General features: G+C 42.9%; 3 protein-coding genes, 1 non-coding gene and 1 pseudogene across 12 annotated transcripts; 2 read left to right on the forward strand and 3 right to left on the reverse strand.

Annotated features, from left to right (window-relative positions):
- The first annotated feature begins 14,281 nt into the window (after positions 1-14,281).
- TMEM200B (transmembrane protein 200B) lies at positions 14,282-16,675 on the forward strand. The gene has a single exon (XM_047085150.1). The coding sequence runs from the start codon at positions 14,282-14,284 to the stop codon at positions 15,203-15,205; it is 924 nt and encodes a 307-aa protein (XP_046941106.1). The 3' UTR covers positions 15,206-16,675.
- A 977-nt stretch (positions 16,676-17,652) lies between these two features.
- Positions 17,653-216,825, reverse strand: EPB41 (erythrocyte membrane protein band 4.1). 9 transcript variants are annotated; one of them, XM_047085141.1, is made up of 21 exons: positions 216,697-216,720; positions 211,648-211,703; positions 132,096-132,573; positions 124,904-125,116; positions 122,491-122,595; positions 106,755-106,797; positions 98,798-98,873; positions 94,689-94,907; positions 87,346-87,433; positions 83,488-83,640; positions 80,345-80,442; positions 77,135-77,307; positions 67,038-67,240; positions 63,225-63,281; positions 61,979-62,041; positions 57,370-57,546; positions 31,604-31,732; positions 24,527-24,628; positions 23,303-23,383; positions 19,819-19,923; positions 17,653-19,130 (listed from the first exon to the last, which is right to left on the reverse strand). In XM_047085141.1, exons 2-20 carry the CDS (start codon positions 211,668-211,670, stop codon positions 19,825-19,827), a joined length of 2,580 nt encoding a protein of 859 aa, XP_046941097.1. In that variant the 5' UTR covers positions 211,671-211,703; positions 216,697-216,720; the 3' UTR covers positions 17,653-19,130; positions 19,819-19,824. The 9 variants fall into 9 exon arrangements, with proteins under 9 accessions (XP_046941097.1, XP_046941096.1, XP_046941105.1 ...); XM_047085140.1 differs by having other exon boundaries at positions 67,038-67,243; positions 216,697-216,717; XM_047085149.1 differs by lacking the exon at positions 211,648-211,703 and having other exon boundaries at positions 67,038-67,243; positions 132,096-132,556; positions 216,697-216,825.
- Positions 112,474-112,580, reverse strand: LOC124516685 (U6 spliceosomal RNA). The gene has a single exon (XR_006963095.1). It is a non-coding gene; the product is annotated as a U6 spliceosomal RNA (small nuclear RNA).
- LOC124515809 (zinc finger protein 575-like) lies at positions 115,749-116,499 on the forward strand (annotated as a pseudogene).
- A 16,329-nt stretch (positions 216,826-233,154) lies between the features above and the next one.
- Positions 233,155-265,544, reverse strand: OPRD1 (opioid receptor delta 1). Its single transcript, XM_047085245.1, has 3 exons — positions 265,318-265,544; positions 236,032-236,381; positions 233,155-233,696 (listed from the first exon to the last, which is right to left on the reverse strand). The coding sequence occupies exons 1-3, from the start codon at positions 265,542-265,544 to the stop codon at positions 233,155-233,157; spliced, it is 1,119 nt and encodes a 372-aa protein (XP_046941201.1).
- Positions 265,545-285,168: the final 19,624 nt, after the last annotated feature.

The following is a 285,168-nucleotide window of genomic DNA, read 5'->3' on the forward strand; positions in this document are numbered from 1 at the left end:
TAAACGCCAAATTTTCTTTTCTTTTTTCAAGTTTATTCACTTATTATTTCTGAGAGAGCGAGCGAGAGAGAGCACAAGCGCGCACAAGCCGGAGCAGGGCAGAAAGAGAGGGAGACACAGAATCCGAAGCAGGCTCCAGGCTCTGAGCTGTCAGCACAGGGCCCGATGAGGGGCTCAAACTCACAAACTTCGAGATCATGACCTGAGCCGAAGTCTGACGCTCAACCGACTGAGCCACCCAGGCGCCCCTAAAGGCCAAATTTTCAAATATCATAGTCTATGGATCCACTCATTGGTCATTTTTCTCCAAAATCTAACAAACACTGTGGCCAAGCAGTGCTGCAAAAGGAGACTGCCCAGTGTTGGAGAACACAGCCCGGAAGGGCTGCATTCGGGAATCAAACTTCATTTCCCACTTCCCAACGAGAACACAGCCGGTTGTATCCAAAGATACCAACAGCCGCAGCAACGGACAAACCACATGAAGCCCAGGGTGCCTCTGCGAACGTTGGTTCCTCCCCAGAAGTCGGGACGTCACCAACTGAACCGAAAGGCCTTCTAGTCAGTATTTTCTCAAGCGAAGGAGGTTAAGGGACCGAAAACCCCCTAATTACAGGCAACAAAAGAGGAGGAAGAAATAAGCTCAGGGGCCATCACACAAGAAGTGCTCACCAAGGGATGTCTGTCCACGCCGAAACCACAAACTGTGTCCCTAGGTGCTGCAGGGTGGTGGCCCCCGCATCGGGGCAGAGCCCTGGGGACAGTCCCAGGACAGAGCGTAGGTGGCTGCTTGGACTGTCACTGCACTCCCCTTGGTTCTCCTCCCAGCGGCCTCCCTGAAGGCCAAGGCAGGGGCGTCTGAGGGCAGGTGGGAAAGGTCAGGACAAAAAGTTGCAGCTGCGCTTACTTGGCCCATGAACCCAGCGATTACTGGTTTCACTTGTGCGTGGGGTGTCCTTTCAGTCTCTGTGGGAGCTGGAGGACCTGCCCGGACAGTGGGCCAGAGTCCAGGCCGCTCAAGAGGGCCAGGCAGCAAACTCCCAGGGCGGTAGAGGGAGGACATCGCTCCCTCAGCTTCAGCGAAGGGAGCACGGCGCTGCCTCCCCACCAAGACACCCTATGACCCAACTGAGGAGCACCCCCATCCCGGGCCCCAAGTAGACTAGAGAGGCAGGGAGGAAGGCGGCCAAACACTGACAAATTCCTCCCACACATTTGCAAAATCCTCCTCACGTCTTGAGGAGGATTCGAAGGTGAACCAGAGATGAACCAGACAGGGAAGAGTCTTCAAGAGGCTAGAACCCACGAACAGCAAGATCATGACCTGAGCCAAAGTCGGATGCTTAACCGACTGAGCCACCCAGGTGCCCCGATGTAATCAAATTTAAAAATCATTCAAAGCTGTTCCTCTTCCCACCAAAGGTGCTTATTTTCCAATAGTAGAAAAAATTCACTTTCTTCAAGTTTTTTTAGTTAACTTTTATTACTGTTATCATTATTTATTTATTTTTGAGAGAGAGAGAGCACAAGCAGGGAAGGGGCAGAGAAGGAGAGACAGAATCCAAAGCAGGCTTCACGCCATCAGCACAGAGCCCGATGTGGGGCTCCAACTCATGAACTATAAGATCATGACCTCAACTGAGATCAAGACAAACTAAGCTACCCAGGTGCCCCTCAACTGTAGCTGTTTTAAAAAACGAAACTAGGGGCCTCGGTGGCTCAGTTGGTTAAGCGTCCTGACTTCGGCTCAGATCATGATCTCAGGGTTCGTGGGTTCAGGCCCCATGTGGGCTCTGTGCTGACAGCTCAGAGCCTGGAGCCTGCTTTGGATTCTGTTTTCCCCTGTCTGCCCCTTCCCTGCTCGTGCTCACTTGCGCTCTCTCTCAAAAATAAATAAACATTAAAAGAAACAAAGACGGGTGCCTGGGTGGCGCAGTCGGTTAAGCGTCCGACTTCAGCCAGGTCACGATCTCGCGGTCCGTGAGTTCGAGCCCCGCGTCGGGCTCTGGGCTGATGGCTCAGAGCCTGGAGCCTGTTTCCGATTCTGTGTCTCCCTCTCTCTCTGTCCCTCCCCCGTTCATGCTCTGTCTCTCTCTGTCCCAAAAATAAATAAACGTTGAAAAAAAAATTTAAAAGAAACAAAGAAACTAAACCTATTCTAGGTTGTGTGTGCTTTTGGCCAAAGAGAAAGGGCCACGGGCCTTCTGGGCCTGCTGGCAGTGTTCTGTTTCTTGACTGGTGGAGATTAAATGGGAGTCCATTTCCTGCAAGTTTACTGAGCTGGACATTGGTTTCCTGCCCCTTCCCAGAGGTGTATTAGATTCTCAGTGAGAGTTTCACCAAAAGGCAAGTGGAGATTTAATCAGATTGTATCAGAACCAAAATTCCTTTCTTCCTGTGATAGAACACTTATCCTCAATTCACACTTTCCAGGAACCCCTGGTGTTTCTTAGAGTCTGTCCAGAAACTCAGGGACACTGCTAAAGAAATGCAAATGAGGAACTCCCCCCAACCCCCACTAAGCTTTTGCATTACACGTGGCATCCAATATGGAACCTGTGGGCCAATGACACAGGGTGGGAGGCACACGCCCTGGAGGTCCCCCTGCGGCCGGCTACCTCCTTGGTCAGTTCCCTAACATGAGCTGATACAGACACCACTGGTCTGGCTGCCCTCTACATCTCCAGCATCCCAAGTGGAGGGCGGAGAGGGCACTTGTGAGGGAGCTCCCTGGGCCTCTGGTCCCCTTGCAGTGGTGAAATGGTCATCACACAACATCCCAGGTTTGTGGCCGGTGATATAAAGGCAAACTTCTCCAGGCCTGGGCTGGATGCCCAAGCTAGGGGCTGGGCTAGGCAAGCTTGGGGTGCGGAGGGCACAGCAGAGCCTGGGCAAGTAATCCAGGGCCAGAGTTTGGGTTTAGATCAGGCAGTCCTGGGGTCCAGCTCAGCTCTGTCACTTACCATTTTGGGTCTCTGTGCCTCAGTTTCCTGTGCTGCGGATACAGGAGCCCGCGTTTCAGCAGCGCCTGGAAGGGGCTCCCACGCCGCTGGGTAAACATGACTCCACCTTCCACCCCGACCCCTCACTGGGTTTTGTCCCTATAGCTCTGCCACAGTTTTGTGTCGTCTCTTCCCACGCAGCGCGGCTTCCCCAGGGCCGAGTCCTTTTTTTTTTTTTTTTTTTTTTTTTTTTTTTTGAGAGAGAGAGAGGAAGCACAAGCAGGGGAGGGGCAGAGAGAATCCCTAGCAGGCTCCGCACAGCGCAGAACCGGACCTGGGGCTCAAACCCATTACCCGTGAGATCAGGATCTGAGCCGAAGCTGACGCTTCACCAATTTAGCCACCCAAGGCCGAGTCTTTTCTATCGGAGGCAACCTACGGTTTGCAAGGAAGCTCATCCTTGAGGCCGGAGGCCGGTGACCCGGGTTCCGGATGAGGCCCGGGAGGACACGTGCGCCCTCAGGATCTCCCGGAGGGGAGTCGGCTCTCCGCCGGGACCTGCCCCGCTTCTCCGCCGCAAACTCGGCGGCTCTCTGCACCGGCGAGGCAGGCGGGCGCAGGTGCGGAACTTAGCCACCAGGTGGCGCCATCGCCGGCCACGGCCCTCCCCCTGCCCGCGGCGCCCCGGCTTCTCCGAGTGCGCTCCTGTCCACTAGCGCCCCGGCTCCTTTGCTGAGTGTCTGGCTGACTTCCCGCCGCGCTCCTGCCCTGGGTCTGGGCACCAAGCCCTAGAACTGCAGTCCTGGCTCCCCGAGATGGGGGAGGGCGAACTGGGGTGACTTGACACATCATCAAGCCGGGTGACCATGGGCATGTCACTCACCCCCGCGGGCCTTCTTCCTTCGTCTTTACAGTTTACAAAGCTCTTTATTCAAGATCTGGAAGCTGGCATTGGACTTCATGGTACCGACAGAACCGGGTCCAGCCCAGGGTTGCAGTGTGGGGGTGAGAGAAACGACCATATGGTCTGAGAGCCTGAGAGTCGCTCTCTGCAGGCCCGGGGGACGGACTGGGAGATGGAGAGAGGGCCCCTGTGGGGTTGCTCTGGGCACAATCAAGGGGCGGGAGGTAGCTGGCCAGCATGCTGCCAACTCCTTGGCCCAAGCAAGGGACCTGCCCTGGAGGATTCTCACCTTGAATCCCGGGCTCCGGGGGGAGGGGGGAGGGGGGAGGGGGGCGGAGGGCAGCCTCTGCCTCCCCACCCCCACGGCTGGTGGTGTGCGGCTTACTGCATCAGCAATGCGATTTGTTACCAAATGGAGGCGCCACATCCCCGTGGTATCTTAGTATCTTAGCAAGGACTGCTAGTTGTCTCCCAATACCATTTCCCAGCCTCCCTTGGGGCTGGGTGTGGCCCACAACCTCCTTCTGAGGAATGGGAAAGGAACATTCTGGATGTGCACATCCGGTGTTGTGCCTTTAAGGGGGGAGCACAGCCCCCTTTCCCAGCCCCATTCTCCCTGGCTGGTCCCCAGACTCAGGGAGGGGGACTAGTGAGCATCTTCAACCACGGAGACCAGGTGGCTGCCGCGCCTTCCGGATGGCAGAGCAACCAGATGGAAGGAGCCTGGGTCCTTAACTCTGGGGTCTTCCTGTTGATGCTACACAGCTCATGCTCCAGCGAGAAAGCGAAGGAGAAATACATTTCTATCTTGCTTACAGTCACCTGAAGTTCTTTAATTCTCCTGTGGCAACATCAGCTAGGTCCACTGTTCTGTCGCCGAGCAAACAGTCCCAGAACTCGCTACTACTGAGCTGGTGCTTCCTATACGCCAGGCGTGTTAGTCTCTACCCCACTGTCTCTGCTGCTGTGACCGACCACTCCGATCTCTGCAGCTTACCGCACACACAGACTTTTTTTTTTTTAATCTTTTTTTAACATTTACTTATTATTGAGAGAGAGAGAGAGACAGAGCATGAGCAGGGGAGGGGCAGAGAGAGGGGGAGACACAGAATTTGAAGCAGGCTCCAGGCTCCGAGCTGTCAGCACAGAGCCCGACGCGGGGCTCGAACTCCCAAACCGCGAGATCATGACCTGAGCCGAAGTCGGTTGCTCAACTGAGTCACCCAGGAGCCCCATGCACAGACTTCTTGTTGGCGGTAGTGACCAGCTGCTGCCCTACTGTACTCCAAGGCACGTCTCTCTCCACGTGGGGCTGTTAGCCTAACTTATGGGGGAGGGGGAAACACGGGATGTAATTTTCTCAGTTGTGAAAATATTCTGTGTTTCCTGCTGTGACCTGTCTGCTGTGAGCACTTCCAGAAGAATGAGGGGGAAGCAGATTTTCACAGGTAACGCCCAGCTTCAGTGTTTCTTGCTGGACACCCATGTTGTGGCTAAGTCTATGGGTGGCAGGCATGTGCCCCAGTCACATTTCTGGCCAGCAGCTCCCAAGGTCCTAGTCCCACCCCCTAAGTCTGGCAGGCACTTGTAGGGACCTGTCACCCTCTCCAGGGTATCTGAGAGAATCTACATTTCTGGCCCCTGCCCCTCTGGAACGCCTGACCCTGGCTTCTCCCTCCAGCTGTTTGGATCAGGGAGAGCCACCTGACCCCAGCTGAGCCAATCAGAATATTCAAGAAATCGAAAAAGAACACAGAGATGAAGCAAAACATCAGAGCTAAGTTAACAGCAGTATAAAAAAACAATGACAACAAACGGTTCACCGGGCACTTCTGGGCCGGTTCTGGGAGCTCTTGGCAAGAGCGAAACCCTCACAGCCCTGTGAGACAGGCAATTGGCATGTAGTCAGATGAAGAAACTGAGGCTCAGAGAGGTGAAGTGACTACCCTGAGGTTATGTGGGCATGTGTCTTTAGAAATTAACCCCTTGAGGGGCGCCTGGGTGGCGCAGTCGGTTAAGCGTCCGACTTCAGCCAGGTCACGATCTCGCGCTCCGTGAGTTCGAGCCCCGCGTCAGGCTCTGGGCTGATGGCTCAGAGCCTGGAGCCTGCTTCCAATTCTGTGTCTCCCTCTCTCTCTGCCCCTCTCCCGTTCATGCTCTGTCTCTCTCTGTCCCAAAAATAAAAAAAATAAACGTTGAAAAAAAAAATTAAAAAAAAAAAAAAAGAAATTAACCCCTTGAGGGGTGACTGGGTGGCTCAGTTGGTTAAGTGTCCAACTCTTGGTTTCCGCTCAGGTCATGATCTCCCAGTTCGTGAGTTCAAGCCCCCCATCTGGCTCTGCACTGATGGCGTGGAGCCTGCTTGGGATTCTCTCTCTCCCTCTTTCTCTGCCCCTCCCCTGCTCACACTCTCTCTCAAAATAAATAAAACAAAACTTAAAAAAAAAAGAAATTAACCCCTTGAATGAGGCATTCAGTCCTCTCCTGCCCCCTCCCCTCCCCTCCCCACTGACCTTCCTGCAAATGACTCATAATTCCTTCTCTTCACCCCTCCTGCATCTGCCCATGCAGCAACTTCTGCCTGATATTCCTCCCAAGCCCTCACTCAAATGGCCCCTCTTCCAGGAAGCTTCACTATTCCTCCTCCACGGGTGCCCTGGGCCCCCAGCACGTGGACACGTTCCAGAGACCACATGTGGTTTCCCCTCTTCGGTGGGGATCGGCCTCACTAGGGTATGACCAGCTTCAGGTGGGAACCCCGGAGTCTATGCTGGGCCTTCTCACAAACTAGCTCGCTTCACGTTCCCAAAACTTCTTGGAGTGGGGCTCTTACAGCAGCTCCCCATTCTACAGAGCATGAAAAGGAAGGCTCAGGAAGACAGAGTGATCTTCACTGGGTCGCACAGCCAATAAGTGGCCAGGCCACAAGTCAAGCATCAGTCAGTCATGGACTCCTAAGTAGGGGCTCTTCTCGAAATCACTGCCTTCCATTCCTGCCACAGGGGTCCCAGAGGATGGGAATGGAGTAAGGCAAGGGAGCTGGGAAGGGTCAGGGGTGGGAGGGAGCTGGCTGCCTTCAGGGACAGAACCAGAGGACCTGGGAGGCAGTGGGCTGCCGCTTTTTCCCATGGCCACCAGGTGCCTTCTCTCCTTCTGCGGGCGTTAACCTTCCCTGGCCCCATACCTGCTCCTGTGTCGGCCTGGGGCTCCACATCATGCATCTCTTGTTGCCCTTGGAGAAACTATTCCAGATGCCACATTAAGAGTTTGTAAAGTCCGTCCCCAGGTGTGTATGGATCAGGCTACTCTCCTGCTTTAAAACCTCCCATGGCTCCCAGTGCCAGAGGGCTGAGCCCTGGATCTTGAGCCTGATGTTTGAGGTGCTCTGCAATCAGGCTCCGACCCCCTTCATCCCATCCCCTGCTCCTTCTCCAGCACCTGACCCCTGCCCATGCTTCCAGGCTGTGTGCATGCTGTTCCTGCAGCCTGGAATATCCTCCCCCTCTGCAGCCCGCAGGGCTCTTCTGAAACCCAGCGGGAATGCCCCCTTCCTCCTCCATGAAGTCCTCCGTGTTGCCTGGCCCCCACATGGAGTCGGCTGTTGCTTCCTCAGCTTTTGGTGGATGGTCTATTCACTCCACCCCCTGAAGCATCTGGATGGGGCCCAGGGCTGGCTCCTCTCTGGTCCCCAGAGGAGGTGGCTGTAGAGATACAATCAATAGCCTGACTTTCACATTTTATAGGAGAGGAAACTGATGGGAAAGAACCCGCTGAAGGTCAGAACTCTAGGGCCACCATCTACAGTCTCCTGTGGAGTGCCGTCCTCATCACAGGCCCCTGCAGTCCTTGCTACCATTGTCCCTGTTTTGCAGAGGAGACGTAAGGCCAAGCTGACTTGGCCACGGTCACAGGGCTGGTGGGAGGTAGTGTAGCATTGCATGTGTGACAAGGGGTGAGAGTGTCACCTCCCTCTCAGGCTTGTCTTGCACACTTAAGAAGGTAACAGCTATGAAGGAGCTGGTAGCCAGGGGGAGAGTGACAAGATGGTGACTTCCTACTGTCATCCCTCACCCTATGGACTCTGGCAGGAGGCTGGCTTTGCCCTGTCTCCCAGGTCTCATCTCCTTGGCCTTCCCAGTGTCGCCGAGGTTCTCTGCTCCTTCTCTTCCCTGGGCTTTGGAGAGCAATGGAGACGGGGAGCTCATTCTTCCTAAGAGCTTTGCCAGCGGCACAGAGACACCAGGGGAGAAACCCACCGCCCAGCTCAGAGCTTTGGGTGGGGAGATGGAGTGAGTTTTCACAACCCAGCACGCCCTGAAGAGCCCTGGGTGGGACCCTGTAACTGTGGGGCCTGAAGCCCAGCCCTGCCATTCACTGGCTGGGTTGCCCTGGTCAAGTCACTGTGCCTCTCTGGGCATTGGTTTCTGCCCCGGTAAAATTGGGCATTGGGAGTGGGGTTCTGGATTCTATTTGCCAAACATTTCTTATTGAATCTCCCACCAGTTCTTCCTGGGAAGGACCGGTTACAGAGGCAGAGGGAGGGAGTCCTGGCATGTGCCCAAAGTCACACAGTGAAAGACCAGTAGAATCAAAACTGGGTCCCAGAGTCTGCTCTCTCCTCTGCACCAGGTTCGGGATTCTTAGCTGAGGCTGTGGTCTTGCTGGGAGCCACACAGTCACTCAGCTGTGTCCTCTAAGTGCTCCTGGGGCAGCTCAGAGACAAAGATGGATTTAGAAACCCCTGGGGCTCAGGCAGGAAATCCGGGGCGTCCTGGACCCAGCCAGCCTGGCTGTTCCTAAACTGGAGATGAGGGAGATTAATTCCCAGGCCCTGCTGTTCTGTGGCCCCGGGTGGGGCTGTGACATGCAGGCGATGACAGCTGTTCCCTCCCCACAGTGGCTTTCGGAGAGAACATGGAGTCTCAAGTAGGCAGGGACCTCAGGGTCCCTGTGTCTGGTTCAGAAGGAAAGGAGTCCTGGTCACACAGGAGCCAGGGCAGATCCAGGAGGGGACTGATGTCCCAATAATAAGGCCACTGGCTGCCCACACATCTGAACGTCCATCCGGCCAAGCAGGGCCCATGGACAGCCCTCTGTGGAGGGGAAGAGCACTTACCGGCCCGGCTGTGTGTCTGCCAGCAGGTCTTGGCCTCTCTGAGCCAGTTTCCTCTTCTGTGAACTGGGCATATCACTGACCTCGCTGAACTCTCAAGGGAATCGAATGGGGTTATATCTAGGAAAAGAGGGGGCGCCTGGGTGGCTCAGTCGGTAGAGCGTCCGACTTCAGCTCAGGTCATGATCTCACAGTGGGTGAGTTCCAGCCCCGTATCGGGCTCTGTGCTGACAGCTCGGAGCCCGGATCCTGCTTCGGATTCTGTGTCTCCCTTTCTCTCTCTGCTCCTCCCCTGCTCAAGCTCTGCCTTTCTCTCTCAAAAATAAATAAACTAGCAAATAAATAAATAAGCATTAAAAAAATAATATCTAGGAAAAGAGGACCCCTTTTTCACCACTGCCCCAAATGATGCCAGGGAAGGTTCCTACAACTCCCAAACACTGTCTTCTGTGCCCCAAACCCCAGGGTCAGAGGAGGGATCAGCTGTTTGGTGGCATCCACTTTGTGCCAGATGCTGAACATGTGTGCTCCTATTTAGTCTTCAAAACAACACTAGGAAGTAGTGTTCCCCCCTTTATGTGTAGATGAGGAAACTGGGACTCAGAGAGCAGAGTCCTTTCCTGCTGTCTGGGCGGTGTGGATTAGGAGGGACCCCTGGGTGGGGGAGAAACAAGCCAGTGGAGGGCCAAGACAGACCCAGGTCTCCCCTCGGAGCTCACCACCAGGGGGACATAAGACATAGGCTCAAATCCCAAACACCGATCTCAGTTCTCCTGAGCAGTGCTGCTAAGGGGAGGCCGGGTGAGGGTGTGGAAGGCAGGGGTCTGGGAGGGGTGGGGCTGACCTACTCTGGGGTCACAGAGGTGCAAAGAAGGTCTGAAGGAGAAGGAGCCAAGGGGATGATCAGAGCAGTGGGATTTCATGGCAGGAGGCAAGGCCCGGGTCACACCCCAAGGCCAGAGCACAGATGTGGGGATGGGAGAAAGTTCAGCTATGGGGGAGGGAGGGTGTGAGGGGGCAGGACCCAGTTTGTGGAGATGAGAAGGGGTTTTGAACTCCATTTAGACATCACTGGGGAGCCACTGAGGGTTTTAAGCAAGAGTGAGTGATTGGTTTAGATCCAGGGTAGAAAGATGGCTGGTGACCCTGCACAGAACAGTGGCCCTGGGGTAGGGAGAAGGCAGCTAATTGGGGATCCCAAGCGGAGGGTCCACAGGACTGGAAGGATTGGGGAGAAGGCAGAGAGGAGCGAGCCTAAGGTGACTGCTGGTGGAGATGGCCTTGGGGTGAGCAGGGGGGCCCTTTACAGAAGGGCGAACAGGAGGAGTAGGAATGGGCCATGATCACCGGGAGCAGGGACATTTCTGGGGAGGTGTCTGGTTGCCGAAGGTGAGGAGGGGCTTGTGGGCTCAGGCTGGAGGAGCCCCAACATGGGAGGGGGGGCGGGGGGGAGGACAGAGGGGCCCCGAGGAAGAAGAGCCAGGAGGGGCAGGCAGGAAGAGCACGTGTAACCGCCAGGGCAGGTGGAGAAGCAAGGACAAGAACGGGACACTGAGCTTTAGCCTGGAGTTGGTGTCCCCAGGAAGAGCAGCGAGGCGGGCGGGGGAATGGCGGGACGGTGTAGGGTGGGGTGGGGACCTGAGCCGCAGGAGGGGTTGCCGGAGGGCCGGGGCGGCGGCGAGGAGCAGTCGGTGTGCGGGAATGGACTGAGTGCAGGGTCCACGGGGGTCTCGAGCAAAGGGGGTGGCCGGAGGAGGCAGGAAGGAGGCCACTGCCTCAGTGGAGCGCAAACAACAGCCCGGCGCAGGGCGCAGGGAATTCTCTTCGGAGCTCTGGCCGCAGGAGCCTTCAGTCTCACGCGGCGGCGGGAAGGCGACCCTGGCTGGCTCTCCGACCCCATTTGACCCCAGCTTGGCCCTACCCGCTCCGCAGGAGGCCGGCATCCGCGTTTCCCCGAGGAGGCTTTGGTCGCTCCCAGGGATGCCTGTCCACGAACGCTGGGAGAGAAACTCCCAGGGCGCTGAGGGCACCCCAGTCTCCTCAGTCGGGCCAGAGGGCCGGGGCCTGGGTTCGAGGCCTAGCTGTGCTGAGTGGCGTCCTGCGAGGGGGCGGGGATGGCCCAGGCCGGCGACTTCCTCGAGCTCCCCCTCCCCGCCCCGGGCGCACAGCCGGGTCTCATTACCGCCCCTCCCCCTCCCCCTCCCCCGCGCCCCGCGGGCCGGGGGGTCTCGGCGGCCGGGGGATGGGAGGGTTATAATCAATCCCAGGCCGGAAATTCCTCCCGAGGGGCCCGGCCGGGCAGCGGGGGCCAGGGGGGGCCCGGCTCGGAGCCTGGCCGGCCGCCCGCGCCTCCCCCCCCCTTTCTCCTCCGAGCCCGCCCCCCGCATCATGGAAACTGGGCCGCCAGCCGACCCCCTCGCTCCGCTCCGCATTCCAGCCTCGGGGGGCGGGCTGGGCGAGAGCTGCGCGGCCCCGTCGGGCCAGCGGCTGGGGGCGCTCCCAGTGCCTCCGGAGCGGGGACCAGCGCCGCCTCCCCACTCCAAATGGGGCGCGTCCTCTCAGTGTTAGGGAGGCCGGCGGGACCCGTGACACTCCGTTAGACTCCCTCAGCTCTGGGAGAGGGCTCAGCCCCACCGCCCCCACCCCTGCCCCGGGCTGCTATTCACTGAGCGCTCGCGGGGTTACCCGGGGCTGCGCCCCGTGTCGAGTGCCCACCCCCGACGCTGGATTTTCGCCTCCCCGCATCTTGCGAGGCGGACACCTCGAAGCCCATTTTTCAGGTGAAGGCAGTGAGGTTCACGGACGGGAAGGGCTGGGGGCGCGGGCGGGGCAGGAACAGGACCGCCTCCTCCGGGGAGCTCCCCGGACGGCGCGGGGCAGCAGCGGGCTCTCTCACACGCCTCCGGGGTTCCTCTCCCCGGCGCTTAGAATGAAGGGCTGAGAGGCGCGGGATGGGGGCGTGCGGGCTTCGAGTCCTCAGTCTGCGCGCTCGCTACGGAGCCCGGCAGGGTTCTCCAGGTTTCCCCACGTGGGATGAGGGGGCCCTCCCAGACCTCTGCGAACGACAGAAGCCGGGGACTCGGACCCCCGGGTCCTCCGAGCCACCAGGCCAGCACACAGCGCTTACCTGCGACCCTCAGACCTGAGCGGCTGCCTTCTTCCCGCGGTGGGGCCTGGCGGGGTGCTAGCCAGCTAGTCCCCCGGGCTCCTGGGGGGCGGGGCCTGGGCGGCGCTGGGCGGAGCCCGAGTAGGGGGCGGGGCCGGGGGCCAAGATTCGGTGGAGACGGCGGCAGTGCCGCGCGACCCGCGGCACGCTGACTCGGACCGGGACCCTCCTGGGCGCGGCGGCACCAGGTGAGCAGAACTAGGGTCCGGGGTTCGCCTCCCACTTTCCTCAACTTTTTGTTTCCCCTCCCTCCGGAAAGGCCCTGGGCGGCGGGAGTCCGGTCCTCCCTTTACCCCGGGCAGAGTGTGGACGCTGGCTGAGTGCAAGGGACCCGGCCCGGAGCAACTTCCCGCGGCCTGAGACCTTCCGACTGTGGCTCCAAGTTTATGTCCCCCTGGGGTCCCCAGCGTGGACTCACGCTCTCCAGAGTCTCGGGGTCTCAAGGCATGTGGCCATCTCTCCGCACGCCTTCGCCCTCCTCCACGCAGTGACGCGCGGGGTCTCCGGGCGACCTTTTCGGGGTTGGGCCCGGGGCACCAGCTCTGGCCTGGGGCGGGGTGGTCACTTCTGAGGTTTCGGGCTGGGGAAAAGGCTCCACACTCAGAGACGACGGGGAACGGCCCTTGCCTCCTCCCACGACGCTCCCGTGGCTGTGCACAGCATTGGCCGGGGTCGGGAGGCCCGGCGTCGGGTCCCGGTAGAGCCCCCTCCTCGTGTGACCCCGGCAGTCTCCTCCGCCTCTCTGGGCCGCAGTTTCCATCTGTGAAAATTAGGCTTTGGACGCGGCAGACTGCGGCTCAGTGCTAGGCCCCGAGCCTTAGGCACTCCTGTTGGAGGCAGGGATGGGGTGTCGTGTCTTGAGCTTCGGGGTGCGGATGGGGAGTGAGTGGGGTAGCAAGGCCTCCTTCCTGGGGCTTCGGCTACAGGTTCCAGCACTGAAGCTGTTTAGAAACCATACTGGGGGAGTGAAGACGCACCACCGGACAGCGAGGTCCTAACTCTCCCCCTGCGGGCCAGGGCTCCTGGGCGGGGGCCCGGTTTCCTCCCACACCCTCCCTCCCATGGGGGCCACACCACACACAACCCAGCTACTCCTTACCCGGCCCCGGCTCCAGTCCTCAGGCCACAGGCCGGGAAGGGCTTAAGCCGGGCGGCCCAGGCTGGGGCGGCCTGAGGTGCTGGGGCGGTGCTGCTCCGTCCGGGACGCGGGCCACAGAGGCCTCGGGTGGAGGAGGCCGGAAAGGAGGACAGGCGGCGGGAAAGGGGGATGATTCATCCCGAGGAGCTCGAATTGGAAACGCTGCAACCTGGGAACAGCTTTGCCCAGGCCGACGGGCGAGCCGGAGGGGAGCTCTACCGGCAGGGCCCCGCGCCCAGCACCTGCAGCCCCCTGCGCCCTGCCCTGGCCACTGCCGGGCCGCTGGGGGAGGAGAGGCCTCGTCTACGCGGAGTTTAAAGCAATCCCGGGCAAAGTCTGCCACTGGTCTTGATCGGAACGGTCTTCCTGGAGTCTAGCTCAAGTCTCTCCTGCTGCAGCTTCAGTGCAGACTGAGGAGGTCTGAAAGGAGGGGGCGGGCAGGAAGAGGCTGGAGTCAGTGACACCCCCTCCTTCCTACGCTGCGGTATGTAAAGCGCAGTAGGGGGGAGGTGGGGCCCGCGAGCGACCCCAGCGGACCCGGGCGGTCTGAGCGCCCCCTCCCTCCTTTACGGTGCACCCACGTGCGGGGGTGAGGTCGATCCCGGGCGGGACTTACCCTGGAGACGCCACTGCCGGGGGGCCCGCACACCTCCTGAGGCCCGGGGCCGGCGGGCTGGCGAAGAGGGCTCTGGAGGCCGGAGACCCGCAGCCGAGGATGCGCCAGGTAGCAGCCCGCGCCCCCCCCTCCCTCCTCTCCGCCCGTGGGCCCGGCCAACTCCGGCTTCTGCCGCGCGTCCCTGGCTCCGAGCTCCGCTGCGGAAAACCCGAGCGGGGGCGGCTCCCCGCCTCGCGGCCCGGGAAAATCCGGGGGTGGCCGCCAGGGATCTCCAAGCGGCCTGGGCGAGGCAGCCTGAGCTTGCCTCCCGGATTTGGGCCCCCCACCTGGCGCTCCGACCCTAGGCCCGTCGGTTCAGTCCCTGCCTCCCATCTCTCTGCAGAGCGCCTAGACGACGGCGAGATGACGGCTGGGAGCCCTGGAGACTGCGGGGAGGTGCGCAGGAGCCCCGAGGGCCGCGTCTCTCGCCTGGGCCGCCGCCTGGGCCGCCGCCGGCGCCCGCGCTCCCCGCCCGAACCTCTGCGGGTGCGGGCACGGCTGCGGCTGCGCTCGCCGTCGGGGGCGTTCGCGGCGCTGGGGGCGCTCGTGGTACTGGTGGGCATGGGCATCGCCGTGGCCGGCTACTGGCCGCACCGCGCCGGCGCCCCAGGGCCGCGCGCTGCCAATGCCAGCGCGCCCCTCCTGAGCGAGCTGCGACGCGAGGGTCGCGGCGCCGGCCGGGCCCACGGCCCGCACGAGCGGCTGCGGCTCCTCGGGCCGGTGGTCATGGGCGTCGGCCTGTTCGTGTTCATCTGCGCCAACACGCTACTCTACGAGAACCGCGACTTGGAGACGCGACGGCTTCGCCAGGGGGTGCTGCGGGCTCAGGCGCTCCGCCCTCCTGACGGCGCCGGCTGGGACTGCGCCCTCCTCCCCAGCCCCGGACCCAGGACTCCCCGAGCCATAGGCCGCGCAGAGCCAGAAAGTTGGGATCTGTCCCCGCGTCGGGGCACCTCACCCGTTCCGTCAGTGCGGAGTCTGCGTTCAGAGCCTGCTAATCCTCGCTTGGGGTTACCTGCCCTGCTCAACAGTTACCCTCTGAAGGGCCCAGGGCTGCCCCCACCCTGGGGTCCACGGACCCAGACTGGCCATGTGATTATCACCGTGCAGCCCTCTGGTTCCTGCATCGAACATTCCAAGTCTCTGGATCTGGGCCTTGGGGAGCTCCTACTTGGGGCCCCGGCAGCTCGAGACTGCACTCACCGGAGCTGGCCACGGCTGGACCGCCTCAGTCTGGGGGGTTATGCCAAGTTGGGAGGAGGAGGGGACTTGGGAGCCCGGGTTTGAGGAGTAAGGGACAGCCTTCTAGGCGGCTGCAGCATGGACATTGGTTACAGGACCAGAAGTCCCAATATCTAGTAGAAGCATCAGTCACATCCCAGACTGGAGGTGGATGCTCTGGCCCCATCAGCTGCTAAGGCATCCTGACTTGCGTGTCGGCAGACAAATGCCAACTGCACAGGGTTCAATAAGCTGGAGACAATGAGCTTTAATGTGGAGTCTGGAGACCAGCACGACTCGGCCTTGGGATCTCTTTTAAGCCTCCAAAAGTGGCCTTACTTAGCCTCGGACAGGTACCTGAGGGGGCTGGAGGTCCAGGTCAGGGTGACTGGGAGAAACCTGGTGTCTTGGCAAACCCCAAGTGGTGAGCAAGGACCCCTAAGACTCAGAAGGAAGGTTGGGATGTTACAGGCTGGGATGGGCTCCCTCCAAGGTGGTGCCAGTTGCAGGGTCGGGGAAGACGGGCAATGGGGTAGAGCAGAGACCCTCCACTGCCATCTGGGATGAGGCCTGAGGCTTCATCTCCCACCACCTCAGCCCCTGTCTCCCCTCAGCCATGCGGGGTACACCCCACTAGGGCTACACTACTGCCAAAGTCTTCCTACCGAGGGTCTGGCCCCTCCCTAAACAGGTCTGAGAAGCCCCCTTCTCTCCTCTGTCATGGCCTGTGCTGCAAAATCTCCCTCCAGCAGGCAAAAAGCATTTGTCAGATCTCCTTTTATACAACGTTGAAGCCACATTTTGGCCAATGTTGGGTAGCTTACTTTAGAAAGTGGCTTGAATTTGGGTCTCCCTTACCCATGTTTAATTTTTCCCAGATTGCTGGTAGGAAAAGAGAACTTTAAAAGTTGATCAATTCTCACAGATTCAGTCTTTTTTTTTTTGTAAGTTTATTGAAAAATGCAATACAAGAAGCAAGACCAAACACGAATCTAAGCACTACACCACTTCTCTTACTACAAAAGGCCAAAACAGCAGACCTAATTATTGCCTTTTTACTCTAGAGATTTTGCCAATTTGATTCTGCTGCCATAGTTCCTATTTGTCAAGAAATGTAAACAACTACTTGATATGATTCATAATTTTAAAAAAATTTACAAAGCTCCTTCATTTTTGTCACCAAAATAATACATTTGAGAGAGATCTGTAAAAACAGCCAGCCGGGGGCTGAGATCCTGGGCGGGTATTTCCACGAGCAGTGGGCATTCTGTGGTGTTGGTCAGGCCATAGCTCTGGCTCCACTTCCCAGGGCAGACGGTTGTCCCCTCCTCCCCCCCACCACCCTGCAGAACATGCGATGGGGAGGCCTGGGCCGGAGGGCAAAGAGGCCCTGAAAGGTCCCTGTGGCCAGGTTCTTCGGGCCCTCGGCTTGGAAATTTAGGTCCTGCTTGGTGGGTGGGTGGGTGGTGGGGGGGTGACAGAGACCTCATGTGGCTTGGAGGAAGTCTTTACTTCTCAAGTGAAATAAAAATAAAACTGCAGCGAGAATTGTTACTGTGGTGTGTCTGAGTCACTTTAGGGAAATTGCTGCCAAGTCTCTGACCCTGGAAATAAAACTCTCCCCTCCCCTCTTCACCATTTCCACCTGGACAGAATCTGTTTTTCTTCACACACACACACACACACACAAATGCACACACAACTGCAGGAAGAAATAAAATCCAAACAACTGTCGAACCCTCAGATCTGTTACCAGAGAGGCAGGATAGGGAGAGACGCTTGGAAGGACACCTTCTGCCTAGCTTGTCCAAATCGTGGCTTCTCAGTGCTGGAAGGGCATTCGAGATCTTCTGGTCCAATTTATAGTTAAGGAAGCGGGAGGAGAAGCACTGTGAGCGGGTGACAGAGCCGAGGGGAAGCGTGGGCCCCTGTCATAGGTCCTGTGCGGTGAAAGCTGCCGCACCAGTGCAGGCAGTGGAGAACCCGGCATGCCGGGCCGCTGATGCTCACCCTGTGCCCTCTTCCTTACCCCGACCCTCTTCATTCCACAGCTGGCAGCCTGGGAAGCTGGCAGCTCTTTCAACAGGACAGCTGGCCGCGGGCAAGGGAGCTCATGTTACACGCCTTCTGATGTGAGCTGGATTCCTAACCTCACCACCACTCCTGGCGACGCAGCCTGGGCATGGGTACCACCAAGAGAGCCCCATCGTTTCAGACCCTGTGCCCACGGGCTGGAAGTCTGCTCCTGAGACAGGACAGTCCTGTCTCCGCAGGCCTGTCATATACCCTACCTGAGCTCTTCATCCCTCTCCAGAGAGAGCTGCCTCTCGGCTAGTAATATTCTCACATAAGTACTAAAGGAAAATGCACACGTCTGCAATCAGTTCAAACCAGCTGCGTTTGTCTAAAACAAGACTCGGCCAGAAGAGGCTTTGGACACAGGTGGCTGCCTCCCACAGTGGGGAGCAGGGGTTTTCGACGTCTCTCACTGCTCCGGAGCCCCCCGAGACTGCTGACTGTGATCCGCTGTCTATCTCATGAGGTTCACTTCTGTCCCAGAATAAGATTCCAAGAACTTCCGGGCAGATGTGTTTGTGGGAGCAAGCTGGAAGATTCGAGAAGTGCTATTAAATAAAAATGCCCCCAGACCTACCAGGAATGGTGGAATTGGGCACATCAGTCAGTCCCATTTTCAAAACCAAACGAACAGCAACAACAACAAAAAAGTAAAAGTAAAATAAACCCACAACCCACCACAAAAATCAAGCCTATAAAACCTGACAGACCTCAGATGGCGAGTGGGAACGAGCAGGGCTGGTGTTTGTTCCCCTTGTCGTGCAGGGTTTTGTGGGAAGGATGGCCCCTAAAAGTCAATTCCCTTGCTCCAGAAGGGTGTCTGCAGGCAGGTATCAGTCAGGAGAAGAAAGGACAAGGGACAAGACCTCCTCTCTGAGTCACATTCCCTGTCATCCCAGGATTAAAGAAAGAGGCCCAGGGTTGGTCACCTGGAAATACTTAGCAAGATCTGACTGAGGTAAACCCCACCATTCCCCTGTGTGAAGTGCACATTCCCAGAACTAGAAAACCTTTCTTAAAACCTCATTAACTTTCTCCTTGCCTAAATCACCACTAAAAATGTGCCATTGGAGCTTCTGGCCAAAAGTGCCTATTTTTCTGTGAGTTTTGGTCTCCTGAGATGGGAAGTGGGGGGAGCACTTAGCAGAGCCACTGCTTCTGATGAGGTAAAAGGGGAGGGAGGGCAGGAAGGTGAAGGCCACGGATATGTTCAAACATTCACAGTATCAGATAGATATGAAACAACTTCTTATGTCTTTGATCTAAAGAAGCTCCAAAAAGAAAGAATAGGAGGAAAGAAGGAAAAACAATACTACATTCTTAGCAGAGATCTCTGCCTCACTGAAACCACCCTCAACAAAGGGACAGGGATGTTTTCCTGGGGCCTGTGGATCAGGACAGCTGCCCTGCCTCACGTGGTAAAGTCACATCATTGGCTCTGAGAAAGGGCTGGTTAATGAAGTTTCTGCTGACATCCAAAGGGTATAAAACTAGGGGACGAGCAGGAAAGCCCCATTAAGCTGGCTTTGGCCCCCAACACAGCTGACAGAATCTTTGGAGGATTTCCCCAAGAATTCTGTGGACCTGTCAGGATCTGGGTTGGAAATAAATGGAGAGAGGCTAGGTTAAAGGGGTTACAAACCACCCCATAAAAAAACCAAAAAGCTCTTTAAAAACAGTCCATAGAGTGAAAAGTTGAACAATTTCTGGTATCACAATGTAGAAAAAGTATTAAAAGAACCAGTGATGTCTAGAAGACTCTCTTGGTATAAATTCCAAATAGAAAGTGAAATTTTCTGGTGGTTTAGAGTAATTTTCAAAGTCTGATGTCTGACTATTGCAGGAAAGCTTCTTTATCATTTTGCTGGTTTTCTCTTGGATGGGAGACAGGCGGGGAGTTGGGGTAGGATAGTTCCTAGAGGAGAGAAAGCACACTTTTTAAATCCAGCAAAGGAAAACAGCCACCCAGCCCCACTGCCAGTTCTGTGGCCCCAAGTCACAAGCTGGGCCTGAGCAGTTTTACAGAGCCCAGTCCTACCTGTGATCGATGGCTTCTTCGAGTTGTTTGTAAACTACTTTTAGGCGTAAATTTATCTGGATCCCTGGGCTCTCTGAAAGCTGCTATGCTGCTTTCAATTTTCTAGTCTGGCCTGGCCCCCTAGTCCCCTAGCCCCCAAGCCCACATTTCTGGACAGGCAGGTCCTGCTTTTCTTGGTTTTGTTCTCCTCTGGCTCTCTGAGGTTTAGACTCAGAGATCCCTGTGACGGCAGAGAGCAGATCGCAGACAGAAGAGAGAGGGAAGGCTAAGTGAAGAAGCAGGAGGAAACGGGAAGATTCACGAAGTGAGTGGGGGTTTCCATCCAGGCCTAGGGTGTGTCCTCCAGCCTATCACTGCTGGCCTGATAAAGGCAGGAGGACCCAAGGAGGCTAGCTGCTCTCATTGGAGCCAAATCCTTAGTAACTTCTTTGTCTCCCTCATCAGCCTCTCCTTTGCCTTTGCTTTATTAAGTCCCAGTGTGGACACCTCTGGGGGATGTTCCTGCTCAGTGTTCTCTGAGGGGGGGACAGTGGACCCCCTCCACCCCACCAAGAACAGCCCATACCTGAGCTCATTCCTCAGAGATTTCGGTCTCCTGATGGACGACCACCTTGGTCACTGACATGTCTGGGTGCTGCTCCTTTGCCTCCTTGATGGCCTGTACGAGGACCTGAGAAAGACAGAAACAATGTTCATCAGGCAGAAAGCAGGCTGGCTGGTGAAGGAAGGCAGGGGTCTCAGGACATGGTTTCTCTGGCAAATTCAATCTTTCCGTCTGTAGTACCGGGGCAGCATTTAGGCTAAGCCAAGCTGATAATAGCCTTACCTCCCCTATCCTACATAGGGAGGCTCCTGGACTGAAAACACAGAGACAGGGAAGACTAGAGCTGTCGTCAAGGAATCATAAAGGGACTTTAGGGGTGACAGCTGTACCTGCTGGGTGGGTCTGGGAGGATTCACTCAAGAAGTGAGTGGAAAATCTGTATTCACTATAGGGTAGCCGGGAAGTTCAGAACAGAAGAGGAAAATATAGAAGCATGCTACAAAAAGGAAGAGGTATCTTCGGCTAACGGAGAGGAAAGAAAGTAAGGAAGAGTGGGAGGGCCTATTAGATGCCATGCATTGGCCTAAGCACATTATTATTATTATGTATTTAATCTTCAGGATGGCTCAATGAAATTAGGGTAGCATCACTGTTTCCACTTCATTTTAAAATTTTTACTTTTTAATGTTTATTTTGAGAGAGAGGGAGGGAGAGAGAGACAAAGCATGAATTGGGGGAGGGGCAGAGAGAGAGGGAGACACAGAATCCGAAGCAGGCTCCAGACTCTGAGCTGTCAGCACAGAGTCCGACGGGCTTGAACCCACGAACCGTGAGATCATGACCTGAGCTGAAGTTGAACACTTAACTAACTGAGCCACCCAGGCACCCCATGTTTCCACTTTGTTTTGTTGGGCTCTGTGCCCAACGTGGGGCTCAAACTCACAACCCCAAGATCAAGAGTTGCCTGCTCTTCCAGCTGAGTCAGCCAGGCGCCTCTCATTGTTTCTATTTTACAGACAAAGAAACCGAGGTTCAGTGGTTAAATAAAGTGGTTAATGTTTCCCAGCTAGTAAGTAATGCAGCAGGGATTTTAACTTAAATCTATAAGGCTTTCTTCTTCACTACACTGTCATTTAGTTTCAGGGAGACCCTGTGTTAGCATCTGAAGGAATTCTGATCATTTTAGAAAAACTAAATGAAAACAGAGGGAAAGTCAGGGAAATTATACCACTACTCTTCCTGGGTAGCAAGTCTCTGAGCCTCAAGCTCACAGCACCCAAGGTGCTTTGGGGAACGGTGATCTGGGGATTCTCAAGAGACAGGCCCTCCCTATTAAAAAGGACACTAGGGGAGCCTGGATGGCTCAGTCGGTTAAGCATCTGAATCTTGGTTTCAGCTCAGGTCATGATCTCACGGTTCGTGAGTTTGAGCGCTACATCAGACTCTGCTGACAGCATGGAGCCTGCTTGGAATTCTCTCTCTCCTTCTGCCCCTACCCTGCTTTCTCTCTCTCTTTCTCTCAAAATAAATAAATAAATCAAGTTAAAAAAATTTTTTTAAAAAGGGGTGCCTGGGTGGCTCAGTTGGTTAAGCGTCCAACTTTGGCTCAGGTCATGATCTCACGGTTGGTGGGTTTGAGGCCTATGCTGGGCTCTGTGCTGACAGCTCAGAGTCTGGAGCCTGCTTCAGATTCTCTGTCTCCTCTTGCCCCTCTCCTGCTCGCACTCTACCATTCTCTCTCAAAAATAAATAAACGTTAAAAAAAATTTTAATAAATAATTAAAAAAAAAAGGATTCTAGCTAGATCTGAACACTTGACTATTGAACCTGGCTCTTAAGAACTATCTCTAGGAGGGATGAGGGAAGAGGGGAAGTTCCTCTTTTGGTCTTCTGACTCCATGAAACTGGCACCTCTATAGGCCCCTGCTCATTTTCCCTGATCTTTTTTTTCCCAACCCACCTGCTCATGTGTGAAGGCCCAGCCCAAACCATCTCTTCGGTTACTCTGGCTGACACCTCTCTCTCCAGGAAAGCCTGCAACACACTACTTCTTGCTTTAATTGCCTCCCCACCCATCCAGAATACACCATATCTCATCCCTTCCGTGCATCCCTCATACCTAGCAGAACTGAGGGACAAAGGAGCATCTCTCTGAGCTCTCAAGTATGTTTCTAACAATCCTGAAAGAAATCTAGGATCATCTTTCTTTTACAGATGGCAAAATTACAGCTCAGAGAAGTAAAATAACTTGCTCAAGGACACACAACTAGTAAGTTGCAGAATCAAGAGTCAACTCAGTGCTGTCTCACTCCAAACCCAAAACACCTTCCCGTCCTCCTGCTCTTGCTGTCTAACACAGACTGAGCACATAGCAGGGGCTCAAATCAACCGGACCAAGTAGGTGGGTGCAGGCAGGTAACCGTGGGATCCACCAAGTAGAGGCGAACAGGCTGCAGGGCCTCCCACTTGGACTCGGCAGCCATTCTCAGCTGGGAGTCTCAGCCCTGCTACCAAGGGAGCTGCCCGTGGTGCAGCTCAGGTTTTCTTTTTCTTTTTCTTTCTTTCTTTTTTTTTAAGGTACTCAAGATATCAGCATAAAGGCCACAGAATGATTGCTCCAGCACTGCTGTCAATGATTCCAGAAGCATTTGCATGCAGTCCCTTCCACCCCCTCTTCTCTGCAGCTTTACTGTTCTCACCTCACTCAGCAGAGAGCTAGGAGCATCAATCCTGACCTTATTATTTGTTAATTGCTTGCAGCACAATTAGCATCTAATTAATATAGAAACATAGATTTTTAGCACTCAGAAGAGCCCAGAAATGATCTAGATCAACCTATTCTCTTTTAGGAGACAAAAAAGAATCAGAGGTAGTATGGTTTGCCCAAGGTCAAACAGTAAGTCAGTGACAGATCTAGGACAGAATCGAAGTCAAGGCTCCTGATTCTCAGTCTACCTCCTCCTGCTTCCCCTCATCTCCTCTGCCACTAAGCCCTCTGAGGGCAAGGATCACACTTTCCTTTGGTCTTACTATCTTGTTCTGTCTCCAGTACATGTTTAGGGACACGCTGTCCCCTGAACAGCAACAGCTCTGTTCACCCGGAGCCCACCATGTACCTCATGGTGGACATCCCCCATCTCACCTGATTCTCACAACCACTTCGAGAGGAAGATGCCATAATGCCCATCCTAAAGATGAGGAAATGGAGGCCTAGGAAACTAAGAGCTACAATATGGAGAGATCCAGGATTTGAACACAAGATTTTTGAGTCCAAAAAGCTTTCTATTCCTTCTATTCCACTTCATGCTCCCCCCACCTGCAGCCCCCATCCCACAGGCCTCCGCGGTCTGATTCCCTTTGCCCTTCCCATTTAAGCACTAGAATGGCCCAGGGGGTTCCTCAGGATGAAGCTGGCAGAGGCGTCTTTTGAAAGCCAACTCCTATATCCATCAATCTTCCCTCCCAGAGACCTCTTCCATGCCCATAATCTCTTCCGTGTTCCCACCTGATCATGGTCAATATCGGCATCTCCTGTGATCACAATTCTCTTCTCAATCCGTGTCTCTGAAATCCCACCTTTTACAGTCTGAAACCAAAGGGAGGTGGTCATATGAGAAAGAAAGGAAAGAAGAAAAGGGGAAAAAAACCCAGCAATAGTAAAAGATTAATCTGAAAGCTCTACTTCAAATTTTAATCTGCTGCTGGGTACTGTCTAGAATAGCTTTCGTACCCACTTGCCCAAACCCTTGGCTGCACCTACTAAAATGAGCACATCTCTATTCCCTTGGATTGCTAAGATCTTTAATAAGCAAAACAGAAAATCACAATTTGCTATTTACTTTTCCCTTTTTCTTCCTTCTAAATACCATAGATATTCAGTGAGTAAATAAAAACAGGTTTTTCTTTTTGCTCTTTTCTGTATATTTTGATTATTTTCAAGGGGAAAAATCAGAAGACTGTGAACAAAAATGTCATGGAGCTTGAAATTAGGCTCTTTATTCTCAAGCATTTTCATATTATTAATATCAAAAGATCCTCAAATAACCCCCTCAGAGTGGGTAGGTTTCCTTAAATAACAGATGAGGAAAACTAAGGTCTAGACACAGTAAGTAACTAACTTCTAGTCATCTGTGTATTGATACTAGAGCTTGGTCAGAAATCTAGATTTCTTACTTATAAGAAAATGCATTTTCCTCTAGTGCTACAGCAAACACGGACTGTCTGATTTTCAGGGAGTAGTTCTGATTTTAGATAATTTGTGCTGTTTGTCCCCATAAACAATGTTCTAATAATTCCAATATTTCAGTGGGCAAACTATAGTTCCCATGGCCTTGACGCTGGACATGATATAAAAACTCTCTGTTGGGCCCTGAGTTCTGATTTTTTACTTGGAAAACATAGCTGCATAATAATACCAATGACGCCTGTCCTTAAACTGACTTTTTCAACTTACGTCCAGACAGGGTAGTGATCAGAGAGACGCACGTGTAAAGACAACAAGCACATATGACTTTACGAGACTACTCACTAGACTAGGACACCCTCAGGGTCTCCCTAGGTTTACCACTGGGGAAAGCAGCAGGGCCTTTCCATCTGTGACAGTTGGAACAATTTGGCTCAGTAGGGATGGAGCTGGAAACCCTTGCTTACGGACCAGGGTCCTTCCTACAGAGACACCACGCTTGGCATGCCACTGACTTCCAGAAGGAAGTTCTAACTGGTCTGTTACCTTGGTAATCTGAGTTGTGGTTGTACTGCTTGTGGTCTCAGATGTGATGGTCTGAGCTGTTAGCAAGACTCCTGGGTCCAAGTCTCCATTGCTATCATCAGTCTGCAGGGAAAAAACCACAGCTCATCAACATGCCTCTCAGGAAGCCTTGTGGGCAAATGTGGCAGGAAGCAGTTTTGCTCTTTGGCTGTACATTCTAAAGCAAAAACCTAATTCCCTTACAGCGATCTCTTAATAAAGAAAACAATCCCCTGGCAACAAGGCTCCTTCTAAAAACGTTGGATGGTCAGTTTCCTTAGCACTGGGTCAGTGACAGGAGTGGATCAGAGAGAAGGCAGGAAAACAGCCAATAAAAGTGACAATGACCACACATGTGTATACAGCATTTTAGAGTTCACAAATGGCTTTCAAAACACTGTCTTTTAGGGGAGCCTGGGTGGCTCGGTCGGTTTTGCGTCCAACTTTAGCTCAGGTCATGATCTCATGATTTGTTGAGTTCAAGCCCCCTATCAGGCTCGCTGCTGTCAGCACAGAGCCTGCTTTGGATTCTCTGTCCCCCTCTCTGTCTCTCCCCTACTCACTCACACTCTCTCTCAAAAATAAATAAACCTTAAAAAACCTTTGTCTTTTTTGATGCCCACACAAGCCCTGTGAAATCAACAGAAAGGGCAGAGACTGATTAGCATTCCCAGGTAAGAAAATGCAGGCCCAGAGAAGGCGAGTGATTTGCTCAAGCACTCAAAACTTGTATGTGGCAGCTGTCCTCTCTACAAACCTGAAGCTCTTTACACACCATCTAAGGCAGGAGAAGTGTAAACTCTTGGGTGCTAAGGCATGGGTAGGTTCTGAATCATAGGGCAGAACTTTCCAGAAAGGACTGGGAAAGGTCCTTGCCAGGGCTTAAGGAGCCAAGGAATCTCAGGCTATCTTCTTTGAAAACTGAGATGGGAGACTGGAGCAAACAAGGTAGGAAATATCCCTTTAAGACACCACGGGAAGAAACCTACAAAATACCTCAATGACCCTTCTGACAACAAAACTAGTATTGAAATGGACCATCCTTATTAGGAAGGGTTTAAAAGTATTTAGAATGCCAGGCTATGAAACTAATCTACACAGAGAACAAGGGCTGCGGCTACTTCTTGTTTCTCTAGAGCTCACCACATTATGACCAAAACCAATGTATTATGATCAGGTTGGGAAATGACACTAGCAAAAAGGAAGAGAGGTGGTTATCAGTGGCCGTGGGCTGGTAGCAGGACTCAGAACTGCTGACAGCCCTGTGACTGGGATGGAAACAGAGGAGACTAGAAGGGTGGAGGCTGCTCAGAGCCAACACGCTGTCCAGAAAACAATGACCAGTAGGTTCTGGAATCGTACACGGGGTCAGAGGAGATTTAGAGAATTGCAATCATTCTCATAAAGAACCTGCGGTTAAAAAAAAAAGTGTTACATTACTATGTTTTTCTGCCTCTTTATTTATGTAAGTCATTTGTATTAAAAGCAGAAGCCTCCAGCCTTTTTATGAGCAGGACCACATTTCATTGAGGCAAAACTTTGAGATATGGGGGGTGGGAGACAGGAGGAGCAGATGAGAATTAGGAAGAAGAGTTTCTGGCTGGAGTTGCCTTGCAGGTAAGAATCTAGACAAAACAAAGAGAGGGGACATGCCTGTGACACCTACATCTCACATAATCATAAATCATGCACATACATGCCAGCACCATGCTAGGTATATTGCTGGCTCGTTCGCTAACACTTTCTTCAGCCCAGACCCACTTATCTACCTTAGATTCGAACTAAACTATTATTTATTGTACTTCTACTATGTGCCAAGCACACAACGCAACTGTTAACTTAGTTAGTTGGGCCAGAGAAGTTCAATAATTTGTCAAGGTTCTATAGGCAATAAACGTTTGCACTACAAGTTAGGGCCAGAAAACTTTTGGTCTGAAGACTGAGGTTTGGGTCCCAGCTCAGACCTAACTAGCTATGGGATCTCGGGCAAGTCCTTCTCTCTTCTCTGAGCTTTAGTTTTCTCATCTATAACAGGCAATACTGTAAGATGGGCTCTGCCCCCACCATGGCATTATTGTGCAGATCTAAAGAGATCGTAGAAGTACTTTATACATGATTATAAGAATATAAATTTGGGTGTGCTTGTTGATGCCTCAGTCTTAAGGTTAAGCCTCTGACCCTTGATTTTGGCTCAGGTCATGATCTCACGGTCTGGGAGATCAAGCCCCACATCAGATTCCTCACTGAGAGCAGAGAGCCTTCTTTGGGATTCTCTCTCTCTCCCTCTCTCTCTCTCTCTCTCTCTCTGCCCTTCCTCCCTCACTCCCTCCCTCCCTCTCTCTCTCTCTCCAAATAAATACATTTTTTAAAAAAGAATATATATAAATTTGTGTGTCAGGAGGGCTAAACCTTTTTGAGAGCTCCACCTCTACTAAATCTGTGACTCTATCGTATTTTTCTACTTCCCACCGACTGCCTCCCTGCTTTCTGTCTCTGAAGAATTGGAAGATGGAGGAGACTTTGTTATGATTTCTGACTTACACTCTTCCCACAAGTGGTCTCTTTCCTTTGACCCGTTAACCAATGTTTCCTTAAAATGGCATGGTGGCTTTGACAGCCGTTTACAAAGTTAAACATCCATTTATCCTATGACCTAGCAATTCCACTCTTAGGTGTTTACCCAAGATAAGTGAAGACATATGTCTACACAAAGACCTGCACATGAGTGTTTGCAGTATCTTTATTCACATTTGCTCCAAACTGGCGTCAACTCAAATGTCCATCAACAAAGGAAAGGATAAACAAATTGTGGTACACTCAAACAATGGGATACTATTCAACAATAAAAAACAGCAAACTACAGACTCATATAACTTTGATGAACCAAACAAACAAACAAACAAACAAAACCCATGTTCGGACACAAAAGTGTACTACTGTATACTTCCATTTATATGGAATCCAAGAACAGGTAAAATTAAGCTAAGGTGATAGAAATCAAAGCAGTAGCTGCCTAGGGGGGTAGGAAGCAACTAGAAGAGTTGAAGAGGGTTTCAGGAGTAATGGAAATGTTCTGTATCCTAAATGTGTCTGGTCACACAGGAATATACGTGGAAATCAATCAAATTGAACACTTAAAATCTGTGCATTTCCCTGTACCTAAGTTTTTTTTTTTTAACGTTTATCTATTTATTTTGAGAGAGAGACAGTAAGACAGTGTGTGCAGGAGCGGGGAAGGGGCAGAGAGAGCCTGACACAGGGCTCAAACCCACAAACTGTGAGATCATGACCTGAGCCAAAGTCAGATACTTAACCAACTGAGCCAACCAGGCACCCCAGTAACAACTTAACTTGAAGTGCACATTAACTTGTTCCTTGCAACAGCCCTATGAGGTGGAACTATTATTAGCTCCATTTTACAAATGAGGAAACTGAGGCACAGAGTGATTAACTTGATTGCACACTAGTAAGGGATGGAGCAGGTTTAAACCCAGGAAATTTGATTCTAAAGTCAGTACTTTCCCCACTCTACTCTGCTGTCTAGCATGAGTAATGAGAAGTGATTTGTATTTTGGCCGACTGTCTTAAGCCTAATTAAAATGAAATAAAGGTAGATATATAACAATATAATATAGGAATAGCTACCATTTTTTAATACCTACTATACGCCAGGCAAATATTATCTTTACCTTAATAACCTTATAAATATATTCTTCAGACGAGAAAGCTAAGACTCAAAAAGTTTAAGTGACTTACCAAAGGTCACAAAACCAGCAAGTGCTGGAATTAAGATCCAAGTCTAACTCCAAAGCCCACACGCTTTCTCTAGCACATGATGCTGCCTCTGTATTTCTCCTACATGTGAATATATTTTAAAATGACTGCTTCCTGGGGCACCTGGGTAGCTCCGTTGGTTAAGTGTCCCAACTCTTGATTTCAGCTCAGGTCATGATCCCGGGGTCATGGGATTGAGCCCTGCATCAAGCTTTACCCTGACAGCTTGAGAGTCTCTTTCCCACTCTCCTGGCCCCTCTCCCACTTGCGTGCACACACATACACTCTCTCAAAAACAAAAACAAAAGCAAAAAACAAAAACCTAAAATGACTGCTTCCTTTTCCTTTTTTTACAGGGGCTACGCTCAAACCACGTGGGCTTCTGTGTGCAGGTTGGCCCTAACAACTTTCATGCATATGCTACAAAATTCACTTCAAAATGGAACAGGATGAAATGTCAGTCTCCTCCCACTCCTGACCACAGTCCTTTAGTCCCAGATCCTTCATCGAGGCCACGACTGCTTTTTGGGTTTTTTTTTTTGAGTACTCACTCATTCAGAGATAATATATTCATATATGAGCCTCCTCTTTCCCTCCTATAAACAGCATATTATTTATACCACATTCCACTATGCTTTTTAATCTATTAACTTATTACACAGATTATTTCCATCAGAAGCTTTTTTTAATAGCTGTGCCGAATTATATTAATTGGATATATCATAATTTATTTAACCTGTTCCCTACTGGTGGATAGTTAGGTTGTTTCCATGGCAATGACAATTTAAAGAGTTTCCTACCATATGAAAGTAATTCTTACATCCTCTGGTTAATAACATGCACAATCTTAAAGTAATTTCCTATTCCTTCCTTTTTCAACCCCCTGCACTGCCAAGTCCTATTCATTCATTTCTGTCTCTCTTGACACAGTTCTTTCTTCTCATTTCCTCCAGCTACACTTCAGTTCTTCATAAGCATCTCCCCAGACTAGCTCTAGTCATATTCCTGTCTCCAGGCATCCCCCGACTTTAAAATATTCAGCACACAGCTTTAGGAATCATCTTCCAAAAATCATGCTTCAATGATGTTGCTTTACCACCACTGCTCAAACACTTTAAGCAGCCTTTCATTATTTATCAAACTCGAATTCCACACTCTAGACCACAAGAGAGAAGAGGGAAGCATACAAACATTAACTGAACATCCACGAATGTGCCAAACACTGTGCAGACATCATTTCACTTAATCCTCCCTCAAATCTTGCAATGGAATGTGATATTAGCCCCATTTTACAGCCAAGAAAACAGAGGGTTAGAGTTAGCGACTTGTTTAAAGTTATCCAGCTAGTATGTGGTTGAGTTAGGATACAATTTCTGTTTGTCTAATTGCAAAGCACATGCTTTTAATCGGCAAGTGACACTGTTTGCTAAAAGGGATATCTTCATCCAGTTCCTAGTGTGAGAATTGACCATAAGGATTTAGGTGAAATCACTCAGCCAGAGCTTCGCACAGCTGCCTTGTTCCTGTCATGCAGGCTTCAACCAAAATGTGGCCTCCTCAGACAGGATTTTCCTGACTGTGCCAGCCCCACAGGAACAACCTTTCATACAATCTCATATTGTCTAATTCTTTTTTTTTTAAGTTTATTTATTTTATTTTCAGAAAGAGAGTGTGTGCAAGTAAGGGAGGAGCAGAGAGAGAAAGAGAATCCCAAGCAGGCTCCCCACTGTCAGTGGAGAGCATTATTCGAGGCTTGATCTTAAAAACTGTGAGATCATGGGGCACCTGGGTGGCTCAGTTGGTTGAGCTTCTGACTTTGGCTCAGGTCATGATCTCGTGGTCTGTGAGTTCAAGCCCCGCGTCGGGCTCTGTGCTGACAGCTCAGAGCCTGGAGCCTCCTTCGGATTCTGTGTCTCCCTCTCTGTCTGCCCCTCCCTGTTCATGCTCTGTCTCCCTCTCTCTCTGTCAAAAATAAATAAACGTTAAAAAAAAATTTTTAGGGGCACCTGAGTGGCTCAGTCAGTTGAGCGCCCGACTTTGGCTCAGGTCATGATCTCACAGTCCGTGAGTTCAAACCCCACGTCGGGCTCTGTGCTGACCGCTCAGAGCCTGGAGCCTGCTTCAGATTCTGTGTCTCCCTCTCTCTCTCTGCCCCTCCCTCTGTTTGCACTCTGTCTCTCTCTCAAAATAAAGACACAAAAATTAAAAAAAAAATTTTTTTTTAAAAAAACAAAAAACCAACCGTGAGATCATGACCTGAGCAAGACCACAAGTCGGATGTTTAACTGGCTGAGCCACCCAGGTGCCCCTCGTATTGTCTAACTCTTTATCCTATTTTAGTTTCTTTATAGCATTTACCATGTCTGAAATTTATACACTTGTTTATGTGTTTTGTTGTCTGTTTCTGACAACTATAACCAAAGTTCCAGACAGTAGATCCTCTGTCTACCTTGTAGACTGCTTTGACCTAATACACAAATGCTCAACAAATATCTGCTTATATTTGCTTATCAGTTTATAGAGGGAAAACTTTTTCTAACTTTTGGCTTCTGTGAATTAAAAAAAAAAAAAAAAAGGGAAAAAACCTGATTCAACATAAAGCAACTCTTAGCTCATTCAAATTACCAACAATGAAGGAGAAATTTTGGTAAAAGTATACAAAATTTCTATTTAAATAAAAATTGTAAATACTTAAATTCTTGTGCGAGACCCTGAGATCAAGACCTGAGCTGAGGTCAAGATTTAGGTACTTAACTGACTGAGTCACTCAGGTACCCCAATTCTTGTGTGGTTTTAAATTTAATTAGAATAAATGATAATCATCATAGCTGTTACTTATTTACACTTGCAGGCATGATGCTCAAGTCAAGTTCATATAGTATGTATCTTATATAATCTTCATAATAAAATCATGAGGCAGATATTACCATCATGGGCGGGGTGGGGGAAGAAGGGGAGGGGCCAATCAAGGCTCAGAGACGTTCAATCACTTGCAGTAACTGAAGTGGAGAAGCTCCACTTTGATCCAAAGACCATGTTCTTAGCCATTACACAGACTGCCTTCCCTAATTGAATTGGGTGGATATAAGCAAACAGACGCAAGACAACTTTGCTTTTAATGAAGTACTTTGGGATATCCTTAGATCAGTAATCTCTTCTAAAAAGAATTACCCCAGAAAAGCCCAGCATTATTTGCAGCAAATAATTAGAGACTCTGTAAAGAAAGAAGGTTATTTATTGTGTTTACTTCAGTCTTGGCTTCTGAAACATCACACCATGTCCTACCTGGGCAGCCTCATAAGTGATGGTCTTGGTCTCAGTGTGAACAATAGGGACATCTTTGGTTGGGATTTCGCTTTTCAAAGCACTGGCAGTATCTGAGATGGTGACAGTCTGAGTCTTCACCAGGGGAGGCTGTGAAGCAGTAAAGAAACAGAGTTACCAGAGTCTTCTGAAGGCTACAGAGAACTAATCTTCTGACATTGATCTGATCAAAGTGGTAGCTGTAATCAAGCAAAGGGCTAGCTCAGTCTCTGCCCGAGACTTGGACACTATTCCAAAGTAGCCTTGACAAGGTGTCAAATCATGAGGGATATTAAAAAACAGCATTACTGTAATCATTTTCATATGCTTAATGGAAAGCTGTAAGATCAGACAGTTATGATCGGTGATATAAAACACTTTAGACTGACCTTCAGAATTTGAATATAAAACTGTTTGCCAAACAGCAGTCACTTTTGTTTGTCCTTGTGACTGTGCCATTATAATTAAGAAAATCGGTCGCATTTCCTCCACTAACTACAAATGGTACATGAAACAGCAGTGGCATTGGAGTGCATTATCCTGGAATTCATCAACTTCTTTCAAATCAATGTCAGACATTCACTTTGGAGTTCTTGAGAAGAAAAACAGTATTTGGAAAACTGGAAAGAAAATAATCACTTCTACCACCACCCGGTGATTAATCTCAGAATTTCAGAAGAATGAACATTAGTAGAATATCAAAGGCTTCTTGTCCATCAGCTCCCCTTCCAAAGTCTATGAATCACCCTAAAACTACCACTTGATTGTGATAAAGGTAAGTGGCCATCCACCTTAGCATAGGAGATTAGTGCCTATGAGCACGGAAGTCCTTGTGAGTGGGGTCAGTGGGAGTGGTGGGCTATACTATGCGGCTGCAATGCATAAATCATTATTTGGGGTCTGAAAGCACATAAACAAAAACCAGTTGCTTCTTTTAATTAAGAGTATTTGAATCTTTTGAGCATGGCCTCCGAACACTTAATGGCTCTTCATCATGGAAGTCTCAGAAATTTACCTCTTTATATAGCCCATACTTTAACAAGGGAAAGAGGAAGCCACTTACACCAGCTTCATAAAGATAAACAGCTGGAATTCACCCCCAAGAATTTTGTTACGTCATCAGGGGAGAAAGCATTTCTAGCCATGGAGTTAGTCCCTCTGAATACATTTATCTGTAGTCATCGAGGGCTTTAATTTTATTCTGTGATTCTGAAGAAAGCAGAGAGGCCACTGCCCTCATCATCACCACCACCACCACCTCCTCCACACAGCAGATTCTGGCCCTCTCCCAAAGTGAGTCATTAGACCTGCATCATTGAAATGGTTACTACCTGGAAACTTCGAATGAGGGTGGGGAACTGGTTACCCACACGAGAGTCAAGAAATGATCCATTGTGCTTTCCAAGTGGCTCTCCTGGTGTAACATGTTCTTCACTACTCTCTGCCTTTTTTTCACCAAGTTGCAGCTGAGAGGAAGCTGGTGATACTGAGAACTGTAAGACACCGGCCTGTTCCTCCACTCCTATACATTCCCCACTTGAGCCTCCCGGCATTTCCTTAATATCAAGATAGCCAGCTGCTCCCTGCTCCTTCTCTTCTGTCTCCTTGCTGCTTATGGAGAGGGAGCCAAACTCAAAGCTTTGTGGAGACTCCGACGGGGTGGTCATTTGGCTCTTACTAGGAATTAGTGAATGCTTGGGACCATCCCATTCAGAGTCAGGGCTGGTAGATGGCCCCTTTGTCACGGCAGCCACCTCCTCTGTGCAAATGCCGTTTATATTCTACAAATGAATGAACACATACAAAAGCAAGAAGATTAGGAATAAGTGGGGAATATTGTGAACTCTGAGAATCAACAATGATTTTTAAGAGGTCTAAAAAATATTACTACTAATACAAACCAAAAATCTTAGCTCCTGAGGTAGCCAAAAGGAAAAACTGCTGTTCACTAAACATATCCATGGCTTAAGCAGTTCCAACCTCATTTTGGTCGTATTTCTATAACACTGGTAACCTGTGAACTAATTGCGATGTGCCTCACAGAGCACCGAGCACTTTGTATTACTGTGATCTTCCCTGTATAACACATACCCTTCATACTTAAAAGAGTTACTTTGCTATTACTAAATACCTAACTCATTACTATGCACAGGGAACTATGCAATTTATGAGCCAATCAAAAGATACTCTCCAGTAGCCTGATCAGGTTGAAAAATGCCTCATATCTCCCAGCCAGAAATATCATCATATTAGCCCCAGAGGGAGAAGCTAACATCTTGACTTTAGACTAAAAGGTTCAATACATCCAGAACGAACTTAATGTAACCACTGTCATGACAGTAAATATCAAAAATAGTGAAGTGTTTCTTCACTGTAAACAGTGACCCAGCAGCTGAGATATATTTCTTCATAGATGAATGACATATCTCCAACCCCTAGGAGAAGTAAGTCCTGGAAACAGTTCCCTCCTGGGCTAAATGCCTCACACCACAGGAAAAAGATCTAAAATAAGTACTTCCAAGAGAACGTGGATGACAAGATAACATCACCGTGGATGCACATAATCCTAAAGTTTAAAGAAAGTTTCTGTGGGTAGAAAGGAAGGAATTCACATCAGTAAAAAACGAATATGAGTCATTTGAAAAACGAAGAGTCTGACAGAAGCCAAATGTCATAAAAGTAAACATCTGCGTGTGCTCACCAGAAAGCCACTTAGGCCTGAAATTTTGGTTCAGATCAACTTACCATATTCCATACCACCTAGCAACTTAATAACTGAAAAGGACTCTTTTAAAAACGTATTCCTGGAGTAAATGACACATGCCTCGTTCAGCTTACACATTTTCGTACTCAAATCATGTTACATATATCATATCTTTTTTAAAAAACCACTGCTAGTCCTTAACTTGTAAACCAACCTACATTGTGATGAATACAAACCAGTGCCCTATTAAGGCAAGAAAAGATGCACTGCTCGAGAACCTCAGGCCAACTTCACTTCTAAGCCATCTTGAAACAGTCAACTCAAGAGCATCTCAGAGTGGTACAAGTTGAATTTCAATTAGGCAGGTCTTTTGTGGACTGATTTGAATATTACTTAGGGCATGAAAAACAGGACTGAGACATGACAACAGAAACTGCCTCTGTCTGCAGATGAATCAGAGATACACAAAATCTTGCTAAGGGTATTTGAATTCCCTCCTATTTAAAATGAGAATAACACCTGGTTTGACTCATGGGGTCTGAAGATCAAATACGGTAATAAATGTGAAAGCCCTTGGTAAATTCTTTTTTTTTTTTCAATTTTTAATGTTTATTTATTTTTGAGAGAGAGAGACAGACGGACAGACAGTTTGTGAGCAGGGGAGGGGCAGAGAGAGAGGGAGACAGAATCTGAAGCAGGCTCCAGGCTCTGAGCTGTCAGCACAGAACACAATGCAGGGCTTGAACTCACGAACCACAAGATCATGACCTGAGCTGAAGTCAGAAGCTTAACCGACTGAGCCACCCAGGTGCCCCTAGCGCTTGGTAAATTCTAAAGTACCAGATAGATTCACTTAATTCAACCAACATTCTAAGCTCCTATAATAGTAAGGTCTGGGACACTAAAACAAATTTGTTATTATTTACACACTGTATTACTTTCTAGGGCATTTATCTCACCATTTCTTTGGAGTCAGACAAGCTGTTAGAGCTGTCCAAAAATAGATCAGCTGGTAATAAACAAATAGGCTTTCTCAAATTGCTATATGCTACCTCTAGCACTGTGAAGAGCATATCCAAACCCACTCATCACATGGAGAAAAACTTCATGGCTTTTCCAAACAAATTTGTCACAACTGAGGAAGACTTATAACCAGGAAAATACCTAAGATAAACACGTAAGAGCCTATTTTATACCAATAGGTATAAGTGACACGTGGTGGTCTGTCATCAAGAAGCCATTTGTGAATAAACATTGTTAGGCCAGCAACACCTGGTCGAAAGCTGCCTACTGTTGAGTAAAATTAGAGCAATCAGTTTTTTCAAAGCATGTATACAGTGGACCACAGCTAAAAGCTGCAGCCATAGTAATAACAACAAATATTCACTGATCACTTAATAAGTGTTAGTCACTGGAAATAAAAGGAAAATTGATAACAGGTTATATCACTAATTAGAGCATTTTTACATATGGTCAGATCAACCTCCCAGTTGGCTCTGTTGTCCAGATCTCTTGGACACAGCCAACTACTTACTGGACATGCTCCCAGCCATATGGAATGCAATATGCCCCAATCTAAACTCATCTCTGCTGCCTGGACCTGCCACCCCCACTCTTTCATCATTTCTATTATATTGGTAAACGGCACCACCATCCATCCAGTCTTCCATGCCAGAATCCTGAAATCATCTTCAATGCCTTTCGTACACACATCCACCAACGCCCAGAGATTACTCAATCAAGTCATTTCCATTCCATTTTAATATCGCCCTTATCTATGTGCTTGTTTCTATTCCCACCTTTACTACCTTCATTCAGGCTCTTGTAATGCCACACCTACCTTACTGCTAATGCCATGAACAGTTTTTCTTCTTTGCTTTTTTCCTTCCTTCTTTCTCATCTCAAACCTTCCTTGAACACATCCTCTATTCTGCTGCTAAAGTGTTTATTTCTAAAATGAAACATTGCAAACTCTATTCTGCAGCTTAAACCCCTTAAAATAAAATAAAATAAAATAAAATAAAATAAAATAAAATAAAATAAAATAAAATAAAATAAAATAAAACAACAAACAAAAATCCTTCAGTGGTTCTTCACTGCCTTCTGGTTAAAGCTCAGATCCTTTAGTAAGACATAGAAAATACTTTATTTAACCAAGAGTCAGATGCTTAACCAACTGAGCCACCCAGGTGCCCCAACATAGAAAATACTTTAAAATATGACTCCTGCCTCTCTTTCCAGCTTCACCGTGCTGCACCTTCACAGACATCCTTCTTTCCATTAATTCAAAACTACTTGCAGTTCCTAGTACAGGGCATGATTGCTTTTGCCTCCCTGCCCTTGCAAATATTGTCAATATTTTTCCTTTTGTCTGGAAGTCCATGCTCAGCTTAAGTATCAGTTCTTCTGGAAGTCTCCCCACTGGCTGCTTAAAGTATGGTTAGATATTATTCCTCTTTTGTTCCTATTGCACCTTGTTATTACTGGTTTAGTAATCTATTTTTCCCATTAGACTGTGAGTTCCTTGGGTGTGTTGAGGGAGATAAGGACTTCCTATGTTACTTAGTTCTGTATCTCTTCTGTTCAGTTTTTATCACATAGTAGATATTCAGTAAAACTTGTCAAAAGTATATTCAATAAATCCAGGTGACTTGAGAACTTCTGTCTGGTCTTGTGCTATTCAAAAACTGAAAAAGTGTGTTCAGAAAGAACATAAAAAGTGGCTAACTTGACCAGACCCACTGTCTAGTCCAGCATTTTATCTTCTATACCAGTAAAATAAGAGGAAAGTGTTATTCATGTTCATCACATGCCAGGTATTGCACTAGTCACTTTAAAGTTTATTTATTTTGAGAGAGAGAGAGAACAGGAGAATGGCAGAGACAGAGGGAGAGAAAGAATCCCAAGTAGGTTCCTCACTGTCAGCACAGAGCCCGACGCAGGGCTCAAATTTATGAACCCTGAGATCATGACCTGAGCAGAAATCAAGAGTCGGATGCCTAACTGACTGAACCACCCAGGCACCCCTGAGCTAGTCACTTTAACATGTTTTCTCACTTAATTTTCAACACCCTCACTATGAAGTAGTCACTATCTCTATTTTATAGATGAAGAAATGGAGAGGTTAAACAACTCAGAGCTAGTTAAGTGACAGAGCTAGGGTTTAAACTCAAGTTGGTTTCTGGTTCTAAAGCCCATTTCTTCCCCTGGCAACAAAGTATTTACTTGAAGTAGGACCAGAGGACACATCCTATTATGTTCAAAAGAATATACACCAAACCTGACTATACTCTTAAGAAGTACAAAGACTGTCCAAAGTCCCCTTAGCAGGGCCTGATTTTAGTGGCCAACACTACACTTTTATTTTAATTTTTTCTTTAAGTTTACTTATTTGAGAGAGAGACAGAGCAAGAGCAAGAAAGCAGGGGAGGGGCAGAGAGTGAGGGAGAGAGAGAATCCCAAGTAGGCTCCACACTGTCAGCACGGAGCCCCATGCCAGGCTCGAACCCATGAACCATGAGATCATGACCTGAGCCAAAATCAAGAGTCAGACGCTTAACCAACTGAGCCACCCAGGCACCTCTAATACTTTTAAAAATAAGGATAAGTCGGAAAAGCCAGAAGAATAGATTGAGGCAAAAAGAAGACATAAAATCTCCATGACATAATATTCCCAAACTTTGACATATAACCTAAGTGAGGAATTTTAACTGATAGTGTTGTGCCTTTAGCTATGACCATCAGCAAAGGCCACTGGATTATATAAGACTACACAACTACATATACCAAATGGGCCTGGAAACTTAAAAGGAAATTTTTTTTTAATGTTTATTCATTTTTGAAAGACAGAGAGAGATAGAGCACAAGCAGGGGTGGGGTGCAGAGAGAGGGGGACACAGAATCTGAAGCAGTAAATGGGCCTGGAAACTTTAATGGAATCTTCTCAGGGTATGAACAAATATAGGACTTTGTGTGAACATCCCACAGTAACTGACAAAATTGAGACTTAATTGTGATCCAAAGGTGTTCATGCAGATGCTGTTTATCTGGACTGCTGGGAGATCTAGAAGGAGAGAGACGCTACAATAGGAAGACCAGTTGCCTGTACAAAGTACTGTTGGGCAATGTAACAGGTTTCAAGAATATGAGGAGGAAGAATGTTAGAGAAATATTTAATTGAGAACACTATTTGAAAATTTTCAATTTTATTTGAAAAGTGAATGGTTCCTGCTAAGTATGAGAATTCACTATTTTATTTGGGGGGAAGAAAAGGGTTTTTTTCCAAAAGGGTTTCTCTTGAAAAGTTTTTTTTTCAGAAGGATTATGTCTCAGGATCATCGAACCTTTGTAGGCGTGTGCCCTTGTGAGTTCTAAATGACGTCTCCCTTGACTTAAAAATCCCAGACATCGTTAAGAGCAAGATATGGGTGCCCCAGGTGTTTTCCTGCCACCTCATTAAATGCAACCCAGTCTTTTTCTTTTCAGTTATTATTATTTTTTTTTACATTTTACTTATTTTGAGAGAGAGAGAGGGAGAGAGCACAAGTCGGGGAGAGGCAGAGAAAGAGGGAGACACAGAATCCGAAGCAGGCTCCAGGCTCTGAGCTGTCAGCACAGAGCCCAACACGGGGCTCAAACTCACAAACCGTGAGATCATGACCTGAGCCAAAGTCGGACACTTAACCGACTGAACCACCCAGGCGCCCCATCTTTTCAGTTATTTTTGAACCACAGTTGTGCTTATAAAACTATCTTATCCTATAAGCCTCACAAGGAAAATAAATCCTAAAAATCTTCCTAAAACTTGGCCACATAAGAAAAAAAAAGCATATTACGTTTTCTCTGGAGGGTCCAGGCTTTTCCCACACACATTTGTTTCCTGTCTCAGTGAAGACCAATTTTACCTTTGGGCAGGCAAAGGAAAAACACTTCATTTCTGTATTAAAAGGAAGAAAAGAACCTGCTGTTGTCTCATTTCATCTTTCTATATATTAAAATCCTGGGTACACAGATAAGGACCATCACTGCCAACCTTGCCATGTGATTTCAGGGGACTACTTTCACGTCAGGACCATGATTAGATATTGGAATGAAGATGAAACTCTCCCCTTAAATAAAAAATAAAAATTATATTTTCCTATGTGTATAACTAAACATATGAAAAAGACTTCAAGGGATATTCAATATCAGTAGCAGTAGAACTGCAAATAATTTTTTTTTAATTTTTTTAATGTTTATTAAGTTTTGAGAGAGAGTCAGAGAGAGAGAGAGAGAACAGGGGAGGAGCAGAGAGAGAGGGAGACAGAATCCAAAGCAGGCTCCAGGCTCTGAGCTGTCAGCACAGAGCCCAACGTGGGGCTCGAACTCACAAGCCACGGGATCATAACCTGAGCTGAAGTAGGACGCTTAACAGACTGAGCCACCCAGGCGCCCCAATTTTTTTTTTAAAGTAAGCTCTGTGCCCAATGTGGAGGTTGAACTAACAACCTCGAGATCGAGTTGAATGCTCTACCGACTAAGCCAGCCAGGTGCCCCAAGAATTGCAAATAACTTAATTTCTCTCTTTGTGTTTTTTCATACTTCCTAACCTTTCTAAAATGATATGCATTACTTTTATTATAAAAAATGTTACTAAATTATTTTCTTATGCAACCTTTTGTATTTGGCTCCATAATGAAATGATCTGCAAAACGTGGAGTCTGGTAATCAATTTATGAAGTGCTGATAAATCCTTAATGTCCTCCAACCCTTTAAAAACAACTAAAAATAAACCGTAACAGTTTCCCAAAAGAAAAAGTCGTTAATGGAAAGAATGATAATGTAAGCAACTGGTAACTAATATAAACCTTTTCTTTTATAAGGAGAATATAATATAAAACCTTAGTAATTTAGCAAGTGGATTTTGAAAGTCAGTCAATGACTGTGGACTTAATGTATCTGGGTGGAAAAGAAATAGTTCAAATTTAAGGTGTAGCTTCATTATATTTTGTTTAATGTTTTCTGATTTAAGGATGACAGGGATATTCTCAGGAATGTGAATGAAAATATGGTCATGTCTGTGATTTAATTCCTTAGTAGATTTTCTTATTAGATAACCTGCCTCTGAAACCAGTAAAGACATGCAAAAAAATGATCATTCTCTTGCCAGTCATGATAGCAACTGGGAATATAAAATATTAAAAATCAAAGAATCCTAAAACTTGATCTGAACAGTAACTCTAGATTAGTGACATATACTACAAATCAACACTATGATTCTTCATATCAGAATGATCTATATTTTTCTTTTTTTGTCTAAGGGCCCTGCACTTCAGGCTTAAATCTTGTTTTACTGAAATCAAGTAGAAGACATCAGAATGACTGAACAAATTCAATAAGCAGTTGTTTAATTGCCATCTCAGAAGAGAAAACACTTTTACGTGATTTGCGGATAAATGAAAGAAAGAAGTGATCCAATCTCTAGGGTATTTAGATTTAGTTGAATGAAGATACTGACAATGATATGTATGGATGGCAGTCAAATATATTTATATAAGATAATATGTCTTATGGTGGTGGCAATGGTGGAACCCTGGGGAGAAGGCAAACTTTTATCAGAGCTGGTCTCAAGCTTAATTACAGTGTTTTAATTTTTTGGTGCATTCTTAGATATTATAATATTACACTAAGCACCAAAATAAGCCAGTCAGTAATGTTATTGAGCCCACATAAACAGAATTAGGTAGTTGGCAGAAAATTTTTGAAAGAAAGAAGAAAATAGTCATGTCAGTTATAAAGCTAACTTCTAATGAGAGCCTTGGAATCAATACATGTTTAATTTTAAGTCTGCAAAAAAATGCTTTTCCGTAATATTCTATTCAATGTTTCCAAAGATTTATCCTTAGAATACCTGTGAAAATTTTATCTTCATATATATGCATGTTCAAATAGACAGCATAGACTAATAAATATGGGTGTTCTTACTTACTAAAATTATACAAGACAGATTTTAAGAGAGGGCCATTAACATGCCGAGGTGACATTTTACTTTATTGAATCGACTAAATTGTAAGTAGGAAACACAAATAATAACTGCAAAAAATTCTTCATAGTCCAGCCACACCAAAATACAAATTCTGTCACTAAATTGCATAAATACCCTGGTTAATACACTTTACCAACACCATCTTAATCTCAAACACTACAAATCAGTAAGAGTTTCACACTGACATAAATATACTTAGGGACTCGAGTACAGAGTACCAAAAATATTGGTACTTTTTTTTTTTGATGAAGAACAAATAATTACTAGAGTCACAAAATGTCATTTGGTTTGACAATGAAGTGTTTTTCGTTTGTTTGCTTCTGGATACCAATCTAGTTTTCTTCTGATCTTCCACAAAAGTTTTGAATTTAATTAATGGGACTTTAAGCTATTGATCTATCTAAACATTCCCAGTATATATGTAAAGGAAGCTACTAATTATTTTCTTCTAAAAAGTTTAATTCTTGGGGGTGCTTGGGTGGCTCAGTCGGTTAAGCATCCGATTCTATCTCGGCTCAGGTTGTGATCTCACAGTTCTTGGGATCAAACTCCATGTTGGGCTCCGCACTGACAGCGCAGAGCCTTTTTGGGATTCTCTCTCTCCCTCTCTCTCTGCCTCTCCCTTGTGCCTGCTTGCTCTCTCTCTCTCTCTCAAAAATAAACAAACTTTAAAAGTTTAATTCTTTTTATTGGATGATTTTAATATCAGAAATCAGATTATCCCCAGGGCCAAATAAAGCCCTGAGATCCTGGTCTCAACAACAGGCAAGGCCTCACTTCTCATCCTTATCTTTTGTTTCATATAGACTGAGAGAGATCCTGTTTCAGGTTCTGGGATATTCTGCAGTACTCAACCCAGGGGATTTAACTTAAGATAAACGGAATCCAGCAGTAATAAATAAATTCATTAGTGGCTTAAGGATCTTAGAGAACAATTTCCTTTTTTGCGAACCATTTTTTTAAGTTATTTTTTTTTATTTTGAGAGAGAGAAAGAGCAGAGGAAGGGCAGAGAGCGAAGGAGAGAGAGAATCCCAAGCAGCTCACAGTGCAGAGCCCAATGTGAGAGCAGAAATCAAGAACTGAACGCCTAACCAACTGAGCCACCCACATGCCCCAAGAACAATTTTTAATACTCAGTTTTATAAATCATCAAGGTCTCACAAGTCCCAATCTTCTCCTTAATTCACTCTCTGTAACTTTTACCACATTTTCATTTGGGGACTGAGTGACTTAGGAGACAGCTGTGGCACGATAGAATGTCACTGGACTATAACAGCGAAGACCTGGGTTCTAGCTCTTTCTTTCACTCACAAACTGCTTGTTCTTGGGCAGATCTCTCAGCCTCTGAGACTCAGTTTCATCTTGTGAAGCAAGAACATCACTGTTATGGTTACTATGAAGGTTCACTGTACAGGTGTTCAAAATGAAGTGATAGGCAAATACTAGATACTATTTGTTTTTGTATTATATTTCTTAAAACATTACTTTTTGCAAAGAAACATGAACCAGAGCAATAAAGACACCTAGTGCCTACATGGAAGTGTTTCTTGAGCACCTGAGTGGGCCAACCCTATAGATTTAACTAAGGCTGGTCTTCTTTCCGCTTACCAAGTTCTCAGCCAGGTTCTCCTAATACTTTAGAGAACATCACCAGATAGAATTTTGCAGAAAGAAATTGTGATAGAATATAAGAATTAAAATGAGAATACTTAATAAATATTCCTGAGCCAAGGTCCTCATGAAGAACACTAGATAGGCCACTTTTAATAGTTTTGACATATATACTGTTAAGAAAGAAAATTAGGAAAAACATTTCTGAGTAGTCACAAAATTTGTAACCATTTTAAAGCTTCACAGATTTACTTTGTTTCTAAGGCGAAATCGTATCTATGTTACCACCCACAGATTTTGCTTCCTGAAATCATTAAATTTTTTGTATAAAGAGTCTAAGATTTAGCATACTATCTCCATAGTCATTTTACACAATGGAATCCTAAATCCACCACATCTATTAACTTACTTTTGGTTTTCACATTCTCTTCATTGGTTTGTGTTTTTGTTTTTTGTTTTTTAATTTTTTAAGTAATCTCTACACCTAAGGTGGGGATCCAACTCACAACCCCGAGATCAAGAGTTGCATGCGCCACAGACTTAGCCAGCCAGAGGCCCCTCTATTTTACCATTCCATCAAGTAAACAGAGTTATGGGACTGGCCCTGTATATACTACTTAATGATATGACCAGTTCTGTAATGTTACCATCTTTGCAGTGACTTTGTGGCCTGTTCAAATGCAAATACCTCGGGGAAAGTTAATACATTAAACTTTTATTAGTGTTTCTGTACAGAAAAAGGGGATTTGGATATTTGTTAGACTTTTTAATAAGATTTATATAATTAAAAAAATAAATTTGTTAAGAAAAAGGGAGTGAGCAGAAGGTGGCAGTAGGAATGAGGGAGAGAGTTGTGCACAGACACACATACACCCACACAGCACATTACCCTTGCTTTGCAAACCCAGTAAGAAATGCTTTGCACTGCAAATGCCCACAGAACCAGCAGGAATCGAGGTTATCTTGCTAAGCACAGAAGGAAGATACCCAGCAGTAGAGTCCAGCTCCTGGTTCTTTACTAAAGTAAACAATAAATATTACAGTCACTTAACGTATCAACAGTCTATTTAAATAATACCCCCAAATGGTCTGCAACATGCAAACTAAAAAATGTAGAATCCAACCCTGATAAGATCAGTTAATTGCGAGTGCTTTGTTTCTACATTCTTCTCTTTAACAAAACATGGCAAGTTTATGTTTCAGCAAAGAATGCTTTAAATGCCTTGGGGAAAAGCACTAAAAAACAAAACATATATCTTTATACATTAATTTTGTATCAATATTTGTAATCTTATTCCTTTTTTGAAAATTAATAATATCAGTCTTTCCTATGGTTGTATAATAATCAGTTGGAACATCAACCTGGTGATTAAAAAAATTTGTTAAAACAAATGCTTTTACATGGGCACTTGCAATAAGAGATAAATCAGATGTGGTAATAGCTTCTTTTGTAAAAGCCATGTGTAAACAGCACATAAAGATGACAAGTCAAGCAGCAATAGCCCATTCTTCAGCCAAAAAAGGAAACAAATGAAGAAAGAACAAAATTCACCAAAAAAAAAAATCATCTGCTGCCTCCCCAACCCCCAAAAAGGCTCATAAATAATAGTTTTGGTACATTTTCAGTGGAAAATTCAGGCCAACTGATAGTTTGAAAAAGGACATTAGAATCACAAACACTCAGGATGGGGATAAACTAACAACAGAGTAACCATGTGGCTAGCAAAAGATGATTTAAAAATTCTATCTTTCCTCCCTAGTGTGCCATTCTTTATCTTGCAATACATTTCTCTTCATTCTAAATTTTCTCTCTTGGCTATATCCACCCCCACTTTTTTTTTTTTTTTTTTAAATAAGGTTTGTATGCTATTGGTCCCTAGCTAGAAATACATCCTTGTAGTGCTCACTAGCTTCTCCACAAAATTTGAGTCATTTTCATGGTCCATTGCTATTCTCTGGCATATAAAGATTATATCTGGATAAAGGAGCTTACTTAGGAGAAGTTGGCCTTTATTAAGTTACAGTTGGTAAAACTGCTTATTATAAGAAAATCACTCCGTAACGCAGCCTCTCACAAATGCCAGCAAATGAAATTGCCAATAACAATGATCCTTCAAACATAGTTTTTATTATTTCCTTAATAGTGCTGTTATTAGATTATCCCCAGAAAAGGTGACTGTAAAAGCAAACAGCTTCAAAATCAATGCCTGATGCAAAATTTTAACTATTAGGTAATAGAAAATTTTGCCTTAACACTGCACTCACCAGCAAGGACTCCACAGATCAAATGAGTGTTCTCAAACCTGAATAGAGCTATAGAAGTCAAAGTTTTCAGCAAGTATTAAAAATTATACTAAACATGTCTAGGAGACCAGAAGCCTTTGGTTGGTCAATTTTATTTCATTATACTAAGAAGGGCTGAGATAGAGAAATGGAGATGAAGAGGAAGAAGTTATAACCAGTACAAAAACTCTGATCATTTAGTATGGAACACAATTAAATATATTTGGCAGGATTTCTCAGAAGTCCCAATTCCAAAAATTATTAAAGACATGATAAGCACTTAAACACATTATGCTCCAATTTAACATCTAGAAAACAGCATCTTGATTCCACAGAACTAAGTACAACAGAAAACTCTAATTAGATATTAACTAGCTGTGCTTTCTCTCCCTGAAAAATCCTATAATAATGAAAATGACTTTCCATGTTAACATTTTCAACAAATTCCTAAAAAGAACATGGCTTTGAAGAAACACTTCGAAATTTTTATACTACTCAAACATGGCCACAAGCACATACTTCAAGCTGGTAAACAGACCACTTCAAAATGTGGAGTGTTGGTTTTCAGTAAGTAATTACCTGGATAATACAGTAGAATCTAGGACTGAGAGTAACATAAGAGATAAGGTTTACCCAAGGTGAAGTGAAAGACAAAGCGGTATACCTTCTGTTAACTCCACATCACAGGAGCAAGCTCTCCGCACACCCACATATCCATTCCCACTCCATTCTCCGCCCTTCACTAGGATCACAGTGGCAGTACTGGATGGTTAATAACCACTAATTTGTAGAGTGCTTTTTGAAAAAACAAAAGACAAACTCAGCATATTAAAAATGCTTCTAACAGATGCGACAATTACATGTGTTGTAGTGACTGATTAAGATGGTTAAAAAAAGTTATTTTTAAAACTTGGTATAAATAAGTCAAATGAGTTCCAAGTTGGTTTAAAACATTAATATTCTGAGAACTGAACACATGCCAAGGTTATCTCTGCTTTAGGACTGAGCAAAATGCAATTCCTGGGACACAGAGAAGAGTGAAAATACAGAAAAACAAGGGAGCTTTTCTAGAAAGACTGGCTGACAGTATTTCTTGCAGATCCCCTAAAACAGAGGTTCCTTTTCCTTTTTTTTTTTTTTTTTTTTTTGGTAGTGGGACTATGTACTGCCTTGCTGGCTCCTAATTCCTTAATGACTACTATCAACCAGAATCAGATTTTCAATAAGATTTATTCATGATAAATTTACATACTAAGAGCAAATAACGTGAGAAAAATATCAAAGAAAACGTTCCAAAAGAGAAGTTCTTAGCAGATTTCTTTAGGCTTAAATATCCTGCTGAACTGCTAATGGATAGACTATTTAGCCTAGTATCACAGCTAATGCATCCTGGACCAGGGAACTGAAGGGAACATAAGTGCACCGATTTATTAGAAAGCACCTCCCAAAGCTAACCACAGATCAAGGAATCTTTGACACAATCATGTCCATGTCAACTAGGAAGCAAAGACACTTCCGAAAGAATATAAATTAATTTTATTCTCATTTACTGGTAAATACTGCCCAAATAGATCCTGAATTGGGGGATTCCTCTTAAAGAAATCTCTTTATTTAGAAAGAGGAACGCTTCTAAAATGTTTTCCTTAAATTCCCAATGTTAAATTTATACCACTGCTTGAAACACTAAGGCGTACCAAAACTCCAGAGTGAAAAATCATTTCACTTTCTTTACCATGTTTGTTAGATATCTCTAAAACCTGTCTAAAGAGAAGATGGATTTGGGAATTGTTTCTTTATCTCTTAGGGGAAAATGAAGGCAGACCCTTAAAAACCAAACCAAACAAAGGGGTTAGCTGGATTCATCACTAAATATATTAGGAGCACAGTTGACATTGAACAATCTGGAAAACTGAGAAAGGCAGAGGTGTTGTGGGGGTTACAGATATGTTTGATTACAGTTCTGGTGCATCCCGACTACCCAATAAATAGGAACAGATGCCTTGCCTTTTGTTTTCCATTTCCAGTCACAAAAAAGACCAAAAGTATTTCAATACTGAATGAAGACACTAAGATCACATCTACAGCTCTTCAAACAGTACAAAGGCAGAAAGAATAAATTAATCAGTTCTCTGGTTCTCTAGACCAATATCAGGGGTCAGCAAACTACACCCAACAGTCCAAATCCAGCCCTCTCCTTGTTTTTATATTGCTATGAGCAAAGAATGGTTTTATATTTTTAAATGGCTTGGAAAACATAAAATGATACTTAGTGACACATAAAAATCGTATGAAATTCAAATTTCAGCGTCCATACGTAAAGTCTGATTGGAACACATTTACGTTCATTTGTTTATTGTTTATGCTGCTTTCACTGTACAATGGCAAAGGTGAGTAGTTATGACAGTGACTATGTGGCCTACAAAGCCTAAAATATTTATTATCTGACCTTTATAGAAAAAGTTTGTCAACTCCTGGTCTACCTGATATAAAAAACCCTTGAGATCACAAGAGTTTGATACATTCGGTGTTTGTATACCGTGGAAAACACAAGAAAAACGTGTCAAATTGTTCTCTGCAAGGCATTTTAGATAAACACAAATTGTCAACAGGTTCCCTTTATGGTATCACACTCCAAGATGAATTTATACATACAAACAAGCACCCAGTCTCAATGATACCTTCTATAGGGAAAATTTATTACCTTTGGTAAATGGATAAGAGCTTTTAATTGAACCAACTTACAAGACATTAACAAGAGAGACTGATACCTACAATAGAGGTAAATGTAGATTCTTTGCATAAACCACAGACCACACTATAGGATTAATAAGAGAGATAGTGGATTTTAGACCAAATATGGTTTTTGGGGGGGTTACCTGCATATACTAATTAGGAATATGGTGATTAATTTGGCACAAATTTGTGTCCCAATATAAGAAATTCTAAATGAAAAGTTAAAGCTTATCCATTACCATTTGTGACTAATCATTTAATTCAATTTAATACATTTTAATTATTTGCTATGTATCTTGAGATACAAAGGTGGTAGATTGGCAAACAAAGATGAATAAAACAAGGCCTCTCACCTTTGAGAATCTCACAGTTTTAAGGGGACAGGGACAAGCTAAAAGAGATGGATTAACAAAATTTCAAATTTTTCATACCACTTTTTCTGGTGGGGATCTAAGCCATGATCAGAATGCTAAACAGAAAGTAAGTTTCCATAAGTTTTTTATGTCACACTGGTATAAATCAAAACACATGGGGGTGCCGAAGTATGTAAAGATTAGTCAGGCTGTCAGAGAAGGCAAACAAACTTACGATGTAGGCGGTATGCTTCTTCGAAACAGAATAGTGATTCTGTCTTGTCAGTAGAGACTGGGCTACAAGACGTTTCCAAAGCTACAAAACTATCATACCCTCGCTCTTTTACCTAAAAAAAATTTTTTAAATCCCACGTGCCTGTATCATCTGTGAAGCTGGGATTTCTAGGAAATTTCAAAATGTTCTTTTTAAGAGAGATGGCAAGTCAACGGGTAAGAACCTAAGATGAATAAACCACAGGGGAGTAACCTATGGGCAATGGACCAGAAAGCAAAAAGAGCTGATAAAACAAGGGCAGCGAGAACAAGAAAGGATAAAGGAGGATAAACGTTAGGAGGAATATTGGGGCAGATCTGGATATCAGATGGTAAGTTATCTGAGGGCAAGAACTATGATTAATCTCCTACATGAGAGTCTTAACTATGTGAAGAGCTTATAATGTGGAAGATGGAAAATTCTTCAGGGTGCCTCCATTCAGGGCCAAGAAATGAAAGCTATAGGGAAATGGATTTTGAGTTGATATAAGAATGACTTATATGCAAAAATCAGATTAGGTCCAAAGATGTAGTATGCTATGTCTTAGGAGACACTGAATGACAGGCTAGTGACCACTTGGCCTATAAAGGGTCTTTAAATCCCCAAGTGATATTGTACAGAAGAGTCAAGCATTGGGGTGGAGAGGAGTTGCATTAGGGGCTTATCCAACCCCAAAATTCTGATAACTCTGCCTCTATGCATCTGTGCCATACATTGTCCTAGTGTGCAAAGAATAAATGGATAGCAGTAACCATGTTTTCCCCTTAATTCTTATTCTCTGTGTTTTACTGAGATAGGATCCTGTACACATGGAGACTCTTCTTTAAGAGACAGTAGAGGGGAAAATGAGAGACTCAACTGCACCCTTTAATAACTTGTGTGGGTGGGGGGGGGGACCTGAGAGATGGTTGGGACTCATGCTTTTATCCTGCCCTTTAATCTTTGGCATGTTAGATTTATTCTAATTACTGCAAATAGGATTCTGATTATGATAAAGGGGAAGGCTATGCTCTAGGATATCAATCACAAAAGATTAGAAAAGCGTTCCTAAAGCATACACTTCCTCAACGATCTGTCACCCATACATTTAGTTAGGCTATGTTTAAAGTTATTTAGCTTTTAGCTTGTATTTCTGATCTGTGGGAGTAATAAATGACTTTCTCTTCTTTTTGTCTTTCAAGTTCTAGTATGATAAGAATTTCATTTATGAAGTGAAATCCTCCATGAATTTGTAATTGTTGATCACAGCCACCCCTGCTCCCCTTTTGGACTAACCTTACGTGGCTTCCTTGCTCTAACAGCCATACCTTCTTAACCGTTTCCAGTGCCCCATCCCAGGTCCACACCAATGTTTGTTTGTATCATGCTCTGCTGCAGTAAAGAAGGATATCCTAAGGCATGAGGGGTAACAGAAACAAGAAACGAGAGCAGACTCACTGATCCACTATCCACTACAATGTACAGGAGGCAGATACGGTTATCCCACGTGCCATGCATAATAGAGAATAAGAACTCGTTTCCACTTCTAGTACCAATGTTACAAACAACAAGGTTAGTTTGAGTGCAATGAAAACAAGCAAGATTTCTTCCTCAGTGTGGTAGAGAATGCTGTAAAGAAGTTTGGATTTTATAATTTCTATGAAGAATACAGGGAAACTGTAGAGAAGTTCTACGTATCTTTTTTCAAAAAAAGTTTTTAATGTTTATTCATTTTTGAGAGACAGAGACAGAGCACAAGTAGGGGTGGGGCAGAGAAAGGGAGACACAGAATCCAAAGCAGGCTCCAGGCTCTGAGCTGTCAGCACAGAGCCTGACGCGGGGCTCGAACTCACGAACTGTGAGATCATGACCTGAGCTGAAGTCAGATGCTTAACTGACTGAGCCACCCAGGCGCCCCTCTATATATCTTTACAATACTCAATACTCTTGGCCAGAAAACAAAACAAAAACACAGCAACAATGAGAAAGTGTCTAATTATTTTTGAATTTTCTGTCTTCCTTTTGTAAATACGTGATCACTAGGTAAAGCCCACATATAAATTTTGCTCGGTAATGCCATCTAAAAAATAACCAGACCTCAAACGCCTAGAAAGAAATATACTAGGATCTAGGATGACAAATGGAAATCTAATCCACAGAAGATCCCTAGTCTAATATTAGCCAACAGAGTCAATATCTTCTCCCTTCAAAACTTTTACCAAAGATGTAAACATGCTGTAAAATTGACCCATGCAAACTGAATCTCCTTTGTATTCTAAGTGTTAGCACAAGAAAATGGCTAAAAGATTGATGCAGGGTTTATTTTCCAGTTTGGTCCACTGTAAGAATACCATAATGATAAGATGAATTGCTTAAGAGTATGATGAATTTGAAAAGACATTTTTACCTTTAATAGTTTTAATACTTGGTCAAATATCAGTAGAAAGTAGATGGAAATCAACACAGCTATTTAGCTGCTTGCTTTCATATGAAAAATTCCAAAAAGTTAATGTCTGTTTGTTTTTAAGTTTCTATCTTGCCAATCCACAAAAGATCAAGAAATGAACAATAACCAGAGCTTTTGGTTCCTGGAACATATTACAGATTCATTCTCATGAGGTAGGTTTGTCTCTGTGTTACAAGGTGGAAATCTGGGCACCAAGTAGTTAAGTGAACTTCTCAGAGTCACCCGAGAAATGATTAAAAGCAAAACCAAGGCAAAAAACAAAAACAAAAACAACAAAACAAAAAACAATGAAGATTTTTTTACTGGTCTGCATTGATGCCTTTAGTCCAAATTGTTTGTTGGGTTTTTTTTTTTTTAAGTTTATTTATTTATTTTTGAGAAAGAAAGAGAGCATGCATGAGTGAGCAGGGAAGGGGCAGAGAGAGAGGGAGAGAGAATCTCAAGCAGACTCCGCACTGTCAGTGCAGAGCCCAACACAGGGCTCGATCTCACAAACTGTGAGATTATGACCTGAGCCGAAATCAAGAGTTGGACGCTTAACTGACTCAGCCACCCAGGCGCCCCCCCTCCCCGCCTCCGCCCAGAATTGTTTTTCATTTATCAACCAGCCATTAAGAAGCTGACCCAGGATAAAACCAATACACAGTTATTTTTATCTGTCTCTGGTATTGAGAATGGAATGAGATGTGAGAAGGAAAGAAAGACTAGTCTTACACAGCTTTGTTACAAATTTCAACAGTATTAATGTTAGTTAACACAAAGCTGTAATGTCTACTATTTTTCCTTTGATAACTGTGATCGATACATCTTTTGAACCTGCACTGACCAGCTTAATCCAATACATGGCCCTTCTCCTCCCAACCATTCTTATCCTATTAATAAAAGAAAGGGCCTCTCTTTTATCTATCAGTAAGAATCTCTGAGGATTCCCGCTGCACTTCAGGAAACTGAAAAATACTATTGGCTTACACTAGACTTTGAATGGATTTGGAACAGCTCTAAAACAAAGGGAAAGAAAATCCAAGGTGAAGTTTACAATAATAATTAATAAAAAACTGTGTACCAGGATGAAAACTGGAAATATAATCTTAAACAGTTATAAAAGTATCAATAAAATCCTGATTATTTCCTTTTCAGTTCCTCGAAAAAATTTTAAAAGACTCTACCCAATGTTATAGTTTTGTTATTTCATTAGGAAAGCTCTTATATTTCTATTTCACAGATAAAGGGGAGTACTTATGATTATCACTTTCTGTGTTCGAGGATAGTTGTGCAATGTGTCAGGCTGATTTGAAGTCTCTCTTTTCTTATGAGTGAATCAAGAAATATGCTTAGTTCCAAAATATTTGTTATAAACAGACATAGCCTGTGACATGAAAGATACACACCCATAACACATTTTAAAATTTAACCTGCTCCTTACTTCTTTTCCCATTTTGGGGGGAAAGCCTGTAACTATAGAGTTGCAGTTTTTAGGAAAATACCAGAGAATTATTTCTACATGTCTCCAGAGAAAATAGAATAGTGGTGGGTGTTGAAGGACAAAAGATTCTTGGCATTAGTGTTCTCTCTTTTTTTGCTCTAAGAAGCCATCATCTTAAAAACAGAAAGTCTTGTTTAGAAGTTTCATCAATTAAAAAGTGTTGAGAAGTATAAACAAAGTGCAAAAATCTCAGTTTGATAACCTCATGAACTCAGATTTCAAAACAAAGATTTGTGACAACATGAATCAAATTATCCATATTGGTACATTCAAGTGCCATAAAAAGTAAGCTACATGCAAGAAGATATCATTAATACGGAGGCAAAAAATAACAGGTTAGGTATCCGAGCTATGTTGTGAAGACAGAGCACACTCATATTTACTTCAGGGAAGCCTTGAAGATCAACATGCAAACAGAGGACACATACTTGTCACGATAGAATTTTAGCTCACAAGGCCATCAATTAAAAACAGTTGATTTCAACACAAATGTAGGAATAAACAGGTCTGAGGTCTATCAGGAAAACGGAATATATCAATATATATTTTAAACTTACTATAATGGCTAAGTATTGCTTCTAGCAATATAACTACTTAAGTTGTAAAGAAGTAACACAACATTTTAATTCAGAGAAAGGTACATTTATGTACAGATCTTGAATAAATCTGTATCCCAGGACTTTTAAAGATGGGTAGAGTGGTCTGGAAATTCAGCCCTGGCTGGAGGCTAAGGGGCACCAGCACCATTTTCCTTAAACCATCAACATTCTACTTGTGAAAAGCTGGCGTTTAACCTTTTCAGATACCTTCTATACACCAGGCAGGATAGAGTTGTTTTTCTCTGTACATCTCAGAAATACACATAAGAAGGCCACAGAAGTCAAAAGCCCTTTTCCAAAAAGGGCCTTTGTATATACTGGTTTGATATCTCAAGAAAAGGAGTGGTTATGGATTCATAGGTTAAAATGTATCATTTTAAGGCTTTTGAAAAATTAGCAAGTTGAATTTTTTCCTTAAACTACAGAGGCCATGCCACATAAATGACTATAGAAGATTAGGAAATATTCCATCCAATGTTTCTACAGAGTATCCTGCTTTGCGTGAAACACTGAAGAGGAGGACAGCAACAGTAAACAATAAGAACATGCAGGATAAGAGTTAAAGCTTTGGGGGAAAGTACCAACTGTCATATGCTTAAATCTGATTTGTCTAAACTTGTTAAATATCAGTGAGGAAAGCTGGCTTGGGCAATCCATTGCTACTCCTTTGTGCCCCACAATACATATTCTACAAAGAGTAACATTTTATTGACAGAAAAATGATCACAAAGAGCTCCCCTAGGACAGTGAACTATCAAGATCAGAGGGCATCATACAGGAGACAACACAGTAGAAGCAAACAACAAAAGTTCAGTGGTTTTAGTCTTGACATTTCAGATGAGCACCCTGTCTTCCGATCACAGAAAGACCAACCACCAAACAGCCAACGCAAGAATCACGAGAAAAGACATCATGAAAGGAATACGAGGTGATGGGAAAGTACTAGAGTAGAGGCGGCACTTTTTGAGAGGCTTGTGATCCTCAGGGATTGGAATAGAAACCTTGGGAAGAATTTCTTCATTTTCTTGCTGGGGCAAGGCTCTCTCAGTAGATCTCTCTTGCCTTTTAATTTTCTCTTCATCCTGCACTAACAGAGCACGTTCCTGTGTCTGCTTTCACGGTAGAAGATCAAGAAAGACAGAGAAAGATGAACAAAATGACAGATGGAAAAATGCTCAAAAATGATACTTGGGGATGTGCAAAGGATTTGGGAAAATCTTACGGACACTCTTTATTTCACTTTACTTGGGCAATTTATCCCAGCAAAGTTTCCATAACACAGGAGAGTACTCCATAGATAATTTTTTGAATGAATGCACATTAGAAGTCCTGAAAGTTCAAGGAATTACTTGACTTATTTAGTTATAGTATTTGTTCCTTGAGGCTTCAAGGATACTCATAGGAATTTTGGGTCATTTTGCATTGTTTTAGTGCTGCCAGTTTTTCTTAGATCAATTGGGCAAAGCCAATAATGAAGCATTCTTTTCGCCATCAGAAAAGTTACTTTTATTACAAATAGAATGGCAGAATATAAAAAGTTATCCTCATACCTCTTCACACAGACTGAAAAAGCTAACAGTTCATTCAGCGTGGCGATTAGCTTTTGCTCAAAGCAATAAAAATCTTAATCCCATACATTTTAAAGATTGCAAAAGAAAAACAAAAGTATAAAAGTTTATATGTGCCTCCAAGGTCTACCAAAAACAAATAACCACCCCCCCACAAATCTCAACAACTGTAAACTCCCTCCCCCTCTTGCAGAATCATGATTAAAAATAACAGTGATAACAATCATCGTGAAGGTTTATACATCACATTAAGCAAGTACTTTTGACACTTTTAAGGTAAATTGTCTTTTCCAACTGTCCAATTATGAAGTTTTCTCCCCCCCACAATTTCTGTGCTCTGCCATCTACTCAAGGCAGATATTATCTATGAAAGAAAAAACTTGGCTCTAAGCTCTCTCAGTTGGGCCAGCCTCCTCTGGTCAGTTTGGAATTTCGACACAGGTTCTTTGCACACCCCTAAGTGATATGTATCAGGGAGAAAGTAGCTGGGGGACTGGTCAGCAAAAAAGAAAAAAGGAAAAGAAAGGATGCAAAATTATAATGATTTTCCAAAGAAAATAAAGAGGGAGAAGAAAGACAACATAAAAAGAATAGGGTACAATTAAATTCATTTTCTCTCCGAATACATATTTACATCTTCATGCAGCTTTTCAACCAGCCATGCGCCGAAATAAGCAAATTGAAAGCTGCAAAAGCTGCAGCCGTGGAAATGTTATGTGTTAGGTCAAACGGCAGTGGGGGTGTGAATTTACTAGTAGAGCCAAAAGAAAAAAAATTACTCAGCAACTGCTGTTCAGTTCTGGGGATTATCTGCTTAGTGCCATGACAAGAGCAAATTCGGATTAAGAAGCACAAGTCATAACAGCAGCTTTACCTCTGGCCCACCAACCTTTCTTTCCGAGGGAAGGACAGAGATTTTCTTCACCTGGTCATACACAAATTACATAAAATTCAGTAGCCTTGCAATGCAACAACAATGCTGCCAAAGACGGAAGAGGTATCCCCAGAGAACAGAAATATCGCTCTAATTATTAAAGAAAAAGTAAGATATGCCAGAAAGTGGAGTTATCCTATATAAAAGGTTATCATAGTACAGTTCTTATTTATTCTGTTATTCATTTAGAGGAGTAATATACATAAGAGCTAAAGTGGCTCAAATACTCCCCACTAATCTAACTTATAAAAAGTCCTTTCTTTAAATCCACAGAATGAATCCATTTCCAACCAGCCCTGAGGTGATTTCTGGAGGGTTTTATTAAGATATAAGATGTTTTCTGGAAATGGAGACTGATTCAAATTTACCAAACTTAATCCAAGAGAGTAGTAAGTTATTTTTTTGAAGTAATTGAGCATCTTTTATTATTTCCACAGAGTCAAAAAGAAAACTTCTAGAAAATATGCAGTTATGGTTTACAGAGAGGGTTAACCAGGCATGATAGCAACAAGACATTTCTCCTGGTATCTAGGTTTGTAGAAAGCAGAGTCATTGTCTTAGTTCAGGGTACATTATCTAGATTTAGGATACAAAACGGATGTCCATTTATATCAGGGAATGGAGGCAGAGAGGACAATGAATAAGGACAACGGCATCCTGTCACCCCCAGTAACCAGCTACCCACATTCGGGAATTCTCCAGTCTTGGTGAATTGTTAGCCAATTCCAATCGCATTTTGAAAAATATAAAAAGTACCCTTCGTGAGACAATTTTTATCATCTTCTCCAGTTCCAGAAACTAGACAAACGTGGATAGTTTACCATGAATTCTGAATATAAAAACAAGGTGTTTTTTTTTTAAAGGTATTAAGACATCACTACCTTTAACTAGAATTGCGACTGCTTTTGGCAAAAAGCAAGCATATAATTTTAAAAATCATCATAACCACTCATTAAGTCATTGTGACTATTTATATAAATATTAACCTGAATAGGCTAAAGATTAAGTAGAGAATTTTTAAATACATGCTTAAGGTAACTTTTAAGATATTCCATTTCACAGATTTATTTAGTCAAGTGTAGGATTTCTAAGATAGGTAATGACAACAATAACACAAAAAGAACAGCCTCCCAAAGGTGTCTCTGACTTCTACTTGTGATTATCTTATAAAACAATGTGTTAAAAGTTTGATGTGACTCATAAAGATAAAATAAATTGTCAACGGTTTTTCTAAAATTGAAATACAATCACTAATATGTGGTATTCTGCATTCTCTGGCTTAAGGGCCTCCTTGGTTTATTATATAATTGTGGTCAACCATTCCAGACATTTTTAAGTTGTGCAAATGTTCAAATAAAGTTTTAAAAAAATGTTTATCCTGTTCCAATTTTGACCTTACTAAATTTAGTAAACTCTCTGGTCCTTGGAGGCACAGTTTGAACATAAAGTTCCACTGGCTTATGGTCAATTTGTAAACACACACTAGCCAGAAGGAGGGAGTTCTCAAGAGTCTGATCATCTAATGGTAGTTCTAATGGCTCCTATAATTCCACTGGGTAGCCCACAGGACTTAAAAAACAAGTGTTTGATTATGCATGCCTTAAAGCGGCAATGAACTGGTAAAGAATCAAAACCAAATTTCAGCTCTAAACTTACTTTCAGATACAGAACATTAATACACAAAAACATTTATCTCATTCATTCTCACAAGTGGTCACATGGACAAAGTACTCACTCCTTCTCCTGTGGGAAGCTGCCCATTGATGTTAAGTGTTCGGAATGGGGAGTGAGTGGATAAGCGTTTATCCCATTCACTAGGCCGTGGTTCTGGTACAGATTCCATAAAGTTCTTTTTCAGCTCACTGATGCTGGCATGATGTTTTTTTATCTCTTCTTGACTTTTGTCTAAATCCTATAGTTGAAAGGACAAAGATGCAAAACAATAAATACTCAAGAGAAAAAGAACACATCAAAGGAAGCCCATCAGACTGCGGGCACTGGTAGAAAACACACCACATCCAGGGTAGATGTTATGAATCCATAAATTGCATTCAAATTTTAAATATGCAACATGGTATATTGGCTTGCCTTTTTTTTTTTTTTAATGAGGTGCTTTTCTTGGAAGCAGTAAAGCATCATAACCCACAGCTTTTAGCAGTTATGTAACCCATGGACCTCACTCCTTAATTTTACAATTTTTCTTCCCATTATTACACAGTGTTTGATCTCCAACTCCTCATCCCAAGAAGGTAATCTCACAGCTCAATTAGTCTCAGCTTGATAGGAACTGATTGAGGCTCAGCTTAGGCAGGATGGAGATAGCAATAAATAAGGAGCAACTAGTTAAACAAAGGACATAATAGAAGACGCAACTGCCACCATTGGCTGCTTTGCTTTGGTGAGTTGCAAACATATAGCATCCCTCTATTTCTACCTGGAGATCGTTTTGCTTCCCTTTTACTAGGTGGCTATTGCTGGTTTTCATAAACAAGAAAAGCCCTTTCTTGTTGTAAGAATTTATTACTTGAATTCCTGGCTCAAGCCTCGAGAGCAAATTGTTACTGCCTCTGAAAAATCACTTGGGTATGTAATATAATGACTTTTTTTCTTTACCAATACTATTCACACAAACTAAAAGTTTTATGCCTTCCAGCTTCTGAGAGCTTTACTTCATCTCTAGTATAATTCAAAGTAGGGACCTTCTTCCAGTAATTTTCAACAGATTGGAAGTGATTTAACAAGAATTCATCAAATACCTTATATATCTCCTTGACAATTTAAAATATCTCAACTGTTCCAACAGAATTGAATACTGGACAACTAGGTTCAAGCTCTTAAATGGGATATTCCAGAGACAAAAGATCAAAACTAAGGTTAATAAAGCTAGAAATAATATTCAGGTTTATGTAACAGGAGGCATATAAAATTTCCAAAAGGTAGACTTGGCAAGAAAAAAAAATGAGAAATACTACTTGGAAGACAAAAACTCAAATGTTTTTTGCCCAACATACTTCTCCAAAAAAAGTCAGGAGATCTATGCTTGAGATCAAAATATGTGGGAGCCTGTCACTTGATGACTGCTAAAAATTCTGTGTTTATTATATATCACAGCAGCTCTGTATCCAAGAAAAGCATAATATTAAATATATCTTTTAATATGCTCTGTGAATTTGGGGACTAGTTGTTCCTTTTTTGGGGAAAAAAAACTGGAACTCATTTAAATAAAAATTTGTTTGAATAATTTTTCTGGAGCAATGTATGTTTCACCTAAATAAAATTTTTTCAAAGGCATCGTCCAAGGGAAAATAGCATAGGAGAAAGAACTGGCGAGGCACATGACATAATTTTGATTCTGGAAATATATATTCAGAAAATTCCTTTAAGTCTATACTTTTAATTTTTGCAACACTAAACCATCTATATTTGCTTTGAGATCAAAGAGAAAACTAACCCAAAAAGGGCAATCCTGTAGCTTCCCCATAAAAGTACCTCTTGCTTGTTGGGATAAAATGAGTATAGCCCACGAATATGGGCTTTACCATGGGGAAACAACAGTGTGCACTTTTATTCTAGCTGAAAGCAAGAAAAACATGTTTACTAGCTAAAGAAAAGCATGAACAAGCTTGGTCAAAGACTCAGTAATAGGCTGAGCAACTGAGACCCACAAGGCATGTAAGGCCCTGTGACCCAGCTCCTAACTGGAAATTACATCTGCTTGGTTGAAGAACAATTGAACACATCTGGGAGAGTTACAAGTATGAATGGAGGAAAACAAAAATGAGTGAGAGATGCTATGGTAAAACTGTAACTCTCGAGGCTAGCCTCTTAATATGAGAGTGGGGATTTGTTGTTCTTCTTGCCTAGCTTTGGATTGGCTTGGAACCTGAGAAAATAAATGTTGCAATAAAATCAGCAGCTTCTGAAGGAGCTTTCTCCATCCTTCTTAGCTGGCTCTGTTAGAAACCTGTGGGGGCACAGAGTAAAATTAAGATCTCAAAGGGACCTGTTCCAAATAGAATTTGTCATAGACACTTGCTACAGGTTCTCTCTGGGAGATGGAGGAGGAGGCGGTAGATCTAAAAATGAACTCGACCTTATTTGGCCAGAACAAAGCATTAGTGGGGGTGGGGGAGGAGTAGGGGGAAGAGAGATGCTTTAGGAAAAAAAAAAAAAAAACAAAACCCTGCTAGAGTGACAGATAACTTGGGAGAACCTCCTTGGCGGGGTGGGGGAGACGAAAAAACTTTTTACCATAACTAGAGAATGATGGTTAGCCAAATTACTTGGGCTGTTTTTAGGCTAGACACTTTTTGATGCTTATCATCTTATAATTTTAGCAGCAGCCAAACCAAACCATTAAATATAAAATGTTCTCAAAAAGTAGTTAGTAGTTTTAATTTTCAAACACACACTTATTTAGAAATCCCCTCTTGTGGCTGTCAGTGAAATGCTGGGGGAAAAAAACACACCACACACAGAGATTCTGTGAGTCTCAGAAGCCATAACACACCTCATTGAACAAATGACAAATATATGATTGGCACTGCAGGTTCCAGTCAAGAGGAAGCACTAAAGATGGACCCGTGAAGGAAAAGGCATGTTTGAGATTGGGAGAGGTTACCTTGCCAAGAACAAGGACATCAACGGACATATGCCATTCTTCCTAATCTCAGAAGCAGAACCGTTTAGGTCTAGTTTCAGTGATGGGCTAAAGCAAAGAGATCTAGTTGCCAAACATCCATGAGATTTAAAAATCTCATGTTACATGAGGTAAATGTATGTAAAACGCTTGGTATTGTGCCCATCACGCAGTACGTGATTACTGAAGGCTGGCCATAATTTTTATTATTTATATTAAAGTACCTTATACATACATAGCTAGCACTCAAAAATACATGTTTTGACAAAAAATAAGACAAGGTTAAGTAACTATTAGAAGCCATTATATTAAACCAGAGATCTATCTAAAAAAGCCTCTCCAAATTTCCAGTTTAATAATATTTACCACATTTCATATATATTCATCTTTCAGGTCTCAGCTAATATGTTTTCTTTTCAGAGAGAACCTCTCCATCTATCTTATTCAGAGTAGATCTCCTTCCTTAGCACAGCATACAGTTTATTTTCTTCACAGCTTCTGTAACAACTTGAAGTCATTTTATCTCTATTTGTTTACTTGTGTATTGTTTCTCTCCTCTCTACTTCCACACATTGTTAAGCTTCTTGAAGGCAGGGACCAACTTCCTTTATCATCTTCCAATATATTTATATTTCCTTCAAATTGAGGTTCAATCCCCAATGTCAGAGTTATACTCATTTCTTTTGGCTCTGTCTTGAGCAAAATTGTAAGATAATCTGGTCAACTATAAGAGTCTTTGTGATGTGTAAACTAATGTAACCTCAGTTTTTTTCTACACATTATTATTGTTCCTCACTTTTTCCATGTTCCTACACATTATCCATGTTCCTCACTTTTTCCTCAGAGTTCCTCTGATCTTCTAATTAGTTTTATATTTCCCTATCTAATGTGGAGGCCCAAACTAGGTAAATTTACTAACATAAGTCTGGTAAAAATCTCATCACTGTTGAATGTAACGAGAAAATGACCTTACAATTCCTATAGTACACAGTATGTTGCTATCTCTATATAGAAAAAGTATAGTTTAATAGAAATAGATAGACCCTTAACTCAAATCCTAGCTTTACCAATTTATTAGCTTTGTGACCACAGGGAAATTAATTTCTCTAAGCCTTAGTTTTCTTATCTTTAAAATAATAATCTTATGCCCACAGACCTGTTTTGGTAATTAAACTACCATATATCATAGTAACTACTTATTAAATACCAGGTCCCCTCCTTCCTTCCTATATCTTTTTCTTTTTCCTGACTTTCCTGTCATTTTCTGGTATCCCCAATATTTTAAGTCCATTTTGAATTGTGATCATTTTCCTATTTTTCCACATTCTCTCAGTTCAGAAGATGAAAAAAATTGTTAAAAATTTGATGCTTGGGACATATGGGAGTTTATATTCTTGGAAAATTCAAGGAACTTCTAACAGCGATGTAGACTTTTCTACAAGTGGGTAAAACAATGGAACCGCAAGAGGCAGAGGTAGTCCCAATCATATATTTTTTAGAGAAGTATGACAGATGGAAACTAAAAAGAGTCAGAAGGAGAGATGGTTGCATATCTTTATGTTTACCAACATGCAAAAGCATTTAAACCTAAAATTCTTTCATGCAATGGCATGCAAAACCAAACACAGCATAAAGAAAGGAAATCAGCGAAGAATGCAGAAGGCTACAGGCAACCAACTGAAATAAGCTTCAAGTTCATACAAACCTCCAACATTAAATTGCTATGTCTGATATAAATGTTTTCACCATCTAGTCTCTCTCTCTTTTTCTGTGAAAATGAAAGAGGGAAAAACAGAAAAGCATAAAAAATTAAAATGTTGTTCTTGCGGGAAAAAACTGCAAACTGGCAAACCAAAAAAATATTTAAAATTAAATGTCCACAGCGAAGCCTATGCCAACATGAAATGGTCACAAAACTACAAGGACACACACAGAACACATTACCACTAGAAAACGGATGACCCTGTCCATGAATGATGGAAGAATATGATGGTGTTATTTAAATAGACAGTGCTCCTAGCTTCATTGGCTTCTTACATAATAAGCTGTTTTATGTTCATTTTTGAAATTGAGCTGTTTGAGGGGTATCTTAAAATACATGACTTTAAGAAGCTTTGAAGTTCCATGGCACAGAGAAATACTTTAAAACATTATTTACCTTTTTTGGACATATTTCATACTTAGTAATACCACAGTATGTATTCCTCCAATACCTCTCATAAGAAATTCTAAGGGCACTTTATACATGATTAGTCAATATTCCATTCCATACGAATTGATATATCCAACTCTATACTTGGGAAGAAAAGACACAGAGCAGCAAAACACATAGCTAATAACAATACCAGGAGGTGCTGCTATGATGATTTCCATAGTAAATATGCATCAAATATTGTCAATGATTCTAAGAATATGGTGCCAACTGTGAAATACTTCTTATAATGTTTAAAGGACGGGTTTGGTCTTTAGTAATTGTCTCATTGTGTTTAAAAAGATATTTTCCTACTGGAAAGTTTATTTTAATGAAAAATTTCAACAAATAGTATAGGGTAATAATTTGGTATACATATGTAGGTGAATATATGCAAATACATATACATACACAAATATATATCTACTATTTGTAAGTAACTTCTGATTAAGAGAAATCAATGAAAAGAATGGATCACTGTCTTTTTAATGCACTGTAGAAGTCAGCATGGGTGATGGTAATGTAGTTTTGTGAAAGTGAAAAATGGCTGACCTTCCTCATTCTTATCAGATCTTCCGTTTTTTCTGCAAGCTTCTGTTTTGCCATTATTAAAAAAAAAAAAGAAAAATGATAAAATATTGGCCCACTGAAGTTTGTTTGAACCTTTATTTCATAGTATTTTTTTTAAGGAAAGGGAGTTGGGGGGAAGAAAAAATTGAGGAGGGAGGAGAAAAGGAACAAGTGGCCTGTTGGCACAAACCTGTGTTTGGTCACCATTTGAGGTAGGTACTGTGACCTCGATGTGGGTTTTTTCCACCTACATTTAAGAAATAAAGCGGTAAAAACATTTTAGGTTAGTAGGTGTCTATGAATCGCATTATTTACAAATAAGCCGCATCTTTAAGCTGGTTGCAAAATAAGCTGATATGTAATCAACATGATGCAGTCTTCTGGGGGTGTTACAGGGAAGGACATTACTCTCAAGAGTAGTCTATTAGTTCACCATCATATTTTCAAGGCTGAAAAAGTAATATGGACAGCCAAATGATCATAAAAGAAAATTAAGATAATTATTCTGTTGATGAAGAAAACATTTTTATACTTATTTACAAAAAAGTATTTATACAAAGAATAATTTGTGCTTAAATACGGCATGTGGCTTTTTTTTTTTGCTTCTTTTTATGATCTAGAAGTATTTTAACATTTAAAAACAAATTCACAAACGAAGATATCAAGGTATGACATACATGACAGAAACAAAAAGAAAATCTTTACAGTTAAAGCACACATAATAAACCACATATGACACAAAGCAGGTAAATACAAAAAAATTTGTTAGTCGATCAATATATTTAAGGAGGCAGTTTCACCCTTGAGTTTATTAGATAACAAAACATCAAAATAAACTCAATCCAAATTGTTACTGATGCATGCAATTACTTCCAAGGCTGATTTATAAATAAGCACACAGAGGGCTCAGCTGCAACATTCAGCGCTCTGTAATCTCCTCTCCAGGGAGCCAGAGCCCATGTGTTTGCTGGATGGACAAGATTCATCCTTCATAATAGGAAGAGAATAACTAAGTCCTCCTGTCTACCTTTGAAATACCTTTAGTAATAGTCATTTTATATACCCCAAATGGAGTAAGTATAAATTTAAAAAACCCAGACTATTAAGAGGAAGTATTTTAGAGTGGGCAATGCCTAAAGCAGTAGATATTTCAAAATTAGAAAACTTTTTATTAAGGGTCAAATCAATCACTTTGTATCATTAACTTCTTTACAGAACCTCACCAATCTGTGGTTTTGACACACGCTTTTTTTTTTTTTTTTTTTTTTTTTTTTGACACACGCTTTTTGATCACACTTGGCAGCATTACCTTGGAGTACCATGTCATTGTGATATTTTCCCTAGGACAGAGGGTAGACCAGAGAACACCAACCTTTGTGACACTGTCAAGTCGTAAGCACATCCAGCTACAGTACTTCTAACTACCAGGATAACTGACAATTTGGGTCATTTCTACTATGAGTCCCATCATATTTGTTGTGTGGTCATTAGCAAGTTATTAAACCTCTCTGAGTTTGTTTTTTATTGATAAAGTGGAGATAATATCTCCATAGAGTTGTAAATGTTTAGCAAATGATAATTTTAAGTTATTTTGTAAAGCTTAAATTACTTGTTTCAATGAATAATGATTTTTTTTGCTTTGGGTCCTTAGCAATCCAACAGCAAGAAACTGAGAACCTCTACTTCAGTCTAAGAGTGGAGGGCAAATAACAAAGGTAGCTATACCCCTTGGGAGAATATTAAATGAGATAAAAGTGTGCATAGGGAGAAGTACTATTCCACACCAATAGGTCTTGCCAAATGACTCAAGATGCCAAAAAGCTACCTCCATCTGGCACCAAATTCATGTTAGATAAAGAAATTTATAGAGTCACAAGGTTATTTTATTACTACGATTGCTTTACATAATAACTATGGCTTCAGGTAAATTTCATACTTATTTTCTATTACTATGATAAAATCAACTGAGAGCCACCCTTAATTCTGTCACCACTATTACAGTAATGGAAGTTTATAAGAGATGGTTTTCAGTCTGATCTCTACACAAGTATCTCAAAACATATATGTATACAGAATTAATTCGCAAGAAAATCACCTAGTGGCACTTAAAATGGGAAGCATATACCAGGAAGTGATGTTGCCACTCTGCCAAGGTCCCAAGAGCAAAGGGAACCTATTTTTGAAGATACGTGTGTCTAATTTATAGGCTAAAGAACAAGTAAGTTAGCAGAACACCAAAGGAATCTTAACCACTCAAAAGGATTCCTTTGCCAACTCCAGTAATCCAACACTTCCCAGTTGGTATAACAAATAGAGGGATAGTCAAAAGCGCCAGATGAGATATCCTAACAGTAAAAACTGAGGTAGTCTAGGGGTGCCTGGGTGGCTCCATTGGTTAAGCATCCAATTCTTGGTTTCAGCTCAGGTCATGATCTCAGTTTGTGAGTTCAAGCCCCACATTGGGTCCTCTGACAGTGTGGAGCCTGCTTTGGATTCTCTCTCTCTCCCTCTCTCTCTCTGTTCCTCCCCTACTTCTGCTCTCTCTCTCTCTCTCAAAATAAATAAATAAACTTAAAAAAAAACCTGAGGTAGTCTAATGTTAAAATGGCACTGTTGATACTGAACCTGATGGCCAATGTCATGCACATTTGGCTAGGTAAAAAAATGCAAATATCCACCATTCACTCAACTTTTTTCTCTCTCTGGACTCAAGTTAGTCTCAGAGGACAGTAAAAATGGCATGTCATGTTGAACAGTTGTTTTTGTTTTTTAATACAGTCAAAACAGAGCCAGACTGTCCAATGTTCTACAGATAAACTAGATATTGAACTGACTCCAAAAGAACAGGGTTAATCCATCTGCCAAGGTGAGAGCACTTAACTAAGGTAAGTGCTTAAATTTCTTAATAAATATAAAATGTAATTTTTCTTACAAAAACTGCCTCTCGGAGGGGTTGTGGGAGGGGGGATGGGCAAAATGGGTAAGGAGCATTAAGGAAATCTACCCCTGAAATCATTGTTGCACTATATGCTAACTAACTTGGATGTAAATTTAAAAAACTGCCTTTATTAACTCCTGTTGTCAATAGTGATACTTGTATTTATGTCAATAAATCTGAACACCTCAACTCCATCACTGCTTAAATGTGTTTAAAAAGCTTACCAACACATAAAAGATCAGTCCATTTACGGTTAGTACTGGGAAATCTGCTAATTGGTGATTTTTAAACAAGATCAGTGACTGTGAGTACAATCAACTCAGAACTGTAAGCAACTCAGTGGCATAACCTCTCCTACATAAGAATCTTCCCCTTTTTGTAAGCAATTTGATTTGAACAACCATATAGATATGCTTTAGGCAATACTAGGATATTCTCTGGGTATGTTGCACACATATTCCTCTTAGGGAATCAAGTTATATTTTAATCCTATTAGAGCATACTCTTTTTTTTTTTTTTTAATCCAATTTAGTTAGAATATAGTCCAATAATGATTTCAGGAGTAGATTCCAGTGATTCATCCCCTATGTATAACACCCAGTGTTCATCCCAACAAGTGTCCTCCCTTCCCCTTTTAGCCTCCCCCCTCCCCACCCCTCCAGCAAACCTCAATTTGTCCTAGCAGAACTTACTCTTAAAAAAGAATGTGAAGATTCTTTCTGGATGAGTAAAAATTATTTTTAAAAGCAGATGATCACAGTGCTGATGTGCTTTCTAGATGCGTTTTGTTGTTGTTTTGTTTTGTTTTGTTTTGTTTTGTTTTAGATATAAGTTAGGTGTAGGTAGGTCACCTGAAAACTTCTCGGATGGCTTAGTTTTCATGACATCATTCTATGAAAATATTTTACAGGTTCATGGGGAATACTTTTTTCCAGAAAGAGTAAAGAAGAAATCACTTTGTTAGAATTGTACAAGAATCGGTGCTTTGAAAACCTTCCTGGTCAAGGAGTTAATCCGTCTGAATCAGAAAGTGAATGAGCTGGATATTTGGGACTTATGGCATACCTTCCACACTTCTGTGGGCTCTGGCTCAGCTTGCTCCGGTGGCTCTTCTTCCTTTTTCACTTCAAACTTCACTGTGTCCTTCTGTGCTTTAGAGACCACTGTTTTTTTGACAGATGCATCTGGCACACTGCCTTCTGTGACCTGACTCTGAGCAATGGCTGGTGCAGAAGTGGGCCGAGGACTTCTGTCTGAATCAACAGCCGCTGCTATGTGAGAAAGGAAAAAGGAAAGAATCAGTGAAGGCAAGAGTCACTGTACTACTTCAAAGTCACCAGGTAAAACAATTGTGAATCGAGGACACAGTGTCCAGTGGGCTATCATACAGAAGGTATAAAATAAATCATCAGTGCTCTGCCGGGTAACTGATGGCAATAAAAAAGCAAAAACAGAAAAGCTAAACTGTGCTATCGTGGCCCATAAGGGGGTATCAAAATAAGAAAATTAAAAACTCTCTTTGTTAAAAAGTTAGCAAGATTGTTTAACCTTGTTAAGCAAAGGGTTAATTAAGTCTGACTCCTTTCATGAAGACTTTTTGAAATAAAGATCCATTTATTTAGGGGTGCCTGGGTGTCTCAGTTGGTTAAGTGTCCAACTTCAGCTCAGGTCATGATCTCAAGGCTTGTGAGTTCAAGCCCTGCGTTGGGCTCTGTGCTGACAGCTCCGAAGCTGGAACCTACTTTGGATTCTGTGTGTGTCTCTCTCTCTGCCCCTCCCCAACTCACACTCTCACTCTCTCAAAAATAAATACACATTCAAAAAAAAAAAAAAGAAATGTCTTTTAAAAGATACATTTACTTACAAGTGATTTTAGAAACCTAAAATACATATTCCAAGAAAGAAGGATCAAGTCTGATTTCTTCTGTAAATCCTGCTTGGAATGCATACAAAATAACCTGATAAACTGATCTTCTGGTAAGACATGCACACTTTTTGATGCTTGTTTAAGGGCAAATCTTTGAACCAGACACTTTCCTTTTTAATAAGTCACTTGATTAAAATAGTATGAATTCAAAACCTTTGGTCTTTAGTCCTTAAAAAAATAAAAATCAACCTTTTGAGTTCTGTCCTACCCTCTCTCAGAATCTTATCAATTTGTGTTATAGTTTCTCTTCTCTAATATATCCAGGGCAGTGGTTCTCAACCAGGGGTGATTTTGTCCCCCAGAGAATATTTGGGAACATCTGGAGACATTTTTGATTGTCACAACTGGGGAGAGAGGTAGTAGGGGGTCCCTGGTAGTGTGTACAGGCCAAGGTTGCTGAGGGTAAGAAACCTTGACTTAGGGAAAAGGCCATATATAGACTCTTTTAGAGAGTATATGCAATACAGGCTTATGACAAAAGCTTGAGCTTTCCAGAGTTAATAGTTGTTCTGGTTTGGACTATTAGTATCTAAGTTTCCGATCACTTACTTCAAAAACAACTACTCATACTCTTTTTATGATTTTTTTATCTTCATTCTTTCAGGGACTAAAAGAAAACCTATACATACTTTGTAGTAAACCTCATTTATCTGGCAGTGTCTAGGAATGAAGTGTGTTTCCACAGGATTTAATATTTCTGATGACAGATCATTATCCTTTATGTACTGAGACTTTTGAATTTTAATTATTTTGCATGGGATCCTTACAATTAAAAAAAATTTTTAATGTTCATTCAAAAGAGTGCGTGCATGCATGCGTACGTGTGTACACACACACACACACACACACACACACACACACACACCACACAAGTGGGGGAGGGGCAGAGAGAGAGGGAGACAGGGGATATGAAGCAGACTGCGCTGACAGCAGAGAGCCTGAAATGGGACTCAAACTCTTGAACCGTGAGATCATGACCTGAGCCAGAGTCAAACACCTGACTGAGCTACCAAGGTGCCCCAGAAATACTTACAATTTTTATTGTACACTTCCTTCTGCTTTCTTAAACTGAATATACTGAATTTATCGTGATAACCTTAGATTGATAGGCAGTATATATTAGCCAAAACAAAGGAATTCCATGAATCAGAACAGATAAAAAACTGGAATTCACAACTACCTTACACATACAACACCAAGAAAAAAAATGCTTGTTACCCTGTAATGATCTCCAGTGAAAGAAATCATTCCTCAGATAATACTTAGGAAAAACAGTAGAAATGTAAGAATCATCTGTCTTCCCTCCAGTGAAAACTCTGTGGCCTCTTTCAAGTCCTTGGTACTCATGGGTGCTCTAAACTACTCAATGCAAGAATGGCAGATGGCAGACCAAATCTAACAACACAGGGGAATGTGACAAAATATTTTGCTCACAGTTGTGTTAAACTATCATTATACATGTGTATTCACACCTCCTCTCAAAGAATTAATTCCACTCTGCCTGGCATCATAGAAACATAGCCCATGCTTTCACCATGTGTTATTTTGCCACTTGCATTTGGTTTTAATCCAATACTAATACTGCAGAGCCAAATGATTTATGTCTTCAGTATTCCTAGCCCTGGCAATCTGTACCGTCTATGGAAAAGTAGGTATAAGTGTGGAAACTGGCAGTTAGAAACAGAGGCATAAAGTTTCATCATTTGTAAAATGTGGAAGATATTAACTCTATAGGACAGTTAGGGAAGGCATACTCAATGGACATAAAAAATACTTTCAAAATGCTAAATATCAATAACTTTTAATGTCATATCTCTAAGTCCTTATATTTCTTTGTCATGGGTTAATATTTCAACAGTATGTAGGGCAAAAATTAATTATGCACACACTGATAGGAAATTCAAGTGGAAGATATCACCTGGGAGCCCTGGAGAGAGGCAAATTTCTTTCCTTTTCTCAATAAGAAGGCTACAGGGGCACCTGGGTGGCTCAGTCGGTTAAAGTGTCTGACTTTGGCTCAGGTCACAAGCTCATGGTTCATGAGTTTGAGCCCCGCAGCTCAGAGCCTGCTGGCCGCTTCAGATTCTGTGTCTGCCTCTCTCTCTGCCCCTCCCCCGCTCAGGCTGTCTCTCAATAAACAAACAAACAAACAAACAAATAAATAAATAAATAAATAAACATTTTTAAAAAGGCTACAAAGTATGGATTGCAACTAAGAATCATGGTAGTGACTCTGGTTGTTGTTTTTTTTAAACATCTTTATTGAGATATACTTCACATACCATATAATTCATCCATTCAGTTGTACAATCCAATACTTTTTACTATATCTACACTATTGGGGGTAGTGATTACTTTTTAAGATGTTTTGGCTCTTCAGTTTTGTGAATTCATTTGTTAGCTATTTTAAGATTTAGGTGCATATATAGAGAACACTTAACTTTAAAAATTCAATTACTTCCCATTTCTGAATGTCTAGACAAAGAAGAGTGTTGTGATAATCTTATGGACCCATTAATTCTAGTATTATATTGTTCTTGTTTAAAAACAACAGAAACTTAGGGACAGTTATATATTAGAATAGTGAAAAGTAAAACTCAAAACTATCATATCGAATAAAAGGAAACTTAAATTTTAGATCTAGCTCTGTTACTTACTAGCACAATTTCTGTTAGTATGGTATAGGCACAATAGGTATGGAGTGGATCAGTGGTTTCATTATCAGAGGGCCCACATAAATCAGCTGCAGATCTTGAAAAACAAAAAAAAATGCAGCTGGGGGTACATGGGTGGCTCAGTTGCTTAAGCGTCAGACTCTTGATTTTGGCTCAAGTCATGATTTTGCGGTCTGTGGGATTGAGCGCTGTGTGATCAACGTGGAGCCTGCTTGGGATTCTCTCCCCCCCCCCCCCGTCTGCCCCTCCCCCTGCATGCGCACACGCGCGCACGCGCGCACACACACACACACACACACACACACACACTCTTTCTCTCTCTATCTCAAAATAGATAAACATTAAAAAAACCCAAACAAACAGTTGATGCTCAAGTCCACCACAGACAGATGAGGGATCTCAAAGTAAGGCCTGGGCACTTGTTTTGCTTTAAAGCTCTAAAGATGATACCGGTGTACCCCCTGGCAAGAATCACTGCAACCACGACCCACTGAATGGATGAACTATAGTTAAACGACCCTAGCAAGTTATAACCTTTTCTGTGCCCAGTTTCCTCATGATTAAACCAAGAATTCCTAAATGCTTCTTGTTCATTAGGTTGTTGGTACTAATTAGGATATATGGAAATGGTGTGAAAAGCAAAAGGTGGAACAAAAATATAAGCTGAATGCCTTGTTATCATTATTAGCTATCCTTATGACTTACTATTCTAACGTATAAACTGGGATCTGAACCAATTTTAGCTCTTCAGCTGGTGAAGCAGATGCTCTGAACACCAGATATAACAGAAAAGGGAGCGTTCATTCATATCATTAAAGTGAGGTCCCTTATAAAACAATTCTTGTAAAAGTTTCCATCTCCAGCTTAGAGGCATATATATACATATATATGGAGGGGTCTAACAGGGAAAATCTCTCTCTCAAGATTCCTAGAAGGATCTAGGAAAAAGAGGGAAAATTAGTTTCCATAGACCTGTTTCTAATTCTTGTACTGAGAAGACAGCACACAGAGAAAAAAAAAAGACACTTGGAAACAAAACTAAAAAAATTGTCTTATTTGGTTTATATGTAATTCAGAGGCTTAAAAGATACTACCATATGTAAAATATTTAGAACAGTGCCTGGAACATACTAAGCACTCAATGATTATTACTATTTTTTATTCTCTTTCTTCTTTTTTTTTTTTTCAACGTTTATTTATTTTTGGGACAGAGAGAGACAGAGCATGAACGGGGGAGGGGCAGAGAGAGAGGGAGACACAGAATCGGAAACAGGCTCCAGGCTCCGAGCCATCAGCCCAGAGCCTGATGTGGGGCTCGAACTCTCGGACCGCGAGATCGTGACCTGGCTGAAGTCAGACGCTTAACCGACTGTGCCACCCAGGCGCCCCTATTCTCTTTCTTCTAAAAAAAAAAAAAAAAAAGCTGTCATGGTGAAGAGTAAAAACATGGGTCTGGGAGAACAGTCCTAGACTCTACTAATTTTGTTGCTATGTGACCTTAGGCAAGTCACTTAAATTCTAAGGTTAGGTTGTAAGAAATAATGAACAGCAAAGGGTATCCATTTCAAGAAATGAAAAACAACAGTTCAATAAGATAGAAAATAATGAAGATATTAACTGGCATAAATTAAATTAGAATATTTATAGTATAAAAAAAAACCCAAAAGTTAGTTTTTTGAAGAGATTTAGGAGGCCAGCATAAACTTGATACTAAAACCTGACAACATCACGAAAAAAGAAAATGACAGTCTTCTCTCTCTTACAAAAATAGTTACAAAAATTCTAAAATAATATAGTAAGAAAAACATAATCAAATTGCATTTACTCCAAGAATGTAAAGTTGGTTTAATGACTGAAAATTAATCAGTGTAATCTACCACTTAATACAGAGAAGGAGAAAAATCATATTATTACAGCTGACCCTTGAACAACATAGGTGTTAGAGACACCAACCCCTCCATGCAGTTAAAAATCTGTATATAACTTTTAATTCCCCCAAAACTTAATTACTATAGTCCACTGTTGACTGGAAGCCTTACTGATAACACAAACAGTTGATTAACACATATTTTATATGTTACAAATATTATATATTGTATTCTTACAATAAAGTAAGCTAGAGAAAAGAATATTATTAAGATAATCGTGAGGATGAGAAAATACATTGATAGCACTATGTTATATTTATCAAAAAAATCTGCTTGTAGGTAGACCCATGCAGTTCAAAATCAAGTTTTTCAAAGGTCAAATGTACATTAACCAATGAATTAAAAGTCACCATTCGTTTATGATAAAAACTCTCAGGAAACTAGGAATAAAAGAAAACTTCCTTATCAGATAATGGGTAGCTAACAAACCCTAGAACAAACATCATACTTAATTATGAAATACTGATGCTTTCTCCCTGAGATTGGGAGTGAGACATGGATTAAGAACTCCTATAAACTAGTAAGACAGACAGCACAATAAAAATATGAGCAAAAAATTTGAACAGGCACTCCAGAAACGATGATATACAAATGACCTATAAACTATGAAAAGGTATTTAACTTCATTAGTCATCAGGATTTGAGTGAAGGTTTGAAAAATAAAACAACAATACTTTTCTCCCAAGTGGAAAAAATTAAAGAGAGGGACAACAGTTGTAATAGGATATTCTAATGCACTTAAAACATCAAATAGAAAGTAGAGCATAAAATTCTGCTCACATTCAACTCAACAGGAAAAATTAACAATCTTATTTTCAACATTCATTTATTAAGCACTTACAATGTAACAAGAATTGTGGTAATTATCAAGACCAGTCATCTTGATGATTTAAGATGTAGTTGTGCATCTTAAAAAAAAAATTCTCAGGATGTAAAGATACAAAGAAAGCATCATGGGATATATGAAGGTAAAAAGGGACTGACCAGAAAATGTACAGGATTCTATTCTAAGTTTGTACTTAGGATACACGTACTTTGGAGAAATTACTTTTTAGGCTCGCTTCTGTAAAATTAGGTGGCTGCAATAAATTATTTCCAAAAATTGTTTCCCAGTCCCAAAACTCTGTGATACTAATGGTCAGGCCACCAAAGCTATCTTCCTTTAGAACTGTCTTACATGCTTTAGTTTTGGAATCTCAACCAGTACTACAGCATTTTGAAGACATAGTTTTTGAGAGTTACCCCCCTAAAAACATAGAGTATAATTTAATAAGAACTAGCTAATGTTAGTCAATAGAGACATCAAGATTTTTTAAAGTCTTGAACTGTGACATCTCTATAGCTAGAAAAAAAACAGAGACAGGATGTGATTTCTAAAAGTAACATAAATCTCTCTATAAGTAAAGCTTTCTAAATTGTTCAAGATACCAAAACTCATGAATACTTGAATCTTTGGTTATTTTTGCTATTACAAAGAGACGATACATCAGACATAGTATCTAAACAACGAAGAATTTCTATTTGGTGGAAAAAGCCATGGGATACGGTATCAGACAAACAGGTTTTTGTCCCAGCTTTGCAATTTACTATCTGTGAGACACTGAACGAGTCACTTAAACTTTCCAACCTCAGTGTTTTCACTGAAAATTAGGGATAAAAACAAACAAACAAAAATAATAGCTCCCCAAATTCAAGGTAAACTGGAGGTAGGATACTTTACTCGACAAAGAAGGAGACGCCTGATGGTGTTATATAAATATGGCAGACATAAGGATTGAGTGATCATATTTAAAACTTAACATGCCTAAAACAGAAGTTTTGATTTTCCATATCCCCAACTGTGCTTCTCTCTCAGACTTTCCCATTGTACTAAATGATCAAACCTAGGAATAAATCTTGATTTTCTTTTCCTTGCCATTTCCGACACTTAATTTATCAGTAATTCTGTCAGGCCTACCTCCAAAATGTATCTCTGACCACTTTTCCCCTTCTTCATTGCCAATACTTAAGCCCCAGCTGTCATCATCTCTCACCCAGATCCTGCAACAGACTTCACCATGCTTCTGCTTTACTGCCCCTTCGATGGAGCATTCACCCAGCAGTCAAAATGGTCTTTTAAAAATGGAAAATCAGATCACATCATGCCCTCTAATAGCTTTCTATTGTAACTAAAATAAAATCTAAACTCTTTAATGGCCTATAAGGCCTTAGACAATCTGGCCCCTTCCACTTACTTCTCTGACCTCATTATTTTTTTTTCTGAAGTAGGGTCCACACCCAGCACCGAGCCCAACTCATGACCCTGAGGTCAAGACCTGACCCCGAGGGACACCTGGGTGGCTCAGTCAGTTAAGCATCAACTCTCACAGTTTGTGGCTTTGAGCCCCATGTGGGGCTCTACGCTGACAGTGTGGAGCCTGCTTGGGATTCTCTATCTCCCTCTCTCTCTGCCCCTCCCGCCACGTGCATATGAGCATGCTCACTCTCTCTCTCACAAAATAAATTAAAAAAAAAAAAAAAAGACTTGACCCTGAGATCAAAACCTTGATCCCTGAGATCAGACCTGAGCTGAGATCAAGAGTTGGACGCTTAACTGACTGAGCCGCCCAGGCACCCCTGACCTTACTTACTGTTTTTACTCCTTTCCCTTCCATTTACTAGGATCTAGACCGGTGCTGTCTAATATGGGAGCCACTAGCCACATATGGCTATTTAAATGTAAACTGAATTAAAATTCAGTTCCTTAGTAACTTAGCCACATTTCAAGTTCACAATTGGCCATATGTGGCCATAGGTCACTAAACTGGACATCACCAAATGGACTTCCATCGGTACACAAAGTTCTATGGGACAGCACTGATCTAGACCCATGCCAAGCTCATTCCTACCTGCAGATCTTTGTACTTGTTACTCCCTCTTTGAGAATGTTCTTCCCCTGGGTTTTGGGATGGCGGGCTCCTTCTCATAATTCAGGTCTCAGTTCAAATGAAGCTCCTCAGAGTAACCTTCTAAATTTACATTTAGATACAAACCGCTCAATCTCAAACAGCCTTCCAGTGTCTCGCATCCTCAGGTACTCTTTATCCCATCAGTCTCTTTTATTTTTATTTTCTTCATAGCACTTATCACTATCTGATACTGTTTTATCTTTGTTTCTACCCAGAGAATGTAAGCCGTGTGAGGGCAGAGACCATGTTTGTATGTTCACAGCTTTATCTCCATTGACTAGAACAATACCTGACACGTAGGAAATGTAAAAAGTTACTGAACAAAGGAATAAGTGAGTAAGTATCTGAAAGAACATGGGTTTTGGAGTCAAACCAGTATGTACCCCAATCCACTTATTAGCTATCCTATCTTAAGAAAAGTTATTTAATTTTTGAGCCAGATTCCAAATGTTGCCATGATGACTGAAGAAGACAAAGCCTGCAATCTGCCTTGTTCTGTTACTATTAAAACGGCCCCTTCAAACTCAGGACAGTAGAGAAACATCAGAAAGAAAGAAGTATGACTTGCACTGTGGAAGCATAAAAGTTCTGCTTGGGTCATCTCTTTTCCAAGTGTGACACTCTTAAACTGAGCAAGGTGTCTCTGATATATGTTCCCAGCGTGCAATAAATCAAAATATGGCAGCATAATTTTGGATGATATAAAACAAAGTAATAATGCTGTGGCCAGAAAATTAACAATATCTTAATGATACCTAATATTTTGTGGTCACTTATTAAGTGCCAGCCATTGTGCTAAGCACCATATATACATCATCTGATTTATTCTTCATGAAAACTCTTTGAGGTACAATTATATTATTGTCATGCCCATTTTATAAATGGGAAACCCAAGGCATGGAGATTAAGTAACTTGACCCAGAAGATAGATCATAAATGCAGGGGTTGAGCTTGGAACCAGGGCTATCTGATTCCAGAACCCAAACCTTTAACTTCTGTAACATGCACCTTGCTTTTACAGCGGATATCATAGAGCTGGGTCTTGGTGAGTCCTTAATAAATATAATCAATAATACTCTACTTTGGTTATTGCCTTCTGAAATTTTTATTAGCCACATACTGAATATGACTTATTACTTTATTTCAGTAATACTCTCAATCCTTGAGACTAAGAAAAATTCAGAAAGATCTTCTGTTGTATATACAATCATGAAACTTATCTATTTCCTGTTTAAACAAAATTTAGAGACTCCAATAACACAACTGCTTTTTCTATCTCTAACTGCCACATGACAAATGATCTAAACATTTTACATGACCGCTCTAGTGAGTGAGATGCTTTTCCTCTTTCCTACTTGAAAAAATAACTATTTCAAAACATTCAAGAGGGTTTTAGTTCAGTATACTACATTAGGTGTTCACTCTGTGGTAAATATTCTGAATCCTAATTCTAATGGTGTTTATCCACTACTACCTAGCAGTGGAACCTTGATCTAGTTACTAATCTCTCTGAACTATGGTTCTACTTTTCTTAAGATGAGCCCACTGAAACAGACAATTAGTAAGATCCATTTCACTTACCACTGAGATTCTTTTCATTTGGCTCCCTTACAGACAACTGTACTTCTTTTATCTCTCCCTAATGAGTTAGGATCACAGGAAATCATTAATATTCAATACCAACCTCCATCAAGGCTCCGGGATGCCCGTTTGCTTGCTGTACGCTCAAAGTGTGGAGCAGGCCTGTCAATCAGAGCACTAGCTTGCCTGGTCTGAGCCTGAGTCCGGCCACTGTATCGAAATTTGGATCCCAGGGCAAGAAATTTGCTTTTAGGAATGGTGTCTGTAGATGTCAGTCTAGAGAGGGAGAAAAACATAATTATACATATTATTTCTCTCTAATGAGACTGTGAGATTAAAGAAATCATGAATTAATCTCATAGTTTCCTTACAGTTACTAAGACGGAGTTCTAATCAAGCAATCATTATTTTAATTCTACATCATTTCTCAAAGCAACATGTATAATTTAATTGAGGCCTATATTAATAATATCATCATATATCCCTATAGATAGGGCTTTATGGTTTCAAAATGCTTTTATAGCACTGTAATATTTTCACCACTTTACAGATACAAGAAACTGAACTTTCAAAAAGAAGTTACTGTTTTAAGATCACATAGCTATTAAGAGGTTGGGCAGCAACGGGGTCCAAGCCCAGAGTACTTTTTCCATTCTATTAAAATAATAATTTTGTCAGGGTACCTGGGTGGCTCAGTTGGTTAAGCATCTGACTCTTGACTTGGGCTCAGTTCATGATCTCATGGTTCATGGGTTTGAGCCCCACATCAGTGCAAAGCCTGCTTGGGATGCTCTCTCTCCGCTTCTCTGCCCCTCCCCTCCTCAATAAATAAATACACTTTAAAAACTGTTGAAAAATACAAAATAATAATTTTGTCAAATGCACTCCGAATTCAGTTAGTGCCTATGAACCCATTAAATAGGTTATTTGGTGCATTTAACACAGTTAGGAACCCCATCTTCTTTCTACGTTACACCCCTATAATCTCTTTTGCCAGGACATTTACTACACTGAACTGAAACAATCTATTTATGTGCTGGTCTCCACTACAAGGCTCTGGGCTCTCTATGGGTAAAGAATAAAGACTATGGTTTATTTACCTTTGTGTTTTCACTCCTGGCATAGTGCCTGGCATGAATTTGCCACTCAATAAATGTTTGCTGAATAAATATATAAATTGTTATATCAAATACTACCAAAAAGAGAGTACTTCTTCCCTTTGGGATAGTTTATTATTTTTTTTTTTTAATTTTTTTTTTTAACGTTTATTTATTTTTGAGACAGAGACAGAGCATGAACGGGGGAGGGGCAGAGAGAGAGGGAGACACAGAATCGGAAACAGGCTCCAGGCTCTGAGCCATCAGCCCAGAGCCTGACGCGGGGCTCGAACTCACGGACCGCGAGATCGTGACCTGGCTGAAGTCGGACGCTTAACCGACTGCGCCACCCAGGCGCCCCTGGGATAGTTTATTTTAATTCAGCAAATATTTACTTCCTTTTGTTTGCTGAGGCATCACATATTAATATATTCTCTTATTTTGATAAAACAGATCTAAATATGCTGTCCTACAAGTAAACACTTTGGCTCTAGCTGAAGTCTATACCATAAATATGAAACATTCAAAAAACTCCTTTTCACCCTTACCCTTTTTAAAAACTCTATTTTCTTGGTTTGATTTTAAAGAAGAGGATGATAAGAACATAGGGAAATATTTCAATGCCAATAATTAAAATTCCTTAATTGGTTATGAAGTGAATCTTTATGTTTATCCTGCACTGAGAATTAAAATGTTCTTTTCCCTGATTTTTCTTCCTGTCCAGTGTGCTATGGTGCTAAGTATGATATGAACATACAAACAGAAGTAGAAGATATCATGGTCATCTCTCTTAAAAGCCATTCATAAAGAGCCAGCTGACATAAAATCTGGGATTTGCTTCAAAATACTCTGGAAGGGAGTGGGAAGGAATGCGTAGGGGGGATATAGATGAAACAAGAATGGCCTTGAGGTGATAATATTTAGGCTGGGTGATAGATCCAAAGGTAGGTACAAGGGCAGTTCATTATACCACTTTCTTTACTATGTATGCAGTTTCACATAATAACATTTTCTTTAAAAGGCAAAGGGGGGCGACTGGGTGGCGCAGTCGGTTAAGCGTCCGACTTCAGCCAGGTCACGATCTCGCGGTCCGTGAGTTCGAGCCCCGCGTCGGGCTCTGGGCTGATGGCTCAGAGCCCGGAGCCTGTTTCTGATTCTGTGTCTCCCTCTCTCTCTGCCCCTCCCCCGCTCTGTCTCTCTCTGTCCCAAAAATAAATAAACGTTGAAAAAAAAATTAAAAAAAAAATAAATAAAAGGCAAAGGGACAAAACTAGCTGGCTCTCCTTTCTTTCTTTCTTTTTGTAAGTTTATTTATTTATTTTTGAGACACACAGGGTGAGAGGGGGAGAAGGGAAGCGGGGGAAGGGCAGAGAGAGAGAGTGAGTGAAAGAATCCCGTGCTGATAGCACACAGAGCCTGACTCGGGGCTCAGTCTCACAAATTGTGAGATCATGACCAGAGCCAAAATCCAGAGTCAGATGTTTAACTGACTGAGCCACCCAGGCACCCCTAGCTGACTCTCCTTTCAATGCAGGTAAATACTTGTCTAAGGTCTGTCTTCTCTGCTAGACTGTTCCCTCAGGACAGGGACTAGAACTATCTTGTGGTATATTCTCAATGCCTACTACAGTGCCTATACAAAGGGTAAGCACACAGAAAATGTTTGGTAAATGACTACAAGGGGTTAATGATGTAGCCTCTTGAAGAGTAAAGCAGATTAAACTTTCTCCCATCTTCTGATTATCTGATACAACTGGGCTTTAAAGATGGTTCTCTGTACTTCTTTTCTGGGGTTGATTAGAGCCAAGATAATGATCAGCTTCCTACCTTTCACCTTTTAATAGAACAGCCCCACAGAAAGTAGTTAAGCATTGCTTAAAGAAATTCCATGTGGAGGTAGGTCAGGGTACTTCTTCCTGACAGACTGCATTTAGTTTAGCTCCAGTTAAGATGATCACAGAGCCCCTAATAAATACAGATTCCTTTTTCTCACTTCTTTTCTCCTTCCATCATACACAGAAAGGTGCTTTGGGAATGTTGAGGCATGTTTTTCAACCCAAGGGAAGAGAAGTGGATTTATTTTGTCTCGCTTAAGATGATCTCACCTGAGCTAAATAAAAGAATGCCAGACATACAAAGAAGGGAATTTCAATAGCAGGTTTAAAATAGAAACATGCATAACTTATCCTTGAAAAATACTTAAGTGAGAACAATACCTGAAAAATGTGTGATGCTCTACACAGACTTTCCATAATTTCTTAGCTGCTCGGTAACTGGGAAGTTTGAATCCAATGGTACTTTCATATTGCTCTTGCTATAAAAACATGAATAAACATGAAACATGATTATTTTACTAAAGTGATACAATATCAGAAATACGGTGTTACAGAAGAGGACACTGTGAATAAAAGAATGTTACTGGTTTCAAAACATAAAGTATCATTTCAAAATTTTTTCTACTTACCAACAGAAATGTACTCAGGGCTTTTTCAACAGCAGGGAAGCCAGGGAATGCATCTTATATAATTTATGCATCTTATTTTATTCAGCACCCATTCCCCCCACAGACACAGACACACAGACACACACAGACACGCACACACACACACACACACACACACACTGTACACTTTTCTGAGACATAATTATGTCACCTTTTGATTGTCCAGACTACCAGACTACTTATTCTTCCTTAGTCACTGTCTGCATTTGGGATACTTCTACTACTATATGACCAGGGAATGGGATAGCAGATGATTTCTCCAATCAACCAATATTATTATGCAATTATTATTAGTAATAGAAGCTTAAGATTTTGGCTCAAACCAGATTCCTGAATTATTAAATGTCTTCTTTTTCCTTTGATTGACCACTAGTTTATCTGAATACTTCTTTGAAGCAAACCATAGCCTGCCAAGGATACTAGAAACACTGTCCTGCTAGTCTTTTGCCTCTTTGTTTCTACCTTAAGCATACTTTACAAGATGGAAAAGAAACTGACATTTTTAGTGCCTATTATTGCCAATAACACTATGATTAAATAGTGTCATCTATATTTTTACACATGAAGAAACTAAGATCAGAGAAGTTATTTGTTCAGTCTCATAGCTATAAGTGGCAGAACCAGATTTTCCCGGTTTCTACTATACCATGTTACTGCTAGGTCATCTACTGTAGACATAATACTATACTTCTCAAAATCCTACTCTTGTTCCTAAATGCTTTCTTAAGAATCCTGTGTTTTATGGGGCGCCTGGGTGGCTCAGTCAGTTAAGCGTCCGACTTTGGCTCAGGTCATGATCTCACGGTCTGAGTTCAAGCCCCCTGTCGGGCTCTGTGTTGACAGCTCAGAGCCTGGAGCCTGCTTCAGATTCTGTGTCTCCCTCTCTCTCTGCCCCTCCCCTGCTCATGTTCTGTCTCTCTCTGTCTCAAAAATAAAATAAAAACATTAAGAAAAAAAAAAAAGAATCCTGTGTTTTAGTATGTATTATACAGGTGTTATTAAAAAAAACCCAAGTATTTCCTTTATCATATTTGTGTGTGTGTGTGTGTGTGTGTGTAAAGTTTTTGCCCTCCCACATTAAATGTAAGACAGGTGGGGTGCCTGGGTAGCTCAGTCAGTTAAGCGTCCAACTTCGGGTCAGGTCATGATCTCACAGTTGGTGGGTTCCAGCCCCGCATCGGGCTCTGTGCTCACAGCTCAGAGCCTGGAGCCTGCTTCGGATTCTGTGTCTCCCTCTCTCTCTGGCCCTCCCCCCGTTTGTGTTCTGTCTCTGTCTCTCAAAAAAATGAATAAACGTTGCAAAAAAAGAGATTAAAATGTAAGATTGGTTAGGGATGAACTCTTTTATTCACTATTATATTCCTAGACCCTAGAATAGTGCCTGGCCTAAAGAAAGCCCTCAATAAATATTTGGTGACTGAATGACTCTTAGATTTGAAATTTTTGAAGGAAGACACTGATTGTTCTTTGGTAGGTACAGGTAAATAATTATGGTATTAAATAAATGCTTCATTGAGCTTATCCAAGATTTTTAAGGCTGTACATCCAGTATTCCCAAGCTAAAATAATGAGCCATTTTTCACCAGCAGATGGTGATACACACACAAAAACACGCCACATTACATTAGTGCACTGCTTTCTTATTTCGAGCTTTTATAGCTGTCATCTCATGTGATCTTCAAGTCAAGAGAGAGAAGGTTTTATCCCGCTCGAATGATAAGGAAGCTGAGCCATAGACTTGTCCTGGTTATTTTGTTTAGTAGGTGGTAGAGGCAGAGTAGGAGCTAGAACTTTATAAAATTTAATTCCTACTTAAACAATTTTCTACTGTACCATGATAGCTCTTTAATGTAAAAGTTAAGTTTGGCCAGCATTAGTATATCCTGAATCTTGAACACCAACTAATAACTGAGTTGTCTGGTATAAAGTTGAACATCCAACTCTATTAAAAATCTAGAACTTGAGAGGTGCCTGAGTTGCTCAGTCCGTTAAGCATCTGACTTCGGCTCAGGGCATGATCTCATGGTTTGTGGGTTCAAGCACTGCGTCTGGCTCTGTGCTGACAGCTCAGGGCCTGGAGCCTACTTCAGATTCTATGTCTCTGTGTCTCTCTGCCCCTCCCCTGCTTTCACTCGGTCTCTCTCTCTCTCTCTCTCAAAAATAAACATTAAAAAAAATTTTTTAATCTATAACTTGACATAGAATACATTCTCAGTAACCACTAGAAGCTACACATACAAATAAATCTTAATTACATCAGGTAAGGTGTTGGTGGTGCAAAACATGAGTATCTTAACCCCACCATTTAAAAATCTGATACTTAATTTATAAATATTTTTCCATCAAGATCTTACCCAGAGTAAACAAGAAACAAGTTTATCAATCCAAGATTAACTTTTGGCCATGGTATATTTACTTCCATAAAGAGAAACCAGAAGATCCAGAAGAAACCAGAAGATCAGTAGTGAGGAAGACAAGAAGCATCATGGGGCTGATTAATTTAGAAAACAGAATTATCAGCTCCTGAATAGCTAGCTACAGAGAGACTGCTTATTTACTTATTTTATTTAGAGAGAGAGTGAGTGGGGGAGAGCCAGAGAGAGAAAGAGAGAGAGAGACAGAGAGGGAGAATCTTAAGCAGGATCCACGCTTAGCATGGAGCCCAATGCCAGGCTCAATCCCACATCCCTGGGCTCATGACCTGAGCCAATATCAAGAGACAGACACTCAACCTACTGAGCCACCCAAGTATCCCAAGAGATCTCTTTGATGACATAACAAGGAAAACAGGAATGAAAAGGTATTTTCAACATGGTCTATGTTTGATTCAGGAGGAAAGAAGCATGAATTATGTACCTCTCCAGGTCGAATCTTGATGAAAAAGCTGCTACGTTTGTAAGAAATCTTCAGCACTTTGGGCCAAGGAAAGCGGTTAATTCTCAGCTTATCTTTATAAACCAGAAGGCCACTAGAGCAGACACCTAGGATGATATCCACTCCCTCCAAGTCCTGAAAAACAAAAGTGTTTGCAGCTCAGTGTTCAGCAAAGTATTCAACACATTGCTGACTCTTATTTGATATATCAATAACCAAAAACACAAAGCATACATTAAAAAGTAAAGCTCAACCTAACAATCATAATCTACAGGACTGTTCAGTCCATATAAAAATGTTACTATATGTTACTAAAAATGTTACTATACCACCATGAGTGAACATCCGCTCTTCTCAGGTCCAAGAAATACTGACATGCACACATCTTACCCACTGAAGGAACTAACTACTCTAAGGAGCAATATAACCACCACTGCCACTCCCCAAAGCCATTGTGAAATGTCATTGGGCTTGCACCTCATCTAACTTTATAACACTTCTCCCATAAAACTGAGCTTCTGTATCTTCCAAAAAGGTGTTCCTTAATAATCCAAAAAGAGACATTAATCTACTTTTACCATGCCTGTCTGCATATGAGAATTCTAGGGTAAACATTCACGTTCTCATTTTGGTCTCCCAGTTCTAAAATACTCAAACTTGCCACTATCATAATCAGTAAATAATAACTATGGTAGCTACGGTAGCTACCTATGTCCTATACATGTATGTTTAAGTCAGTAGACCACATGACTTCTAGAGGCTAGGGCTGAGGGCTATGTCTACTACCAAATATGCATGCACAATTATAATTCTTGTTCTTTTTATGATAATGTGGCCACTCATCCAAAAATCATGGTAAGTAAAGGAGTTCTCTTCCTATATAAACTCAGTATGGAGAATCTCAGACTTTTGTAATTACTGATGTTAAGTATATTAAATTATAAATATCATCCCAAAGTCAAGAAGGAACAGCGAGATAAGATAAAGACATATTTATATGCCTCTTTAGTAATTTTTTTAAAATTAAATATATATTAATCATCCCTGTCTAATAATGAATAAATTTCACCTGAATAAATCTCTACAGACAACTATTTATATAGGTAATCAAAACCCAGAATCAAATGTTTCTTGACTACTCCTTTCCCCAAAATGAGTATAGAGAAACATGTTAATGGCATACGTGTTATGTACAAAAAAAACCCGAAAAGTAAAAATTATAAACTCAATGACTATATAACTGAGAATTTCCCAGAAGATGCCCTCTTAAATTCTTAAAGCCTGTGGGTACAACTACATCTCTCTCTTAATTATGTTTTGGAGAAACAATTTGCTTTACAACATTTGGGAAAGGAACATGCTGTCTGACTTCTTCATCTATTCCTGATAATTACAGCAACGATATCAGCCTGCAGCAAGAATTGAGAAGCAAAACCAAACAATTTCAATTCTGATTTTTCTGCCATCTACTTTACAGATTCACAGAAGTACCCAGCCCCAAACAATCCAGAGCAACATTTTAAGAAAGACCACTAACATGTAATGAAATTTTATTAGAATTAATGGACTCTAATAAAGAAGGAAAAATCTTTACATATCAGATTTTCAGGGTGGGAGAAGCATGAAAGGTCATGTTAGTCCAATCACACACCAGATATTTGAATGTCCTTTTCTAAATTCCTACCAAGCGATTATTGTACCGATTCTGGAATATCTCCAGTGACAGAACACTCGCTATGGAATGAGGTAACCCATTCCATCTTAGAATAGCTCTGTTAAGCAATTTGTCAAACCGAGCTGAATAGTATTTCCCTGTAATTTCCATTTTACCAGCTCTAGCTTTATATTTGGAGGCATAGTGAAATGTCTACTTCACACAGTTATCCTTCAAACACACAAAGACCGGTGTTACATCTTCCCTAAATTTTCTCTTGTATCTGTATTCCTTTGCTTTCTCATTGGACATGGTTTTGAGTCCCCTCATGATGCATCTTAGTTATTAAGTTCCTCTAAATGAACTTCATATTGGGGCACATGGGTGGCTCAGCCGGTTAAGCGTCCAACTTCGGCTCAGGTCATGATCTCACATCTTGTGAGTCAAACCTCACATAGGGCTCTGTGCTGACAGCTTAGAGCCTGCAGCCTGCTTCAGATTCTGTGTCTCTCCATCTTTCTCTCCCTTCCCCCACTCGTGCTCTCTCTCTCTCTCTCTCAAAAAAAAAAAAAATTAAAAAAAAGTTTTTTTAATTGTAAAAATAAAAATTAAAAAATGAGCTTCATATTATCTCTTGAGCCCATTCCCTCACAAACTCCTCACACACACACCCTCACCACTCCCAGCCATTTCAGTAGCTGAAGATGAGAGAAGTCAAGGAACTTCCCTTAAGTATTTATTCTGTTAGGTTATATGAGGCAGAACAACCATTAAAGCCCAAGTTTACAATTCTTTTTTTTTTTTCAACGTTTATTTATTTTTGGGACAGAGAGAGACAGAGCATGAACGGGGGAGGGGCAGAGAGAGAGGGAGACACAGAATCGGAAACAGGCTCCAGGCTCCGAGCCATCAGCCCAGAGCCTGATGCGGGGCTCGAACTCACGGACCGCGAGATCGTGACCTGGCCGAAGTCGGACGCTCAACCAACTGCGCCACCCAGGCGCCCCCCAAGTTTACAATTCTTAACCCAGTAGTTTCCAAATGAACCCTGTGGTTCATCCCACGTGCACTAGAATCACCTGGAGAGCTTATAGAAAGAGTTTATAGACAGAGATTGCTGGGCTCCACGTGTAGCATTTCTGATTCAGTAAGTCTGGGATGGGGCCCGAAATGTGCCTCACAAGTTCCCAGATGATGCTAAATGTTGGTTATGAGGCCATCCTTTGAGAACCACTACCTTAAGCCAATGGTTCTCAGGTGTGATTCAGGTGTGAATGAGCGTAATTTGAGATGTTTAGTAAACTTGGAGATCTAGCGTCTTGTTCAAAGCAATTCAGTAAATCTGGGAGGAGCTTGAGACTCTGTACACTTAATAAATGTTCCAGGTGATTCTGATGTAAGTGATGTTGGCTGCTATCTCTATATTTTCAAATATTTAGGAAAATATCACTTCTATTCTGTGCTGTACCTTTGATCCTTAGAGGGGCTTAGATGTGAAGCGGCATTCTGACGGTGGAATTGCAAAGGGGCAATTCATTTTTTTTTTTAATATATATATGAAATTTATTGACAAATTGGTTTCCATACAACACCCAGTGCTCATCCCAAAAGGTGCCCTCCTCAATACCCATCACCCACCCTCCCCTCCCTCCCACCCCCCATCAACCCTCAGTTTGTTCTCAGTTTTTTAACAGTCTCTTATGCTTTGGCTCTCTCCCACTCTAACCTCTTTTTTTTTTTTTTCCTTCCCCTCCCCCATGGGTTCCTGTTAAGTTTCTCAGGATCCACATAAGAGTGAAACCATATGGTATCTGTCTTTCTCTGTATGGCTTATTTCACTTAGCATTACACTCTCCAGTTCCATCCACGTTGCTACAAAAGGCCATATTTCATTTTTTCTCATTGCCACGTAGTATTCCATTGTGTATATAAACCACAATTTCTTTATCCATTCATCAGTTGATGGACATTTAGGCTCTTTCCATAATTTGGCTATTGTTGAGAGTGCTGCTATGAACATTGGGGTACAAGTGCCGCAAAGGGGCAATTCAAATTATACACTTAAAGTTCTAACAAGAACTATCTTTTTTCAATGTTTTATAGTACCCCAGATGCAAGTTGGTAACAAGTATTATATGACCGAGGTCTGATACACGCTCAGTAACAAAGGCCAAAATTATCATTACCTTTGCTTTATGAAGGTCAACACCATACATAGACAACTTTTTGGCATTCTCAAGAAATTCCAGGTCAGCTTGAGCTGGAGTCATGGACCTTTGGTAGAATAAAAATTGAAAATAGAGCATCACAGTGCCAACATTTACAATAATAACACTCATATATTAGTTGTACTTCATATAAACACACAAACATATCTATATCTATATCTATATCTATATCTATATCTATATCTATATCTATACACCAAGATGTACATGGATATATTTCATAGTCCTGAAAGTAGAATATTAGGGAAAAGGATTCTTATCACTACCTGTGTCTAAATCATTGAAATATGCCTTAGTAAAAGAGATCTCAGAGAAAAACAAAGTCACCAAAAAGCTATTAGAACAAAAAGGTTTTAAAACAAATCTTGCTTAACAGTTTCCTTAAAGCTTCCACCATCCATTCTACCCTCCCTCTCCTCAGCCTTTTTCTCTAACACACACAAGCTCCTCCCACTAATTTTTCTTGCCAAGGAGGCGACCAAACTAAATCCTCTGAGGGCATGGTACAATTTACAATATCCTCTTAGCTGCCTTTTTCTCTGTGTACTCCTGAATTATTATGGAAATTAAACAGGAGGGCAGCTGAAGTTACTTAACTGGCGACTCTTAATGGGGACAGGCTTGATGAAAAGAAAATTTCTGGTAACAGATGGTGTCCTGCCCACTGATCTAAACAAAATAAATTGGTTAATAGAAGCATGTAGATAATGGGGCTGCTTTCTCTGTTATTAAGATGTCTTCATTACTAGGCATATAATGAATTAGATCTGTTTGAAAACAATCAGTCTCACTGTCTAAATGGTCACTGTGATGGTCCTTCCTTCTCCTTTATAACCTTCCCCTCTTTTGAAAAGTGCTCATGAGCTGTTATGTTGAGCTTTGAAGAAAAAGACATCACTCCTAGTGCTGCACAATTCAGGCCAATCAAATATGACTTCACACTGACAATAATGCCGCCACACCTCCAAAGAAAAACCGAGTAAATGCCTGCTTCCAGGAGGACTGCCTTAAACTATACAAAGCAGCAGTAGCCTATTCATTTAATGGAAAAAAGTCTCTTCTAAATCCATCTGTCCTTAGTCTCATTAAAAAGAACAAAGGGTTCCTTGGAACAACCACCAAAATCTCAGGAGAGAGGATGCAGCTCTGTTAATGACTCAGCCTCCCCAAATAAACTTTTTTTCACAAGCACTAAATCATCACACCTGAATTCTATTTACTAATAGATCTAAAACTTGAACACACACACAAAAAGGAGAGTGGGAAAATTAACACATGTGCAAGTCTGTATATTCACGTCACTAAAAACAGCTCAGGAAAATTTTACAGGGTTGTTCCTCCCGCCCACCCCATATAAGTTATATACTTTTCTAGTTAAGGTTACTCCTAATCATTTTATAGTTTTCGTTATTGTTGTTATTATCGATGGCTTGAATTTTTGGGTTTTGAAGCTGGATTGGAGCTTGAAGATTATAGAGTCCAACTGTTTGATTTTGTGATGAAGAAATAGGCCCTGAGGGATAACATAGCCACAGGCAAGTTGTGACTTTAAGGCAGAAGGCTTTAGGCAGGATTCAAGTCGCATTACTCAAGCTGGAATCATGCGTCCTGCGCTTGAGAGTGGTGACCTGGCGTCTCCCTCAATCTTCTAACTATAAAGGAAGATTCATAATAATACCTAATTCCAGAGACTAGGATAGGCAATGAATTTTTTATTTTACTGAATGAATGAATGTGATTAGTAGGATAAAATGAGATAATGGTTGTGAAACTGCTCTGCAAAATATTAATGTTTATTATTATTGCAACTTTAGGTTTCTGATGATGGTACAGTGGAACATTTATACATAATTCATAAAAGAGAAATAACTGATCACTTGAACTTGAAGGCAAATTTTAAAACATTAAATGAGGCAATCATGATAAAATCTTCTCTATCTTTATTCCTCCAACTCTAAGGGACATTAATAGGGTCAATTTAAATACAGATTTAAGTTTCAGACTATGTGGTTAAAGGCTTTTCTAAGTAAGCATGCTTTAAAATTATATTAAGGGCAGAGGCACCTGGTTGGCTCAGTTGGAAGAGCATGTGACTCTTGATCTTGGGGTCATGAGTTCCAGCCCCCTGTTGGGTGCAGAGATTACTTAAATAATAATATATTTTTTAAAATATAAATAAATAAATTATATTAAGGACAAGTAGTAAGAAGAGATCTTTAAAGCTATGAATTTCCTTGTTAGTTGAAAATAATACTTATATTTGAAATTTGGCTGATGTTTGCATGAAAAATTTTTAATATAAACATTTTTGAAACACACTTAAACTTAAAAGTTACCTACAGTGCAAATAATATTTTCCTGAACTGAGAGCAAACTGTCAACCTGATCACCCATCTCTCCCAACACTTTAACGTGTAATTCCTACAAATAAGGACATTTTTCTACGTAACGTCAATACAACCATCAAAAGCAGGAATAGCTCTTTTTTTTTAATGTTTTTATTTATTTTTGAGACAGAGAGAGACAGAGCATGAGCAGGGGAGGGGCAGAGCGAGAGGAAGACACAGAATCTGAAGCAGGCTCCAGGCTCTGAGCTGTGAGCACAGAGCCCGACGTGGGGCTCAAACTCACAGCCTGTGAGATCATGAGCTGAGCCGAAGTCGAATGCTTAACTGACTGAGTCACCCAGGTGCCCCAAAATAAATTTTAATACATTACTGCTATCTAATCCTCAGACCCCACTCAAGCTTAGTCATTTGTTTAAAAAATGGTCTGTACAGGGACGCCTGAGTGGCTCAGTTGGTTAAGCATCTGACTCTTGGTTTCGGCTCAGGTCATGATCTCAGGGTTTGTGAGTTCAAGCCCTGCATTGGGCTGTGCACTGACAGTGTGGAGCCTGCTTGGGATTCTCTCTCTCTCTTCCTCTCTCTGCCCCTCCCCTGCTCGCACTCTCCCTCTCTGTCTCAAAATAAATAAGCTTAAAAAAAATTATGTTCTGTACAGCAGAAAGGCCCAGCTTAGTGAGTATCAGGAGTGTCACTGAGTTCATGTCTCTGGTCTTCTTCAGTCTGGAACAGTTCCTTAATCTCTCCCTGACTTTCATAATCTTGACCTTGTGAGGATCACAGGCCAGTTATTCTACAGAATGACCCTCAATTTGGGCCTGATGTTTCTCCATGAGTTGATTCAGGTTTTGCATCTTTGACAAGAATAGCACAGAAATGGCTCTGTGTTCTCACTGCATCCTATCAGGTGGTAAGTACACAATTTCAACTTGTCCCCTCATGGATGATGTTCTTTTTCATCACTGATGTTGCCAGGCTTCTCCGCTGTGAAATTCCTATTTATCTCTTTGCAATTAATAACTATTTTGTGGGAATATAGTTTGAAACCTTTGAATATCCTATTCCTTATTAAACTTTCAACTTATTCCTTTATATCAGTATGGACTCAGAGATTCTCATTTTATTCAATGCAGTATAATCAATTATTTTCCTTATTTATTTTAGTGCTTAAATTGGACCAGATTTGGCCAGTGGGAGCCTCCCCAAGCTGGATTCTGTACCCTTCTGATCATTTCTGGCATTTTTAAAGTACCTCCTTCTAGAACAATGTAGACTTAGAGTATGTTAGTATGTATGTGTGTGTGTGTGTGTGTGTGTGTGCGCGCGCGCGCGTGCCTATTTACACATCTATCAGAAATCATGAATTAGCACTGACACCTCCAGTTTTAATGCAATACCACAGGGTTTCTCCCTCTCCATACTGTGTATCACCCTTTACTGACAGTAAGAAATCTGACTCCCATTATCATTAATATACTAATTTGATCAACTCCTTGTACATAACCAATCTCTCATTGCTACCACTGACTCCTCCCCTACATGGATGCCCTTTTCACCTTGACTGGACTCTAAACCCCCCATGCTGGGTTGTTCCCCACACAGGGATGCCCTCATTACCTCACTCAGGTTCTGACTTCTGGTGGTAGGCTATCCCTTCCATGGACATCTTCTTCACCCTGCCCAGGCTTCAACACCTTGTATCAGGTACCACCCCATGTGGATGGCCTCCACCCAATGCAGGCCTTACCCCCACATGGATGCCCTTCTCAATCTGCTCTGCCTCTCATAACTACCACCACGTGCCCACTTCATACTGTTTGAGCTCTGGCTCTTTCTGCCAGGCTGGCCCCCTATCCATGAATAACTCTCTCCACCCTGCTTAGACCCCAATATCCCCAGCCAGATGGCCTCTCTGCATGGATGACTATCTTCCTCTATGCTACCTAATGGCAAAACAAAATTGTTTCAGGAAGCTATTTATGATTATAAAAATCATACACATTCATTGTATAAGAACATGGGGGGAAATAAAATCTCTCATAATCCCACTACTCACAGAACTGTACATGTAAATACAACATATTTATTTTACAAATTTAATATCACAAATTAAATTTAAATTATTTTCACCTTAAAATTTTAAAGATCATGGTTTCTCCTAAATTTTTCTTGGAAAACTTAGTTCTGTAGTTCTCTAAACCCAGATTCACAGACTCTTGAAGTATAATAAACTAGCTGGGAAGAGGTTAGATACCTCTAAACCATTGTGAATTTATTCAGTACCACCTCATAATTTACTACTTGAACGGACTGCAAACTTAGAAAAGCATCTAACCAGAGAGCTTTGGCACTGGTTAAGTCCTGCTCATTAAAAAGAGAAACTAAAACAAAGTTTCTCTGTATTTATTTTGAGCAAGTGTGGTCCGGATATAGAGCCATTCAGTGAATTCCAATGTTATGTGACAGCCTTTTAATAATGTTTGTTGCATCTCCTAATTAAGGACTGAGATTTCAAATAATTAAGTGGGGGGCAACTGACAAGTTTACATACTTTCCTAGTACCCATACATGGACGGCAATTCATTTTAAAGCTTGATTTGCTAGTATAAATTTAAAGTTAATTATAGCTTCAAAGTCTCCGTCTGGGCAAAGGGCCACTAACTAAGGGTTCCATGTACGTAGGCAGTCTTCTGTTTATCTGAGAACAGGGTGGTATTTGCTTGTACTTTTCAATGCATAGTAAAATGTTTCTGCTTCAGCAGAAGTTTCTCTGGATTATTTAAAGTGCCATGTTGTTGGACATAATTAAATTTTCCATTTGGCTTTCTGTTTGTAAAGAGTGCCAATCTTTCCAAAAAGGAGCAATTCCAAGATGACTTACCTCTAAATTTTCTAGTCATGGAGATCTATTACTGCTTAATTTCTATCCATATACCTCACAGAATATCAAACTGGACCATATCCACCTATCTCTTGAGATCATTTCGCTTATTTGGGCTTAAATTCAGTTAAGTTACAAAAAGTAGTTCCCTAAACCCAGATTCACAGCCATCACTTGTTAAATGGGGTTAGGAATTATTAGGCTAAAAAATACTCTCACTATATACTAGTCACTATGCTAACCACTTCATATTTTTAACAATCACAAAATTCCTATCACTATCCTTATTTTTCAGATGAGAAAACTGAACCTCAGAGGGCTTATGTAATTTACAAGAGTCATAAAGCTAATAAGGAACAGAGTCTCACTCAAAGTGAGACAGGCTGATTCCAGAGCCCATGCTTCCATCTCATCACCTAGCTCAGTGGTTCTTAAACTTTGACCTTAGGATCCCTTCATTCTCAACACTTATTGAGGGCTCCAAAGAGCTTTTCTTTATGTGGGTTATATCTATCAATATTTACTACATTAGAAATTAAAACTAAGAAAAATGTTAAATTTTTATTAAATCTTTAAATAATAAACTCATATTTTAACATTCATAACTTTTTTGTGTGTGAAAAATAACAGTATTTTCCCAAAATGTAGTAACACAAAAAAGTGACATTATTTCACATATTTACAAATTTTTTAAATGTCTGGCTTAGAAGATAGCTGGATTCTCCTAAATCACACTAACATAACTCAGGGTACTGACTCAAGGCCAAGATCAGACATTCATGTTAATAAGCTAAGGCAGGCTGTAAAATTTAGCTACAGCAAGTCACTTAAATAACAATGGAACATACAGAGAAAGAAACACAAATTATTCCGGCACTTTAATATTTGCTAACATTGGGGTGCTTGGGTGGTATTGGGGTGCTTCTGACTCTCAGCTTTGGCTCAGGTCATGACCTCATGGTTCATGAGTTCGAACCCTGCAACGGGTTCTGTGCTGACAGTGTGGAGCCTGCCTGGGATTCTCTCTCTCCCTCTCTCTCTGCCCTTACCTTGCTCACTCTCTCTGTCTCTCTCAAAATAAATAAATTTTTAAAAATATTAACTAACATTTACTGAATTTTGACAATGCGTAAGACACTATATTAAGTTTTTCCACACAGTATCTTTTCTAATCCTAGCCATTGCCCTATTTACTCTGAGGTAATAATCTCCATCAGACGTTAAAGGAACCTGAGGCTCAGGGCACCTGGGTGGTTCAGTCGATTAAGCTGCCAACTCTTGATTTCAACTCAGGTCATGATGTCACAGTTCGTGACTTGGAGCCCCACATCAGGCTCTGCTCTCACAGTGTGGAGCCTGTTTAGGATTCTCTGTCTCCCTCTTCCTATCCCTCCCCTGCTTGCTCATTCTCTGTCTCTCTCTCTCAAAAATATATAAACATTAAAAAAAATTTTTTTTTTTAAAAGGAACCTGAGACTCAGAGAAGTTAAGTGAATAACTTGGGGTCACAAGGCCAGGACCAAGCAGAGCCAAGATTTCAACCCAGCTCAGTCTGACTATAAGTCCTTGCTTTTGATCACTGTGTGATGATACCTCCCAACATTACCAACAATCTCCATGAAAAAAGCATTGAATTCAATCAAGACTTTTAAAAATACCTTCAGGGGGTTCATGGGTCCTCTGAAGTTTATCCATGTACAGATAGCCTAAGAACCCTGCTTTAATGATCTTAAAGTATCTAATATAGCATAATAATTTTAAAATCTGAAAAAAGGTAAGATAACAATAGCTAATATTTATTGAGCACTTACTATGTGCCAGACACAGTGCTTAGTGCTTTCCATATATTGCCTCATTTGGTTTTCATCCTACAATGCAACACCTATCACCCTGATGAGAAAACAGGAGGTTCCAAGGACTTAAATGACCTGCTCAAAGTCAAACAGTGGAGGGGATCGAGCTGACTCTTTCTACAGCACCACATTCCCTCCAAGACAAACACCAAATCAAACCAGGTCAAGAGTTTAAACTTATTGCCAAAGCAAACACAGAAAAAACCCTGGAAACATACTTACCTGTATGACTTATGCAGTTCCATGACCTTCTCTTCAAGTTCCTTGGTCTGATTTGGGGCCAGTTTAAAATCACTAACATAATCCGCACCATGAAGTTCTGGGTCATAGTCTCCCAGCTCAGACTGGATGGTATAAGAACCTAATAGTGCTAAGGTTGCAAAGGAACAGGGCAGACGTCCTGCAACTATGTCCTGTCGAAGCTGGAGGCATAAATAATACCTACAGCCAAAAGAGAAAAAATGTTACTATGTCAGTAACAACAAAAACAAAATATAGAGAAAGAGGAAGAAAGGGGGAATGAGACAGAGATATGGAGGGAGAAAAACAAGAGAGATTAAGTAAGTATGAGATAATGCTAATAATTGTTTAACCTAGGTAGTGGGTACATGGTTGTTCATCATACTATTATTTTTTCCTTTCTGCATGTTTAAAATTTTTCCACATAAAAACTCAAAAAAAAGAAAAAAACCTTTAACTATGTTGGGCTCATGTCTGGAAGGCAATTTAAAAAGAAAAGAAGTTGCTAAGAGAGTAGATCTTAAAAGTTCTCATCACCAGAAAAAAACATTTTTGTAATTATGTGTGGTGATGGATGTGAACTAGACCTATTGTGATCATCTCATAATATATGCAAATATTGAATCATTATGTTGCACACCAGAAACTAATATAACACTATATGTCAATTATATCTCAATAACAAAAAAGAAAGAAAAGAGGAGAAACTGGGAAAAGTCTGAAGGAGGTAAAGAAATTAATATTTTATTGAGTACATTAAGTACCATATACACATAAATTATCTCATCTAATCTTCACAAAAAAACGTGTTTGGTGGGTATCATCACCAAATTACAGATAGAGAGGCAGTTTCAAAGACTAAGCTTGCTCAATGTCATATAGTAATAAAGGCTGTTTGGCTACAAAACTGGACTCCTTCTATCAAATTGCTTTGCCAAATGTGTAGATACTGTCCTTCACATAAAAAGATGACATTATTGACACATTTTTAGTAGGATATGAACATTTTCAGCTGTTTTCTCGTCAAGATGGGCTAAGCCTTCCATTCACTCTCGTCTTATAGGACTGATGCCACCAGTGTGCTACATTGTTGGGAATTCATACTGGGGTTAAAACTGTTCAGTAGAACAAACCAACCATGTGCCCCTACATGTTAGGCATTCATCTCCATCAGTATAATGTTTACACCTGTGATCCTGACCTGCTTAGCACTTTTTCTGAGTTGACCAATACAGACTGTTTGACCAAACAGGAAAGCTGGGAGATATGATTAAATTGAAAATTCCTGTATTAATTAGAATTATATCCTTGCTTTGACCATAATAAGGTGTTGAATAATGTAGATATCAACAGTCGTTTTGCTATCTATAATTTGTCACTACACACGTTTTAATTTTTTTATTTGTATTTTATTTTGATTTTTTTTAATGTTTATTTATTTATGAGACAGAAAGAGTCAGAGCACGAGTGGGGGAGGGGCAGAGAGAGAAGGAAATACAGAATCAGAGGCAGGATCCAGGCTCTGAGCTGTCAAAACAGAGCCCGACGCGGGGCTCAAACTCACAGACCGCGAGATCATGACCTGAGCGGAAGTCGGTCACTCAACCGACTGAGCCACCCAGGCGCCCCTACATACGTTTTTAAAAAAAGAGGAACGCCAACCAAATCACAAGAATCTTAATCTCCTCTAAAATCTGGGTAATTAGCAAAAAATTTCAGGGATTTGTATTGTTTTATACATAACCTCAAGGAAGATGAATAAGAAGCAACTTTAAGAGACAAATATTACATGTGAAAATGAAATAACCAAAACAATTTTTTCAGGCCAGAGATGACATCTCAACTTCAAGAATGTACTAAAGATTATCTAGACAAAGAATAATTTTTTAAAACTTTCACAGTACAATAAAACCCTGGATTGTGAGTAACTTGTTCTGTGAGTGAGCAAACATTCTAATAAATTTTAACTTGATAAACGAGCGAGGTCTTGCAATATGAATAGTACATGATGCCAAAAGTCACATGATCACAACTGAGTCAACGGTTCTTTCTCTCGCTGTGGGATTGTGGGTGATCATCTCCCATGCTCTGATGCTCGGTCTCAGGCGATGGTATCTGGTAGGAATCAGTGATTTTTCAGAATGTTGGAAGGCACCCACAACTGGCACTAGTGCATTTTTTTAACTTCAAAGCACCGATGGACAGTCCGTTGCTTTTCCGTACAAGAGTAAGCTTAGGAATGCTTTGCTTCATTCTAGGTCACGGCTGCCTGCAGATATAGACCCTTTCCTCTGCTGCCTTATTGCCAGTTATATTAGAGTATATAACAAGAGTTTATTAATACTGTAGTCAACATCTTTGCAAGCGTATACAATAGCCCCGTGCAGAAAAAGGTTGAAAAGAAGGTGGTAAGAAGAAGGAGATGATTACAGTGGAAGTTAAAAAGGAAATCATCAAGAAGTATGAACAAGTTATGCAAGTGGCCGAAATTGCAAGCTTTTATAAGAAGTCTATGTCTGCATCTTGTCTGGAGAAGAGGAAGAGGAGAGAAAAAGCAGAAGAATCCCTCACTTCAAATGAGATTAGGGAGATATATAAAATGGGGGAAACAGTGCAAAACTTTGTAGAAAAGCACCACCCAAATAAGACTGAGGCAGTCTGAGCAATAAATCTGTTTAATGACAATGCATTGTCAATTTCCACGAAATCCTCAAAAGGAGGCAAAAGCAAGTGTCATTGGATAATGTCCTTGTTAAAGTTGCACGAAAAGAAAAAGATTTCATTGAGCCAATAGAAGTGATTCCGTTAGTGATAGTGAAAGTCATCCTACACAATAACCCTCCTCTCTCATCTCCCTCACACCAGCCACAAAGGTTTTCAAAGTTAAGTGCAAGTTAATTTGTTAATTTTTCTTTATATTTTGTATTTTCTTTATTATTTTGTATCATATTATAGTATTGTAGTCATTATTATATGGAATGAATCATCTGAGTTTCCATTATTTCTTATGGGGAAATTCTCTGATATACAAGTGCTTTGAATTACAAGTATGTTTCCAGAATGAATTATGCTCACAAAGCAAGGTTTTACTGTACTTAACAATCAGAGTTGGAGTTTACTTAGGCTATTCCCTTATTTGAGCGATATGAAAACTGGGGTATAGAAACTGTATATTTGTCAGATTTGTTGTCAACAAAATCAGATTAGAAAGTCATTTCTCAGTAACCAACAGTTCAATTTAACAAACATTTGCCAAGCACCTAATATGTATAAGCATGTTATGGATATAAATAAATATGTATAATAGTATTCTTTACAATATGCTGGTTTTCAATTTTCTTTTTTAATATTAATATTTATATAGAATCCAATAAAGGTCACTTTCCTAAAAGAAATCAGTAAGTTGTTTTCAAAGAGTACAAGATTTATTTCATAAATCAAGTGGGCTCAAAAATTACTGAAAAAGATTCAGCTCATGAGGATTATGTACCTAATCACACGCTTTAAAAAAATTTTTTTTTTTTTTTTTACATTTTCATTTATTTTTGAGAGACAGACCACACGTGAGGGAGGAGGGGCAGAGAGAGAATGAGACAGAGAATCCGAAGCAGGCTCCAGGCTCTGAGCTGTCAGCACAGAGCCCGATGCAGGGCTTGAACTCACAAACTGCCTAATCACATACTTTAAAAGGGAGATAAGAAAAAACAATAGTAACACAGGCTTCAGCTTTTCTGATCCCTGTAAAGAAAACACAGTGGGGAAGGAGTATCAAAGGGAAAAAGTAGAAGAGCTATTTTACCACTATATTTGCATCTTGCTCTGTGGAGGGCATGTGGTTTATAGGCGTCCTGTACACAACTTGTCATAATACCCATTAGAAGCAAGGTTAATTCCCCTGCCAATTTCCTCTAGGCACATCACAGATAAATGAGGCTTTAAGGCTCACTTATTTGCAAACCTGTCTTGAAGTGACCAGAAACTTCCCATTTTAATAGCACAGAATTTTTCTTCAGTTCTGAATAGGGAAATTCCCAGAGCTTATGAAAATGAGAATTACTAATTCTATATTTAACTATTAATAAATTATTTACCTTGTTATATCTTCTGTTAACTGTGCTGGGTCAGGTGGATAAAACTTGACATTAAAGGTGAAATTCCAGGGGACACCTGTAAAGGTAAACACAAAAGAATTGTATGCTTATGCCTAAGTTTCTGATTGTTAGAGCACCAAAAATATTCAAAATTTTCTTTTCCTGAGTTTTTTTTAATATTCTCATGCTTTGTGGAAAGATTTGATATTTATTTAAGAAAGAAAGTTGTTTAGAACCACTTAAGAGTTTGAAAGTGTGATTTTTTTTTCTCTTTGAGCTCTGTATTAGGTTAATTGATATAAAATACTTGATAACACCTATCGTTGGTGTGGAAAATAAACACAATTATCTATTGCTGATATGAGTATAAATTGGTACACTATGGAGGACAATTTGACAAGATCTTTCTAAACATAAAATGCATATATCCTTTCACCTTGCAATTCTATCTCCATAAATGCATTTATACATATGCTTAAATGAGGTCAGAATGGTATATGTGTAAGATATTGTTTGTAATAGAAAATGTCTGAAAACAACCTAAATATATATTCATTTAGCAAGAGAAGATATATCTCCAAGATACAGCGTTAGGTGAGAACATACTAAGGTCAAGAATAGCATACATATAGAAAGCAACCATGAATGTTGAGGGTAGAAAGAAGTCTATGTTATAGGTATGATTACACATGCACAGGCAAGCCCTATAAGGATATATAATAAACCAGTTATAGTAGTTGGTAAACTAGGCAGGGGAACTCCAGGAGACAAAAACTGATAAGATAGGGGAAATATATAGGAGGAAGACCTATTTTCACTGTGTACTCTTTTATACCATTTGAATTTTACACATGTACTACTTATTAAATATAAACATTTACCTTCTTTAAAGGATAATCTTTAAATGCAAATTACTGGGGCTAAGAACTTTTGCTATTTTATTTGGTGCATATCCCTAGGATTCAAAACAGTGCTTGGTAGAACATTGATAATCAAGAAATATTTGTTGAGTGAATGAAGGAAATAAAGGAACTAATCTCACAGCATTGTTGTGAAGGTCATATGAGGATGCTACAGCTTCAGGAAAAAAAAGAGGTACTAATATATTAAAATTATCCAGTAATCCAGATTCACCAATGACTTTATGTTGTTAGGTGTAATCAAATGAAAACAAAAGCAAACACCTGTATTCCGGTTGCATTTTTCTCTCCATTCAACCCCAAACAAGAAAGTTTAACTGTATTAGAAATAACCATATCTAAACATAAATGTCTCAAGTACTAACTCTTTTACTTTTCTTAACAGCAATCGTAAGAAGAGAAACTCAAATTTTCAGTTCCCATTCTTCTCTATGTATGAGATGCAAGTTTGGGATATTGCTAATGAAGATATTCAGGTTCACTGTGAGCTAGCTCAGGGTTAAATGCAGTAAAGAGACTAAAAAAAGTCACTTGGAATTAAAAAAATATATATTAAGCTTAAGCTTTAGTTAGTGACTGTTTCTGGAATATGATTTATAAAATTAGTAATATCTTATGGAGAATATGTAGTGGGGGAAAAAAAGGTGGCTGGAACAGCTCTAAAAAATGTTAACATTAAAATTCATGCCTTCTAACTCAACAACACTTCAACAACATTGTCACCAAAGTGCATAAACTGAAGATTCATGTACTATGAAGAAATATCAAACACACTCAAAGTGACCAATTATTGAAATAACTAGCCTAGACTCTTCAAAATATCAATGTTATAAAATACTTCAAAGACTCAGGAACTGCTCCAGCTCAAAAAATCTAAAGAGATGTGCCACCTAAAGCAAAATGTCACCATAGACTTTATTTTGCTATAAAGAATATTATTGGGACAACTGATAAATAAGGTCTGTGGGTTGCAGTATTGCTTCAATGTTAATTTCCTGCTTTTAATAACTATTATAGTTACATGAGAAAATTCCTAGGTTTTAGGATATTTTAGGGGTAGAGAGATATCATAACTGCAACTTATTCTCTTTTTTACTGAGGTGAAAGTCACATAATATTAACCATTTTTAAGTATACAATTCAGTACATTTCGTGTACAATTCAGTGGCATTTAGTACATTCACAACGTTGCACAACCATCATCACCATCTAGTTTCAAAATCTTTCACCACTCCCAAAGGAGACTCTATCCATTAAGCAGTCACTCACTCACTGACCCCCACCTCCACCCCTGACAACCACTAATCTGTTTTGTTTCTATGGATCTATTGTGGCCACAATATGTGGCCATTAATATTTGTATACACACACACACACACACACACACACACACACACACACACACGCATCACATTCTGTTTAACCATTATCTATTGACGGACACTAGATTGTTTCTCCCTTTTGTCTATTGTGAAAAGTGCTGTCAAGATACAACTTTAACATGGCTCAGGAAAAAAATAAATAAAATTTAAAAAATAAAATATTAACATTTGAGGAATCTGGGGAAAAGGTATCCAGGAATTCTTTGCAGCTTCTTTCAACTTTCTGTTAGGCCTGAAGTTACATCAAAAATATTTTAAATTAACGATTGAAAAAAATTCCTGCCTTCTGAGGACACAGGAAACTAGAAATTCTCATACTACTGGTGGGGAGGTAAACTGTTACAACCATTGTAAAGGAGAGCAATTTGGCAATATCTGTAAAACTAAAACGTACTCTATAATCTAGCAGTTCCACTTTCAAGCATACATCCTAAATCAAGTGTTTTTTTAAAACTGTGGATCATGATCCATTGTGAAATCAGTTTAGTAGGTCAAAATCAGCAGTTTTAGAAATGAAACAGAATGCAAACAAAAAAAAAATCAGGATATCCTTCATAATAAAGATTAAGAATTGTTTTGTGAAATTTTGTTTTCACCTGAGATGAATTTCAAAACTCATGCTGAATAAGAAAAGCAAGTTACAAATTATTAACTATTATATAATTCAATTTACATGATGTTCGAAAAGGTAAACCATATTTTTAGGTATACATTCATAGGGAATAAAAACCATTAAAAAATACAATGAAATCATTAACACAAAATTCAGGACAGTTGTGACCTCTGCAGGAAAAGGAGAGGAAGATTCATTTGCAAGGGCACAGCTGGACTACAGAATTTTTTAAACATAATTTGGGTAAGTTATGGATCTGTATTTTTCAGTATATATACAAGGTATGTGGATTTCTTGCTTTTGCTGTGCACTATTCCAGAAAGGGGTGGAGGTGGATAGCCACACTCAGTAGGGGGAATCTCTCTTATTCAGAACCAAGGGAATTAAGCTGGGAGGAGAAAGAGAGATACTGACAAACCTCAGAAAAAGGTTCAAATGGATCATGTTTGTCTGAGGGAAATTAAAAAAAAAACAACAGGGGTGCCTGGATGGCCTAGTCGGTTGAGCCTCCGACTTCGGCTCAGGTCATGATCTCACAGTCTGTGAGTTCGAACCCCACGTGAGAGCTCTGTGCTGACAGCTCAGCCTGGAGCCTGCTTTGGATTCTGTCTCCCTCTCTCTCTGCCCCTCCCCCGTTCATGCTCTGTCTCTCTCTGTAAAAAATAAATAAACATTAAAAAAAAAAAAAAACAAACACAGACAAAGCAATATTATCCATACTATATAGATATGGGATATATAAGATAAAATATAAAAACATGGATTTAAACACCCCAAACTTATGAAAATAGTTTTCTATGGATAGGGAGAGAAGGGGATAGGACTAAGAGGAAAACAAAAAAGATAAAACTTACGTGCACTATTCTGTTCTATTATAAATTTAAAATGTTAACAAATGTTAATTCTGGGTGATGTGTACATGGATATTTCTTACGTTAACCTCCATTCTTTTCTATATCTTTTTAATATGGAAAAAATATTGCTGGTGAGTATCTATTTCAATTTTAGATATTCATATTTTTATTCTACTTCTAGGAACTTATCTACAGAAACATGTAAGTGTGTGTGTGTGTGTGTGTGTGTGTGTGTGTGTGTGTGTATGTATATATATATATATATATATATATATATATATATATAAAATGTTCACTACAACCTTGTTTGTAATAGCAAGCTACTGAGAGTAAACCAAAATGTCCATCAACAGGACTGCCTGTATACACACACACACATACACACGTGTGTGTGTATGTGTGTGTGTGTGTGTGTGTGTGTGTGTGTATGGTGCTACAAATACATAATCATTAAAAAATTTTTAAACAGGGTGCCTGGCTGGATCAGTCAGTAGAACATATGACTCTTGATCTCAGGGTTGTGAGTTCAAGCCCCACATTGGGCATAGTGCTTACTTTAAAAAAAAAAAAAAAGGGGGAGAGAGAGAGAGAAAGAATTTATAAAAAAAATAATAAATTTAAATTTAAAAAAGAAAAATTTTAAACAAAGTGAATTTATATATGTTGATATGAAGAATATTCCAAATTATGGGGCACTTGGGTGGCTCAGTTGGTTAGGCATCCAACTCTTGATTTCAACTCAGGTGATGATCCCAGGGTCATGGGATCAAGCCCCATGTTGGGTTCTGTGCTGAGTGTAGCACCTGCTTAGGATTCTCTCTCTCTTTCTCTCACTCTGCCCCTCTCCCCCACAGGGAGGCTCTCTCTCTCGAATAAAAACAAAAAATAAATTTTTAAAAGAATACTCCAAATTATGTTAAATAAAAAATACTGGTTGCATATTTATATTAAATACATATGAAACATACCTACCAAATACATATTTATTAACATATGCATATTAAATATAACATTTATTTAAAACACATATGTATTAAACAAAAATTATATTAAATATTTTTATAAATATACATATATTAAAACTTAATATAAATATGCATCTATTTACATTAAAATATTTGTATGTACATCTCTGCAAAGAACACAGAGAGTTAAAGCACAGGGTTAGAAGGGCAATTTACTTTGCATTAGATTCATTTGTATCTTTTCATTTTACTCCACATATTTCTACCACCTATTTAAACAAATTTTAAAACTATATATAGCCTACTACATAATGCATACATAATATAATGCAATACATAATACATAACAATGTATAGTAGTCCCCCCTTATCTGTGGTTTCACCTTTCCATGAACAGCCACAACCTGGAAGCAGATGATCTCCTAATGTGTGGTCACAAAATCAACAGTAGCCTATGACTAGGTCACAGTGCCTAAATCATTCACCTCGCTTCATCTTATCACATAGGCATTTTATCATGTTACATTATCATAAGAAGGATGAGTATAGGATAATAAGATGTTTTGAAAGAGATCACATTCACATAACTTTTTTATAGTATATTATTATAATTATTCTATTATTTCCTATTGTTAATCTCTTACTGTGACTAATTTATAAATTAAACTTTTTCATAGACACATATGTTTAGGAAAAAACACATTATATATAGGGTTTGGTACTATCTGCAATTTCAGCCATCCACCGGGTGACCTAGAACGCATCTCGTGTGGACACGGGGGACAAGAATACTGTATAGCATAACTGTATTTTTGAAAGGCAAAAACTTCCATATGCCTAGAAAAAATCTTGTAGCTTATACCAACTTAACAGTGATTGCATCTGGAGGATAGAATTTAGGGGCCTTTTACTTTCCCCATGATGTATTTCCATAATGTTTCAATTTTTCACAATGAGTACATATTACCTGTGTGATGCAAAATATTCAAAAATTTAAAAAAATCTTTGCGATAGATAAATGCCAATCTTCTCTTTGGCTTAATAAAATATTTACCTTTTGATTCCCTATTTAAGTTTCTATCATAAACATGGTTTTTCTTTACAATGTTAAAGGAAGGATTTTTGTTATGTTGCAGGGTTTTTTTTAAGTATTTACTTTTGAGAGAAAGAGAGAAGGAGAGAGAGAGAGTGCAAGTGGGGGAAGGGAAGGTAGAGAGGGAGATGGAGGACCCACAGCAGGCTCCTCTTTGTCAGCACAGAGCCTGACTCAGGGCTCGAACTCCTGAACTGTGAGACCATGACCTGAGCCAAAGTTGGATGCTTAACCGACTGAGCCACCCAGGTGCCCTGTTGTGTGTGTGTGTGTGTGTGTGTGTGTGTGTGTGTGTGTGTGTGTGTTTTAATGATAAACACGGGTTCTTTTTCTTAGCAAGAGATTTTTTTTCAATAGCCAGGAAGATAATCAACTAGATATTCTTCTCTACTCATCATAAATTCTGTTTTAACTTTTCTTCCTAACTACTCTTCTTATGTAATCATTTGTTCCTGAGTAATACTGCATATTAAAAGAATTTTCATTGAGGGGTGCCTGGGTGGCTCAGTCGGTTGAGCATCCAACTCTTGATTTTGGCTCAGGTTATAATCCAAGAGTTGTGGGATCAAGCCTGGCGTGTGGCTCCTCACTGAACGTGGAACCTGCTTAAGATCCTCTCCCCCTCTCTCACTCCCCCTCTCTCTCACACACTCTCTCTCTAAAATTAAAAAAAAAAATTTAAGAATTTTCACCGAAAGGGACTTGGAGTTATGTTTTTCTCATCATATCTCAAATATTCTGAAAATTTTTTGCTCTGACTTGCATTTAAAACATTTTATAGTCAAGGAACAAATAGGGAGAGTTGCCAGTCCAAAGACGTATTTTGTTTTTCTATCTTGAGAAATATAGATTATAAATAGGGTCTAAAGGAAAACATATCACCATAGCAAAGTTTTTCTTTTAAGAAACAAATGAAAAAATTTGTTTTCAGGTGACAGAGTTAAAACTTACTAACTTACTAAGCCTCTGCAGTTTCTAGAAGTTTCCTTAAAAATAAAGTAAACTAGGGGCGCCCAGGTGGCTCAATCGGTTAGGCATTTGACTTCACCTCAGGTCATGATTTCTCAGTTCATGAGTTAGAGCCCCACGTAAGGCTCTGGGCTGACAGCTCAGAGCCTGGAGCCTGCTTCAGATTCTGTGTCTCCCTCTCTTTCTGCCCCTCCCTTTGCTCGCACTCTGTCTCTCTCTGTCTCAAAAATAAACATTAAGGGGCGCCTGGGTGGCGCAGTCGGTTAAGCGTCCGACTTCAGCCAGGTCACGATCTCGCGGTCCGTGAGTTCGAGCCCCGCGTCGGGCTCTGGGCTGATGGCTCGGAGCCTGGAGCCTGTTTCCGATTCTGTGTCTCCCTCTCTCTCTGCCCCTCCCCCATTCATGCTCTGTCTCTCTCTGTCCCAAAAATAAATAAATGTTGAAAAAAAAAATTAAAAAAAAAATAAACATTAAAAAAAATAAACTAAAAGTACATTTAGTCATAAACAGTAAGAAAAAAGTCTCTACCCGTTAGCTCATTGGGCCTGGAGCTACAAACTACTAATCTATGCTTTCTTCGACCTAGACATATTTATCTCAGGACAGCATCTGAGCAGAGAGTACAACAGTAATATATACTAGTGGGCTTGGAGCTAAGAGAAAGCCACAATGTCTGAAGGCCACTGGCAAGGAACTCTTGTTCTTCTACTAACAGAAGAACTGTTTGGAAGAAGATTGTTGAAAACAGACAAAAAGAACTACAGAGAGGAAAACATGAAGAAGGTTAGAATGCAACAGTCCAGAACAATTTAAAAGGAAGAGGACAAGGTAGCAAACTCCTTTGAGAATGGACTCCCATATCCTTTTTCTTTCCTTATCTTTGTTCTTTTCTAACTTGTTTTTCTCAACTGTTCCAATCTTGCCCAACTGTGCCTAGTTGTAAAAAAAAAAATCAAGATCTGACCTACATCTCAATAGTGTCTACCTCTGCTGTATCTTTCTATTATGGAATCTCCTCCTTCCAGGGGAAGGCTTTATCTCAATTCCAGAGCCATCTGCCATAGTCAGGATTCTAAAGTGACTCAGAGCCAGAAAATGGTTGAAAATCCTCTGACCTACTAAAAGAAAGAAAGAACTATAAAAAGGACTATATTCACTTACCACGAACCTGCTTTTTTATTTCTTTGGCAGAATCCAGCCATGTCTGTAAAAAGAAGAAAAGTCATTCACAAAGAGCTCCAAAAACACATAAACCACAGAGTACCAGAGCAGGGTTACTGACTGTCATCGAACAGAGTCTCCAGGTCAACCTACATGTCTGATATTAACTTCACACAGGATAGTAAATCTGAGCAGAGAAATAGGGAGCCAGACAGTTAGGCCTGAATCCTAGCTCCACTATTAGCTAGCTGAGTGATTTGAGGCATCTATTCATCTCAGTTTCCTCACCTACTAGAGGAAATTTAGATGAGATACCAGAAGTAGAGCCTATCTCAGAGACATATGAAGAAGATTAAATGAGTTCATGTATATAAAGCCTTAAGTAAACAAGAAATGCTAAATGAGCACTTGTTATTTTATCATTCTATAAAGAGTAGTAGGGATCTATAACCGAGACTAGTTAACATCACCCACATCTTATTTTTCCCTCCAGTTCTGACCTCCAATCTCATTTAAGTTTTCTTTTAAAAAAAAATTTTTTTAATGTTTATTTTTGAGAGAGAGAGACAGAGACAGAGCATGAGCTGGGGAAGGGTAGGGAGAGAGGGAAACATACAATCTGAAGCAGGCTCCAGGTTCTGAGCTGTCAGCACAGAGCCTGATTTGGGGCTTGAACTCATAAACTGAGATCATGACCTGAGCCGAAGTCAGATGCTTAACCAACTGACCCACCCCAGGCGCCCATCTCATGTCAGCACAGCTTCTGGTACATGGTTCATGCTCAGTTAATATTTACTGGATGAATGGTTATGTTGTTTTCTCTGACTACTCTTGCCCACACTAATCTCTCCTTTTACTGTTCTCCAAGTCCACTTACGGTCTATACACCATTTGGGCAAGGTTCTTCCACTTGTGGTGGACTGTGCAAAATAATGGCACTTGGAAAGAGCCTCACCATTAACATCTTCCATAGGCTCCTTGGAAATGTCTAAAGAGAAACTTCTAAATTAAATTGTTTAAAATATTTTTATTGATATGAAACATACAAAAAAGTACCTAAAACATAAGTGTATAAATCAATAAATTCTCAAAGTGAACACATAAGCTCAACATTATTAGTACCCAGGAGCGCCTCTCATGACTCCTCCCAATCCCTCCCCATTCTCTCCTCCAAAAGACTTAAAACTGAATTTCAGTGATATTTAGAAAAGAAGAGTAAAAGTGTCCCCTCCTCATCCTCTATCCACAAAGACAAAAGGCACAAGAAATGGCCCTACCCAAGAAATGAACTTGAAAACCAGTCTTATATTTGATTATATACTACTTTAACTGTTAAATAAAGATAGTTATCACAACAGACAATAAGCACAAGAGTGAGGATTAATTTCCTTTTCTTTCCCCTTCTCCCACAATTAACATAGAAAATTAAGAAATACGTGTTAAAAATATACCACTTAACGGGCACCTGGGTGGCTCAGTCGGTTGAGCATCCGACTTCGGCCCAGGTCAGACCTCATGGCTCGTGAGTTTGAGCCCCACATCAGGCTCTGTGCTGGCAGCACAGAGTCTAGACCCTACTTTGGATTCTGTGTCTCTGTCTCTCTCTGCCCCTCCTCTGCAAATGCTCTCTCTCTCTCTCTCTCTCTCTCTCTCTCTCTCAAAAATAAACATGAAAAAAAAATTTTTAAATACCACTTAATATAAAACTGTTCCTTAGAATAAAAACTAGATACATATTTGTTTAAGCCCTGTCAGAAAAGCAGTAACCCTCATCTCTCATTATGATTAAAGAACTTTAAAGTTGTTGTAGGTTGTTGTTGTAAAAGCACCATTTAGGAAGTTTTGTGGAACCTCTAGGAATCATTTTTTTAATTTTTTTCTTACATTTATTTCTTTTTGAGAGACAGAGAGAAACAGAGCACAAACGGGGGAGGGGCAGACAGAGAGGGAAACATAGAATCTGAAACAGGCTCCAGGCTCTGAGCTGTCAGCACAGAGCCTGATGCGGGGCTCGAACTCACAAACCGTGAGATCATGACCTGAGCCAAAGTTGGACTCCCAACCAACTGAGCCACCCAGGTACCCCCAGAGAATCATTTTTTTTAATGTTTATTTATTTATCTTGAGAGAGAGAGAAAGGGGGAGCAATCACAGAGAAGGAGCGGAGAGTGAGGGAGAAAGAAAATCCCAAGTAGGCTCCTCACTACTTGGAGAGAGCCCTATGCAGCGCTTGATCTCACAAACCATGAGATCATGACCTGAGCCAAAGTTAAAAGTCAGATGCTTAACCAACTGAGCTATCCAGGTGCCCCAAGAATCATCATTTATACCATGCAATCCAGAACTCTTAACAAAGACTACTTTTTACCACTTTGGAACGAACATCTCCCACCATTATGAGGCAACTCTATATTTTCCACTATTTTTCAGAGGAATCTCCCAAGGTAACCTGAAGATGCCAAGTTTCTTACAGAGACTGTACAGTCATTCTAGAACTCTGGAGCTAGAATTCCCACAAATTTGACATAAAGAGGGCAAACCCAGATTTGTGTCAATCACATACGACTCCAAGTAAATGACCTTATAGAATAAATCAGCGCTTCAGTATCTAGACGTCCAAATCCAAATCAAAAACAATATGTACAAAATAATAAAAATCAATGTATATAAGAGTTGGCACTTTTATGTTCAATTTAAATGATTCCATTCACAGCATTTTATTTAGCCAACAAATACCTGAGGAATGCCCCCATGTGCTAGCCACTGTAGCTTCAAAAAAAGGATTTAAAAATAGCACTTGTCCTCACAGAGCTAGTCTAATGGAAGAGGTGAATAGCAAACAATTGATTTGTTTGTTCTAGGTGTGAAAATGACTATGACAGAAATGTGTGAGAGTGCTATGAGAGAGCATAGAGTGTTCTAGGAGCACAGAGGAGGTGCACCAAGATGAACTGGGGGTAAGAGGCAGGAAACGTTTCTCAAAGGAGTATTTGGGAGTACTAAACTGTATCTTAAGGGACAAACAAGAATTAGCCAGGCAAAATAGAAGATGAAGTAAATAAAAAGGCACAGGGTATAAGAGAACAGGATACATTTGAGTTGCTACATGTAGTCGAGCATAGCTAGAACACAGAGGTGAGGAGGGGAGATACACAATGCAAGAGAATGGTTAAGGGTCAGATCATGGGGGATGCAGTATTCCACAGTAAGAAACTTGGACTTTATCAAGTGCCAGGCAAAGGGGAGCCATTAAAGGATTTAAAGTAAAGGAGAGACATAAATTAGAGGAAGCATGACTGTAGACAGGGAGACCAAATAAGAGGTGGTTTCTGAGAATGATAATTGTGGTACAGAAGAGAATAATGATCATGGGTACTGGCTTTGAAGTCACAGTCTTGAGTTCTAATCCTGTCACAACCTATCATTTATTTACTAGCTATGTAACCTTATCTAAGATCATCTAAATCTCAATTTTCTCATACACAAAACTGGGATAAAACTACCCTCCTGACAGAGTTATTATGGATTAAATTATTTGGTGTATTTAAAAAGCACATAACCAGCACTCAATAAAGTGTGCTGATATTGACAATCAAAAGGGTTTGATAGGATGACTATGGGTCAGAGAAAAAAGAGCTTGAATGTATGAGAAGGTGGGGTACAGGGGGAATGATTTGAGTTGGTAAGTTATAAAGTTAAAGGATAATTCCCAAGTTGCCACCTTAGGGAACTGGGAGGAGTAGTACTATTCACTGAAATAGGAAATGTAGGATATAAAAAAGAAATCGATTTTCTTGAAGAAGAAGAAAAAAATAGCAAAAAAAAAACTGGAAACAACTCAAATGTCCATCAATAGTGGAATAAATAAATTGTGGTATATTTTGTAGATATATTTTTGAGGCATCTTTGGAAATCCACATGAAATATTTCAATAGACAGCTGGATAAACAGGTCCTGACATTCAGTAGAGAGATTTGGGCCAGAAATATAAATCTGGGCACTTTTCCCATATAAGTGATAGATAAAACCATGAAAGAAGACAAAAATCACAGAGGAGTGAAAAGAAAGACACTAAGGACAGACCTTTGGGGAACACTTGCATTTAAGGGATGGAGAAAGGGCAAAGAGCTGAGAAATAAACTGAGAAGGGGTGAGCAAAGTGGCAGGAGGAAAACAGGAGAGACTGGTATCATAGAATCTAAAGGAATAGAAAGCTTCAAGGATGGGCGGACAAGATCATCCATGCTACAAAATGGACAGGAAACATAAGGATGAAAAACTCAGATTTATCTTGGCAAGAGTAGTTTCAGCTGAGTGATAAGAGTAGCAATCCAAATGCAGTACCTCATACTAAGTGCAGGTGAGGATGTGGCACAGCTGGAACTCATTCAGTGCTCGTAGAGTGTCAACTGGTAACACCACTTTGGAAAGCTGTCTGATACTATCCACTAAAGCTGAACATATGCGTTCTTTATAACCCAGCAATTCCACTTTAGGAATACACCCAACAGAAATGTATGTGACAAGATGTGCACTAACACACATGTACAAGAATGCTCCTAGCAGCAGTATTCTTGAAAGCTCAAACTATATACAAGCCAAACATCCATCAACAGTAGAATACAAAGTGTGGTACAAACGATGAACTTTTATACAGAAATGAGAATGAATGAGCTACTGCTACTCACAACATGGATGAATCTCAAAAACACAATACTGAACAAAATAAATCAGACCTAAGAGAACACATGTATGATTTCATTTATGCAACACAGTTTAAAAACAGGCAAAACTAACTCATGGTGATAGATGTTAGGAAGACACCTGTTACTTTTAATGGGGGGTAAGGTAGGGGTAATGATTGTTAGGGGATGGAGGTAGTGACTTAGAGGGGGACGAAAAGGGATTCTGGAGTCTGGTAATCTAGGGGTGTTTATCCAAATGTGTTCCCTTTGTAAAAATTCTTTGAAATATGCATGCGTGATTTATGCACCTCCCTGTATTATGTTAGACTAATAGGCAGTGAGGAACTAGAGATAGTTATATGTAAACTAATTTCTCAAGAGCATGGTTGTGTAGGACAGGCAAAAGGATTATAACTAGCGAAAAGAGACAGAAATTAACTGATAAAACAACAAAATGTTGAGAGGACAAAAGAACTGTATCTTATTAGGGATCTTAAGATGCCCTCTCAAACAGCACTTCTGATGATCTTCTGGTTTCTATTTGAATACTTTCAGTTACAAGGGTTCCCTTTAATTTTTTTTTTTTTAAGAATTCCCTTTTGGGGCACCTGGGTGGCTCAGTCGGTTAAGCGTCCGACTTCGGCTCAGCTCATGATCTCACAGTCTGTGGGTTCGAGCCCCGCATCGGGCTCTGTGCTGACAGCTCAGAGCCTGGAGCCTACTTCGGATTCTGTGTCTCCCTCTCTCTCTGCCCCATCCCCACTCATGCTCTGTCTCTCTCTGTCTTAAAAATAAATAAAATATTAAAAAAAATTTTTTTTCAATATATGAGTTTATTGTCAAATTGGTTTCCATACAACACCCAGTGCTCATCCCAAAAGGTGCCCTCCTCAATACCCATCACCCACCCTCCCCTCCCTCCCACCCCCCCCATCAACCCTCAGTTTGTTCTCAGTTTTTAAGAGTCTCTTATGCTTTGGCTCTCTCCCACTGTAACCTCCTTTTTTTTTTCCCTTCCCCTCCCCCATGGGTTTAAAAATATGGAACGCTTCACGAATTTGCGTGTCATCCTTGCGCAGGGGCCATGCTAATCTTCTCTGTATCGTTCCAATTTTAGTATATGTGCTGCCGAAGCGAGCACTAAAAAAAATTTTTTTAAAGAATTCCCTTTTAAGGGTCCATTTTGCCAATCATATCGTGTGAGTTAAATAAATTAACATTTCAAACAGAATTTAAGTTTGTGATTCAAAAAGAATCACATTCCTTCTTGTGCTTAAAAAAAAAGTTTCAAAACAGCAGAGATGAACAACAGCAGTAGCCTGATATAGATCTTCATTCATTCAATTGAAGAATTACAGGTCTCGCTTGTGCTCTCCTACTTCAAAACACCTCACGTGTTGTCCCTTTCACTTTGAATTCTCTATCCCAATTTCTTCATCTAGAAGATTCCTGACCATCTCTTATAAGTCAGATCTTATGTTACTTCCTGCAGGAAACCCTTTCTATGTGGGTGCCCATCTTACTACTGCCCCCTCCCCACCCCCGTCAGTCTGGGAGCTCCCTGAGCAATGAGACTACCTATGTGTTTTATAGCTCTGCCTGGCACAACACAAATGTTGTCTACTTGATAAATGTTTGATGAATAAACGAATGAAAAATGCTCCCAAAATAAGCCAGGATAGAGGTAATAAGGTTTCAACTAAGGCAATGGGATTTAATGAAGTAAAATGAATAGGAACTTTTCATATCTTTTGCAGCAATTATAACCTTAGGTCATAAAGTTTTAAGAAAGAACATGCCCTGAGTTGGTCATGATCTACCCTTATCTGGAGGTCCTAAAACCCCACACATACATGTAAGTGATCTATACAAATCCTTGTCTCTTGAGGTAAAAGATTTATCTATACACTCCACAATCTGTCTTCCTTAATCTGAGGAATAACGATTGTTTATGCTACTGTTAGTATGTTTACTTCAAATCACTGCTCCAATAAGTTTATAGAAACTCTCTAACATAGTAATTCTAAATCTGACTCTTCACATGTTAAAAAAGCCACATTTAAATCCACTAGAGATGTCAAATCAAATCTTCCTAGCAAAAGCCAAGATCCTGAATACAGCCTCCCTACTCTACAAGTATGTTTACAAAATTCATTTTAGTCTTTCTTATTTACTAGACAATAAAGATAATCATTACTGGTACTTGCCTTCAAAGATAGCCAATAATCAATGGAAAACAATCCATCCTTTCAAATGACTATAAATGAAATGCCTCACACTATTGATTTAATATTCACTCCAATGGTGTTTACTATTTGCCTTTGCAAGGTGAAAGAAAGACCCTCTTGGCTGTAACTGATTATTCAGAGTTGAAAATCTGACTCCTAAAGTAAGAAAATTCATCCACACAGAAAATGGAAGAAAGGAGAAAGACCATATACTATTGAAATGAATGAACTCCTCATTTAAAATTCTCATTATTGGGGCCCCTGGGTGGCTCAGTCGGTTGAGCATCCGACTTCGGCTCAGGTCATGACCTCGCAATCTGTGAGTTCGAGCCCCGCGTCGGGCTCTGTGCTGACAGCTCAGAGCCTGGAGCCTGCTTCGGATTTCGTGTCTCCCTCTCTCTCTGCCCCTCCCCCACTCATGCTCTCTCTCTCTCTCTCTCTCTCTCTCTCTCTCTCTGTCAAAAATAAATAAACATTAAAAAAATGTTTTTTAATTAAAAATAAATAAATAAAATTCTCATTATTTACCAAAAGAGCTCACAATTTTTGCTTAGAGAAGGAATTTGGAGTAGGGGGTAGGAATTAATGTGGATGATATTTCTCCAAGGGAAAAAAAAAATCCTTGATTCATTCATAAACAACTAAGCAGGAATAAAATGTAGGAAACAACTGCTTAACTCCTGTAATTTTGATTCATAGTGGTAATAAATCTCTCATAGGGCTATAGAAGTTTGCTTCTGACTGCTTTTCCTCTTCTCTAGCCAGACTCAATCTGGCAATAGGTCTGTTATTTTGCAGTTAGTAGAGAAAGAGAGCAAGCAAGCTATTCCACATGAGGAAAAGTCAATTCAATTAACTTTCCTCCCTGCTAAAGGTATCCAACTGTCTACAAACAAAACACAAAGATCCAGAAGCTCTTTAGGAGAGAAGTTAATATACAACAGACAAATCTTTACACACAAAAAAGAAGACAACAGACTGGGAATGGAAAGAGGATATTCATCTCCGTTTGTATTACGGTTCACATTTCTTCCCACAATTCGAGAACCGTTAAAAAGAAAACCATGGGCCCAAAATGGAGTCACTTAGGTTAAGGCCCCAAGTCAGTAAACCAAGACTTAATACTGCAGAAATGTTAACTAGTCAATATGGGAATTTCCTGGTCAGCACTAGGAAATTTACGAACAGACCCTTTCTGTTTCCCTTAGGAGGATGACTTTGCCTAAAACAGTAGATTCTTTGCTAATAATTTCCTTTTTTCCATTCCCTCTCTACCTTAAAAAACCTTTCCTTTCATGTAGCCCTTTAGGGCTCCCCTCCACTCCTAGGTGGGATACTGCTCTATTCATGAAGTGATTATTAAAGCCAATTATTAGATCTTTAAAATTTACTCGGTTGAATTTTTATAATTTAACAGGAACTAATTCTGTAGATGGGAAACAAGCAGAGAAACAAAGACAAAATGTAAAAATCAAAGACAGAGGAATAAAAAGTTCTTGAAGAAGAAAATCATTTAGGACGGAGCAGGAGGCAAGGAATTTCAGGAGTAAACAGGCTGTACAGCTGGGAGGAAACCATTCTGCCTTCATAAGCTTCAGTTTTCTCATCTCTAAAAGGAGGGGACTGAACCCCAGGAGCTTACACAGCTCTGGTATCCTTTGTGTTTTCAGAATGACAGAAACTGTGGATAAATGACTAACAAACATTAATGGTTTTACAGATGTAATCATTTCATGAATCTCTATATATTTCTAAAGAGAGTATCTGGAAATCTGGCTTACTGACAGTAGATACACATAGGTAATGGTAACTAAAATGAAACTGAATAGCGTGCCAGGCAGTGCAGCTCCACCGTGTCCGAGGGCAGCTCAGCACCTGCAGCAGCCACTACCAGAGGGGGCCTTCTGCAGGTCTCCCCTGTCCCCTCCACGCCGGGGATGAAATTCCACAACAAGAAGGAAGCAGTTACGTAGCATCAGTGGACAAAAACTAAACCAAGATCCAGGCCCTATAGCTCTGTCCCCATCAGCCTGATAATCACCAGTGTCGCCTACCACCCTCTGGGTTCCTGGGCCAACAAGATGCTGGAATGAGACGCAAAGATGAGGAGTCAGCCCGGGGACCCTGATTCCCTTCCCACTGGCAAGGAACCAGGAACCAAGGGAGGAGCTCCCCACCAGGGCTCACCACAGAAGTCCAGCCAGTTGGTTCCAGGGCCTGCCACTTCCACAGGGGCACCTTCCAGGCCCCTCTGGCAGCCCCACCCCAGCACCCACACTGCTGCTGCGACTACGACAAGGCTTTCTCTTACCAGTCCAAGCTGGCCCCATACCGGCTGGCACACAGCACAGCCCACCCCCATCCATGCCCCAATTGCCCCAAGGCCCTCTCTTACCTTCAACCTGGCAGCCCACCACCTCACGCACAGCGAGTACCTGCCCATACCCGTGCCTACACTGCCCAAAGGCCTTTGGCCATAGCTCCAAGCTGGCAGCCCACTTCTGGGCACATATGTCAGCCCCCACCAGTGCCCTCACGGCCCCAGGTCCTTCTGCTACCCCTCCAAACTTGCACCTCACCGCCACACACACCATGCCACCGATGGCCAACCCTATCCTCGTTGGCAGTGCCCTATGGACTTTTTCATTCCCCTCCAAACTGGCCACTCAAAGCTTGTGTCACATACCCCCCCACCTCGTCCCCCCACGGCACTAGGCAGCAAGCCCATGGCCCAGGCATCACTACTCCAGCTGTGAGCAGGCCTTTGGCCAAAGACGCTTCCTGCTCTGTCTCCAAAGCAGCCAACACCAGACTGAGAGCCAGGTGGAGTGAGAGTGAGCTCTTTCCCCTTGGCTCACGGTACCCTCTGCCATCAACCTGGGTCAATAAAGAGGTGGTATTTCTAAGCTGGTCTGTATGGACTTTTCTCTTCCAGATAGCTGGCAAGGAGACTGGCTCCACACTGGGCTCAAACTTACAAGGCGGAGGAACCCTTTCCTCACCTGTTTTGGGCAGGGGAAGGTGTGAGCCAAAACCATGGACTTGGAGCTGTGGTTCGAAAGCCCTGGATTTGGTTTTTCCCTTCTATTCAGATTGCAAAAGTAAAAAATCTCCTAGCATCGTGGGTTGGTGAGAGTGTGGGGAAACAGGGTCTCTCCCTATTGTTGTAAATTAAATCGGTACCTCCATTTTGGCCGTTTGACTGTATCTGTAAAAAAATTTTAAATGCAAAAATAAAATGAAATCAAATAATATGGCTAGATATAGCAATTAAGTAGAGTATGCTGTTCTCCAGGTAGATTATTTAACCCAAGAAAGATCAGGTAGATTACTGAGCTTGAACAATGCTCCAGAATACACCTCTAGATTATGACATACAAATCTAATTTTTTAAAGCAAAAACATTGTTTAGTTGGTAATTTTATTTTAAAATAATACTATCAAAATAATAATGATAATACCTTTTTATTGACTGCTTTCTACATGCCATGTACCATTCCACATGTTTTTATGTAAATTATTTCATTATCATTCCCATTTTACCAATGAGAAAAAAAGAAGTAACTTACCTATCTCACAAGTATTAAGTGACAAATCTGTTCTCTAAAATTTAATAATACATCTCACTCTTAAACATTTATGGAATGCATACCACAAGGTAGATAGAGAGAGAGGGGGAGGGAAGGAGGGAAGATGGAGAGAGGAAGAAAGGGAAGAAAGGGAAGGAAAGGGAAGGAAAGGAAAGGAGAGGAGAGGGGAGGGGAGGTGGAAGGGGAAGGGAAAGGGGAAGGGGAAGGAAGGGGAAGGGGAAGGGAAGGAGGGAGAGAGGAGGAAAGGAAAGGAAAGGAAAGGAAAGGAAAGGAAAGGAAAGGAAAGACAAGAAAATAAGATTCCACTAGCTTAATTCTACAAAGGGAAAGTCATACAGAAGATCAAGAATCAGAATGGCTTTGGCCTTCTTAATAGCAACACTGGAAGCTAGAAGACAATGGAGCAATGCCTTCAAAATTATGATGGTTCAAGTATAAAATTATATACCCAAGCAAACTAACAACGAAATGTGAAGGTAAAGTAGACCTTTTTCAGACATATAATGTCTCAACAAGATTATGTCTCATGTGCTCCTTCTTTCTCAGAAGAAGCACTCTATCAAAACACAAGAAAAAGCTGAGACAAAGGAAATAGGAGAAACATCACAGGAGAAAGGCAAATCAAATCCCCAGGATGGGGGCACCTGTGTGGCTTAGTCAGTTGAGCATCCGACCCTTGATTTCAGCTCAGGTCATGATCCCAGGGTCGTGGGATGGAGTCCCATGTTGGGCTCCATGCTGAGTGTGGAGCCTGCCTGGGATTTTTGCTCTCTCTCCTCTCCCCCACTCACACTCTCTCTCTCTCTCTCTCTCTCAAAATAAAAATAAATTTCAGGGGCGCCTGGGTGGCGCAGTCGGTTAAGCGTCCGACTTCAGCCAGGTCACGATCTCGCGGTCCGTGAGTTCCAGCCCCGCGCCAGGCTCTGGGCTGATGGCTCGGAGCCTGGAGCCTGTTTCCGATTCTGTGTCTCCCTCTCTCTCTGCCCCTCCCCCGTTCATGCTCTGTCTCTCTCTGTCCCAAAAATAAATAAACGTGGAAAAAAAAATTTCAAAAAACATCCCCAGGATGATGGTGATGGTAAATACCAGGGACAACTATGTATTAAGACAGACAGAGCAACTCATCCACACTAAAGAAGTGTGACTCAAGAGATAGTATATTGAAGAAGGATGGTCATTACCAAGGTGGATTTTGCTACTGTACTGGCCCTTTCACCTGACAGTGCTAAGGTAAGTCTTCCCAAAATTAATTTTTGTACAAGATTTGCTTGGCAAGTTCCTGCTTTCCCTTCTATGCCCTACTTCCTGGATCAGCCTAAAGACTCGCATTTTAACCCAAAAAAACCCTGTGCTTTGACCCATTTCTGAGAGCTCAAGTTTGACCACAATGAATTTAGAAGCAGAAAATATAGAAAAGTTCATTGCCTCTGACCACGTTCCTGTTGGATATCCTGTAAGAACCTGGACCCTGCTATAGACCTGTCAAATGCTCTGAATATGATAAGCCCTATGTTTCCCAGGATTCACTTACCCACTGACTTCCCCCTAAGCGGCTCTTATAAACTATCAGGGAAGTTGAAACTAGATTATGATTCTGAGACAAAAGCCTTTCTCTTCTAGAAATATTTTATCCAAAAGGGATAACAATGCCCTTTTTTTACACAGCCAGGTTTATACTTTGCTATTCAGCTTTTATATTAGCCACTTTTTAAAAAAATGTTTATTTATGAGAGAACGAGAGCATGGGAGGGGCAGAGAGAGGAGAGAGAGAATCCCAAGCAGGCTCTGCATTACTAGTGCAGAGCCTGACACGGGGCTTGATCCTATGAATCATGAGATCATGGCCTGAGCCGAAATCAAGAGTCAGATGCTCAACTGACAGAGCCACCCAGGTACCCCTATATTAGCCATTTTTAAAATCACTTTACACACACACAAACACACACACACACACACACACACACAAATATAAATAATATAAATAAAGCAATTTAATATTTGCTTATTAAGATTTTGAAAAGTATAAGGAAAATAAAACTTGCTGACAGGACAAATATGGATGGGACCAACAATGGTGAAAAGTTTTCACTGCAACTGAAAGTTTTTGTACCAATGTGGGCCCTAAAAACTCAACTACAAGTGGAAAAGAATTTCCTCTGCTGAATGTCTTTAGATAAGCTAGCTTCTCAAAATTTAATTATGCATGGTTCATAGAAAAAATATTTTCAGTTATATTAAACAAGTAAGTACTCAGTGACTTTATTTACATGCCAAATTCAAGCATTCTCAATTATTCTCAGATGAATCTTGGGTTTTTTTCTTTTTGTACCCACAATGTAAAAATATTGAACTTTACCTCACTGAGCTTGTATAACATAAAATACTTTTCTGAGTATTTTCCTTGATTCATGGAAGAATTTTCTAGCCCACAGCTGCTGAATGTTTTTCACTGTAGTTTTGGGGTATTGTTTTTTTAATTACCTTCAATCTTCCCATATCAATCGAACTTAGAGGTTTCAGTACAAGTTGGTTTGAGCCTTTAAGGGCAAAGATTAAGTCCTTAAAGAATAATATTAACCTAGTGCTGGCAGACATAGTTCTTCTGTTTGAATAAACAGTCACTCACATAGAAAGACAAACTGTTGCAAACTACTAATTAACTACTAGTACATTCAACAAATAGATTTTATTTAGGCAAAGGGCAATTCCATGTCTTCTAGTCTGCATTATCTAGCTCAAAATAATCGAACTATAGAGTCTGCAGCTGTTAAAGGCTGCTGCCCCTCAACTTTTCTTTTTTTCTTATAGAATTTAATGTTTATTTATTTTTGAGAGAGAGAGAGAGAGAGAGAGAGAGAGAGAGACAGAACGTGAGTGGGGGAGAAGAAGAGAGAGGGAGGCACAGAATCTGAAGCAGGCTCCAGGCTCTGAGCTGTCAGCACAGAGCCTGACACAGGGCTTGAACCTGTGAACCACAAGATCATGACCTGAGCTAAAGTTGGACGCGTAACCAACCAAGCCACCCAGCCACACCTCAACTTTTCTTAATAAATATAAATTATCTTGGAGAAAGAATCAACTAAAATGTTTTTTTCTTGGTTTTGTTTTGTTGTTTGTTTTTATAGTTTTAGAGAAAGAATGAACGAGCAGGGCAGAGGGAGAAAGAGAGAATCCTAAGCAGGTTCCACACTCAGCACAGAGCCTGAGGCAGGGCTCAATCCCATGAAACTGGGATCATGACCCGAGCTGAAACCAAGAGTTGGATGCTCAACCAACTGAATCACTCAGGCGCCCTTGAAATGGCTTTAAATATATTGTATACAGGGGCACCTGGGTGGCACAGTTGGTTAAGCATCCAACTTCGGCTCAGGTCATGATCTCACAGTTCGTGAGTTCAAGCCCCGCATTGGGCTCTGTGCTCATAGCTCAGAGCCTGGAGCCTGCTTCAGATTCTGTGTCTCCCTCTCTCTCTGCCCCATCCCCACTCATGCTCTGTCTCTGTCTTAAAAATAAATAAAACATTAAAAAAAAATTTTTTTTAACATATTGTATACAAAACTCTCTCACCATGGCCTGGCTGCTGTGTAGCTCACCAGATTCACCTATTACTCTATTCCTCACTCCCTATGTTTAGCCAGGCTCCTACTTTCTCAAATGCCACTCTCTCAATTCTAGGCCTTTATACAAGCCATTCTCTCCCCACTTCACTTGCCCGCTTCATCCTTTAGTTCTCAGCTCAGGCATCACTTCCCCAGAGAAGACTTCCCTGGCCATACCCTTTCATGACATCTTGTTTTTCCTTTTGTGTAACACTCATCCACTAAACCACAAGCACCAGAGGGAAGAGACCATGTCTATCTTATTCACAGCCATATCCACATCATCTTGTAAAGCACCTGCAAAGACTTATTAAACTGTACTAAAGTTTTCATCACTAAATTTAAGCTAAATATTTGTAATTTTCAGTAAATTGGGCTAGGAAATAATTCAAGTTTTCTGAAGTAAATACCTGTCTTTTAACCTTTCCTCCCCTCTCTGTGTTCTCACACTTTCTTTTACTTCTTCCAAAAGTTAACTACTGGTTTCATTTGGTCTGGAAGAAAATGTCAGATTCGTTGTAGGACTATTTTGATAATATTGGGACTTTATTCTCTTTTATAAAATTACTCTCAAATTATAAATATATGTCATAATTATCCTATAATTATAATATTGGTAGATCATCCATTCAGTAAGTATTTATTACGAACCTATTAAATACATACTAACTGCATAATATATGAAGTTATTGGTATCTACTTACTAATCAGGACATCATAGCCCTGTACCTCCCCTGTTTTTTAAAAATATAGTACAGGGGCACCTGGGTGGTTCAGTTGGTTAAGCATCTGACTTTGGCTTATGTCACGATCTTGTGGTTTGTCATTTGGAGCCCCAAGTCGGGCTCTGCGCCGACAGCTCAGAGCCTGGAGCCTGCTTCAGAATCTGTCTCCCTCTCTCTGCCCCTCCCCTGTTCGTGCTCTGTCTCTCTCTCAAAAATAAATAAACATTAATAAAAATTAAAAATATAGAATAGTAGATCCTTTCTCTCAATGATGAAAGAACACACCAGCAATGATCTTTTTTTTTTAATTTTTTTTTTAAGTTTGTTCAGTTCTTTTTTTTTTTTTAATTTTTTTTTCAACGTTTATTTATTTTTGGGACAGAGAGAGACAGAGCATGAATGGGGGAGGGGCAGAGAGAGAGGGAGACACAGAACCGGAAACAGGCTCCAGGCTCTGAGCCATCAGCCCAGAACCCGACGCGGGGCTTGAACTCACGGACCGCGAGATCGTGACCTGGCTGAAGTCGGACGTTCAACCGACTGCGCCACCCAGGCGCCCCTGTTCATTTCTTTTTGAGAGAGAGCAAGCAGGGTAGGGGCAGAGAGAGAGGGGGGAGAGAGAGAATCCCAAGCAGGTTCCACGCTGTCAGCACAGAGCCCAATGTGGGGCTCAAACCCATGAACCACAAGATCATGACCTGAGCTGAAATCAAGAGTTGGACGCTTAACCGACTGAGCCACCCAGGTGCCCCAGCAATGATCTTTTCTTTAAGATGTTTGTTCTAGAGGGAAAATCTGAGAAATAAGAAGAGGCAAATAAGTGTACTGTGTCTTGGAGAGGCAGGCATAAATACATCTTTAACAACAATATAAGATTAAAACAAATTTTTTGACAAGCAGTCTCCTCACCTTAGAGGTTGCATTATCCCAAACGGCTAGTCCGAAGTAGTCCTCTTCCAAAAGATTGAGGTGCTCACACACTCGTTTAAGCAAATCCTGTCCCTTAGCATGTTTCTGCAAAGACATATATATTATGAGGTTTCCTCTTATTCTTGTATTTATCACCAAATAAAATAAAATGTCACTTTACCGTTTCCTCTTTTACCCTTGGTTACCACTACTTTCAGATGGTTATAAAGCGTAAGTAGAACAATGGTGGGTTATAAAAATCTTGTTTCTTAATTTGTCAGCTTAAATATGCAACACACTTAGTGGCCTGGAACTAGTGCTAGAATTCAAAGCAATATTTTACCTTCCTTTCATCAACCATTCCCTACCTCCAACCCAAACATCACATTCTTTATTTTTGGTGTAGTATTTCCTGAAGCTTGCTATGGTCTGCTGTCATCACGACCACCTAAATTCACTGAATCTGCTGTCGACGTTGACAATTAATAATGGCTATGCTATGGAAATCATTAGGCTTTCTACCATTCTCAGACCAAATGTCCCAAGAGAATAGGTTGCTGAAAAACACACAAAGTCTAAAATTCTAGATACCCTACAGACATTACCTGTTGCAGTGGCTTTTTCAGGTGTGCTACAAATCATTTTCTTAATGTTTCTTTACGTAGGAAATCATACCACTGCCAAATTTGGGTACTAATACTCCTATTTAGCCTAACTTAGAGGCTAAGATGTACAGTCAAAAAGTCCTGGCTCCTCCATTTACAAGCTAAACAACCTGGATTAATTCTATTAATATTTCTGAACATTAGCTTTCTCATATGTAAAATGGTAAGAATATTTATACCTATAATGTCTATTTACTGGAATTGTTGAAAAAAATCAAACATGCTAACAATTGCTGAGAAATGTATTTTTAAAAATACTTCAAAAAAATTAGAATATTTTTTGACACACATATACATGTCCTTCTCTCAATGAGCAGAGTTGCTTTTAATGACTGTTAGTAATTTACATATTCATTCATTTTCAGACTTAACCCATCTATATTACATCATTTTCTTCATTTTTTTCCCTCTTATGTTTTCATTCCAAATGACAGAAATGATTAGGGAATTCTTCATGTATAGGCCCTACTCCTTTATTTATAATTCCAAAATCCAAAAGCTCTAAAAAGTAAAATTTTAGGCCTTTTTCTTCCCCAGGGGGAGGGTGTCCAAAGTTCATTTGAAGGCAAATTCTGTCCTGAACTGTTATGAGGCTATTTATGATCTTTATTTACCCATCTTAGAATGAATCTTGGTACTGCCACACACCCTAGTGGGTGTGTTATGAAATATGCAGCATAAGTAAATACTGTCTTTCTAAAGTCCAAAATACTCTGAATTCTGAAACACATCTGCCCCCAAATGTTTCAGATATAAAGGACCCATATCTGGACCTTAGTCTGAATGGGAAGAATGAGTGTGGAATAGCTTTCCCCATCTCTCAACTAGCTAATGATGAGAAGCAGAAAGAGCAGACCATAGGTCTCTAGTTACCAAGTGTAGTGACTATTTTCAAAGTACAGTAGTGTATTTTTCTAGATTTCTTTTTTAAAACCTGGAAAAGGAATGTTTATTAATAGAGTATAATATTTTAGACTATTAGAGCTTTGATATATTTGCATACAGATAATTCAATTCAGACATATTTATTACATACCTAAGATACAAGTATATGTGAATTATATGTCTTATCAATAAAGGCTATTATTAGTAATATTCATAACAACTGCTTTATATCAAGCGTATAACTGATAATTACTGCTCTAGTTAAAAAAAACAGTTACTAGATTTTTAAGGATTTTAATTTGTCTTGAAGGAGCAAAAGAGTAACCACATAATTGACATTTTCATTAAATCCCAACTCAATTACTTATTCTTTCAGAAAATAATAGAGTATTTTAAAAAATGGCATTACTTGATTTAAATTTCTTATATCCTATTTCATGGGGCTCAAGAAATACATTGAATAAACCAAAGCTTATTAAGGTTTAGATCTGGGACAGCAGAAATGAACACATAGCAATTTTTTGACAAATACAGTTATGGGGATAACTAGACCTAATATCAGAAATTGAGGTTACCTGGAAAATCTAATCATGCTAGGTCACTCTATAAATAACAAACCAATTGCTTTTAAAGAAAATTGTTTTGGATTCTAAAAGTAACACGTGCTTAATTCACAAGATTTGACAGATACAGAAAAAAACTGGAGAAGAAAATAAGACTCGCTCATAATCCTTCCACACCTCCACTTCCAGAAAATTACTATTAAAATTTCAGTCCATAAAAATAGTCACTGACACTACTTACTCAATCCTACAGGAAACAATCTGTAAGAGTTCTGACTACGGAAATTAAAATGCACTCACCTCCACAACACATTCGTAAACTGTGTCATCCAACAAAGAAACCTTGCAATGCATGTTTCTGTGTCTTCTGATTGATTTCTGGGAAGTTTTTAATTCTCTTTCTGCTTTTGATTCAGGACTTTCTTCTTTCACTTCTATTTTACAGCACTCTTCAAGTCCTCCTCCTTCTTTAGTTTCAAAATCTGGGTCTTCTCTGTGTTCTTCCTGGGCAGGCTACATATCCGTGACATCAAGTCAGTAATAAAAACATTTCACAAAATATGCTCTATACAGTTTTACCTATAATGATGCTACCAATAAATGCACTGAAGAAGAAAAAAATGTTAAGACAAATTTAAGTGATATTAAGATTAAATAATTATTTATCTATAAAAGATATTATAATCTCCTACAAGATCTACACACTATGCTATCTTCAAAACTTCTCAGGTAGAATCCTATCTTTCAAATCAATACATGAAGGTTTCTGATAAACTAGAGGACATCAATCTATTGCGCTCAGCATATGCATTCTTCCTGGCTATGCCATTATGTATTATTAAAGTTTATTAAAACCTTACCATCTCTGCCCCATGCTCCTCAATTTTATTTATTTTTTTTAATGTTTACTTTTGTTTATTTTGAGAGACAGCAAGAGCACCACCCAAGTGGGGGAGGGGCAGAGAGAGAATCCCAAGCAAGCTCTGCACTGTCTGCACTATCAGTGCAGAGCCTAACACGGGGCTCAGTCTCACCAACCATGAGATCATGACCTGAACCGAAATCAAGAGTCAGATACTTAACTGACTGCGCCACCCAGATGCCCTATAGGCTCCTCAATTTTACTTTATTTTTTTAAAAATTTTTTTAAGTTTTATTTATTTATTTTTGAGAGAGAGACAGAGAGAGTGAGTGGGGGAGGGCCAGAGAGAAAGGGAGAGAGACAGAATCCCAAGCAGGCTCTGCGCTGTCAGCACAGAGCCCGATGCAGGGCTCGAACTCACACATCGTGAGATCATGACCTGAGCCAAAACCAAGAGTTGGACTCTTAACCAACTGAGCCACCCAGGCACCCCAACTTTTTTTTTTTTAATTTTTTAACGTTTGTTTATTTTTGAAAGATAGAGATAGAGAATGAGTGGGGGAGGGGCAGAGAAAGAGGGAGACACAGAATCTGAAGCGGGCTCCAGGCTCTGAGTTGTTAGCATAGAGCCTGATGTGGGGTTCAACTCACGAACCACCGTGAGATCGTGACCTGAGCCGAATTTGGATGTTTAACCAACTAAGCCACCCAGTTGCCCCTAAGCTCCTCAATTTTCGCAAGGTAGCCTTATGAATTGCAAAATGAGATGTGATTTATCACATATTCTAAATCTTATGAATGGCTAACAGGGATTCCTGGGACCAATTTTAGAGCATGAAGCAACATTATAAACTAGGCTAACAACTGTAATACCAGTTAACTTCTTTCTACCACTTACCAATCATGCTAATTGTGAAGCAGACTCTAAGAAGCAAGGGACAAATTGAAAACCTAGGGTTATCATGAAGTCATCCCAAAGTTACACAGGTAAGTGAAATAACATTTTGGCACATACTTTCTTAATTCCAACATAATAAAACTGCTGAAAGGTTCTTAACTATTCTTAACTAAATCTCGCTGATTCTTTTCTTTCAGAAGAATCCATGATTGACATTTAGGAAAAAGTATTTAATTATTTGGCTTCTGCATTAGATATTGGAGGTGGTCTAAAAGGCTCTTTCCCATCCTTCATGACCCTTTTAAATGCGACCTCTTCAGAGAGGCCTTCAATTGGCAATCATATCTATCCTATCCCCCACTCTGCTATTCATGTCAGTACCCCGTATATTGCCTTTATAACATTTATTATAATAAATGTTTTATATTCACTCATTTTTTTGTCTCTTCCATTAGACTAGAAAGTCATCAAGAATAAGGATTACGTTTTATAACAACAACAACAACGCTACATACATAACAATTAAAATGGACCAGTTACGGGGTGCCTGGGTGGCTCAGTCGGTTGGGCGTCCGACTTCAGCTCAGGTCATGATCTCATGGTATGTGGGTTCGGGCCCCGCATCAGGCTCTATGCTGACAGCTCTAAGCCTGGAGCCTGCTTCGGATTCTGTGTCTCCCTCTCGCTCTGCCCCTCCCCTGCTCACACTCTGTCTCTCTCTCTCAAAAATAAATAATAAACATTAAAAAAAATTTTTTTTTAATGGACCAGTTACTATTCTAAAAGCTTTACTTATATGAACCTGCTTTATCCTCATAATAACCCTGTGGGGAGAGGACTATTTGACAGATAAGAAACAAAGGCCAGAACCATAGCAACATTTTTCTAGATGTCTCCTGAGGCAAAGGAAACAAAAGCAAAAATAAACTACTGGGACTATGGTAGGATCCCCTCCTTAAGGAAAGAAAAAAAACCTCAAGGCAACCTGGCTATAAGTGACAACATCCCTCACGACCTTGTAACATGAGACCACTTAATTAGACTGCATGCTTGTGTGTTACCATATATGGGAGACAAAGAAGTAAAAAAATATATAAAAAAGTGCCACATGGCATTCGGGGTACAAACCCAACTGAGCCATGCTGGTACGAATAAAGTTGCTTCCTGGAAAGAAAAACCTCAGTGTTACAACTCTCTGTGTGAGAATCCTGCTACAGGAATACATCAAAATAAAAACATTCTTCACAGCAAAGGAAACAACCAACAAAACTAAAAGATAACCTACTGAATGGGAGAAGATATTTGCAAATGATATATCCGATAAAAGGTTAGTATCCAAGATGTATTTTAAAACTTACATAATACAAAAAAACACATATAATCTAATTTAAAAATGAGCAGAAGACATGAACAGACATTTCTCCAAAGAATACATACAGATGGCCAACAGACACATGAAAAGATGCTCAATATCACTCATCATCAGGGAAATGCAAATCAAAACCACAATGAAATTTCACCCCACACCTATCAGAATGGCTAAAAACACAGGCGCCTGGCTGGCTCAGTCAGTGGAGCATGTGACTCTTAATCTTGGAGTCATGAGCTCCAGCCCCACATTGGTGTAGAGATTACTTACAAATAAAATCTTTAAAATCAAAAACACAAGAAGCAAGTGTTGACGAGGATGTGGAGAAAAAGGAACCCTCGTGCAGTGTTGGTAGAAAAGCAAATTGGTGCAGCCACTGTGGAAAACAGTATGGAGACTCCTCAAAAAGTTAAAAATAGAACTACACTACAATCCAGTAATTGCACTACTGGGTATTTACCCAAAGAGCACAAAGACACTAATTTGAAAAGATACATGTACCCCTATGTTTACTGCAGCATTATTTAAAATAGCCAAATTATGAAAGCAGCCCAAGTATCCATCAATAGATGAATAGATAATATTATTCAGCCATAAAAAAGAACGAAACCCTGCTATTTGCAACAATATGGATAGATCTAGAGAATACAATGCTATACAAAATAAGCCAGTCAGAGCAAAACAAATACCATATGATTTCACTCATACATAGAATTTAAGAAACAAAATAAACAAAGAGGAAAAAAAGAGAGAGACAAACCTAAAAACCAGACTCTTAACTATAGAGAACAAAGAGATGGTTGAGGGAGGAAAGGGGAAAATAATAGGTGAAGAGGATTAAGGGCACACTTATCTTGATGAGCACTAAGTAATATACAGAATTGCTAAATCACTATATTGTACACCTGGAACTAATATAACACTACATGTTAACTACACTGGAATTAAAATAAAATTTTAAAAAAGAAATTAAGTTTATGATATGAAAAAAATAAAAATGAAAATAACCTAACTGCAAGAAAAAAAAATTAGATGAAGGAGATCAAGAACACTTATCATAATGAGCACTGAGTAATGTACAGAATTGTCAATTCACTATATTGTACATCTAAAACTGATATAACACTGTACTTAACTATTAAAATTAAAGAAAGAAAGAAAGAAAGAAAGAAAGAAAGAAAGAAAGAAAGAAAGAAAGAAAGAAAAGAAAAAAAGAAAGAAAGAAAGAAAGAAAGAAAGAAAGAAAGAAAGAAAGAAAGAAAGAAAGACTGTAGCCCGAGAAGCTAAAGTAACTTGCTTAGGATCATTCAGTTAATAAGTGACCAGTCTGGCTCCAGATTTTATGATCTTAAACCTATGTCATATCATAGTTTTCATTTACCAATGATATCCAGCTTAAGGCCTGGCACATATAGTAGGTTTTCAATAAATATTTGGGGGGGTTTGTAGTACTTTTTTTTTAAGTTTATTTTTATTCATTTTGAGAGAAAAATAGAGAGCAAGTATGGGAGGGGCAGAGAGAGAAGAAGACAGAATCCCAAGCAGGGTCAGCTCTGTGAGCACAGAGCCTGATGCAGGACTCAAACTCACGAACCATGAGATCATGACCTGAGCTGAAATCAAGAGTTGGATGCTGAACAGACTGAGCTGCTCAGGCACCCCTAAATAAAAATTTGTTTAGTGAATAAATAAACATTAAAAACTTACATATGGCTTCCAAAAAACCCAAGGTATCCTAGACGAAGACTAGGTTTTTAAAAAACCTGGATAGAAAAGAACCACTCAAATGAAACTCTACCACATATATAGAAATATGGTTAAGCAAATAAACTTTTGCCCACAAGGTTCTGATCTAGAAGGTTTTGATTATAAATACTAGCTTCTAAAAAGCCCAAAATAGTTTTCTCCTTTAATCAATATCTCCTTGAAATTTATTAACAGTACTAATATATTTTCCTTTTCTTTATATATAAACACCTGCATACAATTTATCATAATTCTGATTTAATAAAGTTTCAATGAATGAGACTTTAGTTAAATCTAAAATTAACTTTGTCCGTCATCTGTTTTAACTTCAGTACAAATGCTATGATCTTTAGATAAAATAGACTAGCTTTCATTCAAATGCTAACTAAAACAAAATATGGATTTTTCCCCACATAAAAAGCAGAGGAGAAAAAAGCAGTTAAAAACCTCTTCAAAGTATAAGGCTTCCTGGAAGATAATGTAATTTAACTCCTTTGGTATTTCTAAAAGTAAATTAAATTAATAATATTAAGATATGTAGGGTTTCTTTGCCTTTTCTGTTCATATTTATTAACTGAGTAATAATAATAAACATTTAATGGGTGCCAGACAATGTCTTAAGAGCCTTCTATGTTTATCTCGTTTAATCCTCATAATAGCCAGAGGTGGTGAATGTTATCCCCATTGCACAGAGGAGGAAACTGATTAAGCGAATGTGCCACTCGGCTATGATTTCTTAGACTGATTCTATAGCCTGCATTCTTAACTTACACTATATAGTAAATCTTCTTTTCAACCTTGTTGCACTAACAGCAAGTACGTAATTACAACTTTATCCTAAATTTTACTCTTAGCACTTTTAATATACAAGTAATATTTTTAGAAATACATATATATTTTTTAATGTTTATTTTATTTTTGAGAGAGAGACAGACAGAGCACGAGCGGGGGAGGGGCAGAGAGAGAAGGAGACACAGAATCCAAAGCAGGCTCCAGGCTCTGAGCTGTCAGCACAGAGCCTGACACGGGGCTCAAACTCACAGACCGCGAGATCATGACCTGAGCCAAAGTCGGACGCTCAACCGACTGAGCCACCCAGGCGCCCCTAGAAATACATATATTTTTTAAAAAATCTAATAAAATTGTTTATCCCAAACCTGAGTCCTATAATAAAAACATAGGATTTATACTTTTAACAATGCAAATAGTGCTCACATACTTCAGAAATAAAAGTAGTGGTTTTTTTGATGTTTATTCATTTTTGAGAGACAGAGTGCAAGATGGGGAGGGGCAGAGAGAGAGGGAGACACAGAATCCAAAGCCGGCTCCAGGCTCTGAGCTGTCAGCACAGAGCCCGACGAGGGGCTCAAACCCACGAACCGTGAGATCATAACCTGAGCTGAAGTCGGCCGCCCAACCGACTGAACCACCCAGGTGCCCCTAAAATAGCTTTTAATTTGTAGTTAGTAAGGCTAAAAGCAAATGGGATTCCTACACAATAGTTTGCATTATGGTACTAATACTTTCTAATATTTTTGGATACCAGACAAAAAAATAAACAAATTCACAACTCATGTTTAGTACATTCTATATATGTTCTTGTTAAATTTTAATGTGCATTGAATCACCTAGCAATCTTGTTAAAATACAGATTCTGATTCAGCAAGTCTGGAATGGAGTCTGAGACTGTGCATTTCTAACAAGCTCCCAGATGTTGCCAATGCTGCTGGTCCAATAGCCACTCTTTGAGTAGCAACGCGTAACTGTGACACAATTAAGTTCCCAAACTACTGTATATTACAAAGGTGATATAAACAGCTAGCCTTCCTTATCTATAACTTACACACTGGTAACATAATCTAGTTGGAGAAAACAATAAAAATAAGGCAGGCATGGCTCAAACCTAGCACATATCTCTGGATGGCTTGAATCTATTACATTGCTTTTTTGAGGGAGGATTTTCATAGAAGGACCATATTTGTAAATAAACTGTCCCATTCCTAATAATTCCAACAAAATGAACTCTAAACCACCTCACTTTTTCCCCCCTCTCATTAAAAAATCTTGGACTTGTTCTATTATTACAGCCAAATGATATATAGGCTAAATAAACTCATCTAATAAATACTTTTCTTTCATTTTGTTTTGACTTATAAAATGTAAATATAAAAGTACAGAGTATATCTTTTAAAAAGACAAGTTTTCAGGGGCGCCTGGGTGGCTCAGTCAGTTAAGCATCTGACTTCGGCCCAGGTCATGATCTCATGGTTCGTGAGTTCCGGGCCCCGCGTCAGGCTCTGTGCTGACAGCTCAGAGCCTGGAGCCTGCTTCAGATTCTGTGTCTCCCTCTCTCTCTGCCCCTCCCTAGCTCATGCTCGCTCTCTCTCTCTCGCTCTCTCTTTCAAAAATAAACTTCAAAAAAAATTTAAAAAGACAAGTTTCCATTGACTATAACAATTTCCTTACAACAGAAATTCCAAAGTTTCATGTTAAACTCATTACTATCAATGCCTAGGTCAACTGGTCAGTAAGAAATAAAACCAAATGTTTTTAAGTGAAAAACAAAGTATATAAATGATCTTCATTACACACCTCTCACACATTTGCACATCCTTACCTGTGTTTCTGCACTGCTTAATGAATGAAGATCCAAGGATGGGTCTGTTTTGAGTTCAGGTTCAGGAGCTGCAATTGGGGCCTTTAAAATGATCTCTTCATCAAGGCCGGTTCCAAATTCTATCTCCTTCTGACCTCCTTCACATTTCTCTTTAGCTGACTCTACTTCTTTGCCTTCTTCCTCAGACACCTGAGACTTAGGCCTTTTGAGAAACGAGGAGAACAGCCGTGATAAGCCCCTGTTTTCTGATGTCCGTTCCTTGTTCTTGGTTAAGTCTTCATGTGTAGGAGTATCTCCATTAGATGTTTTCAGCTTCTGTTCACACTGATTATCTCCTTCAGCTGCCTCTTGAGAAGGCTCCTCCAGCTGAGTTTCTTGTTGGCCGGAATTTGTGGCTCCCTCACCTTCTTCCTTCTGTTGTTGGTGCTGTGAATTTTCAGCCTCAGCCACTAAACTCTTCTCTGTTGTCATAATGTTGCTATTAAAAAGACAGAAAAGGGGAACTCTTATAATCAAAACAGATTACTGTAGGCAAAACCCTAAATCATGTCAAGTGTGCCAAAATTAATATATTTAGATATTTAATCACCCACAGACAGTACTCCAGTCCATTAAGCATGAGACTTTGCATTAAAGTACAAAAAAATACCTTACCTATACATCCTGAATAAATTATTAATGCTGTGACTTGCTAAATATGTGCACATGGAGAAATTACCTTGCCCCTGAGGCCACCTCAGAGAAATGCATATTTTTAATCCAATGCTCAGAACTGTATATAGCAAATATCATTTTATCCTTCCTAAAAAAGGATCTTATTTGTATACCATCAATCTAATAAAAGTGCAAAATTTACAGGAATTATCCTTTCCAAAATTCTCTACACCCCAATAAACGGTGAGATTAAAAAGTCCCCAACTCTTTATTGTTCTTTTTCTATGTATTTCTTATGCATTGACTTCTCTAATAAGAACAGCAAATGCTGAATTCTGATCAATTATTAGACTTGACAACAGCAATGACAAGTATATGATTAAAATAATCACCAAAAAAAATCCTTAAATTTTCATGTTACATTACTAAATTACAGCCTCTTACAAAAGTATCCTGCTGTAAGTTCTTTAAGATATTTTTTCTTCTGAAAAATATGATTCTGAATACTTAGTGTATAAGAGTAGACAGTGAAGCTATTACAATAGAGAAAAATAGAAAATAACAGAAAAATAAAGGAGCAAAATAGAGAAGACAGATTTAGAAAGCAAATGCTGAGAGCAAAGGAAAGAAGAAGGCAGGCTATAGACCTCACATATTTGAAACTTGTTGGTTTCTAGCCTCTTAATCTCAAAAATCCCAGTATTATTAGTCAGGTCTCATAACAATAGCCAAAAAACATCGTCACATCTCCTCTACTAAAGAATAACCAACATACAAGGGAACTTTTGTGACACCAGGAAATAAAGTTGACTATTGATGATCTTACATGTTGATTCACTACTAAGAAGTACTCAGGGGGGTCTGGGTGGCTCAGTCGGTTGAGCGACTGACTTCGGCTCAGGTCATGATCTCATGGTTTGTGAGTTCGAGCCCCGCATCAGGCTCTGTGCTGACAGCTCAGAGCCTGGAGACTGCTTCTGATGCTGTGTCTCCCTCTCTCTCTGCCCCTCCCCAACTCATGCTCTCTCTGTCTCAGAAATAAACATTAAAAAAAAAATTTTTTTGAAAGTACTCCATTTAAAAAGTGGCATTTACCATGTCTTCACATCTGCTTCACACTGTTTAAATGAAGTAATTTTATTTTAATGTTCACAATCCAAATTAATAAACTATATTTAGCTCATTCCCTCCTCAGGCCCTTTGCATTTGCAGTTCTTTCTACCTATGATGTATTTCTCCTGGCAATTATTTTAAGCATTAAAAATATTTTAAATGATAGAAAATTTACCAAAGCACATTTTCTACTCTCATTTACTAAGTCATAAAAGTTTACTTTGTGCTACTAAAATATGCAATTCAGTCTTATAAACTACTTAAAACATTTACTGACCAATATACATTCTTCATTTGTTACCTTTGAGTGAGGTACACTTGTACTTAAATAAAATAAATAAAATTGTCTTCAATTTCTCCTATTAGGAGTAGGCAATTGATTTTTCCAAAATTCTTTTTTTTTAATCTCTAAGTAATCAAATGACCAAAAAGAAAACCTGGACATCAAACTACTATTTATTCTAAAAGACTAATGATTTGATTTGAGAGCACCAGTTTATTTCATACTTCCTTTGCAAAAACAGAGGATGGGATGAGAACTTAGCATTATTTCCCATGAGTTTCATATATGACTTTATCATTCACCCTACTAAAAAGGTACCCAAACCACTGCTACATTAAAATTTTCCCATACAACAGACTATAGCAAGGTCTCTCATAAAGGTCTATTTTAAAAAATTACAAATCTTTTGTGAAAGTTTTAGCAGATGTGAAAATCACTTAAGCCCCACTTTTTTTTTTTTTAATTTTTTTTTTTTAATGTTTATTTATTTTGGGGACAGAGACACAGCATGAATGGGGGAGGGGCAGAGAGAGAGGGAGACACAGAATCGGAAGCAGGCTCCAGGCTCTGAGCCATCAGCCCAGAGCCTGACGCGGGGCTCGAACTCACGGACCACGAGATCGTGACCTGGCTGAAGTCGGACGCTTAACCGACTGCGCCACCCAGGCGCCCCAAGCCCCACTTCTAACAGTATTTTACCTACATCTTACTGTAAATAAAGAGTATGTATTTATTCCCATGTTTTATAATTTTTTTCATATAGTTTTAAAAATAGAAAATATTTTCTAAGGATATTTTTGTAATTGCTTTCACATGAAAGGGAGTCTTTAAGAAAGTAACTGAATGAGTAAAAGTACTCAATTGTTTAAAAAAAACACACAGATGGTAACAATCCATATGCTATATATGTACTTGTTAAATTTTAATGTGCACTGAATCACCTAGAAATCTTGTTAAAATACAGATTCTGATTCAGCAAGTCTGGAATGGAGCCTGAGATTCTGCATTTCTAACAAGCTCCCAGATGTTGCCAATGCTGCTGGCCCAATGGCCACTCTTTGAGTAGCAAGGCATTAAAAAAAAGACTATTACTTTTGGAACATACTCAAAATGCCTAAGAAATAAAGATGGCAAAAAGCTACATTTAGAAAGTAGAACAGTGAAAAATACTTGACACAATAAATGCTCAACAAATGCTCGCTGAAATAACGAATGAAGCAAAGAATGCAACATATTGTTAAATGTAGAAGCTGAACGATTAACGTTTTTCAGAATTCTTTTTGTTACTTAATCAAAAGTTAATTGAAAATTTTATCCATAGAGCTATGGTAATTCCAAATTGTCCAAGTAGTCATACTCGGCAAGTCATACTTGCCCAAAATCAGTGCTCTTGGTATCTCCACTGGTATGATCTCTTTGATACATTTAGGAATGAATGATCAAGACATATGTATAAAGTGATTCAACAGCTCTATACATTATGCTGTGTTCACCACAAGTGTAGCTACCATCTGTCCCAATACATCGCTATTATGGCATCATTGACTATATCCCTTATGCTATATCTTTTAATCCCGTGCCTTACTTTATTCCATAACTGGAAGCCTGTATCTCCTAGTCCCCTTCACCCATTTTACCCAACCCTCTACCCTCCTCCCCCAGCAACCATTAGTTTGTTCTCTGTATTTAGAGATCTGATTCTGTCTTTGTTTATTCATTTGTTGTTGTTTTTGTTATTGTTTTAGATTCCACTTACGAGTGAAATAATATATTTGCCTTTCTCAGTCTTATTTCACATAGCATAATACCCTCCAAGTCCATCCATGTTGTCTCAAATGGCATGATCTCATCTTTTTTATGGCTATGTAATATTCCATCACACACGCGCATGCACGCGCGCACACACACACACACACACACACACATTAACCACATCTTCTTTATCTATTTCTCTATTGATAGACACTTAAGTCACTTCCATATCATGGCTATTATATATAATGCTGCATTAAACATAGGGGTGCATGTATCTTTTCAAATTAGTGTTTTTATTTCCTTTGGATAAACAATCACGGAATTATTATTATATAAATTCTGTGTCAACTGTACTCACATTTAAAAAAAATTAGCCACCAAGACACTATCAACTCACCTTGTTTTAACTACCTGCATGGCACTTATTGTCTAAAATTACCTTGCTTATTTGCTTTCCTTTTTTCCTTTTTTTTTTTTTTTTGAATTGTCTGCCCTCCCCAACAGAATGTACAACACATATGAGGGCAGTGTCTCTGTCTTATTTAGCAGAAACTCACAAGTATGCCAAAATGTCTGATAAATAGAAAGTGCTCAATAAATACCTTTAAATAAAAAAAGATATATGAATAAAGAATTAGAGAATAACATCTATCAGTGCAAAACAGATACATCTGCCATATAATTGGACATATTGTAAAAAGCAATGTAAGTAAAGAACAGGTAAGAGCCCAATATAAGGAAAAGGCATACAAGCAGAAGGGCAAAAGAATTCTATTGGACATACTAAAACCAACTTCAGGTAATATCATACATTAAATGCAGGAAAACAACCAGGAAATCAGATAATGCAGTTAGTATTCAGCAGAGATGTTATAATTCAGCGCATGCAAGGAAAAATAAAAATAAATTAAGGATAGTTTTCATGCATGTTCTTTCCAGCCATGCATACATGAGTAGCAACACTATTAGTAAGAGCCACAAAACCATAGGGGATTGGGAATAGGAAGAGAATATTAAATGAAAACAATAAACCAGGCAAGAATCTCCAGTTAGCTGAGGCTGATCAGGATTAAACAAAAACTAAACAGCAGAAAGAAAACATCCTATGGACCATTTACTAAAAGCTCAAATAAGCTCATCCTTACAAATCTGTTATACATGCAGCCAAGTTCTTCAGGTTACAAATGATAAGATGGGTAACCAGAGGAAAAGATACAAAGAAATCAAGCAGCAAAGACAGGATAAATGCTCTACAAACAGGCCCTTCCTGTTTGTAGTAAATGATACTCCTTTCATGCTTGATACAAGACCCAAAAGGAGGTATCTATTTACTTAATGTCAGAAAGAGGTCTTTCGATTAAAAAAAAAAACAAACAAAAAACCAGCAATGAAGACAAAGCAGTGAGTTCCCATTCCATCTCAAACTTAATCCTCCAAACCCTTGGAATTATACCCCATCTGGTATAAAACAAGATACACTTGTTTTAACAGGGTGCATCTGTTGACTTCGGGCAAATCAGATTTTTAAATAACTGATACTGAGCAGATTTGCAAGGGCTGGACAATATCTTTCACCTTTTCTGTATCTCTTTCTAACATTAGTATAGTCCATACTCCATTAATGTTTCCTAGGTGGAAAACTTAGTAAAAACACTACAGTTTGGCACCACTCAGAAAATTCCTTATGATCACCATTTATGGATGAAGTATAATGATTTAGGTATTGGTAACACTCTTCAAATTAGCTCTGTGTACTAATCTATCAAGTTTTTCTGAGTGCTAGTCATGTGTAAGGTTTAGGCTTAGCAACTGAAAGGGACCCAAAAAGAATAATACACAGTTCTTAGGGAGACAAGACATACAGGTATCCCCCACTTTTTGAAAGTTTGAGTGATGCCACTTTGCTTTCAAGAAAAACATACATTAGCACAGATCTTCCTCCACTTATGATCCAGTTATGTCCTGATAAAACCACAGTAAATTGAAAATATTGTAAGTTGTGAGTACATTTAATACACCTAACTCACAGAACATCAGAGCTTAGCCTCGCCTACCTTAAACATAATTTACATTAGTCTACAGTTAGGCAACATCATCTAACAAAGTCTACTGAATTATAAAGTGTTGGGTAATGCATGTAATTTATTGAATACTGTACCGACAGTGAAAAACTGGTTGCGGTATGGTTGTAAGTGTATTGGTTGTTTACCCTCATAATTGCGTGGCTGTGAGCTCTGGCTCACTGCTGCTCTCACCACTGCTACCGCCCAGCATCACAAGAGAGTATGATATTGCATATCACTATCCCAGGAAAATATCAAAATTCAAAACTCAAAGCATAGTTTCTCGTGAATGTGTAATAGCTTTTGTACTAATGTAAAATCAGAAAATTGCAAGCTAAGCCATCATAAATTGGGAACCATCTATGCCTGTTTTTACTAACTGAAAGAAATCTGAAGAGGATTTGAACTTTTCCAAAAAAAGAAAAAGAAAAGAGCATTCAGCATTTGTTCTGCAGCAAGCCATTATAGAGACAGAGTACACCCTGAGCAGCGACAGGGTAGCACCACCAAGCTCCTTCCCGGAACTACACTCAGCATCTCAGCATCAAGCCACCATAGCTTTGAACGGTGTCTATGAGTATCTTTGCTTTATCTAGACTTACTTTGTGCATCTATTAGCAAGATGTCTCCAAAGGTATCAGAAAAGCTTTAAGAGAGGTTATTTTTTTGGATCCGGGAACGCCCCCAAATTTTTCCATATAATTGAATGGGTAATTGCTTCTTTGCATTTGGCTTTCCATTTTGGCTTACAAAAGGTTTCATAGGAATACTCTACTTTCAGAAAGCAGGGGCATCCAGTATATATAAATAACTAAAACACCAGGTACTACCTGGTGCTTAATCAGACAAAGCCTCAAGAGTGGAACCAATTAAGCATTAGAGAAGTATAAAGTAAGAACTTTCAATTAGAGTGATCACAAAAAGCCATATGGAAAAGGTGTTTTTTTTTAATTTTTTTTTCCACGTTTATTTATTTTTGGGACAGAGAGAGACAGAGCATGAACAGGGGAGGGGCAGAGAGAGAGGGAGACACAGAATCGGAAACAGGCTCCAGGCTCTGAGCCATCAGCCCAGAGCCCGACGCGGGGCTCGAACTCACGGACCGTGAGATCGTGACCTGGCTGAAGTCGGACGCTTAACCGACTGCGCCACCCAGGCGCCCCGGAAAAGGTGGTTTTTAAGTTACAGTTTGAAGAGTGAGTATAAGATGTTAAAAGAAATTTGAAGTGCAAAGGGCAAATGGAAATACAGACAAGAGAACAGACATTACTAAGAATATTGTAGCTATTCAGGAACTAGTAAGTGGTCCATACTTGTTAGAAAAGGGCTACAAAAGGGAAGTAGAAGGAAGTAAGGTTAGAATAGAGTTACCACTGAAAATTAATTCTAACTAAAATAATAATAGTAGATACCGTTTACTGAGTATCTACTAAATACCACCGATTATTCTACTTTACCATGTTCTCTTACAACTACTCTATAAGGCAGGTGTTTTCGTTTCCCAGATAAACAAACAGGTTCTAGGAGGTTTAAAAATTTGCCTCAGATCACAGACCTAAACCATGCTTTATTGAAACAGGGTTGTGATTCTATTGTAAATTCCCAGAATAGTATCTTTCTAAAACTTGGTCCATCACATGCTTCTACCTCACTGTTCTCTGCCAAATAAGCCCCTGTTAAGAATTTACAGACAAGCTATTCAATCTGGCCAAGACCACCTCCATTCCCACCAGTTTCAAATCCCCTGCTCATGTACATACTTCTTCCATACGGTGTAAGGAAACAGACAAGCAAAGAAGACAGATTATGAAAGGACTTGACTAACATGCTTAATAGTTCAGACTTTATCCCGAAGGCAGTGGAGAACCACTGAAGGTTTTTAAGCAGGGAAGTAGGTAAACAAAGTAGAGGCAGGAGAGGCTAGAGGCAGAGAGAAACTCAACAAACGATTGGGTAAATTCAGGTTATCAGTGAAAAAAATTCACAATAGGGATCCCTAGGGAAGCTGAAACCAATACGGGAGGGAGAAACTTGAAAAGCCTTGCAACCAAAGCTTAAGAACTACCGTCCTCCTTAGTTTCTCGAGCTTATTTCATTAGCATGCTTCTCATTAACCCAGGCAGTTTCGTGTCTGAGTCTGAGGTCTTTTTATAATACACCTTCCTTGACCCACTGATAAATGGCTTAATAAAAGAACTATAGCAATAGAACCAAAACAGAAGAGAGAGGTGGCTATCTCATGAGCGTCTCAATACAACACATCCAAAATTAAACTCTTGATTCTTTCTTTTTCCTATCCCAGCAAACAGCTCAGTCCTACCATTCCGTAGCTCAAACCAGAAACTTAAGCTCCAGCCTTGTCTCAGTCTTCTCCATTTCCCTTCCTAATCAAATCCATCTGTTGGTCCTACAGAGTCTATATTTAGAATTGATCCATTTTTCTCGTTCTATACGGCCTCCATGTTTGTGCAAGCCTCCTTCATTTCACCTGAACTATAGCTCCTTGAATGATCTCAACAACCTCGCTTTGTTCCACTTTCCTCTTGGCCTCTATATTCTAATCACACTAGCCAAGTGCTTTCCTCACTTAAGACATTCGTCGTGCATGCCATTTCCTTAGGCTGGAATACACCCTACCTCCTGCAAAAAGTCTGGTGTCTTCTTATACTTCAAGTTTCAGCTTGAATAATCCCTCCTCCAAACAAGCTTCCTTGATTGTCCTAATATTTACAAAGTCTCCCCCATAAGTCCCTTCTCTAGTTCTCTATCCCAGAGCCTACTTATTTCCTTCACAGCACTTCTCTCAATGTATAAGAACATACTGGACATTTACTGTTTAATATCTGTCCTCCCCACTACACCACTTCCAACTACACTGTAATACCCATGACAGAAGGGCTGTTTTCCCTTCCACAGTATACCTAGTACCTAACACAGAACTTGTGTGCCAGGTTTAGCACAGAACACAGTAGGTACTCAGCATTTGTTCAGTAAATGAATATAAAAAAGGATAAATGAATAACTTAGGCTTAACCATATATTATACATATACAAGATGGAGGTTAGCCAATTTGACAACAGTTCATAAGAAAAGGATATTAAGGAGCACCTGGGTGGCTCATTCAGTTATGCGTTCAGCTCTTGATTTCAGCCTCAGGTCAGGATCTCACAGTTTCGTGGGCTCAAGCCCCAAGTCGCATTCTGTGCTAGTGGTGTGGAGCCTGCTTGGGATTCTCCCTCTCTCTCTGCCCCTCCCCAGCTTGGGCACTCGTGCATGCTTGCTCTCTCTCTCTTTCTCTCTCAAAATAAATTTTTAAAAAATTTTTAAAAAGAAAAATAACGGGGAAAAAACAGAAAAATAAAGGAGAAAAGGCCCTTTAGCTTCTCTAATCAGACAACAGAATTCAGGGGCATTCTTTTAGATGGAAAGAAAAAATGTTCAAATATTGAAGTTTCAAAAAATATGCAGAAAATAGTTTCCCAATAAAAGCAATCCCTCAAAACCACAGGAAAGTGTCTTTCCTTGATAACTCAATTTAAGTACACCAATTAGCACTTCTAGAAAAATAGGATAACCACCTATGGGGTTTTCAGATAAAAATGGTAATTTAAAATACACAAAAAATTCCTTCATGATTCTCCATCCTCCCAAAATTATTTTGACCTTAAACTACTCCTAGACTTTTTTTTTTTAATTTTTTTTAACGTTTATTTCCTTTTGAGAGAGACAGAGAGAGGGACAGAGCATGAGCAGGGAAGGGGCAGAGAGAGGGAGACACAGAATCCGAAGCAGGCTCCAGGCTGTCCACACAGAGCCCAACGTGAGGTTCGAACCCACAAACCGTGAGGTCACAACCTGAGCCAAAGTCGAATGCTCAACCAACTGAGCCACCCAAGTGCCCCAAACTACTCCTAGACTTTTAAAGAATACTTGCCATAATGAGCGAATCAGAAATGTCACTCAGCATGAACATGCTGTTTTCAACAACTTGATTTTTAATTTAAGACATTTCTGGGTGACTAACACCATTGAATCAACTCATTCAAAGATATTTTCAAATAAACAAACTTACTCACCTCCTTCTAAGAAGACCAAAAAATAAAAATTAAAAAAATGCTCTTCACTTCTCTATAGAATTCAAGCTTGCACTAAGACAATGTCTGGACATATTCTAAAATTATACCACCTAGGCTCTCCCAAAAGGACACACTAACCCCCATGAATACTAGGCATCACTGAAGAATTGGTGAAACCAAAAAAATTCGTTTTCCAAAGAATTGAGTTTTACTCCTTTTGGGTGTCAAAATGTGTCAGGTTAGCCGTTCGGAATGGAAATCTTTTATAGAATGGATATGCTTCCTGTTTCATCTAAATAACCTGCAGAACATAATTAAACTTTTACTGATTTAGTTATCATCATGAACCTCAATTACTATGTAGTGCCAATGTCCTCAAGGGCTATTAAGGTCTATGGGGATGGTGAGCTCTGCCACAGGAATACATGAGCATTGGGTTTTTTATTTTTTGTATCTGCCTTTAATAGTTTTCCTATTTGTTTATTTGCAGAAATTAACTCAGATTGCTTGCAGATGTCAAGGTGGCCTGCCAATAAGTAGCTTCCAACATCTCTTCTTCTAATCTGCTATTTGCTAATCTACCATTGACTCGCAAACTAAATAGCCAAGAGTATTAAGTCATGTCTAAAATAAGAAGAATAAGACTAATGCTTCATGTTAATGGAACAACCTCAACACATGTATCTTATGAAACATACTCTGGACCTTCAAATACCATATAAGCCTACAATGAAGTTCCCATTATATCATGACTAGCAATTAGAGGCTGTGAATAAGCTACATCAATATAAAGACATTCTCTTTCTTTATAAGTAGAGATCAAAAGTCTTTAGTGCTGTTATTTATATAAGGTGTTGTATTCATAAAAACTCTTCTGGAAAACAAAGAACAATGTAATAGTGTAGTCTGAAAGTGTAACAGAAAGGAAGTACTTCTTAAAAGCTCAAAAATCTCAAGGCAAATACATACAAAAACCTGAAAATTTCTAACGGCAAAGCAGTTTTCCCCAAGACTACTAAATTTTTCTTACATCTGGTTTTCCTTCTATTATCTTAGAGCCAATTCAATCTAGCAATACCTACTAATTTCTAAACTCAAAAAGTTCTCTCAGATTTATTATATGGGTAAAATTTCACTACAGTAAATAAACTGAACATCAAATACCATCTGACTAGAGTACAAGTATGAATCAGAAACTTGCACTGGACCGTGACTTGTTTAAGGAAACATTGTAAAGATTCTAAAGACTGGAACAGAGGCTATGGTTGCCTTCCACCACTGATAATGTGAAAAATATACTACAGACTACCAGAAGATAAAATGCTTCCTTACACAGTTTTAACACTGACACAGAGAAAATATCTACCAACAGTAAGTATTTCAGGGAGGTGAGTGGGGGGGAGGGGTTAAATTGGTGATGGGGATTAAGTAGTGCATTTGTTGTGATGAGCACTGGGTGATGTATGTAAGTGTTGAATCACTATTTTGTACACCTGAAACTAATATCACACTGAATGTTAACCAACTGGAATTTACATAAAAACTTAAAAAATTTTTTTCATTAAGTTATAAATAGATAGATAGATAGATAGATAAATAGATTCTATAGCTGTAAATCCGAGGAGGTTATGATTTGTTGTCCAATGAAGAATAAATGTCTTCTATCCAAACAACAGCAACACAACAGAAGTAAAAGTTTTCATAATAACAAATAAAAGTCCAATAAACTCCTTCACTCTTAAAAGAATAATGGTATATTTCAGATAACCCACTATTTGCTAAAAGAATTCAAGTATTGACTAAGCTTGATGACATTTTTCTCTCAAAAGGGAGGGGGCTGGGGCACCTGGATGGCTCAGTTAGTTAAGCATCTGACTTCCGCTCAGGTCATGATCTCAGAGTTCACGGGTTTGAGCCCCACATCAGGCTCTGTGCTGACAGCTCAGAGCCTGGAGCCTGCTTCGGATTCTGTGTCTCCCTCTTTCTTCCCCTCCCCCACTCTCACTCCATCTCTCTCTCTCTCTCTCTTTCTCTCTCATAAATAAATAAACATTAAAAAGGGAGAGGGGCCCTATTAATTCCAAGCAATAAAGAATAATTGGTTGGTAACATGATCATATCAGGGAACTTGGCAGAAAATAACAATTTCACAAAGTTTTTATACTGAGAAAAGAGGTCAGTCAAATTTGTAAGCTTATTACAAACAATTTTTTAAATTTTAGGGGGGGAGGCAGAGGGGGAGAGAGAGAGAGAAAGGGCGGGTGGGAGAGAATCCTAAGCAGGCTCCACGCTCAGTACAGAGTCCAACACAGTGCTAGATTCCATGACCCTGGGATCATGACCTGAGCCAAAATCAAGAGTTAGACTTTCAACCAACTTAGTCACCCAGGTGACCCATAAACAAATTCTGAAAACACATGAAAGAAAAGGCATGATTACATGGCCCAGGATTGTACAAAAATATAGAACTCGTAAGGACAAGGTAATTCTGGAAAGTAAAGTTCATTCATTACAGGTCACAGATTAGATATTAAGTACCAGGTTCTTTTCTAGGCCCTGGGGATATGGCAGTGAAATTGTCTTTATACAATCAGAAATTTTTAGAAAAACATGAAGAAATTAGTAAAGACACAGTCATGAACAGCAGGAAGATTAAAAATAGCATTGCAAAGGAATACTTATAAAAATAATGGCCAAAAGGCTAAGGGCACTAAAGGATAGAGCTTTAAAAAAAAACAAAAAAAATGAAAAGAAAAACAAAAAAACCTTCTAAAAATGTCAAGAAAGAGTGGGAAAGCAGGAGAAAGAAAAGGTCAAAGCCAGACTACAGCTTGAAAAAAAAACAGAACACTGTTAACAAGTGTCAGAGACTAAATCACCTATGTTCTTTAAAATGAAACAATAAATGAAACTGAGCCTGGGTGACTCAGTTGCAAGTGTCTGACTCTTGATCTCGCCTCAGGTCATGATCTCACAGTTGTGAGATTGAGCCCGACTTTAGGCTCTGCACTGACAGCATGGAGCCTGGTTGGGATTCCCTCTTTCTTCTCTCCCTCTGCCCCTCCCCCTCTCCCTCTTTTGCTCTCTCAAAAATAAATAAATAAACATTAAGAAGAAAACGACATAAAAGAAGAATTTATAGTCAAAGATAGTTCAGGCTAGTATAAGTAATCTTACACATTAAAATGTGTTTTGTTCTTCACTTCCAGAAAAATTGTATTTCAATGTAACTTGCAAATTTGATCTCTGATTCATTAATATACCATCGTCCTTAGCAAATTTGCAGCTGTATGATTGGATCATAGTTCAAAAATATCTCAAGGTGGAAAGACAGATAAAAATAATCAAGGTGGCATTTAAAAGAAAAGGTTTCTGCATTGAAGTTTGAAAAAGAATTACAAAGAAAAAAAGTGGAAATAAATATTAATCAGAGAACAGATGAAAAAATTAACTATGAATTAAGAGGACAGAAATTACAGCAGTGAAAATGAACTAGAACTACACATATCAACATAGATGAATCTCATGTGCTGTCAGCACAGAGCCTGAAGCGGGGCTCGAATCCACGAACTGTGAGATTATACCTGAACAGAAATACAGAGTCAAATGATTAACAGACTGAGACACCCAGGCACTCCACAAGCAATACAATTATATGTCACATATATGTGCACATATATATGGCCTAGAAATACATATTTAACAAAAGTATAAAGAAATGTATAATCTCAAAATTTAGAATAGTGGTTACCTCCAGAAACAGGGAAGGAAATGAGATTGGAGAGGTACCAAAAGGACTCTCAGTAATGTTCAATTTTGTAAACTGGGTAATGTTTATCTTTTTCTGTTCCTTAAATATTTTACAATAAATTTTACAGAATTACATAATCATATTATGAAACCTTAACTCGATAACATTATTTTTCAAAGATTCATGTGAACCAAAAATGCAATGTGGTTCCTAAAAAGATTAACATAATCTTGATAGAAGTGTGGTATCCAGATTATAGGAATAAAGGGGCCACTGTATTCTTTCTAGTTAACCACAGAATATTGTTTCATTCTGAGCACCACATTCTAACCAGGACATTAATAAAACAGGGTATATTCAATGACCAGAATGATGAGGAATCTAAAGACCATGACCTCAGATAATCAATCAAAAGAAGTGAGGATAATAAGGATAGAAGGATAATAAGACTAAAGGGAGAAACTATATCGTTGTCTAAATATAAAAGCAAGAGTAAGATGAGGGGATTAAAATGTGGCATATACATGCAATGGGATATATTCAGCCTTTAAAAAGATTGAAATTCTGATACATTCTATAATATAGATGAATCTTTTTTTTTTTTAGGTTTATTTTTGACAGAGAGAGACAGAGCATGAGTGGGGAAGGGGCAGAGAGAGGGAGACACAGAATCCGAAGCAGGCTCCAGGCTCTGAGCTGTCAGCACAGAGCCCGACATGGGGTTCAAACCCATGAACTGTGTGATCATGACCTGAGCCGAAGTCGGACACTCAACCGACTGAGCCACCCAGGCGCCCCTAACACAGATGAATCTTAAAAACATTATGCTGAGTGAAAGCATTATGCTAAGGCAGACACCAAAGGACAAATACTGTGTGATTCCACTCACATGCGATACCTAGAAGAGTCAAATTCATAGAGACAGCATACAGAATGGTAGTAAGTAGTTCGCAGTGGTATGGGGGGCTGGGAGAAGGGGGGAATAGGGAGTTATTGTTTAATGGGGGAAGTTTCAGTTTGGGATGATAAGAAAGTTCTAGACATGCATAGTTGGAATGGTTGCATGACAATGTGGATATACTTAATGTCACTGAACCATATACTTAACATGAAGACAATATATTTTATGTTATGTATGTTACAAGTTTTTTTTTAATTTTTTTTAATGTTTATTTATTTCTGAGACAGAGAGACACAGAGCATGAGTGGGGGAGGGGCAGAGAGAGAGGGAGACACAGAATCAGAAGCATGCTCCAGGCTCTGAGCTGTCAGCACAGAGCCCAACATGGGGCTCGAACTCACAGACCGCGAGATCATGACCTGAGCCGAAGTCGGATGCTCAACCAACCCAACCAACCAACCCAACCGAGACACCGAGGCGCCCCATCCACAAGTTTTTTTAAAAAAGTAAAGAGTAAGGGGCGCCTGGGTGGCGCAGTCGGTTAAGCGTCCGACTTCAGCCAGGTCACGATCTCGCGGTCCGTGAGTTCGAGCCCCGCGTCAGGCTCTGGGCTGATGGCTCAGAGCCTGGAGCCTGTTTCCGATTCTGTGTCTCCCCCTCTCTCTGCCCCTCCCCCGTTCATGCTCTGTCTCTCTCTGTCCCAAAATAAATTAAAAAAAAAAAAAACAAAAAAACAAAAAAACAAAAAAAAACGTTGAAAAAAGGAAAGAGTAAGTTTTCTCTGAAATTCCAAATCCTAAGTATCTCTCCTGTGTACCCCTGTAGTTATGGTATTTTCATATTTGTTACATTGTACTTTACTGTAATTGCTTGCTTAAAATGTTCCAAAGGCAACAACTCAGTCTTTATATCCTTTGCATTTACTACAATGATTGACACTCAAGTATTTGATGAATAAATAAAAACATTTTCTAGATACTGCAGGGGATACAAAAATGAATAAAACGTAAGTCATGCCTTCAAAGAGCTTAAAATTCTGTATAGAAATAATTTTTTGTTTTCTGATTGGTAACCCACGGTTAAAATGGCTATCCCTTCATTCTAGTTTGGTATCACTGTTAAAATCATGTAAATCTACAACTGAAAAAGCCCTTAGCTATCAACTATCTAATTCATTCAAATATGAGGTCACTAAGGTTCAGAGAAGATAAGTAAAGTCATTTACCTAAGATCACTCAGCTAATGGTGACCTTAATAACTAATAGCCTAAGAACTATTAATTTAGCTAATAACTAAGCCAGCATGGTAGGAATACAGGCATTATGACCCTTGGGCCATTGCTATTTCCATTACAACATCATAAATCCTTATCTTTATGTAACAAATCAGCATCCCAGTGGAGCTAGGTAACAGTGCATAAGACAGAGTTAAGGAAGATGAGTTTCCTTTTAGCTACAGTGATCTCAAACTAATACCAAATGGCATAAAAGATGCCTCTGATTCAAAAGCCACAGTCCATCCAAATGAAATGGGAAACTCCAGCCATAGGTGTCATCCTTTTAAATGTCCCACTAATACAATTCTCCAAGCACCATCCAGTTAATTATTACAGCCATAGTTGGGCTGTCAAGTATCCTATATATAACAATGGTCCTCTGCAACTTATTCTGCTGAAATGAAAGCTTTTAATACATAATTGTCTATATTTGAAAGGAAAATTGCGAGTGGGTGTATGTGTCTATAATAAGATATTTATAACACTCTAGTCTAACATCCTGACAGTTGGCATCATATAAATCAGTTCTAATCCCAAGAACTTAGAATCCTGGAAACAAGCATTTTCCATTAAGCATGCATGCATATGCATGTGCACAAACACACAACAACCAATTGACATTTCAACATGATCTCCAAACATCTTTCTCCCTTCCCAATAAGGCACTACATGGGAAACTGACAACACAAAAAAAGCTGAAGATATAAAGACTCACTCCGACAATGGGTGTTCAAAATTATTAGAATTTGCTTTCTGCCAAGCAACTTACAGGACTCATAAGGATTTCCCACCATAGAACTTTAGGAAGTATGTAAATGACTTCCACAGAATCTTCATAGTTCTAAAATACAAGTTTATGTTAGAAAAATCTACTCTGGGGGCTCCTGGGTGGCTCAGTCGGTTAAGCATCTGACTTCAGCTCAGGTGATGATCTCACAATTCATGAGTTTGAGCCCCACGTCAGCTCTGCGCTGACAGCTCAGAGCCTGGAGCCTGCTTCAGATTATGTGCCTCCCTCTTTCTCTGTCCCTCCCCTGCTTGTGCTCTCTCTTTCTCTCAAAGTAAATAAATAAACATTTTTAAAAATTAAAAAAAGGAAAAATGTACTCTGAGTTCTTTGAATTATATCCCTTAGTCATGAGGAGTTTCATTTGACATGGTTATATCCCCCATTTATCAACTTCTAATGTATTCATTATATTGCCCAGACACAATTTTCCACACCAATGTCTCCAAATTAGTTTGTATAAACAGAAAGAGATGACTTAATCCTTATTCTAGAAATATATAATAAGTCCATATTTCCTACATCATGGAATATGGGTGAAATAGAAATTATCAAGTTTATTTCTAAAGATGCAGATCTATCCACCAAGTCCAACACTGAAACACAGCTAAGAAATAAAACATGACCCCACATTTCAGCATGTCTAAAAACATCCTATTCCTTTTAGGGGAGGAACAAAAAAATCTTTCCATTTCTTTTTTCTCTACGTGCTTTAAATACAATTCTTCCTGCAGATACTGTTTTTCTAGCACAGCATCATGAAATTCCAGACCAACATAGTGACCTAGTATTTCTCTAGTAGCTATCATTAGGAAGGAATATAAGTTATAATGCTGCTTATATTAAAAATACAAGAAAACACAGTTTTCAAGTATAGAAATAAGAACACTGGGAAACAATAGATAATGTGGTATGAGAAAGATATATTTGAAAACCAAGGACCTAAAATTGTCTATCAATGTAATTCAACCACCTAAAAAAGAGCTCATTGTGCAGATAAAGATCACATACTGTAAAAATCAGGTTCAAACCATTTCTAAATTGTTTACAAACAGAAACAAAAGCATTTGTGTTTAAAATAACAATTTTCCTACAATAATTGGAACAGCTCTTTACGGAATTAAGAAGAAATAGCTAAATAATTTTATCAAATATCCATTATACCTTCAATTTATAGCAACACAGGGGAGAAGCAACTCTCCAAAAAAATTACTCCTTCAGTGAAAAAACAAAAAAAGAATCCCTTTGAGTTAAAAATCTCTCAGTCCTGGGGCACCTGGGTGACTCAGTCAGTTGAGTGTCTGACTGTGGCTCAGGTCATGATCCCACAATTCATGAGTTCAAGCCCCACACTGGGCTAGCTGCTATCAGCACAGAGCCCGCTTCAGATCCTCTGTCCCCCTCTCTGTCCCTCCCTCACTTGTGCTCTCTCAAAAATAAAATAAAACATTAAAAAAAAACAAACCTCTCAATCCTTCTCATGACAATGAGTAAAAAGCTTCATTTTTGCTCATATTACATGAAGATAATAGACTTAACATGGAAAGGACTTTAATAAGTTATCTAACTGCTCACTCAGCACAGGAATCCTTTCTGACCTATTGCCAACCAGAGGTAAGCAATCTAGCTCTCATTTAAACACTTTTGATGGCAAGGATGCTGACTTTACATACTCCATTGTTAGGTACTCACTCTAGAAAGATCTTCCCTTACATTGAACCCAAATCTGCCTGTCTATAATTTGCATAAACCAGTCCTAATTTGAGCCACTAGATTATCCAAAATAAGCCTACTTATTCTTCCCCTCCAGATTTTCAAATCTTTGAAGACAGTATTAATTTGAACCAGATGAAATTGTCAATATTCTACTTTTTTTACCTTAAAAAAAAAACAGCAATTTCATATGGGTCAACCTAATATTACTGTTTTTTACCTTTCACACTGCTCTCCTCTGTTTTGGTCTTCTCTTTCTAAGGCTGATTATCCCCAGATCCTTAATCTGTTCCTCATATCCATATATGGGGATATTTAGTTCCTCATTGTCCTAGTCAACTTCCTCCAAATAGTTTCCAGAGTATCAGTATCTTTCTTTCAAATGTGGTACTCAAACTAAACTGGTTTTTCTAAATGATTGAAATCAGAAAAGTTCTAATATGATTTTTATTTTAAAACCTCATGCTGAACTGAAAACTGAACAGCAAATTCTCAATAGAGGAGCTAGAATGATCCCGCCAAAATTTATTTTTTGTTTTTTTTCTAATAAAATCCGTTTTTATTTTTAAATTAAACTCTACACCCAACGTAGGGCTCACACTCATGACCCCAAGATCAAGAGTCCTATGCCCTACTAAGCGAGCCAGGCACCCCAATTCTGCAAAAATCCACTGCCCAAACCCCTCCAGTGACAGTTCATTCATTGAGAATAAAAGCCAAAGTCTTTTCCACCATCTCCCCTGCTCCAGCCAAATCAGTCTCTTCATTGTTCTTTAAACATGCTAAGCACACTCTTATCTGGGCCTTCATATCTTCGGTTTCCTCTGCCTGGAAAGTGGTTTCCCAGATAGCCACAAGGCTTACTCCCTTTGAGTCTTTACTGACGCTTTACTCAGCCCCCCTACCTGAAATTGGAGATCCCACTGCACTTCGTTTCCTGCTTTAGTTTTCTCTGTACTTATTACTCCTTGGTGACATACTATTTCATACTATTTAGTGACTAATTTTTACTTGTTTTATCATCTCTTTACCCCACTAGAATATAAATTCCATTGGAGTATTTTACTTGTTGTGTTCATTGCTACATCCCTAGTACTTACAAGTCTGCACCAGTAAATATCATTTGAACAAACAAATGAGCAAATAAATGAAAGAAACTGATCTTGATATGCACAAAGGCCAAAAATGATTTTCCTCAAGATAAAAGATGTATGCAAGTCATTTGGTGGACGAAGAAAGAAACAGACTCCAGACATATTCAAGAATACAAAAGGCCTGGGGCACCTGGATGGCTCGGTCGGTTGGACATCGGACTTCAGCTCAGATCATGATCTTGTGGTTTGTGAGTTCGAGCCCCGTGTCGGGCTCTGTGCTGGCAGCTCAGGGCCTGGAGACTGCTTCAGATTCTGTGTCTCCCCCTCTCTCTGCCCCTCCCATACTCATGCTAAGTCTCTCTCTGTCTCTCAGTAATAAAATAAAGCATTAAAAAAAATTTTTTTAATATATTTTTTTACATGTATTTATTTATATTTGAGAGACAGAGAGAGACAGCACAAGCAGGGGAAGGGCAGAGACAGAGGGAGACACAGAATCCGAGGCAGGCTCCAGGCTCCGAGCTGTCAGCACAGAGCCCGACACGGGGCTCGAACCCACGAACCATGAGATCATGACCTGACCCGGTCAGATGCTTAACCAACTGAACCACCCAGGTGCCCCCAAAAAAATTTTTTTAAAGAATACAAAAGGCTTATTTACATATCCAAGGTACTCAAATACGTCAGGTGCGGAGAACCTGACTCCTTTTAGAATAAATTGATGATGGGTAATAATATCAGAAACTTTGTATTATGATTCTAAAGACTTTTTTTAACCTACACAGTAAATACTATTCTAAAGAAAACATTCACTCATAGAAGAATGCTTTTGCAATTTAACTACAAAACAATTAGCTAATTATTGTGTTCCCTACCAGCAAAGGAAATTAAAATGCCAAGACCTTGAAAATGCTTGTTTATTCCAAATATTTTCTCGTGTAGTCTAGATAGTCTCTAACAAAGGTAACACTGAAAGGAAATCAGAGTAATGAGCATCAATGCAAGTGGCAATGACCTCAGATTCCCTAAGAGTACACAGTTCTGGGTCAGCTCCCAGGAGTCTAAGTCCAGAGAGAAGCTGGCAGAGTCATTACTACCTAACCTTTAGGTCATTCTTCATTTATATGCACTCTGAAATCATGAGGTTTTGTTTCAGTGCTACTGAGAGGATCATGAAGCAAACTAGATATCTGGAAATGTCTTTAACTCATTCTGTATCCACATCTGATTCATTCATCCTCCTTCTCTTTGACACAGGCTCCGACTGACTAACGCTTATTCTTTTAAGTAATATTACCCTACAAGAAACCCTATCAGGAAATAACTTTCAAAAAAATTCTTAGAAAATAATTATAAAATGCTTTCCCAGTTTAGGTTCTATGAAAAATTTTAAACAATGTAATAAAATTCTCATTAAAGGCCAATAGGAATTACAATATCAAAAAAAGGTTTTTTTCATGTTTAAACAACTACATATTTTTCTTTTTTCTCCTTTGAGGAAAAATAAAATTAAAGCTTTACCATAATTACAAGTAATATTTTAAAAATTCACTAGTTCAAATAAACCTATGCACTAATTCAATAAACACTTACTGAACAAATCCTAATATTCTAGGCACCATGCTGATAGCCAAGATGTGACCTCTACCCTCAAAAAGTACACATTCCATTAAAAATACAGGCAAGAGCAAGCAATAATGTAGTAATATATGCAGAAAGTAAGCCAAGCACAGAGAAAAAGCATTTAAACCAGCCATCAGGAAAGTGCTTTTGCAGACAACCTGAGCTAAGTTTTAAAGGATAAGTAGGAGTGAAGTTAGATGAATAAAAAAAAGGAAAGAGCATAATCACCTGGATGAGTAGTAAGAAAGAGTCTGAACACCTGAATGGGAAAGGACAAGCAGTTCCCTACAGCTAGAGTATAAAATACAGGAGGACAGAGAATATATAAAGACAGGCTTGGGCCTAGGTAAAGGTAGATTAAGGAAGACCTACCTTTGCAACATTCAAAAATTTATACCTTAGCCTCTGTAAAATAAGGAGCCATTAAGAGATTTTAAATATGGAATTTTTAACAGAGTAAAATCTGTTTTAAGAGAATTTTCTTTGGTGGGTGGGGGTAAGAGATGGTAGGATATGAAAACAAAGAGACTAGTAGGAAGCTCTCATAATAGGCTTGATAAAGACCATTGGAGCCTGAACCACAGTTGTTAAGATACAAAAAAAGGATTGAATTCAAAAACTACTGAGGAAAAACAGTATAACAGAGTGGATTATACAACGTCAGCTTCAGGGTAAGAAAAACCACTTACTGGCAATAGGACTTTTGGCAAGTTCCTTTACTTTTGCAAGCCTCAGTTTCTCCATATGTAAAATCTTCCCTATTTCCCAAGGTTCGGGAAGAATTAAACGAGAAAATGTAAATCATTTAGGTCGCTAATTGGCACTTGATAAATATTCGTTTTATGGTAGCAATTATTATTCATAAGGTAAAGTGACCAGGCCTTAGTTACTGAATATAAGTCATGAAGAAAGGAAATCAGGATTGAGATGCACGTTTTTACTGAAGTGATAAATGGATAAGTGCAAATTTAAAAGAAGAAAGAGGTTTAAAGTGGAAGGTGATTTTTTGTTTTTTGACGGGTTAATAGTAAAATCAATGTGTATATCCATGAAGATGTCTAAAAACTATTTCAAACGTGTTTGAACTTCCCCTGCATAGTCTCCCTCATAGGAAAGGCTTTTACTATATAGTGTGGTTCCACCCTGTCAAAACCAGATGGCAGATGTAAGCTGTACCCATAGGATATACTGCCTATACCAACCAAATCTGTAATGCAAAAGCCTCCGAATAGGGCTGACTTACCGCAGATTCAACCACACTCCTATCCATTCTTCACATTACATACAATCTCATCTTTTTAAACGGTGCTTTCTTCGTGTCTGGCCTATAGAATTCTTGCCGCTTTTTCAAGGCCAAGCTCAAGTTGCAGCCCTTCCAGGAAGCCTTCCCTAACTCTAGCCCTTAGTAATCTCTCTTCCTCTCCTTGGAATTTAGAGAGCTTGTTTACACCTTATCCATTAAATTCTACTTTGTCTTCTATTTCTTCTTTTTTATTTTTCTAAGTAGGCTCCACGCCCAGCATGGAACTCAACTCAGGACTTGAACTCATCATCCTGAGATCAAGACCTGAGCTGAGATCAAAAGTTGGACGCTTAACTAACTGAGCCACCCAGGTACCCGTCTTCTATTATTTCACATGTACTACTAGAGTGCAAGGTCTTTAAAGGCAGGGCTTATATCCTAAATGTCTATATATCCTACAATACCTATTTAGAGGAACTGAATAGTAGGTGCTCAATAAATAATATTTTTAGATGATTCTTACTGTGAAATATCTTATAGTCATATTAATGTTAAACGTTTGAACATAATTCTCCAATGCTGGAATTCCTAAAGTTTATTTGTAGTTATGTGTTATCTAAATGCAATACTGGTGATACTGATCACAACCTAGCACAAAGACTAATTTGCCAAGCCAACTTCCTAGAGACAAATAGCTTAATCTATGACTGTTCTCCAGTTTCAAGAAAAAGTTCCTGTTCTTAGAGACATTATAGTGTAGACAGATCTGCTGAATGAGCCAGCAGTTATTTACTTTCAATTCTTCAAAACTAATTTTTCCATACAGCTGTGTTTACTCACACCATGTCTCATTTATGCGAGAGGTGTAAAATAGCAAAGCCCAGATCTCTCCCTCTCTCCTCTTTATATTTTGTCTTGCCTTTGTTATTTGCCTTTCTGCAGCTTGCTAGCCAAAGCTGTAATTAGTACCCCACGGGGATCTATACTTTTCTAATAAAGAACAGCCTACAGCACAATGACATGTATACACACACAGCCATGTGTGTTCCTAACAAATTAGGAATATTTTACACATGCAAGCCTTCAACAGCTAAATGAAAGCACTTTACATAGCAGCTGAAGCTGATTCACAACACTGACTGCAGATTGATTCATCCCTTTCTCTTACTGCACACAGACCTAATTTCAAGGAGGGAAACAATCCAAGACTGAGTAAAATTATTAATAAAAGTCCTAAAGCAAACTTTAACAAGTAAACCACAATTGTTAAGGAGTTATTTTTCTCAAATGACACAAAAGTTGTAGTGTTTGTTAGGTAACAGTTTACTGTGATCTTTCTGTAAAGTCAGTTTTTCAGTCAAACTGATTAATTAGTGTTTAAGACAGTTAAAATGGATAACATATATATATATGCAGGCTCTGGAGCCTGTTCTACGTTCCTTCACCATCCAGTCTCCCATCCAGCATCACCTTTCACTCAATCTTCTCCACTGCTCGTCATTAACCTTGTCAAGTTCCCACCCACATCCATTCAGTAAAAGGAGAAGAGTCAAGTAGAAGAATAAATCATCATACTGTAAAAATAAAACCGGGGCACCTGGGTGGCTCAGTCAGTTAAGTGTCCAACTTTGGCTCAGGTCATGATATCAGGTTCTGTGACCTCTCTGCCCCTCCCCTGCTCTCTATCTCTCTCAAAAATAAACAATTAAAAAATAAATGAATAAAGATAAAACCAACAACTCACTCCTTAAACGTTTAATTTACAAGTATAATTCAAACACAAAGAAAAGATTTGCCCCTTTACTTCATCCTTGTACAAATATACACTGGAAACTGTAACTGGTCCATGTACTTGCATTAGCAAATGTTATTACTAGTAACAAAAATAACCAACTTACCTCATTGAAAGTTAAGGCCATGAACCCTTGAAAATTTTGGAATTTAAAACACAGGGTTCAAAAAGCTACATGCACCAATATCGTCTATAGAGTAAATAATAGCTCTCATATATACTACTATTTTTGAAAAGTATATAAATGCTGTTATGATTAATAAAATCAAAATGATTTAAAAGAGGTATTGATTTATAAGTTTTGTCATGTATTTTGTTAATCAAGAATTACTAAAATTATAGTTACTCTTACATGAAAATCTACTAAAATGTTTTACCTAAGAAGAAGTCTATATAATTAACGGTTATTAATTGATGTTGACAATGAAGGTTGAAAATCACTTCATGAGGCTGGACCCCTTGAATTGGGACTGTGTATTTTTGTTGCCAGTGGCACATAGGAGTTCTTTAATAAATGCGCTGAACACACAGACTCTGAATCACCCTTTTGCATGTTGTTGTCAAGTTGATAAAAGACTTTTTTAAGTTTATTTTATTTACTTTGACAGAGAGAGAGCACAAGCAGAGAAGAGGCAGAGAGAGAGAGAAAGAATCCCAAGCAGGCTCAGTACTGTCAGCACAGAGCCTGATGCAGGGCTCGATCTCACAAACCATAAGATCATGACCTGAGCCAAAATCAAGAGTCAAATGCTTAACCGACTGAGCCACCCAGGTGCCCCAGTAAAAGATTTTTAAACCCTAAAACTGGAAGATCTATTAGGTACAAAGTAGAAATATTTATATATTGCATGAAGAACCTTTCCTTAGAAAATGTTACTCAAGAGCTAAAAATTTCTTACCACACTAACTAGCATGTCTAACCTGTAAGAATCTACTGGAAATGTAATTGAAATGTCAGCATTCATCACTGGCTCACCCAACACATTGTTTAATGAAAAGTTCAAAGATCTAATGTTAATCAAGGGGCTTCTCTCTGCTTCGAGGTCCTTCGAGGACCAAACTATTTTTAATCTCCCTTTGGGAAATATTAATAATCTTAAAATAGCAGATATGTTTTTGCAGCAAGAGCATTAATACTGATTTATTGAAAACAGGTGCCAACAGCTCTTTGCTGGTTAGCACTTTACTTTGCCTTCTACAATGATAATAAATAGCACAGTATAAACAACGAATCTCCGTAACCATTTGCCTCTTTTATAATATAAAAAGTTTGTTACATTTTAAAATGTAAATTGAATGCACATTTCTTGGAAAACAATAGAAAATATGGAGGTACAAACTATAAATAATTGCAGCAGTGGTTCTCAATCTGGGATGCACGTCCGAATTGTTGTGAAATGTTAAAAAAATACAGATGCCCAGGTCTAAGCCTGGCATCGTCAAGAGTGGTTGTTGTTTTTAAGCTCTAAAGGTGGTTCTAATGCAGCCCCTTGGTTGAACTTGAGCACCTAAGAGGTTCTCAAAGTGTGGTCCCCTGACCAGTATTATCAATGTCACCTGGTAACTTGTTAGAAATGCAAATTCTCACACTCCACCCTGACAAACTGAATCAGAAACTCTGGGGATGATGCCCAGCAATTTGTTTTCACAATACCTCCAAGCGATTCTGATCATGCTAAAGTTTGAGAACCTCTGCTTTAGACCATGGTGTCCATCCATTCTTCACTAACTGTTTAAGATGAAAATGAGATCTAAATAATATAAATATACTTAAAGGCATTTTTTTCCAACTGATTTTTTTTTGTTTTGTCTTACCAAATCATTAAATTAACAAAATTAACATTAATGTGACCTATATTGAAAAAGGTTCAATTAATCAAGTTCTTGGATCAGGCTTCCTTTTTAAACACATATGTGCCCAGGGGCGCCTGGGTGGCGCAGTCGGTTAAGCGTCCGACTTCAGCCAGGTCACTCGCGGTCCGTGAGTTCGAGCCCCGCGTCGGGCTCTGGGCTGATGGCTCGGAGCCTGGAGCCGGTTTCCGATTCTGTGTCTCCCTCTCTCTCTCTGCCCCTCCCCCGTTCATGCTCTGTCTCTCTCTGTCCCAAAAATAAATAAACGTTGAAAAAAAAATTTTTTTAAATAAATAAATAAATAAAAATAAACACATATGTGCCCAGCATTAGACAAGAGATCCAAAGTTAGCATGCCATTTGGTCTATTAATCTGGTCCCTGGGCAGCAGGAGTTTCTCAAGTCATTTGATTAATTGCAACACTTGAGATGGAAAAAAAACCCACATGGTTTTTCCTTCTTGATTTTAAGAGTAATTGATGTCTAGATGTAACTATCAATTTACAAGAAATACAAATAACAAAGAAACCTGTTAAGCCCTACCATGGAATTGGAGTTGGCAAAATCCAGACTGAGTAGAAATTCTACAGGATTAAAAAAAAGGAAATTCTACAGGATAAATCACCCAATTTCTTTAAACACATACACACACACACACACACACACACACACACACACACACTAGAAGAAAGAAAGAAATACACAGGAACTACAGATTAAAGAAACTTAAGAGACATATCAATCCCTTGCAATGCATTCTAACTCAAATTACAAAAAAATTATATTTCAGACAATGGGAAATTTGAACACTAGGTGGGTATTTTATGTTAAATAATATATTCCTCATTTTTAGGTATGGTTATTTTTTAAAGTTTTTTTTGTTTTGTTTTTTTATTTTTGAGAGAGAGCATGAGTGGGGCAGGGACAGAGAGAGAGGGAGAGAATCCTAGGCAGGCTCCAAGCTGTCAGCATAAAGACCAATGCGGGGCTCGAACCCACACACCGTGAGATCATGACCTGAGCCAAAGGTGGAAGCTCAACCAACCGAGCCACCCAGGCACCCTTTTTTTTAAGTGTACTTATCTTTAAAAAAATACCAATTTTCACAGATAAAATGATATGTCTTAATGATTTGCTTCAAAATAACACAGGAGGGAGAAAAGAAGATAGATGATAGAGATGAAACAAGAGTTGGCCATGTGCTGATAATTGCTGAAGATGGGTGATGGGTACCCGGGGTTCATTATAGTATACTGTCAACTATTTTATTATATACGTCTAAAATTATCCTGATTTTCTTAGTTTTAAACTAAACAGAGTTAAAAGAGATTCGCAGGGCACATAGGTGGCTCAGTCGGTTGGGCATCTGACTCTTGATCTTGGCTCAGGTCATGATCTTATGGTTTGTAAGATTGAGCCCCATGTCAGGCTCAGCACTGACAGCTCAGAGCCTACTTGGGATTCTCTCTTTCCCTCTTTGTGCCTTCCCCACTCACATGCACATGTACATCTCTCTCTCAAAATAAATAAACATTAAAAAAGAGAAGAGAGATTGACAAAGCTGTGACAGTAACATTTGTCCCATGCATTACCTGAAGTACTGAAATCAAGAAAAGATTCAAAATAAGTCTACTTAGGACTTTTAGAGCTTACATACACAAATCTAAACACTGTACTTTGCAATTTAAGGAACAAGATGCCTAAAGTACATTCTTGTGAGCTGCTCAGTTTTCCTACGTTTTTGAAACTCTCTAGGAAAATGGGGGCGCCTGGGTGGCTCAGTCAATTAAGCGTCCGACTTCGGTTCAGGTCATGATCTCACAGTTTGTGAGTTCGAGCCCCATGTCGGGCTCTGTGCTGACAGCTCGGAGCCTGGAGCCTGCTTTGGATTCTGTGTCTCCTTCTCTCTCTGCCCCTCCCCAACTTGTGCTCTGTCTCTCTATGTCTCTCAAAAACTAAATAAATGTAAAAAAAAAAAAAAAAAATTTTTTAATTCTCTAGGAAAACAACTATCTGACCAGTATTTTACCATCCCAGTGGCTAGGTCCATACAGATAATTATGTTGATGACCTTGGCTGCCCAAGGCATTATTAAATGGTTATAGAGTGTATACATATGCTCATTCTTCCCTTGGGCCAATATCAACTTCTTCCTAAATGGGGTAATGGAGAAACCACAGCTGAGGTCCTGCATGAAATCTGTCACACTGTTTCCAGAAAAGACAAGTTAAAATTTTTATCTTCATCCTAATGTACACAAGGAGTTTACAACAACAACAAAAATTTTAATTAAAAAAAAAGAAAATGGGCAGAAGAAGAGAAAAACTTCTACAGAGCAGCCCTTGTCTGGAAATATTTATCTTCCAAAATTTATATAATATACATAATTGACAATCTAACACCATCATTATGGATACAGTATGTTTAAAAATATACTACTGAAGAAATACACCAAAGATAATAGAAGTTTCTTCCTCTGGAGGGTTGTTTTCCTTTCCCCTTTCCTGTATTTTCCAGATTTACTACAATGAGTATGTATCACTTGGATAACCAGGGGGTGGAAAAAGTGTCCCTCCACTGCAGGGACAGAAGAAAATTTATTGTACCCCATTATGTAGTAAATTATAAATCCCATTACACAATTCAATTTGGCCCAATTTAACACAGGCTATATTTTTTTCTTCTAGCACTACCCTTGCTCGCATCCCCCATATGAAATAAACATCTTTTTCCCAGTCCTCTTCCTGAGTGAGGAGATAATCCCCTCTGTTTCTCCATAAGTTGACTTCACAGGTAGATAACACTGATCAAGCCACTTTCTAGTTTCTTAATACCCTCTAGATCTCCTGATTTCAAGAAATATTCATAAACTAGTATCTTCTTCCTAGATGACTTCTGTCATCTTAGGCCAAATTCCCTTAGTAGCAATCCCCTTATTTCAAGTCTTTTCTAAATGATTTGGTTTCGCTCTAGTATTAAACTCCTTTCAGTCTCCTGCTTCATTTCCTCCAACATAAACCAAATGACTTCCTTTTTTGATATCTTTTTTATTCAATTCCTGCCCTACTTCCAAGCACCAATACATTGAGATAATGTAAGAATAAAGTAAAATTACATATGGTCCAACCTAATGTTCAACCTGATTATTAATCACATGTCAAGATAGGTTTTCACAAACACATTTTCTCAGTAATTGAAACAAACAACTATAATACTACCCTTAGTAAATTGAAGAGGGTTGTATTTATTTACTTGGCCTTGATATATATGTGCAGAAACTGCTAGGGGCCTATCCAAGATCTCTTTTTCTTATTAACAAAATCCCCATACAGCCTCTTGATTTCACCTAAGGTCATGGTCTTATGGTTCATGAATCCCAGCCCCATGTCAGGCTCTGCACCCACAGTCAAGAGCCTGCTTGAGATTCTCTCTCTCTCCTCTGTCTCTCCCTGCCTCTCTCTCTCTCTCTCAAAATAAATAAACCTAAAAAAAAATCCCCATATAATTAAGAGCAGAATGAACCCAACTAAAACGCTACATTTCCCAGCTCCCCTTAGAGATAGAGACAACCACTAAGAAGATATAAATGGAAGTCATTGCCCTTTGGCCTTCTACCCTTCCCCCTACTCTGCCTTCCTGCCTAGATCACAGATGGCTGAATGGGGTATAAGCAGGCATCTTATGACCTTCAGAAGAAAAGCCATATGCTAAGGTTGGCTGAGCATAAATTTAGGAGACTAGGTCCCAACATCATGGGACCAAGAAAGTGTTTATTGATATAAACATAGATTTTACTCTCTGAAATAGATCTTAACTTAAACATTCACACTAAAAGGCATCTTAGTTATACTATATCTGAAACCTAGTTAGGGACACTTACCAGAGAGTGGTAAAACACTTTACTGATTAGGAGTCTGGTTCAAGTTAGACAAACATGGGTCTGAACTTGTTCAGCTACTTGCTACCTGTGTGGCTTCTTAGACACCTCTAAACCAATTTCTTTATTAAATTGTCAATAACTGTGGGTTGTTCTAATTATTAAATTAAATATGAATGCTTAGTACCATGCCTGGTATTATCTTGTAAGGCTGAACACGTACATTCTATGACCTAGCAATTCTACTCCTAAGTATCTACTCTAGAAAAACTTTGAGGTGGTTTTACATGTCTACACAACTAACACACACATACATACAAGTAGACATATACAAGAATGTTCACTGCAGCATTCCGAAGTCTGTAACCACAGAAATGCACAGATTAATTGTGGAATAGTCACTCAGTGGAATAGCATACCCCAGTAAATCAATTACAACTACATAAAGTAACAAATGAATTTCTTAAAAATGTAGAACAGAAAGAGCAAATAGCAGAAGAATTCAAAATATTCCACTTTCATAAAGCTCAAAAACAAAAGTAAATATTATATTTTTAAGGATATATATATACACACACAGATGTATCTTTTAAATAAATGTAAACTACAAAATGCATAGCAGCAGTTATCTCTGAGGGGAAGGCAGGAGAAAGGAGAGGGGAACACTGATAGATTTAACACTACTGGTAATGTTCTAGTTGTTTTGTTGTTTGTTTGTTTGTTTGTTTGTTTGTTTTATGTAGGCTCCACACCCAACTTGGAACCCATCACAGGGCTTGAACTCACAACCCTGAGATCAAGAGTCAGGCACTTAACCAACTAAGCCATCCAGGTTCCCCAGTGTTCCAGTTTTTAAGTTGGATAGTAGGTTTATAGCTATTCTTGTTATTATTACATACATTACATTTTATGTTTCACTTATTCTTTTAATATATCAAATGCCACATGATATGCATATAAAAATAGCATGAAAGGATATGAAGTGTTGTTTTAAATCATTAAAAGACATTCCATTCTTGTTGCACTTAAATAGTGCAGCTTCAGAGTTGCAATAACCAATCTCACCACTGAGCACAAATAAATAAAGTACTGTCCTTAGCAGTTTTCCAAGAACTGCTGATTTGTTTTCTCTCAGAGTATGTGTCAAATTTCTCTTGAAGAAACAAAATTTCCACACGATTTGAGATATATAAAATAAAATTTCTACAGTATGAATAGTATAAAGACTAAGATGTGATTATTTCCACAAGTATTTTTATAACAAATCAAAGGAATGTTTTATGAAAAACCACACATGTAATTACTAAATAACTTCAATTGTAGCAAATCAAACTGCATTCTAATCAGTGTAGTAAAATAATTGAAATAATTTAGCTAGTTAAAATTAATATGAAATATTATAGCATTAAATATTAAGGTGTCAAACCTATTCTGTGGCATATCTAAAATACCTATATTTTTAATGGCATCCAAACACTGGAAGAGTCCCTAGCTGTATCTAACAAAAAGAAATCCATTCACCCTTGAGGGATTAAGAGGCCTATTTAAGATTCATAATTAAGCAAAGAATTTAAAGTTACACTTACCCATTAATCTGGCCTTCCCATTTGCACACGCCCACAGCTGCTCCATTCCCATTCCTGAATAATTATGTACTCTCCCTTGTCTCACATTTTGTCCTACCACACTCTGCATAGTCTCTCCATATACAGGATCTTTCCTTTCCTTTCAACAGTGATGTAGACTTCTCCACCTCTCCTTTTGTATGGGTTTACTAATCATTCCACATTAAAACCATAAAGCGCTTGAAGGAGTCACTACACTCTGGCCTTGTAAATGCTTTTAACACATCAAAGAGCATGAAGTAGGCCAGCGAACCCTAGGACAGCCCTTTGAGATTTAAATCAGCTAGCCATCTTCCTCATTACTTGACTTTTATTGGTCAAAGTTATGATAATTGGAGAGAGGAGAAAGTATGGGCATGAAACAAAATGTAGTTGCTACCTTAAGGAAAAATGGACTCACTACTGCAAGTAAAATTCTAATCAAGTATTTATTCGTCAAGTTGCAATTATTTACACATTACACAAATCCCAAATTTTTCTGTAGTGGAAATCAACAAGCCAAAATTAAAAGTGGGCTCTAAAATATCAAATATCTAAAATTTTCACACCAAGCCTAGTTATCCTGAATTGTTTGTGTCCCTATTTTGCCAAGTTCCACTCCAACTGGCTACGGATAAGCAGACGAAATTGCTGCTTTGAATAAGAAGTTAAGATAAATTTTAAGGTTCTTTTCAATCATAAAAGTATTACATCTATTGATAAAAAAAAACAACAAACATTTACTTAAGGAATAAAATCTTACACATTACCAACAACCCAAATCTGTGTCAGCAACATATTTATTCTGACATTTAATTCATAATACTTATATGAAAGACATAAACTCATCCTCAAAGATAGATTTTCCATACACCATATGATGTCCATTCTCCTGTCACAGTCAGGACATTCTAACTGATTCACAAGTATAACAGCAGCCTGAGGCCACCTTTCAAAATTAGGTTACATTAAGTACAATAATATCTCTGGCAAGTCTTGACTAATTTTAGTTGTCAATCTAATTCAGCCAGCCCAACAAGATTTGTATCTTTGAAAGTAAATTTATTTTCTAATTGCATTGCCAAATCTATTTAAAGAACCCCACTAAGACAGACAATTATTAAAATGGGTGATACTCCCCTGTTAACACATAGTATTCTAATGATAACCTCACAATGCACATCAATCCAATACTTTTAGCCCATTTTCTAACTTAAAGAAAATAAAGGAAAAAAATAACATTAAATATACATTCTACTGGTCCACAATACCCTTCTTCTTTCAGAGTTATGAAAGTCCTTTTTTTCCTTTAAAGTTATGGTATGTTACAGTATAAAAGATACCTTCTTAGATCTACTCTTATTAACAATATTTTGGGTTGGAGATATAGCCCCTTTAAAAATCATCAGTTTAAAAATTCTAAATGTCAAACACCAAGTAATCATTATCATACACAAACATTAACTGAATGCCTATCATGTGACAGGCACATCCATAAAGAGACATGTACTCCAACTTGATCAATATGATTTTAAAATTAAATTTTAAATTTTAAAAAGGGGACTTATGTCCCAGGTGCAGTTCTCTTCAGGAACACATTATTATCCAAGAATTGTCTCAATGTGATCATCACAATATAATTCACCAAGTAACTAGAGGGACAGTGTAGTCATTAAGTCCATTACAGTGTAATCAGACCCAATTTAATTCATATCATCACTAGCAAGAACTATTTTTTATTACCAACAAATTTATAGATTTATAAATAAAGTTGTATCCTCGTTTTTCAAATTAGTTTTGAAATCCTGATTTTATTAGACGCAAAGAAATTTTATTATCAAAAGCTTTTACCAAACTAATGTCAGATTTCATTTGCTTTTTTATCCCAATGATGAAGGTTAAAACCTATACTCCTAGCATTTAAATAGGACAGGAACTTTTTCTTTTCTCTTTTCTTCCAATAAACTGAGTTAATTTCCTATTATCTAGTTCCTATTAGAACTAGAAAACAAAGTAAAATATCCCAATAAAATCACAGGGAGGGTTTGGAGCTATAAAATCCATAAAGCTCCATATTACCCAATCAAATGAAAAATATAAAAGGTCAGAGAGAAATACCAGCAAAATGTTTATGGTATTATCATTTTTTAATAAGATTATGGGTAATTATTAATTTTGTCTTTATACTTTTCCAAATTTTCTAAAACTCCACAATTATTACTTCTAAAATCAGGAAGAAAGGCATTTTAAATCACTTATCTCTAGGGGTGCCTGGGTGGCTCCGTCGGTTGGGTGTCCAACTTCAGCTCAGGTCATGATCTCACAGCTCGTGGGTTCGAGGCCCGCATCAGGCTCTGTGCTGACGGCTCCGAGCCTGGAGCCTGCTTCGGATTCTGTCTCCCTGACCCTCCCCTGCTCATACTTGATCTCTCTTTCAAAAAATAAAATGTTAAAAAAATTTTATTTCTATGAATCTTCTTTGCAGAAAAACTACTGATAAATTAATACCACAACTTAGGTAATTTTTGACAACTACTTCTTATAACTCAGTATAGGCTCATTAAAAACAGTTCCTCAAAGAACACTCATCTAATAAAATCTGGCTGTAATCACCTACAACGCATTCTTCCTCATCATTTGACTCCACACTAAATGATATGATAATCTGGTCAAAAACTGCAAAAACACATTCTGAAAGCCAAAATATGCATCTAGTGATTTTCTATGTGCTCTTCATATCCCATACCTCAGGGTAGTAGGTAATTGATTAAGACTTGCAGACATGAAAAGTCCAGAGTAAGAAAAGTAAAAGTCATGCTTTCATTTTCTTATCAAGCAACACACTGAATATCCTAACACATATTTCTTGGCATAACACATGTCAGACAGTTGTAAACATTTTCTTTTGGTTACACAACATGCAGCCAATCTCTGGATATTTTGGTTTCCCTACTTAAGACTAGAATAACTCATCTCAAAATTAAACATAATTGTTTAGGTTAGAAATTTCCCCAGTAGACTTGATTTTCCAAAAAATACTAATCTTTGAACCAAACATAACATCAAAACCGGTTATTTCAATCATTTCCCAAGAAACATTTTACTATCTGATTTCAGGTGATCTATGTTTTTTGAAGTTTATTTGTTTTGAGAGAGAGAATGAGTGGGGGAGGGGCAGAAGGAGATGGGGACGGAGGCTCCAAAGCAGGCTCTGTGTTGACAGCAGAGAGCCTGCTGCAGGGCTTGAATTCACAAACCATGAGATCATGACCTGAGCTGAAATCGGATGCTTAACAGACTGAGCCACTAGGCGCCCCTCAGGTGATATATTTCACTGTCTGTTACCTAAGTGTCATCAGGTGCTGCCAATAATTACTCTGACAGTTACACCCAAAGCAGAAAAGGGCAGTTTAAATTCAAGACTAACGTTCTCTACCCAATTTAACATTTGTTAACAGCTGTGGTAATTGGGCTACAAAGACAGCCACTAACAACTCCTATAAAATGTTAAAGTCTTCGGAGAGCCTAGGTGGTTCAGTCAGTGAAGCACCCAACTCTTGGTTTTTTGGCTCAGGTCGTGATATCACGGTTTCGTGAATTCCAGCCCCACATGGGGTTCTGTGCTGGCAGCATGGAGCCCACTTGGGATTCTCTCTGTCCCTCCCCTGCTCATGCACTCACATGCACTCTCTCTCTCTCAAATAAACTTAAAAAAAAATGCTTTCAGATGAATGGAAATAAAAACAAAACATACTTATGGAATGCAGAGAAAGCAAAGCACAGAGGGAAATTTATAGACATAAACATCTACACTGAAGAAGAAAGATATCAAATCAACAAGCTAAACTTCCACTTTAAGAAATTTTCAGAAAGAGGAGCACCTGGGTGATTCAATCAGTTAAGCTTCCAACTTCAGCTCAGGTCACGATCTCACAGCTCATGGGTTCAAGCCCTGCACCAGGCTCCACGCTAATTTTCAGAGCCTGCTTGAGATTCTCTCCCTCCCTCTCTCTCTCTGCCACTCCCCAACTTGTGTTTTCTCTCTCAAAAATAAGTAAACTTAAAAAAAAGACTCTTGGGGCGCCTGGGTGGCGCAGTCGGTTAAGCGTCCGACTTCAGCCGGGTCACGATCTCGCGGTCCGTGAGTTCGAGCCCCGCGTCAGACTCTGGGCTGATGGCTCAGAGCCTGGAGCCTGTTTCCGATTCTGTGTCTCCCTCTCTCTCTGCCCCTCGCCCGTTCATGCTCTGTCTCTCTCTGTCCCAAAAATAAATAAAAACGTTGAAAAAAAAAATTAAAAAAAAAAAAGACTCTTAAAAAAAAATTAGAAAAAGAATAAATTAAACCCAAAGAAAGAAGAGAAAGAAAAAAATTGATAACAGTGGAAATAAGATAGAAAAAAACATTTAAACAGAAAAAAATTTTAAATTGGTTCTTCATAAAGATCAACAATTGGGGTGCCTGGGTGGCTCAGTCAATTAAGCATCCGACTTTGGCTCAGGTCATGATCTCGAGGTTTGTGGGTTCAAGCCCTGTGTCAGGCTCTGTGCTGACAACTCAAAGCCTGGAGCCTGCTTTGGATTGTGTCTCCTTATCTCTCGGCCCCTCCGTGCTCACACTCTATCTCTCTCTCTCTCTCAAAAATAATAAATAAACATTAAAAATAATAATAATTTAAAAAAATATCAACAAGATTGACAAGCCTTTGGCTAGATTAACCAAGATTAAAAAAAAAGAGAGAGAAAATTGAAATTACAGAAATAAGGAATGAAAAAAAAGAGACATTATGACCAACTTTACAGAAAAAAAAAAGAATTATAAGAGAATACTATAAACAACTGTATGCCAACAAATGAGATAATCAAGACAAAATAGAAAATTCCTAGATACTAACTACCAAAACTGACTCAAGAGTAAAACAGAGAATCTGAGTAGACCTGTAACAAGTAAAGACATTAAGTTAGTATTAAAAATCCCTCCCACAAAGAAAAGTCCAGGATCACATGGTTTTACTAGTGAATTCTTCCAAATGTTTAAAAAATTAACACCAATCCTTCATAAACTCTTTGCAAATAAATAAATAAGTATGAGAAGGCAACATTTCCTAACTCATTCTATAAGGCCAGTATTACTCTGATACCAAAACCAGACAAAAACACTATCCCTTATAAATATAGACAGAAAACTCCTCAACAAAATACCAGGATGCCAACTTTAGTATATAAAAAGGACTATTAACCATGACAAAGGGGGATTTATCCCAGGAATCCAAGGTTGGATCAACATAGAAAAGCCAATGTAATACACCATCTATAAAGACAAATTATTCATGATGTAGAAAAAGCTTTTGACAAAATCCAACATGCTTTCATGATAAAAACTCAACAAATGAGGAACAGGAGGAAATTTCCTCCACCTGATAAACAGAACCTATGAAGACCCTAGAGCTAACATCAATATGTCCCATAAAATAGAGAAAAAGATTGAAAGTTTTTTTTTTTAATGTTTTATTTATTTTTGAGACAGGGAGAGAAGGAGCACAAACAGGGGAGGGTCAGAGAGAGGGAGACACAGAATCTGAAACAGGCTCCAGGCTCTGAGCTGTCAGCACAGAGCCCGACGCGGGGCTCAAACTCACAGACCGCGAGATCATGACCTGAGCCAAAGTCAGCCGCCCAACCAACTGAGCCACCCAGGCGCCCCTGAAAGTTTTCCCTCTAAAATCAGGGGAAAAAACTAGGATGTCTGCTCTTACCACTTCTATTCAATACTGTAGAGGAGGTTATAACCAGCACAATTAAGCAAGAAAAAGAAATAAAAAGCATCCAGATTAGAAGGGAAGAAGTAAAATTATCTCAATTTTCAGATGACATGATCTTGTATATAGAAAATTGTAAGCAATCCACAAAAAAAACCTACTACAACTAATAAGCAAGTTAGCAAGGTTACAGGATGTAAGTTCAACATTCAAAATTCAATTGTATTGGGGCACCTGGCTGGCTCAGTCGATAAAGCATGCAACTATGGATCTCAGGGTTGTGAGTTCAAGCCCCACACTGGGCATAGAGCTTACTTAAAAAAAATTCAATTGTATTTCTATAATGCAGTAATAAAAAATCTGAAAATTAAATTAGGAAAACAATTCCATTTATAATAGCATCAAAAAGAATAAAATACTTAGGGGGCACCTGGGTGACTCAGTTAAGTGTCTGACTCTTGATTTCCACTCAGGTCATGATTTCACAGTTTGTGAGATCTAGCCATGCATCAGGCTCTGCACTGACAGCATGGACCTTGCTTGGGATTCTCTCTCTCCTCTCTCTCTCTCTCTCTCTCTGCCCAACTCCCTTCCCCTGTTCACACTCTCTCAAAATAAATAAGCTTAAAAAAAAAAAAGAATAAAATACTTAGGAATAAATTTCACAAAAAAAGTATAAGACTTATACTAAAAACTACAACACATCAATGAAAGAAATTAGAGACCTAAATAAATGGAAAGGCATCCCATGTCCATGGATTGCAAGACTTAATAGTGTTAATATGGCAAGATTCTCTAAAATGATCTACAGATTCAATGCAGGTGCTATCAAAATCCTAACTGCCTTTATGCAGAAATGGACAAGCTGATCCTGAAATTCATATGGAAATGCAAGGGATAACCAAAACAATCTTGAAAAGTAAGACCACAATTGGAGGACTCACACTTAACTGATTTCACAGCTTACTACAAAGATACAGTAATCAAGACACTGTGGTACTGGCATAAAGACAGATTTGTAGGTGAGTGTAATAGAATGCAGAGTCCGTAAATAAACCCACACATCTATACCTAATTGGGTTTCAACAAGGGTGCCAAGACAATACAGTGAAGGAAAGAAAAATCTTTTCAACAAATGATCAAATGATGCTGAGACAATCAGATAGCCATTTGGACTCCTGCCTCATACCATATAAAAAATTAACTCAAAATGGATCAAAGATATGAATATAAGAGCTAAAACTATAAAACTCTTAGAAGAAATCATAAGTATAAATATTCATGATCTTGGATTAGGCAACAGTTCTTAGATATGACACCAAAAGCATAAGCAACCCAAAAATTTTTGATAAATCGAACTTCACCAAAATTAAAAACTTTTGTGCTTCCTAGACACCATCAAGTAAGTAAAAAGACAACTCACAGAATGGGAGAAAATATTTGCAAATCATATATGTGATAAGGATCTGGTCTACAGAACATATAAGGAACTCTTATAACTCAATGATAAAAACACAATCCAATTTTAAAATAGGCAAAGGACTTGAATAGAAATTTCAACAGAGAAGGTATACAAATAGCTAATAAGTATACTAGAAGATGTTCGACATCAGTAGTCATTAGGAAAATGCAAATCAAAGCCACAATGATATAATGATGTACCATTTCACACCCACTAGGATGGCTTTAATTTTTTTTTTTTAAGGAAAATCACAACTGTTTGTGAATATGTAAAGAAATTGCTACCCTCAATTGGTGGTAGAAATGGAAAATGGTGCAGTCACTGTGGAAACAGTGTAGCAATTCCTCAAAAAGTTAAACATTAGAATTACCATATGAACAGCAATTCCATTCCTAGGTATATACTCAAGAGAACTGAAAACAGGTATTCAAACAAAAACTTGTACATCAATGTTCATAGCATTCACAATAGTCACAAAGTAAAAACAAGACAATATCCATCAACTAATGAATAGATAAACAAAATGTGGTACACCCATACAGTGGAATATTACACAGCAGTAAAAAGGAATGGAGTACTGATACATGCTACCACATGGACGAACCCTGAAAGCATTATGCTAAGTAAAAGAAGCCAAACACAAAAGCCACATATTATATGATTCCACTTATATGAAGCATCCAGAATATACAAATCCATAGAGATAGGAAGTAGAATAATGGTTGTCAAAGGCTGGGGGGAGGGGGAAATGGGAGTGACTACTAACGTGTAAGGGTTTTTCTTGTTAGGGTAATGAAAATGTTCTGGGATTGAAAAATAATGATATGAATACTAAAATCCACTAAATTATATATTTTTTGATTTATACATTTTAAAATGGTAAATTTTATGGTATGTAAATTATACCTCAATTTTTTACAACAGGCTACGGGGGGGGGGGCAGTTGCACACGGTGAAAAGAATACTGTACAAAGTGGGAGAAAGCCAAGGATCAAGTTCTGCCTCAGCCATGACATACTCCATGTGCTCCAGGTTTAGGGGCCACACTTTCCTTATCTCTAAATGAGGAAATGAGCCAAATGATGTCTGGAGTTTCTTCTGTAGATTTGACTTCTAATTTTGACTATTAAGTATCAAATAATATGATAAACATGTAAGTCTAACCATTCAAAAAACTAAAAAACCCAAAGATAAGAATACGGAAAGTGGGAATTAGCTTTGCAATGTTAGAGAAAAAAAAGCAAATCGTGCCAAGATTGGAACAGCATAAGAAGGAAATGAGAGATGAATCATTTAATAATGAGAGAAGTAAGTTAGATAAGGCCATGAAAGATAAACTAAGGATATGTGATCAGAGAAGCAGTACTTTGCTACAGTAACTCTTAAGGAGAGAAACTACCTATGCCCTGGAAGCTCTATTAAAGGAAGATAAGGGGCACCTGGGTGGCTCAGTTGGTTAAGCGTCTGACTCTTGATCTTAGCTCAGGTCATGATCTCACAGTTCGTGAGTTTGAGGCCTGCATCAGGCTCTGCACTGGCAGTGCAGAGCCTGCTTGGGATTCTCCCTCTCTCTCTTTCTCTGTCTCTGCCCCTCCCCTGCTCATTCGCTAAACAAACAAACAAACAAACAAACAAACTTTAAGAAAAAATAAAGGAAGATGAATATGGCAGGATACACTGGAAGGAAAAAGACTAAAGGCAAGAAGATCAACTAAACAAAACAGTTAATATACACATACTGGTTCTAATACTACTCTCCAATAAAAGGAACCAGGGCTCCTTGGAAAAATGACTGATTCGACAACTGGGGCAGGAGCGGCACCTGGGTGGCTTAGTCGGTTAAGCGTCCAAATTTGGCTCAGGTCATGATCTCATAGTTCGTCAGTTTGAGCCCCGCATCTGGCTCTGTGCTGACAGCTCAGAGCCTGGAGCCTGCCTGGGATTCTGTGTCTCCCTCTCTCTCTGCCCCTCCCCTGCTTGCACTCTGTCCCCTTCTTTCTCTAAAATAAACATTTAAAAATAAAAATAAAAACCAGTGAAACAGGAAAAGTGAGGCTGACCTTAGAAATGCCTACTGAACATCTCCCCTTAAGCCTCCCCTCCTTGTTTTCCAAAAAGGAATACTTTTTCAATTAGAATCAATTCTCCCTGTATTCATCTTTTTAAAATTTTGGATTTTCTTAAGTTGAGCTTTCCTAAATAGATTCAGTATGTTTATAATGCAATTTACATAAAAATCAGAATAGTGGTTGCTCCTGAAAGGGTTGAGTAGGCAGGAATTAACTGGGAAAGGATGTGAGGAAACTCACTGAGATTAAGATAATGTTCTAATCAGTGATTCTCAAATCCCCAGACTAGCATCACTGGCATCACTGGCATCATTGGGGACTTGTTAGAAATGCAAATTCTCAGGCCCCACTTAAGATCTACTAAATTAGAGACTCTGGGGATAAGGGCCAGTAATTGGTTTTAAAAAAGGCCTCCAAAAATAGAAAATCACCATTAGAACTCCACAGTAATAACTACTGCAGGCAAGATCCCTGGCAAAGATAAAAATCAACCCATGACACTTTAAGAAACATGATATTTGCATAGCTTCAAAGTATCTCCCCCAAAATATTTATTAGTTATTGTGGTGGTTTTAACATATATCCATAAATTCTTGCATACTCTCCCTCCAGGAGATAGGGTTTGATTCCCTCCACAATGAATGTAGACTAGACTTAACAACTTGCTTCTTAGAATATGGAAAGCAAAAAAATAGTAACTTTACAGTGGAGCAACCTAGCAGATACTACCTTAACCAGTAATAATTTATATAACCAGTAATAATAATTATTGATATCATATATCCCCTAATATGTGATAAGGACATATCGCCTCTGTAGTATTCTTCCCAAAATCCACAACCTACCTACCTAATCATGAGAAAAATCAAACATGGTGAGTCTGTTATTGCTGGGGACATGCCTGGACTTGGCCTGGTAAGTGGACTTAAGGCCACCAGAGCCCTGTGTCCAGCCTCCTGCTCTTGTCCCACTCTCCTTGGGGGTCCCACCCCTGCCCACCTGGCTCAGCATCCAATCCCTGGACTTGTGGCTTGTTTTTCTGCCTTGACCCCAAAACAGGAACAGCCCAACTTTTTTTTTTTTTTAGCTTGTTTCTTATAACTCATTTTTCCTTTGTACAAGTAGCATGCCCTGATCACTCAACTGGAGTTGAGATTAAGGTTTGGGAACAAGTCACCCATTTCTTAAGAAACAGTGATTCAGGGTCACTGGGTGGCTGGTTGGTTAAGAATTTGACTTTGGCTCAGGTCATGATCTGACAGTTTGTGAGTTTGAGCCCTCTGTGCTGACAGCTCAGAGCCTGGAACCTGCTTCAATTCTGAGTCTCCCTCTTTCTCTGCCATTCCCCACTCATGCTCTCTCTGTCTCTCAAAAATAAATATACATTAAGAGAGAGAGAGAGAGAGAGAGATGGTGATTCAGCCAAACTTTATTAAATGCCTACTACATATGGAAGCTTTCCAGTTTTTATAACCTGTTATTTCCAGTCTGCTGTGCATTTGTCTTAGACAAGTTTGCCCTACCCTCACCCCATAAATGCCTAATGGCAATATCTGCAACTTTTAAAGAATTCATTATGATCCCAAGGCAACAAGCATTAATGACAATATCAAAGTTTGAAGGATTTCTCATTTTAATCAATGTGCATGCATTACGAATTTAAAGTACATTCCAAAGTTATAGATTGCATTTTAGTACTATAAAGAAACAAAAGTGTAGCACTTATGTTCACCTGAAGCTAACCATCTGTAGTTTTTAAACCAAACAAAGAGCGATATATTGGTGTCACAGGAAAAATAAACATTAGAAATAACCATAAAAACAACTTACTAGTTTTATTCTCCCCAATCATTTCTTTAGAAATAACCTATTTCAGGGGCACCTGAGTGGCTCAGTTGGTTGGGCGTTGCTCTTTAGCTCAGGTCCTGATCTCCCCATCCGTGAGTTCAAGCCCCAGCTCAGGCTCTATGCTGAAAGCTCAGAGCCTGGAACCTGTGTCTGTGTCTCCCTTTCTCTCTGCCCCTTCCCCGCTTGTGTTCTCTCTCTCTCTCTCTCAAAAATAAACATTTTTTTAGGGCGCCTGGGTGGCTCAGTCGGTTGGGCATCTGACTTCAGTTCAGGTCATGATCTCACGGTTCATGGGTTCAAGCCCCGCATCGGGCTCTGTGCTGACAGCTCGGAGCCTGAAGCCTCCTTCAGATTCTATGTCTCCCTCTCTCTCTGTCCCTCCCTGCTTGCACTCTGTCTCTCTCTCAAAAATAAATAAACATTTAAAAAAATGTTTTTAAATAAATAAACTTTTTTTAAAAAAAGAAAAAGAAATAACCCATTTCAGGTGCCTGGGTGGCTCAATCAGTTAAACAACTGACTCCTGACTGTGGCTGAGGTCATGATCTCATGGTTTGTGGTTTCACCCCCACAATGGGCTCTGTGCTGTCAGCGTGGAGCCTACTTGGGATTCTTTCCCCGTCTCTCTGCCCTCCCCTGCTCGCTTGCTCTCTCTCTCAAAATAAATAAATAAATATTAAAAAAAAAAGAAATAACCTATTTCATTTGAATAACAAGACTGATACTTTAAATTAGAATTTCCTTTCATTTTTCACAATTTTTAAGGTATTTAGAAAATAGTTATTCATCTTCAGGAGTAACAGAATTCTAGAAGGGACACTGAATATCCTCTAATTTGGACCATTTTTTTATGACAGTAATTTTTGAATTATACTCTACTGGTAACATCCTGAATTGAAGTTAATGAAAGATTTGTTACAATAAAGTGAATATCAATTATTAAATGTTCTTTTCCCCAAAAAGAGTCATTTATTTTACTAATATGGTATTTTGCTTATGTAATATTTTATTATCTTTTTTAATTTTTTTAATGTTTATTTTTGAGAGAGAGAAAGAAACAGAGCACGAGTGGGGGAGGGGCAGAGAGAGAGGGAAACACAGAATCTGAAGCAGGCTCCCAGGCTCCGAGCTGTCAGCAGAGAGCCCGACACAGGGCTTGAACTCCTGAACGGTGATATTATGACCTGAGCTGAAGTGGGACACTTAACCGACTGAGCCACCCAGGCGCCCCTTGTTTATGATCTCAGTAAATGTACTGAATTTACCCTTTTAAATAAACTGCTCTTGGGGCGCCTGGGTGGCGCAGTCGGTTAAGCGTCCGACTTCAGCCAGGTCACGATCTCGCGGTCCGTGAGTTCGAGCCCCGCATCAGGCTCTGGGCTGATGGCTGGGAGCCTGGAGCCTGTTTCCGATTCTGTGTCTCCCTCTCTCTCTGCCCCTCCCCCGTTCATGCTCTGTCTCTCTCTGTCCCAAAAATAAATAAACGTTGAAAAAAAAAATTTTTAAAAAAAAATAAAAAAAAAAAAATAAACTGCTCTTATATCTTAAGGAAAAAAAAAAAAAGGCAAGAAAACAATCAGACAAACTCAAACTGCAAGACATTCTACAAAATACCTGGCCAGTACTTTTTAAAAGTATCAAGGCCAAAGGGTGCCTGACTGCCCCAGTAGGTAGAGCATGCAACTCTTGATCTTGGGGTTATGAGTTCGAGCCCTATGTTGGGTGTAGAGTTTACTTAAAATATATATATATATATATATATATATATATATATATATATATATCAAGGCCATGAAAGGTAGAGACTGAAAAACTGTCACATAAGGAAGACATGACCACTAAATGCAATGTGGTATCCATAGACTGACTCCTGGAAGAAAAGACAACAGTGGAAAAACTGGTGAAACTGAAATAAAGACTATAGTTGTTAATAGTATCGTACCAATGTTGATTTCTTACTTTTGATAAACGTGCCAAGGTTATGAAGGATGTTAACATCATAGGAAGCTGGGTAACAGGAATGAAAATTTGTACTACCTCTGCAAGGCTTCTGTAGCAATGATTCTAATGTAAACTCAAGTTTGAGAACGACTGTGTCCTATATCTTTTTTTTTTTTTAAAGTAATCTCGACACCCAATGTGGGCCTCAAACTCATGATCTCAAGATCAAAGAGTTGCATGCTCCACTGACTGGGCCAGCCTGGTGCCCCCATGCCCCACCTAGATCTTGATAAGGATGTGGGTTACACAAGTATATGCACTTGTCAAAACTCACTGTTCACGTTGAGATCTCTGTATTTCACCATATGTAATTTATACCTCAAAATTAGGTAACTGTAAAAATCCAATCACAAGTGTTTCCCTTCCCTGCCCCAACACACAATTTTGAGAACCAAACTAGTACATAATAATCAAAACAGGTAAAAGAATGCAAAACAGGCAAAGGAATGCACATAGACACTTAAATGAGTCAAGTATTTTACCAAGCAAAACATACTAATTCATGTAGGAGGCAGCTCTATATTAAGTATTTCATAATTAGGATAAGATTGACTATGAAAATTCTATTCATCCTCAAAAGTAAACCAATAATGAAAAGCTCAATGAAAAGTATTCAAAGCACAGTCTGGCACATAGTAGATATTACTTCGGCTCTTGGCTCTTCCTTAACTGTAAGATTGCATCTACTTCTCTAGTGTGCATAACACAAAGTACCAATGCCTGGCAATTTGAATTGCAGAGCAAAGTTATCAACAGACTTTCTGTGTCATCCTTACCAAACATTATGAAAAAAAGAGATGTCTTATCTGTCTGTTCTATACCTGGACTCTCACCCTTCCCTCTCTATCATCTTAAAATGGAGACAACTGTTCTCTCATTTAGCAGGGCCTTAAGACTCAAAGTATGGCCCAGACCAGCAGAATAGGCATCTTCTAGAACACATTAGATGGCAGAATCCCAGGACCAATCCCAGGTATCTACTGCATCAAAATCTACATTTTAACAAGATCCTCAGGTGATTTACATGCACATTAAGCTTTAAGAAATATTGAAATAGGGCATAATTAATTTAGTATGATTTCACCCAAAATATTTTGCCTAAGAACACCATTGTAAAATTTCAATATAGATTACAATAAATTATGATTTCTAAAAATCTGAATAGAATGAAATGAAAGTTGGCCACTGCCCATCCATAGTAGAAGGAACTACCAAATCTAATCACCACGTTATAGAACACTTTTGGATCAGCTAAACCTGGATTTGTTTTAGCATTTGGTTATTAGTTGCATGAACTTCAGACGAGTTTCTTCACCTCCCCTAGCCTCAGTTTACTTACTTATAAAAGGAAAATACCACTACCTGACTCATGAGACTGCTGTAAGAATACTAAGTGAAGTACTCAGCACAAGGATACCCAATAAATCTTACTTCTTTCCTTCTTCCCCCCTTTCCTGTTTTTTTGAGCAGAGTAAGATAGACTCAAAGAAAATGTTACCATCTATTCAACATCAAAATACAATGAATATAGCAAATATGTTTTGATCCCAAATGCTTTTCTGATGTTGCTTTTTATTAATTCAAGTTCAAATATAAAAAATATATCAATGAAAGACAAAAATTCAAATATTCACGGGGACACATTATCAGACACTTTTCAATGGGATTTGGAAATCATTTTCTTCTTTGAAATATTTAAGTGAATGTTTTAAATACGGTATATTATGTAAAATAATGCACTAAGAAGTAAATTACCTGACGTAAAATTAAATTTGGATTAGAATACGTAATGGTGAAGGGTGGCTCAGTTGGTTAAGTGTCCAACTCCTGACTTCACCTCAAGTCATGATCTCACAGTTCACAAGATTGAGCCCTGCACTGGGCTCTATGCTGACAGTACAGAGCCTGCATGGGGATTCTCTCTCCCTCTTTCTCTGCCCCTCCAGCTTGTGCTCTCTTACTCTCCACCTCTCTCTCTCAAAATCAATAAACTTAAAAAAAAAAAAAGATGTAATGGCGCTTCAAAACTAAAATAAATAAATACACAACTATATACAAACTATACAAAATATACTGAGCTCAAAATCTAACTGTATTGGTCTCTCAATATGTATTTATTTATTTTTAAATGTTTATTTATTTCTGAGAGAGCAAGAGAGCATGCATACAAGCTGGGGAGGGGAGGAGAGAGAGAAGGAGACACAGTATCCGAAGCAGGCTCAAGGCTCTGAACTGTCAGCACAGATCCTGACACAGGGCTCAAACTCACAAACTGTGAGATCATGACCTGAGCCGAAATCAGATGCTTAAACGACTGAGCCACCCAGGCGCCCCTGTGCTCTTAATATTTATTTTTTATTGAATTATAATTGACATACAATATCTTATTAGTTTCAGGTGTGCAACACAATTTGATATCTTTATACATTATAAAATGATCTCCACAATAAGTCTAGTTACCATCTATCACCATACAAAGTTATTACAATAATATTGACTATGTGCTCTCCCTACTTAAATTGTCAACTGAGATATTTAAAAATCTAACAAAATGTTTAGACTTTTATGTACAAAACAAAGTATGTGCCTTGGAAAAAAAGCGTTAGTTCTTCTACTGTACTAGCTTCTCATATTTTTCTGTCCTATTTATAAACCACTGACCTCCAGAAAGTCATACTATCATGAAGCAAGTTTACTTCTAAATGACTTGCAGAGTATATAGTCTTTTAATACTGTACTTGATCTACACTAATAGCAAAAAAAGAGATAAACAGGATTAAAACTGACATGAAAGAATAAATGTACTGAGAGCCTGAACAAATAGACTATTTAGTCTGAAACTAAACAGAAGAGACATCTCAGGCTGAAAATTATATGGCTATATCAGACTCTGGCTTGGACTGTTTTTTATCCCCACACTAATACTACAAACTATTTGGGAAAGAAAGATACCTGCATTTGAAGTAAGGGGAAGGTGTTAAAAAAAAAAAAAAAAGGCTTTTGCAATTAAGGGTAATTAATACTGCACATTCCTGATAGAAAGATAAAGAAATGTATACAAATAAATGTATAATTGAATATTAAGTCCAAAAAATAATTATTCACAGGAAGTAATTTATAGTAAACAATTGCAATCACTGACTAGAACACAGAAAAAGGCATATTTCAACCTTTTGGTTAATATCTTAAGATTACTTAGTATGCAGAGAGACATTTACTATAAAACTAAAGAAGCTTAAGTTTCAGGGCCCTCATTTAAACTGTACCCTACCAAGACCAAGTGATACTACAAAGCCATAATATGAAAATCTCTAGAAGAATATAAACCCAGAAATTATAGGAAAAAATTTAAAATTTTTATGCTATTTTCTGAATTTCATGATGGTTGTGCTATTTTTCAGCTTTTAAAAATATGTTATTTGAGGCACCTGGGTGGCTCAGTCATTAAGCATCTGACTTTGGCTCAGGTCCTGATCTCACGATTCATGAGTCCCACATCAGGTGAGCTCGAGCCCTGCTTTGGGCAAAAACAGGAGCCTCACTTCACATGAGCCCTGCTTCTCTCTCTGCCTCTCTCTTTCTGCCCCTCACAGGACACACTCTCTCTCTCTCTCTGTCCCTCACTCACTTGCCTTGTGCCCTCTCTCTCTCTCAAAAAAAAAAAAAAAAAGTAATTTGTTGGGGCACCTGGGTAGCTCAGTTGTTTGAGCAACCAACTGGATTTCAGCTCAGGTCATGATCCCAGGGTTGTGGAATCAAGCCCCCCATCCAGCTCTGCCTGAACATGGAACCTGCTTAAGATTCTCTCTCTCTCCCTCCCCTCCTCTGCCTCTCTCCCCTACTCTCTCTCTATATATATAGAATAAAATTTTTAACAAACATAATTAGTGGATTTATTTTCTCATTCCAAATATTTATTTTCACCTCTAATTATGTACCCATCATCTTATATTCTTTTTCTTTATCTTTATTTTTTTTTTAAGTAAGCCTGACTTAGTTCAACCTTGTGGAACTTTCTGTACTTCTATTTTTTAAATTTTTTTTAATGTTTATTTATTTTTGAGACAGAGAGAGACAGAGCATGAACAGGGGAGGGTCAGAGAGAGGGAGACACAGAATCTGAAACAGGCTCCAGGCTCTGAGCTGTCAGCACAAAGCCCGACGCGGGGCTCAAACTCACAGACCGTGAGATCATGACCTGAGCCGAAGTCGGCCGCTTAACCGACTGAGCCACCCAGGCGCCCCTATATTCTTTTTCTTTAAAAGGCCGCTGTTGTTAAGCATCTCAAGTACTGATGGAATAATTTAGCCTGCCTCATACTTTTAGTATCACTGTATTAAAGATCTATTTAAAGATCTCTCTTCTCAGGGCACCTGGGTGGCTCAGTCAGTTGAGGTTCCAACTCGATTTTGGCTCAGGTCATGATCTCACAGTTCGTGGGATGGAGCCCCATCTGACAGTGCAAAGCCTGCTTGGAATTCTCTCTCTCCCTCTCTTTCTGCCCCTTCTCCACTCATTCTCTCTAAATAAATCAGTAAATAAATAAATAAATAAATAAATAAATAACTCTCCTCTCATCACAGATTTTGAGTTTTCACCACCAGGTATACCATAACAAGGCATGGGTCAAATTTCAGTGGAATTTTACTTAGAACATTTATTTCTTAAAACCATTTTTACCCAGAGGGGAAAAAAACGGTAAAAAAAACTGATGAAATGGAAAAGAACGTTGCATGGATAGGTGTTACATATATAGAAAAATAGAGATTCATTTGCAATGACATTATCTGTTTAAGCAAGATGGGGTACAGGTAAACAGTAAGAATGTAATCAAAAATAGTTCCCCAAGAACTACTGGTGAAGATAGTTGATAGAAAACAGGAGAACATGAAATCAAAGAGAAGAAAATAGGGCACCTAGGTGGCTCAGTCGATTAAGCATCTGACGCTTGATTTCGGCTCAGGTCATGAACTCACATTTTGTGAGTTCGAGCCCCGCGTCGGGCTCTGCACTGGTAGTGTGGAGCCTGCTTGGGATTCTCTCTCTCCCTCCTCTCTGCCCCTCCACCACATACATGCTTTCTCACTCTCTCTCAAAAATAAATAAATAAACATTAAAAGAGAGAGAGAGAAATGGTTAAAAAACAGCCAAAAGCAATTCTTCAAAATGTTAACATAGAAGTAAGTACCATATAACCAGCAATTTCACCCCTAGGTATATACCCAGGAAAAATGAAGACACATGTTCACACAGCATTATTCGTAATTGTCAAAAAATGAAAGCCACCCAAATGTCTATCAGTTGATGAATGGATAAATAAAAGGTGTGTGGGGGGGGTGGTGGGGAGGTGCAACAGATAGAGATTAAGAGATATAAACTTTCAGTTATAAAATAGTCACGAAAAGTACAGTACAAGGAAGCAATACTGTAATAATGATGTATGATGACAAATGATGATTACACTCGTCATCGTGAGCAATACTGTATAGAACTGTTGAATAAATACATTGCATGCCTGAAATTAATATAACATTACGTTAATTATACTTAAACTGTTTTAAATTGGATAAATCAATAAAAATAAATAATAGAATGTGGTATATTCATATTCATACAATGGAATATTATTCAGCAATAAAGAGGAATGAGCTATTCATACACACTACCATGTGGATAAATCCTGAATATTCTAGGCTAACTGAAAGAAGCCAGTCACAAAAGACCATATATTGTATGACTGTATTTATTTGAAATGTCCAGAATAAGTCAAACAATAGAAACACAAAGCAGTCAGTGGTTGCCTAGCACTGGAGTTGCAGAGTAGGGAATGGGAATTGACTGCTAATGGGTTTGGAGTTTCTTTATGGGCTGACAAAAGTGTTCTAAAATTAGATTGAGATGATGGCTACAAAACCTTGTGAACATACTAGAAAACACTGAATTGTATAGTGTAAATGGGTAAACTGTATGGTATGTTCATTATATCTCAATAAAGCTGTCAAAAAAAAAAAAAAAGCCAAGGTCAGAACATATATAAGTCAAAGTACAAGCTAGATTTTAAGGGAATGTCACTTAAAATAATAATAATAATTAGTTTCTACTTGTTAAGTGTCCACTAAGTGTGAGGCACTATGTTAAGCATATTACATTTTACCATTGACTCTTGAGCAACACGAGTTTGAACTGCACAGATCCACTTATATGTGGATTTTTTTTTGTATAAACACAGTACTATAAGTATTTTCCCTTCCTTATGATTTTCTTGATAACATTTTCTTTTCTCTAGCTTACTTTATTATAAGAATTCATCTGTAATATATATGCCATACAAAATATATGTTAATCGACTATTTATCAGTAAGGCTTTTTTGGTCAACAGTAGGCTAGTTAGCAGTTAGTTTGGGGGAGTCAAAAGTTACATATGGATTTTTTACTGCGCAGGGGTCAGTGTCCCTAACCCCGAAGTTTGTTTAAGAGTCAATTATTTCTAATCTTTTCAGTAGTTCTAAAAGGTAACTTATAATGTTAAATGTTGTATAAATTAAACAGATGAAGGAACTGAGAAACAGGAAGGATAACATGCCCAATTACACACAGCTAATCAGTACCAGAGCCAGGATACCAAACCAGGCCTGTGACTCCAAAGGTCTTTGACCCTAATACTCTTTGGCTATCTTAGAAATAAGCCCATGAACCTTGTATCAATAACCTAGTTCCATATCCTCTTGCACAATTAATAGTCTGTGATACAAAGGACACCTCCTTTAACATTTAAACTCAAGCCTGCTCGGGGCACCAGGTGTTCCATTCTGATCGCACCAGCTATGTTCATCACCACTGTTCTCAGCCAAACTTTGGACCTAATTAAGTACTAGAATCTCCTCAACCAAAACTCTGAGATCAAAATTACAATAAACTAAAGGGTAGCTCCTCAGGTATCACATGGTGTTAAGAATCAAAGAATGGGAAGGGAATATTTATTCAGAGCTATTTTGTGCCAAATTACTAAACTATGATCAGAGATATTATGATCTGGGGTAAATGGTTAAAATGAAACTCCCCTCCCACCTCTACCCCAAATCCCCTCTACTGTTTGTGTTTCTCTTCAGTGAATAGTAATTTGATATTCTATGAGTAACCGTGGTCTCCCCTAAGAGTTGTAGAGACCTAGTATTGATCACCAGCAAGGAATGGGTCTTCTCTCATATATAACCATATGCTGGCAAGATAAAGAATCCCTATGTCCTCTGAGCCTCCTCCTATGGGTTGAGAGCAATCTGGATATGCTGCTGGAAGCACTCCCGGTAGAAGAGTTAGAGACGGCTTCTGCCACTGAAAGGCAGGTATATGTGTTAGGGTCAAGAAGGGAGGTATTCCGATAGAAGAGCACAAATTGAAAAGGAGTTTTATCTTGTGAACCAGATTATATCAAAGTGTACCTCTGTGTTTATTTCCTTTTGGTATCTCCTCGCCTCTAGTAAAGTACTAAATGTTCCAGCCTGGTCTCAGCTGTGTACTACAGGAGTATTAAGAGAAGACTTCACCTTTGGGACAGAAAATTAAAGAGAAAGGAAGAGTCCCTGAGGTCAGCAAGGCATTTCTCAAGAGAAATCTTGAATCTTTGGGTACAAAAATCCCTACTGTGAGCTCCAATTATTCCACCACATGTGCAGAATGTCCTTCTAAAGCCAACTCTGGAGGTTCTGGGCTTTTATTTATTATAAAAGAAAGGTTTTTTCCTATCAGAAACAATCTTACTGTAAACCCAGGTCTATCTGATTCCAAAACCCCTCTCTTTATTGACTGCTACATCACACTGCCTCTGAAACGCTATTAATAGAAAACTGTTCAGCAAGAGTATGAGAGAGAATCATTTAAGAAAGGAAGAGGAAGGAAGAAAGGGAGGGTATAAGAAGGAAGAAGAAAACGGGAAAGAGGAAGGGATTTCACCAAAGCAATAAAAACTCATTATGAATTGAATGTCAAAGATGGATTTATAATTAATATATGCACCGAGTTAGCATATATGGAGAGTATTACCTGATATATAGCTAGCGTTTGATATGTGTTAATTCCCTTCCTTAGGAACAAAGACAAGAGCCAACTAGAAAAGTAGTGTCTTAAGTTTTGACTTTTGAATAAGTTCAAGTATAATGATATTAGAACAGATATCAATAACAATAACAATAACAAAGAAGTCTGTACTTTCTCACTGAAAAATTATTCCAGGTAAAAAGAACCCAGAATTGAATTGGAGTGACTATAAAGTTATACATCAGTTTGCTGTTCAAACGAAAAGAGGAACACACTCTCACTTCTCCAATATGTTTAAATGCAAAAATATATGCAAATTCATGAGTTGGTTAAACTTCACAATCATTTGCTTTTTTATTTACTTTAACCCATTAATGTATATCTTATTGTATCTGCTAAAAGTCGCAAAGATTCAAGGCAGTTCAGATTTCAGGTGGCTTGTGTGCAAGCTCCCCTGCAAAAATACCCTCTCAACGAAAATCAGCCAAACCCCTTCCTGTTTTTCAACCTCGTATGTTTACTTTCACATCTGCTGCAAAAGATAAAAGCAACAATGGGGACATCAACCACATGATCACGTCCTACCAACCCGGAAATGAAGCTATGAAGCCAGAGTTGCTGTGAAATGGGTCTTTAGAAAACTCACACTTAGGCTTAAAAATTTTATAGAAGTCTGAATCAAATGCAAAGATCACCACTAGACACACATAAAATCCTGTAGAGCTAAATTACATTTATTTTTATATAATAATCATAGATGCATGTAGATACCCAATTTAGGTAGAAAAAAGATACGGATCAAGAAGCAAAAATTATTCTCCTTAACTATAGATTATTTCCCATCTCTATGAGGCCATATTTTATCGAGGGGAAAAGGAACTAACACTGAGTATCTGTAAGCACACAATAATGTTTGTTTTTCTTTGTTATTACTATGTAATGTGGGTATCATCCTCACTTTACAGAAGAGGAATCTAAGGCATGGAAAAGTACTTTCACAAGAGCATAATCATTAAATCATTACCTTTGACAGAAGGCCTGTATCCAGATCTCTTTCCCTGCTTGCTCATGCATATACTGAGTAAGCAAAGGTGCAGCAGTAAAGAATGTGGCTTTGAAGACCATTTTCACTTGCTAATCGTCTAACTTTGTACAAGCTACTTAACTTTTTAACCTGCTCCTTGAAATGTAAAATGGGATTATAATCATACCTGCTGCATAGGGGATGTGGTGAGGTTTAAATGAAAAAATAATGGCTAGCATTTATCTGGTGCCAATGTTCTAACTACATATACTAACTCATTTAATCACAATAATCTGTAAAAGGTACAGATATTTTTATCATCCCCATGTTATATAATGAGTATTGAGGTGGGGCGCCTGGGTGGCTCAGTCGGTTGAGTGTCCGACTTCACTCAGGTCATGATCTCATGGCTCATGAGTTCAAGCCCTGCGTCGGGCTCTGTGCTGATAGCTCAGAGCCTGGAGCCTGCTTCCAATTCTGTCTCCCTCTCTGCCCCTAACCCACTGGCATTCTGTCTGGGTCTCTCTCAAAAATAAATAAACATTAAAAAAAAAATTTAATGAGTATTGAGGTACCAAAATTAAGTAACTTGCCCACGGTCACCAAGCAAAGAGTGACACAACTAGAATTTAAAACCAGGCATCCAAGTGCTGGAGCTCACTCTTCAACACCTATGTCATATCTATAAAGCACACAACACAGAGCTCACTCAGTTCATATAGGTCATCAACAAACACTAGCATTATTTTATCTCACATATAATACCACTTAGTAAATAGTTGCTTGAAATGTATGAAATCAAGTAGAAGAGCGAGAATTTTAATCCAGGTTTTACTCTGTGCTTTTCCCATAACTACATGTCTTTCCATGACACAGTGCCTCTATTCTTAAGTTTTTTGTACATGTCCAGTCATTTCTACTAACACTAGATCATTAAACTTCCTTAAGACAAGAGTCACGTCTTCTACATTTTTGTGATCACATTACACCCACAGGGTCCTGCTCATTGTGCATAATCAATTAATATGCATTAAATGATCATGCCATTTCTCTACCCAAAATCCTCCCGCGAATTCCCATCTCAGAAAAAAACGCAAAGCCTATAGCATAGCCAACAAGGTACTACATGCACATCCCTTCTCCTACCTACAAGCTTTCTGAACTAAATTCCTACTATTTTCTCCTAGATCATTTTGATCCTGCCCCACTGGCTTACTTAACATTTCTCAAACACACCAAACATGCATAACCTTTGTACCTATTGTTCTTCTGCCTGGAATGCTCTTCTCTAGATATCATTCTACTGCTCAAAGTCACCTTACCAGACAGGTCACCTCTGACCACTCTCTCTACTATCTAAAATAGGCACCCCAGGGATGCCTAGGTGGGTTAAGGGACTACTCTGTCTACTATCTAAAATAGCCACCCCAGGGATGCCTAGTCAGTTAAGCATCTGACTCTTGATCTCAGGGTCGTGAGTTCTAACCCCACGTTGAACTTGTGACCCCACACCCAGCGTGGAGCCTACTCAAAAATATAAAATAAAATAAAATATCCACCCCATCTCCCTCACTCTTTATCCCCTTATCCTGCTTTCCCTGATCCTCACGAAAATCTTATACTTTACCCCTGATTTGTATACTTATTATTTGTTCTCTCCCACTAAAAGGTAAGCTCCAAAAGAAAAGATATTTCTACTTTATTCACTGCATGTCCCAATGCAATTAGGACAGTGCCTGGTAAATAGCAGATGACCAATAAAAATGTATTAAATTAATAAATGGTAGATGTATTAGTATCTATTGTACAACAAATTACCCCCAAAACCGGGCACCTGGCAGGCTCCATCAGTGGAACATGTGGCTCTTGATCTTGGGATTATGAGTTCAAGCTCCACATTGGTTGTAAAGATTACTTAAAAATAAAATCTTTAAAAAAAATTACCCCCAAAACTTGGTGGCTTAAAACAACAAACTTTTGTTTATTTTTAAATGTGTATTTTTAAGAAAGAGCGAGCACACACACAAAAGTGGGGGAGGGGCAGAGAGAGAGGGGAACAGAGGATCTGAAGGGTGCTCTGTGCTGACAGCAGAAGAAACTGACTCAGGGCTCGAACTCATGAACCATGAGATCATGGCCTGAGCTGAAGTTGGACACTTAACAGAGAGAGAGAGAGCCATCCAGGTGCCCCAAAACAACAAACATTTATTATTTTAGTTTATATGGATCAAGAATCCAAGCACAGCTTAGCTAGGTGCCTTTGGCTCAGGGTCTCTCACGACACTGCAGTCAAGTGTCAACCATGTTTGCATTCCTCTCAAGGCTCAACTCCTGCCTGAAGAATCTGCTTCCAAGCTCACTCACATGGCTGTTATCAGGCCTCAGAAGATCTGCCTCCAGGGGCGCCTGGGTGGCTCAATCAGTTAACCATCCTGTTAAGCATCCGACTCTTGATTTCAGCTCAGGAGCCTGCTTGGATTCTCTCTCCTTTTTTCTGCCCCTCCCTGGCTCTCTCACTCTCAGTCTCTCAAAATAAATAAATAAACATTTTTTTTAAAGTTCCCTTTAAAAAAAAAAAAGGAAGATCTGCTTCCAAGCTCACTTACATCGTTGCTGACAGACTTGGTTTCTCACCATGTGGGCTTCTCTACAGGCTGCCTGTACATCTTAGGATATGGCAGCTGGTGATCCAAATGACAGGAAGAGAGCCAGAAAGTGCCCAAGATGAGAGGTCCCAAGACAAAAGCCAAAGCCTTTCTCAACCTAATTTTGGAGGTGACATCCCACCACTTGTGCTATATTCTATTCATTAGAAGTTAAGTCACCAGGTCCAGGCCACATTCAAGAGGAAGAGATTACACAAGGGCATGAATACCAGGAGGCAGAAATCACTGGACGCCATCTTAAAGCCTGCCTACCACCGTAGGCATAAGAAAATTCTAAAAACCAAACAAAACAGAAACACCTTGCCCTTTGGCCACCTGATATATTCTATAGTATATTTATTTATAGATGATGTTATGATTATTGCAATCATTCACCTCAATGCTAGTCTTTTCAGTTACATAAAACATCAAAGGGAGTACTTAATTACTGAATATTTCTTGTTAAGCAGTGTTCATTATGGTCATATTAGAGACAATACAACTAGCAAGAATAAGTCAACAAAAATAGCATCTGGAAAAAAGGAATCATTGGATGAATCTTGCTAAGAAGATGATATTGGATTTGATATTGGTTGATATTATAGAAAGATTGTTAATTTTCTTAGGTATAATAATAGCATTATAATTATGTAGGATAGGGGCGCCTGGGTGGCGCAGTTGGTTAAGCGTCCGACTTCAGCCAGGTCACGATCTCGCGGTCCGTGAGTTCGAGCCCCGCGTCAGGCTCTGGGCTGATGGCTCAGAGCCTGGAGCCTGTTTCTGATTCTGTGTCTCCCTCTCTCTCTGCCCCTCCCCCGTTCATGCTCTGTCTCTCTCTGTCCCAAAAATAAATAAACGTTGAAAAAAAAATAATAATTATGTAGGATAATATCTTTATTCCTAGGCTATGCATACCAAAGTGTTTAGGAGTAAAGGGTCATGATATCTGTAACTTTCCAAGAAAATATGACACACACACACACACACACACACACACACAGAAAGGCAATCAGAAGCAGTCAGAATTACAACCCAAGTCTTAAATCTTAATTACCCTGGGAATTCACATTTTCACTACACCTCTATACGTCTAGTGTGTCCCCTATGTTATGTCTCTAGCTACTGTACTATGCAATATCTGTGTTTGAGGTGATGAGGATGAAATGACAGGATACTGACACTCTGTCCCTCAGAAGCTGGCAATCTCATTGGGGAATAGCAGTTTTATATACAATATAAAACAAAACACAACAAATCTGATACATAACAAATAAACGCTGCACAAGTTTAGAAAAGGATACCAATAAGCCTTCAGAGAAGAAAATATCTTTGAAACCTCTTTCTTCTAACAGGTTTCTTATTCTTGGCATCCCTTCCGTTAAGTACTTCTCCTTTATTTTATCTACTTGGCAACAACCAACTGATTATTTCCTACATTTTAACAAAATTATGGAGACCATCTAAAAATAAAATACACGTTTGCTTGTTTAGAACACAGGATATGATTTTTAAAATAAAATGCTATTTACATTTTCACTGGAAAAAAACACTAACTACACTATGTGGATTTTCTTGCCTTCAAAAGCAACTATGTTATTTCAAGAGTTGAGGATGCCAGAAAGCTTGAAGATTTAAAAATAACCTCACAAAGAGCTCATTTCCAACAGCAGATGGAAAGAAATTACTCTAAAGACACACATGTGGGAGGGCATATATACAACATCATATGACACCATGCAAAAGGTTTATATAATTACATAATACCATCAAGATTATCAGGACTCACAGGTAGTAAGTTAGCAACACTGTCAATTCTCTGAATCATTAAAAAAATTGATAAAAGGGCAAGAAATGGCAAGTGGCGGGGGGGGGGGGGGGGAAGTGCCTTCACTTTTAAGATCCCTTCCATGAGTCCCTATTGCATACTGAAATAGTTGGCAGGTAAAATTTGAGGGCTTAAATTGTTGGAGCTCTTGACAGTTCTGCCTGTGTCTATATGGTCAAAATTAGAGGGAAACATGAAATTCAACAACCTGTGCCAAGTGTATTATTAAAGTAAAAAACTTCTCACTTGAATATACATAGAAGTTCAAATTGGTAAATTAAAATACTTGATAAGGGCACCTGGGTGGCTCAGCCAGTTAAGCATCCAACTCTTGATATTGGCTCAGGTCAGGATCTCTCAGTCGTCAGATCAAGTCCAGCCCCTGTCAAGTTCTAACGCTGAGTTTGGAGCCTGCTTAGGATTCTCTCTCTCTCAAAATAAATAAACAAACATTAAAAAAAATACTTGACATACAAATTAAAATGGCAATTCTTGGGGCGCCTGGGTAGCTCAGATGGTTAAGTGTCCCATTTTGGCTCAGGTCATGATCTGGCCATCGGAATTCGAGCTCCATGTGGGGCTCTACGCTGACAGCTCAGAGCCTGGAGCCTGCTTCAGATTTTGCGCCTCCCTCTCTCTCTGCCCCTCCGCTACTCACACTCTGTCTCTCTCTCTCTCCCTCAAAAGTAAATCAACATTAAAAAAAATTTTAATGGCAATTCTTTATAAGATAATATACTCAAAGATTACTGTTAAGCTCTCATTGCGTTAAAATGATTCTAATAGGGGCGCCTGGGTGGCTCAGTCAGTTAAGCGACCGGCTTTGTCTCAGGTCATGATCTCGAGGTTGGTGAGTTCAAGCCCCGCATCTGGCTCTGTGCTGACAGCTCAGAGCCTGGAGCTTGCTTCAGATTCTGTGTCTCCTCCTCTCTCTGCCCCTCTCCTGCTCATGCTCTGTCTCTCTCTCTCAAGAATAATAAATAAACTTTAAATTTTTTAGAAAAATAAAAAATAAAAAAATAAAATGATTCTAATAGAGTTATTTAATTTATATCAGCATTAAGTAATAGCTGAATAGCAATCACAACTCAACCTTGACACAGTACTATATATATTCATAAATTACCCAAAGTATGCATTTCTATTTCACTTGTGGCTCACAGGCTTAAATTTAACCAATTCAAAATAACCCTATGCTTTCTTTTTTTTGTTTATTTATTTATTTTAAGAGAGATGGAGAGAGCACTAGCGGGAGAGGGGCACAGAGAAAGAGAATCCCAAGCAGACTCTGCACCAGCAGCCCTGAGTCTGACGTGGGGCTCGAACCCACAAAACTGTGAGATCATGACCCTAGCGGAAACCAAGAGTCCAACATTCAACCAAATGAGCCACCCAGGCACCCCAAAATAACTCTATGCTTTAATGCTGTTAAATCACTGAGAATTATTCAAAACTTTTATAATTTTTTATGACAATGCAGATATTATCAAAATAGAATATAAAAGTTTTCTGTATGAATATTAATGTAGAAAGTATCTCAACCTCTATGTTGTATCCAGTCCACAATTCAGACATATAGAGAGCCCACCAAAAGTCGGTTTAGATAAGGACACTTTTTATTTTAATTTTTTTTTAATGTGTATTTATTTTTTAGAGATAGACAGATTGTGAGCAGGAGAGGGGCAGAGAGGGAGACACAGAATCCAAAGCAGGCTCCAGTGTCTGAGAGCTGTCAGCACAGAGCCCGACACGGGGCTCAAACTCACCAACTATGAGATCATGACCTGAGCCAAAGTTGGACGCCCAACTGACTGAGCCACCCAGGCACCCCTGGATAAGGACACTTTTTGTAGACGATGGAAGGTGCAAGAAACAGGCAGTCTGCATTTATAAATCAAAATTAACTTCAACTTCAAGAGTATACATTATACGCTATTTTATCTTAGTATTTCCAACTACTTCCAAAAAGAAACAGGTGTTCCTGTCCCTATTAATAGATAGTATTATTAGATAATAGAATTTTACAGAAACATTGAATATAGAATAGAATTAGCTAATATTAATAGAGCTGCTGCTTCTACTGCTTCTTCCAATCTTATTTACCAACATAAATAGTCATTGTTCCTATCTATTCCATCAGATAATCTTGCCTTTTCCTACCCACTCTGCCAAGATTACTTTAACCCTACCCAAGGCTCCACTCCACATAGCTCAGAAACAATTTTAATTTCTACAGAGATTTCCCCGAGAGTTGAGAATGATAGAAGAGGGCCTAGATTAATTTGGTGGCAGTGACCCAAAGAACCCTCAGCCATGAAAGGGAGAGGGTCATAAACAATCACAGTTTAATCCATATGGATTTATTCTGGAGATAATTAAGAGATAACTGCAATATGAGAACTGGTCTTAATAAGTGCAATAACAAAATAATAAATAATAAAATAAACATGATGCCAGAATGGCTCCGGAATTTTCATATATAGGGGACTTTTAGGGATAGCATATTTACTTAGGGCAACTTTGAAGGATGCTGATAAAGATTAGGGGGTAGGGTATATTAAAGTGTCTCTAAGTCATTCATTGAATTGTACTGGCCACACACTATATTGGGATTTTGCTTTTCTTTAAAGTCCAAGGAGCTACCCAGTTTATTTTCAAATACTTCAAGGTGAATACAATCCCATTTAACAAAAATAATTAACAAAAATAAGTACAAACAGACTTTCATCATAGTCAGATTCTCTCATTAAACTTTCCTAAAACCAACATGTGAAGTAGCGTCAGTGAGGCAGCTAATTCTAAATAAGATCAGCACTCAAAATAAAATATCAAAGTTCTCCTTTCTAACACCTCCAGTTTCTAAATACTGTTCATTGCTATAGCTTCTTTAATCTTTCTCACTGTGTATTCATTTTTTGGCCGCAGAGTAAATCAAAATACTAATTTAACCCAGTGTGTACAACAGATTATTTGTTATACTGCATTTTACTGAACATACCATAAATCCACTCATAAAAAGGACATAGTGACATACTTTCAACAAACTTAAATAAAAAGCAAAAATTAACAAATATATTTGGAATCTGGCTTTTCGCCAACTAAATGCTATTTTAAATATTACGAATCAATTACCTTCTAATAATTCTAGATTCTCTACATAAATAAGACCCAAACCTGATAAATTCAGAGGCCTCTTTTAAATGTTTTTAAGTTTCATCATTGGGAGTGTTTGAGAAAAAACCAAAGATGTCATTAGAAAAAAGCTCTTAAAATTATTGCTTAGCTCACAAAATAAGGTGATTCCATTCTCAAGCAATAGAGAAAAAAATAAGTTCTTTAGAAGTAGAGATGAATCTGAATCTGAATTTGCCATGTGACCAATCACAAATTTGATAAGGCTCTTGGAAAAATACACTGGCAGCACTTGGGCTGGACAGCTTCTTAGATAACAGGGAAACAGACTGTGGCCTAACCGTATGCTCCTCTTGATTTCAGAACAAAATTCGGCGGCCATGGCCACTGATACACCAAAGTTATAAAATCAGATCACCAATATTAAATTGGATTTGGACATTCAGAAAACAATATATGCAAGCCCTATCACTCACATCACAAATTATAGACCTATGTCTTATTTAGATACATTTTTTAATGTTTATTCATTTATTTTTGAGCAGAGAGACAAAGTACGTGCCACCAGCAGGGGAGGGCCAGAGAGAGAGAGGGAGACACAGAATCTGAAGTAGGCTTCAGGCTCTGAACTGTCAACACAGAGCCCAACGCGGGGCTCAAACCCATGAACCATGAGATCGTGACCTGAGCCTAACCAACTGAGCCACCCAGGTGCCCCTAGACCATAGATTTTAAATTACAATCTATGGGTACACATATCAAAGTACCTGCAGAGAATTCAAGAATCCTGTGACTTTTAGGCAACACTTCTGATGGACTTAACTGTGAAGCTTTCTTAGCAAAAGTAGGCAGTAAACACTATAAGCACACCATGTCCCATATTATTATGAATTTGTTTAAAATTAAGACCATAAAAACTGAAGAATGGGATAGAAGGCTAGCTCTGTAATTTCCAAAAATGTTAAACTCAAGCTGCACAAGAGAAAACATCACACTGGTGAACTTTAAGTGTAGGGCACAAACCCGACAAAAGAGAATAACAGGAAAAAATATATAGGTCATACCTCAACAAATACCACAACCATTTTTTTCAGAGGAGACAGGAATCATTTAAAATCATTTGTTAATTTAGATATTAGCTTAGAAGTGTTTCATAAGGAAAAAAAGGGATAAGATAAAAGCACTTTTAAATATGCAAAGAGGAAAATTTGTGTATTATTTTGCTAACATCATATAAATTGTTATATTATGTTATTTCATATTTTATTTTGAGGATAAGCCTACTTTAAAAAATAGGTTTGTTCAACATATCTTCTACTTGAACACCACAATTATGATTTAAGTGCTTAACAAACATTAAGGAAATGCTGACCCTTAGACCACCAAGAAAGAGAAGAGAGAGATGCATAAAGCAAGCAGAGACCTACCTAAAAGATGGGTCTATTAGCTTAGATTAGCTTAGTCTATTTATAGTAGCTTAGTCTATTTGCTGACAGCCAGAATTTCCAAGCATTAAACTTAAACTTACCAACTGGCAGGGTTCTTAGCTGTGAGTAGAATGGAAGCCTAAGTAGTTTTCCCAATCCATCTTCGGCCATCATCTATTTACTAGTAAGGGCTGCACATATCAATGGGACACTTAGGACCTAAATCCTTTTAACAAACACCAGTTAAAGCAAACTCCATCACGTTCCTTCCATATATGGAACTTTTCCCCCATACTTCAAATTACTAAGATATGGAGCATTTTTAAGGTAAAAGACTTTGAAAACAGTCAGGAAGAATATATATGACAAGCATAGATGGAACCGCATGGCCAAAGGGAAAGCACGAGTTATTACTGAACAGTTCTTCTTGGTTGAAAAATACAAGTAATAAGGAGAATAAAGGTGGAAAGGTAGATTGGGGACTTATCTATGAGATATTTGGTATAAAACACTGGTATAAATGTTGGGAGAATTTTGGCAAGGCCTAAAAATTAAAAACATTATTTCTAAGCCTGAATTCAATTATAGAAGGGAAGAAAGTGTAGAAGAGAGAGAAATCAGAAGGTTAGCACGCTGAGCTTGGGTCTGTCGGTGAGTTCACTTTTAACAGTGGCAAAGATATACCCTACTTTGGCTTTCCCAGAGATATGAATAACTCCTGTTCTTTACTTTAATTATAACTTTCTTGTAGAAAGCACTCTGAATTTGTACCTTGATGCCAAGCAATCTGATGTTCAGTTGTATCCACTTTTTTATCTGTCATTTATTGAGTGCTGACTGCCAGCACCGCTATGTACTCTACGTGGATTATAACACCCCAAGAAACTATTTTACAAAGCCAAAAATTGTACAGCTGGCAAAGAACTTACGATGTTTCCAATTTACAGAAAAGGGAAATGAAGAGTACATCAAGTTTCCATGAAAAGTAAGGGGACTATAATAATCTGCTTGATTAAAAGCATAAGCAAACTAAATTTTTTGCCAGGATTGAGAATACAGAAAACAGTAGTGAGTAACAGCATATATAGTATATCCTCAAGAGGAGCATAAATCTCTCTATAATAAAATCCAAGACACAAGACATAACCATTTCTTGCAATTTTCCCTAAAAACAGCAAGAACAAAATAGCAGCTGTGAAATCACCCAGACTACTAAAAAAAGGCTCAGCATCTCTTAAAACACACACAGACACGCACACACACACACACACAAACCCCTATCTCCTAATCAGCAGTACATGCCAAAAACGACAAGTCCCCACAGACTAGACATTTCTGGTAGGGCACAGTTAGGGGAACAACAGGATGACAGTGGCTATCATGTGGCCAGAAACGAATCCGTCAGCAATTTGCTGCACGTGAGATCACTTTCTCTCCAGAGAACGCCGGTTCCTGGGGACGAGGAACCCGGTCGGGCAGGCCCCCCACCCGGAACAATCGCCGGGTGGTGCAGCTCGGAGGGCGAGCCTACATCCAGCCTCCCCACAGGTAGAAGCAGCCCAGCAAGCAGGAGGAAATATTTCCAAGTCGACAGATGCAGGAACTGAAAAAGGAGGTCACGATGCTGAGAGAATAGATTTAACCCTTTGGTTCCCTGGGAACGGCGAAGACTACGGGGAGCGAGCGCGGCAGAGCCCCCCGGGGTCGGGGGATTCTTTGAACGAGGCGGGTGTCTCCGGCGGGAAGGTCTCCCAGTCCTCGCAGGGCTCCCTCCAGCCCTCAGATCGTGCCAGACTTCTCCAGACAGCCCAGCCACCCCGTCACGAAGAAACTGCTCTGCGGCTGCACCCAACACCTTCACCACCCGGAACCCGCAATCCTCCTCCATTTGGTTTCCTTCCAAGGCTCCTGCCCGCGGACAGTGATTGGCAGACCTCGTCAAAAACGGACCCCAAGCCCAACTTTGCAACGCTCCCTCCGCGCAGCCCCCGCCTCCTTCTCCTCAGGCCGGCCGCGTCTGGGCTCCAGCCCCTCAGCCTCTGGCGCGCGGAGGCCCCGGAGCCCGCGCCCCCGGCCCGGGGCCTGCGGGGGGCTGCAGACAAAGAGGCTGCGGCGCCGCCGCGGCCGCCCGGACCGTCCCCTCGGGGACGGTTCCGCGCCCCCCAACCCCGCTCTCGCGCCGCCGCCGCCTCGCCTCACCGGTGGCCCGGGGGCCCGGGCTCCCGAGCCCGCCGCTGCAGCCGCCCGACGAACAATAGCAGGAGAAGGCGCCGGCGCCGAGACTCGGGCCCTCTGCGGCTCGCGGGCCCGCCGGCTGCTGGCGGACTGACTGACTGACTAACCCACCGGCGGAGGGAGGGAGCGAGCGAGCGAGTGAACGAGCAGGCGGCCCCGGCGCGCGCCCTCCCGCCTTCCCTCCGTGAGGCGAGGCCGCCCGGCCCGCAGCCAGCCAGCCCGCGCGCGCCCCTCCCCCTCTGTTCGCCACAACATTGTAGTAAATTTCTATTGGTCGGCAACTGAGGGAGGGAGGGGGCCGGGCCCGCGGCCCGTCAGCCCATTGGCTGAGGCCAAGTTCTTGGCTCCTCTAGTTTCCCCCCTCCTCAAGGCCGGTAAGGGCAGGGGAGGGGAAGAAAAAGAGGGGGGGAAAAGGCAAGGAGCTGGCCGCGTGTGCGCAAGCGCAAATCGAACTCGCTCTGGAGTCCCGGTGTTCCTGGCTCCTGCAGCACCCACGTGGGGAATGAGGTAGGTAGCGACCGGGACCGAGGTGAGGCCCTTTCCGCCCGGAGGAGGCCCAGGTAAGAGTCCGAGATTTGAAAGCCTCAAGGAAAAGCCGAGGCTGCTGTCAGGCTGCAGCAGCTGACTGCCTACTAACGCACCTCATGACCTTGGGTAAGTCACTCAGCTTTTCTGGGGCTCAGTTTACCCATCTACTAATTCAATGATCTCTAGGCGCCATTCCAAACCTGACATTCATGGAAGCTTCACCTCTCCTGACAGCTGCGTAAGGCCTGAAACGGACGCCGAATGTTGTGGCCATGCCAAGATTTCACCTGTCTTTTGCATTTAAGGGTCTCCTAATTCCACCCTGGCACCCTCAAAATCATAAAAACCTAGCTTCCGAGATCTGGGCTCCAGCTGAACTTAGGGTTGCTCTGACAATTGCCTGATGTGCCTTTATTTCTCTTCGGAAGTTTCAGAGGCCGCTTGACCCTTCACACTCCCTGCCAGGCTGGTCTCTGAACAGGCTGGGACCCCACAGAGTAGAATGAAGGCTCATGTTTTAAGCACAGTCCCTAGATGGTAAGATAGGTTCTGGTATTCCCATTTTAGAGATGAAGAAACTGAAGCAGAGAGGCTTAGACCTGCCAGGATAAGAAGCTGGGCAATCTGACATCAGAACCTTCCTATGCCAGCTTCACTGTCTCCTGGTATCTGATCACAGGCCCCTCCCATCCCAGCTCAGCCTCTAGAAACAGACACCTGCTAGGTTCAATTCTCAGCCTCCAGCCCTCCTTCATTGTTTGGACTTCTATGTGTCAGTTTCTAACCCCATAAAAGGGGATAATCATAGTTCCTACCTCATAAGAGTTATTATAAGAATTAAATCAGTTAAAATATGTAAAGGGCTTAGAATAATGCCCAGCTCATTGTAAGATCTACATAAGCGTTAATTATTACTGCTATTTGGAGACCAAAATATGGACTGAGAGGTGTAGAGCGGGCTGACATAATACTATGTTTGTTAAGCTCTCAATTGTTGTCAACACTGAGCTGAGCACATTACATGAATTATCTGTCTTAAACATCCTAAGTGAACCACTTGAGGACTACCTGACTACCCTATCTAAACCAGCCTCCACCCACACACCCTTGCCCTGATTCTTAACAAGAGTTTCTTTTTAAGTAATCTCTACACCCAACATGGGGTTCAAATTCACAACCCCAAGATCAAGAGTCACATACTCCACCAACGGAGCCAGCCAGGCGCCCCCCGCTTTTTTTTTAAGATTTTATTTTTCACCTTGCCCTGCTTTAATTTGCTTCATAGCCTTTACTTCTTCCTGACTTTCTATATATTTAATTATTTATTGTTCCTCTCAATAAATGGTTGCAGTTTAGATCCACTAAACGGCAAGCTCCAAGAGGACAGGGATTTTGTCCCTCCTATTCATCTCCCAGAACAGTGCATACTCAATAAATATTTGATGAACAAGTGAACAGATTATCCCCATTTTATATATAAGGAAGCTGAAGCTTAGTAAGGTCAAGTGAGTTGGCCAAGTTCATTCTGTGGACAAGAGGTGAAGCACCTATTTTTGAATATTCTGGTCCCCTGCCTCAGGTTCTCAGGTTAAGCCATACTTTTGATTCAAGGAGCTCTAGCCCTACCATGTCTGTGTCTCAGAGGCTTCCTTCATATGGACCTGGAAATCTGGTACCTGAAGATCAATCACCAGATGGCTCGCCATGACCACTATGTTATCCAACAAATTCAGATTCATCAAAACCAATATTCTCTATGCCATGAAGTGCTAGCCAATGATACATCATATTTAAGGAAGCTTGTTTGGGTGAATGGAGTGTGTAGTATTTAGTAATCGTCACCCTGAAAAAAAAAAAGTAGGAGTTTCAGGCTAGGAAAAAACAGCTACACTAAGGCAGGTGTAAACCACTCTTATATTCAGAGTGCTGTGCAAAACCCCAAAAAAAACTGTTGGCACAGGCTTTAGAATATAAAAGACCAGGAGTGCCTGAGTGGCTCAGTGGGTTAATTTCAGCTCAGGTCACGATCTCACAGTTCATGAATTCGAGCCCCACATTGGCTGAGCCTGCTTGGGATTCTCTGTCTCCCTCTCTCTCTGCCCTTTCCCTTCTCCTTCCCTCTCCCCCCCCATCCACCCCCCCCCCCCCCGCCGCCATCTCAAAAATAAACGTCTGGGGAAAAAAAAAAAAAAAAAAAGAGTATCAGAGACCTGAATTCCAGTCTTCCTTTTTAATTCTCAGCCTGGACATGAAAGGACTTTGTAAAGTACTATGCATGCATGACTGGTTTTGTTATTAATTAGGTTATACACCATCACCTGTTAGGCAAAGTGCTCAATCCCTGAGTGTAGCTGGGCCCCCCACACAGTAGGTAGTGGGGGGCTAAGTAATGTCCAATCTGAAGGCAGAGAAACTACCCATACCCATATGCCCATCTGCCCTCTAAAAAGACTCCTCCACAAACCAGACATCTAGTTCTAGTTCACCCTGCAGAGGCAACCCCTGGGTTCCAAGGGTAAAGGTCCCAAGCACCATCCCTGAGTCTAATTTTCTAGGCAGCAACTCAGCTCCCTCCCTGCCTGCTCCATGCTCACATCTGGATGGCGGCTGTGCCATGCTCCAAGCCCCAGGTTGGGGTCTCCAGGGGCCATCTCTATCCCGCCTGCCAGCTGAGCCCGCCGCTGCCTCCTCCACCACCCCTCCTGTTCCTTCCTAGGGAATACAGGCCCTGCTAGCTGCCTGTCAGCCCCTGGAGCGGTCAAGGGCACTAAGAAAAAAGAGAAAAAGACGGCATGAGAGGGTCTTAATCCTTTCCCACTGCAAACTGGGCTCAAACACCAGCTGCACGGGAAAGGGTGAAATTAGATGGTGAAATTAGGTGGTGACCAGCGGGGAAGGCCAGGGAGGGTTATATGGGGCCTCCGATGACCTGGAAGAGATGAGATTGGGAGAGAGTGGGGGTAGCATGGGGGAACAGTTGGAGTCCGAACCATTCCCAAATCTGGGACGTGGGCGGATTAGGGACACAGCTGGCCTTACGCCCCAGTGATAGGGCTCATGGAAAATATGTGTCTGTTGTGGGGGGTGGCTTAAGATGAAGAGGGCTTTTTGAAAAGCTGGGCCCACCAGGAAAGTGTTCTCATCAGTCACTATTGAATAAAAACCAATCCTTGTAACAAAAGTACATGAAGAATAGTTGTCTTTCCATTCTGCCCATGGTCATAACATTGCAGTTATTTAGACCTTTTAAATACAAATGGTAAACAAGCTATGATAAGGCAGGAAAATTACTATTCATACAATGGTATGACTTTGTAGGCAATTATTTTTAGTAGTAGTTTTGAATTGGTCGTAGAAAATATAGTTAAATAAGGGGCACCTGGCTGGCTCAGTCAGTGGAGTGTGAGACTCTCAATCTTAGGGTTGTGAGTTCGAGTCCCATGGTGGGTGTAGAGATTTAGTAAAAATAAAATCTTCAAAAAAAAAAGGAAAAAATATAGTTCAATAAAAAGAAAAAATTAAATCATCATAAACCATCAGTCAGAAATAACCACCATCAGGATGCCTGCGTGGCCCAGCTGGTTAAGCATCTGAATCTTGATTTCAGTTCAGGTCAGGATCTCACAGTTTGTGGGTTTGAGCCCTACCGCAGGCTCTGCACTGAAGCCTGGAGACTGCTTGGGATTCTCTCCTCTCTGCGCCTACCTCCACTTCTGCGCACACACACTCTCTCTCAAATATAAATAAATAAACATTAAAAAAAAAAAAAAGAAGGGCACCTGGGTGGCTCAGTTGGTTAACATCTGACTTCAGCTCAGATCATGATCTCATGCCTGTGAGTTTGAGCCCTGTGTCGGGCTCTGTGCTGGCAGCTCAGAGCCTGGAGCCTGCTTTGGGTTCTGTGTCTCCCTCTCTCTCTGCCCCTCCCCAACTAGCATACTCGTGAGCACACACTCTCTCTCTCTCTCTCTCTCTCTCCAAAATAAACATTTAAAAAAATTTTTTTACTTAAAAAAAAAAAGAAAGAACACCATCAAGATTTTGGTGGGGGACTTCCCTTCTAGTACCTTTTGTTATACATATACTTTTTTATGTGTATTAAATTAAATCATATGAAATTGCTGATTTTATAAGTTAAAAATGATCAAACAGCAGCCATAGCGTATAGTTCAACCTAATGTGGTTTTTTGTGGGGGTTGGTTTTTTTTTTTTGGTTTTTTGTTTGTTTGTTTTAGATCATACTGTTTTGGAACTGACTTTTTCACCAAATAATATACTGTATTGTGACATTTAACAGTGCTCTCAAGTGGATATACCACAATTTAGTTAAATCTAAATGTTGGGCATTTAGGTTATTTCCCATTTTAATCTTTTATACTCAATAAACATCCTTTTATCTAACCATACTCATGATTATTTTTTTTTAGGCTGCATTGACTGCAACATATTTTTTTTTTTAAACTATAGCACACAGGTCTGCCTGTTCTGGTCATTTTTTGAGATAAAGGCAAAGGAAATCAGCATATGCAGTAATTTCATACAATATCTTATCTTTTGTATTTGAGCAGGCTTTGACCTCTTTGACACAACCACTTTGCTTACAATAATTGCATTAAGCTCAGTCCTAACACAATAAGAACAAAAAATGTGATTGAAATACATACATTGGAGTTGGCAAGTTATGTCCTTTTTGCTGTGGAGACACTCCAAGACACAAGAGCAGAAGGAAAGGAAGTTGAAAAGGTAAAAGAGGACCCAGTAGACGGTAGCTAAGAGACTCCTCTAGGCCTCTAGATTCACAGAATCTTAGAACTGGATAGGCCCTTAGAGACCATCAAGCCTAAGCTGCTAACTTTTAAACAGATTGGGAAATGGGTACAGAAACTGGAAAGCACTTGTCCAAGGTCACACAGCAAAGAGTGGCAGAGCCCAAACTTGAATGCAAGGCTTCTGACCCTGGATTCTGTGGTTCCCTGCCTTCTTCTGAGCCCACCTACTTTTCCCTTCCAAAGTTGCAATCCAGGCTAAATTCTACAGTCATAAAAACCTAGGAATGTCTGAGCTGGAAGGGCCCTTAGAGATCATTTATTTTTTTATTAAAAATAAATTTTTTTAAATGTTTATTTATTTTTGAGAGAGAGACAGATGGAGCGTGAGCCAGGGAGGGTCAGAGAGAGAGGGAGACACAGAATCTGAAGCAGGCTCCAGGCTCTGAAATGTCAGCACAGAGCCCAATGCAGGGCTGGAACCCAGGAACCGTGAGATCACGACCCGAGCTGAAGTTGGACGCTTAACCAACTGAGCCACCCAGGCGCCCCTAGAAATAATTTATTAATAAAACTAATGATAACAGCATTTATTAGGTATTTACCATGCGCCAGGCACATAGTAAGTACTTTATATGCATTTATTGCATTAAGACTCACCTCAATCCTACAAAGTAATATCACCCTCAATTGCAGTTGAAAAAAACTACAGCCTAGAAATGTGAGGTGATTTTCACAACCTCACACGGCTTAAACTAGGTCCGTCTGATGCCACTGTCCTCTGCTGTGCGCTGCTTTCATATCACTCTCAGAAGAGCAGTTTGGAAATGATATGAACGAGCAATACCAACATCTGTCCCAGGACTCCAAGGAAAGGCTGTTGTGACTACTTCTGACTACAGCCCTGGGACATTCAAGGAGGGACTCAAGGATCTGGCCTCCAGTGACCCTCCCCAAACCCCTTCTCTTGCCAGCTGGAATGAGTCTAATGGCCCTGATCCAGCAAAGCCTCCAGCTCACTCAAGCTTAACCCATTAATTCTCTCTCCCCGGGACCAGGTATCTTCTAGGTCTAGAGGGTTTCCCAAGAAACATGGGGAAAGACTCCGTGCCACCAGCTAGCCTGGCCCCTTCTAAACCTGTTAAACTCAGCCTGGTGCAGCCCTCACCTAGGAGAGGGCAAAGGAGGAGTTACAGGGAAGCAGGCAGGACTGAGCACCCCCTTCGTGTAGTCACTGGGGATCACGGAATAAATGAGATGGGTCCCCTGACAATAAGAACAATCGTCATTATCATCATCCCATAAATGGGTGATGGTAAGAAGTTAGAAGGCAGACAGACCTGCGTTCAAATCAAAGTTCCACCACTGAGATGCTACATGAGTCTAAGCAAGTCACTTCTGCCCTCTTCCTCATCTATAATATGGGGGAAACGTGTGCCAAACGCTGTGTACTAAGTACTTTTTATTGCAATATGTCACTGAACTGTCACAACAGTTCCTTGAAGAAAGCATGACTGTAATTCCCATTTTACAGGTGAGAAAGCAAAAAACTCACCCATGATCACCCAGCTAATAAGTGTCCAAGTTGAGATTCAGATCCACCTCTGCCTGGCTTTACTGCTAGTACACTTCTTACAGTTTACAGATTGCCTGCATTTCCACAGTGGTCATTGTACTAATGCCAGCAAAGGTACACAGCTCACTCACTAGGTGCCTATGTACCTTACCCGCATTCTCTTAGTTGAGAATTTCCAGCTTTGGAAACTGAAGTCAGAGCGATGAGGCACTTTGCCCAATGTCATGTAGTTAGGGAGGGCTATGGTTGGGAAGCCAAGTTTGTCTGACTCCAGAACCCTATCCTTTGCCCACCACACTATCCCGCCTCTCTTTCCAGTGAGGCCAGGTAGATGTCTTTATCTCTGACAGATGAGAAAGCTGAGGCCTAGCAAGAGGTAGTGACGTGCCTGTAGTGACCCAACAATCAAGCAGCTAAGCAGGGACTTGAACGCAGGCTCCGGAGTGTTAAACCCAGGATTATTTCCTCCACCCACAATACTGTATCCTGACCATCAGAAAATGCCCCTGTCCACTGGATATTTAGAAACCTTATACCGAGCTTCCCCAGGGGCAACGGGGAACCCCTGCTATACCAGGCCAGGCATAGAGAGCTAAGGGTGTGGAGGAGAAACTTTCAGGATACTACCTGCGGAAGACAGCGGTTGAGCTGGTAGCGCAGATGCCCCTAGCTTTGGACACCTCGGTCTTGGTCTGCCTAAGGGATGGACCCATAGCTGGGAAGGGGGGAGTTACAGAGGAAGCTGCCTGAGGCCTGGGCTTCCCTGACTGGCATAGCTTTCTGCTGTGATTTCTGCTGAAAAACAAAAAGCTCAATCCTCTGGGCCTATGTGCTAATTACCAATAATGACATAATAACCATTGTGGGCCCAACAGCCAAACAGCCCCAACTAGAAATTCTGCATAGCTCAGGCTCCGGAACAAAAGATTTGGGTACTCCAAATGAAACTGATGCCCTGGCAGAAAATGTCAGAAGCAAAGGGCTTTAGGGTTGACCCAGACAAAGTATTATCTGGCAAATGGAGAGGATGATGGCCACTGAATACAATTATTTACTGAGAATTATTTATCTGCATAGCATGGTGCCAGACCCAGAGAGAAGAGGCTTCATGTTTTCATTAATTCACTCCACAAATATTTATTTAGCACCTACTATGAGCCAAACACTTTTCTAGGTACACGGGAATAACACTGAAAAAGACAGACAAAAATCACTGTCATCACTGAGCTTACCATTCCAATGCAGGGGACGGGGGGTGGGGGTGGGGGACAAACAATAAACAAATATTCCATAAAATATAGTATGTCAAAGGATGATAAGTGCTATGGAGAGAAAAAAGTAGGCCTGGAGGGAAGATAGAGAATGTTCGTGTTGTGGTAGGAAAGGGTGTTACCATTTTAAATACGATAGGAAGGTCCTTTCTAAGAAGGTGACATTTAAACCTTCTTAAAGGGGCAAAAAAATTAAAGGGGCACCTGGGTGGCTCAGTCGGTTGAGCGCCAACTTCAGCTCAGATCATGATCTCACAGTTCGTTGAGGTCAAGCCCCACGTCCAGCTTGCTAATGACAGCATGGAGCCCACTTCGGATCCTCTCTTCCCTCTCTCTTTGCCCTCTCCCACTCATGCCTTCTCAAAAATAAATAAACATTTAAAAAGATAAAAATAAACAAAAAAATTAAGGACATGAGAGAGCAAGTCATGAAAGTATTTGGAGGGAGAGAGTTCCAGACTGAGTGAATAGCAAGTGCAAAGGCCCTGGGGTGGAAGTGTGCCTGGTATATTCAAGGACTTGCCTGAGATCATAGATCCAGTCATTAACAGGGCTGGGAGAAGAAAGGAACCATACACAGACTAATCACCCACTGTGTACCTGAACTCTCTTAAGCCTTAGGACAACTCTGGAGGTAAGATCACCATCTCACAGATGAGGGAGCAAGACCCAAAGAAGAGAAGTAACTGATCCACATCCCACAGCTAGAATAGGCAGGTCTGTTTGGCCCCAGCCTGTTGGTGCCTCCCTGCTTCTCTTCTCTATGTCTTGCCCATGCAAATCCTAAGTATTTGTCGAGTTAATTAAAGAATGAACAAATTAATTTCTCAAGTCATGCCCTTCCAATGAACTGTTCGCTCTGGCCTTCTTGTCTCTGCTAATCATAGAATAACAACAACAATAATTCCAATGTGCTAGCTATGGACTGAGTATTTTACCTGAATTACCTAATTCAACCCCCCTTAGGTAATCTTAAGAGAAGGTGCTAATATTTTTCTCATTTTATTAGTAAGAAAACTAAAGCTCAGTGAGGTAGAACTCACTAGAGGTCCCACAGCTGGTAAGTGGTGAAGCTGGGATTTAAACCGAGGTCTGTCTGCTCCCAAATCCCTTCTTTTAATCCTATAATATTAGTAGAAACCTCTGACATCAATCCATCCCCTTCCTTTTATAAACCAGAAAACGGAGGCTCAGCAAGGGCAGGTGAAGAGCTAGGGAGGGGCGCAGCCCTCCAGCCCCCCCCCCCCGCCCCCCCATCTGGCCTCCCTCCTACTCCACCACACGGGGGCTGTGGACCAGGTTTTCTTTCCTGTGCCTGCCTGTTTCCCTGCCTCTGAAGAAATCTTGTCCTAGCTCCTTGAGAACGGTTGCAGGGAGCTTACACTCCACCTCTGCCCCCTCAGCCTTGGCCTGGGTAATGCAGGACCCTTCCTACTCTGCCTTCCCAAAGTGCTTGCAGTGGCATTAACCAGTGGCGGCTGCAGAAAGGAAACTGTCCCTGTGCGGCTCCTGGAAGAGAGACAGTGCAGGCTTGGCGCCAAGAGGGCAGAGGTGGGCTGGGGGCAGGGGCCAAAACCAGGCCGAGGGTGAGGCTAGAGTGTTCCAGCCAACCAGAAGAGGGGGGAACGGGGGAGGAGGGTAAAAGATCCTGAGCCTCTGGCTTTGAAACCAATTTACTGGGTGTCATTTGTTCAACCAGAAACTGTGTCAAATACTTAAAGTCCCTAGACTGGGAAGAAACAGGACAGAAGAAGGTTCTGGACAGCATTTATAACAGCATTAATACTTCGTACCGACCACTGAAGCCTCATAGTGCTCAGGACTGAACTGAGTGCTTTATCTACATTGTTGTTAATCCTCACAGTAAAATCAGCCCCGTTTTACAGCAGAGGAAACTGAGGCTCAGAAAGGTGAAGTGACAGCCAAGGTCACCTCATCACACTCATTCATAGGGTAGTGCCACAAGGGGCCGGAGACCTGGGTTCCTGCTGTGTGACCCTGCACCATCTACCACCCTCTCTGATTTGAGGCTCTTGCATGTATACCAAAAAGGACTTGCTCAGAAGCCTTTATTATAAAATGCAGGGGGCTCAGGGATCCAGTTCTGCCCAGACTATGGGGCCTCCCACAGATACAGGACATCACACTTACTCTCCTTCCCATCACCCCCAAAAAAGGGGCCGGGGGATCATCTTCCAGGGGGAAAAAATAAAGCCACAGATTTTCAAAATATTTGTCCCTGTTTCAAGGCTACTGCTGGCTTTGGCCTCCAGCCAGGAAGGGGCCCCTGAGATGGGGAGTTGGGGGGAGCCCAGGCCTCAAGACTGAGAGTCCTTGGGCCTGGGGCCAAGGGGGGGCGAGGGGCAGGAGGGGGCGAGCTCGGCAGTGGGCCAGGACCCCTCAAGAGATTTGGGCTTGTTTCTTAATCCTTTCCTCCCTTTGTTGACCACAGCCAGCTGCCAGGAAAGTAGGGGGGGGGGGGGAGGAGGGAAGCAAGTGGGCAGGACCAAGGAGATTGAGGAATCCAAATAATGATGGCTGAACTAGAGCTCCTTCTCATGGGTGCCCAGTACAGGGAGACACTGTGCAAGGCCATTGGTGAGGATTATCTCATTGAAACCACTGCCCCTCCACGTGAGGAGGGCCTGCTGTCCCTTTTACTGAGGTAAAAACTGAGGTGCAGAGAGGGCAGGTGACTGAAGGTCGGCCATATAGCTCATAAGCAGCAGAGCTGGCAGAGAACCCAGGTTGTTGACTCCCATGAGAGGCAGCCACTGGGATTGACTGGGGTGGGGGTGAGGTGGGGGGATAGGGGGAGCAGGGTGGAAAGGGCCCTAGCAGTCTCAGGAGAGCCGGCAGTTACGAGGGTGACCACCTCCAAAGTGACTGTCCCCAAAGCCCTGTATGATCTGGGCCCTGCTCCCCTGCCCAGCCTCAACTCCTGTCACAGCATCGCCTCTCCCTTTCTGTTCCGGCCATACCAAACTACGGTACAAACGTGCCCTGAGCACATTACGTGGCTTTAAGCCCTCACACATGATGTTCCCTATGCTTACAAAATTGTTCTCTCCACTGCCCGCCTAGAGAGCTCTTGCTTACCCTTCAAATCCCAGCTCAACTACCCAATGCCTAGAAGGAGTTAACCACCCACTCACCTGAGCTCACGCAGAAGTGCTTCAAGCACCCAGAGTGGCAGGAACCCCACCTGAGTCATCTTTGTGCCCCTAAGAATTCTGCACACAGTCAGTGCTCAGTAAGTGTTTGTTGTCTCTAAGTGCGTTTTATCACTGAATCTTTGAGGCAGGCAAAACAGGTTTTCTTGTCCTCTCTCTCAAGGCTCAGAAAAGGAGGGCAAGAGAGAAGGAGTGACTTCCAGAGGTCACCCAGACATTCAGTGACGTGACACTGGTAGAGCCGGAAGCCAGGCCTTCTCTGCACCACACAGGTCCCTGCCTGGCCCCCACCCCAAAGAGCTCCCTCATCCCTGCCAGACCAGCCAGGGTCACCACAAGGGGCTCCAAGGCAGGAGTGGGGGACATGGGCCCTGGTGGCCAGAGGTCTTGCCCGAGTGTCCAGCTAAGACATAACTGCTGCCTGCAGGAACCGACGCAGAGGGTGACAAAAAGCAGACAAGTGGCTTTATCCCCCAACCCCTCTCGGACTCGTCTTCCTGGGTATGTCCCTTAGCCAGAGACCCTGGCAGGCCCCATCCACCCCACAGACCCCACCTCCTTCCTCTCCTGCCTGCCCACTGCAGTCCGTTATCACATCCTGCTGGCTCGGCCTCCTAAACAGACGTGCTCCCCATCCCATAGCTCAGTCCCAGGCCCCATTTCAGCGTCCCTCATCTGGAGAGTTGCCCCTGCCTCTCCTCTCCCACTAGTCCTCCGAATCAAGCGACCCTCCCCAAATATGAACCTGATCATGTTGTTCCCCGGCTTCATATCTGATGGCTCCCCACTGCCTCTGGGACAAATCCCCCTAACTCTCCTGAGCCTGTCCATCTAGCTGCATTCCCACAAGGGCAGGTCATGACTCTGTACCTTGGCAAAACAGTTCCTTCCACTAGGAATGCCCTTTCTCCTGGTCTTTGCCTGAAAAGATATTCACGGTTCACATTTCGGTGCATCAGTCAAAGGTGGAGTTGGTAGTTCTGTGTCTTTCTCCCCAGCTAGACTCTGAGCTAGGACAGGGCGAGGAGGCAGAGACCACACAGATTGATCTCTGTGCCCCATGCCTGCCACAGGGCCTGGCACAAAGTGCGTACGAATGAAAGCAGACGGGTAGGAAAGAGAGGTGTGTCCTTACTTCCAAGAGGCCTCTTCCCTCCCTTCACCCACTGGTGTCTTTCAGAACCTGTCAGACTAGGTTGCTACCTGCCTGTCCCCAGCAGGCCCCTCCCAGACCTCATCTCCACTATCCCAAGAGGGATATCTTTGTAATCCTAAAATAACACCCAAAGCTATAACTATAATAATAATTACATTGCTCAGCATGTACCTCATTGCATTATTTAATCCTCACAAGGACTCTAGGAGGTACACAGGTTCTTTTATTATCCCCATTTTATAGATAAGGAAACTGAGATTCCAAGAGGTCAAATGTCTTGCTCAAGGTCACACTGGTAAGCAATAGATGTGGAATGCAAAGCCAGATCTGTTTGACTCTCAACCACTATGCTATCTGGCCTTCTCCTGCTTTCTGGTGTCTCCTCTCTTCAAAACTCTTACAGCACCGGCCTGGGTGGGGTACACTGTGTGTGCATGTGCTTGTGCGTTCAGCAAACAGTCCTGTAGCCCTCACCAGCCCTGTGCTGAGCACTGGAGATAGAGAAGAATCAGGCATAGTCCCTGCTCCCTTAAGAATTTGGGTCTTGGGTTGAGCAGACTTGGGTCTGAGCTCCAGGTTTACCCCTAAATAACTATGTGAGTCTGGGTAACTCACTTGATTTACTCAGTACCGGTTCCCACATCTGCAAAGCAGGGACCATAATGCCTGGATTGCCAGGAGGACCAGATGAGATAATGCATCTGAAATAGCATATAACAACCCACCTAGCATATGAGAAACATCTGAAGGCAATAATACATATGATGACTAGAGACTCCCAGGATCCCAAGGCCAAGATGGGATGTAATTCTCCAGGGCCCTCCCTTGGAGCCTCCTCAGCCCAACCCAAAAGTAATAGTGATAATAATGCCTGATCCACCCATTCGCTCATTAAATAATTCTTCCAGGGAAGTGTTCTTTATTAACCCTCTTTTGTAGGTGAGGCAACCAAGGCCCAGAGAAGGTAGGTTACTGAATCAAGTCACACAGCAAAAGAATGGGACCTACTTTCACACTGGGTAGAGCCCAGCCCTTAGCCCAGGCCCTGGCCAGACTGCTTGAGAGTCTGGGGCTCCTGACTCCTAGATTCTAGTCCCGGCTGGGTGGGAAATTAAAATAGTAGAATGGAGGTAAATAAAGGTATACTTTACTTAGCCCCCTCCCAGAAAGAGCTCAGGACTGGGTGGAAACCAATAATTACCAAACAGGGCCCTGTACTGGGCACTTCTCACCGGCTCCTTCCCACACCCATGTGGGGGAAGTGTTATGATATGCATGTTGCAGACGAGGTCTCCAAGACAAAGAAGTCAATGGCTTGTCCACTGTCACACAGCAAGGTTAGTGGCAGTACTGGGGGGCAGAGTCCCTCCTCACCCCTCCCTCCTTCAGCCCCAGACCTTCCCAGCTGCCCCTCTCTTCTGATGACACCTAGAGGTTCTGTCCCTCTCTCCCCAGTTCTAAGCAGAGGCCCTGCGAAGGCCCTCTCTCTGCTGATTGAAGGCCCCACCCTCAATTCAGAGGACCCAGAGCTCACTTAACCGAGCCCTGGCCCTGAAGGAACTCACAGTCTAGTGAGCAAAGACAGAACACATTTCACTGAGCCCCTTTGATGTTGGTCATTTTATATCCATTAGCCATTTAATCCAATACAAAGCACATTGATGGGGCATAGTGACAGTGAATGAATAAATATGCTCATTCGTTCAAAAATATTCATTGAGTACATACTACATGCCATTATACCCTGGATGCTGGAGATATAACAGTGAATAGATAAACAAAAATCCCTGCCCTCAGGGGTCTTACATAAAGAAAAGAACAAACATACTGTGTCAGGTAGACACTGAGATTCCCATTTTACAGACATGAAACTGACATGCAAAGAGCCACCCAGCTACCAGGTGCAGAATGAGGATTCTATTCCTGACCAGTCTGGCCCCTATGACCTTTGCATTGTGTTACGTGTCTCAAAAATCAGCCGGTGTGTTAAGCATCTGGAGAGAAGTCAGCTGGTTGTGGTAGGACCCAAACTTCACAGAATGCCCTCCCTCAGTTCCTCCACCCCTACTGCTGGGCTCCCTTTACACCTCCCAGTGGCCTCCGAGCTACAGGACATGCATTAGAATCAAGCCCCAGAGGCAGTCATTTAGCCAAACCAGTACTCACCCAGCAGCAGCCGTCGGGGTCATACAGCCCGTCAGGGAGAAGTCGTGGAGCCATCACCGCAGGGGCACATGGAAGCAAAGGACAGAAATGAGACACAGGCACAACCACCCAATAAGCTCTTTGGGGCCCCTCTTCATCCTGAGCAGGGGGAGATCCTGCCTCTGCCTCTGTATCTGCCTCTGGGGTTCTGCTAGGGCAGGTACCCTGTTAGTCAGCAATCTGATAATCTGATATTGCACCCAGAGCTCCTCCTAGGACCCAGCCCACTGGAGGCAGCAAGATCCCTCTAGACAAATATTAACTCAACACCTAGGTGTTGGGGATACAGGATGAAAACAGACATGGCTGCTGCCCTCATGGAGCCTATGGTTCAGTGAGAAGGAGATCATGTAATTTACGAACGGATTACAACTGTGTGAGTGCTTCAAGGAGGAAATTTAAGAACCCAGGCTGGGGGTCACCTGGGTGGCTCAGTCAGTTAAGTATCTGACTTCAGGTCATGATCTCACGGTTTGTGAGTTCAAGCCCCACACCAGGCTCTCTGGATCCTCTGTCTCCCTTTCCCTCTCTCTCTCTACCCCTCCCCCACTTGCACTTGCTCTGTCTCCCTCAAAGTAAGTAAATAAACTTAAAAAAGAACCCCGGGTTCAAACCCTGGCCCTCACTCACTAACTTTGTGATATGAGGGTTCAGCTTCTCTGTGCCTCAATTTTTTCTCTGTAAAATGGGGATTGATTGCATTAATGCCCACCTCCAGGGCAGTTGTAAGGATTAAATGACTTAATATATAAAAAATACTTTGCACAATGCTTGGCACACAGTACACTGTTCATAACTGTTAGCTACTGTCATTACAGGGAGCTGGAGGCATGGGTTTTGGAGGGACCTAGTGTGGGCCAGACCACCACCTACCTGACAATGTACAGATTAAAAGAGACAATAGAGGTGAAGCTCTGGGCCCAGTGCCTGGCACATGGTAACCAGACGATAAATGGTGGTGGTATTCTTAGGGCTGTTCTCTAGCACATCCCCAGGGTACAGCATCTCAGCAGAGGCTGTCAGAAGTGCCCTCTCCCCACAAACGCAACCCAGAACTGCAACTCTCGACTGAAAAATAACCAGCATTCTCACCTAATGCTACAAATACCTCATCTCCTTTGACCTTCACAATGACCCAGGAAGTGGACCAAGGCAAAATTATTCCTATTCCCATTTTACAGATGAGGACAATGAAGGGAAGGTACTCCTCTCTCTTGGGTGTGTCACTTCATATCTCCAAACCTAGGTAAGTGGTCGAGCCAGGATTCCAACAGGCATCTGCCTGGATTTTGTTCTCCAGGTCTCCCCTTGTGTTTTCCCCCCAGTGCACAGCCCCACACAAGACTTGGAACCTCTCCTGCATCAGTCCCTTCATCTGAAATACTTACAAATAGCCCAGGATCCAAGCTGTTCCTGACCCCAACTCTTCTTCCACAGGCTCAGCCGCTGCTACTCTGACCCTGCCTCTAACCTTTTACCCCATCACCAACTCCAGCCACAAACCCATGGGCCAAGGAATGTCTGCACTCAACTACTAAAATCCATGTTTTACAGATGGAGAAATGGAAGTCCAAAGGTGGGCCACATATCCAAGGTAGCCTTTCGGTGCCCAGCTCTTATACCTTGGCAGTAGTCGGGTGCGGCTGGCCCTCTGAGGAAACCTTGGGTAAGGTCCTGACCTGCAGGTTGCACCCTCTGCTCTTCTCCCCCCCACACTGGGCCTGGTGGGCACCTGCACAGCCTGGCCCCCAGTTCCCCAGCCTAAATATCCCAGAGCTCTGAGCACACCTAGAAAGAGTCAGACAGGTTCCAGAGGTAAAGTCTAGGCATCATGTGAGCCTTGGTACCTTCCAGGTGGTGGCCTCCCCTTTCAGTTGAGTCTGAGCTTTGGAGTCAGACAAACCTAGATTTAAATCCCAGGCCAGCCACTTCCCAGCTGTGTGACTCTGGTTAAGTAGATTCACCTCCTTAAACTCCTAAGAAATAGGAATAATACCTATTCCCTCATGGGGTTGTAAGGATATTAGCTAATGCTGCATATTAAAGGCTTAGCACAGAGTGCTGTGGATAGTAAATGTGGCTCTAATTATGATTAGAGAACACAGGCCAAGAACAGGACATGAAGGCCCATCACACTCTACCTTGCCCTTGCCCCATTCTTTCGCCTCCCCCTCCTGTGGGGTGGAGTAAGCCCCAAAGCATGTCCTGGAGGCTATAATAATGGGTGCTGCAAGACCCTTTGAGGCTCTAAGCTCATCTCCCCTTCTCATTTCACACAAAGAGAAACTGAGACCCAGGGAGAAAAAATGGGCCCACAGACCATATAGGAATAGAATCCTGCCCCCTCTAATAAACATCAGAATCCCAGGACCCAAGAAAAATCTGAAAGCCCCACCCTCACCAGGGAACGATCATAAAGACCCATTCTGCAAGCCCCCAACAAATCTCAGGCCACCATGACCTTTGTGGCGAGCCCTTTGTGGGTATCCTGTTTAGCTCTGTGGCTAGCAGACCCATATGTGGTGCTCAGGAAGGGCTTAGGGACAAACCCACGCAGTTCCTCTTCGGTTCCACAGAGAAATTCTGCTCAGGCTCCCCCTCCAGAGGTGTCTCCTTGCATCTCCCTTCCTCACTCCCACCCTGGCCTCTGTCTCACCCTGCAGCCAGGGTCCCATCAGCTGGGCGCAACCCCAGCCAGCAGAGCTAAATTCTGCTCAGGCTCCCCCTCCAGAGGTGTCTCCTTGCATCTCCCTTCCTCACTCCCACCCTGGCCTCTGTCTCACCCTGCAGCCAGGGTCCCATCAGCTGGGCGCAACCCCAGCCAGCAGAGCTCTGGGCCTCCAGAGGCCTGTACAGCGTCAGCATCTTCCCAGCCAGACTGGGATGTTCCTGCCCAGCACAGCCAGCCAGGCTCCTGGCCAGGGTCCACTCTGCAGAGGGGGTGCTGGCCCTGGCCTGCCAGGGGCCCCACCCCCACTGGCCTAGCAGGTGGGGCAGCCTGGGAGCCCTGGGAGCTTCTCTTGGCACCTGCAACCTACAAGAGGGAGGCCAGCCTAGTCTAGGCAGTGCAAGGATGGGCTGATCAAGAGACAGATGGGTGTGGTGCCTCTTCGCCCCACAAGCAGGTGCTCCACCTGCACCGCACATTGCTGGGCCTGGGCAGGCCCTGCCTCCTAATACACAGAGGAAACCTCAGGACCTCCCACTCCACTCTTAAAACACCCCACTGGCCGACTCCCAGACCAGCTATCGTTCTGGTCACTGCACACTTATTACCTCAGTTGATTCTGCTGCTAATGCCTGTAAGGTCTGGATTATTGGAGAAGGAAGAACCTGGGACTCAGAGAAGTGAAGTGATTCATGCAAGGTCACACAGCAAAGTGGCAGGGCCAAGATTTAAACGCAGTTCTGCTGCATGCAAAGCCTACAGGGCACCAGATGTCACCTTTCCTTCCACCTCTCTGCTCCCTAAAGCTTCTGGATCCCCGTCTTCCCAAACCTTCCACCTCTCTCTGCAAAGTCTCTCCCTCCACAGTGCTAGTCAGAATTAATCATTTCCCACCTCATGGCTGCTCTAGCACCTTGTTTACACAACAGCAGCAGGGTACAGGAGTTATTTCTGAGGTGTCTGCCTCACTGGCACTCAGAAGGGCCTTGAAGGCAGGGGGTGAACCCAGTACATGCTCCTCAGACCTCAGAGTCTGTCACCCCAAACTCCACCCTCTCCCTACCCCCACGCAAAAGTCCTCTGACCTCCTCCTGTTGATCCCCTCCCCACCCCTAGCCTCCTGCCCAAGCCTGTAACTGGGGTGAAGGTAGGGAGCTTGCTAAAACCTCAGGGGCTCTGTGCCAGTGCTCTGGCCCCTCCCTCTCCCCTTCAGTAGCTGAAGGTGTGACCCAGACCTGACACCAGCCGGTTCTCACAGGGACTCCCAGCTGCCCTCAGCACCAAACCCGGCCAGACATTCCCCAAACCTTCTCCTTCTGGAGAAAAAGCCTCTAGAAGCAGAGAAAGGGCTGCCTTCAGCCCTAGTCCGGGAACTTGAGGGGTCACATTCAGCCACTGCCACGCCAGGGGACACTGTGGGCCTTGAAATAACCCCCCGCCCCAACCCTACCGGAATAGTCCTACCCTTCCCCCCTTCTGGGGCAAGCTAGGGCTGAGGTCGGTCTGGACAAGTCCCCGCCTCCAATTTGCCAGAGGGGAGAACTCTTGTTTTACCCCAAAAGAAGTGGGGTCTGCCGGAAAGTATAGGTTAGGACGAGAAAACTCCCGGGGAAAGACTGAGAACAGGGACAGGAACACAGAGGAGAGATGAGGGACACAATGAATCGGGGGATGAGAGCAAGCAGGAATCTGAGAGCGATAGAGAGACTGGGGAGACCAGAGACAGAGGAAAGTCCCCGAGACCAAGCCTGGAAGGGAGCGTGTGGGCCGGGGCGGTGACGGGAGGGCCACCGTGGTAGGCAGAGCAGGCGCCCCAGCTCTCGGGTCCCTCAGTCCGGAAACCCGAAGTCAGTTACGTAAGGGGCCGGGCGCGGGGCTCCAGGCCCTGGGGGCCCCCTCCCGCTGCGCGCCGCCCGCCCTCCCGCTCCGGCCAGGGCTGCGGCGGGCCCGGCAGGAGCATGCGGGCCGGACAGGGTGGGGCTGGGGGGGGCACCTGGGGCCGCAGCAGTCTGCAGACACCCTCCCGCGCGGACCTAAGCCGGGACCCCCGCGCCAGAGAGGCCGGCACTGCCTGGGACCGCCAGCGGCAAGCGTCCACCCCCGGACCCCCCTCTCCTCTCGCCCGCGCCCCTCCCCGCACCCTGAACTTGGAGACTTCCAGACCCCTGTGGACCCCCAGTTCGGACCTTGTAAGCCAGGACTCCTAGAGACCCTCTCCCCTGACCCTTAGACCCTAGTCTCGCCCCTACCGGGGCGTCCCGGGCCCTTGGGAGTGGGTTCATCTGTCCGTCACCCCGTCCCTCCCGGGGACCCAGGATCGTCCCCAGACGGTCCAGGCTCACCTAGGCCGGACGGGGCGGGGACCTGGCCGGGCCGGGCCGGGCCGCGTTCTCGCTCTCCGCCGCTCTCGCCCTTTAAGAGGTTCCTGCCACTTTGCCCCGCCGGGGGCCTCCACCTGCACTGACAGGGCAACTCTGGAGTGAGGCCCCGCCCCCGACCCGGGAGACCTTCTGATTGGCTCAAGCAACTGCCAATCGGCGGGGCGGCGGAGCGGACGGTGCCGAGAAGTAGGAGCGTCGTCGCAACCGGGAAAGGGCTGGGGCTGCAGGTGCGGCCTGACCCGGACGCCGAGCTCTTGAGCGGCCCCGGGTTGATCCGAAGGCTCAGGGGAGGACTGAGTAGGGAGCTCCTGGATTGGGTGGTGTGGTGTCTGATGTCATACGGCAGAAGTATGATGCAATTTGTCACGTGATGCTGCTCCTAACCTAAGGGCTGGAAGGGTGGTAGGAAGGGAGTTGGTGGTAGGAAACCTAGGGAAGTGACCCTGGGGAGTCTCACCTCGATCACCTGTCCCACCATTTAGCCCTGTGTGACCTTGAGCAAGTCACTTCTCTGAATCTGAGTTTCCTCAACTATAAATCTTACAATACTTTTCTGAGCATTGGCGGTATACGTTAAGTGCCAAGCACACGTTTGGCACAGAATAGGTGCCATATATATATGGGGTTTCCTGTTCCTTTCATCCTTTCATCTTTCCACTCTTGTCAGAGACTTTCGCCCTCCTTATGGTCCATCCCATCAGCACTGGGAGGGGCTTACGTGGTCACTGGTCCACGTCCCCTGTCCCCTCGCTACCTCATTTTTGGGCAAATGGGCAAAACTGAGGCCAAGTGGCTTCCTGGGAGTTAAGTAGTCCTCGTATTAGATGAGCGCTGGAAGCAAACTGCCTTGTCTCAATCCACAGCGCTGCCCTTACTTTGGGCAAGCTACTAACCCTCTCCACGCCAGTTTCCTCCTCTGTAAAATAAAAGTATTTTCCTCAAGGGTTGTTGTGAGAATTAAATGAAATGATCCATGTAAAGTATTGCCAGTCTCATAAGCATCCAAAAAGTGTTAGCATTTATTATGATTACTGATGTTAATATTATATCAAGGTCATAAATTAATGTATTGCCCTGGCCAAATTCACTGCAGCTTCCGAGGCCGGTCTTGTTTTAGGCATCAGGGCCCCTGGTCCCTGCCTTCAAGAAGCTCACAGTCTAGCAAGGGGTCTGACTGAGCCCCTAGATCTAGGGGATGCTTTCTGAAATCGGTGGGTAGACTCCAAAGCACCAGAGAAGCTTTAGTTACTTTAACCAGAAATCTGGACACTTGAGACCTTTTCAGTCCCTGGCCCTGTAGACTGCATGGGGAAAGCTGACATGCACATGCAGGCTCCCAAGCGTGTTGACAAACCTTTCACTTGCCCACATTTTCACCTGCCCACTAGGTAGTAGTGATGCCCAGTGGTTAAGAGCTTGGGCTTTGGAAGCATTTGAGTCTGGGCTCAGCGATTCACCACTTTTGTGCCTTTGGGCAAGTCACTTTCCCTCGGGGATAAAATGGGATAAATAATAGCCCAAATTTTGTATAGAGCTGTTGCGAAAATTAAAAAAGAGAATGTGAAAGTACATATGCAAATACCCAATAATGCATCCAGTATTGTTTTTTAATTGATCCCACAAGTATTCAGACGACCCAGGAGAGAGCACGCTGTGAACGCCTAGGTTCAGCCACTGCAAAAGGGGTTTCCTCTCTCCCTCCCCGCATTCTGACGCTCCGCCTCAGTCGAGGGGGCGGGGCGAGGAGGATCCCCGCAGGGCCGCAGGAGCTATTCCGAGGATCTGCCGCAGGCCCCGCCCCCCCGCCCCTCCCCGATCGGGGCGGGCTCGCGGCTCCGGCTTCTGGGGCCGAGCTGTGCGTGGGTGACTCAGCAGCGCCCGCGCCTGCCCCGGCCTGATAAGTGTGTGTGCGGTGAATGTGTGTGTTGGGGTGGCCGGGGAGGGCTCTGTGTTAACGAGTTTGTGCGTGGGGAGTACATGTGGGGCTGTGTTTGTGATCTTGATCTTGTGTGTGGCTCTCTGTGCACTTAGGTGTGTGTGGAGGGGTGCATCTGTGTCACGGTGTGTCCCTGTTGTGAGTTTGCATAAAGGGTGTGACTCTGTGTTTCCCTCCCTGTGTCTTATAAACATGTGTGCCCCCCTTACTCCGCTCCCAGGCCCTGGGGACCTAGAGAGCCACTGCCGGGTGGGGGTCTCTCTACCTAGGCAGCCTCTGTGCGTTTTTTGTTGAGATGATTTATGAACTTGTGTGGGTGAACGTGGGCTTGTCGATCACTGGGAGGGGGAGGAGGGTTGGGGTGCTGTCACTGCCTGGACTTCAGGCCCTCCTGCCCCAGTACCTCTGCCTATAAAGCCTCCACCTCCCTTCTCAGACTGTAGAGAGCAATTTGGGGAGACCTCCAGAGGAGATAACTCACATTTAGTGATCTCTGTTATTTTACATGCATTTTCTCATTTGACCTGTCTGAGTCCTTACGGCCAAAAGTGTTCTAAAGAGGGTCTGAGACTTGAGAGAGTGGAAATGACAACGCAAGGTCGTGCAGTTTAAGAGCAATGGAGGCCGTCAAGGTAACAGAGGGCAGATCTCCTCCTAAGCTGAGCACCCAGTTTGCCTGGAGCCTGTGGGGCGCTGATAAGCTTGTGAGGCAAGGGAAAGAACCTGTTTGTGTCCCCCCTCCTCCTCTGAGTTTCCTGGGCCTCCAGCCAACTCCTTATCCTGCCAGAGCCTGAGCACTGCCACCAACTTGGATTGGGTGATTGGGTCTTCAGCTGAGTGATAAAAAAAAAAAAAAAACAGGGGACAAGCTGGGGGCTAGGGAGAGGGGCCAGGGCCAATGTAGAAGCATCTGTTACTTCAAAAAGACTTTATTGAGCACGTTATTAAAACCTGGCCAATACCCTGCTCTGTCTAGGAAGGGAAGAGAGTCACAAGACCAAGCCACAAGGAATGGTGGAGCGGGCAAGCTCAGGCCTGAGGCAGGGGGTGTGGCTGGGATCTGTTGCTGGTTTCAGTCCTGACTCCACCATTTAAGGGAGGCCCTGAGACCTGGCCAGTCATATTTCTCTGTTAGCCTGTCTCCCTGTCAGTCAAATGAGGTAATGGCGCTAACCCTGCCTGCCTTCCCGCACTCCAAGATGCTAGGAGGGAAATACATTTGTAAACAGTTGTTCTCCAAACATAATGGGCGGTCCTGTTGTGACTTGTGGCCTCCTATGAGAAAGGCCTTAAGGAAACTGTATACCCAGAGCCCAGAGAGGGGAAAGGGTCCCAATGGAGGGACTAGGGAAGGCTGCCTGGAGGAGGTGACCTACTAGCTAGATTTTTAAGGATGAATTTAGTATATGGAAATAGAAGAGGGTGTCCCAGTACATAAAGAAATAGAAGAGGGTGTTCCAGCCTACATAAAGGCCTGGAACTAGAACAGTGAAGTTGTATGTTGGGAACAAAAACTGGTTTGGTATATTTGGCACAGAGTGAATGCCAGGTTTAGACTGGAGCAGGTGAGGGCCGGAGGGAAGCAGATGTGGGGACAGCCAGGAGGTCTTTGGTCCTGTCTGGCTGGGGTGTGGCAGTCCTTTGGGGAGGGCAGAGAGGAGAGGGAGAATGGGCAGGCATCGGTTCAAGGACCCCCCTCCCCAGAACAATCCATTTGCAGCCTGGGGCAGATCCCCAGGATGACATCGAGGTGGGCACAAGGCTGCGGAGCTCCCTCCAAAAGAAGGATGGAGAAAAAGACAAGTCAGATGCCCTGGTCCAGGGAACAATCCAGACATGGGCACAGAGGGTGCCCACGAATGAACATTTAAGGGGTCTGGAAGGCCCCGCTGCCAAGGAGTTCCTCTGGGTTTGCTCCAGTGTGGGGAGGGAGTCATTCCCACCGGGAGCACTCCTTCCCAGGTAAGGCAGCCTCTCCAGAAGCTCCTGTTGAAACAGCAATGGTTGGTAATGATTGATTAGCCTATTATGTATCTGCCAGGTACTTCGCTAACCTGTTCCCATGAGGTACCCCTGGTATACGGATGAGTAAAAGGGGGCTGAGAGAGGCAAACTGTTCTGTTCTCCATCACACAGCCAATAAGTGGCGAGGCCAGGACTCCCCGTTTCCTGAGATGTCAGGAAAGAGCTGATGGAGGTGTTTGTGAACGGCTGAGATTCTGTGGGGCAGGAAACTGGAGGAACCCTCGCCAGGGAGAAGGAAATGTGGTGTCTGCTGCCACCTCATGGTCACAGAGCCACTTGGGGCAGAGGCGCAGAGCTGAGCTCCCCAGGCTTCTAAGAGGGTGGCTGCTTTGGGTGCAAGGTGTCAGCAAGGGTAGTGAAAGGGAGGGCACGCAGGTGGGACTGCGTCCTGGATTGTGAGACCCCAGGCATGCCTCTTTTCCTTGCTCCTCAGTTCTCAGTTCCTTCAAGAGGACTCAAAGAGATCATCTTTACTCCTGGGAAGATCTTTCACAGCCCCTGCTCTGTCTTTGCAGCTGGGAAAACTGGGGACCCGGTGGATCCAGGATTGTGGGACCTAAAGCTTATCTGGGGGGCCCCCATTAAAAAAGAATGAAGGGATGCCTGGCTGACTCAGTAGATCAAGCAGCTCCTTTTTTTTTTTTAATTTTTATAACGTTTTTAATTTATTTTGTGAGAGACAGAGTGTGAGCGGGGGAGGGGCAGAGAGAGAGGAAGTCACAGAATCTGAAACAGGCTCCAGGTCCTGAGCTGCCAGCACAGAGCCGGACGTGGGGCTCGAACTCACGAACCGCAAGATCATGACCTGAGCCGAAGTCGGATGCTTAACCAACTGAGCCACCCAGGTGCCCCCATTAGAGCAAGCAACTCTTGATCTCAGTGTTGTGAATTCAAGCCCCAGGTTGAGCACAAAACCTATTTAAAAGGAAAAAGAAAAAGCTAGAAATGCCTGGGGCACCTGGGTGGCTCAGCCGGTTAAGGGTTAAGCTTCTGACTCTTGATTGATGATATCAGCTCAGGTTATGATCTCGCTGTCATCCCATGGTTGGGGTCTGAGGACTGAGCATAGAGCCTGCTTGGAATTCTTTCTCCTTCTCCTTCTGCCCCTCCCCCTCATGCACGTGCCCTTGATCTCTCTCTCTCTCTCTCTCTCTCTCCCTCTCTCTCCTTCTCTCTCTCTCTCTCTCTCAAAATAAAGAAATAAACATTTTTAAAGAAAAGAATACAAAATACCTGTAGCCACTCAAGACTATAGAACACAAATTGGAGGGAAGGGAAGTCAGAGTGGAAAGACCTTAGCCAATTCAAATTAATATATTTTACTTTTGCAAATTTTACAGAAATAAATGACTTTGTGAACACAAGACCAGTGTTCCTTTAGGGCTGATGCTAGTATGAAGTCTTGACTGATACATAAGCCTCACAGTGAGCCAAGCATGAGGTCCCCCATAGGCAGGCTTTCACTTAGATTTTCCAGAGCTTTTACCTGGAAGTGAGTCCACTCTCACCCCACCTTGTGTGTGGCCACATCCTAACAGCCGGATTTCTCCAGCCAGGACTGCTCAGGGATCCTCTGTTCCATCCGGTTGAACCCTCCTTTGCTTTCTAGGCACGGAGGTCCAACCGCATAAGCCCCGGGAAGCCTTCTCTGCCCGCCCTTGCCTCCTCTGGTAGGGCCAGCACCGTGTGTGGCATGGAGGTCTGTGGTCAGTACAGAGCTGTTGGCTGAGTCCCTGCAGGGCTATCAGTCTAATGTCACCCACATGTGGGCAGTCTGCATGGACACATCCTGAGCCCCTCCTCTTGTAGCCACACCTACAGAATTGGGGTTGAGAGACAGAGAGAGGACTCAGACCCAGTGCCAGCCCTCCTCCAGCTCATAGTCTGGTGACCAAGTAAGGCATGGACTGAGTCTTAAAACTTTTAGACCTGAGAATAACTTAGAGATCAACTAACCCAAGTGATTGTCTAACTCATTTAGCCACAGAAGCCCAACGTGGGAAACAGAGGGAAGCGGGGCTATTCGGAGTGAAGCAGTGGGTGTGTAACGGGTGTGGGGGTGCCGTTTTCTGGGCTTCCCCCCAACCTCCCCCAGCCCTTCTAAGGAACCACGAGTTGGAACAAATGTTGAAGTTCAATGTCCTTTGCTTTAACTGAGGCCCAGCAAGAGTAAGAGATTTGAGGGGCATCTGGGTCAGTTGGTTGATCATCTGACTCTTGATTTCAGCTCAGGTTGTGATCTCACGGTTCATGGGATCAAGCCCTGTGGTTGGGCTCTGCGCTGATGTGCAGAGCCTGTTTGGGAGTCTCTCTCTCCCTCTGCCTCTGCTCCTCCCCTGCTCACATGCACAGCTTGCTCACTCTCTCTTTCTCTCAAAATAAATTTTAAAAAATTTTTTTAAGTAAGAGATTTCACTGAGGTCACAAAACAAGTTCATGGCTAAGGCTCGATTCAGACCTAGGTCTGCCTGACTGCAGGTTTGAGGCTCTCTTTGCTCAACCTCAATCCTGGACATTTGGGGTGAACTATCCCTTCTGACCCACATCTCCCTGCTGTCATTCTGGATCCCCATCCACTCAGCACAGCCAGCAAAGAGAAGTTCAGAGGGGTCCCAGGGAACCCATGGGGGTGGGGCAAAAAGCAAGGAGCCCTTTTGGAGCTGCTGTGCTGGAATGAGGGCAGAGACTAGACTTCCCTCTGCTTGTTCACTGCTCATCCTCAGTCTGAGCACAGAGCCTGCTACACTGTACATAAATATTAGTTGAATGAATGAATTTGAAGCCATAACTCAGGGCAGGGGAACATTGCTGGGAGGAGAAACTATCCCGCCAGTGCGTCATCCACTTCTGGGCACTTCTCCTCTGCGGGTGGGATCTGAGCTGGGTCTCCACAGCTTAGTAAAGATTTTCAGCTTTGCTGCATCTTCCTTTTCTTTCTCTTCAGAGCAACACCTTGACTGTCAGAGGGAGCTGTTGTGTGACTTTGGGCATTTGCCCTGTCTGAACCCCCATCTCCTCATTTGTTAAAAATATCCTACATTAGGGGCACCTGGGTGGCTCAGTCGGTTGAGCATCTGACGTCGGCTCAGGTCATGATCTCACAGTTTGTGAGTTCAAGCCCCTCATCGGGCTCACTGCTGTCAGTGCAGAGCCTGCTTCAAATCCTCTGTCCCCCGTCTCTCTCTGCCTCTCCCCCACTCTCACACTTTCTCGCTCAAAAATAAATAAAACATTAAAAAAAAACTTACATTGGGGCGCCTGGGTGGCTCAGTCGTTAAGCGTCTGACTTCAGCTCAGGTCATTCATGATCTCGTGGTTCGTGGGTTTGAGCCCCACGTCAGGCTCTGTGCTGACAGCTCAGAGCCTGGAGCCTGTTTCGGATTCCGTGTGTGTGTCTCTCTCTCTGCCCCTCCCCCTCGCTCACGCTCTGTGTCTCTTTTCCTCAAAAATAAATAAACGTTAAAAAATAGAGAAAGGAAAAGGAAAGAAAGCAAAGAGAGGGGTAAACTAAATAAGGGTGCTGATGCCAGGCATGGCCAGTAGGTGGCAGCAGCGTCTGTGACATGAGCTTGTCCTGCCTCCTTTCCTCAATTTCTTCGAAGACCAGCTGTTTGGCTGTCTTCACGTGCGCGAACATAGATGTATAAAGGAGTGTGTGCCCCAGTGGGAGGTGTGTGTACAAAGAAGTGTGTGTGCATGCCTGTGGTATGAACGCACGTGTGCATGTGTGTGTGAGCAGTATGTATACAAGTGCCAGGAGTGAGTCTGTGTGAGAGAAGAGAATGTAGCCAGTGGTGAGAAGCAGTGTGTGCATGAGGAGGATGTTTGTGCACAATCAGGTGTGTGTGTGTGTGTGTGTGGCCTCCAGGTCTGTGGGTCTATTTGCATGTGACTGTGTTGTGTGTATGGACCCCTCCCCCCCCCCCCCCCCCCCCCCCCGCTCCACTCCGTGAAACACCTCTTAACTTTTCAGTCCTGGGCTCCCGGAACATCTAGCGAATCCTGCAGCCAGGCACACAGTGGCGCACACCGCACACGCCCTTGCAGAGGGCTCTGGGATCACCTGGGAGCCGCTGGGGTTTCCCCTGGGGAAGGAAGAACACTCATATGTTAATTAATAGAATGGGGAACCATGGGTGATGTTCTTTACCTCTTCTTTTTCTTATCAGGTTTCTCAGTTTTTCTAACGAGCATCCTGTAATAACCATAAACACTGGGGGGAGAAAACCCACCTGTGTACCTTTTCATGGGTCTTTCCTTTCCCCTTAGGGGTGGCAGGGTTCGCATATGTCTGGCAATGCAGGCCAGCGGCTTGCACGAGGGGGCCCTGATAGCAGCTGTGGCGGGATCTAACCAGGGCAAAGGATCGGTACAGAGCAATCAGAGAAGGCTTCCTGGAAGCAGAGGGAAGCGGAGCGGACCTGGAAGGGTGACGAAGCTGGCACATGACAGTAGTCTGCCCTGCCTGCTGCACTTTCTCAGAACTGCCTGCCCTTGGGCTGGGCCTCGGCTGTTCTCTTCCCGAAGTGCGTCCTCATCTCCCTCTGAGGGAGTTTGAGGTTGCAGGCAGGCAAGACTGAAGTTAGATTCCTAGAATCCCCCATTGGGAAGGGGCATGAGAGGTCATCTGGGTTTTTCAGGCAACTGGGAGCTATTGAAGGTTAAAGGCAGACTGTGCCCCCCCATCAATAATTCTGTGCCCCGCTTACCACGTACAGCTGTTGGGTCACTGGGTCTTCCGGAGAGTCCTGGTACATTAGCTATAATAATTATGCTATTTTACAAAAGAGAAAGTGATGCTCAGAGTGGTCATGCAGATGGGCTTCTCCTCAGGCCATACACAAAGGTGAATAAAAACCTCCACACCATGTACTGGGGCACCTGGGTGGCTCGGTCGGTTAAGTGTCTGATTTCGGCTCAGGTCATGAGCTAGAGGTTCATGAGTTCGAGCCCTGCATTGGGCTCTGTGCTGACAGCTCGGAGCCTGGAGCCTGCTTCGGATTCTGTGTCTCCCTCTCTGTCCCTCCCCTGCTTGCACTCTGTCTCTCTCAAAAATAAACAGTTTTTTAAAAAAATCTCCACCGTGCACAAACACTAAGGTGCTCTCACACATGCTGTGCAATCTCCCTCTCTCTCTCTCTCTCTCTCTCTCTCTCTCACACACACACACACACACACACACCCTTCAGAGCAGTTCTTTCTGGCCTCAGTGGGAGCTCTGGGCAGAGGTGCCAGACCTCTGTGAAGTCTTCCGCACCTGAGTCCCTGTCTGTGAGCCCCTTCCCCATGCTGGGCAGTCCGCAGCCCTGCCCGTGCCCCTGCCCAAACAGCCTGCAGCTGTGCGGGGGTGAGATCCCAGTCTGGGTCAAGGCCGCCCACCTGCATTGGTGCTCATCACCTTGACACAGCAGGCCCCAGGGTGGGCAGCCCCCGCTGAGGCTATGGGTCTCTGAAGGGAGGTTGCCTCAGCAGGGGAAGGGGGGAGTCCGGGCTCTGGCGCCCTCTTGAGGACCTGATCACACCTGGTGGGGAGACGGATCCTGGAGCAGGAATTTCCCTTCCAGAGAATTACTTATTAACCATCAGCAACCATTTGATGCGGGGAACATTGAGGAGGTAGAGGTCTCCTGGGACATCAAACCCCATGCCCAGGGCTGCCCTGAATGCACCCAGAGGAGGTTTGGGGCTTCTATGGCCAAAACGAGGGCCAACAGGACAAGAGAATGGAACGGAGGTGGGAGTAGGGTGGAGAGAAAAGGAGGGGGAGCTAGTGGGAACCCCAAGAGGCACGTGAGGTGGGCAGGACTCTGGAGGACAAGGGACTTAGATTAGGGGGTGGGCCACAGAGAAGAAGGAGGAACCAATCTGGAGGGTTGGGGGAGAGGGGGCTCCTGGAAGCCTGCTTTGGTTTGGGGCATGCTCTAGGAAGTAGCTACAGCTACCTTGTGTATGTCTCTCTCCCATCAGATGGTTTTGTTTTGTTTTGCTTTTTAGATTTTATTTTTAAGCAACCTCTATACCCAACGCGAGGCTTGAACTTACAGCCTGAGAACAAGAGTTGCATGCTCTACCAACAGCCAGCCAGACCCCCAGATGGGGTTCTTAGGGACAGTATTGCAGCTCCCTCCAAGATAGTCCTGAGCATAGGACTATTCACTCATTGTGAGCAACCAGGTCTGTGTCTCACACACACACACACACACACACACCCCAGACTAGCCGCCCTCCCCCCATGAGGGGACCACAGAAGGTCAGCAAAGAAACAGCCAGAGATGTGGACACCGAGAATAGTGCTTTTCTTTATTGGGAAAACAGAAGGTTGGTCCTTGGTACCATGATAGGACCTGGGATAGGCAAAAAGCCAGGTGTATGAGTCAAGCTTCATTTTGACATGCCTGCCTCCCTCATCCCCAAAGCAGGGCAGCTCCAACTACAAACACCAGACCCCCAGTCATCCTTTCCTCTGCCTTGGACAAACGCCCAGTGGTTTTTACCAGCAGATGTCTGTTTCTGGGATCAAGGAACAGAAGGGAAAGGTCTCTGTTCTCTCCCAGCATGTCAGAGCCCTCAGAACCCATCAACTCCTACCTCTGTCCCTCCATTGTATGAGGCCCAGAGAGGGACAGAGGCCTGCCCAAATATACACAGCAGGAAGTGGAGGACAGAGTCAAACCCACGTTCCCTGTCTCCTGGCTGGGGACTTATTCCAAGAGGAGATCCTGGAAGATGAGCCCCATCAGGTGGATGTCACCTGCATGGACACCTGCCAAGGGGCTCCATCCCCATGACTCAAGTGTTCTGGCCAGAAGGCCCAGGCCGGTGCCACCTAGGGATCTTTCATTCCTCCCAGACTGTGCCTCCCTCTTAGGTGCTGGAGAGGGCAGTCTTGGTGAAGACAAAAGGGGACAGCTACGTATAAAGCACTTGGGGAGAAGATGTCCTCTTGAAAATTGCCTCTCCAATGCATGCTGTCCCATCTCCTGAAACTCGAGGAGACGGTTAAAAGAGAAAGTCCTTTGCTCCTGACCCACCTACAGCATTAAGAGATGTGGGTCAGAGCAGGTATAACCTAAAATGTTAGATCACATTAAAAGCTCCACTGTTGAGTATTTACTCTGCATCAGATGCTTCATTCATCCACTCAGGAGAATACTGTGTGCCGGTTACAGGCAACATTCATGGGACTGAAACAGACAGGCCTTTTTGTAAATCTTCACAACTTCTTGTGTTGTCATCCACGACTGAGGAAAGGGGCTCCAAGGGTGAAGTGACTTGCCCAAGGTCATACAGCAAAGTCATAGCAGGCAGCTGAAAAATCATAGAACGAGCAAGCCTTCCAAGGCAGAGAGGGAATGGATGGACAGAGGGACCTGCCAAGGTCAAGGCAGTTTCTTGGGAAACTGGGAAACTATGACTACCTCATCACCTGCCCAGGTGATGAGACACAGAACCCAGCACCGGGAAGGCTCAGTCTGTGACTATGAGCTGGACACCCATCCAGTGCCCTCTGCGTAATCAGTTTCCTCGTGGGAGGAAGGCGGAGAAAAGCAGAGGAAGTGAACTTGACCGATCTAAGATGGGATCCTAGCTGGCGCAGCCATGGGCAAGCCATGTGGCCTTGGGCAGGCCACTCCCCTCACTGAGCCTCAGTTTCCTCATCTGTAACGTAGGGGTAATCATTGTAATAGTGCCTACCTCATAGTCATGCTGTGAAGATGAAATAAATTACCCATGTAAAGTGCTTGGAACAGAGACGGGGGCTGTGTATCGCACACTATTCTTGCTCTACTGGCCTCTCACTGAGGCGGGTGAGAGAGCACTCTGCACCAGGTGGGGGGCTCATGGCCGTCACTGCTGATGGGGCCAGAACCCGCGCAGCACCCAGCCCAGCGCTCTACCATGTCAGGATAAACGAAGGCTCTCACCAGCCCCTCTGGGCCCCATTTTCAACTCCCAAGCTGCCTGCTTCCAGAACCCCACAGCGGGCTGTGCTAGTCCCCAGTCTCCTCCGGTCCCCCAACATCTGTAAGCTCGGAGTTGGGGTCGGGCCCAGGCCCTCTCTCCCCACACTCCCTGGAGCCGCCAGCACTATGTGCTCAGTGCCCAGGAATGAAAAAATAATAATGAATAAGTAAATGACAAGAGAAAGTTGTGTGTAGTGCTGTGTGTGAGTGCTGGGACCATGTTCTGGAGGTGGGGGTGGGAGTGGGGTCACTCCCTAGGGGTTTGGAGCCTCTGAGCTGGTTCCCAGCCTGGATCTGCAGTCGGTCCAGGCAGAGAAGGTGGCCAGAGGCCAGGCTAAGGATCCGCTGCTGAAAACAGAGAGGCTGGCCTGTGGGCACAGGCCTGGTGGGGGCTCAGTCTGGACCGTGCTCCTCCAAGTCCTCTCGGGGCCCTGGGGGCTTCCTCCACCTTGAGAAGCATTTCAAATTCCAAGCTAAGCAAACCTCCTTAGACAGCTGCCTCTGGCTCCCCACTATTGTCACAGAATAATTCTGTATTGGGGGCCTACTATGTGCCAGGCACTTTGGCAGGCACCTCCCTCACCACATCCCTAGTCTTCAGATGGGGCTCGTGGAAGTGAAGTTACCTGCCTAAGATCATACTGCTGGCAAGCGGCCAAGAATCCAGCAAAACCAGGACTCTTATTAGAGACTGAACATCATACTAGAGACTCATCCATTCCCTCGTCTTAGAGCTAAGAGAAAACATAAACTCAGAGAGGGCAAATCCCTTGCCTAGGTCACACAGCCAGTTAGCTTCAGAGCTTTGAATCCAGATTTAGGCCTTCCCAAGCCACGTAGGAAACTCAACTTGAAGGCTCTCGTTTATTCCCATCACCCTCCTGCCCTCCCCACCTCCAATCTCTCTTCTATGACACCTGACATTATCCATCATTCCCTCCCCCCCGGGAACGCCCTCCTCCTCCAGTTTCCATGGCAACACATTCTCCCCATCCTCCTCCTGCTTCTCAGGCAGCTTCTCACTCTCCACTGTGGTTCCTGAGCCTAGAAAGCAGGGGGATCCCCAGGGTGGGTCCCCCGTCTCTTTTCTCTTCATTGCTGTCCCTGAAAGCTCATCAACTTTTCCCTCTAGGTCTCCAGCTCTGACCTTGTGCTGCAGCTCCACTTCTAGGTAATAAGAGCTACTTACCATGTGCTAAGAGCTTACCTGTGCTCTGGACCCCATCTATACATTAACTCATTAAATCCTCACAACAACCTTGTAAAGGAAGTCCATTCTGCAGAGCAGGAAACTGAGGCACAGAGAGGGAAAGCCAAAGTCTGACTCCAGCTTTCACCACTACTTCTATTACAAGAAAAGATACGAAATTGTAGGGCATTTTGAAGCCAGAAGCAAAAACTTGCTTCTACCTCCTGAAGAGAGAGGAATGGAAACCTTGGGGGAAATCAGACCTACTTCACTTTTGAGAGCCCTGTGATGATCTAGAATTACACTGTCAATTTGGAGCTTTAAAATGCATCATGCACGGTACATTTTGAAATGTGAAGATTTGGAGAGCTTCAGGAGGAACAAAAGTTCATGGAAAATTGCCCTTTTCCTTCAGATTTTTCCATTTGGTTTGAAGTCTTCGAAAATCCTCATCCCAGGGTTCCAGCAATTAAGGCTCTTCTATTTCAATGATGCCTGGGCTTCACCAGAACCTTGGACCCTGGAGTCCTACTGACCTGAGTTCTGCCACCACTAACAGGCTCTGTGACGGAGGGGTGAGTGGATTGACCTCTCTGAGCCCCTTGTGTAAACTGGGCTCTCACGAGGATCGGATGGGATAATGTTCATAAAGTGCTTGGCTCAGAGCCTGGCACTCGGAAGGGCTCGCTCGGTTAAGCCCCATGCTTCAAATGCACACAGCTTTTCTCAGGTTTACCAAGCACCGGAACATGCTTTTGCACATGCTGTTCCCTCTTCTTGGTAGCTAACTCCTACTCTTCCTTTAAGATCCTTTGACTGACTCTTTTCCCTTCTAGAATTGTTATGAATGTGTTTTAGTATAAAGCTAGGAAAGGCACTTCCCTACAACACTCTCCCTGGGCTTGCAGTCACTGCATGCATCACACTGAGATGCAATGATCTGTTCATGCCTTGTCTCCCAGCATGGGCTTGAACTTTCTGAGGGCAGGGCTGTATCTGACTTATTTCCAAGTCCCAGTGCCCAGTGTGCACAGCCCCTGGCGTGATGTCGATTTCAGTATGTTTGCTTTACCCTAGATGCACCTGGCGTGGACGCAGCCTCTGCTGACCCCAGGACAAATTTGGACAAATTTATGTATGAGAAGCCAGATCTGTTACATCCACAGGAAATGGCAGTGAGCAGACCCAGAGCAGCCTTGAGAGCGAGCGGAAGCGGACACAGTCCTTGCAGAATCAACAGCCCTGACTCCAATGTCACCTTCTTCAGAAGTGATCCCCAGTTCCTAAATTGTCCCCTCTCTGTGACACCTCTCAAAGGCATTAGTAAGAGGAGTCCCATGTGATGAGGAGCGCCCCACCTTGCTGACACACCCCCAACCCCCATTCAGACACAGAAGTCTCTATGGTCACTGGGCACTGTCCTACATCTTCCCGAGTGCTACTGGAGCCATTTGCTGGAGGAAGAAAATTCCCAGGTCTGGAGCTTCTGGGGCCTCACCCTGAGAAGGCGGCTGTGCTTTGTCAACTAAGGGCATCCCTATCCCTAATGTGCAAAGCTCAACCTGGTGCCTAAGCCCGCAACCTCCTGAATGTCAGTTCAGCCCCTGCTGGAGTGACAGTCAGCCAGACAAGGGAAAGGCTTTTGTTCCTAGGAAATGACTGTCAAAGAGAAAGAGAAAAGAGGTATCTTGTTTCCTTTTTTTTTTTTTCTTTTTTTTTTTGTGGTTTGAGACAAAGACGTCAATTTCTCTCCATCTGTCCCAAAAAGGGAAGAAAGTTAATTTGTTTCTACAAGGATGTCAGCTCACTGCTTCAATAGGGAGTCAGGGGTGTGTACGCCTGTGGGGGGAGGGGGCGGGGAGAGGCGATGGAAGCACGGGGGAGGCTCAGGGAACAAGGACAGACCCCCATATTCAGGAAAGCAAAGATCTGGGAATGCCTGAATAAAATGCCAAACACATGAAGAGAAAAACCTCTATGCCTTGCTCGGGGTGGACTCGCCCTCCGCAGCTTGAACGGGGCAGCTGGGATAAGCTGGGGGGGGGGGGTGGCTGGGGAGCACACAGCATTGGAAACACTGGACACACTGGGCGCAGCCAGGGGTTGGGAGAAGGGAGAGGAATTCTCCTGAAGGTCCTTACCAGACACCCAAGACTGGGAGGAGAAAAATCCACATTGGTGCTTCAGATGCCCCTATCCAGTCCCAGGGTCCATGGAGCTCTAACTAGCGCGGTCCTCCGTCCTCCGGTACCTGGGCAGAGAAGTCAGGCCCCTGGGACACCCCCCCCCCCCACACACACACACAAGCGTCTGTCCTCCGGTTTGAGGACCTAATGTCACAGCGGAAGTTCCCCAGCCTCGCCTCTGCCCGCCCACCGCCCTTGGCTCAGAGGCTGTCTTGTAGCTCTGGTGTTGGGGCTGCAGGACCTCCTTCTTAGCCCCACAGAGCTCAGGGCTGGAGACCCTACCCCAACTGAGGCCCTGCCTGAAGCCGCTAGCCCTGCTCCACTGTCATGTCCCAGGGCCCACTGGCACAATGTGCTGGTACATCGCTGCTGAAGCCATTCCAAGAAAATGGCTGTCAAGGACAGAAAAGGTATATTCTCTCTCCCTCTCTGTTTTATTTTCTCTTTATTTATAAAGTCCAGTTGGACCTAGGGCTCGGCAAGCCCCGCCTCTTGCTAGAACTCAGGGCTTGGGGCTCTACCCCAAGGTTGAGGCGCCCACCCCCTGCACACAGGCCCTATCCTATCTCATGACCCAATCTTGAGCCGCAGGCCGCCTCACTGTCCTGTCCGTCCCCCTCGCCCCCCAGAAGAGGCCCGGCCCCACCACACAGAGACCCACTCTTGCAGCCCCTTTGTCAAGCCTCCAACTCTACCACTGCTCCCTGGGTCCCGGGCCCAGTTCTTCAGGTCCCAGGCCAGCAAGCCTGCTCTGGCCAGAACCGGAAGCTGGCTCACCGCAGAGGCCCCGTTTAAGCCGCAGGCCCTGCTCCACCAGGGTCGCCAGCTCTTCGCACCCAACACCAAGCCGACCGCGCCCCCACCCAGCCCGGAGGCACCGCGCCACCGCCTTGCCCGGTGCCCCGTGCCCCGCCCTTCACCCGAGGTCCACCCCGCCCCTTCCCCCTCGCAGGGGCTCCAGTCTCTCGGCCCCTGCCTCCGCTCCAGCACGGCCCCCTTCTCCAAAACAGGGGCCCTGTTCGCCCCACTCCGCGTCGCGGCCCCGCCCCCTGCGAGCCCGGGGAGTCGGCCAGGTCACCCCGGGGAGTGGGAGGACGGCGGCGGGGCGGGCCGGCGCGGTCACGCGGCCGCCCCCCCGCCGGGACCGTCGGACGGGGTGCAGGCGGTGACCCGTTCGCGGGCCGTGGTTTCTCGGGCGCGGCTAAAGCTGCTCCGCTCCGGGCGGCCGCAGGGCATGCGGCAGAGCTGGCGGAAGCAGCGCTTGAAGTTCTCGTCGAGGAAGGCGTAGAGCACGGGGTTGAGGCTGCTGTTGGCGTAGCCGAGAGCGATGCACAGGTGCAGCGCGGCCACCACGAGCGGGTCGCGGCGGTCGATGTCCACCAGCGTCCAGACGATGACGAAGATGTGGATGGGCGCCCAGCACACCACGAAGGCGCCCACCACCACGAGCACCATGCGCGTGATGCGCCGCAAGCTTCGGTCCTTCTCCTTGGAGCCCGAGAGTAGGCGCACGCTGCGCAGGCGCAGCAGCATCAGGCCGTAGCACACGGTGATGATGAGGATGGGCACGACGAAGGCGAAGAGGAACACGCAGATCTTGGTCACCGTATCCCAGTACCAGCTGGGGCTGGGGAACTGGAGCGTGCATACCACTGCCCCGTCTGCCGGGGAAACAAGGAGAGACAGACAGGAGGTGAGGGTTGTGTGGGCCTGAGCATACCCTGCCTGCTTGCTATCCTTCTTGGTTTGGTCAGGTCCCACGCCTCCTCCTGGCCTTTGCTCAAGGTAATTCTTCTGTCTGAAATGTCCTCTTACACTTCTGTACTTGATGAACTCCTACTCATCCTTAAAGACCCCAGCGGGATTGGCCCTAATCTAGGAGGTCTCCTTTCTATATTTTCTTCCAGTCCCTTCCAAAGCCTCTACATCCATGGCCAGCAGTAATCATATAGTTTAGCCCAAAGCCACCAAACACCCTACCCATTTCCAGACTAGCTGCAATGGGGACAATACTGCTAAGATTGATCTAGAGAGCATGAGTTAAGAGAACTCAGGCCTTACTAAACCTGTGGTGTGAACCTGGGCAAATTGTTCAGCCTCTAGGAGAGCTTCCACAAAGTAGGACTGATAACAGTACTTAAACCTCACAGGGTTGTTGCAAGGATTCAATAGGCTACAGCATGTGAAACATTAGTACAAGGTGGTTCAAGCTCTTGGTGTATTCACAGGGCAGAGGGGCAGATACATATAGGAGTCCAGAAGTCAGGGCTAGGTCAGGGAGGCAGATCTCAGCTTAATGGCAAGAAGAGCTGACTGCTAGATTTGTCCAGAGGTGTACCCAGGGTGGAATGAGCTCCCTGTTCCTGGAGTGTGGGTGTGGGCTGGATGAGCACCTTAGTGGATGTTTTGGGATTCAGAAACAGGCCTGAGACTGTCCTGGGGAGCTCCCAAGATCTCTTGGAACTCTGGGATTTGAGGAGCCATGCTGTGGACTTGGATCCTGAGAGTTGTAGAAAGGGTGCTGGGGATCCACAGAGGGGGTCCACTGGACAACAGGATGGCAGGACCCCCAGGGATGACTGAGTCCAAGGACTTCATTGTGCAGATGGCAGAACAAGGCTCAGAGAGGAACAGCACTTGTCCAAGGTCACACAGCAAGCTGCATACAGAACCAAGTGCTGAGCGGGGAGGATGTGCAGGGGATGGAGTGCGGAGAGAGGAGGCCCATCTGGTCTGACCCCTAGCAGGGCTACAGTTAATGGCCCATAAACTGAAGGCTGGCAGTGAGCAATGGGGCCCAGCTGCTGAGTCAAGACCAATTACAGGGAAGCTGTATGTGATGGTTAAGGTGGTCAAAAGGCCTCCCACCAAACCTATTCCCCTTCCACCCACAGCACGACCCTCTGCAAACCTCCAACTCAGGGGGCAATAGGAGTAACAGATATAAGGGCAGGAGCCTTGGGTGCTAGGCCAAGTTCCAGCAAATGCCTAGCCACGTGACCCTAAGTAAGCCACCTGACCTCTCTGATTCTGGATGTATCCCTGCCTTGTCCTGAATATTTTACACACAGAGCCTCATTTAATCCTCTCAACACCCCATGATACAGTGTGGCTCAGATAGGTTAGTGACCAAGGTCTTTAACATGGTTACAACTACTTTCTGTCCCACTTCCTTATGTCAAGCAGGAGCCACATAACCAGCTATCACTAGGAGGAGATGGGCCATAACGTCTAAATGTTGGCCATACTCTATCACTCCTTCTCCATATTCATCTGCTGGCCAAATGCCAGCAGTGGAGGATTCCAAAACCACCTTTAGGAGCCTGGGTTCCTGAAGAACTGTGGAATAAGAGCTCCTCCTCCTCTGATTCACGTTAGACTGTGATATGAGTGAGAAATAAACTATACTGTTAAGCACTGAGCTTTGGGGATTGCTTGTTACAGCTGCCACCCTGACTGATAGAAGTAGTTACTAAACTAGTTACCATTTTTACTCTGAGGGAATGTACCTGTTATTCTCTAACGGCCATTCTCTAGGGCTTGCTTTGGTCATATGGGCCAGTGGTTTTCAAACTGGGGTGGAAGGGCATTTGGGATGAACTGTAGATCTTATGGCCTCCACTGCTCCCTGGTCAGTGACACCCTCACCCAACTGGCCACCCATCTCCCTTTAAGCCAGTCATCCACACACTCCTGGCCAGCTGCTACATCCCCATAGATCAACCCTCCACCATCCCATTCATAAATTTCCGTTGGCCAGCAACCCATCTGACCACTGACCAGTCATCCATTGTCACAATAGTCAACCATTCATGTCTAATTGGTTGACTACGCACCCTCTCACTAGCCAGCCACCCACACTTTGATCAGCAATCCACACCTCTACTGGTATGGAGCCAACTACATCCACTCTAGTAAGTGGCCTGCATACCCACAGGGGCCCGCATGCTGCCTTCTGTGGTCAGTGGCTGTACCAAAGCTTCCTCACTCACTCACCCCGGGGGCGGGTCACGGCCATGACCATGATGGGTACACCAACACCTGAGGCCAGGACCCAGATGCAGATGTTGATCAGCTTGGCCTTGGCAGGTGTGCGGAAGTCCAGGGCCTTGACAGGGTGGCAGACAGCAATATAGCGGTCGACACTCATCATGGTGAGTGTGAAGATGCTGGTGAACATGTTGTAGTAGTCAATGGAGAGCACAACCTTGCAGAGCAGTTCTCCAAAGGGCCATGTCTCCATCAGGTACTTGGCACTCTGGAAGGGCAGTGTGCTGGTGGCCAGTGCATCTGCCAGGGCCAGGTTGAAGATATAGATGTTGGTGGCTGTCTTCATCTTAGTGTACCTTAAAAGGAAGTGCGTGTGTAATTGTCCCCATTTCACAGATTTCAGTTGCACATGAGACTCAGAGGAAATGATTTGCCCAAAGTCACACACAGAAGGTCAGTGGCAGAGGTGGGACTAGAACCCTAAACACTCTGACTCAGCATCACTCCTTCTCACTATAACAGATGCAAAAGGATTTCTCTGGCTGTGGGTGACTTTGGCAGAAAGTATTTTAGGAAAAAATCCTTTGTCATCTGAGGGGTACTAAGCAACATGGTTAAAAACAAAACTGGGCTCCAGAGGAAAACAGGTCTAGGTTCTAACCCTGCTTCTACTAGTTATTAACAAAGGGACTCTGGGCTGGTAATTTGAACTCTCTAAGCCTCAGAGTCTGTAAATTGTAAAAAGGGGGTGATGCTTTTACCAACCTCATAGAGTTCATAGATCATACAGCATGTATCCCTGAGCCCAAAGCATGCAAGGGCTCACTATATGATAGTTATTATTCTTCATATGGGAACAATGAAGCTGGGGACTATACCAGAGTGACCTGACCCTCTGGCTTCTTCCACTGACCTTTTGGAAATATGACTGGCCAGCTCTGAGGAAGGGACTCTGCCTAGCAGACTGGCTGGGGCCTTGGACCTCCTGGGATGCCCTGTATGGTGGACCAGGGCTCCCAGTCCTTCCTGTGGTTCCTTCCTGACCTTCTTATCCCCATGCAGCTGGACTCACCCATATATCCAACCCAAGGCATGAGCCCCGGTGTCCAAGCCAGATGTCTGCAACTAAGCCTTCCTGCACCTGAAACATCCCTCCATGATCTACGCTGCCATGCAGCTGCCTGCACCACAGCTGCCCGCTTGTTTGGCCTACATTTCCGTCATGGCCCTCTCTGTACCAGGGCCTGTGCTGGGCACAGGACATCCTGGGGGGGGAGGGGGAGCGGGGGCTGCATACACTGAAATACTGTCCCAGTGCAATGTGATTGGCGCAGAAACACACAGGTACACCGAGGCAGGGAATAGGACTTCTTTCATGCCCCTAGAGTGACCTGAGAAACCCAGAGAAGGGTTGCACGAATGACTCCTCAAATTTCAGAGCAGGAAGAGCCCTTGAGAGATTGAGGGAAAGTGATTTTATGTAAGTATGGTCCAAGGACTCCCTTCAGAATTCCTAGAAGTACAGACTTGGACCCCACCTCAGACCTACTAAACCTGAATCTATGGCACCCAGGCCTAGCAATCTTCATCTGTTTTTTTGTTTTTGTTTTTGTTTTTTAAGTAAGCTCTAGGCCCAACGTGGGGCTTGAACTCACAACCCCGATATCAAAAGTCACATCACATGCTCTACCATGTGAGCCAGCCAGGTGTCCCAGAAATCTTTAACAAGCACCACCCACAAGTGATTCTTATGGGCTCTAAAGTTTGAGAAACCCCACGTGGCCTAAAGCCCATCTTGAGAAAAGACAGGGAAACTGAAGCCCAGAGAGGGGTCATGGCTCACCCAAGATCACACAGCCACAGTGGCAGAGCCAAGGCGAGAACTTAGACCTCCTGACTCCCAGACCGGTGCTCTTTCCACTCTGCCCCAAAGGTGGAACCACACTGCCTGCCTCCACCCCTCTAGAAACCCCCTGCTACCACGCTGGCCCTGGGTACCCAGGACACTGTTGTGGCAACTGTGAGAACGTGCCATGAATGCACACTGAGTGCCCCCAATGTGTTTTAAATGACTGAATTAATTCGTATCAGCGAAATCTCTTCCTTCATGAAGGGACTGATTTTTTTCAGTTAAAAAAAAAAAAATGGACTCTCTCATTGTCCTCCAGGGCCAGCATCTGTCTCACTCCCTCCCCGAATAGCTGTCATTTGCCCCAGGGCTGGAGAAGCAGAAAGTTTTGCTCAGAGACAGCAGAATTGCAAGTCTCGGGAAGCCTGTCTTCAGCGGGGTGCGGGATCACAGCTGTGTGGGAGGCGGTCTCAACCCCACAGCTGACTCGTCTAATTTCGCTTCTTTTACGCAGAACAATTAGCGGCTGTTCTTTGCCTGCTATTTTGATTTGTGAGGATCCTTCAATTCCCAGAGGGGGCTGGGATGCTGGGAAGTGGGTGATGAAGCTGCTGTAGCTGGTCCAGGCAGGGCTGAGTGGCATGGCACTGACTGCTGGGCAGAGCCCCAGAGGCTCCCGTCCTAACCAGTGCCCCCACATCCTCCTCAACTAACCCGACTGCCAAGCCTGGCCCTACTGGCCTCCTGGGACAAATCATGCCGTTCTCCCGCTCTCAACCCCCCCAGGAGCTCCCTGGGGTTCTCTTCGTATTCCATGAACTCGTTCCTACCACCTCTCAGGGCCTCGGCTCCCAGAACTTTCCCCTTGCCAGATGTGCCCCGCCCCCACCCCACTGGCCTCTCTGCGGTTCCTTGGGGCACAGCAAGCCCATTCCCACCTCAGGTCCTCTGGACTGCTCTTCCTTCGGCCTGGAACCCCACATTTTGCATGACTTGCTCCTTCCCTTAATTCAGGACTCTATTCGAATGTCACCTCCACAGAGAGGCCACGCCTGGCCGCCCTGTCTAAATACCCCTCTCCCCACCATCTCTCCGTCTCCTTAAACTGCTTCATTTTTCTTTATAGCACGAGCCACCACCTGACTTATACTTCTTTTCTCTCCGTTTGCCTCTCTCACCCACGTAATCTCCCCGAAAGGCTGGGGACTTGGTCCATTTTGTTCCCTGCTGCATGGCTGGGCATACCAATAGCACCTGGCAAACAGCAGGCCCTTGATAGACATTTGTTTGCGTGCAGGTCTTAGTCCAGGCTCTCACGGAGAGCATGCAGCCTCCTCCCTCCCCCACAATTCATTGTCCAGGTAAGTCAGGGTGCTCACTACAAAAGTAGATTTGCTCAGAATACTCTACGGCTTATTACTCTTCCACGACTCTCCATTGCCATCTGGATGAAAATCAGACCCCTCAGACTGCATTCCAATGGGGTAGACTCCTTCCCCATAGTGCCTTCCATGTCCCACCAGATCTGTAGTTCCTCAGATGCCCAGTGTAGCATGTCCTTCCTGCTAAGGAAAGCCACTGTAATGGTTTGGTGGGAATCCTTCCAACACACACACACACACACACACACACACACACACAGATTTTTATAAAATTTTATCTTTGCCAATGTAATGCAATTACAAATTACTTTGTGTAAAAAAGTCATATAGTATCATAAATGAAAACAGGTTCCTAACTCCTCTTTCCTGCTCCCCAGAGGCAACATTTTTAATATGTTTAATTATTCTTTTTTTTTTAATTTTTTTTTCAACGTTTATTTATTTTTGGGACAGAGAGAGACAGAGCATGAACAGGGGAGGGGCAGAGAGAGAGGGAGACACAGCATTGGAAACAGGCTCCAGGCTCCGAGCCATCAGCCCAGAGCCTGACGCGGGGCTCGAACTCCCGGACCGCGAGATCGTGACCTGGCTGAAGTCGGACGCTTAACCGACTGCGCCACCCAGGCGCCCCTGTTTAATTATTCTTCTAGTGATTATCTCCATAATTCTAAGTAATATGCATAGTTGGCTATTTCTTAATTTATCAGTTTTAGACAGTATGTGTTGAAGTTTGTATCAGTTAAGCCAGGCTACACAGCAGTAACAAATATTTCAGTGGCTTCACACAATAAAAGTTTATTTCTTATCCTTTCAGAGTCCATGCAGTGTCTCCAGGACAGCTATATTCCATAAGGCAATGCCAGTTCATTTCAGACTTGTGGCTCTGCCATCTTAACCCAAGTCCTCCTTGATTAACACAGAGGGAAAAGAAACAGCTGCAGGTGACTGACCAGAACTAGTCACGTGGCCCCACCCAATGACAAGGGGTTGAGAAGTACAGTCTTCTATGTGCCCAGAAACAAGGAAAACCAGATATTAGTGAATACTAGTAATGTCCTCCACAACCCCTAATACACTAGATGAGTATTAATTCTCTTACACTACCCAGCTCCACTTCCTGTCTCCATCCGTTCAATATAGTTTTATCGCAACTTCTAAATTTTTAGTTAAATTAAAATCTGGGGTATAATATCTCTTTTTTGGGGTTTACATTCTTACTACTTTATAGATATTGCCCATTGCTGAACCAAATGGTATACTATAATTAAGTTTATTTCTCTGTTTACATATTTTTGGTTTTCCTGGAGTTGACAATTGCCTATCTTTTCCTCATTTGCTTAGTTCTACGTACATATTGTGAAATCTCCTCAAACATTCCAGCAGACTTGTAAAATGCTTTTTCTACACAGTCACATAATCTATCAGTTCCTTTTGTTTTGCTAGTGACTCACCTCCTGGAATCTTCCTCCTCCCTTTTAATTTGGGACTAGTTGCTTTCTAGGCCAGCTGCATAGCTGTCCTCCTGTGATGAAGAGCCTGATTCCTGGTTTGCAAGTCTTTTCTATCTTGGATAATGCCCTCACTTTAGTGAAACACCTCTTTTAGTCACTTCCTAAGAAAGGACACATAGGAAGTAAAATTTTATACCCTTTTTATACCCATTTACACATGTCTGAGAATGTCTTTATTCTATCCTCACTTCTGATTTGACTGTATATGGAACAGTAAGTTGGAAATAGTTTTCCACCAGAATTTTGAAGGCATGGCTCCCTCATCTTCTAGCTTCAAGTGTTGCCACTGAGGTATCTGAAACCATTCTGATTCTTGGTGATGTGTATATAATCTGTTCTCTCCACCTTCAAAACATTTAGGGTCTTCTCTTTATCCCTGGTATTCTGATATTTTGTAATGAGATGCCTTAGGGTGGTTGTTTTTCATTTGTATTGGTCCCTCTCATTCTGAAGATTCATGTCCTTCAATATGAAATATCCTCACTTCATATCTTTGATAATTAACTCCCTTCTGCTTTCCCTGGAATCCCTAGAAAATTGTCAGTCAGATATCAGGCCTCTTGATTGATCCTTTAATTTTCTTATCTTTCCTATTTTCCATCTCTTTGTCTTTTTGGTACATCCTCTGGGAAATTTACTTTTCATTACCTCTCAACCTTTCTATTGACTTTTTTATTTTATTTTGGCTCTCATGTTTTATTTTCCCAGTGTCATTTCTCTTTCTTTTATTATTTCTTTTTTATATAGCATTTATAGCATCCTATTTCATGGATACAATATCTTCTCTTATCTCTCTGAGGATACTAATAATTTCTGTTTTGTATTTTCTTCTGCTCACTGCACTATTTGCTTCAAACATTTCTATTTATTTGTCTACTTTGGCCTCCCTCTTTTATCCTGGAGACTTCCTTCAAATATCTAGTGATATATGACTAAGGTTGATCTTTGAGTAAACACTAAATAACTAATTGGCAGCTGTGTGTGTGTGTGCACATGCGCACATGTGTGCATGTGTGCATCAGTGTGGGGCTCCTGTCAACTGCTGCGCCTCACTGTAGGGGGACTAAGCAGAAACCAAGCTATTATATTGGGAAACATCTAAATATCAATGTCAGCATGTCTCTTCTCTGGGACCTTGAGAAAAAGTCTTCTAACCTCCTGCCTGGGGAGCATACTTCTGGCTGTCAGGATTATGGTAGCAGAGCTGGAGAGGAAGTCTGTGGATCCCCCACTTTCCATTTGGTACCTCACTCTGATCCTTTCTGTGTCTGCTGGGCCCAAGTTCAGAGTTCCTCCAGCTTAACTTGAGGCAAAAACCCTTAACCTCCTGCAGAGTGGAGCAATAGTCACCTGACTGTGCAGGGTACAAGAGTGGGGGGCCTAAGGGTCTCAATGCTCCCTCTATAGATAATCCATCCCCTGAGCCTGTTTTCAGCCCTATACCTCACCCCTGCTCAGCCTGGCACTACCCTTCGAATTGCTCTGCATCATCCAAATATGTGTTGACATGTCTTCAGGAACATAAACTGAGGCACAAGAGATGAAGTGACTTGCCCACAGTCACATGACCAGTAAGGAGTAGAGCTGGTATTTAATTCATGCAGTCTAGTGCCAACATGTGGTAATGACTTTTCTATACTGCCCTTTAGTGCATGTTACCTTCCTTCCTGCCCCCCTCCCCTGCCCAGAGTTAGTGAAAAAGTCAAGGAATGTGAACTCACTACAGGTTGAGGTTTGTTCACTCTTCCAACAGGTAGGTTATTGATTAATAATCAAGCATCTGGTATGTTCCAGGCACTGAATAAGGAATACAGGAGTGAGGACGACAGTCTAGTTTCTTGAAATTCATGGTCTCAGGGAGGAGACATTAAACAAATTGCTGCACTGATTAATGTACAGTTACTCACTATTATGGCTCTACCATGAAGAATAAGAACAGGGTATGGTCATGGACACTACCCAGAGGGAGTGTGAGGGGGGTCTGTGGAAGGAATCTGGCTTCGATTGGAAGGTCAACAGTGGCTTCTCTGAGAATGTGTGCTATGAACTTAATTATAAGAGACACTTGAGAGCTTGCTCCTCTCTCCCTCTCCTTCCCCTGCCCTCTCTTCTTGCCAAATGAGGACACAGCAAGAAAGTGGCCACCTAGAAGCCAGAAAAAGAGCTCTCATCAGAAACTGACCATGCTGGCACCTTCATCTTCCATTTTCAGCTTCCTGAACTGTGAGAAAATAAATTTCTGTTGTTTAGGCCAACCAGTATTTTGTTATGGCAGTTTGAGCTGATTAAGACAACGTGACATTTCTACCAGGTTGGAAAGAATAAGGAGTCAGCCATGTGAAGATAAGGAGGTAGGTTGTTTTAGGCAGAAAGAACAGCATGTGTAAAGGCCCTGTGGCAGCAAAAAGCTCAATGAGCTGCAGGAAAGATCAGAGATTAAGTGTGACTAAATGGCAGTAAGCCCAAGAGGAAGCAACAGAAGATGTAGCAGGAAGTCAGCAGGGGTCAAGTCATGCACAGCAGGAAGTTTGGATTTTATTCTGAGTGCAACAGGAAGCCATTGGAGATTTTAAGCAAGAGAGTGATGTGGTTTGATTTGTGCGTGTTTCTTAAAAGATCACTTCGACTACTGTGTGGAGGCTAGATGAAGGGAAGAGCAAGACTGGGTGAGAGACTGAACTTTCTAGAAAGATAAATCATTTACTGCCCCACCCCTCAAAACCCTACTGTTGGTCTCTAATTTTTTTTCCTATTTCAAAAAGCTGTAGATATGACATTAGATCCTTACCTTATGCCATATAAAAAATTAACTCAATGGATGAAAGACTGGGCACCTGGGTGGCTCAGTTGGTTAAGCATCCAACTGTTGATTTCAGCTCAGGTCATGATCGCATGGTTCATGAATTTGGGCCCTGCATCAGGCTCTGCTCTAATAGTGCAGAGCCTGCTTGGTATTCTCCCTTTCTCTCTCTCTCTCTCTCTCTCTCTCTCTCTCTCTCTCTCTCTCTCTCTGTCTCTCTCTCTCTCTCCCCCACTTCCCTGCTCATGCATGCATTCTCTCTCTCCCTCTCTAAATTAATTAATTAATTAATTAACTAACTAAAAAAATGGATGAAAGACTTAAATGTAAGAGCTAAAACTATAAAGCTCTTAGAAGAAAATATAGGAGGAAAAGCTACATGATGCTGGATTTGGCAATGATTTCTTGGATATGACACCAAAATCACAGGCAATAAAAGAAAAACAGGCAAACTGGACTGCACTCAAATTAAACAACTTGGTGCATCAAAGGATGCTATCAACAGAATGAAAAGGTCCCACACAGACTGAGAGAAAATATTTGTAAATCACATACCTGATAAGGGCTTAATATGCAACATATATAAAGAACTTCTACAACTCAATACTTAAAAAAAAAAAAAAAGCAAACAACTGGTTTCAAAATTGGGCAAAAAACTTGCAAGAAATGCAAAAACTTGCAAAAAAAAAAACAACTGGATTAAAAACTTGGGCAAAAATAGACATTTCTCTAAAGATATCAAAATGACCAATAAGCACATGAAAAGATGCCCAACATCATTAATCACCAGGAAAATGCAAATCAAAACCACAATAAGATACCCCTTGATACCTATTAGGATGACTACTATTTAAAAAAACAAACAAAAACAAAGACAGAGGGATGTCTGGGTGGGTCAGTCAGTTAAGAGTCCGACTTTGGCTCAGGTCAGGATCTCACAGTTTGTGAGTTCGAGCCCTGAGGCGGGCTCTCTGCTGTCAGCACAGAGACTGCTTCAGATCCTCCGGCCCTCTCTCTCTGCCCCTCCTCAAAAATAAACATTAAAAAAAATGTCAAGTGTTGACAAGGATATGGAGAAATTGGTACACTGTTCATGGGAATATAAAATGGTGTAGCCACTGTGGGAAAACAGCAATAGCGATTCCTTAAAAAACCTGAAAACAGAATTGCCATATGGTCCAGCAATTCCACTTCTGGGTACATACCCAAAGCATTAAAACAGGGTCTCCAAGAGGTATCTATATACATTCAAAATAGCACATTCATAATAGCAAAAAGGTGGAAACAACCCAAGTATCTATTGACAAATGAATGGATAAACAAGATGTGGTCTATACATACAACAGAACATTCCTTTTTAAGGAAGAAAATTCTGACACATGCTACAACATGCATGAACCTTGAGGACACTGTACCGAGTGAAATAAGCCAGTGACAAAAGGGCAAAAACCTCTGTGACTCCACTCATAATGAGGCACTTAGAGTAGTCAGATTCATAGAGGCAGAAAGTGGTTATCAGGAGCTGGGCGGCGGGGGGGGGGGGGGTTCTTATTTAATGGGTAGGGAGTTTCAGTTTGGGAAGATGAAAAAGTTCTGGAGACGGATGGTGGAAATGGCTGCACAACAATGTGAATGTACTTAACGTACTTACAATTCGTTAAAATGGTGAATTTTATGTTACTTGTATTTGACCATAATTAAAAAAAAAAGTGAATCATAAAGTGCTGTTATTGTGTCTGTTTTCTAAGTTTAAGAGTGTGGTGTGGGAATCCTTTAGAACTTGGTTCCTCAACATACTTATTACTTCACCTCTCTGAACCTGTGTCCTTGTTGGCAATTTCAGCGTAACTGGCTTTTTAGGAGCAACACATGTGAAAGTATCTAGCTTACTGGCCGGCGTGTAGACAAGAACTGACAGCCCTTGGGGTTCTTTTTCCCCTGATACTATTCTGCTTTTTTCTCATAAGGTTCCCATTGGGTCCACCTCTGGGGGTGAGGATAGTAAGCCTGGAAAACCTCTACTGACTGTAAGATGCCCTGGGAAATCCTTTGCTTTTCTTCTAAGTCAAAACCCTCCATTAGGTCATCTTGAATTACACAGCTGCTAGGGGAGTTTGCTCTCTACAAAGAAGGATAATGATCTAGTTTCTCAGTCCTCAGTGAAGCCCCCTTTCTACGAAGCACGGAGTGGCTGGCCACGTTCATTCCACAGCCTTAAACCCATTCTATCATCTGTCGGACAAGCCCCATTGGCAGGGAAGATCATCACCACCTCAACGTGATGGAGACAGGGTGTGCTCTGTGCCTGAAGCACATTGTCCATACATGCTCCTGCGCCTCTGGAGAGCTGCACTTCTCAGCTGACAAACCCCTAGTAAGAATTTTCACCCCCGGGGAAAGCCACGCACTTGGTTAGAGCTGCTGCTATCTTAGTGCCTGGTGCTCAGAAGGTTATAACGCTCCCTCCTTCGTGCAAGGCCTGCATGGGACGGGTCTGACAGCTTTGGGTCGGTTGTTTGTGTTCTTTAAGCAATATTCTCTGTGTGTCTTTTCCTTCATGGGCCAGGCACCATGCCAAACCAGTGACTGCATGACTTCATTTCCTTCTCACTGCAGCCCTGAGTGCTAATTCTGTCCTCACTCCACAGATGAGCTAAGATGGACGGCTCGCCCAAAGTCACGCAGCTCAAAAGTGCCAGCAATGGGATGCAGCCTTAGATCTGGTCTCTGTACTTTGCTGTTCACTGTCCCCCAGCCTCCCTGCCACCTGCACTAGCTCATCAAACAGTAGCCAGGGAGAGGGGCCCAGCCTGGAGGCCAAGACCAAGTGGAGTAAACATCTAGACATGGGCTAGCTCCACAGCGTCCTGTTTTTCACACATTCCTGCACCCTGCTATGGTCTGGGGGTGTGGAGACAATCTGCTCACAGTCCGGGTGGGGTTGGGAGAGACAAACCCACAAACCTCAGAACAATGTCACAGGCACAATGGCGACACATGAGGAAGAGAGGTCAATTCAGAACTAAACGTACACCTCTGGTCACAAGGGGGTGGCAACCAGCATTTACAGACAAGCACAATGTGCCGGGTCTTTCCCAGGCATGATTTTACATACTCTGTACACCTGAGTTTTGTTTCTTTTTCTTTTTTTTTTAATCTTTATTTTTGAGAGACAGACAGATTGAGAGCAGGGGAGGGACAGAGAGAGACCCAGAATGTGAATCAAGCTCCAGGCTCCAAGCTGTCAGCACTGAGCCCGACGCAGGGCTCAAACTCACGAACCTTGAGTTTATGACCTGAGCCAAAGTTGGGCACTTAACCAACTGAGCCACCCAGGTGCCCCCCTCTTTTTTTTTTTTTTACTAGATAATAAACATTTATTGGACACAGAAGATGTGCCAGGCATGGGGAAAACATTTTCCATCATTTAGTCCTCCCAACACCCCCACAGGGTAGAAAGTATTTATTATTCTCAATTAACAGAGGGCAGTAAAGGAGCAAGGTTGCAGAGTCAGAAAGAGACTGAGTAGAGATTCAAATGGAGTGCTTTTCCCTGAAAACCCGGCACCTTCATTTTAACTTTGGTTTCAGCTTCTCTCCCATGGACCCAAAATACTCTGTGCCCCCCTCACACACTCTTGTTGACAATTAAAATATAAGCTCTCTAAAGGCATGGTGTTTCTCTTGCTCACCACTATGTATCTAGAACCTACAGCAGTTCCTAGTACAAATAATAATGTGCTCAAAACCCATTTGTCAATGAAATAAATCATTTTGTGTCTTCCAAACTAGACTGGGGCATCCTTCAGGCAGGAACTGTGTCCCCTCCATGCTGTATCCCAGGTCTCAGCACAGGGCCAGGTCAGAGGAGACACAGGGTTTACTGGAGGAGGCCCAGTGGGATGGAGGAGTCCAGGTGCCTAATCCTTGAAAGGAACCAGCCACAGACTGAAGAGCTCACACTGAGCCAATTCTTCCTCCCCACCTCCTCCTCACTTCTATCCTCAACCCAGACCAACCCAGGTTCCCTGAAGGACACCTGAGCCTGACCCTGTTTGCCCTGAATCTGAAGTGACTCAGATCTGCCGTGGCGAAGGGAAATGTCAGATCATTTATCCAAAGCAGCTAATTTGTTTCTAACTAAACGGAGGGGTATTTTCTCCACTTAAGACACCACAGCCCATGGGGATCAAAGTGGGGGCAAGAGACCTGAAAAGAAAAACAATTAACAGCAACAAGGTAGGAGCACCACCCTCAGTCCAACCCAACCTTGTGGCACCTGAGGGGCAAATCAAACAAAATGGCTTCAGCCTAGATCGAAACACATTTGGTTCCAAACAGCATGGTTTGCTGGAGTATTTAGAATCAATTTTGTTCCAAATGCTTTTTGAGATCTCAAAAATAATAGCTGCTCACTATAAAATGTTCAAATAATACAGAAATCATTTAATAAAGAAAATTTAAAACCACTATTAACATTACAGACCATTGTTACAGATAACTTGCAAACACTCATACCCTGTTTTACATAAATGGGATCTTGCTCTAATACTGTTACATAACCTGTTTCTTTCTCTCAAAAGTATGCTGTGACCATCTCTCTATATCCATAGATACAAATTAATATAATTTTTGATGACGGACTGTTATTCTAACCCAGAGGTCAACAGACTTTTTCTGTAAAGGGCCAGAGGGTAAATATTTTAGGCTTTCAGGCCACATAAGATCTCTGTTGCATATTCTTGTTTTGTTTTTTTTACAACCCTTTCAAAGCATAAAAACTGTTTTTAGCTCAAGGACCACAGAAAAACAGACTGCAGGCTGGGTCTAGTCTCACTTATGGACACTGAAGCTCCTGCATGAAATAATTTAATAAATTCCCTATTGAAAGATATGGACGTTGTTTCCACTTTTTTGTTATTATAAATAATGTTATGATAAACACCTTTGTGCACTCAGATATCTGTTGGTCTCCTTGGGAAAAAGATTCCTAGAATCTCAGAGCTGGAAGGAACCTTTACAGTGACACAGGCATTCCTTCTAAGGCACTCCAGACAAATGGCCTTGCAGTTTCTGCTTGAGTGTGCCCAGAGAGGGGGAACTCACCACCTGCAGGCACAGTCCAGCCCACTGTTGGGATGACTCACAGGGTAAGCAAGTTCTCTCTCTCTTTGTTGGAACTAAGGGCTGCCTCTTTTTCACCCAGTACTATTTTCCCCCTTTTTCTGCTCATGGAATCACAGAATCTAAAACTAACCCTTCTCCCTTCTGACTGTTGGAAAATAGGAGGTATTAACAGTACACATCTCAATTGTGGCTCCGTCGGTTAAGCATCTGACTTCGGCTCAGGTCATGATCTCACAGTTTGTGAGTTTGAGCCCCATGTTGGGCCCCCCTGGGGCCTGCTTCAGATTCTGCCCCCTCTCAGAGATTCTCTCCCTCTCTCTGCCCCTCCCCTGCTCGTGCTCTCTCCTGTCTCTCTCAAACATAAATAAACATTAAAAAAATTAAAAAGAAAAACAAGTACGCACCTCATCCAGCTGTGGTGAGATCAGAGTTAATACAAGTAAGTGCTCAGTCCATGTGAGCTGTTATGGCCGATTGGTTAGCTGCCTTCTCAGCATCACAGGGCCATACCTGGAGCCCTCAGGTACGCTCCTGACTATCTGAGTAAATAGGATACCCTCCTCTTGGGTTAACGGAGGGCCAGAGATGATGCAGGTAAGCCACATGGCAGGAACACAGATGGTGCTCAGGCCTGGCCTCCTCCCATCTCTCTAAGCAAGTAAGTGAGGCCAAATCCATTTTCTGTGGGATCTAAAACCTCAAATCCATTAACGTGGACATATGCCCCAGCAAGCAGGGCTGGCCTCTGTGGACAGGTGTCCAGGTTTCTGCCTCGTGACTGGCTGCATTCTGCCCATACCCAGATGAGGTTTCCAGTGTTTCCTACCCCACTCATCACTGCTGGTGGGGCATCAGCTTAGGCTGCACCCCCTGTCACACAGGCCCCCAGGTGGGTCTCCTCAGCTCACAACTCTGTTCATCTCCTTCTCCTTCTGAACTGCTCCAGAAATTCCCTGCCCCCTGCACATCCGCACTGTGGGCCAGGGGCTCAGCACAGATACTGTCACCACCAAGCCTTTAATAACTGTGGTGAGGGGCGCCTGGGTGGCGCAGTTGGTTAAGCGTCCGACTTCAGCCAGGTCACGATCTCGCGGTCCGTGAGTTCGAGCCCCGCGTCGGGCTCTGGGCTGATGGCTCGGAGCCTGGAGCCTGTTTCCGATTCTGTGTCTCCCTCTCTCTCTGCCCCTCCCCCGTTCATGCTCTGTCTCTCTCTGTCCCAAAAATAAATAAAACGTTGAAAAAAAAAATTAAAAAAATAAAATAAAATAAAATAACTGTGGTGGGTAGAATGGTGGCCCCGAGAAAGACAATTCCATGTCCCAACCCTTAGGGCCTGTGAATGTACTGAATTTACTTGGAAAAGGAGTCTTTGCAGACATAATTAAGGATCTGGAGATGAGACCATCCTGGATTCTCTGGGTGGGCTATAACGCCAGTGACAGGTGTCCTTGTAAAGGTGCAGACAGAAGCAGAGGCTGGGGTGATGCAGCCACAAGGCAGGCCTGGAGCCACCAGAAGCTGGAGGAGGAGGCAAGCAAGGACTCTTCCCAAGCGCCTTCAGAGGAAGCACCGCCCTGCAGACACCTTGTGGACTCTTGGCCTCTAGGACTGTGACAGAATACATTTCTGTTGTTTTAAGTCCATGTTAATTTGTTAGGGCAGCCCTAGAAAACTAAGGGAGTAAAGGTGCAGCCCAGAGAGAAGCATGGCCTTTGGCACCAGGTACACCTAGATTTAAGCCTCAGCCCTGTCTCTAACTAACTGTACAACCTTGGGCAAGTTCTAACTTGTCCCGAGCCTCAGTCTGCTCCTCTGCGAACTGGGAATAATGATCCTTCCTCAGGAGGGTGTGGTGAGTACCAAATGAGTTCATGCTTATGATGTCCCTAGCACACTGCTTGGCACACGCATATCATAGTGGCTTCTCTTGTCCAGACAGGGGAAAAGGGCCCAGAATGATACCTGCTGACCTGCCCTGGGGGTCCTGGGCTCCCTCCTGGCTCCTGTGCTGGCCTTTGGTAACCTGTCACCATTTTGGTGAGACACAGAGCCCTGTGCTGGAACTTCAGCACTGGAAGAGGCTCTGATCTATAACACTGAGTTCTAACCTCCTCTCCCACTTTACAAATTGGGAAACTGAGGCCAGGAGAGGCAAAGACAGTTACACGAGGTTACGCAGAGTGTCAATTCTCCTGACTCCCGGGAGGCCAAGTTCTTTCTTCTCTACCAAGCTGTCCTCCTAGCAGCTAACTCTCAGATGAAGGGCTCAGGTGGCTGAGGCCAAAGGGAAAGGGGCGCTCCTGTCCAAGGCTTCAGCATTCCTGATGAAGGCCTGGGCTCTTACTAGATGCCCACATTCTAGGTCCCTGTGTCCAATGATTAGCCAATGTCAGGGAGGTCCGTGGATGGAACCATCCCCCTCCCCATCATCATTTTCACCATCTCTATCACAGCAGCTACGCTGACTCAGTGCTTACACGGGCTTGACATAGTCTATAGAATTCTATCGTGACATTTACATAGATTACCTTGTTCCATTGCTCCAACAACCCTATGCAATTGCTACCATTATCATCCTTACACACAGGAGGAGAATGAGACTCGGGGAGTGTACTGGGTTGAATAGGCTCCCCCCCTACAAATTCATGTCCACCTGGAACTTCAGATGTGACATTATCTGGAAATAGGGTCTTTGCAAATGTCATTAAAATGAAGTCATACTAGATCAGCATGGGCCCTAAATCCAATGTGACTGGTGTCCCTATAAGAGGAAGCACAGAGACATACACAGAAGGAACATAGCCATGTGAAAACAGATGCAACCACTGCAGAGATGCAGCACAAGCCTAAGCGATGCCAAAGATTGCCAGCAACCACCCGAAGCTAGGTAAGGGGGAATCCTTCCCGAGAGCCTTTGGAGGGAGCATGCCATGCCTGATTTCACACTTCTGGCCTCCTGAACTGTGAAGGATACATTTCTATTGTTTTAAGCCACCCAGTTTATGGTCATTTGTTACGGCACCCCTAAGAAATGAATACAGAGGGGTTAATCGTCTTGCCAGCCGTGGCCTCAAACACAGAAGCAATCAATGTCTGTTAAAATGGCTCCACTCCCCAGTTCTCCCAACAAAGGGACTTTTTTTTCCCTCCCATCGGGAATATAGAATGTTAGCACTGAAAGGAAAGGTGGCTGGTGAGAGTATTTACTGAGCACTTACTATGTGCTGGTTGTGCTGCTAAGTAAGTGCCACAAGTGTGTTCCTATCCCACTGAATCTGCACAGGAGGTGAGCATTATCCCCATTCCACAGGTGAGGAATGTTGAGGCTCGGGGGGTGAAGAAACCCACCAGAAGTCCCACAGCTAGGAGTGGCGGGATTCGGCCTTGGCTCCCACTGACTCCAGAACCCACTAGCTTAACCTCTACCCCATCTTCTTCTCCCAGTTTGTCAAGGTCAATCCCTCTGCTTTACAAATGAGAAAACCGAGGCACAGCCACAGCAGTGATCACAAAGGCTCGGCCCACTGTGGGGAATAAATAGCTTAAATAAAGCATCTGCCAGCCAGCCTGGGTCCAGTTGGGGCTCCCTGTGTTTGCAGACAAAGGGCGGTTGCTCTTCCCGCTGACAAAACAAGCCAGGCTGGGCAGCAAGGGCTGCAAGCTGTGTCCCTGCCCACCATTTAACAGGAGTGGCAAGTCGCCAGAAATTAATTAGCTGTCTCAGTTTTGGCAAAGCCTAAGGAAGGAAAGTGGTTAATTATAACAAGGCATGTCACAGGAGATGATTAAAGGCTGAAACATGGAAATAAAGGGCCCTGAGTTGAACAGGAGTTGGGGGGCAGGGAGGTCAGGTCAAGCTCAGCAATAAACAGAGCAGACACCTTGTGCAGTTCATGCTCATGGAAGCCAGGGAAGAGAAGCTCCTCTCCATCAGCCCAGCTCTGCTTCTAGCTTAACGACGGCTGGACCAAGGAATGGGGCAGCCAGACACAACAGAGGCCCCAAGAAAGCAGAGTTCCTCAAGTGTGGCATGTCAGCCCATGGGTCTCTGGAAATAGGACACATCCCTCCTACAAACACCTACGGACATGCTGCCTGAGGGTCAGACCCTAGGTTGGGGCTCCAGCTCTGAACAAAGGCTACTCCCCCTGCCCCACACCTGCTCATCTGAAGAGGGAGAGATGAGCAGTCAAGTGTTTGGAAAAATATGTGCGGACGGGGGACACAGGACACTGGTGGGAACACAGAGGAGGGGGGTCTGTTGGCCTGGGGGCAGCAGAGAAGGCTCCCTGGAGGAGAGATTTACTAAGCTGAGAGGCAAAGTGTTAATCTAGAGAGAAAAGAGGTCTGAGGCTCCCACACATCTTCCCTCTTGTCTTGTAGTTGGAGGATTTTTATTATAGATCCCAACTACTCCATAGAGAGAAGCTCATTAACAAAGTGTCAACTAGATATTTAGGAAACAGAGATGTCTCCTTAGGACCAGGGATGAACTAGGAAATAGGATAGAAGATGAACGGGGCACAGTTCCCACCCTCCAGGAGCCACCAGTGTAAAATGGAAAGCAAACACCACATTACAACTAGAAAACACTGTGTCATGACCATGTGTGTCTCCCCTCATTCTATGCGACAGGCACGGACAAAGGCACTTGATTTACATCATTGCATTTCACCCTCACAACAAATGACTGTGGTGAGCACTATCACTGCATTTGGCAGACTAGTGGACTGAGGCTCAGAAAGGCAGAGAAATTTGCCCAAGGTCACACTGCCTTTAGGTTGTAGTACCAGGACTTAAGCCAGGGTCTGTCTGATTCTATTGATGATTAGTTTTATGTGTCAACTTGGCTGGACTATAGTACCCAATTATTTAATCAAAACGAATTTAGGTGCTGCTGTGAAGGTATTTTGTAGATGTGGTTAATATCTGCAATCAGCTGACTATAAGGAAATTATCCTTGGTAACGAGGTCAACCTTAAGAGCAAAACTGAGCTTTCCCAGGGGAAGAAGAAATTCTGCCTGTTGATTGCAGCATCAGCTGTTGCCAGAGAGTTTCCAGCCGGCCACCCTATCCTACAAATTTCAGACTTGCCTTGCCAGACCCCACACTGCATAAGCCAATTGCTTGAGATAGATGCTACTGGTTCTTTTTTCTGGCAGGACTATGTCTGATACAGACCTGAAAGCCCAAACTCTAGGCTAAGGTTGATGCTGGGAGCCACACACTCTCCTCACGAGAAAAGGGAAATGACACCAGCCACCATGCAAGCGTTGTAGAGGCTGAGATTTCACAAGGTCCCCTGTATGCAGCCTTATATCATTACCAAAGCACATGCTCATTTTTGCCATAGTTGTATGTGATGGATCCGTGAATTATTCTGATTCTGAGTCCTTCCATTGCTAAGTACATGTCCCACAATTCCATGTAAAAATATTGCACACCAGGTTGTCATTCTTAGTGACCACTCTGTGGGTGATACAGGGATGGTTCAGTTTGCCTAACCTGTCCCCGGCCCCCAAGGGATATGCTTTGAGGACAAGGGGCAAGGCAGGCCCTGTGCAGAGGACTTCACATCCATTCTCTCCTTTGACCCACACATATATTCCCACTTTGTTCATGGAAAGAAACTGACCCACAGAGGAGAGGTGCTTATCTAGGAGTTCAGAGTGGACAGAACCAGGATCCAAAGTCAGATATTCCAAAAAGCCCAGGTTTTCCACCTCTAGGCCTCAGACCATGCTGTACATTACTTAGGACATATCCCTCTACCTGACACACGGAATTTCACCTGTATTTTATTTATCAACAATTTATCATTTTAATGACTCTACAACTCAGTCTACCCTGCTCCGTGGCCTCTCCTAAACGCCAGCAATATACAAAAGTCATTTTCCACAATTGGAATCAGAGGGTGTCATGAATTTGACCTTCTTCTCAGCCATTGCTTCACGGTCTCTTTGCACACGCAGGCTCTGGGAGTTATGGGGGCCTCAGTTCAAAGGCTGACTGCCATTTATTAACTGTGGCCCTGGGCAGGTGAATTATCATCTCTGAGCCTCAGTGCCCTCCTCTGTCAAATGGAGAGAAACATGGTGCCAACCTCATAGAGTCGGGAGGATTAAATGAGATAATATACAGGAGGCACTCAGCACAGAGGTGGCCACCTTGTCAGCATTCAAGAAAGGTCAGCAGTGCTATTTCTGGTGTGAAGCCCTGTGGAGTCAATATGCCATGCTTTGCCATTGAACCCTCTCTTATCTGGGATGACAGGACTGAGCAGGAGAGGAGAGTGTCTTAGGACTACTTGCCCCTCCCAGCAGCATAGCCCTGTGGCCATGTGCTGGCCTCCACTTCCTGCCCTGCCTCTCCCAAGGAGGAATGGAAAATCACTAGATGTGGGGCTTTCCCAGCACTCCAGGAGGATGAGTTTTTGTAACCAAGGGAAACAGATCATCTCCATCTGTACTGCAGGGGCATCTGGGCCAGGCAAAGCAGGTTTTCTCCCTCAGCTTAATCCCTGTCCCAGGTTCCCAAGAGCTGGGAAACCAGCCAGAAGACATCATTATTACCAACAACTTCCTGTTCCGGGGCCAGGCCCTGAGCTAGGGCCATACATCATCTCCCTTAACCTTCACTGTTCCCTCTGCCCAAAACACTTCCACCCAGGGACAGGCCTCTGCTTAGTTGTCTCCTCCTCCCCAACCTCACTAGACACAACTGCAGCCCCGCCATTCTCCCTCCCCAGTGCTGTCTTAGTTGGCTTCATTGCCTATAGCCTTGGCCTTACACCAACTTATGTATTGTCTATCTTTTCCCCCACTAGAACATCAGCTTCATGAAGGCAGGGACTGTGTCTTGATCGCTGTTACATGCCCAGCCCCTAGGACCGTGCCCAGTAGGAGGAGGGGCTGCTGAATGTATGCCTGCCACAACCCTACGATGCACGTGATGGTCTTTCATCCCCATTTTACAGATGAGAAAACAGGCTCAGTGAGGTGAGCCCAAGGGTGGATGGCCAGCAAGAAGCAGACCTAGGTTTGAACCTCAGTCTGTCTGCCCCTGACGGATGTGGCCACCTTGCCAGGTGCTAGCTCTGCCCCAGGAATCTTGGACTTCTCTGGGCCTGTGAGATGTCAGTGGCCCCCAGGCCAGGCTGCCCTGAGCAGGAACCCACTGCCCTTGCTCCTGGGTACAGCTATTTCTAGATACCCTTTGGCTCACCCTTAGCCCAGTTAATCCCAGGTGTGGAAAGAGATGCAATAAGGGATAAGGGGTTAGGAAAGGCAAGTTCCAGTCCTGCCTTGACCACTAACTCAAGAGACACTGAACCTCTCAAGCCTCTGTTCCTTCATTTTTGTTTTTATTTTTTTAAGTATTTTTCAAATGTTTATTTTGAGAGAGAGAGAGAGAGAGAGAGAGAGGAGAGAGAGAGAGAGAGAGAGAGAGAGAGAGAGAGAGAGAGAGAACATGAAACGGGGAGGGACAGAGAAAGGGGGAAAGAGAATCCCAAGCAATCTTTGCACTATCAGCGCAGAGCCCAATGTGGGGCTTGATCTCACCAACCATGAGATCATGACCTGAGCCAAAATCAAGAGTCAGTTGCTTAACTGACTGAGCCACCTTGGCACCCTGGTTCCCTCATTTTTAAATCGGAGGGGCTGAACTTGACATACAGGTGGCAGAAAATAGGGTAATGGTTAAGAGTATGGGCTCTGAGATCAGAATGACCCAATTTCAATCTGACTCTGGGCCTTTGAGCAGGTTGTAGAATTTCCCTGTGCCTCAAGTTTCCTCATCTATAAATGTGGGCAACAAACTCACCTCATATGGGTCTGGGAGATTAAATTGGGATACTGTATATACATCTCTAAGCAGACTGCCTGGCACAAAATAAGTAAAGAGAATCATCATCCATGATTCAAAGCTCTAAGCCTTGGTGAAAAGGTTACCTCTGCAGGGGAGAAGGGGGTGCCGTCTCCACCTCTCCCTGTGTTGTGTTTATTAGATGGGGCTTTTTGACCTCACAGGACTTTGAAGTTTGAGTTCTTTCAATTTATCAAGACTCGGAAAGCTACAGAAGACAAGACTCTTTCTGTACACACCCGCCCTGGCCAGAGACAAAGCTGTTGATTTCTGCAGCTGCACTGGGAGCTATAAATCAATAGAACCCAACCCAGACACCCCATCCCACCCCATATCCCCCAGCTGGTAACAGGGCTGCTGCAGCCTGCATGATGGTAAATTGCTAATTTAAGCCAGGCTTTCTGCTCAAGTCCACGATTATCCCTCTTCCTGTGCATGTTATGATGTTCTGGGTAGCCAATTGGATTTAAAGGTCCCAGGACTCGGAGGTTAATGAAATCATGCCTTGCCCTTGCACAGCTTCCAGGCATCATCTGCCAGGAAGGGGAGAAGGGAAATCTGAGATCACAGCATCTCTGAATTTCAGATTTGGGAAGACGAGCCTAAAATTATGTTTATCTTTTCTCCACCCAAATCCCCAGTGCCATGCCTCCACCCAGTGGTTTTCCAGTGTCCTCTTGCATACCTTCAGAGATGGGAAGCTCCCTACATTACACAGCAGCCCGTACCTTCTTGGAGAGCTTTGACTGTTAGAAAATTCCTTGTAAAAATAATAAGAGGTGTGCACAAATGTAAGTGTTCAAGAATGTTCACAGATGCATTGTTTAGATTGACATAATATTGGGAATAACAGAAGTCCCCCCCAAATAGAACACATTTATACAATGCAGCCATCAAAAAATTATGTTTTCAAATAGTGTTGATAACTTGACAACATGCTTATGATATAATGTCAAGTGAAAAGACAGCTTACAAACTACTGTATATAACATGATCACTATTCCAATACTGTGATCCTGATGTTATTAAAACACACAGACACAGAAGCAGAGAGAGAGAGAGGGACGGAGAGAGAGGGAGAGATGGGAAGGAAATACACCAAAATAACAAAGCTTTTCTCCTTTAGTGAGAAATGGGGGTAATGACTATCTCTACTTAAACTTCTCCATATTTTCTGCAATAACTACTGTGTTACCTCTACAGCAAAAGAAAATTTTTAATATTGAGCTAATAAAACTTCCCTGTAAGATCTACCCAATAATTCTAGTTCCTCTGGGGCTCAATAAATGTTGGTCGAATGAATGAGAAGCAAGCCTTTGAAATAGACACGACAGAAAATGTTCACTGAAAACTTGCCAAACGCCTGGTTCTGTACTGAAGTCCTTCACATCACGCCTCATAAACTTCTCAAAACCACCCTATGAAGGTCTAATGCTACTCCCATTTCACAGGTGAGAAAACTGAGGCTCAGAGAGGTTGTGCATGTACTGCCTACGCTCACTCGCTTAGGAAACGGCACAGCTGGGCCATGATCCCAGGTCAGTCTTGCTCTGATGTCAGGGCTGTCGACTGCTGTCAGCCCACACAGAGGTCTCGGAGATTTGCAGACAGCAATCTGCCAGTTCCTCCTTTGCTCTAACTAGACGTTGCCAGCTCTCGCTCCATGTGTCTCATGGACAGTGGTGGCAGAGTGGACATGGAGTGCGTTTGGAGTCAGAAAGGCCTGGGTTTGCACCTTTCGGGCTGTGAGAGCCACCTGCTCCCTCTGAGTCTCCTGGTCCTCATGTGTAAATAAGAATCTACAGCCCCCATTGCAGGGCTGCAGAAACCTCTGGCACATAGCAGGGCTCAGGAGAGGCTTCTTGGTGCCCTTGGTGACTCTGGGCCCACCCCAGTGGATCTGTGAGTTACATGCTCCCCAGGGAACGAACCCGAGAGCTGGAAAAGTGTCCGGCTGGGGGCAAGGCCAGGAGAAGCAGTGGAACACGGGCCAGGGCAGCCGCTTGCCTTCCCCGAGGTCTCACCAGGGCTCACCTGGCCCAGCCTCCGGCCTTCTTGACAGTCTGACAGCATTCCATTTTAGAAAGGGGACAACTGAGGCCAGGGTTTGATGACCCATTCAAGGTCCCACAGCTCTCTCCTGTCACCCTGAGCCAGCCTCTCGGGTTTCCCTGCACTGAGGCCCTCCGCCTCCATCCTGCCCCGTGCCCATCCACACCCAGTTCATCATCCTCTTGAACACCATTCCGCACACATCACTCTGAAGTCCTCTTCACCATGACCTGTGACTCAAAGCTCCCACATTTCCCACGATGGTCCCCTTCCCGTGGAACCTGAGAACCCATCCAGCCTCAGCTCCCGCTGTCCAGACCTGCAGCCTCTGGCCCCTAACACAATCATGCCGGCCTGTCTCCAGGCCTCTCCTCAGACGCACCTCATCCTCCCCACCAGAGCAACTCCCTCCAATTACCTGGGGCTGGGCCATGCTGCTCTTTGAACATTCCTCTAACACTGGGAACTGTGGAAGGCAGAGACCAGCCCGGGTGGATGCATCACTGGCTCCAGGGCCTAGCCATGCCGAGGACATCTACTTGCAGGGCATATGTTGCTTTTGTCCCTGAAGCCTCTCTGCTTTCACAGCCCCCTGAGCCCCTGATACTCAGCTCAACCACTGTGACATTCCCGTCATCCTGCAAACCTCTCTTTGCTCTTGCTGCTCCCTCTGCCTGGAATGCTCCACCCCCACCTCTCCAAGTAGCCAACTGCCATTGCTGCTTCGCGACTCAGCACCACTCAGCACGCGCAGTACCTCCTCTGGCCAGGTCAGGGGCTTGCCCTGGACTCCCCACAGCTCCCAGAAGATTCGATTGTCCCTGGAGCTGCAACTAAGGGGCGGGGGGTGGGGGATGCTGGGGAACATGGCTGTGTTAGAAGCCAGAGGCCAGGGGCGCCTGGGTGGCGCAGTCGGTTAAGCGTCCGACTTCAGCCAGGTCACGATCTCGCGGTCCGGGAGTTCGAGCCCTGCGTCAGGCTCTGGGCTGATGGCTCGGAGCCTGGAGCCTGTTTCTGATTCTGTGTCTCCCTCTCTCTCTGCCCCTCCCCCGTTCATGCTCTGTCTCTCTCTGTCCCAAAAATAAATAAACGTTGGAAAAAAAAATTTTTTTTAAAAATAAAAAAAAAAAAGAAGCCAGAGGCCAGGCTGAAGCTTAAGCTGAGGGTCTGGGCCATGGGACCTAAGGCTGGACAGGCCCGGAAGGGGTCAGCATCAGCTGATGCTTGCTGTATGAGTAAATGGGCAGACGATTCAGGAAGCAGGAAAGAGCCCAATATGGAAAATGTAAATAATCAGGTCCCACAGTCATGCTCTGCCCGCCTGGAGCAGCTGCAGGGGTGCTGGTTAATCATAGCACCTGACACACACTGAGGGCCTACTATGTGCCAGGTGCTGTGCTGTGGCCTTTACATGCATGAGCTCATCTAATCATCCCCAAACTTATCCTGATCACCCCAGTTTCACAAATGCAGAAATGAGGCTCAGAGAGGGTAAGCTGTTTGCCCAAAGCCACACCACTAGGACACGGTCGGGCTGGGATGGAGACCTGGCAATACCTGATCCCCAGATGTGACCTCTACCACTGCACCATGTCACCTCAGTGGGATCTCTCCTGGCCTAGGGACCCTGGGTCCACAGACCCCAACCCAGGCAAGAGAGGGGAGGGAGACAAGAAGTTAAGGGCCTCCAAAAACAAGATGGGGACTCAGAGCTCCCAATCCTGCAAAGTTGACACTTTAGCACCTATCCCAGCAACCCCTGGCACCTCAGTAGTAGAAAGAGGGGACAGCCAGAACCCATTCACCTGTCACAACCCTGCCCCAGTCCATGCTGTCTGGCCCACCCTCCTTTCCCTGCTCTGCACTGCAGTTAGGATGGGAGGGAAAACATGATGCTTCACCAATATCAGCTTGTCATCTTTAGGAAAAAGGTGTTTATGAGTCAGATACTATGATCCACATTTTGCAAATGAAGAAACTGAGGTGCAGTGTGGCAATCCAATTCATTAAAGATCTTAGTAGGTGGCAGAGCCCGCACTTGATACAGGAGTCGTCAGAAGAGACAGGGGCCGAGGGCGAGACCAAGTGGCAGAAAAGCACATGGCCTAAAACAGTCACGAAGAGGCAGGCTGGGCTAGTTATATGCAGCGGGCAGGGTGGGAGAGGTAGGGATGGTCAAAGACACACAGCAGGGTCCAAACCCCCTGAAACCAGGATCTGGGAGAGGTGCAGGCCGGGAATCAGGGCAGGCTGTGGAACAGACAGGAGGCCATGTGGAAAAGCATCAACTCCATTCTCCTGCCTGGATTCTGGGGCCGATGAACAAGGAAGTCCTGGGTCATGCAGAGGGAGGATAGACAGGGTCACCTGTCAGAGATGGGGACCTGCTAAGCCCTTCACACTCTGCCCTACCCAGTGAGCCACCAGTGGGAACTCCTGGATTCCAGCCCTGCTCAGGACACTGACCACCCAGAAAGAGGGGCTGTTGGGAGACTGCTCTGAGGACCCACAGGGCCACCATACTGGCTGAACTCACACTGCAGGACTAAGGGGCGATGCTCTGCCTGGGGACTAGATGTCCCCCCAAATCCTGCTCGTATTCACAGAAGCCGCGGAAGCCACAGGCCATTTGTTAAGAGCACAATTCCCAGACACCCCTCTCATGCCTCTGGAAGGATGAGTGGGTTTCTCAAACGGATGTGTGATGTAGGGAGAGGGCCAGAGTGTGGGGGAGGCAGGACTGGAGGGTGCTTCGTGATGTGGGATTCCGAGAGTCTTTTTTCTCAGCCCCTCATCCATGTCAAGCTTCTCATCAGGGGCTCCTCTCTCTGTTTCTTTTTTTTTTTTTTTAATGTTTGATTTTTTTTTTTTTAATTTTTTTTTCAACGTTTTTTTTTTTTATTTATTTATTTTTGGGACAGAGAGAGACAAAGCATGAACGGGGGAGGGGCAGAGAGAGAGGGAGACACAGAATCGGAAACAGGCTCCAGGCTCCGAGCCATCAGCCCAGAGCCTGACGCGGGGCTCGAACCCACGGACCGCGAGATCGTGACCTGGCTGAAGTCGGACGCTTAACCGACTGCGCCACCCAGGCGCCCCAAATGTTTGATTTTTTGAGAGAGAGAGAGAGCGAGTGGAGTGCACGACTGGGGGAGGGGCAGAGAGAAAGGGGGACAGAGGATCCGAAGCAGGCTCTGTACTGACAGGCTGACAGAAGAGAGCCCATCTCGGGGCTCCAACTCACAAAGTGTGAGACCATGACCTGAGCCAAAGTTGGACGCTCAGCCGACTGAGCCACCCAGGAACCCCCCTCTGTTTCTTATTACCCCCTCCTCATCCTTCAGCTCCTCAGAGACACACATCAGGGGCTCTCAAAGCCCCCCCCCCGCACCCCCCCGCACTGTCTCATCGGGTGCTACAATTACAAGTCTGTTAGATGACTAGCGGATGATTGTCATTTCTCCCACCGTGAGGGCAGGGATGGTGTACTTTCCTCACCATTGTATCTCAGCATCTAGCACAGTGTACCATAGAATTTTCTTGAATGAGTTAATTCTTTTCATTCCTTTGCATACAGACGATTCCTTTCTCAAAAGCAGTAAATGGCTCAGCTACAACATGTTAATCCCGGACACATTGTTCTTATTCCCACTTTACAAGGGAAGAAATGAGCTCCAGAAAGGTAAGGTCAGTAGCCCAAACACACAGCAGGTAAATGGCTTTGAACTCAGGATTCCAACTTAGATATGTCTGGCTTCAGAGCCCCACCTCTGCCACTGTACCAACCCGCTCTCCCACCCTAAGCGTTTCCCTTTGGAAACCTACCCCTGCCCTCAACTGCTGGAGCTCAGGACTGGCACGCAGAATCCATTCCTTCAACCATTCATTCATTCAACCAATCAGCTAACTCACTTTTTGGTTGTGCCAAGCCCTGCATGGGGTGGCAGGAAACCAGACAGATTAGGGGCCTCTCTTCAGCCTGGGCTCCCTTCTCTCCACTGCTCTCAGGACTTTGCCAGCAGAAGCAGAGCCCCAGGCAGCTGCCCTACCGTTAGTCTCTCCATCAGTGGGGGAAGAATTAAGTGCCAGCCCCATCATCACCCCTCCCTCCAAGGACAGCACCCTAAACTACACAGGCCAAAGAATGTGTAGGATCACAATCTTTTTGTCTCCATTGTTCTCTGATGATTCTAGGACAAGAGGAGGAACAGAATTCTGCCCCCTTCTTCTGTGAAATTCTTTGTCCTCTACCCCAGACAGCTCTGGAAAAAGTTCTAGACTTGGAGTCACAAGACCAGGGTTTTCGCTCCAGGTCTGGAGCTAGCTGTAGGACCTTAAGTCATCCTGTGTCTCTCTGAACCACAGATTCCACATCTGTGAAATGGAGGCATCATATTGAGGATCTGATGCTTATCCCACAGGCTTATAGGTGAGGATTAAATCATTCAGACCCAGAGATAGCTATCACATAGATGATTGGCCCAGGAAATGTCTTAGCAACATGGGGACCTATGGGGGCCAGCTATATGGCTTGCAAGAGGCATTCGATGATGGGATTTGGGGAAGGTTGGTTGGAGCAGCCCTAGCAAGCTGAGCCCAGAGCATACGCTGAGGGGACCCTCAGAAGTGAGAGGCCTTCCCCTGGCTCACAGGTAGTGGGGGAGATGTGCTCATCGGCCCAACATTCAGAGCCCCCGGAGAAGAGGCCGGGAATGGCACTGAGCACATTGACAGGGCTCTTCCCAGACTCCAGCACCTAGAGTTCTCCAGAGAGCATACGTGCCAGGAACCTGGAACTCAGAATTTTAGCTGCCCTCAGGCCCACTTAGGACAAGTACCTCCTTCTTTAAAAGGCACTAGATTCCGAGGCATCTGGAAAATTCCTCCTCTTCATCACACAGACAGCTTCCATTTATCGGATCCAGGCACCAGGCCAGCTGCATTTTATGTGTTTGCTCACTGACACTTCACAAAAACTCTGTTGAAGAAGGTTCTATTATTACCCCATTCAAAAATGAAGAAACTGAGGCTCAAAGCGGTTAAGTAATTTCCCCAAGTCACAGAGCCATTTCGTGGCAGAGCTGGGATTAATACTCAGGTTGGCCCCACTCTAAAGCCTGTACTACCTCCAAAGACAAGGTGAGGAGAATGATGAACAAAAATGCACAGCAAAGATCAATCCTGCTGTGCTTGGGGGAATTTTCCCAGGGTAGCTGGTAATGAGTCATTGAAAGCACAGGAGATTCTTGTGCCCTCCACTCTTCCTGGGGGAGCAAAGATTCCCCCAGAGATAATTGATGCCAAAGCTCCTTCAACACCCACACACCCATCCGATGCTCCAACGCACGTGGCCCTCCCCTGCAGAGACCCCATACTCTGCAATTCAGACTCCAGAGATCGGGTCTCCATTCTTCAGACAGGGAAAATGAGACAGATGGGGCAGATGGTATGGGACAAGGGGACTGGGGTGCCCTCTGTGATGGGCATCAGTGACTGGACTGAGACCACAGTTCACGTTCCCAACCTCTGAGTCCACAATCTGCCCTCTGCCCTGCTTGGTGGCACCACAGCCCAGAGAGGTTTAGGGCTGTGCCCTTGGTCAACCAGCATGGATGACCCATTTCCACCTAACAGTAAATACAAGGGCATCTTTGTTGTTATAAGGATAGGAGGTTCCTTTCTATCCTTTTTTGCCCATGTCTGAAATAGCAGAACTGGGTCAGGAGGCTGCTGCTTCCAGGCAGCCGATGATGTTTTAGATTCTCTAAGAAAGTCCCAGCACGCTACATAGACACCAAGAAGAGAACTTCTCTTCCGGAGGCAAAAGCTCAGCTCCACTCCCACCCAAATAAAACACCGTTGCCTCTAGCAGAAAGAAAAGCCTGTTAGAGAAGAGGAGAGAATGAAACAGGGCATTTGTGAGGAGCTGAAGCCTCGCTGAATCGCATCCAGACCTGGAAACCAGATGGCCACTGAGGAGGGAAGCAGATTACTGCCTGGCTGGCCCACAGCTGCTGCCCCCTGCACCCAGGAACCACAGGCCCTCCATCAGCAAACGCACACACAGGGGAACAAACACAAAGATCCGAAGCCACTCCGGATGCTCTCTTCCCCCTTGGGTTTCAAAGATTTGACAAGAAACAACACAGTCACGGGCTCATATAGAGAGAATCACCAACTGACAGTGTGGGACAAGCACACACCAACACAGGAACCCCAAGAGACGGGCATCAATGGGATTTGGTAAGTGCCCCCACTGAATGGTGCAGATACACAAGCACTCCCCTGTCCCCCGACCAGCACAGACAGCTGTCTCCCCAGAAGCCCGCCCCCAGGACGTTTTTAGAGGTCCAAACATTCAATACATTTGTACCGTCACAAACACAGAATCACCCACTCATATACTGACAGACCACTAACTGTCGCCAAACTATCCCACATAGCCTAATGCAGAAGCAAGGGGGGCGGGGGCGCGAACAAATGATCAAATGTTATTTAGACACACACACACACACACACACACACACACACACACTCACTCTCGGTGTCCGTCTCTCAATGGAAGCGGTCTCCTAATTGGCCCCCGGGCTCCCCCTGCAGGAAGTGCGGGGGCGGGGGGCCCGGGGAGCCCCGGGCCCGAGGTCAGGGGGGCCGGTCCCCGGTCCCCACCGTCACCCCGGAGTGCCAGCCCGCAGTGGACTCACCGGACGATGCCAAACATGACAAGAACGTTGCCCAGAAGCCCCACGGCACACACGGCCGAGTAGAGCGTGGTGATGGCGATAGCCAGGGCGAGGGACGAGGCGCTCCGGGCGCCCGGCGGCCCCGACGCATTGGTGCCGGCGCTGGGGAAGGCGCTGGGGAAGGCGTCTGAAGAGTTGGCTAGGAGCGGGGGCTGCAGCTCGGCGTCCGCAGAGGGGGACGGCTCCATGGCGGCCGGTGCCGCGTCCCTCCCCGCCGTGCGCCCTGGGCGCAGAACCCCGGTGCGAGGGACGCGCCGAGGGCCAAGGCCGGGGCCCCGACGCCGCGGGCTGCAGCGCCCGGGCCGCCGGGCTGGCCCCGCGCCCCCTCCGTGCGCCTGGCTTCCCGCCCGCCTGCCCCCGGCGCCCGCCCGCTCTCCTCGCCCGGAGCGCTCTGAGCGGGAGCCGCTGCGGGCTCCTTGGACGCGCCCGCCGCGCGCACCACGTGGCCCGGAGGCGGCCGCCAGACTGCGCCCGCGACCGGGGGCGGGCGCTGCACCACCGGTTTAGAGCTGGGCCGGGGAAGCTTCCCACTCCTCCCTAGGGATGCTCCGCGGGTTCGGGTGCACCCCTACCCTGGACGGGGTCACCTCCTCACCCTTTGCCGCTTTGATGTCAGAAGGACCTGGATGTGAATCCCACCTCCGTACACTAGCGAAAAGTGACCTTGAGCTAGTCACTTAAGCTCTCTCAACCTCATTTTCCTCGTCTGTAAAAAGAGGATCATCGGACCACCTCTCTCAGACGGTTGTGGTGGAGATTGAGAGGACTGGAGTAATGAGTGCCAGGCACAGAGTAAGTGTTTCATAAACATTATTAGCCATGATATTCTTGCACCTCATTCATTTGTTCAACAGTTATTTTGGGGTTCCGAATATAAGAACCGGGTGCTATTGGGGATCTATCCATTAGAGCACAAAAACAGATGTGAAGCCTACCCCCTAGGGTTTACAGCTCATTGGCGAATCAATCCTAAGATTATACTACTGAAGACAAAGTGAAGCAAAGCAAGACATTCCTGTGGCAGGACCAGCAAAACCCACAGGTAAGCACAGTTTCCCCGAGGAAATGACAACTCAAGTGAGATGTGAAGTTTGGGAAGAAACTAACTTAGGGAAGAAACAAGTAAAGGGAATTCCAGACAAAGGGACCACATGTACAAAGGCCCTGTGGTCAGAGGAACTAAAAGGAGGCCAGGAAGAAGAGAAGGCACAGAGCAAGTGTGTGGAGAATGGGATGATGCAGTAGGCAGGGTCTCAAAGACTACCTTAAGGATCACTCTGGCTGCTGTAGGAGCACAGGGAAGGGGGAGCACTTCCTATACCCTTGCCCTAACCTGACCAGCCTAGACCCAGAGCCATCCTACTTATTGGGGCTCCTGTCCTTCCCAGAACATTCTCTCTACCAACCATTACTGTGTTCCAGGCACTGTGATAAGCACTTTATCTATGCATCAACACTTTGGAGTAGATTCTATTACTGGGTGCCCATTTTACAGATGAGAAGTCTAGGCTCGGTACTAAATTATCCCATAGGGCAATTATTTCTATCTGAGCTTGTTTCCTCCTTGGGAAGACCAGGCCTGATCAATTCCCACACCCAGTAGAGGGCTGGGGTCACAGTGGGTGCTCAGGAAATGCTGGTTGGATGAATAAGAGTCTGAAGGGGGAATGGAATGGGCTAATGTTGAGGTTCCTAAGCTCTAGGCTCTAGGGAAATGCTCTTGGCTTTGTAAGTGGCTGGGCAAGGACCCCTCACTCATACCACTCTCCAACCTGAGTCATCCATTTATGTGCAAGGCTCTTACCTTTTCCCAGAAAGAGCAAAGCCGAAATTCCCAAGTTCACCCTCCTCTTCATTCTCTTTGCCTCTCCCAGCTGCTGTCCAACCCCCTCTACCAGCTACAGCAGACTCCTATCCAAGGTTTTCCCACTCAACCATCTAAGGACTCATCAACTAAGCAAAAATTTTAAGGTTACTTTATTTTTTTTTAAGTAAACTCTACACCCAACGTGGGGCTTAAACTTATGACCCCAAGATCAAGAGTCACATACCCTACCAAGTGAGCCAGGCAAGGACCCTAGATAGGCAATTTTTGCTCTGTAGTCACAAGGACTGCCAAAACTCTCCCTTGTCCCAAAGGGCCTGGTACTCTGGTGGCAAGGGAGAGAAACTGGGATAGAAGGAGGAGGGCTACTTTAAAAAAAAAATGTAATATTTAAGCTGAAACTTGAAGGATGAATAGCATTTAGCCTGGAGAATTGGCTGAGCCTTACAAGTAGAAGAAATAGAGTGTGTAAAGGTCCTGAGGTAGGAAAAAATTTGGCTTGTTGGAGAAATAGGGACTGGGGCAGAACTCTAATAATGTTTATTTTTGAGAGAGAAAGAGAGAGAGAGATAGGGTGTAAGTGGGGGAGGAGCAGAGAGAGAGAGGGAGACACAGAATCCAAAGCAGGCTCTAGGTTCTGAGCTGTCAGCACAGAGCCTGATGAGGGGCTCAGACTCACAGACTGTGAGATCATGACCTGAGCTGAAGTTGGACGCTTAACTAACTGAGCCGCCTTAAATATTACTTCTTCCATGAAACCTTCACTGACTGTTACCCCCAACTAGAGCAGGTGCCCTTGTTATTTGTTCCCATGGCATCATGTGCCTCTTCTTTACAGAAGTTCCCACATATTTATTTGTGTAATCATTGGATTTTTGTGCATCACCTTTACAACAGGTCTTGTGAACTTATGTACCCCTGCCTTAGTACAGTCCCTGGTGCTCAATGAGTAATTAAAGTAGGAAATTCAATTCCAACTTTGGCGAACTCCCATTTTGATGAGGAAGAAAGATATAGCATAACATAGGACTTAGGAATCCTTTTAAGCAACTAAAACGTGTTGCATAAATTCTGCAACTACATCTTATTTGGAACTGAAATACTAGTTTCCAGTTCCATCCCTCCTCTCATTGGCTGGCTAGCACCAAGCAAGTCTATCTAACTCCTTAGCATTGCGTTTGGGGCCCTCCCAAGTCTGATCCCAACCAGGGTTTATCGCTGCCCTCTTCTGACTCCTTCCCTATACTGGGCTGAAGGGAATTTTTAAAAACTGCATTCCACAATGTTTTTTGAGTTCCTCCTGGGTACAGAAATGCTATGGTGCCACAGCAATGGTGGAGGCAAAAGACAGAAAAATAATCCCCTTAACTTCTCTGAGCCTTAGTTTTCTCATCGATAAAGCAAAGAGGTGCAGAATTGGGATGAGGATTTGGTGAAACAGCAGATGCTCTGCCAACCAAGAAAGGCTACGTGAGCATAAGACCATTGCTGTCTTAAAGGAGCTCACAATCAAGAAGCCAGGAAAGATATGTAACTGGCCAAGTACATGGACAAAATAATTTGTAGGGAAACATACATGCTGTTATGGACTGTGCCTTTTAAGAGTTTGCTTGCTGTCTCTGCTGTCTTGTGTGAGAATACAAGTCAGCAGTCTGCAACCCAGGAGAAATTTCTAACCAGAACCCAACCATGCTGACGCCCTGATCTCTGACTGCCAGCCTCCAGAACTGTAAGAAATAAATTCCTGTTGTTTATAAACCATTCTGTCCATGGGACTTTGTTGTAGCGGCCCAAACTGACTAAGACATATGCCAAGTGAGTATGAATTGCCCCCATTGAGGACACCAGAAGAACACATGGAAACTTGAAAGACATCTAAAGGGGCTTCCCCCTTGGCCTCCCCAAGTGGGTACTTTGAAGAGATCAACTCTTACTTGAATGTGAGCATTCTAGTCTATTTATCTTTAAAAGGCAGTCTCATTTCTGTGGTCACAACTCATAGATAATCCTATTGTCTACCACTTATAGAGAGCTTGCTACGTGCCAGGCACTGGGCCAAGTGCTTTGTGGATTATCTCATTTAATCTTAACAGCCTATAGGTGTGAGGTTACTACTATTACTATTCCATTTTACAGAGACTAGGTTAGCTGCCCAAGCCGGATCTGGGATGCCAAGCCAGGTCTGTGTGACTCCGAAAGCCAATCTCCTGACTACCACTCAACACCGCCTCTCAGAGCGAAAACTAGAAAGTCCCCCCACCAAAATATAAGAACCCATCACTTCTGTCTCTGCTCAGCAGAATTTCCCCACTATGGAGGATGATGAGTCACTTGGAGCTCAGGAGATTCTTGAGTCTGACTCTGCTCTTGGAGCAGATTAGACACAGCCCTCCACCCCTAGGTTACCAAAGGGTTTGGCTCTGCATGGGGCTCCTCCCCATTCTTGATTTCAAGGGAAAACAAAAACAAAAACAAAAACAAAAACGGATGGGAAATCCTCGGCGAATGTAGGCATCAGCAGGCAGGCGTCAGCAGTAGAGAAGCAGAAATCATTGAAGGAGTCAGAGCAGAAAGGAACTCCCTGGGGAAGCTATTAACAATTTAGTGTGTGGGAATGTGGCTCCCACCTGCCAAAGAGACAGATCTGCCTGATGGAAAATACTGTGAGTGAGCGGGCAGCTCCCCTGGGCTGCCTTTCAGCCTGGCTTTATCTGCAAGCCCCAGGAGGGCGATGACCTTAACCATCACCATAAAATAATAACCACTTGCATTTGCAAAGCACTTTTGACTTTCCAAAGCACTTCCAGATTGATTACTTCATCTTATCTTGACACCATCCATTCGCATGGGGAGGTCAGGTTTCATTATCTTCAGTTTCTAGCTAGGAAGACAGACATCTAGAGAGCCTGGGTGAGATGCCCAAAGATACACAGCAGATTGGTGAAGGAAATAGGGTTGGCACCATCCATCTGGCTGCCCAAGCCAGAAACCTGTGAATCATTCTTGACTCCTCTCTCTCTTCCCCCTCACCAACCCCCACTTCTAAGCAATCACCAAGTCCTGACCATTCTTCCTAGATAACCCATGCAACCATGCTGCCACTGTGTTTAATTCTTACTAGCATCTTCCCAGTTGGATGTACCACCACATCTCACCGAAGCTACTGAAATCGCCCCTGAAGCAGCCTCACTGTACCCAGGCTTTGCCGCATTTGAGCAGAACTATGGCTGCAGGTGCTCCGTCCCTTCACTCTCCCTACCTTGCTAGCCCCTTATCTCACCTTCCCCTTCACATGCTGTGCTCCGGCCAAAATAAGCTGCTTGCGGTTTCCCAAATAACCTGCTTCTCCCACCTCCAGTTTCATCCAAATAGTTAAGGGGACGGCGGTTGGTTTGGAGTCAGGCTGGTTGAAATCCCAGCTCAGCCACTTACAAGTTGTATGACCTTGGGTGAGTCATTTGATTTCTTCCATAAGCTTCATAAAACGGGGACAACAGAAGCACCTGCTTTACAGCACCCAGCATGCAGGCAGTGTTGAATGTGTGTGAGCTACTGCCGTGGTGACGGTTCCTCCACCTGGAGCACTCCACTGCAGGCTCCCAGCCTCTTGTCACCTAACCCACTCCTACACCCCCTTCATGTCTCAGCTGAGATGTCGTTCCTGTCCCTGCTCCCCCAGATTAGTTTATGACACACTGTCTGTTCCCTTGAGGCACATCTCCCTCCTGGAAGCATAGTCAGGTCCTGGTTTTCTAGAAGACCATCCCACCCAGATGTTGCCAGGGAGGTGTAGGTCTGTCCAGAGGAAGTGGGAGTGGAGTGGATGAGGGAGGGTGACTCCCTGAGGAGAGGATGGAGGAGGTTGTAGGTTTCTTGAGTGAGGGCTTTGATGGGTAGTAAGTAAGAGCCTGGAAAATGTCTGCAACAAGTTCAGGGTCAGGGGAGGAGAGATAAAGGCTCTTGCTCTCAAGTGGACCCCTAGGTCATAGACAAAAGCACCTTAGAGGTGACCTTGATGGACAGAATGCCAAAGGCCTCATGTTTCGTGGATCATGCAAACCTCAACGAAGGAGAATGCCTAATCCATACCCCTGCCACGCCCTCTAATGTCTGACACAAGATTTTCCCACAACCCTGCTAGATGGGAACAGGGGCGGAGTTTGTTTTGTTTGTTTGTTTAAAGATTACTTATTTATTTTGAGAGAGAGAGCGAGAGAGCAGGAGCAGGGGAGGAGCAGAGTGAGAGGGAGAGAGAGAATCTCAACCAGGCTCTACATTGTCAGTGTGGAGCCCGATGGGGGGCTTGAACCTACAAAACATGAATCATGACCTGAGCCAAAACCAAGAGTCGGACACTTAACTGACTGAGCCACCCGACACCCCTATTTATTTATTTTTAAAATTGTTTTTGTAGCACTGAATGTCAAGGAGGAAAAGTATATACCTGTTAGAGGAACCATCATGAGGCCCTGACCACGCATGGACACAAAGACAGATGAAAATCACTGTCTTCAGAAGAAAGAAGGTGATAGGGAGACATCCAAGCTGCAAAATGTCCCATCCCCTCCTCGCACCTGGGATTAACCGCCTGTCTAGACACTATCAGCCACCTGCCCAACAACCATGTCTTCCCCTTATTCTGTGCAGCTGAACTCTGACCAGGGGTAGGTGTGTGTTCCCTTGATTTTGGGGAAGAGAGCTCCTTCCCTGCCTCAGGGGGTGAACCGGTCCAAATACATCACAGTAATCTGTAGTAGATTGCAAAATGGTCGTGATTCTTCATTCCTCTCCATGTCTAGGCCCTTTGCAATGTGACTTTACAATTCTTCCCGTCAATCAGTGAAGTCTATTTCCTACCGCTGTACTTGGGCCAGCTTTGTGACTTGCTTTGCCCAAAAGATGGGATGGAAATGACAGCACACCAGTTCAGAGTCTGGGATCTGAAGTCCAGAGGCCTGTATGTCTTCCAGCCAACCTCTTGGAACTCTACCCCCACCATGAAAACAAGCTTGGGCCGGCTTGCTGGATGAGAGACTCACCATCCATCACCCCATTTGACAACCAGCCAACACTAGGCATATGAGTACATAAGGCCATCCTAGACCAGGCAAACCCTAACCCACCCAACAGCTGACCACAGGCACACAAGGAAGACCAATCAAGATCGGCCAGGTCTGACCCCGATCACAGAACTACTTAGCTAGCTATTGGCAGACAGCTGATGGGTAATAAATGGTTGTGGTTTCAAGCCACTATATTTGGGGATGGTTTGTGAAGCAGGAGCCACCATAATACATACTTTCCTATATCATCCTTCATCCTAGGGGTGGATATGTAACCAATGAGATGTAAAAACAAATTTGCTGATGGGCTTTCCGTATCTAGGATAAAAAGCAAAGTCCTGTCAGAAGAAAACTGTTTGTCCAAACCCTTGGGATGCTGATATGATGCCTGGAGCTATAGCAGCCATCCTGCAATCATGAAGCAATAGACATGACAATGAAAAGCCAATATGGCAAGGTTGGCAGTGGGAAGACAGGACAAGCCTGGGTTTTCTGTGATGTTGTTGAGCTCTAAGTACACCAGCTCTGGACTGCCTGCATCAAGAAATCTTGTGTAGGGGCACCTGGGTGGCTCAGTCAGTTAGGCGTCCAACTTCAACTCAGGTCATGAGATCTCATGGTGAGTTTGAGCCCTGCGTCGGGCTCTGTGCTGACAGCTCAGAGCCTGGAGCCTGCTTCAGATTCTGTGTCTCCCTCTCTCTCTGCTCCTCCCACACTCACGCTGTGTCTGTCTGTCTCTCAAAAATAAATAAACATTAAAAAAAATAGTATGGATTTTGGGGTGGCTCAGTCAGTTGGGGTGGCTCAGTCAGTTTAGTGTCCAACTCTTGATCTCAGCTCAGGTCTTGATCTCAGGGTCATGAGTTCAAGCCCTGTGTTGGGCTCCATGCTGAGTGGGGAGCCTACTTGAAAAAAAAAAAAAAAAAGAGTATGAACTCTGGGTTTGAACACTGGGTCTGCCACATGCTAGTTATGTGACTTTGGGTAAAGTTACCAACTTTACCAAGCCTCCATTTTCTCCTCTATTAAGAGGAAATGATAGGGGTGTCTGGGTGGCTCTGTGGGTTAAACATCGAACTTTTGGTTTCGGCTTACATCATGATCTCACAGTTCATGGGTTTGAGCCCTCCTTTGGGCTCTGCGCTGACAGTGTGGACAGAACCTGCTTGGGATTTTCTCTCTCTCCCTCTATCTATGTTCCTCCCCCACTCATTCTCTCCCTCTCAAAATAAATTAAAAAAAAAAGAGGAAATGATCATAACACATATTTTATAGGATTATAAAGGAGATAAATGGGGGAATGCAAATATGGAGCTGGTTACCATGCCTGACACACTGGAAACATTTGATAATTTCCTATCTTGGCTAGTAGCAGTATTACAATAACCACGTTTATATCAACCTTCCTTTCTCAATGTGAGGCAAAGTGATCCCACACTGAGATGGATCCCTCCCTGGGATATGGCCATTGTCGGGTACACGTACTGAATGGTGTGCTGGGTCCTGCCTGGAGTTAATTTGCAAGCATCAAATTGCAGGATTTGTTTCTTTAGAATGGGGGGTGCTGAGGCGAGGCGTAGAAGGGACTTGAGTGAGCAGCAGGGAAGGGACCCTGGCTGGGAGGGGAGTATGAGACGGGCTGAATTCCCCAGGCCCGTGCCAACTAGAGATGCATGAATAGAGGCCTCGGTGTTACAGAGGGGAGGCAATGGGCCTCTGAGGCATGGGGCTCCAGCAACCCAGGCAATGGAGTGTGACGCAGTGGGGAGAAGGGCCTTCTGGAGACTTCTACTTGGAGAACATGCACAGTGCCTCGGCTGCCTGCCTCCTGGGGGGAGTGGGGGGGAGCTGCCTGAGGGAAGCACATGATGGCAGAATGAACATGCTCTGTCTCCCATTTTTTCTATCAAGCTGTCGTTTTCCTTAGACAAAAAATCAGTTCTCACCTTGCCTTTCTCTACTTTTTCTTCTCTGCTCCTTCCCTTCAGCTTCTCTCCCTATCCCAAACCCCCTCCTACCTCCATTTGGAGTTCCCACTCCCTCCACTGGAATCACCCCCTGCCTTCTCTCCTCCTCCTTTATCCTCAATAATTACCCTCTGGAGCATGGAAGCTGCCCATCTCTCATCTGCACGTTCTGATGCTGAGGGTATTAATAACTGCTTTCACCTGACCTTGTCAGATGGGTACTCACTACTGGGAAATCCCAGTCTCTTTCTTCCAAAGTATCCCCATCCTCCCCAGCCTCTCCCCACAAAGCCTAGGCAACACCCTGAACCAGAAAGGGGTGCCGGGCAGCCAGATGAGTGCCCACAGCCCCAGCCCTCATGGTAAGTTCCTACCCTCAGAGGCATCTCTCTCTCCTAAAATGGCCCTCAGGCTCAGGGAGCTGACCTTCTGGCTGGGCCCCAGGGCCATTCTGGTAGCAAGACAGGGTGGTGTGGTAAAGCAGTGACAGCTTAGGGTCCCTGGGATTAGCATTCTGTCACCAGATGCACAGAATTGTAGAACTGGAAAAAAAGCTTAGGCATCGTTTAGTCCAACCCTCCTTTGGTTTATAGATAAAGATGCTGAGGTCCAAAGCAGTAAAGGGATTTACACACAGCAAGTCAGAGTCAAGATCAGAACCCATGTCTCCTGAATCTGGTAACAATGCCCCTTCTCCTACACTGGGCAAGGTGACCTTGGGCAACTGCATCATTCACATGGCAGGCACTTTGTAATTTTATGTACATGGTTTGACTTAATCATTCATCTAACTCTTTCAAGAGAAGATGGCCATGATCCCTAGTTTACAGATGAGGAATCCAGGGATCAGAGCAGTTCAAAAGCTTAACGTCGGGGCGCCTGGGTGGCGCAGTCGGTTAAGCGTCCGACTTCAGCCAGGTCACGATCTCGCGGTCCGTGAGTTCGAGCCCCACGTCAGGCTCTGGGCTGATGGCTCAGAGCCTGGAGCCTGTTTCCGATTCTGTGTCTCCCTCTCTCTCTGCCCCTCCCCCGTTCATGCTCTGTCTCTCTCTGTCCCAAAAATAAATAAACGTTGAAAAAAAAAAATTGAAAAAAAAAAAAAAAAAAAAGCTTAACGTCGTGGGAGCGCCTGGGTGGCTCAGTTAGGTATCCGACTTCGGCTCAGGTCATGATCTCAAAGTTTGCAAGTTCGAGCCCCACATCAGGCTCTGTGCTTACAGCTCAGAGCCAGGAGCCTGCTTCAGATTCTGTCTCCCTCTCTCTCTGCCCCTCCCCCACCCATTCTCTCTCTCTTTCTCTCAAAAATAAATAAACTTTTTTTTTTTTTTTTTTTTTGTGAAGAGCTTACTCAATGTCATACAGGGGCTGGATTGGAACCCAGGTCTCAGTCCATAGAGCTTCCTGGTCCAGGTACAAAATCTCTCTGTGGAACTCTAAGCACACTGGCCTTGGTTTCCTCACCTGTGAAATGGAGCAATTGGACTCGATGGGCCCAAGACCCACCTGTGAGGCACTGAAAGAAATTTTGAGGAGAGGCAGACTGCCAGTTGCCCACATTAGTGAGAAAATTTCTCTGTTTTCCCCATTTGCTTCAAAACAGCTCGCCCCCAGGTTTACACTGAGAGGAGCCTGGGGAAGGTGCCATGGCAACCACAGAAGCTCCTAAGAGCCAAATTTGCCTGACTCGGCCAGACTGGTAAACTGAGTGACCTGAAGCCTGCGGTGCCCAAGGAGGTCAGCAGGACCAGCCCAGAGGGCATGAATCAGACCCCAGAGGGTCTGGGAGAGGGATGAACAGTCTGCACTCTGCCCCTGATATCCTGGCTGGGCAGACAGAACATGGGTTTGCAGCCTGAAAACAAGGCTCTGTGGTCAGATATGTGACATATAAATTTGGGGATCCTGGGCAAATCACTTACTCTCTCTGAGCCTCAAGGTATTTTTTGGTCACCTAGCACATAGAATGTACTTAAAATAAATAGAAGCTGCTATCGTTATTACTAATATCCAAATTTTGAAGAGTTGGATGCCCATCAGATAATGAACTTGAAAATGCTCTGTAAACTGCAGCACCACACAAATGCAAGAGATTATCATTACCCAATAAGAATATCCGCATTCCCCTGACTGTGTAGAACCCCTTGCTTGCACATAATAATTGAACGGAGCACTTTCTATACAAAAGACAGGGTAGATACTATGTTTGGGGAGAAGTACAAAGATGAATCATACTTGAATTTTTACAGCCTAGAAGGTGACATGTGAGATAGAGGGGAGGGGTGTAAGTGCTACGAGAGAGGGTCAGAGGAAGTTGCTGGAGTTGACAGAGACCATCAGAAACCCACTGCAGGTAACTTAATCCAACAGAGATTCATTTTTGTAAATCTTTATTCTTTTAATGTTTATTTCTTTTGAGAGAGACAGGGAGCGTGCACGTGAGCAGGGGAGGGTCAGAGAGAGGAGAGAGAAGGAATCCCAAGCAGGTTCTGCACTGTCAGCACAGAGTCCTATGGGGGTTGGAACCCTCACACTGTGAGATCACGACATGAGCCGAAGTCGGGGCTTAACCGACTGAGCCACCCAGACGCCCCAAAGGAGATTCATTTTAAGGCAACAGGGGTGTCTGGGATGTAGATTACTTCTGGGAAGACCCTGTGATCCAGCACTCTGTGCTTCTCCATTCTCTGTCTGCACATGGCCCTCCTCTGCTGCTGCAGCCACAGTGACAGTTCTGACCACCTCCCCCAGCTCCTAAATTCTCAGGTTTAACACTCAGCCTGGTACAGAGCAGACAGGGTGACCAACTTTCCGGGCTTGCCTGCGACTCTCCTAGTTTTACCATAGAAACCTCTCAGTCGTGTAAAAATCGGCACAGTTGGTCAGCCTAACAACAGCTGCCAGGGGGCAGTTCTACAGAGTTAATGAATGTTCTAGTGCCAGGACCCATTCAGCGGTCCTGAGAGAGGGAAACCTGATTGGTCCTGTTGAAGCCAAGTGATCCCCCTGGTCCAATCAGCCATGGCCGCAGGATGGGCTCACACACCACAAACATGGCTGCCAGGGGTCAGCAGCCCTGGAAGGTAAAAGAGTCCCTGGGGAAAGTAGAGGGGAGGGTCATTGATTCATGGTTCAGGTACATACCGCGAAAGGTGACAGCTATAATTTCTGCCTCCCCGCCAAAATAATGAACTCTTTAGGACAAAGGACCATGCCCTATGCATCTTCATATGCACAAAACCTAGCACATGCCTGACAGGTATGCGGTACAGTTTGTTTGGAGTTTTTTCCTCTGTTCTTCTAACAAATCAAGTCTGCTCTGCCCTACACCTTGGCACTTGCTGTCCCCTCTACCTAAAACGTTCTTCCCCCAGTCCCCAGGTGGCTGGGGGGGTCTCCTCAAACACCAGCTTTGAGTTCATCTCTCCCCTACCCTAGCACTATCTTTCAGCTTGTTGCAACCTGTTATTACTTCCTGGCTTTCTTCCCAGTGCTAATCACCACCTGGAATCATCTTGTTCATTTACAGCTTGAGTTGTGTCTGTTTTCCCAGTACTAGAATGTGAGTTCTGGAAGGGCCGGCACCTCATCTCTCTCGCTCATCACTGTATGCCCAGTGCAAAGATAGTACCTGCCCCCTTAGGTGCTTACGAAATATTCATTGAATAAATAAATAAATGGATGAAATATAGGGGGAGGTGCATTCCAGGTGTGGTAACAGTACCAGATGAAACAGGAAGAGGGAAATTAATTGCAGGGTCTGCACAGGGAGCAGGAAGTAGCTTAGTTTGGCTGGAAGGTAAAGAGCACAAAGGGAAGTGGGCAACAATGTACTGGGCAGGTTAGTGAGTTAGGGCCAGATCTTTGCACCACAGTGCCTAGCTCATTGCTGATTCATGTGGCAGGAGATTTTAGGAAAGGCTCTCCCTTTAGTAAAATAATTTTTTAGTTGCTTCAGGTAACACAGGTGAAAATTTGTATCAAAAGGCCTACTTTGTAATAATTCTAAACAGGAGTGTTTTGTAATGACGTGAGATGTGAGCATAAACCTTTGTGGAATGTCAAGAGCTTGCAGGAGAAAGTAGGAACCATACAAGTCCGGTTCTGGTCACTGTTCAGAAAAGCCATGTGGTGGGGTGGTGAGAACAGCTGCCTGCCTCAAGTTCAGAAGACCTGCACCTACTTAGGGGCACCTGGGTGGTGCAGTTGTTAAGTGTCCGACTCTTGATCTCAGCTTAGGTCATGATCTCACAATCTCTGGGTTTAAATCCCACATCAGGCTCTGTGCTGATGGTATGGAGCCTGCCTGAGATTCTGTCTCTCCTTCTCTCTGTCCCTTCCCTCGCTTTTGTGCATTCTCTCCCTCTCTCCCTCTCTCTCTCCAAATAAACAAACAAACAAACAAATATAAAAAAGCAAAAAAAGAAGACTTGCACCTACTTTTTGCCAGCTGTGTGACCCAGGCAGGACTCTCACCCTCCTAAAGCTCATTCATTCATCTATTTATTTATTCAGCCACTCATTCAACAAAATAGTTAACTGTGCCTTTGTGATGGTTAATTTTATGTGTCAGCTTGACTGGGTCACACTGCAAAGTTATTTGGCCAAACATTATTCAGGGTGTTTCTGTGAGGGCATTTTGGATGAGTTAATATTTCAATTGTTGGACTTTGGGTAAAGCAGATTGCCCTCCATAAGGGAGGTGGGCCTCATCCAATCAGTTAAAGACTTGAATAGAACAAAAGACTTGACCTCCCCTGAGCAAGAGGGAATTCTCCAGGGTGGCAACCTTCAGACTTGAACTGCAACATCAAGTCTTCTGTGTGTCTAGCCTGCCAGCCCACCCTACAGACCCTGGACTTGCCAACCTCCATAATCTCATGAGCTAATTCCTTAAAATAAGTCTTTCTCTCTATATATATTTATACACACCTCTTCATGCCTCTGTGTCTTTGGAGAACCCTGAATAATACAGTTTACTAAGTGATTAATTCCAAAAACAGAGCAGTGAGCAAAACAGATCCAGTCTGTGACCTCACTGAGTTTACATTCTAGTGGGAGGAGTAAACAATAAATAAGAAACATGAAGCATGCCATTTTGAGCTGTTTGCAAGTGTGTAGAACCCAGGGAACAGATCTGACTGGCTGGGAGACCTAGACAGGTAAAGATCTGGGCAGATCTTAGGCAAAGGCCGAGGCTTCATTTCAGCTCCTCTTTTGTAAAATGGAGAAAAGAAGATCAGCTCTGTTGTCATAGAGAATGTTTAGAATGAGCTCATTTTTGTTTAAAAAAAAAAAAGACATGTCTAGCAGGATGGAAGGAATTATCGCCTTAGCAGATGGCAGCAGGCTCCTTAGAGAAAGAATTGTCTCTCTTTAGGATAACACTTTGATAAACCACTTGAAGGGAGAAGCGCTATGCACCCAAGAGCATTAGCTCTCAGTCAGATCAGCTTAAAAGGTGCACTAGAAACAGTATGCTCTTGGGCAGGACCTGCAAGGAGGAGAGGAAGGGAAGGAGGGCAGCAGGGCAGGCCCTGTCAGAGGGCCCAAGGGCTTTTCCCAACAGCAGGTCAACCTCAGTTTTATTTATTTCTCTTTATTTAAAGTTTTATTTATTAAAGTAATCTCTACACCCAACATGGGGCTCAAACTCACAACCCCAAGATCAAAAGTCTCCCACTCTACCCAGCAAGCCAGCCAGGTGCCCCAAGTCAACCTCAATTTTAAATGGTGTGTATTTCTGCAGTGTAACCTCACTCTTTGTCCCTCTGACCTTAAGAAAGTTTGAAATACTTATGTGGCTTCTTGTGAATGGGAATTTTTCTGGAAATGGAAGAAAGGTGCTAAAATTCCTGGTCTCAGCTACTACCAGACCTTGTTGTCCTAGAAGTTAGACACCAGGACAGCCAAAAGGATGCAGAGACAAAGAATTAAGTGGTTAAGGGTGCTGCAGTGGCTCAGCTGGTTGAGCATCCCCCTCTTGATTTCGGCTCAAGTCATGATCCCAGGGTCATGGGATGGAGCCCCAAGTCAGGCTCCATGCTGAGCATGGTGCCTCCTTAAGATTCTCTCTCTCTCTCTCTCTCTCTCTCTCTCTCTCTCTCTCTCTCTCCCTCTGCCCTCCCCCCCACTCATGCTCTCTCTCTCTTTCTCTGTCTAAAATAAATAAAATGGAAAAAATTCACGGACTTCAAGCTGTTTTACAAAGCTGTAATCATCAAGACATTATGGTACTGGCGCAAGAACAGATGCTCAGATCAATGGAACAGAATAGAGAACCTGGAAATAGGCCCACAAACATATAGCCAACTAATCTTTGACAAAGCGGGAAAGAATATCCAATGGAATAAAGACAGTCTCTTCAGCAAGTGGTGCTGGGAAAACTGGAATGCAACATGCAGAAAAATGAACCTGGACCACTTTCTTACACCATACACAAAAATAAACTCATAATGGATGAAAGACCTAAATGTAAAAGAGGAATCCATCAGAATCCTCGAGGAGAAAGCACGCAAAACCTCTTTGACCTTGGCCACAGCAACTTCTTACTCAACACATCTCCAGAGGCAAGGGAAACAAAAGCAAAAATGAATTATTGGGACCTTCTCAAAATAGCAAGCTTCTGCACAGTGAAGGAAACAATCAGCAAAACTAAAAGACAACCGACAGAATGGGAGAAGATATTTGCAAACAACATATCAGATAAAGGGTTAGCATTCAAAATCTATAAAGAACTTATCAAGCTCAACACCCAAAAAACAAATAATCCAATGAAGAAATGGGCAAAAGACATGAATAGACATTTCTCCAAAGAAGACATCCAGATGGCCGACACATGAAAAAATGCTCAACATCACTCATCATCAGGGAAACATAAATCAAAACCACAATGAGATACCATCTTATACCTGTCAGAATGGCTAACATTAACAGCTCAGGCAACAACAGATGTTGGCGAGGATGCGGAGAAAGAGGATCTCTTTTGCATTGTTGGTGGGAATGCAAGCTGGTGCAACCACTCTGGAAAACAGTATGGAGGTTCCTCAAAAAATTAAAAATAGAACTACCCTAGACCCAGCAATTGCACTACTAGGTATTTATCCAAGGGAGACAGGTGTGCTGTTTCGAAGGGACACATGCACCCCAAAGTTTATAGCAGCACTATGAACAATAGCCAAAGTATGGAAAGAGCCCAAATGTCCATCGACAGATGAATGGATAAAGAAGATGTATATATACACAATGGAGTATTAGTCGGCAATCAAAAAGAATGAAATCTTGCCATTCACAACTACGTGGATGGAACTAGAGGGTATTATGCTAAATGAAATTAGTCGGTCACAGAAAGACAAATGTCATATGACTTCACTCATATGAGGACTTTAAGATACAAAACAGATGAACATAAGGGATGGGAAGCAAAAATAATATAAAAACAGGGAGGAGGAATCTCATAAGAGATTCTTAAATATGGAGAACAAACAGGGGCGCCTGGATGGCTCAGTCAGTTGGGCGTCCGACTTCAGCTCAGGTCATGATCTCGCGGTCTGTGAGTTCGAGCCCCGCATCGGGCTCTGGGCTGACAGCTCAGAGCCTGGAGCCTGTTTCGGATTCTGTGTTTCCCTCTCTCTCTGACCCTCCCCTGCTCATGCTCTGTCTCTCTCTGTCTCAAAAATAAACAAATGTTAAAAAAATAAATAAAAAAAATATGGAGAACAAACAGAGGGTTCCTGGAGGGGTTGTGGGAGGGGGGGATGGGCTAAATGGGTAAGGGGCATTAAGGAATCTACTCCTGAAATCATTGTTGCACCATATGGTAACTTAGATGCAAATAAAAAAATAAATAAAAATTTTTAAAAAGAAGGTACACAACTGGAAAAAAAAAAGAGTTTTAGAATTCTAAAAAAAAGAGAGAGAAAAAAAAGAAAAAAATTTGGCAGTTAATAAATAGGAGCCACAGGTGACACACCCAATTATGCTCAAAAAGCTGTTTTGAAGAGAGAGTGGAATTTCCACTGGGTACAGAATAAAGAGTTCAAGCCCATTTTATCTCATTCCTCTTTTTTTTCACCTCAGTCTTTAAAAAATTTTTGAATATTTAAATTTTTTTTAATAAGTCTTTTTTGAATATTTATTTTTGAGAGACAGAGACAGACGGAGAACGAGTAGGGGGAGGGGCAGAGAGAGAGAGGGAGACACAGAATCCCAAGCAGGCTCCAGGCTGCTCAGAGCCTGACGTGGGGCTCAAACCCACAAACCGCCAGATCATGACCTGACCCAAAGTCAAACGCTTAACAGACTGAGCCACCCAGGTGCCCCCCCATCTTATCTCAATCTTAAGAGCCCAGCCGTCTTCTGGGTCATGAATGCATAAGAAAACATGCATAAAAGAAAACAAAGTGTGGAAAACTTGACACCAAATGCTAACAGGGTCTATCTCTGGATGATGGAATGACAGGATTTTGTTATATATGTGCAACACCCTAAACCTTTTACAATAAGCAGAAAATATCCAAATCTATCCTTATTTTTCTACAAGTTAATAAATGTCCTCCTGCTGCCAACCCTGCCCAAGTGGCCGAGACATCAGGTCTCTCCACACCAGGAGGGGACACAGGGAGAAGCTGGGTCTCCTTCCTCCATTGCATTTGGAAACATGACCCATCCCACTCAGTCAGTCTTCTTTCTGTGAAAGTGAAGAGAGCTCCCAGAGAGACTTGCAAACTGCCCGTCTCTCTCTCTCTCTCCTCCCTTTCCACAGTGACAATGAGAGGAACCTGTCCTGCTCTTCTCCCGGGTCAGCTAATTCCCGGCCATTTGACGGCCAGGCACACCTGCCTCCCACTAGCCCTCAAGGCCAGACAAGTTATGAGGTGGGATTTTGTTTCCATTCCTTTTCCTCCCAGTTCCATAGTCAGGCCTGGGTTCTAGAGATCTCCAGCACCCTCCTGAAGCCCCCAGCACTTTGTGGCCCACAGACCTTGATGTCAGAGGGAGCCACAGGCCTCAGAGGAAGCCAGGCCTACCTTCTACTTCCCTTCTGCCTGACCCTGGCAGCATTTCCTTTTTTTTCCACAGCCCAAGTTACGTAAGATTCCTCCTCACCTGCCTCCACAGGACCAGCCTCCTCCTCAAATTACGGTTCAGGTAAAATTTGGTTGCAAATGGCATTTGGAGAGAGGCACCTGGCTGGCTCAGGTGGTAAAGCACACATTGTTTGATGTTGGGGTCATGAGTTCAAGCCCCACATTGGGCATAGAGCCTACTGAATAATAATTAAAAGAAAAAAGACATCTTAAGGTCCCTTCGCCTCCCTCCCCACCCCCACTCCCTGCACGTTAGTGGGGACTTCTCAGCTCAGATCAAAGTCCTCTGTCCCTGCCCTTTCTTCTCAGTGTCCAAACTCATTTCCTGGGTCCTCCAAGGAAGAAAGAAAGGACAGCATTTATAACCAAACAGAAGCAACAACCTAACAACCTTCCCGCCCTTTATCTCATGGTGCACCGTGTTCAGTTATTTCTTTTGGTCTCAGCTTCACTTCTCCCTGCACATTCATTCCAAAACTTGCTTTGCGTAACTGAAAGGCCAAGTAGGTATGTTGTCCCAAAAAAGGCAGTCTTTCACCAAGATGAAGTCTGGCTTAGTATAGAAAATGCTGTCAGGCAGCACTTTTTTTTCGTAGTTAAATATACATAACATAAAATTTACCATTCCAGGCAGCTTTTTAAAATAGCATTTTCCCTCTTCCCTGCTATGTTATGAATAAAATGGGCAAATGAAGTCTGAGAAGAATGTGAATGATGGGCGGGGGGGATATCATTTTGCCCAGCAAGTGGCCCCAGGTGCCCAGCAGGTGGCATGCACTTCTCCCAGGTACCCCCTGAGCTACTGCCTACCTACCTGGTAGCCTTGCTGCTAAGAGTGGCCAATGAGGAGACTGCAAAGTTGTATTGAAGCTCTGTTGTCGAGACATGAAATGTTACTTTTTTAATCCATGGGGAGCCATTGAAAGTTCCTGAGCATTATCAGAGCTACACTTTACTAAGATTCATCTAGTATGAGGGTAAAGAATAGCATGAGAGGCTGGGGGCGGAGGGGGGCTGGATGGTTTAGTCAGTAGAGTATATGACTCTTGATATCAGGGTCATGAGTTCAAGCTCCACATTGGGCAGAGATTATAGAAAGGAAAGAAAGGAAAGGAAAGGAAAGGAAAGGAAAGGAAAGGAAAGGAAAGGAAAGGAAAGGAAAGGAAAGGAAAGAAAGAAGAGGGGGAGGGAGGAAGGAAGGAAGGAAAGAAAGAAAGAAAAGGAAAAAGAAAAGAAGAGAAAAGAAAGGCAGGGGAAGATTTTCAGGGTGGGGAGATGAGTCAGGAGATGGCAAAGGGGCAGGTGAGTCCGGGTTCTAGCGGTAAGTGATAGAACTGAAACCCTCATGTGAACCAGGACCCTCAAAGGACAGTGCCGTCAGTGAAAAAGATGAAGGAAACTCTCCGCTGGCACAGGGAAACAAAAAAATTTACATGGCAAAGCCTGAGTGGGAGTGTGAGGGTGGGTATTTCCTGGGGAATTTACAATCCAAGCTCAGGTTTGGAGTTCGACTTTACACTACTCACATGTCTGGGAATCACAACTGAAGAATTAACCTAACACGTGTGCTGGACCATAAGCCTGCTCCAGAGAAACTCATGTTCAACCCAGGCTTGTATAGCCCAGGGGCAGTGCTCAAACTCTCCTCAGAGGTGGAGGGATCCCTAGGGGGACTTCCAAGCAGCAGAAGGCTGGCTCAACACCTTCTGTCTGGGTCGTTCCTCGTCTTCGTGCTTTCGTGCCAGCCTTGCCCCTGGGGCTGGGGCTGGGACTGCACTCAGCACCCTCCCCAGGTTGAGAAGCAGAGCCAGGTGGATAACCCTGGACTCCTGACCTACATGACGCAGCCTCATGCAGAGCCCTGGACTAGG

Source organism: Lynx rufus, unplaced genomic scaffold (genome assembly GCF_022079265.1).
Source record: "Lynx rufus isolate CCGP_SWC_20201006 ecotype Redwood Valley unplaced genomic scaffold, mLynRuf1.p SCAF_2, whole genome shotgun sequence".
Lineage (NCBI taxonomy): Eukaryota > Metazoa > Chordata > Mammalia > Carnivora > Felidae > Lynx > Lynx rufus.

Bases quoted from the DNA above. Each gene is read 5' to 3' on its own strand.
- TMEM200B (XM_047085150.1), top strand. From the start codon at position 14,282: ATGACGGCTGGGAGCCCTGGAGACTGCGGGGAGGTGCGCAGGAGCCCC.
- EPB41 (XM_047085140.1), bottom strand. From the start codon at position 211,670: ATGACCCCGACGGCTGCTGCTGG. The intron at 77,308-80,344 runs GTATTGTTCTCA...CTCCCTCTCTAG, and splicing joins GAGCATCACACATTTTTCAG to ACTGACATCTACAGACACCA. The intron at 67,244-77,134 runs GTTGGTATTGAA...TTTCTCACATAG, and splicing joins ATCCCGGAGCCTTGATGGAG to CAGCGGCTGTTGATTCAGAC.
- OPRD1 (XM_047085245.1), bottom strand. From the start codon at position 265,544: ATGGAGCCGTCCCCCTCTGCGGACGCCGAGCTGCAGCCCCCGCTCCTA. The intron at 236,382-265,317 runs GTGAGTCCACTG...CTTCCTTTTAAG, and splicing joins GTCATGTTTGGCATCGTCCG to GTACACTAAGATGAAGACAG. The intron at 233,697-236,031 runs GTGAGTGAGTGA...TTTCCCCGGCAG, and splicing joins GGCCGTGACCCGCCCCCGGG to ACGGGGCAGTGGTATGCACG.